At 38.0% G+C, this 288,358-nt stretch overlaps 8 protein-coding genes across 24 annotated transcripts in view; 4 read left to right on the top strand and 4 right to left on the bottom strand.

The window, feature by feature from the left end:
- Window positions 1–35,363: 35,363 nt before the first annotated feature.
- Window positions 35,364–39,217, bottom strand: tmem174 (transmembrane protein 174). Its single transcript, XM_038305058.1, has 2 exons — window positions 38,521–39,217; window positions 35,364–35,880 (listed from the first exon to the last, which is right to left on the bottom strand). The coding sequence occupies exons 1-2, from the start codon at window positions 39,105–39,107 to the stop codon at window positions 35,766–35,768; spliced, it is 702 nt and encodes a 233-aa protein (XP_038160986.1). The 5' UTR covers window positions 39,108–39,217; the 3' UTR covers window positions 35,364–35,765.
- A 13,271-nt stretch (window positions 39,218–52,488) lies between these two features.
- fcho2 (FCH and mu domain containing endocytic adaptor 2) lies at window positions 52,489–124,839 on the bottom strand. 7 transcript variants are annotated; one of them, XM_038304947.1, is made up of 31 exons: window positions 124,631–124,839; window positions 104,739–104,830; window positions 99,507–99,581; window positions 99,278–99,419; window positions 97,473–97,625; window positions 97,161–97,265; window positions 90,983–91,081; window positions 86,142–86,238; window positions 81,446–81,490; window positions 81,227–81,296; window positions 81,117–81,141; window positions 80,810–80,866; window positions 79,095–79,152; window positions 78,821–78,996; window positions 75,409–75,433; window positions 74,101–74,139; window positions 72,857–72,896; window positions 72,631–72,716; window positions 68,165–68,248; window positions 66,477–66,992; window positions 65,979–66,094; window positions 64,700–64,829; window positions 64,473–64,541; window positions 62,806–62,865; window positions 62,292–62,403; window positions 60,101–60,256; window positions 59,306–59,438; window positions 55,411–55,610; window positions 55,240–55,304; window positions 54,978–55,136; window positions 52,489–53,163 (listed from the first exon to the last, which is right to left on the bottom strand). In XM_038304947.1, exons 1-31 carry the CDS (start codon window positions 124,661–124,663, stop codon window positions 53,141–53,143), a joined length of 3,240 nt encoding a protein of 1,079 aa, XP_038160875.1. In that variant the 5' UTR covers window positions 124,664–124,839; the 3' UTR covers window positions 52,489–53,140. The 7 variants fall into 7 exon arrangements, with proteins under 7 accessions (XP_038160875.1, XP_038160877.1, XP_038160878.1 ...); XM_038304949.1 differs by lacking the exon at window positions 62,806–62,865; XM_038304950.1 differs by lacking the exon at window positions 68,165–68,248.
- Window positions 124,840–133,744: 8,905 nt separating this feature from the next.
- tnpo1 (transportin 1) lies at window positions 133,745–168,346 on the bottom strand. 5 transcript variants are annotated; one of them, XM_038304957.1, is made up of 25 exons: window positions 168,197–168,346; window positions 167,988–168,099; window positions 160,406–160,481; window positions 159,223–159,372; window positions 157,439–157,545; window positions 150,475–150,608; window positions 149,414–149,495; window positions 148,464–148,586; window positions 148,255–148,373; window positions 147,939–147,999; window positions 147,582–147,750; window positions 147,282–147,434; window positions 146,967–147,192; window positions 144,662–144,833; window positions 144,332–144,418; window positions 144,141–144,248; window positions 141,514–141,672; window positions 141,344–141,431; window positions 141,158–141,256; window positions 140,968–141,063; window positions 137,340–137,415; window positions 136,416–136,515; window positions 136,266–136,340; window positions 134,952–135,091; window positions 133,745–134,868 (listed from the first exon to the last, which is right to left on the bottom strand). In XM_038304957.1, exons 2-24 carry the CDS (start codon window positions 168,090–168,092, stop codon window positions 134,984–134,986), a joined length of 2,673 nt encoding a protein of 890 aa, XP_038160885.1. In that variant the 5' UTR covers window positions 168,093–168,099; window positions 168,197–168,346; the 3' UTR covers window positions 133,745–134,868; window positions 134,952–134,983. The 5 variants fall into 5 exon arrangements, 4 of the variants coding, with proteins under 4 accessions (XP_038160885.1, XP_038160884.1, XP_038160886.1 ...); XM_038304956.1 differs by having other exon boundaries at window positions 168,203–168,346; XM_038304958.1 differs by having other exon boundaries at window positions 167,988–168,096; window positions 168,197–168,343.
- A 3,548-nt stretch (window positions 168,347–171,894) lies between these two features.
- LOC119796460 (MOB kinase activator 1B) lies at window positions 171,895–183,155 on the top strand. The gene is made up of 6 exons (XM_038305022.1): window positions 171,895–172,180; window positions 174,540–174,706; window positions 178,312–178,405; window positions 180,147–180,280; window positions 181,541–181,704; window positions 181,816–183,155. Exons 1-6 carry the CDS (start codon window positions 172,167–172,169, stop codon window positions 181,891–181,893), a joined length of 651 nt encoding a protein of 216 aa, XP_038160950.1. The 5' UTR covers window positions 171,895–172,166; the 3' UTR covers window positions 181,894–183,155.
- Window positions 183,156–187,409: 4,254 nt separating this feature from the next.
- On the top strand, window positions 187,410–195,092 carry dck (deoxycytidine kinase). Its single transcript, XM_038304996.1, has 7 exons — window positions 187,410–187,610; window positions 187,914–188,029; window positions 192,071–192,264; window positions 192,483–192,630; window positions 192,744–192,859; window positions 193,873–193,972; window positions 194,850–195,092. Exons 1-7 carry the CDS (start codon window positions 187,520–187,522, stop codon window positions 194,874–194,876), a joined length of 792 nt encoding a protein of 263 aa, XP_038160924.1. The 5' UTR covers window positions 187,410–187,519; the 3' UTR covers window positions 194,877–195,092.
- Window positions 195,093–196,699: 1,607 nt separating this feature from the next.
- Window positions 196,700–242,438, top strand: LOC119796456 (electrogenic sodium bicarbonate cotransporter 1-like). Of its 6 annotated transcripts, none has more exons than XM_038305014.1 (27): window positions 196,701–197,026; window positions 208,452–208,525; window positions 210,503–210,679; window positions 216,877–217,009; window positions 217,935–218,095; window positions 218,187–218,366; window positions 218,614–218,709; window positions 219,224–219,300; window positions 221,947–222,104; window positions 222,192–222,279; window positions 223,736–223,890; window positions 225,306–225,422; window positions 225,877–226,051; window positions 228,597–228,730; window positions 231,189–231,451; window positions 231,704–231,750; window positions 231,887–232,072; window positions 234,403–234,516; window positions 235,170–235,331; window positions 236,368–236,546; window positions 236,945–237,017; window positions 237,683–237,751; window positions 238,518–238,691; window positions 238,780–238,944; window positions 239,064–239,157; window positions 239,397–239,464; window positions 240,486–242,438. In XM_038305014.1, exons 1-26 carry the CDS (start codon window positions 197,007–197,009, stop codon window positions 239,438–239,440), a joined length of 3,315 nt encoding a protein of 1,104 aa, XP_038160942.1. In that variant the 5' UTR covers window positions 196,701–197,006; the 3' UTR covers window positions 239,441–239,464; window positions 240,486–242,438. The 6 variants fall into 6 exon arrangements, with proteins under 6 accessions (XP_038160939.1, XP_038160943.1, XP_038160942.1 ...); XM_038305013.1 differs by having other exon boundaries at window positions 239,397–239,468; XM_038305011.1 differs by lacking the exon at window positions 239,064–239,157 and having other exon boundaries at window positions 196,700–197,026.
- A 17,646-nt stretch (window positions 242,439–260,084) lies between these two features.
- On the top strand, window positions 260,085–265,322 carry LOC119796449 (neuropeptide FF receptor 2-like). Its single transcript, XM_038305006.1, has 4 exons — window positions 260,085–260,198; window positions 262,083–262,406; window positions 262,836–262,935; window positions 263,028–265,322. The coding sequence occupies exons 2-4, from the start codon at window positions 262,091–262,093 to the stop codon at window positions 263,917–263,919; spliced, it is 1,308 nt and encodes a 435-aa protein (XP_038160934.1). The 5' UTR covers window positions 260,085–260,198; window positions 262,083–262,090; the 3' UTR covers window positions 263,920–265,322.
- A 13,727-nt stretch (window positions 265,323–279,049) lies between these two features.
- The window catches only part of LOC119796479 (probable global transcription activator SNF2L2), a 12,654-nt gene continuing 3,345 nt past the window's right edge, over window positions 279,050–288,358 (bottom strand). For both annotated transcript variants that reach the window (XM_038305060.1, XM_038305061.1), the window contains exons 3-6: window positions 285,216–285,321; window positions 283,168–283,269; window positions 279,872–280,013; window positions 279,050–279,683 (exon numbers count right to left, since the gene is read on the bottom strand). In XM_038305060.1, coding sequence (XP_038160988.1) covers window positions 279,562–279,683; window positions 279,872–280,013; window positions 283,168–283,269; window positions 285,216–285,321 — 472 coding nt within the window. In that variant the 3' untranslated portion in view covers window positions 279,050–279,561. The remainder of the gene's footprint in view (window positions 279,684–279,871; window positions 280,014–283,167; window positions 283,270–285,215; window positions 285,322–288,358) is intronic.

Genomic DNA, 288,358 nt, shown 5'->3' with positions numbered 1-288,358 from the left:
TTTTAGTGTCTGGTTGTGATTGCCTTGCAGATTTGCTCTAATAGCACATGGAAGAGCAATGATCCCTACATTTAAGTTTATTGATGTACTCTGTCGACTTCAAACAACAAGGTGACATAAGTAGGGATAAAGAAGAAAATGATGGAGAAGTTGATTAAGTTAAGTTAAAGACTAAGCCACCAACAGTAACAAAAAACAACATGAGAACAATAACAAAGACAAAGATAAAAGATTCATTTTTGACAAGGGTCCAAAATGTATGGCATCTTTTTGTGTACATAATTTTTTATACAATTACATCCATTTTTACCTAATAGTCTCCTCACTAACTTGAGCAACCTTAAGCGGTTAACTATGGCATTAATATAGTTCATAAATATTCATATTCAGAAAAGTAAGTTGGGTTGTGTTATTGTCCGGCTCAGATGGCCAAAACAATAACAGGAAGGACATGCAACCAGAAACTATTTTGACCCTTCAGGGCATTTATTAAAGTTATGAATAATGGCAGCCCAAGTTGTGGTTCCAGCATGTGCTCCCTTTGCCTGGTCTTCTGTAAGCTTGGTTCTTGCCGGCCGATTCCGGACCTCTGCACCCAACTGAACCCAGGACTTGGTTGTGGTCCTAACCCCAGCTGGTCCCCTGGATGAACCCTGGTCCTCTCTAGTCCTCTCTGGAGCCACTGGTGCACTGAGCCTCGGAGTCACCTGGCACTACAATGAAAATTGGTACCACGGTGACACAACTCCTCATGGGTGGAATGGCACTCCTTAATTAGCATCCAGGTGGCCACATAATCAGAAGCACCTCCCACAATCAAGGACCTGCCATGACCGCAGCCCCAGTAGCTGATCTAATTACTCACTTCATTCACCTGCCGTTATTATTCATCTTATCTACCTGTTCGGTCTGCTTTATACAGTATATGGTTCAGCCCAGCTATCAGGGCCAGACCATTATTTATGTTTGTTTTGGAGTTATAGTTTAGTTAAGTCCACAGTTTATGTCCCTGCTGTCAGGGGCAGTGTTTAGAGAGGGTGTGTGTCTGTCTCCAGTCTCCTGATCGTGTCCCGGCTCTTGCCAGCGGAGCCTTCATGTAGGGGGGGAGCTTGGGTCCTGGCTTTTCTCTGCGGAGCCCTCTGGGTTTTGGCTCAGTGTGCGGGGAAAGCCAGTTTTAATTTCCCCGATCCTGGCTCCTAGGGGGACCCAGTTTAAAGTTCTGCAATTCTCCTGGTACCATGTCTTCTCTCTGTTCCTCTCAACCACTGGGCCCGCCTGTTGCCATCTGAGCGTGTCTGTCTAAGCTCGCTGCTGGACCCTGCCTGAACGCTTTGTGGATTCCTGGAACCCTGGATCTGTCAGTGCCTGTTTGGTTCGGAACCTCTGACTGGGCTACAGACTCCTGGATATCAGAATTGTCCTGTTCTGAGCCGTTTCCCTTAGCTGGATCGGTCTTCTGTCGGCTCACAAGGGCGGCTGCATCAGGGACTCTCTGGACGGCTCAGCATCGCATCTTGTTGGTAGTGCATCTGCTGATCCTGACTTTCATGAGAGGATGGACTAAATTGTTAAACCAGGTAAGCGACTCATATGGATAATCATCTTCTGTCAGATTATCATGGTCACTTACCTGTGTTCCTCCCACAACCAGAGTGCCAGTGTTGGGCCCCAGTGTGGCTCCACTCTCCCTCGCAGCAGCAGCAGGTCCGCTGATCCCAACAGCCTCCGTTTCTGATTCTGTTCTGTTTTTGTTTATTTTTGTCATTAAATGTTTTGAAACTTCCCACTGTCTGAACTGCCTGAATCCTGGGTCCATCTATCCTGTTTTATGACATTAGCAGCCACTTGCCTCACAACAGAGGTTGGAATCAGTTGCCTCTCAAAGAAGAGAGAGTATAAATGACATTTTGTTACTTATTCTCACTTTCAAAATGTTCGAGCTAGAAATACAACTTATGCTCACAAAACCCACTTGAATTTTTTTTCTTTCTTTCTGCTGCTTTTCTTACTATAAATCTTAATTCATCCAAGTTGTTCATACAGTATAATGAATTGATTTTTAGGCCATGAAGCATCCTCATCCTTTAGAGTTGTCATTAAGAACAAATAATATGTAACATATGAGTTCATAAAAGTGTAATTGTAATAAGAAAGTGAATATACAAGATGAGCAGAATGGATTGTCGTTATGGGTGAGGTCTAAATTTTCTTTGCACATATTTCCACTAAGAAAGAACTGGAAAGTTTAAATGTTCTGGAGCAAAAAGTAGGAAAAATGTGTTCATTAAAAAGACGATGTGTCCCAGCTGAGTAATGCAAGTGGCAGATGTATTGAAGGCAACATCCCATCCGCTTAAGCTGGCCAACTTCAGTTCCAGCTTCATATTTAACCAGCTAGAACCCTGGGGATGTTTTTGTGAGGGTGTGCAAGAAAGCAAACAGTATTAATCTTTAAAAAGTTTTGAATCTCTTCTTGTCATAACAAAGGATTGAGCTTTTGTTGTGCGCAAAAGTCTGCAAAAAAATGATATTAAGTACAGATGTGAAGGCAGATGGTGGTGTAAACACAGTGCTGTGTCTTCTCTAAATGTTTTTAAAAATGAGCTCTAATGCAGAAAGGCTGTAGGTATTTGCCCAGTCGTTGGAAAAATAAGCTGAGATTCAGAGGCTGGATAACCTTCTCCATTACCCATCACACTGAACAGATCAGAGGCCATAATAATCTACTTCATTTTTTTTTTTCAAACAGTCACTCAATCCCAGATTCCAGAGAGGATTGGAAATAAATCAACAAACCGAGAGCCGTTCATGCTTCCTCCAAATGCATGTGATTGTAGGTAGCAGAATCCTTTTAGTTTTTCATTGCACATTAAGCATGTTAATCTTTGAGATTTTGTTGCTAAAATTGTTAACCATTCAAAGCCTGATACAGAAAACAATAAGTATATATTTGAAGCATTGTTGAATTTTAAAATGTTTTCAGTTATAGTTTTACCCAAGAAAAACAGCTTATAGATGGCATGCAGTGAAAAATCTGAGTAGGAGTCCTGATTTTGACTAATAAAATATATGCAAACACTTAAAGTTTCACACTTAAGAAACACATTTTTTAACACGATTTTCCAATCAACACTCAATGTTCTGTTTTTTTTTTAATGGCTATAAGAAGGCAAAGATATACATGGGTTTTAGTATTTCGCATTGCCATTTCGAAAGAAGGGCACTATCCTAAATCTGTTTCTTTGATCTTAGCCTTTGCATGATTGATCAAGTAATATTAAACATTTTGTTGTCAGTTAACTTGAATCTGATGGAGGCAGCTAAGGGTAACTGATGAGGTTTAACACACAGCTGTGTAGTTTTAGGTTGTTTGAAGACTTATTCTGGACCATCTGCCAAAGCCTCACAGCAGTGTTAAAAAAGTGTTGCAGAAGTGAAGACGAATAATGACAATAGACCACAGAGATTAGTTGAAGGTGATTTAGCCTTCTTAATTCGTGTTGTCATGGCCCACTCTTAATCCATGGTGAAAAGTCAGACTGACAGTCTTTTAGCTGCCTTAGATTTGAACCCTCAAGATACTTGATTTGGACTAGTTTTGTCTTCCCTCCACCAAGTCTAACTGAGAGGAAGTCAGTTTGTGAGCCAGTGAACGGATGGACTTTATCATTAGCCAGTTAAGTTAAATTAAAGGTATTGTGGTGGATGTTCTTTTTCCAGATAGATCATCAAAATAAGTGGTCCTCCTAACTGTCAATCATTCAGGTGATGTTTACGTGCTTGTCCCCATTTTCAGTAACCGGTGGTGAGTCTGACATTGTGGAAATATTGCAAATTTTCTTTTGGAAAGTAAGCTTGTGTGAGCAATGCAAACAGCAACTTTAAAAAAACAGCATGCAAGAGGATAAATTGTTTTGTCAACTTTTTTTAATTGTCATTACACTGTCAAAAGTACAGAGCAACTGATTAAACTCTGTGCTTTGGAGCCATTCCCTTGGTGAGCAGTAGGCTGCCATCTTGTGGCGCCCAGGGAGCAGTGTGTGGTTAAGGGTCTTGCTTAGGGACCCAGAGTGGCCGTCCATGGGAGTGTGTGGGACTTCAACTCAGAACCTCCTGGACAGTACGCAATGCTCTAACAACTAGGCCACCACTCCGGGCTTGTGTATGCTCACGAATGCATTTTATAGGAGTGGGTACAAGGTTGTGCATGTGCATTTTTTAAGTGGAAAAGTGTGTCTTTTCAAAAAACTTGCGGAAATCCTCCACTATACCTTTAATATGGGCTAAGTTAATAGAAATCTGTTCATATTCGCTGTAGCTGCAAAACAATGGCCATTTGCTAGCTGAAGTCTTACCGGAACAGTTTTATTTCAGAAATATCAAAAATAAAAAAATGCAAACAGATGTACTATTTAAAACTGAGAATGAAGATGTTAAACCTGTATTTAGAAAATGTACCAAAGTTAACCAATACAATGAAACATTTCCAAAAATATTACATTTGATCAATTTTCTATGTGATATAAATAAGCTTTTAACATGTTTTTAATGGTAAATGAAATATCAAGAGATAAAAAGATAACTAGTAAAAATTTAATTGTGACAAAAGGTTTGATACTTGAAATTACTTGGACTTTATGACTTATGAACGTCTATGGTTTTATGTTGCCAGATGGAGAAGAAAAATGTAATATTTATACAGTATAAATACTGATAAACCCATGAGTTAAACATGAAACATGTTTATTAAAGCAGATTAACTGTTTTACTTTCTTAACACTGATGTCACATCCTTGATATCCATTTTAATGCTGCACGGAGACTCCATGGTGTGATAAAACGATCCTCTTTGCTCACTGTTTATTAAGCAGATGAACAGCTCAGTCATGCTTTAAGTGAAAACGCTTTGATGTGCTCAAATAACCAGCAACTTGATCCCTCTGAAAATGCATAGGACATCCTTTAAGAAATGTTTTCTCTACTGCTGAGCTCACTGGACCTGGTCCTGTGCTAAGAACTGTAATTAGAACAAGGTGGGAGAAGTGAGCTTCATCAGGCTTCAGGCTCAGTCTGAGCCAAACCAACAGCTTAATTCCTCATCTCCAGTTGCTCTCCAAAGTTTGTTTTGTCATGGTGCGGCAATTATTTTAGCCCAATCTCGTGCTTCCACATTTAATCCTTACTAGTGATTGTACAAATATAATTTCCAGTGTTATCATGTTGTTAAATCAGTTTTGCTGATGAAAACTTCAAAGGTGTTGGCTATTTTAGAAGACATCGCTCGGTGGTGATGTAAGAATTTCCCTGGGATATTTAAGATAAACACATTAGGCCTGCAGGAATTCAAAACTTGTCTGAAGCTATAAAGCCTGGATTTTTGATTGGCACGAGGAGCAGAATGCCACTTTTTCGGTGAAAGCTGATGGCAGCTGATACCGATCCTTGATTTCCAGGCTCACATGCAGTGTAAATTATGGGATAACAGGGTGCAGCCCATTGCAGACTCTGTTTATTCAATCTATTTCTTCACACAAGTTCCCATTGCCTTCTTCCTCCTCTCCGTCTTTGTGTGTGGCGGCCCTCTGATCCTGCTGACCCTCCCCATGTGTTTTCACTTTCGGCTCTGATCTCAACTCGGCGACCAGTGGGGAACCAAATACAAATTGAACAGTAACCATTCACAGACCCCTCTGCTTCATACCGCTGCTTTGTCTTCTCCTAAGAGGGCATCCTGACAATACAAGGGCCTGTGTTGGTCACGGGCATTGAGTTGCCTCACAGCCATCAGATTTGGTCGCAGACATCTAACGCAGTGTTGTTTATTGTGGATCAGAGAACATTTGAGATGTTTTTAAATCTGCACCACATTATTGTCCTAAAAGAATAAGTAGACCACAAAGCGAAGGCTCAAAGGAAAACGATTAAGCTTCCTGAGTGACGAGCTGAAGCCCAGAGAAAACAGAGGAGAAAGGAACAAATCACCACTGTTTGGGAGGGGAGTTTTTTATTATTCCAGTTAAGGTGAAGTTTTCATTAGACCCATAAGCTCTCCTGCCCCCCCTTTTGAAAGCAAGTCCTCACTTTTTTTCTGTGAAGCTGGCTGGACAGCAGCCGCTCACAAGTTGCAAGGTTTGTTTGTTCAGCTTTTATTGGGAGATGTGGATTGAAAAAGTTAAAAAGAGGCCTATTGTTGTTCTTAGGGTTCATATTTTCTCTGGAGCTGCTCCACGCGCCGTGTTTGTTCCCCTGACTGAAACTGAAAAAGGGCTAAACCCTGAAAGCAATAACTCACAGAAAGCGAAGACAAACTCACAGAAGACTCCACAGATAATCACCCAGATAAGATATAAAGTAAAAAGGTGAAAACTACAACCTGCTGGCTTTGATCAAAAAGAGCTGCAGAACTTTTCTCTTTTTTTTTTTGCACCCTTTAACTTTATGCTGAACATCTCCATATAAGAGATAGAAAACTGCTCACACAATTAATGACTGGAGCATTTTATTAGTTATATTTTTTCTTCTTTAAGTTCATAAGTCAATAAGGAACTAAAATTTCATTTCAACTGTTTTTGTTACCCTAGTCTATAACGATGAGATATCAAGGCCTTTTTGTCATGAGCTACGCTTCAAAAAGCCAAAGACAGAACATGACATTCAGGTAATGTTGATTTGTGCTAATTCTCTTTATTAGGCAAATGACTGTAAGACAATACTTATCTGAATTTGCCTGTACTTAAAATCATAAATTCTTATGTTATCCCATCCATCTCACAAAAAGCACCCAGTTGCTGTCTGTTGAAATAAATCAAAGCATTTTTATAGAGATTCAAAGTAAAGGCGAGGGAATTAACTTTAACATCTTTCTCTATAACAGTGACAGCTATTTTAAAATAAAATAAAAAATAAAAGAACCAAGAATATTTAGGTAGCTGTTAGATGCTAACCACAAAAATCTAGGCCCTGCATTACAGGTTCATTTTTCAGAATGTGGATAAATGGCATAGAAAGAAATTAAAAACACACAAAAAGAAGAGTAAAAACATTCTTGAGGACACCCTGTGAAATATAGAATATAACACCTCTGGAAAAATACCAAGTTTTAATCACATAACTTAGAAAGATAAACTTTAAACATCTGTAAAGGATTCAAGTACCCTTGAAAGAAGAAATGTAAATAAGGTTTGGCATTTAGAATGTACATACTACGGTATCTAAATAGTCTTTCATAAAATAAAGGTCTGTTTACAGTCCTTCAATAAGGTTATTTAAAGTCAAGCCATTTAATAATCTTTAGGTTAATATCTAAAATATATTTATTGATTAAACTTAAATCGGATCACTGAAATTAGATTCTCAAATTGAGTTTGAAATTCATCGACTCTAGTTTTAAAACACATAAAGAGAAAGGGTTTTTGGCATTAAAACAAACCTAAAAAACAACAATATATTAATTAAGCTGACTAAGCTGTTGTGTTACCATATTTGTCAAATTGTTTAATTTCTCAAAAATTCTTAACCTTTCCAAGAATTTCCTACATTATCAACTCAATTGTCTGCTGGTTGTATTGTTACGCTCTTAGTTTGGGAGGTAAAAACATTTAAAAAATAACTTTTGTAAAATGGATCAAACTATTTTGTGGGGGATTTAGGACACTGAACCAAAAACTTTATCATTAATAAAAATGAAGAATACATCATGATAGTCAAAGCAAGCTAACTAAGCTTCTGCATACAAAGTTTCATAAATTGCATTTCAATAATCTGACGTCTAAGAGTATTCTCCTTCTGAGGCTGTTTATGAGAGTTAAAACACACTCCATCACCTGTTTCACATTAAACTTTCACGCAAACCCTTGTATCTTGTAAACTCTGCTTCGTTTACTTAGCCTGGCTTTCATTGTGGCCATTTTGCATGGTTTACCTTTGTTTAGTTTATTAACCCATGGGGTTAGTTAACTTAAACATGCCAGCTAAATGCTTCAGCTTTGAGTTTGGAGGGCTTTTTTTTATCACAGTGACCCAAGGGGAGGAAGATGAAGGTTGGAAAGTATATGATAATTGTGAGATGATGAATGTTGACTGATATGTTCAGGATATTTGGGAATGTTTGTTTATAGTCAAGCAGTTGTTGGAGCTGAATTAGTTTTGGTACAAATTTTGATATAAAACTGCTTCTTAAAAGATAATAATTCATTTTATGAATATTTAAAGAATATTTAAATCTGTCAGATTTTTTATTTTAGACATTGAAGCCTTAAGTTTAAACACACACAAAGCTAACAAAGCTGTGTCAGTTTTCAACAGCACATCAATAAATAAAGGCCCCCAGTTAGGCATATAGAAAGCCTTAGAAAAACATCTTGTGCCCACTTTAAGTCAATTGCAAATGCCCTCATAAGTTGAACTATTAATAGAAAAAAAAATGTTTAATGACCAGCTTCGCTGCTGATGGCTGGTGTTTGTTCCCATGCTCCAGCATTGTGTCCCATCCAGCTGCAGCCAGGGAAAATGGAAGGGGGGGTGCACACTCATGGGTGGTCTGCCCCACACGGTCCCACACTCTGCGGTTTGTGCCTTACATCTGATAGCAGTGGCTCTCAGCTGGGGCGTGCACTGTTCACATTCTCTGTGCCTTTTTACTGCAACAAACCTGGGCTGGAACTGTTTACTGTGCAATGTCTTCATCGGGGCAACATGCTGCACAGCTGGCTTCCAGTCTTCAAGCGTTCCTGCCATGCCTTTGATAAGGACTTCAAAATATTGATGCATATCAGAGTTCTTAGTGATTAAAACATTCAGTTTTCTGTTCACATACACTATCATACAATTATATTCAGCACTTCTATCTACTTTTATTATGTTCAGTTAAGTGAGCATTAACTACTTGTGCTGCACCATAACCATTACTCTGCACACATTTGGCTCAGAGAGGCTCTTATATGCCATAACTGCAGGAGTAAAATCAATTTTTTGTCAGCCAGAAGGTTTTGCTATGTTCACGCAAACCAGGCTGAGATATCAATTGTGAACACCGTGCACTGCAGCTTATAAGTGAGAGGGATGTTAGATCATTTATGTTGGAGTGGATTTGTCCTCGAGCCCACAAATACCACATTTTATTGACTCTCATGCACTGGGAACCTGATTTGAAGTATGGGATACCAATTAGTTTCATAATGGCATTTTATGGAAATAATCAATATGGAGCTTAAAGTGTGGTCTTCTGTACGGAGACTGAAGTGTTCAACAGGGTTCCATGAAAGAAGAAACCAAAAAGTAGCAAACACGATTTAACAAAGACCAAATATAGTTCTGGTGATGTAGCTTTGTGCTGCAGATGGAGTACTGATTACATTTTCGTCATATTCTGACATATTACAACCACAAACTCCAATGTATTTTATCTGGATTTTAATGTGGTAGCTTGGTTAGGCCTAATTCCATTCCTTAAGGTGCAGCCTCCTGCAACATTTCAATGTGTCTCATGCCCAACAAACCTGAATCAAAAGACTTAGCTACCTCCTCGTACTCGTGTCCTATTGTCTTCCACTTCATCCAGGAACGGGTCAGGGGGGAAGCAGTCTCAGCAGACACCTGATTCTTCTCCCCAGACACCTGAGGCGCTCCCAGGCAAACCAAGAGACACAGTCCCTCCAATGTGTCCTGGGTCATCCCCTGGGCCTCCTACCGGTGGGACGTGCCTGAGGAGGTGTCATGGGGGTCTCTGAAAAAGATGCCCAAGCCACCTCAGCTGACTCTTCTTGATGTGACGGAGGGGCAGCTCTACTCCAAGCCTGCCTCAAATGACCAAGCTCCTCACCCTATCACTAAGGGAGTGCTGAGCCAACCTGCAGAAACATTTCGGCTGCTTGTATCTGGGATCTAGTTCTTTCAGTCATGAGGAGTGAATAATTCTATGACTCACTGTAACTTATGCGTAGCTGGCATTTTCATGGATACATATAACATTAATGTTTTCTAAGCTCTTCAAAGTCGAAGTTTCATCGAAACAGGTACCTAAAACTTCTAAACTAAAAGTTATTTTAATGGAGAAGGTGCTACAGTGGGGATAGCAGCAGCCTTTGAAATTATATTCTAAGATAATCTAAATGTTTTTGTAGAATTTACAAGCATTGTTTGACTGTGTGTACAGGTGCTGGTCATAAAATTAGAATATCATGAAAAAGTAGATTGATTTCAGTAATTCCATTTAAAAAGTGAAACTTGTATATTATATTCATACATTACATACAAACTCATATATTTCAGATGTTTATTTTGTTTAATTTTGATGATTACAAATGACAACAAATGAAAATCTCAAATTCATCATATCAGAAAATTAGAATATTACTGAAGACCAATAAAAACAAAGGATTTATAGAAATGTTGGCCAACTGAAAAGTATGAACATGAAAAGTATGAGCATGTACAGCACTCAGTATTTAGTTGGGCCTCCTTTGGCCTGTATTACTGCAGCAATGCGGCGTGGCATGGAGTCGATCAGTCTGTGGCACTGCTCAGGTGTTATGATAGCCCAGGTTGCTCTAATAGTGGCTTTTAGCTCTTCTGAATTGTTGGGTCTGGTGTATTGCATCTTCTTCTTCACAATACCCCATAGATTTTCTATGGGGTTAAGGTCAGGAGAGTTTGCTGGCCAATTAAGAACAGGGATACCATGGTCCTTCAACCAGGTACTGGTAGCTTTGGCACTGTGTGCAGGTGCCAAGTCCTGTTGGAAAATGAAGTCTGCATCTCCAAAAAGTTGGTCAGCTGCAGGAAGCATGAAGTGCTCTAAAACTTCCTGGTATGTGGCTGCGTTGACCCTGGACCTCAGAAAACACAATGGACCAACACCAGCAGATGACATGGCACCCCAAACCATCACTGACTGTGGAAACGTTACACTGGACTTCAAGCAACGTGGATGAAGTGCCTCTCTTCTTTTCCTCCAGACTCTGGGACCTTGATTTCCAAAGCAAATGCAAAATTTACTTTCATCAGAGAACATGACTTTGGACCACTCACCAGCAGTCCAGTCCTGTTTCTCTTTAGACGCTTCTGACGCTGTCTGTGGTTCAAGAGTGGCTTGACACAAGGAATGCGACAGCAGAAACCCATGTCTTTCATACGTCTGTGTGTGGTGGTTCTTGAAGCACTCACTCCAGCTGCAGTCCACTCTTTGTGAATCTCCCCCACATTTTTGAATGGGTTTTGTTTCACAATCCTCTCCAGGGTGCGGTTATCTCTCTTGCTTGTACACTTTTTTCGACCACATCTGTTCCTTCCCTTCGCCTCTCTATTAATGTGCTTGGACACTGAGCTCTGTGAACAGCCAGCCTCTTTAGCGATGACCTTTTGTGTCTTGCCCTCCTTGTGCAAGGTGTCGATGGTCGTCTTTTGGACAACTGTCAAGTCAGCAGTCTTCCCCATGATTGTGTAGCCTATAGAACTAGACTGAAAGACCATTTAAAGGCTTTTGCAGGTGGTTTGAGTTAATTAGCTGATTAGAGTGTGGCACCAGGGGCCATCAATTTTGAACCTTTTCACAATATTCTAATTTTCTGATATGATGAATTTGAGATTTTCATTTGTTGTCATTTGTAATCATCAAAATTAAACAAAATAAACATCTGAAATATATGAGTTTGTATGTAATGTATGAATATAATATACAAGTTTCACTTTTTAAATGGAATTACTGAAATCAATCTACTTTTTCATGATATTCTAATTTTATGACCAGCACCTGTATATTAGAATAAGGGATGAGTGATCATAAATTCCTTTATTTCAGAAGTTGTTTTTCAAGAGCTCCGTTTGCTCTAAAATGAGCCCGAGGCTTTAAGAAATGTAAGCAATCCTGTGCTCTGCCTGTGACGAACAAAATGATGTTTCAATTCAGTTCAGTTTAATGATATAGGTCCAATTCACAACACATCTCATCTCAAGGCACTTTACAATTTAACCAGATTATATAGGCAAATTTATTCAAAGTTTTCTATCGAAAGAAAACCAATTGGTTGCATCGGCTCATTGACTTGAAGGCAATCCCTCACACTAAGCATGCTTGGAGAGGAAAAACTCCCTTTTATCAGGGTGAAACCTCCAGCAGAACCAAACTCAGTGTGAGCGGCCATTTGCAGAGGCCGACAGGGGTTCAAGAAGACTGAAGCAGACATAGAAAAAGAAGCAGAGATACAAAAAGGCAACTGTCAACCAGCTCCACAGGTGGCCCCATCCAGGAAACACACAGCCAGGCAGACAAGCTCCAAGCCAGCTCCGATGTCAAAGGATGAAGAGAGCACTTCCAGCCAGTCACAGTCAGAGAAACAAGACTACACTGAAAAACAGACCAAGCTTGAAGATCTATAAACAAAGGTGTCGATGGCAGCAGCACAGCTGATAATTCTCTCCAGGATGGAGTCCCAGCCAAACAGGAATACACCAGCTGAAGCTACTATGAGAGAAAGCAGAGAGAGCATACTGTAGCGTTAGAGATTGCACTAACAAATTCAGCAGAGTGGGAGGATAGAAATAGAATGAAGCAGAATGATGAAAAGGGATCCCTATGTCCTCCAGCAGTCTAAGCCTATAGCAGCATAATTATAAAGAAAGCTCAGGATAACCTGTGCCACTTTAACTATAAGGTTTATCGAAAAGGAGCGTTCTAAGTCGACCCTCAAAAGTAGACAGGGTTTCTGCCTCACAGACTAAAACTAGTAGTTGGTTCCACAGGAAAGGAGCCTGATAACTAACAGATCTGCCTCCCATTCTACTTTTAGAAATACTAGAAAACACTAGTAAATGTCATGATGGGTTATAGAACCTAGCCCATATGCAGAACAACTCGGAGGCAGGGAAAAAGTTCAAAGGTGTATTTACAAAGATGTATATTAATGATAACAGGTCCAAGGTTAGGGAGACTGGTCAGGAATTGGTTCACCGCTGATCTGGAGAGGAGCAGAGCTGCAGAGAGGGGGGAACCTTGTGGGTCCAGAGGCAGTTGGCAGGCCGAGGGCTGAGGGCTAGCAGAGCTGAGTGCAGGCAGGAGGAGAACTGAGAACTTGGCAGAGGCGGTCTGAGTGCAGGCGGGCAGGTTCCAGATTGGGAACAGAGTGCAGGCAGGAGGAGAACTGAGAACTTGGCAGAGGCGGTCTGAGTGCAGGCGGGCAGGTTCCAGATTGGGAACAGAGTGCAGGCAGGAGGAGAACTGAGAGTTTAATTATCATTATTAGCATCTTAAGACTGTTAATAAGAATCAGCCTCCACTTATTTTTCAGTCTGTATCTGGAAATCCAAAGGATCTAAGCCTTATCATTCTAAATCACTGTTGATGTTCTCCCATTTTTGGAGTTTTGGCATTGCCCTCAATTACATAACCACCTTAAAGTGGTGAAGGTCTTGTGTACCCCTAGGTTCTTGAGGGCAATTTCAGCTCTTGGTAGAGTGTCTTGGTATGATTAATTGGCCTAAGGACAGGCATCAAACATAAAGCAATTCATTTATTCTAATAATATCGGCTGACCCCAAAAAGAGGCAAATCTTGCCCTGGTTGGGAAGAATGAGTCACTCCCCTGTAGCCAGGCTCACCAAAGAAGCTACAAGATGTGGCCTCAAAGTGGGTTCATCATATGAAGTTGTTTGGCAGCTTAGAGTGGGAGCCTTAGGGTTTTAATTCCTGGCAGAATAATCTGGCTTTAGTGAAGTGGAATGCCACCTCACTGGCGGATAAGGAGCAATAGTTGTTTTGATTTGACCAGTAGCTGTTTTGATTTCAGCAGTACCAAAAATAAAAGGTCAGAGTCGCATTTAGGTACAACTTCAGCTCTGGAACTCAGAGCCTGAAGGAGAACTGAATTCTGCTGGGTTGCACTGAGTTTAAGTTCCATTAAGTCTGTAAAAGTATTTTTATTTTTTTTACATAAATAGGGAAGATAACAAGATGTCTGTACTGTCCTTCATTGTTTTGTTGTTTGTCAGGGTCAAAGAGGATGACTATTTAATTTGATCCATTTTCTGTCCTCCTGAACTCCTATCATGGGAAAAGTAGCCCTATATTTTTCTAATATATATATATTGTGTAGATTATTTACGCCCGAGTCTGCCCCGCCGGATGTGCGACTCCAAACCTAGCTGTTTTTCCTTGAAAGATTTTATTTGGCATTGCCCTCAAAGTGGATGTGTTTTACTTTGAAACCACAGCTATCTTCCTCTCTGACCCTTTAAATTTCAGTTGAATTGCTACGTAGTCTGACTAAAACAGACCTGAAGTCTATCCTAGTGGAAGCTACGCAACCCCCCTTGTAGAAAACCGTGTTGTGTATGTTCATTCCCATTGAATCGTACTGAGCGCCAAACGCCACAACCTCAAACGAAACAATTTTCTGTCAGATCAAAATCATATTCGGTTTCAGAGCTTAAGAAGAACTCAGGCTTTCAGCGATTTTACAGTGTTATAGGAGTTTGTAAAGATAAGTGGAACATATGAACTAAATCCTGTTTCTATATGTTTCATTGGTGCTCTAGGTGCACAAAGAAGGCTTTAACTAGAAGACTTAAGTAGTCTTGGAGGTTGATACACAAATTAGTTTATGCATTTAAGCGCTGATCTTTTCAGTGATACAGTATATACAGGGCATACTGTACACTGTATGATTTTTGGCCCAATTCAAAGCGATTTGAAGGAAGGAAGGAAGGAAGGAAGGAAGGAAGGAAGGAAGGAAGGAAGGAAGGAAGGAAGGAAGGAAGGAAGGAAGGAAGGAAGGAAGGAAGGAAGGAAGGAAGGAAGGAAGGAAGGAAGCAGCATTCACCTTAACTTCATATATGAAGGAAGGAAGCAAGGAAGGAAGGAAGGAAGGAAGGAAGGAAGGAAGGAAGGAAAATAGTTCACACTTGTTTTTCTATACATGTATAGAACAGATTTATCTCGACCAAACCATATTAACATGTGTAAAACGTTGCCTGTAAAAGTTTTAAATGAGCTGAAACAGGTATGCCATTTTTCTTTTAATGTTGCATTCCGTCAGGTGAAACAACATGACTTTGGCAATGGGTTGCAGCTTTATGTTAAGAAATACCTGCACCCTGCACCAAATATTCTAGCTAACATTAGCTTTATGTGAACATAAATAAAGTAATCTTCAAATCACAAAATACAAACAATAAGTTGGATGCTTATCTTACTTCAAAAAGGTTTCTTTGTGAACCCTGATGCAATAGTTCCTTAATTTGAACAGAAAGAAGCTGCGTGTTGTTGTTTAGCCAATTAAAGTAAGTAGGATGATATGACAGCTGTATATCGCGGACCCCAGTCAATGCAGTAATCTGCACAGGCGTCAGCCTTTCAGAGATCATTACATGGCCGACATGCACACGAATGATGCTTGTCAAATTAGGACTACAGCCTTCTGGAAAATAACTACAAAAAACAAAAGCTTTACAAACTTCCGGATGAAGTTCTCAATTATAAAACCCATTTTTAGGAATCACACCAAGTGCAAATGAAGAAATTATACTTTTTGTGAGATGGGTTGTGCCTGTACATTCTGTTACACAAACAATTGTTGGAAACGACGGCTAGGAATGTCAGCAGGTCTCTGTGCTAAATGAACTTGCATTAGGAAGCATACTGCTTCCCCTTCCTAGCTCCTTCCTTACTGGCAGAACTATTTAGAAAGCACTTACCATGGCGATTGGGATGAACTTCTGCTGTGGCTTAAGTGTCCTTACTGATTTGGGGTATTTGGACTGAGCCAGACACTGAGAACACGTTCAACATTTTTATGTAATTTGGGGATTTCCTCAATCACATTATCTTCCAACCACATCCTAAAAATTTCTTTGGTCATTAGTTATGTTTACATGCACAAAATTTCATGATCAGATTCAAAGAATGAATAGGCTTTCGTTTATATGGCCGCAAAATAAAAAAATCAGATCATATCTTGGTTTAATGTGAAGCAGACCTTTTAAGAATAGAAGTATTTTGACATGTACAGAATTGTCAAATTCAACCAGCTTCAACAGAAAGAGTCGAACAGCTACCCCATGTTTTTTTTTATGTACAGTATGTCATTTAGATCAAGAAAAAGTAAAAAAAAAAAATGTATTCCAATTCTAGTCCTTTTCAAATAGGGAGTTATCTCCATGAAACACAAAAAGAAAAAAAGAATTTTAAGGTATAACAAAATTCACTCCAATTAAATATAACAGAACAATTGATAATGAGCAAATCATACAGATAAACAACTCCTATATCTCAAGCTTGGTTCTTCTTCATCCGCAGAAGAACAGAGACCCCCCGACTTGGTTTTCACCCCCTTCTATATTAAAACCGCACCTGCTTAGGCTCCAACTGTCTGCTTAAAGTCCTTGATTGCAGTTTCTTTTTTTTTTCCCAGATCACAGCATGTCCAAAATAAAATACAGAAATACACAGAATAGCACACATCTATCACAGCTGCAGCATGCACAGCACACATTCCCAATCTATCTCTAATACAATTGAACCAAATATGATCACAATCCTCTTATCCCTATTTCCTATCCCATTCTTTAAGTAAAGCTTTTTTTTCTGAATGTTTATGTCTGTGTGAGCATGCTTAATGTCTTGCGGTTTTTCGTACCACAATTTTTGCGCAGCAGAAAGACAATGATTGAAGATAAAATGTTTAGAAATCTTTGGTAATTGCTCTAAATCTGCTTGTATCCTTGCCCAGTGAGAAAAGTTCAACAACGTTCATTTGTAGAGTCTTGAACCCAAATAGAATCTTAAGATTAAAATGATGATTATCTGATAATGTGAACGCTTTGTATTGATCAGCCATTAGACATTATACTCAGGTACCCTGCTCATTTTGTACGTAATGTTACATATAGTGTCTGTATTTTTCTATTCCATAGCAAGTCAATTAAATGTATAGAGGAGGATGTTCTTTTTAAGGGTGGATCATCAAAATAAGTGGTCCTCCTAATTATCAATCATTCTGATGATATGTTTACGTAAATCTGTTTTTGCGTGCTCGCCCCTATTTTCACATAGTGGAAAAATTGCAAATCTTCTTTTTGAAAGTAAGCTTATATGAGCGATGCAAAAAGCAACTTTTAAACAGAGCGTGCATGAGGAGAAATGTACTCGTGCATGCTCTCGCACGTGTTTATTAGACGTTCCCTTTTGGTAGCGGGGACAGGGTTGGGCATGAGATTTTTTTTATTTAAAGTGGAGAGGGGGGATATTTTCAAAAATTGGCAAAAATCCTCCACTATACCTTTAAGAAATCATAGCAGTGGTTTACAGCCACACATCATAACTAATATAGTAAACGCTTATCATACGATGCACACGTGAACCCATAAAACCCGATGTCATACCAAAGTTTCTAAGATCCGCATTACATACTGTATCCTAGAACAGTCTTCTAAAATGATTAAAATAACAACATAGACACATCCTGTTTCAGTTAGGTTTATTAATTGGCCAAACAGCCAAAAATATATCTTTAAACTTTAGTTTCCTCTTCCTCAAACAGTTTCATCCCCACTGGGGCAATATAAACTCATCACCCGAAAGACGACCATAATTAAAGGAATTTGGAGAAGAGCTTATTAAATGATTCGACAACAGAGCAGCAGTAAAAATCAGGCCTGGAGCTTGCTGACAGTGAAACACATGGGTTGGGCAGGAAAAACATTACAGTTGTTTGTGTTGGATTTACAGGAGAAACGTACTGTTTTGTATTCAGTCGCATTGCCTGCATCCCAACACACCAACAAAGCACTTTACTGTACACTGAATATCAATCCAACTTACTGCAGAGTCTTTACGTCTTTTTAATAACAAATACAAACCTTGAAACACAAAAAAGGTCTGCAAAATCAAATGATAAACAATGAATCACATAACCAAATTCTTATCAAGCACAGTGAGAACGGCAATATGTGTTTTACTTTGACTCTTCCAAACCCATCTGACACTGATCAAAATCTTTGTTCCAAAACCTATTTTCAGTATGAGAGGCTCTAACTTTTTAATTTCTTTCTGAAGCATGGACACCAGAGAATTTCAAAAGCGTATCAGTTTCCCTGCTGTGTTTCATGTCTTCACATAAGGGAACTCTCAGCAGTGATTTCCTGACAGGCTGAAAGGTGATTCTTAAGATGTTGCAGCTGATGCAGCTTTTGGACGGGAAAGTGGCAAACAGCTTTCGCTTTCATCCTGAGAGATAGCTGCGTGCATCACTTGAATCAGTTCACAGACTATAATTTAGTGTGAAGAAAATCTCCACTTGTGGGTTTAAAGTCTGGGGCTTTCTTTATAAAATGATCGGAGTCAATCAAAATCTGCACCACTCTTGTGACCTCATGGATTTCAATGTTTTTACTTAACTATACTGTGTACCACTATCACATGTGTAGAATATTTCATACCTACAGCTCTAAAGTTTTTATTCCCTGCTTGCTGTGCTGTGACAACAGACTATAATCTAACTGTATTACAAGGATATAACAAAAGTTTTTACCTTGCATGACAATCAAGTTTTCAGGGTAAAAAAGTGAACCTATCACTGCCTCTTAAACTTTTTATTTTGTCATGTTATAGCCGCTTAAAACATTGATGCTTCCTGATGGAATTCAGCCTGTTCTGCTCAAAATATCTCTATAAAATCTCATTACTGAGGATCAGACAACATCACAAAGATTAATTAACAGAGCAAACAGATCAGGGGAAAAAGCTGTAGAGACATCTGATAAAAGATAGGGCCATATGACTGAAAAAAAGCTTTGAAATACTCACAGAGCAATGTTCAATAAAAGAAAATGGGAAGAGCATTGTAGAGCGACTAGTGATGCAGCCAAGCTGAAAGAGGGGCAAAGATTCATTACATCACTGAGAGAAACTGTTGACCCAGACAACCAACTGTCCTTCATGGGCAAGTGTCAGCAAGAAAGCCACAAGGAGTCCTGTGAAACATTTGCCACAACCATTGAGGCGGCCGGCCATAGATGTGATGGAAGGAGTTTCAGGGCCTGAATTGCAATTCAGCATTTGTATTAAATCAGGTCAGGACTTTTTATCAGCATCTACAAATTAGATTTTGGTTTTGCTTTTGATGCCTCTCCAGATTCTGTCAGTTTAAAAATTTGGTTTGTTTACTTTTTGCCAGGTATTCTCTTTAGTTTATTTTTTTGCATTTTTTAGTGTTTATATGTGGTTCTATCTTTACCTTCTCCATTCATTATTTTTAGATTGGTTCTTTAAATTTCTTCCTTGATTTTTTTTTCCCTGTTTACCCTTACTTATTAATTTGTCTCTGAGCCAGAGCCCTTGGTAATCAGTAGACTCCATTCACCTGCAGCTCCTCATTTAACAATTGTTCGCACCTGTTTTTCTTACTTAACCTTTCAGTTTACTTGCAGTTGTTTATTTAATCCTCAAAATTTAGCACGCTGCATCCAGATGTCTGTCTATGCTTTGTTCCTGGACACTTGTAGAGGGCATTTGCAATATTATAAAGCTGGTTAACTTCTTACTTGAAAACGATCAGCTGGGTAACATGTGCTGAAGCTGTAAGATGTTTACATATTAGAGTCAATCAAAATTTCAGGAGCAACTGCTTAGTACCACTTAAGCAAAACCTTAAAAGTGATCGGGGATGGGTTTAATTTGGTCAAAGGAGACCAAAAATGTAGCTTTTTGTCTAGATGTTTAATATGTTTTACGAAATGCCAATACCACACATTATTTTCCACACAAATGTTCACATAAGAAACATGGTGAAGGTAGCATCATGCTGTGGGAATTCTGTTCATTATTAGGAAGAGCAAGACTTGATGGGAAGATGGATGAAGAAGCTATTAAGGGCCTCATAGTTGTCAGAAGAAAAGTTTACTTTACAGTTCAGTTGTTGGTTCATCACATTAAACTCCCATGAAAGTCATTAAAAATTATAGTTAAAACATGACAAAATGTAAAAGAGTTAAGTTCATGCACAGCTATCTTTAAATATGTTGCATCCCTGGGGTTCTTCCTCAAAGAGATGAATTGGTATTTAGAAAAGAAAGGTGATATATTTAACTTTGCAACCTTTACATGAGTAAAAAGAAACACATTTTGAATGCATCTTTGTTTTCATTTGTAAGCATGAGTGGAGTACATTTGTTGTGAAGTCCACACACATGTATGCGTTCTGGGTTGTTGAATCAAGCTTCAGAGTGCATAAATGTTTGTGTGTGTTTGTCAGAGAAAGCTATGTTTCTGGGCGTGTGTGGGGCGAGCGTGTTTGATTTCAAAGCACGGCAAATGAAACCCAAAACTTGGGAAAAGCTGACAAAACATACCGATCCCAGGTGGTTAATGGGCTGGGAGAAATGACCAGTTGACCAGCATCATAGACGACCCCGTTCTAAAGTGCCCGCTTCACAGGGCCGGCCCCCATCTGCTAGATATTACAGCTCAAAATCTTCTGTTTGTCCAACATAATGTCTCAGATGGGTGGTCCAGAGATAGCACGGCACGAGGTCCGCGTGTCTTTTTGCCAAGTGACACTTTGCGCTCTTTTCCCATCATCACCACCGGTTCAAAGCTAAAAAGTTACATATGTGGAACCTGTGGAAGAAAAATAAAAACTTCTTTATTTACCTTTAAACCATGGGAATTCTTCAATCAGCCTGTCGTCTTCAGAAAGCCTCAGGATAACACAAAAAAAGAAGAGTTTGTCCGATTCAGATAGACGCACTGGGAGCCAAATTGTGAAAGTTCTAGGTGTCAGGGGTGAGAGGTTGAAGGTCCTGGTTGCGTGGGTGGTTCTGACGAATCTCTGTTAGCAGTTAATGAGGGCTGAAGAGACACACTGATCACCAGTTGTAATTTGCAGTGGACTAATCGCCGAATTTTCCCTTTGACAAGAGAGATTACACCCAGAATCTGAAGCAGGACAATTGAGATTTGTCATGTAATGTCTTCTCTATAGAGAGAGACACAAAAAAGAGGGGATCAGACCGTAGGAGCAGGGAGATAAAGGAGGGGAGTCCAGCGAAGTGAATGCCATTTTTAAGCTTATTCATTGCTGGGATAATGCACACAGATAAAACCAGTTTGTCCACACTGTGAAGCCGCAAATAGTTGTTGCACTGATCACAAACATAGACGGCTTTCTGTCACTAGATGTGCAAACTGCTCAAAGGGCCTCCTGCATGAAAATAATGAGGGGCTTTTTTTCACTGCCCCCAAGTGGCCAAAAAACAGTAAAAAGAAGTTTTCCATCTTGTAGCACTGAAAAATCTTACTTTGAACTATGCATGGCACCTACTTGCCTTCTGAGTGTCGTTCTGGTTCGGTATAAAATAAAAACCTAAGGGAGAAGATTTATGGTTCAGTCTATCAAGCAGATGGAAAGCTCATATGGATGAGTACGCGCTTCCAGTGAGCAGCTGGCGTTGACACAGTTGACTTTTATAGGCTAAATTATTCCACAATAAAAAAAAACTATAAATCACAGACCTACACCTGTGAATGGGACATATATGGTGACCTTGGTGGTCTGACAATGTACAGAACATGTAAAGGTTAATATTAAAGTGTGATTAAATGTATTATGAGGTTAGGAGTTGCCCTGACGATCAGCTTTAGATGTATGTAATAGGTCACATAGTAATATCTCTACCCACCCACTGAGAAATTAGATCAAAGACATATTACACTGGACCGGTTGGGAATGTTTTCATGGGAAATGAACTTATTAATCCTTTAAAGCAGAGTCACCCACACAATCATAGTACAACTGTTTATAGATATTTAAAACGAACTATCAGTAATACAGAGGAACACTTAGATTGTCGGTAAAAAACATTTATTAGTTCATATAAATAGTTTTATTTAAATAAACTGATCTTTTCAGATTGATCATTAAAGTTTTAAATTAATCCATAATGTTTATTTACTGTAAAAATGTTCAATATCTGCATCTCTGTTGTTGTTGTCTCTGCAATTTCTCTCAAAAGAGATTTTAAAATAGCCAAAGACCTTAACTATACAAGTTTTTTTTTTACTTGTTTAAACATAAATATCTTTATCAGTTCTTGCCATTGGGAAATTAGGCTTTTCTAATGTATTTTGTTGTTTTAAAGTAATATAACATTTTCATTTTGATTTGTTTTTCTGTTTTGATTTTGAAAAGCAGCCTAATGTTAAAGGGCTTTCCAGAAACAAGTTTTTCATTGTTTTCATTTGTTCTACTTTTACAAAACACTTATTGGCATTCTATGACACAGGGGTTTATCATTTTTATCATATAACAGTTAAAAACATAGTTATAATCATGATTGCCAGTGTCACCCAACTGTTAGTTCTTATCTGAAGCTTAGCTGTCAATTTCAGTGAAAACAACTTATTATGAAACCATAATGACATTTTTTGGAAACTCCGACCTCAAAATGTCCACATAATATTCAGAACAGTTAGAGTGGGAAAACAAGCATCCATAGAATAAAATTTTAATAGATAATACAGTAGTCAAACATTGATTATTGTTTGTCCTGCTTATATTTAAATTTTCCTAGATGACATTTTAAAGAAATTTCTATTGAACCATGAAAAGTAATTGTATGACTTGCCTTAAACATTCAAACTGTTTCAGTCTTTGCACAACTAGTAAAAAAAAAGTTATAAAAACTTGGTAAAAAATAAAGAGAAAAAAAGATTTAGATATTTAGAAAAAGCTACTTTAAGCTGCTTGTTTTAATCTGCACAAACACAGCATGTTTTGAGGAAGAAGAAGTCAAAAGTTAAAATTTCATTGAGTAACTCTTTGATTCTTTGTATTCTTCAAGGTCAGCGGTGCTGAGATGTCTGTTACTGGATTTAAGTTTATCTTAGTTAAAGGAATAGTACACCCAAAACATGATTAGCCTTCATTTTCTACTCACCCCCATGCTGAACAACACCCTGGAGTACTTTTTTGATATCTCAAATGCATCTGGAGATCTGGGAGGCTTCTTGCTGTCTGCTGACATTCAAATAATGGAGGTCTATGGTGACCGAGACAGACAGGTCCATAAAAGTCCACAAAAAACGTGTCAATATTCCTCCATACTGCTCGTCCAATGTATTCCAAGTGTCCTGAGTGGGTAGCATCCAGAATTTACTCGAAACAAAGTCATTTAGAATGTTTTTAGAGCATAAACAGTAGTGTATAGGATTTCCTGAAAGCGCACACATGCGCGTTCACGACGCTAAGGAAGCCGGCAGACCAAACCAGCGCATTCAGCTCGGCAAAGAACTCATGCTCTTCCTCAACACTGAAGTCCTCAGACATTTTTCTTTCGTTGTTTCTTTCTTTGCACAGGTAAACAGCACATTTCTTCTTCTACGCTTGCATTATTGGCAGAGCAGACGCTGAATGCGCACTTTCATCTGGTTTGGTCTGCCGGCTTCCGTAGCGTCGTGAGCGCGCATGTGCGCGCTTTCAGGAAATCCTATACACTACTGTTTATGCTCTAAAAACATTCTAAATGACTTCGTTTCGAGTAAATTCTGGATGCTACCCACTCAGGACACTTGGAATACATTGGACGAGCAGTATGGAGGAATATTGACACGTTTTTTGTGGACTTTTATGGACATTTCTGTCTCGGTCACCATAGACCTCCATTATTTGAATGTCAACAGACAGCAAGAAGCCTCCCAGATCTCCAGATGCATTTGAGATATCAAAAAAGTACTCCAGAGTGTTGTTCAGCATGGAGGTGAGTAGAAAATGAAGGCTAATCATGTGTTGGGTGTACTATTCCTTTAAGGGGGTTCACATAGCTAGATAAAAGTGTCAATTTTGGCCTTGATCTTTCCCTTCTGAGAGGCTCCCAAACTGCGGCATTTTGGGGCTGTCAATCAGAGAATTTGTCAATTCTCTTGACAAAAACTTCTATATCCTCGATTTTTTTCAGAGACCCTATATGTAGGGTCTCTGAAATTTTGAAAATGAAATTAAATTAAATTCTACCTTTTTTAGTGTGAGTGGTTACATTTTATCTGACTTAACAGTTAATCCAAGCAATTGGATGACAAACAAGACAATTAGGTTATTTAAATTAAATGTCCCCAATCTATAATGTATATCTAAGATACTATTTTTTCTTGACTTGTGATCAAATTAGCCTTTTCTTTTGCTTGTCCTCCCTTGGTTTAGCAACAGTTTGTGTCACTCACACTTGAGAAGTGTAGGCTTTTGTTTTGCCCAAGCATTTCTTTGGGTTTGGCTTGCACAAAGATGGATGCAACATGTTTTATGAGTCTGTAAAGAGACCATTTATTATGTTTGTTTATTTCTTTGCTTGTCACCCTTCAGTCTGCAAGGACCACCTAAGACGTCAACCCTGATTTATCGCAACGATGATCCTACTCCACTAACATAGACTTTTTTTTTCACTGCTTGTACTTATTTTTTTTTCTTTTGAGCTCCACATATCTTTACATGCACTGAAGTTGCAGCTCATCTTCGTAATCATGAGGATTTTCAGCTGCACTTTGAATGTCACAGAGGCAGTTAAATAAGAGTTATTTGGCTTATGCAATATTATATATTGATTTTTTTAGGGTTCTTGTATCAGGACTTTATGATACTTTGTGTTTTGTTTGGTTGGTGCAAAAATTGCAGAAAAGAACATATGCAAGAGGGAGAAGGCAGGCTCCATGAATTGAAGACTTAGGGGAGAGGATCCTGATGATGGTGCCTTGATTTAACAGTTAAAGTTCTAAAATCCCAGCACATTGAAAAGCCTGCCATCAACACATATAATCTCCTAGAGGAGCCCATTGAAAGCTGGGTCCCAGGGGTTAATTCTCCCATCACTACATGTTTGAATCAACTCCTGACTCACATTGAGATGAAAGTAATAGAGTCCCAGGACCGAGCACGGACTCCGAAGGCCCACTGATCCTGGACGACTGGGGCGGATTATTGGATGTTCGTCTCGTCGGACCTCCATCGGGACAGGGAAACTGAAAAGAAAAACAATAATTAGAGATAATTGCTTGTGTCCAAACATGAGCGTTAAAGCCCGCTCCCCACACCCCCCTCTCTCTCCCCTTCTCCTTTCGTAGTTTGTGAGGTGGAATGAAAGGGACACCCCCCTGTTTTGACAGCTGGGCAGGCGAACATAATTTGTGACAGCTGAACTGAAACGTCTTTAAACGTAGGGAGAGACACACAGAGAGAAAAGCATTTTGGCTGCTAGAGAGAACTGGTTGCAGAGAGGGGAGATCAGATGAAGAGGTCCTGCTTACAAGAAAGGGAGGAAGATGTCAGAGAAGAAAAGAAGACAGAGAGAATGGGGGGGGGGCAGTTCAGTAGAGAGGGACAAGGGAGGTTAAAAGGAGGTAAATTAGTCACACTCCATAAACTCTGAAGAGAGGTAGAATTTAAAAGAGCCCACAAAAAAGGAGGAGAACAGATTAACATCAAATGCATGACAGTGGAAAAGATGAGAATATTTAAACAAGACGACTCGGCTGAACATGGTGTCATGCCAGCTTTGACACATTGGGTTAATTTGCTGCTCTCTGGAGGTGACCCTTGAACTTCAGGGACACAGGGTCGAAGAGAACCTCAGACTAAAACACCCAAAATCATGTCAGTCTGAGAAGGGAGGTCATGGGTCACCTCGGAGATTCCCAGTATATGGGCCGAAACTGGGACCATATGTGCTTGGAAACACGTTTGAAACAAAAATAAGTCACGGCTTTCCGTCCTCGTTGAAAACTAGCAGCTTTTTTTCTCTCCCCCGCTCCTCGTTTCTCTCCTGTCCCAAACGCTTCGACCCACCACAGCCTTTCTGCTGTAATTCAATAAAGTCATAAATACCAGTGTTACAGCAAATTCATATAATGTTGGCTGCCTGCCCTTTTTATTGAAAGTGACAGAAGTTTTCCCAAAGGCAAAATATGAATACAAACAAGGGATTCCTTTTCCAAAATATCCAAATTCTCCCATGTTTACATTTCTCCTTGCTTCTTATTTCTGCTGTTGTGAAACAGTGCTACATTTAAAGACGGGGGAGGAATTGGAAAATTTGGACCTGGGATAGAAATTCTAGATTTAAAAAAAATGGCTTTGGCATAAAAGGAGGCTAAAAATGTGTTGGGGTGAAAATTTTTATTATTCTCCTTCATTTGATCAGTAAAACTCATTTTTATTAGAAAGTCTCTATCTGCTTGCTGTGCATCATGGTACCACTCACAGTGAGAGTGAATGGAAATTCAGATAACAAGTCCAATTATCATGTAATGATACTGCTCTCTGTTAGTTTGCTGGTTTAACGTGTAAACTTAGACTCAAAGATACAATTCAAAAGCATCTTGCACGGTTTTAATCTATACAATTCAATATTTCTACATCGTGACTGGTGCTTTGTGGGTATTAAATCGATGCTTTACTTCAAAGCAGGGTTGATGGATGGATGGATGGATGGATGGATGGATGGATGGACAGAGGGAAGGATGTATCAAATACCTGTTAAAGAAGAGTAATTTCTTCTTCCTACTTTCTTATATAACAGTGATGCAATAAAATTCCTGAGTTTATCAAAAAAAGTGTAATTAGAAGAGCTGCACTGCCACCATTTGGAAGAGGCTGGAAATGCAAGTGTGTTTCAAATCTTATTTATAGCCTCTCACTGAGCCTAACATTAGGTTTACTTATTTAAAAAAAAGACATCCAAACACACTCACCACGTAATTTATTGGGTACACAGCGCTATACTTATTCGGCCTTAAGAATTACCTGAAGATGGTGAAAACCTTTATCTGATTTTGGTCCACAGAGAAATAACAAATCAGATTCCCATTCATGATACCACTGGTTGGCTCTACATATTCCAATGCTGCTCAGCTAAATGGAGATCTGGTCACTGGAAACCATTAGTGTTCTGTGAACTTTTAATCATATTTAAGAACCCAGTTTGTGTGGGTTTAAGAAACCCACATCTTTAAGCCCTCGACACAAGGCTGGATGGATCCACACTTTGATGTTGTTTACTCCAAATTGACTTTACCAGCTGGAGCAAGGCATAAGATCAGTTTCCTGTTCTTGGCTGACCAGGGGCAACTTTATTTAAGCTACTATAGAGTTTCTATCAACCTGAATCAGTCCGTTCACTCTCGGATGACCTCTTACATTCGTAAGAATCATTCCTAATAATTTTCACTGTCTGAATATCTTCTCTTCATTCTCTAAAAGCCTCTAAGATGTTACGTGGGGGAAAAAAAGATTCCAGAAAATATACCCTTCTGGCATTATCAGCATGCAACATAAATCCGCTTTCTAGCCTAATCTGATGCTCAGTTTGAACTTCAGCAACTTATCTTCCCTACATCTAAATCTCTAAGTGCTTTGAGTTGCTGCCATGTGATTCATGATTCTTGTTAACAAGCAGCTGAGGAGAAATTACCTCATAAAGTGGCTAGTTAGATATGTCTCTGCTTTAGCATGTGCACTCAGATAGCAATCAGCTTCTACATAAGCTTGTTTAGATTAAATTAAATGTACTGCAACAGAGAAAAGGGAAACACTTGAACAGCAGTGCATTGTATCAACCAGGGAATAAATGCAGGAAATATTTCCTTTTGCTGAAACACTGATAAACCCATACCAAATAAGCAACGACCCACGAGTTAGAATTTTTTATGGTTACAGCAAATATGTGGTTAGGCCAATACATGGTTCTGCATATACCGGCATAGCCACATATTATATTACAGACAGCAAACATACAGATATTTTTCTTAACTGAATTAAATACACTATATTGCCAAAAGTATTTGCTCACCTGCCTTGACTCACATATGAGCTTAAGTGACATCCCGTTCCTAATCCATAGGGTTCAATATGACGTCGGTCCACCCTTTGCAGCTAGAACAGCTTCAACTCTTCTGGGAAGGCTGTCCACAAGGTTTAGGAGTGTGTTTATGGGAATTTTTGACCATTCTTCCAGAAGCGCATTTGTGAGGTTGCACACTGATGTTGGACGAGAAGGCCTGGCTCTCAGTCTCCGCTCTAATTCATCCCAAAGGTGTTCTATCGGGTTGAGGTCAGGACTCTGTGCAGGCCAGTCAAGTTCATCCACACCAGACTCTGTCATCCATGTCTTTATGGACCTTGCTTTGTGCACTGGTGCACAGTCATGTTGGAAGAGGAAGGGGCCAGCTCCAAACTGTTCCCACAAAGTTGGGAGCATGGAATTGTCCAAAATGTCTTGGGATGCTGAAGCATTCAGAGTTCCTTTCACTGGAACTAAGGGGCCAAGCCCAGCTCCTGAAAAACAACCCCACACCATAATCCCCCCTCCAACAAACTTTACACTTGGCACAATGCAGTCAGACAAGTACCGTTCTCCTGGCAACCGCCAAACCCAGACCCGTCCATCAGATTGCCAGATGGAGAAGCGCGATTCGTCACTCCAGAGAACGCGTCTCCACTGCTCTAGAGTCCAGTGGCGGCGTGCTTTACACCACCGCATCCGACGCTTTGCATTGCACTTGGTGATGTATGGCTTGGATGCAGCTGCTCGACCATGGAAACCCATTCCATGAAGCTCTCTGCGCACTGTTCTTGAGCTAATCTGAAGGCCACATGAAGTTTGGAGGTCTGTAGTGATTGACTCTGCAGAAAGTTGGCGACCTCTTCGCACTATGCGCGTCAGCATCCGCTGACCCCGCTCCGTCAGTTTACGTGGCCTACCACTTCGTGGCTGAGTTGCTGTCGTTCCCAAACACTTCCATTTTCTTATAATACAGCTGACAGTTGACTGTGGAATATTTAGGAGCGAGGAAATTTCACGACTGGATTTGTTGCACAGGTGGCATCCTATCACAGTTCCACGCTGGAATTCACTGAGCTCCTGAGAGCGACCCATTCTTTCACAAATGTTTGTAAAAACAGTCTGCATGCCTAGGTGCTTGAATTTATACACCTGTGGCCATGGAAGTGATTGGAACACCTGATTCCAATAATTTGGATGGGTGAGCAAATACTTTTGGCAATATAGTGTATATAGCCTGGGTGCCAGTCCGAACTTAGTCCCGCCCACAAGGTTTGAGTTCGGGGAAGTTCGGTCTGGCTCTGCTCCATAGTAGCGCGAGTATTAAAGCCCACTGTCAGGCAATCCAATCAAATTGTCAGGGCGGGCTTTATACGATGATGGACAGATGATCAAGAGTAACGTTATCAACCACGTGACCAAAGCGCGCTTGGGTGACAACAATAATGGCTGCCGCCAGAGAGTTTGGGTGTGTAGATTCTGCTATTAGGTCTGTTCTAGAAGATATCGACAGCAAATTAATTTTAAAAGAGGAACAGAGAAACGCGATCAAGTCTCATCTTCTTATTCTAGGCGTGAAACTGCACGCTTTGATTTTTGTGGAAAACAACTATGCCTCGCTTAACATACGTCAAGCACTCCGTTGCTCTTATTGGTTGTAGGTCTATCCAATTGAGTGCAGAGGCATTTTTTTTCCTGGTTCGTTCAAAACACGCCCCATAATCACAGCTCTATGGAGCAGTATCAGACTCATATTCTGACTAGAATTGAGTCGGACTACGTCAGGCTATTAAATATAGCCTTATGTTGCAGAATATTCTTTGTTTTGTTTTTGTGTTTTGATTTTTTCTTGAAGTTTGAATCATATCTCTCCCATCCTAGCTTCCCTTCGTTGGCTTCCTGTGAAATCCAGAACAGAATTTAAAATCCTCCTTCTCACATATACATGTACAGCCTTAAATGGCCAAGCTTAATCTTAAATCAGAGATATGATTGTACCTTATGTTCCTATTATTCTACTTCTCTCTCAATCTGCAGGTTTACTAGTGGTTCCCAGAATTTCTAAAAGTAGGATGGGAGGCAGACCTTTTAGTTATCAGGCTTCTCTTCTATGGAACCAATTACCAGTTTTTAACCTGTAAGGCAGACACCCTGTCTACTTTAAGGCATAGCTTAAAATGTTCCTTTTTGATACAGTTTGTGTTGTTTTTTTGTGTGTTGTGTTGTATGTTGTGGATCAGGTTATCCTGAGCTATCTCTATAGTTATGCTGCTATAGGCTTAGACTGCTGGAGGACATAGGAACCCCTTATTCATCATTTCGCTTCATTCTATCTCTATTCTCCCATTCTGCAGAATCAACCTCTAATGGTATGCTATCTCTCTGCTTTTTCTTAGAGTAGCTTCATCTGGTCTGTTCCTGTTTGGCTGTGACTTGATCCTGGAGAGGAATATCAGCCGTGCTGCTGCCATCAACACCTTTATTTATAGATGTTCGAGCTTGGCCTGTTTTTCAGTGTAGTCCTGTTTCTATGACTGTATGTGCTCTCTTTCATCCTCTGACATGGGAGCTGGCTTGGAGCTCGTCTGCCTGGCTCTGTGTTTTCTGGACGGCGCCGCCTGTGGAGCTGGTTGACAGCTGCCTTTTGTATCTCTGCTTCTTTCTGTATGTCTGCTCCTGTCTCATTGAACCCCAGTCGGCCTCGGCAGACGATCAATCATACTGAGTCTGGTTCTGCAGAATGTTTCTTCCTGTTAAAAGGGAGTTTTTCCTTTCCACTGTCACTACAAGCATGCTTAGTGTGACGGATTGCCTTCAAGTCAATGAGTCAATGCAATCAACTGGTTTTCCTTAGATAGAAAACTGAATCAATTTGATATGATCTGGTTGAATTGTCTCTGTAAAGTGCCTTGAGGTGACCTGTCGTGTGAATTGGTGCTATAAAAATAAATTGAATTGAATTAAATTTATATTATATAAAGTTATAAAAGCTATGCTACTAAAAGGGAAGGACAGAGAAGAGGAGGAATCAAGCTTTTTGGTTTCAAAAGAGAGGATAGTTTCACATTTGGTGGTTTCTAATAAAAAAATGATTAACTGTGTAAAAAGATTCTTAAATATATAAAACATGTATTTATGTCATTTCAAGAGACAAACCTGTAAAACTAAAATCTATAGATTAAAAAATCAAAAACAAGGGCAGTTATGATGTGGTTCTGATCCTTGACCGTTTCAACTCAGTTCCCCAAAGCCTTAGCATTACTTGTGTAATAATGTCATTTAAAGCCGCCTCTTTGTGGAAGGGATCTAAAATCCTCATAAAGTCTTCGCTCATAAACTGCATAAAAGCCCAAAAGTTATCATACATAAAACTGAATACGGTTCAGAAGTGTAATCACAGAACTCTTTCCACAGAACATGTAATCCTGTGGTGAAACGCAGCGCTGACCCCTGCATAAGACTCATGTAATTGCACTTAGACTACAGTCTCATGACCTTCTGTGGTTGCCCTCATATGGCAATTTCCTCCATCGCTGCCGATGAAGCTGGCCTCGCGGTGCTATGTCTGAATGAGCTGAACACCTGCTCTCTGAGGAGAAACAGAGGTCTGTCATAAAACTAAATATTTGAAAATGTAAAAATGTGATGGAGGGGGAAAGATGAGAGGGAGATGGAAGGGTAAAGGAGAAGGCTACGTGCTTCCAGTACAGGTTCACATGTAGAATTTATATTAATTGGCAGTATAAGGAGTGCAGCTTTAACAATTCTGTGCACAGTTATTCCATCCATGTATTGCCTATAGCGACTTGTCCTTGCAGAGTTAGGGCGTACGTCCTGGATAGAGGATTGCCAGTCCATCATGGAGCAAAAAACACATGCACACAAACACTCAAGAGCAAATTAAAGAGATCATTTGACCAAACAGTGAAGTTGTTAGACTGTGGGAGGAAGCTGAAGTACTTGAAAAGAAACTAAAGATACAAGGGAAAACATGCAAGAGTGCAGAAAGACCCCAAGCCAGGATTCAAATGCAGTGCTTTTCCATGCTGCCCCACAAAAAAGATATGTGCTTTTTTTTATTGTATTTTTTAACCTCAGTTTTCTGAATACTCTTATCTTGCAAACATAAATGTCAAAGTGATATATCAAAATAACGTAGGGCATCTCAACAAAAGGGAAGAACATTTTTTGTTTGTTGTTGTTTCACCTTTTTTAAAGAAATTTAAATTAGAAGTGTGTGACATGAAGGTACTGTATGTTGGACTCAAAAGAATATCCAGTGGAACTGACAGCATTGAGATGACACTCAAGACACAATATAATAAAGGGAAGCTTATTATGTCAGTTGATTCTAATCAGAACCTCTTCAGGATTCACACTTTTCATCTTTGTATAAATTTGTATGAATTACAGAAAATAAAATGAGCAAAGCTTGACCCCCCCTCCACACTGAGAGGGAAAATGAGCATTCTGCAGGAAGAAACAGAAAATGAATCCAAACCACAGGAAAAACCTGTCAGATCTACTTTTATAGTAGCAGAGAAGAGCAAAAGGCGCACAGACCTACGTGCAGCATGAGAGCCTCCATCTCCTTGCGGTTCCCCTGCATGTGTGTCCTGGAAACTGCAACCCCTTATGCACAGATGCAGACCTGCTCTCTGGGTGGTGACACTGCTGGCGAGAAACCTAAGGACTGCAAACGACAAAAGCTGGAGCAACAGGAAGATAATTTAATTTTGATTGGTTTCACGTGTGCTTCGTAAACAGTAAAGTTTTCCTGCGCCTCCAGCATGTTTTCCTGCAAACATGGGATCCATTTGTCCCCCCCTCCTCACCAACCCTAACAGCACCACACTCACAAACTCTATCTCAGTGCAGGCTCTGCAGCAGCAGCTCAGATGTTCTCAAATAAAGTGAAGAAAGAGCAGGCTGAGCCCAGCAGCACTTCAGCATCCAGCATGGTAAAATAGAAAAAAAAAAATCATCTAAAAAGGAAAAAAGATATGCTAAAATTTGTCGAAATGGCTAGAGTGTCAACCTCTGAACTTACAGAGAACATAAATAAAAAGATGAATAAAGTTGGCAAGTGCAGTTTTGGTAAAACCCTGTAATTGTTTTTTTTATTATTATTGGTTGCATTCCGTTAGTTAGTTAGTTAGTTAGTTAGTTAGTTAGTTAGTTAGTTAGTTAGTTAGTTAGTTAGTTAGTTATGTGTGTCTCGTGTTTTTTGTGGATAATGCAATATTTTATTATTAAGATAATGGTACCATAAAAATAAAATACAATTTTTTTGACATCTTTATTATTTATTTGATTGTGTTTTAGCCATATTTGTTGATCAGATGCAAAACGAACGGGCTGAAACATGCAAGCAAAAACAAGAAAAAAATAAATAAATAAGCACTTGTTTAAAACCTTGCTTACGTAAAACAAAGCCATCTAAATATCTTGGAGCCGATTAGTGGTTTATTACCCGGAATATTGTAACGGCTTGTTATTCAACAACACACAGGAAAATTCAAATCTTCTCATAAGCGGTAGTTGGAGGTATTTGAAAAAGCATTTAACTGTGCAGCTCTAGGGTCAAATGTTATGTAAATCTTTGTTAAATTTGATTTGGAGACAGTTACCCCAGAAATAATAATAATAAAAAAAAAAAAAACAATTTGAGTGAGGGTAGCAAAAAAAAAAGATGATACAAAAAATATTGTAATTAAATTAAATTAAACTTAACTTTTTTTTGTCAATGTAAATATATATAATCAGTAACTGAAAGCAAAGTTGTACTGTATGTTCCTATGTTTAATCGGTGGTTTTCCACAGTCTGGAATAATAATCCGCAGCCTTTTATCAGTCAAAATAGTCCCTTGTTGAATACATCGCACACAATGAGCTCAGATTACAGCTTCAAACAGCAGCTTCAGCTGTTTGTGAGCTGCAGAGCCCAAACATTACCGAACGAACACCTTATTTGTGAGATCGGTGCGCGCAGCGCGCGCGCGCAGCTGTGACATAGAAACACTAATAAACCCGCAGCGCTGTGGCGCAAAGCTCACTGCAAATAACTGCAGTCTGATCACAGTTACTGATCTTTCTTTATTATTTCAAATTAGGATATATGCTTCTCACACTAAGTTTCAAGATCAATGCACACATTTTTGGGCTTATTGAAACATGGAGGCTTTTTTTAAACGGGAAGGCCTCAAGCATCACAACTTTTTTTTTTTTTTTTTAAGTGATCAGAAACGCAGAATGAGGGAACAATATGCCTGCTATGGAAAAGGAAAAGTAAGACACGTTAGCTTTAAAGAACACAACTCACCCCCTTAAGAAAAGAAGAATTGCCTTTTAATTTATAGATGTTAAATCTTTAACCAACGCTTATCCATTCAAACTGTCCTGCTATCATTAAACTTCAGTTTACTGATAATTAATAGGCCTTTGTAAAGATGCTTCTCTGATTTCTTTCCCTTTTCTTGGCAGATGTTTCCACATCTCTTACACAGAGTTAATATCCTTCAGCACATTCTGGAATACCTTCAAAAATTGTCTCCAAATTCGAAAATGGGGCAATAATGGGCCTTGTTGGCCACCCGCATTTTACTGTGCTGTAAAAATAATGGAAGTCATATTGAGCTGTGGTCTCTGATGTGCACAGCCAAACGGTTCAATACCAGGAGGAGGGCTTGAAATATGAATTCCTTACCTATTTGTTTTTAACTGAACAGGAATAAGGGTCTATCCTGAATTTATTTTTTTTTACTTGGTATAAAACAGAATTTAATAAATGAACAAACTTGACTGGGTCCTTTCGAAAAATATATCAGCTGATTATTACTAAACACACTATTTAAAAAGACTTGTGATACTTTTCATATAAATCCTATTCTATATATGCAGCCTAACGTTTAACGACTAAACTGACAAAATAAATAATTAAAAGAGTGTAAAGGACTTATCAGGATAAAAAAAAAACATTTATTTTTTTTACTTGCAATTTGATTTAGAACAAACACAGCAACAGATTTACTATAATATTTACTGTAGAAAAACAATAACTGCAAAAATAGAATAACATGTTATCATATCTGACAATATTTTTAATTTAGCCTTTATTTTTGAATTAATCAATTGTGACGTTATATTTTTCAGCAGAAATATATATTTTTAAACCCCCCTGGGAAATTTCCTGGTTCAAAAAAAAAAAGGGTCAAACTAATTTTAGTAAATTTGGGTTTGTTTGGACAAACCACCTGACATGACCTCTGTGAGAGGATTTGCTCAGTGTTTCTGCCCCCGTGTGGTGCAGTGACATTTTGACTCACCGTGTAGACTAGAGTTTACTGTTTGGACAGCAATGATACAAGAGGTTAAAAAAAATAAATAAATAAAATTAACAATCTGAGGAAAACATAAAAATGTTCACTCAAATTAGGTAGAATTTACTTTTGAAAAAAGTCTCACTGTTATTAATTAATGAGGAAACAAAAGAAGATTAGATTCTATCACAAAAGGCCAAAAAAAAAAAAACATGGCTATTAAATATAGTCCTTTTTAAACAATCTTTCACAAGCTTTCGTGTACGATTGTGCACTGACAGACAGAAAGCACAAAATAAATGTGTATGTTTTAAATATTACTGTTTTGGAGCCTATTTTGTTGAAACGTCTCATTTTTATGAGCTTTTCAACAAGCAGTCCTCATCTATGGGGATTTTATGTCTTTATACTTTATGACATTTTCATGACGGTGTGGAAAAAAATCAACAAAAGTCTCCATTGTGCTCCTGTGAAGCAATACTCAACAAATGATTTATTAAAAAGATGTCATATACAGCACAGAATCTATTTCACATAAAAAATTGGGAAAAAAAAGGATTTTTTTGGCTTTTAACAAGAAAAAGAAAGAATGTCATCATAGTAATGCTTGACGTCAACAAGAGATTGTTTTCCTTATGCTGAATTGTGTGTCGTAGAGGAAGGGTAAATGTCCTCATAGGCAGGTGGTTGACAACAGGTGGACTCTTTCCCGTCTAGGCGTCCTCTTTCACTTTTCATCTTCTGTACTCTAAATAAAAAAAAAAAGATTCAGAAACATCAGATCTCAGACAGGCTGGAAGTCAAGACAGAAAAAAACTGGCAAACATCCAAATGTTTACAGGCTCAATTGGTTATGCTTCAACCCTGCCGGCCTTTCAAAGAAAACACAGAGGTGGAGCAATTTCTCCCCTGACGATTCTTCTATTTGGCATTAACTCCTGGAAACACAGTAAAACACAGGTCAGGAGTTGAGAAAAGCAGTCACTGGGCTGGCATGCTCGTGAGATCCAGGCTGCAGCTTTTAGTCAACGCAGGTTAACTGCATTACTCTCGCTGTCTGTTTGTGTTAAAGAGATCTGCTTTGCCTGGAGACCTGCTGGGAGTAATTGACTAAAAGCAATAAAAGAAAGTGAAAACCAGGAATGCAGCTTTGTGTTTATAGCTAAAAAGTCTGTCTGCAGTCTGTTTGATTGGACTTCAAATAGACGGTTCTGCAATTAGTAAAATAAATACTGTGCCTTGGATTTTGCCGAAGGAACAGGTGGGAAAATATAACTTTTTAATTCCCTTTCAAAAACTTTTTCCCTTTAACAAATACATACGGAATAAATGTCTATGATATAATCTCACATCCCAGAGGACTGATGATTCTAAGAAATGTCTGCTATTTTGGGTCTAATTGTCCCCATATTCCAGTGATGCAAAGTTTATTTGAAGATATGGCTGAGGTAATATTTGATTATTTTACTACCTTTTTAAAATTACAGACACAGACTTCATCTACAGAACATAACACACTATATGAGAAGCCCAAAACCACAAAGACATACTTAAAGCTGATTTGCATGATGTTTCCATGCATGGCAAATGAAAGTTCCTCTATGCTTAATAGCACTCTCCTAATTCTTTAGCACATTTAGTCTTTTGTGCATGTACATGACCTTGCAAAAGGTTTCACATGTTGCCATGCCGACAAAATCTGACAACACAGGTTTTAGCCATGCACTCCACTTAGGTGGCTTTTGTGTTACTTTTAACACCTACAGAGTTGGATACATTTCTGGTTCAGATAACATTTGGCCTCACTCCAAATTATTGTAAAATTTACTATATAGCTTCTTTTTTGGAATTTTACTCCTATTTACAAAATTGAGATGATCCTTTCAGAGACTGGTTGGAAATCAACACCATATAGAGTAAAAGTTACACTGCATGGATGTAAAATTTACACTTATTATTACCTTCAACACTTGAGCAGATTTACAGTCAGTATAGTTGTATAGTTATAGTTGTATAGTTACTAGTATATTTATAAATAATCCATTTAGAGTTAAATGGATTCACTGTGAATTTTTAACACCCATTTTTTTGCTGTGAGGTAGAAATCACACAGCCATTTTTGGAGAGAGGTAAGCAGACAAGTAGCAGAAAGTGCTCTGGTCAGAAGGACCTTGATTGATTGAAACTTTTTTTTTTTTTTACAATATGCAAATAACTGCAGTGTGTGTGGCAGTCTTCTCCATCATGGAACACGGTGTTGGCAGCATCAGAATGTGGGGATAACATTTTTTAGGAACAAAAACACATGTCTGAGCTGAATAGAAGCTCAATGCATTGTTGCATTCATTTGTAAGTCAGCTTTAAAGCCAACTTAGTCATAAATAAATAAATTAATATTAAAGAGTAAACTAAATTAAACAAGAATTAAAAAGCCACACCTTTAACTCATACAAATGCCATATGTAATCTTCTTCCAAATTAAGGGCCAAAGAAACTACATGAGTATTAAACAATAAGATTTAAATCATTACATGTCACATGAACACCTATTCAAGCTTTTATCACTGCCAATAAAAACTATTGCAAAACAGCACAAACATCAATTTTTCACTCTGCTGAAAATAACCCCGTAAGAAGCAAGAAAAAAGGTTTAAGCCTGGGGCAGAAACTGACCCTTTATTAGAACCACAGCCCTAATCATACAGTCACAGCTACAATAGAGTAGTTTTTAGATTATTTTATTACGGCAGTCAAAGTTCAGACCTCAACCTGTGGAGAATCAATGGGACGATCTATAGGGCCAGTATACAGATACTCTACCCCAAGGGTCACCAACGTGGTGCCTGTTGATGCCAAGGGTTTCTCAGGGGCCTCATGGGATGCCCACAGCATCTTCTGAAAATAGCACAACTCACCAGTGGGCTAAGATTGAAATTTTGTTTTATTCTGTTGCCCTTCTTTTTTAATCATTTATAGAGCATTTCATTATTTTAATCATACAGAGCATTTAAGCATTTATAGAGATTTCAAAATAACAATAAAGAAAATTAGGAGTTAAAAGAAACAAAAAAATATGTTTATAATGTATGAAAGGTGAACGCTGATCCTTCCTTCCTTCCTTCCTTCCTTCCTTCCTTCCTTCCTTCCTTCCTTCCTTCCTTCCTTCCTTCCTTCCTTCCTTCCTTCCTTCCTTCCTTCCTTCCTTCCTTCCTTCACTCTGTTTTTTCAGGTACTATTCTAGACCAATTTATTTTAGTCTTAACATAATATACTATGCATGTCAATACAAGGACTAAACCTGTAAAAGCCTTCATAGGTTATGGATACTAAATGATAGGCTTTGGATGAAAAGTTTAGGTTAATATATGAAAGGGAAATGTTGTCCTACCTGCTTCTCTGGCCTGCTTCTCTGCAGTGAGGTGTGCTGGATTCTGCAGTCAAAGTTGCGTTGTCCAGGCAGTAAAGAGCTTCATACGACGGGAGCGCTGAGTTATTGCCACCCACAGAGCAGCCAGGCTGGGGGTCGTTTTCTTGTTGTGTTTCCTGAATGACAAAGTTATAAGCAGGTGGAATACACAGCATGGTTGCATTGCCGTGCAACATGACCGGCTGGTTCATGGAATGAACCACGACTGGATGTCCCCTTGAGTTTTGTTCCCTCACAGGTATAACATAAACCTCCTCCTCCTGTCGTCTGCAAGGCCAGCAGGAGACCAAAGTAAACTTGCACACACTGGTAAGCATGAAGGTACCTCCGACTGAGATCAGGATGGGGCCTAGAAGTTGGGTCCACTGAAAGCTCTGGTGGGCTTCAAAGTGCTGCCAACCCATGGCGGTGAAGGTGACACCTACCATCGCCAGAAAGACACCGGACAACAGCAGAGCAGCTCCTGTTTTCTCACCCTCTAGCCAACTGTCAAATGGATGTGGATGAGAAGCGGTACTGGTGGTCTCCACAGCCCTTTGTCCCAACATGGCGGTCTAGTAATCTTGGAGGATTTCTTGGTGTATGAGTTCATCTAACTTCAGTGTCTGAATTAGGGACACACCGTCTCCCATGGTGATCAACAAAATGAACTGAATGAACACTGAATAACTCTGTGAACCTCCAGCCAATAAGTTACAAATTAACCTTTACTGGCATATTGTTGGTTAAATGAAAATAGACTTCACACATTCATTGATAACGGGACTGAACAAGGCCAGTACCTCCTGTCTGAAAATGCATGTGTACATATGACATAGTGTTGGTAATCTACTGAAAATTAATGCATTAATGATGACTTCAAAATGAAGTACAGTTGAATTACTGGTGGCAATTTACACTTGCGTCCTCATGCATTTTTGTTGGTCACTTTCAATTGTTTTAAGACTTTTAAATTTTGCTCTAACTTTTTAAACTATTATGTTTATTTAAGTAAAATAGTACATTTTTTACTTATAAAAACAGTTTTGAGTCTAACTCTGTACATTTGTACTGCACTTACTGGGTTTCTGAGCATCCAAATTCCCAAAATTTGACACACATTATCAGCTATGTACATTTGAAGAAGTTGTATCTTGGCTTTTCGAATTTAAAGCCTAACCCTAACCTTAATATTTCATCTAAAGTTTGTTAAAACTCATGGACTGAAAAAAGACTTCCTAAGTATACCTCACTCGTACTAGGTTGGACTTATTTGCCTTCAAAAGTGCCGTAATGCTACATTCAGACAGCATACGATAGAAGCAGCAAAAAAGCATCTGCTGCTTAATTTTTGATGCTTGTACACAATGGGGTCGGACGCTCCTAAAGAGCCTCCTTGATCCTCCTGAAGAGTGTCCAGTTAAGTGTGTACAGACGCCTCTGATGCTTCGGCTGCTCCTATGTTCAATGGCAGAGAGCGGTTTTGCTATATTTGCTGTGATAAGTGGGTAAAAGTAGCCTAGTAAACTGGCCCCGCCTGCCAGCGGCCAAAATAATTTTTGCTTGGGAGTTTGGACTAGCATCAATCAATGCCCCAGGCACTAGAACTGGCTGGCCAATCGCAACACAGAGATGTTGTTTTGAACTTGTGGATGCACAGCGGGCGGGGTTTTGAGGGTGGGACGACAAAGCTGCGAGACGCTGGAGAAAGCACAACAAGGAAGATGGCAGCAAGTATTGAACAGTTTGTTCGACTCAGCTTTAGAATCAGTTTTGGAAGGATTAGTCTTGGGGTTTTCGTTGAAACGTGAGCAGAAAAATTCATTCATGCATTAATTCTTAAGAAGGACGTATTCGCCGTTTTACGACAGGCTGTTTGTTTACTCACCCCCACTAGCTTTCTGTCGCACTTACTATGTCACAGGGTTCCTACAGCATAAGGCAAGTTTAATTCAAGACTTTTTAAGACTTTTTAATGCCACTTGAAATAAAAATTTAAGATCAAATTCACAAGAAACACAAGAAAAACCCGCTTGCGACAACTTTACCCAACGGTTTATTTTAACATAAACCGCTGCACCAATGTTTAAAATTTTGAAAACCTTTCCATACAGGAAGAAAGCTAAAAACAAACAAATTATGGATATATTTTAATAATTATTTAACTGAATTCACAAACTTTGTTTTAGCAGGGAACAAAACAAATCAGTTTTAAAGCCACAACATAACCAGTCTTTTTTGCAGCTATTTTTCTTCGTATCGTTTTCTTAGTATGTTTGATTTGGTGATAATTGGAGGTGTTGCAGAGACAAGGGTGGAACAAAACTGAGAAATACGGGCTGTTTCTCTGCAACTCGATTTTGATGCTTTGTGTTTCGTGCTTTGCATGTGACTTCACTGCCTTAAGTCCCATCGTTCTGAGCTAGAATGACTTCTTGCACAAAATACACTGTGCCTCATGTATGTTCCCTGGTACTTGTTTTAGCCATGGAGAAAACTCTTGGCTGGATAGCAAATTTTCGTTACATTTACACTTGCTCATGTTTTCCAGACAAAAAGTAAATGGCGCATCTCCCAAATGTCCCGGCCGCAACAACGCTTTTATTGGTTCCGCTATCGGGACGGAACCAATAATGGCGAGCCGTTATTTATTTATTTTTTAAATGAAAAAAAAAATGTGTCAATTTTACCGTTTTATTTAGATTACACAAATAAATCGTAATAAAAATAATCCTATTTATGAGGTTTTAAAAATTAAGACCTACAAAAGACTGATTTAAGACATTTTAATACCAATTAAGGCCTTAATTTTATTTTAAAGAATTCAATGCCTTTTAAGACTTTTTAAGGACCCGCGGGAACCCTGTGTCAGTTGCGCTCATTGGTCACAGCGGGTGGTTCTCATCAACAATCTTCTGATGTCTCATTTATCTGGGCCAGACAAAATTACTCATTTAATATCACATTCAGTCTGGTTTATCAGGCTAGGTAAAAAGTAGTTTTAATATATTTTTAAGTGAGAAACTCCACCTAAAGGCTACATCTGTGCAGTCAGTTTACCAAGGTTATGATCCTGCCTTCAAATATTATTTCGCTGTCGGAGAACCTCAGACCCCGGTGGGGCCCTGTCACTGGAAATCACCTTCAATCCAGCCTTTGTATTTTTTATCCCCAGTATTCTGTAGCTAGCGGATACGAAACCCTTCTCAAGTCTGTTTTTATCTTAATATTACTTTAAACTTTGCTGATATTAGTAAGAAATCAGGACTTAAACTTTTAGAATCTAGCATTTTAAGATAAAGGCCTTTCACACTTATCCCAGTTCCAGTTTGAAGGAAGCGATCTAAAGTGAAAGAGCTTCTGGACAAAGATGTCTCCTGATTTCAATGGGTTTTTTTCTTCAGTGCAACCTGCAAGAGGAAAAACTCAGATTGTTTCACGACAACTTTTTTTTGTGGGCAAGTTTCCAAAACAGCAAAAATAAGAAGTCAATATGATGACTTTTGCTTAAGGAAACCATACTCGCTGTTTGCGTACCACGCTTTGATGTGTGCTACACATGTATACCCTTGTTTATTCTGACTCTACAGTCATGGTCTTTGACTGCTTAGTGTGAGGGGCAGCAGAACTGTCTGCAAACAGTCTGACGTGTGTTTGTGCAGTGTGGTAAAAAATGGACATATGTTCATTGAATTTTAATTCCAAATGCAAACAGTGACATGCAGACATGTTGTTCAAAGACCTAGATGAAAGAACATCCTCACAGTGTTGTATATAGCAACCCCGCTAATCAAGGAGCAGGATAATGCGTACGGCAAAGCAAAACAAAAAGGGGTCTTCGGGGGGGGAAACAACTGATTATTGTGCACATAATACCAGAGACTGATCAAATCTAACCTGTACGCGTCCAACTGTTTACCATAGCCGCAGCTCATTTCACTCGACGCTAATGAACAAGGGGACAGACACAAAGGGCCCATATGAGAGCAGTGTTTAAAGTAACCTCCCGGAATTGCAGCTGTGCAGATTCTTTCAATTAGCAAACTCCAAATATTTATGCAGAGAACATTTCCTCTCTGGAAGGAAGGAAGGTTCTGTGAGTGCTCGTCTCCTGTTGACTCACTCCCGGGTCCGTTGATTCCTTCAGCTCAATGTTTGTTTAGTTTCAGATCTGCAATCCTACTTTGAAAATGTATCATACCTTGATGAGGAACCTTTAAGAACAGACAAAATATTATATCTATGTTGGTATGGTAGTCTATCATATCAAGCAAGACAAAGAAAAACAAAGGTTGATGTCTAAAGGATAACAGGGTGCAATTTTAAACACTTCATTTGAGCCATAAGTGCCTTCATATCTCATGGTATTGTAGATTATTTAGCAGATTTTTTACTTTAAGTCTATTTAAGCAGTTTACCCACTGCTGAAAGAGGATGCAAAAAAAAGCAGTCCTCCTGAGCTACAATCATGCAACTTTGAAATGCATCCCCTTCACTTATTTTAGAATTAAATGGTTGAAATCCCTTATCATCAGGGCTGCAGAAGCATGCATTTGATTCAATTCAGTTTATTTATATAGCGCCAGTTCACAACACAAGTCATCTCAAGGCACTTTACAGAGACAATTCAACCAGATCATATGGTCAAATTGATTCAAAGTTTTCTATCTAAGGAAAACCAGCTGACTGCATCGACTCATTGACTCAAAGGCAATCCCTTACACTAAGCATGCTTGTAGCGACAGTGGAGAGGAAAAATTACCTTTAAACAGGAATGAATTTCCAGCAGAACCAGGCTTAGTGTGAACGGCCATCTGCCGATGAAGCAGACATACGGAAAGAAGCAGAGATATAAAAGACAACCGTCAACTAGCTCAATAGGCCGCCCCATCTAGGAAACAAACAGCCAGCTAGGCGAGCTCCAAGCCAGCCCGCACGTTGATCAATGTCAGTAATGTTAAAAACAGAGAAACAAGATAATGTTGGTGATTTTTTTATGTGACAGCGGTCTTTATTGAACAGTCGTTTAAAAGGAAAGAGAGCATAGGGAAATACCTTAAGTAAATAACTCGAGGCTTAGAATCAACCCAAAGACAATTGGGTTTACCACTCTGCACAATGGGCTTGAAAAACTGAGCGAAGCCACTCTCTGAAACAACAGAATGTCAACGTTATAATTCATGCCACTAAAGTTTTTCACAAATCACTTTGGTCATAAAGACAATAAGGAAAATGAAAAACCCATCTAGCAGTAATCGACACCAAAGCCCGGCATACGCCGTGCAATTTTTTTGGTCAAATCGTGTGTTGTGTAGTATTAAAGAGGGTCACTATTTGCGATTGGCACCTCCCGATGAGCTCTTGTTTAGAAATCGTGGGGTCGAAAGAAAATCAAACTTGTTTGATATTTTGGTCGCGGCTCATGAGGAAGCGGTAATACAACCAGACTGAGAACTCAGAGATTTCACATAATACATGCGTGAAACAAAAGCGGATGTGAACCGTCTACCTCCATTTATTGCGTTTCATGTCAGGACCCCATGTACAAACCCGACCCGGTTAATACAGTGTGAGGACATACATCGCAAGCTGTGAACTTTAACCTCTACGATTGATTAACACAATTTGAGTTGGTGCTCTAAACAATGATTGGAAATAGGGCACAGTGTATCCCAGGCTAAAGAGAGTTTAGATATGGCGTCTGTATGTCCCATTCTTAAGAACCAGTAAAATAGGTTCTCTATTTAGTAATCCTAAGTTCTGTAGAAACCAGTCTTTGCTGAAATTTTTTGTTTTGGCAAACTATGGCGGACTGCAATTAGGGCTTTTCCATAGACTGTCATTGCAACAAACATGGCAGTTCAGATGTGTGGTACATCTTGTCGAAGGAAATTGGTTCTCTTTCTTTAGTTATAAATGAAAACTACTTTGTATATACCCCACATATTTCTTGTCATTGGTTACATTAGATAAGTACTTACTAGCTTTATCAGTGATATCATCTGGACATTTTTGGAATAGCAGATACTACAGCTACAAAGGAATCAAAATGTGATCATTCCTCAGTCATCGCCCTCCCCCAAATATACACACACACATCCTTACAATGACAAATAGCCTCTGACGTGCCTCGGTGAACATGGCACGGAAGGGTCCACTCCTCTCTAGGACTGAGCCTGGAGTACAGGCTGCTGGCGTTTCATTGGTCTAAATTCTTCCACAATTGAATCCTTTCAATTAAATACAACAACAAAAAATCCCTTACAGTGAAACCGGTAGTATAACAGTTTCTGCTTGTTGCTGCCAGAGAGCAGCAATGCAATTAGGCAAGCTCATTATCTTTTCCTGACCTTAGGGTTATGGTTTCACATGACTCAGCGCCTCACTGTTGTAAACAGGCAGAAGGGGTCGCTCATTTTGAGATCAGCTATTTGTGAAGCTTGATTTGATTACTTCCAGCTCCAAACATCCAGGAAATCTGTGCATGTGGGTATACAAGTGATTAATTTAAACCGCTGGTTGTGTTATGATGGAAAGTATTTTTTTTTTAAATAACAAAATCCCAATGAGTGCACACATCAGGGATTGAATAAAGTCCTCTCTCAAGGATTGGTAGGAGAATAAATTACTTAAGGCCCCAGTCCATTTCTTGAGTTTTGTCATAAATTGTGATTTTTATGACTGAAATTCGACGCAATAAATTAATGTTTTTTATCACCTTATAGATTAACCTACAAAGAAAGTAGAGCTGGAAATATCTACTTAAATTTTATCTAATAAAACATATAAAACCTATTCAGTGTCAAGACTTTCTTTTAAAAGTAAAACTCATATTAAATCTAATATTAGGATAAACAAATCTCTTTCTTAAGTTCAAGAACTAGGATAACTGAGATAATTATTTGACCGGCAGTAATACAAATGCAGATTTCTGCAACATATAGAGAAGAAGTTCATAATTTTATACCAGAGGGAAACTTTTGAAAGAAATATGCTGGCTGGGTGGAAAAAATGGAAAAGATTTCCTTGGATGAGAATTTGACAAGTTTGGGGTTTGAGTTATTTTAAAGAGGTCCTCAGGGTTCTAGAAAGAGCAGGATAGGAATCCATAATAATGCAATAAACCTACTCCGTTGCCTGTTTGTTCAGATGGTTTTCCTCATGGAGAGGAGGAAGATCAAATGGACACATCACTTTTCAATTGTCCGTAAATGTTACTGATGTTGGTCTTGCTCTCTGGATTGGAGAATAACTCAGTTCTATGACTCCAGTGGGCCTTTGAGCAAACACAACTGTGTGGTGAACAACAAAGACCAAATGCTTTCGTTCTGTCTGCTCAGACCATTTCACGGGGCTGATTCTCAGGTTCGGTCTCTCAATCATCACCAGACTGACAGATCGATCAACCGTGAAAATGCCGTTTACCACTTCATAGGAAAGAGATCCGTCCAGTACCATTGTGGCTCCGTGATTAACAGATAAGGTTAGGCAAGTACATATAGAAATCATACGGTTAGAATCCATGAATGTGGCTGTTTTTAATTGGTGGATAATGGGCAATAATGTCATAGTACCAAGATAATACAACATTGGCTTTACAGAAATGCAGTCTATAAACAAGCCTCAGGACAACAAAACCGGGATAATACTGGAAAAAACAGGTGTTCAGATTCATTTGTGATGAACAATTTAGGAATTCAATAGCATGCATGCTGTAAAAAGCATTGTTTAACAAGCTCTAAATTAGTTTGTTGGGGTGGTTTAGTAGCTCTGATAATAAACTACATGCCCCATCCTCCACCTTGACTAATAGCATCGTGGATATACCTGAAAAGCTAACTTTTACCAATTATCTTCTTCTTACACTAGACCAGCTCTACACCCTCTGAGGGTCAATTGAGTGTTGATGGGAGTTTGCCAATCCGGTCCATGTGTTTTGTGAAGCTTAAAAACGTATATAACTGTGTCCATAGTTGTGCCTTGGTGGAGGGGTGCACCAGTATGGAGTCAGAGACCCTTTACTAGAGTCCATCCAGTGTCTGTACAAGCAGACCACGAGTTTGAGCTGCAATCCCAGCATTAAATGGGGCCTGTTTCCAGTTGGACTCCGGCAGGACTGCCCTCTGTCAACCTCCATGGTGCAGTCAAAGACCAGATGGGGGTCTGATTTGGAGACCAGTGGATTTTGTCTCTGCATTTTGTAGATGTTGGGATCTGCTGGTTCCCCCCTGTAAAAAAAAGCTACAGCCTGCTTTGCGGTGGCCCACCTCCAAGACCTACCCTCACCTATCATAATGAAATCTAGGTCATGACCAGATCCAGGGTAAAAGGAGTCGAATGAGCTCCTTTGGCAGTGTGGGACGGGGATGCTCCCTTAGGGATAGGGTGAGGAGCTTGGCGATCTGGGAGAGGCTTGGAGTAGAGCCACTTCTCCTCCCATTGAGAGGAGTCAGCTGAGGTGTCTTTGACATCTGTTTCGGATGCCTCATGGGAGCTTCCCTTGGAAGATGTTCCAGAACCCTCCCACTGGAAGGAGGCCCGAGGGACGGCCCAGGACAAGCCGTAGGGACTACATCTCTGTCCTTGGAACGCCTCTGGTGTTTGGGGCAGAGGCTGGGAATCTCTGCAGAGACTGCTGGCCACCAAACACAGACCAGGATATATATTTAAACCAAAAAAAAAATAGTATTGCAAGCTTAAAACAAACGCATAATCCCCCACCCATAATACACAAAAACCCAACAGAGTGGCTTGTTCTTAATGTGTCAATGAATCATTTCATGTTGTTCATACAGTCTTGCTTTACATACAGTCTTTTTGGTAGTTTTAATCTATGTTTACGTATATGTATAGATCAAACTTATTTAGCTATTGTAGAGTAATCTGAAAAGGCATTTCTATGTTTTGAACCTAATAAATGTTATTGATCTGTGAGCAACAACTCAAATGTATTCTTACAAATGTACCTGTATTCTTTCTGTACCACAAGGGTTGAGAGTTTCCAATGAATGATTCAAGTTAGCTGTGATTTGTGCCATAGGTCACAAAGAAAAGAAAATTTTACTTTAGAAATATTTAGTTTTCCATTGAATTCATTAAATCTGTAAAATTAGACAATCAAGATAGTGTCATGCAAGAATCCAGGTATGAATCGCCATCCTTTCTGGGACGGTATTTCTGCGTACTCGTCTCTGTTCGCTGTTTCAGGGTATAACATCATTTTTGAGTGAGGAGAACAGAGGGATTCGGGGAGTCAGCACTGATGGCTCGCACATGTGGCTGAGGAAAGACAGCTTAGAGGCTGGACCTCAAACAGCAGAGGAAGTCCTCATTCAGGCGGACACAAGTGGATGACTGAGTGAGTAAATATGCTCAAGGTGTTGATACAATGCTGAGTGTGTACGCACAGTCATACACACATCCTCCTGTAAGCAAAGCACTGCATGGGGCTCTTTCAGGCCAAACATAATGTCTGCAACACATATGCAGTTGTGCCTTTAAGAGCTTTGTTTTCATGCTCTATCAATCCACAATGTAGATAGAGGCCGAGAGGATTTAGGAAATGGATTGGGCTCTGAAAACCGTGTTAGAAGATATGTTGTTTTTATCTCGTAGCTTTTGCGGTGTTTAACTTTACAGACTTAAATGTTTAATTTGTCAAATGTGAGCGTTTAGAAGCAGTTTTGGGGCCTTCAAGGTGCAGTTTCAAGATTTTTTTCTCTGCTGCAGCGTCCTGAATAAATTTACCGGTAGACAAAATCTGTCCTTTCTTTCTTTACATTTTAACCTTGTTAATCAGAGTTGTTAGGAATTCCGAGACAAGATAGGGGGCTTGGAAATGCTCAATGTGAAAAAACTTGAGATAAATGTTAAAAATACACAGCTACTTCAAAATCTCACAACAGTGAAGTATTAGTGAAGAAAACATGGTTTTTGGCAATAAACATAGGCATAGTTGCCTGGATTTAAAATAAAAAACATCAGATAGTGCAAAGTAAAACATGTAAAGCTGACACCTTTAACTTCAAAGGTCAATTGAATTATTTTGTTTTTGTGTTTCTTGAAATAATAATCACATGATCAGACCATAGAAAATATTGGCTGGCTAAACTACTCATTTATGTCTATTTAACAAAAGATTTGTATTCAATATTTGTATCTTTTTAATATGTTATATAATCCATGAAAACCACCACTCTTATAATGTCTAAAACGCCTCATAAATAATCAAAAAAAACATTTAGCGAATAAGACAGTTGGTAGGTTTGTAAAAGACTTAACATATAATAAATCTAAAGCTCATAAAGTGCAGCAAAGAATATCTTTGGGGGTAACTTACCATTAGATGCCATCTAAAGCCCAGTGTTTTATTGGGAGAAAGAAAAAAAAAGTCTATTCCATCATAATAAATGTAAACCTGTGAAATTTGATTGATTTTGAGTGGAATAAAGAGCTTTGATTTGTTTAGAGGAAGATTGACCTTGTGTGTTTAGAATATAACTAACCTGGACAAAAAATTTACATATAAGATAACGTCTACAGCCCTCGATTAATTATAGCTGAAGAGTTGTGATGCTGTGGGCCAATTATTCTTTCAAAGGCCTTTAGAACATTGTTTAAATACATGCCATCATGAGGACATGGAAAATCCTGGAACATTTTAACCACGAGGTGGCCTCTGCCAGCAAACTGAAAATGCGTCAGGAGGACTAAGACTTTCCGGCGCGAAGATGAAACAGTACTTTTGGATAACATGGTTGGTTTCCCATAGGTTGCGGTTGTAACTGTGCTCATTAGGCTTTTCCCAAAACAAGCCCTACCGCACCTTCATCCCCATCCTGAGGAGAATGGGCTGAAGTTTTCATGAAGTGGATGAGTAGAGTCCTGGCACTGTCAGAAGACAATATGCTAAAACCTTATTATTGATTTCAGAAAGGTTGGATGAGGGCCGACCAATGAGTTTTCCAGCAGTGCTACAACTTTGCTAGAACTTACAGTCTTTATCATCCCCACATTTTTACATTTTCATTCAGTACTTTGGGGGGTTTAAGCATGATACATGTTTTAAGGTAGTACAACACTTTCTGAAATAGATTTAACTCAGGATTTAGTCAGACCCCTGCAATATGTAATTTGTCTAGGATATCAATAAAAAATGTTTTGGTAAATCTGAGACAGGAGTTTGTTCTTTTGAGTCGGTAGTTTGTCCTGGCCTTATTGTCCTTTGGAAGTCGTGTATGCCCAATTTCTAGTATTAATAGTATAATTTAGGCAAGTTGGGCGAGCAGGGAGATAATATGTTGTAGTGGGTCGTTTTATAACCTCTTAATTGACTGTTTAAGGTATTCTTGGAGCATTTTTGGTTGATTAGCCTCTCTTCTGTATGCTATCGATGATGGCTCTCTCTAAATTCAAGATCTTTTCTGATAATAGATATGGGGACTTTTGTTTTTTACCATTTTCAAATGTTCCTTTTTTTTTCCTTTTAGATAATGCATTGCTTCGGAGATTATTCAGATTTTCCTTTTAAATTATTATATCTGCAGGTCAGGTAACAATCTGACCTGTTTTTTTTTGTTGTTTTTTGTCACTTATATTTTATTATTTTTGATCATACAACGAACATACAAATAAAAAGAAAACAAAGTATATTAACATGAACATGTCTGGGTAGCACCTTCTTTTTAGTTTTTCTGTTTATATAATGTCCATTTTCCCCATTTTTTTTCCATTTGTGGTTCTTGTAGTCTCAGTCTGTGTGCATGTAGTCTAGTAAGTTTATTCATACTTCAGTAGAGTCAATTACTTTTTACCCCAGAGGTCTTTGAAATAAGTAATTATCTAAAAACAGTCAAATTTAAGATTAGCTAGTTGATCTGAAATATTAAAGGTATAGTTGAGGATCTTCTTTTGTAGGTGGATCGTCAAAATAAGTCCTCCTAACTGTCAATAAGTCTATTGATATGTTTATGTAAGGCTGTCCTACGTGCTCATCCCCATTTGAACTTACCGGTGACAGAGTGGAAAAACTGGAAATCTTCTTTTGGAAAGTAAGCTTGTATGAGCGGTACAAACAGCAAATTTTAAACAGAGCATGCACGAGGAGAAATGAGCTCGTGCATGCTCTTGCACACATTTAATAGGTGTTCCCTTTTGGGAGCCGATACAGGGTTTTGCATGTGATTTGGAGAGGGCAGGTCTTTCCAACAATTATCCTCCACTATACCTTTAAGGTGTGACAAGGAGAGCAAAAAACAGAAGACATTTGTAGGAGGGCAGTTCGCTATTAAAGAAAACCTGAAGATAGTCGTCCCATTTGCCTGAACAGCAAAGAGACACTCAACTATTCCTCACTATAAGTGAAATCAAATAACAATCGCGACTTTTCTTCTGCTATATTGTCAGGAAGGGGAGAGAAAGACATGTCTGGTATTGTATTAAGGATAAAGGTTTAAGAAATCACACAGGTCATATATAAAGTTGTCATTTTCATATATTTGTATATATTCATATATTACACATTTAATACAGATACAATCAGAAATCAAAAAAACAGACAGAAATGGCAGAGATATTGGTAAAAATGCGACAATCACTTGCACAATGTAGCTCTTTTAACCTCAATAAACAAACCGATAGGGAGGAAGGGGAGGGGCCTGGAAGATTAAACTTGTTAAAGGTATCCTTGTAGTTTTGTGGGGACAGCAAGAACCAGCTTGCTTATTCCTTAATACGGTTAAAGAAAGTGAGGGATCATTTCTAAAATGTGTTTGTCTACTTTAGGGAAAAAGTGACTTTATTTAAACAAGCTCAAAGCCTGAAGTTGGTTTCTTTTAGACTTGTTTTCTTTTTTATTCAAAGTATATACCAAAAATTGACATGTACCAATAAAATGCACATGAACATTTACACACAAGATTAGTGTCTGCACTTCATTTAACGCTAAAGGGGTCAGCTTGAAGGGTTTTAAAAAAATTAATCAAAATGGGTTTTCATATCTGACATCTGGCTTTTAAATAGAGACACTTAGTGTATTTAATAAGGATATGCTAACAACTCATTGCTAAATATGCTGTGGGCTGCACCGAGCTATGGATTGCAATAGAGAATTAAAAAGTTCACAATTATTCCTCACATCCGAGGAATCAACCATCTGCATGATGCAGTATATGTCACTTTAAATACACCACAGCGATGATCACAACCAGATATATTTTGCAAAAGTTAGAAATTCTCCACCAGGAAGTAAAAAGCCAGAGCCCTCTGTTAGGAAAAAGGTTTCAACAGAGCACCAAGAATCAGCTACTTCTTTTATTCCTGAACCTGCTTCGATTTGAACGGCGGGACAGGCGAGCAAACCGTTGCAGGTTTAATGGCAGCTTGGTGTCACAGTATTTACCCGGAGTCTATGTCAGTCGGTGCAGAGGAGCCCTAGGAAGGCATTTCAATCGTTATTTTAGCCTTTGCTTACACTGACTGGCATGCTGAATAGAGAAGAAACCAAACTAACCTAACATGTTGGGGTTTTAATCAATGAAGGCTAAACAGACTTTTGCTTCACGAAGACAGCTGAGATAAAAACGAATTGACATTTTCCCTTCAATATCCACATTAAGAGAGTAAATAACACACCTGGCACATTGGTGGGGATTTTCTTGTTAATTTCGCTGCAATATAAACAAGTACAAAAAAAACAACAACCATTTATTTAGGCACATTTCTGATTCAAGGCTGCTAGCTCAATTTGGTTTAATGTCCCACGATTTGTGTTTATTTGCCACAGTGATGAATTGAAGACTCTTATTTTAAACATCAGCACTTTAGGTTGTTATCAAAAAATTATCAGGATCTATTTTTAAAAAGACAGCAGGGGTTTTTAATCTCCAACTTCTGGAACCACACCAGTGAATCAGAGCTTATATCTAAAAATCCATCTATGCAGTTTTCATCTTTTTTTTTTTTTTTTTACTTTTGTTCCACAGTACAATATCAGGCACTGAGGCTGGTTTTTTGTTGGTTTTGTGTTTGTTTTTTTGTTTTTTTCATTTTATGAAATCATTAAAACAGTTGGTTTAATATCAAGCTTGTGCCAAAAGTATGTGTCCTGTTGAAGATTAATTTAACCTTCATTGCTTCATTGCACGTTTAAAAACAGGGAAACGTCAGTAAATGGGAGCTGGGTTATTATTTACAGTTTGGCGAGAGCATTTCTTCTCATCCACACACAAAAAATTGGTTTCTCATTCCTTTAAGGCTCTTACAAATGAGTACAAGAGGAAAAAGAGCTTCTGGAAGGGCTGTTAGTGCATTGATTTATTTTTTTTTCCTTTTCAAAATGTCAAATATAATATAAATTTATGGCTAATCGGTACATTTTTTCTGTACAAAACTGATCAGAAGGCATTATTAGAATTTGTATCTACACATTTTCTGAAAGCTCATCTCAGTTTTTTTGTATTTTTTTTTTTTAAACAGTGTTCGTTACTCAGTGCTGTTTTATTGTAGTGAGATTCTTGCTGTGTGAGACCGTGGGCAGAAGTGCTCCGGTGAATCTGGACGTTTCAGCTTTTCTTTTGATCGGTAATCGAAGGTGTCGGTCACCTCAGCAATCTGCCATGTACCGACCTGCAGAGACAAGAATGGGATTTCTTTTAAGCTCTAGAAAAGGAGAAAACATAAGCAACAAAATACATAGTGGTGAAAGTCCTACTGAAAGCTCTTGAAAAAGAGCCACAAACGTCAATGCGGTTTACTGGGAATTTATATGCTAAACCCACTCAGTGATGCAAATCTTTTGGAAAGCATGGCGTACATTTGCATTTCGCACCCTGAGTCGATAATTTGTCTTTTACCGTTTGCGTTTACCAGCTTGCATGTTTCAAGTCCCGCTGGAAGGTCATTGTCAGGAATTTATTTTACTGAAGAAAAAAGAACCCACAGGCATTTGCTGCCACCACCACGTTACAGTGTGGTAGACATCGCATAGAGGAAGTACAGTGGTAGTTCTTTTTGCTCAGAGGCAATAAAGATCCTTCTTCTGAAGAACCTTCTACTAGACTTAAGTTTTGTACCTTCTATGACTTTTTAGCAAACTGGACGTGCACTTTTTCTTGCAACTTCCGGATAATGCTGAGTTGACAACAAACATGTTTTGGGCCTTAAAAAGGCATCCAACTTGGGTACTTGCACAATAAATTCTGCAACGTTGTTGATGCTCTTGATGCGGTGTAGCAAAGTGCTTAAAATGCCTTTGACATGCGTTAGGGGGTGTTGCCATGTTCTCTTCCTTTGCTGGCCTCTTGAGCAAAATGGCAGATACAACAGAGAGAGTGGCTTGTCCTTGATTTACATGAGATTGTGAAAACAGAAGCTTTAAGGTGTTTTTAATTGAGAAAGTACACCTAAAAACATGATCCATTGAGTGAGTTCAACAGGGTTATGATTCTAATTTTAAATATTCTATTGTTGTTCTGAACAGCAAACCTCAGCATATAGCCGGGCGGCAGTGCTGTGAAACCGCAGTAACAATTTCCTCAAACCAGCCTGTCACTCTGCCGGAGCAGAGATCACGGCTTGGGCGCAGTGGCTGCTTCCCAGCCGGCTCCCAGATCCGCTTGTATCATTGGGTGACGCAACCATATCAGGATGCAAAGTTAACATTTTGCAACTGTTGTGTCTGCAAATTTGGACAGGTGTCAAGGCTTGCGACATGCTGGAGCACCTAACAACACCTTTAGACCCGCATCCATCATAGAGTGTGTGGTAGACAAACACGCTTTGAGGCAATGACCCTCAAAATGTGTGAACGCACCGTTAATGTCAAATGTGCAGAACACAACATCAGGCTCTCCGCTGTTTTACAGATTGATATCTTCTTTAGCTTGTTAGCCAGGTTAGGAAAACCTACCAAAATTCGGCTATCCACCTGGGACAGTGGCGTCGGGTGTAGGATTTTGCCCTGAAATCGAAGGGTTGGCAGTTCAAGCCCCGGCTCAAGCTTTCAGTGTCGCTGAGTAATAGGGTAAGACACTTCATCACCAGCATTGGGTACTGATGGTGGTCAGAGGGCCCGGTGGCGCCAGTATACGGCAGCCTCACTTCTGTAAGTGAGCCGCAGGGCAGCTGTGGCTACAGTGTAGCTTGCCACCGTGAGTGTGTGCATGAGGGGGTGAATGACTGAATGTAGTGTAAAGCGCTTTGAAGTCTCCTGACTTAAAAAGGCGCTATATAAGTACAGACCATTTACCACCTCAACTGCTGAGCTCTTTGGTCTTCATGATGAAATGGTTCTCTGATTTCCCTTTCATTATGGATACGCAGATTTCTGAAGCTTATTAGTGGTTCTGAATTTTATCACCGGGTATCTGAGCAAAAACCAGCTTCCCAACTCTAAGCCTAAAATCCCAATTAAATAGTGTAATGTTTGTAAAGCACTGCACCTGTGGCAAATCTCTTCTTGTTGAGGGAAAGTCTGTATCCGGTCCCCAGCAGGTCCATGTCGACTCCTGACAGGGTGCTGCCCTCGTTCATGAACTGCACCGCCAGCGTGGAAGGGTTTGAAGGACCATTCGACAGCTCAAACTTGGCTCTTAAGGCACCTGATGCCAGAAAAACAATACTTTTCTTAGAACGGTAGAGATTTGAATTTTTTTGCACTTTTTGTGCATAAAAGAAAAAATGAATAAATAAATCCTTCATCACCTTCATTTTCAGACTTTTCTGAGATGTCACTAAGCTTCCACAGACACTTATTCTGCTCTGAATTCCTGAAATGTACAAGAGAGATTACACCTGAAGCTCTATTGAAAAAGAGAGATGAATGTCAGTGGGTCAGACTGTGCTCCTGGAGGGACACCATTTACTGATTCTCACCAGATGCAGTTTGGTAAAGCCTGCATGCTGGTGACTCCTCCGTCAACAGGAACCAAAACCTGAACGTTGGTGATGGGGCCAGGCGAGTCCATGGAATTGGGGTTGTAGCGGTAGTCTAGCCGCAGGTCTGTTGTGCTCGGCGTACACTTCCAGTACACGGCCAGGTTAAGAGGAGTGGACTGAATCCCATCGGACAGCACCTGAACACAAACAGGGTAATGCATAAAACCTTCAACCTTTGGGTCTGACCTAGAGGAAAGGACATAAAGGGAGAAATATATCACTTCCCCAATGTTACAAGAAGTTATATTAGATCTGACTATTGGACTATCTGATAAAATAGGAAAATATTATGCATATAAATCCAACTTTATTAAAAAAACAAAATACACTGACTGGATATAGATCGGCCTGAGAAAGGGGTGCTACAAATTATAGCTAAGGGTGGCAACTGAACCCCACATTTCCCCAAAGCTGGAGACCTATTTAATGACAGAGCAGTAAAAGCAGGCAAAGATTTGCAAAGCAATATATTCAACATATTAAACTCTGCTCCACAACTGCTGCCTTGACACATGGGAGGCGATGAGAGAAACAGAATGTCTCCCATTGAGTGGAACGTACATTTTAAAGCAAAGCTATATTCTCCAGTTGTTTAGTTTCTACTCTGCTTCTCATTCAGAAAAACAATGTATCATAGAGACTAAAATGATTTGATCCAATTTAATAGTAATTCTGATTACGATAGACAGCCTAGCTGAATACAATTTTTTTTTTTTTATATAAACAAAGAAACATAAAAAACTAAATTAAAAAACTAAAACCAGTTTTAAACTCTTAACTAATTAAATCCTTGGAAAAAGAAATTAAATAGCTGCAATCCACGCACATTTTAGGCCAAAAGGCAGATTTAAGAAGCAGATTTAGGTTTAAATGTATTTACAGTCAACTAAGAAGTTTTGAAAAAAAAAAAAAAAAAAGCAGACACATTTTAAAACATATATAAAGAACATCAGAACAGCATAAGAAAATATTATATACAAATATTTTTTTTATGTTTTAACAATAAATGTCAAAAATTATTTAGAAACGATCAATAGGAATTTTCTTTTGGGTATTAAAACAATAAAACTCTTTCTTTAGATGATTTATCTTTGGTGATAAATGTCTAAAGTTAGAAGGCCTCCAGTCATCACTCTGATCTTTATCTCCCTTCACAGATTCAGTTTCAAGTCTTGACTCCAGAACATTAATAATAAACTGAGTCAGAAGAAACATGTTTGTGAGGTTTTTGCCAAACAAGTTAAGTCCTCAACATGTGATGGTGACAAATTCACCATCAAATGAACATGTAGCAATAATGACCCCTTTCTAGCTGCAAGGACAAGCTACTCCTGTTTAAATGGAGACGACGTGACTACAGAAGAGGTTTATGGTCGATTACAGACGCTATGTTGAGAAAAAGAAGGGCACTTATTAATCTGAATAGGAACCGCATCCTGTTTTTAAACCTTCTGGTGGCAGACTCATAGATTGGGCCTCTTTTACCGCATAAAAAGTTGTTTCCTTCACTGATAGAACAGAACGTTCAGAGTTATTTAGGTAAATTGTGAAGGAATACAGCTTTGAAGGGCTGCACTTCATCCGTATGAGCTGGGCTTGTTCTCTGTGGCTGCAGTGTTTCATTCTTCAAAGAGCTTCAGAACTCCAGACCACATAGGTCCTCGTGCTGCAGCATTTGTCACTTTAGTAACAAGCACACTCACATTTCTGAGCAAGCAGACAGTATTTTTTTAAACACCACAAAGGAAAAAAATATGTGTTGAGGACAGGCTGTAAGGAGCAAATACAGAACATTTTACTTTTCTCTCGCAGCTCTGGGAAAACGAACAAATATCTCGGTTTTTACAGGGGATTTGTTTTGAGTGCATTTTGACAGAAAAAAAAGGAGTGCAAAACATATTTCCTTTCCAACTAAGGGAGCTCATGTCTCACTTAGCTATGGATTCAAGAAGCCAACAGTGGTTTGCCTAAAAACATGGGTCTCAGTCTGCTTCAATTGAATCAAATGCAGGAAGCAGTGCTTTAAAAGCAAGATAAAAAACTCAAACCACTGGTTACTCCTCAGAGGAACAATAAAGTTTGAAAGCTAATAAATGGATGACTAAAGAAAAAGCTTGAAAGGATAAGCAGATCAGGAGTCAAAAAAGGAAAAATCTGTTTGGTTTTCATTTTAAGCACACTCAGACCCAACTTTGGTGAAGAGCGGAATAGATAATTAATAAAGTTTGATTTGTTTGTCAAACTGGGTACAAACTCAGGCCGGCATGAACTTCAAACCCAAGTCAACAACAGGATTGAGAGCCTCATTTACACCGAGCACTAGCAATGATTAAATAAGGCTCTTTAGATTTTACATATACTGGGTTTATACAGGAATAACCAACTCTAATTTAAAGCTTTTTAATGCTCTTAGAAATAATTTTAATGCCATCAACAAGTACCCATGACTCTCATATATACATGGCAAATTCATTCTTCATCTTTACCATCGGCATGCTGCAATTCCTCAATTTCCAGACACCTTTGTTTTTCTCCGCTTTGAGCTTCTTTTCCGAACCGGCTTTACAATCAACCGGAAGCAGTTCTCCACAAATATGCAAATATATTGCAATGTATTTGCATATTTGCAAATATATATATCGTTTAAAAATGTGTTTTTATAAAAAAGCATTTTTTCAAAATAAAGCATTTTAAATGCCAAAATAATCACATTTTATTAATTTTAACGCCAATTCAGGCCTTAATTTAAAAAAATTATTATTTAATGACTTAATTACTTTTAACCACCCGCGGGAAAACCCTGATTTAGATGCTGAGTGGATATGCAATGACAGCTGTGAGTTTGACCAAGGTTTAAAGGGATAGTTCGGTATTTTTGACATGAATCTGTATGGCATCCCGATCACCAGCGGCATGCAATCACACTGACTTACCCCTGGCAGCGTCCTGTGAGCAGAGTTATCGTCCAGTTTTGGTCAAGCCGAAAGTAGTCCTGCAGGTTTTTAGGAACAGCGAAATAAAACTTTTCTCTTCCCAAAACATTATGTGTCCAAAAGAGTGATATTTTCGCATCCCAAAAACATTGTAGTGGAAAAAGTCACACGTCGTTATCAATTGGTCCTATTTTCTCTCTGTTCGTATCAGTGCGCGCCGTCATTCAGACAGCGAGCCCAACAACAGCCATGTCTCCTTCCGCGGCGGAGGGAGACATGGCTGTTGTTGGGCTCGCTGTCTGAATGACGGCGCGCACTGATACGAACAGAGAGAAAATAGGACCAATTGATAACGACGTGTGACTTTTTCCACTACAATGTTTTTGGGATGCGAAAATATCACTCTTTTGGACACATAATGTTTTGGGAAGAGAAAAGTTTTATTTCGCTGTTCCTAAAAACCTGCAGGACTACTTTCGGCTTGACCAAAACTGGACGATAACTCTGCTCACAGGACGCTGCCAGGGGTAAGTCAGTGTGATTGCATGCCGCTGGTGATCGGGATGCCATACAGATTCATGTCAAAAATACCGAACTATCCCTTTAAGATATCTGTAGAAGTTACTTTGGTTTTTGCACTATTGCAGTTCCTATGCAGGCCCATAGGGGTAAGCACCAACACTAACACAGCACAGAACAAGTTGCATGTCTTACATTAAAAATGCTAATTGCCCGAGTTACCTCTATTTCAACTTTTGAGCCTCATGCTCAAACTCTATTTGCCTCCAACTTGCCCCCAGACTTAAGGATTGAAAGAATAAAACACCATAACAAAGCATTCTTTAAACAACAGTTTCTTCATCTGGATTAAGTTCTTGGACCAATTCTGGCCGACCGACCTGGTATTTTAGGATATCCACATTATAGTAGGAAGCTGAAGGGTTCTGCTCAGAGGCTTTTCTGAGGTAAGACGTCAGGGCTTGCATGTTGAACCAGAAGTCCTTGGAATTGGAGTCGCTTCGGGAAGGATCGCTAGATAAAAGGGAAACAGAAAGAGGAAAACAGACAGGGAATAATCAGAGGCTCAATTACGCATCGCTCTTCTTGGCTTTGTGTGTAAAGCTCCAACAGCTTGGAAAATCTGACCCTGTTATATTTAACCAGCTACTAAATCATGAACTCGGGTTGATTTAATTAGTTCAGCCATGTGGTCGAAGATAACTGGAAGGGAACAGAGTGAGAATAAAAAATAAGAGAAGATGCTTTTATTGCTTTGCTAAAAAAAACAAAAATTGGTAAAAAAAAAATAGTGTCTTTTCTTAAGTCACCCTGTGTGGGAAGTAAAATAACTTTCTCTACAGCTAATGAGGTGAGAAATAAAACAACATGCTTAATGGATGAAGTGCTGAAGGATGCAGCTGCTTTATGAAGTGTTCAGGGTGTCTTTCAGAAGAGGCACGGACAGTTGAGAACCTGGCTGTGAAAGACTAGTGGAACATTTTTCCCTGACAGCTTAATGATAGCTTTATGTCAGATTACTAATTGAATTTCCTTTCATCGGTGCAGGCTATATTTTCTGGATTCATACTGGTATGACCAAATCGTTCTTTCACTCGGCCATGACTCTGTTGGTATGACCTCATCAGCTGCTCAGGTTCTGGTGCTCCAGCCCGTGATAATAAAGCATAAAGTACCTGTATAAGAGCTGTTGGTTGGGCAGGATCTGCTCCAGCCTGCTGGTGTTTTTCAGCTTGAAGGTGAGGACAGCGGGGGAGGGGTTGTTGGTGAACACCTTGATGATGCCCATGGGGAACGAGAGCGTCATGTCTCCTGTGATCTTCACAATGCACCTGTGGAGCAAAGAGAACAGTTTTATGTATTTATTTTTTCTTATACATCTTCCGTCCAGCTTTGCTGTATTTCTTAGCAGTTTTGCTTAACTGGAAAAGCCACTGACTGTGTTTGATAAAATAGTTGACCTGGATTCTCTTTCTTTTTTTAAACCTGTAACTTTTGGGTCAAGCTTTTTTTTCTGGATGAAGTCATCCAGAGAGTTTCTCCTGGAAAAGCCTCTCCGTCTCCCTCCCCTGCTTGCTTTTTATCCCACTGCTTTTGGGTTTAGCAGTGTGTCTTTTCTGGATGAAGTCCTTCAGTGAGCGTTTGATGAACTCTCCTCTGCTGCTTTTTTTTTTTTTTTTTTTTGCTATAAAGCTATGTCTCTTCCCTGAATGGAGCCTTTGATTGAGCTACTTCCAGAGTGTTGACATCTGAGTCAAAGAATCCATAACTTGAGCGTGACTTGGTTATTTTAGAAAAGACTTTCAAATTGACTCCGACTTGAATACTGATGACTTGGGCTGGAGCATCTTTAATTAAAATTAGCTAATGCTCCCATTAGTCACAGTTTATCTCATAAAATGTGATTTTATATTGTTTGTTTCCTCATGTCATTAGGAGCTAAAGATTACTTTCTTTTTATATTTATAGGGCATTTTGATATTTACTCTAAAATTAGTCTTTCTGGTGAAATAAAGGTTATAAAAAAACACAACATTTCAGGGAGAGATCACTATGACTTGGTATTCGCTAGTTTTGACTTGAAATTATTGGCTACTGTTGCTAATTCCAATGTGTTTTTCTTTTTTCCCCACAGAAAGTAATCCTAAACCTCATAGTTTTACCCCAGGATGTGTTTCTATTCAATTTGAAGTCATTGCCTGATAACTCTAAATAACGTGTGCATTCGCCTTATTTTTATCTTCCTTAAAAATTTCTCCGTGGAACAGCATATCTTTGTTTTTATTTTCCAGTCAATCGTTTCCTGTCCCCTCAAACGCCACCTGGCTGCAGCAGATTGTCTCTGATACTGAGCCTGCTTCTGCTGTGGGTTTCCTTCAGTTAAAACTAAGTAGTTCCTCTCCACTGTTGATCTCTGATCCACAGGATCAGAGATTCCTGCAATTTCAATAACTTGATGCCATTTCATTGGCTCAGCTAATTTAGAAAGATAGCATAAGTACAAAATTGAATTAAATAATCAAATTAATATATTGCACAGCGTTAAGAGTTCAGGTCAAAGGGGGACTGTAGATAAAATGAGCCAAAATGGATCTTATTGGTTCTCTATTAACTTTGAGTAGAAATCTGATTTTATATTTGAAATGTTGACGCTATTTGATGGGAATGACTTGAACTTAAGAGTTTTAAAAAGTTTTGCATCTTTGGTTCAGACTGAAACTTTATTACAATCCATCAATGCATCAATAAGATGCATCCAAATAGAGTAAAACTCAATTAAATAAGAACCAATCGAAGCGCGCTGTACTTTTTTGGACTTATGAGAGTCAGCGCACTAATCCTCTGACGTAACAAGTTTAGTTATTTGCTTTACCTCAAACCGTGTGGTTGATTTAGTGAGTATATAATATTCTGTACATCTGCATGCCTCAGTGGTGTGATGTCAATCATTAGTAGTGGAGGTACTGGCTGCGGTGCTAGTGGTCCGCAGTGGCTCTCAACTTTGCTGCGCTGCCTATGAAATGTTCCATTTGCTAATCCCTGGAAAAATAAGCCTTCTGCAGAGCAGCAATTTAGCAGCAGTTAACCAATAAAAGACTGTATGTTTGCTCTGCCCCAGACTATAATCTGCCTCGTGTAGGTTATCCATCCTGAAAGAATGGTGTCAGACTCACGCAAAGCATTCCATACGTGCACAGCGAGGGGGGAGATACTGTGCAGAAGGGCTGCTGGAGGTGTGAAGAGTACAAATGGCTGAAGAATCTACAGCATATAGAGACTATAAACTGTAAAGCTTATTTGTAAAGAAATCAAACATGGATACTTGCAGATTGGTATCATGGCCTTGGGGTGTCATGTGAGACTCACTTAGCAGGATCAGCTCCTTTGAAGTAAGCATTAACGGTTTCTGTGAAGGCCACGGCAATGGGCAAAGCATCTTGGGATGCCAGGGTCACTGGACTCGGACCGCGAGACGTCCCTGAGAAAGAGAAGAGCTCGGATTAAGAGGGGTGTTTTCTCAGCGGCTGATGAGACTTTAGAAGCAAACAGAATTAATAAAGGTTGATCACGCTGAAGCACTTAAAAAAAATCATAAATGTGCAAAAAGGTACAGGGTTAGATAAAAAGGCAGCTTTTATTTCCAAGTCAAAAACATTAGGAGCATTTGTTGCACATTAGAATACTAATAAAGACAAAAATAATTTGCATTTTTAGGTTATTTTATTACATGAATTGATGAAAAAACAAGCATAAATTTGGAGAAAAAGAGCAACTAAGCAACATATTTAGCTGCAAGCTCATTCTGTTTAAAAGCGGATTGCTGTTAGTTGTTTTTCGTTAAACACAAAGGAGCGTCCTCCAGTGAGAACTTCATCCATACCTGCTGGTGTTTCACACCGCTTCTCAAAGGCAGGCAGCTTGTCTACAAACCCGTCGTCCTCTTTAGGCCACATTAAAGGCAGAAAGAGGAAGAGAGGAAATACACAAACCCAGAGGGCGCAGCGTGAGGAGATGTGATGCTGAGCAAGTTTCAAGACAGTTTCTAAAAGTGTGATGGTGGTGGAGATGAGGTGAGGCCCTAACGAGCACGTCTGATAAGACACAGAGATGTACACCAAAGAACAAAGATAACACAAAGTACTGGGAATGAAAGTCTTTAATGAACACTCATCTCGCCAGCAACACTGTGCTGCGAGTTCTCTGTGATCTTTAGCTCATCTACAGCTTTCTTAGGGGGAGATTGGCAGCTTTGGTGTTTAGTTCAGACCACGTACAAGATGGAAAACACAGCAGAAAGACCACTACATTTTTTCCACATGTTAAATACAAAGCCACAGGTACCCAGCACCAAACCCCCAACTTGTTCTCATATATTGGCTGCATATACAGAAAATCGAAAGGTACCACAGTCACAGGCAGAAAAATATATTTACTGTCAACCAATGAGTTAATCCTTATAAAGCTATCAAAGGATATATTTCTAAATGCACATGGCTCCCTGGGAATAAATAGGCTACAAACTTTACTTTTGCCTTTGCTATTTATGCTAAATATGCATTAAAAAGTCTCACAATAAATGTGTTAAAAAGGCGGTTCTAAATGGTTTACTCCTGTGGACTCAGACATAAAAATTTTTGTTTTTTGTTTCATTTGAATCAATTTGGCCACAAGCTTTAGATCATTATTTAGCTAGAGGGAGACAAATAAAAAAAATAATAATTTTTACTCTACCTGTCAACTGTGTATTTTATGTTGCTGCTTTTATTCTGATACTTTGTTTCTACTTTTAATTATCAACTTATTTGTCAATAAGAATTTCAATTTTTTTCTTAATTAATCCCTTTTATTCAGCACTGGTGTCAGCTGTTTTCAAAGAGCTACTTAAATAAAGTTGGCCTTTCATTTCAAAGAGTTCACGATGATGTTTACGTTAACAAGACTTGTGGGGTTTTTACAAGAAAAAAAGCCCCACAGCATCACTGATCCTATACCGTACGTAACAGTGAGCATTAGGTGTTTTTTTTTTTTTTACAGTTATCCTTTCTTTCATGTCAAACCTTGATAGAGTATCTGCTATCAAAACATTGAGTCTCTAATCAAAGAAATTTAGATTTTCTGGTGGTAAATTGAGGAGTAAATTTTTGATGTGGATATATATTTTTTAAGATTGTGACTACAATAGGTTAAGTCATTGAGTATACATTTATTCCCTATAATTTAATCTATTTAAAATTGGCTTGTTATTCTTTTGATGTTTTTAAGTTTGCTAGGGAAAGAAATATACATTTAAGGCTTTAACACAACTATACCAGTAGCGGTTATTATGCACTTCACTCTCTGCTGGACTTTTAAATGAAAAGGAGCCAAAGTCCAAATAAAACCCTCAAATTCTCTCAACTTTTTTTTCTTCATGTAAACAGATATAGTTGGTTCCAGGCTTTTTACATTTGGATTAAGCACCATCACTGAGATGCATCCAGAGAGAGACATTTATAGTTAGAATCAGAGAGGAAAAGAGGAATCTCATGTTTGAAAAGCCAGACTCACTTTGGTTTAAAAGGACATGAGGAGAGAAGGTGCTGAGATCTGACCCTGAGCAGGAGAGGGGAGGAACTCCTGTGAGAAGAGGAAGGAAGGATAAAAGGCGAGGAAAAAAAGCAGTATAGAACAGCACATTAAGGTGAGGAGAGAAAAGTGCAGTTCAGAAAGGGGTTTAGACAAAGGAGATAGAGGGAGATTTTCTAATAAGTGAGCAGTGAAGAAAATGATCCTACCGACGGTGGGAGTGTTCCCGGCACTGAGTGACGTGTTTGAGGACAAGGAGGAAGAACTTTCAGCCCGGGCCAGGGGTGCTGATAGAGGGGGGCTGGCATTGGATGCTTTGGGTGGGCTGAAAGGCCGTACCTGAAGGAATCGGGGGGGAAAAAATAATTTAAAAAAAAAAGAAGAAAAGAGTGCACTTTTAACACCAGGAAAATTGTGCACAATACCTGTACTCAATGTAAACATGTTAAAGTGAGAAAAAAAAATGTCATCACATGATTAATTAAATTAATGAAACTATCTACAGTTTCAATAAATAAAAGAATCTAGGAGAGATAAAATAAAGATGTAAGTATCGTGCAGGTAACATGCAGCAACTATTTTTTCCGGCGCCTTAAACCAAAGGCAGCTGTAAAGAAATGTTAAAATTAAAACTAACAGAGAGACACGAAGCATAAGAAGGCTTTTCATGTCACACCTTTCAAAGTGTATAACAGAAACGCCACTGAGAAACACGGGTCAGGCTGAGGTAAAAAGGCCTCGACACTTTTAGAAAAACACTTTACTGCTGGGGACCAGCCACACAACGACAACGTAAAGCTCTACAATCAGAGGAATGGAAATGAAAATCTTAACAGGTTGTCACTTAAAGCGGGAGTGAGTGTCTCTCTTCAACTGCAAAGCACAGGGAAAGGGGCATAATAGAGGCAGTAAAATAGTCATGCTAATGGTAGCTTAAACAATGCAAAGTAGAGTTTGTCTCATTCCCCTCATAGTCCCTGACCGACTTAGTTTAAAATTTGTTGACAAATAGGATTATATGGAAGGCAGCCCAGGGATCTCAATAAGCCTTTTCAGCTAGGATTTGACAAATATACCCCAAACAAAAACTGAGCTGCAACACAGCTGAAAACAGGCAGCGGCACTTGCCAAAAGGAGTATTAGTGAGTTGGCTCAAACTTGAAAATGTGTGATTTGTAAAGTCACGCCATTGAAAAATCTGGAAATCTTTTGCTCCATTGCCCAAACTACCAAAGGAGGGGGCACAGAAATACACTCCGGATCAAAATCTTAAGACCTGTTAAAAAAATTGCATGAATTTGTTTTTAAGAAATTGCCTTCTCAAAGATGTTGGTCTGTTGTTCCCATTTCTTTTTTTTTCATTTTGAAGCTTTACTTTAAACATTCTTAGGATCCACCATTGCAAAATGAAAATTCATGCACTTTTTTTTTTAAACTGGTCTTGAGATTTTTGATCAGGATTGTATGTGCAGTGGTATGATTACGTACAATTTCATTGATTCCTGTGAGTTTTCCAGTGGGAAGTTTGGGTCTAGAGGAAGGACGTGGTGGTGGAACAAGGGCTCCAGCAGCCAGAGGGGTCGTAGGTCTGTTTGGTACCGGCACTAGACAGAAAAAACACAATCTGGTTAGAGAGTCCGAGTTCATTTAGAGGAACACAAATAAAGGTATATGTTCAGTTGGCTGTTGAATGTTCATGCAATACAAAGTCGTGTTCCAAAAAGAAAGAAGCAAAAAAACTAAATGATGCAATAAAATGAGGAAAATGCATTCCAAAATAAATGTTATCCCAAAAACATCCAAAACCAACTTTGCATTTGATGTAGCAAAAAGAAAAAAGAGCATCAGCAAAAGAGAAAAAAGTAAAAAATAAACAGAAAATCAAAACGCATGTCGCTTTCGATTTTCAGGCAAAACCAAATAAAAAACTGCACTTTAAACCTCAGGCATAACAAGGCATGTCTGGTATATCAGCATAACTGTTACCATTAAATACTTTGCTTGTTGTGGCTGCTGCTACTGTCCTATCAGAGAAGACATCAGAGACACAGACGCTGCTGTCCTCTCTGACTGCTGCAGTGGTTGTTTTGCAGAGAGCGTCTGCAGAGTCCTCCGACAGGAAGCGTCTTGACCTGCCAAACCCTGCCTGCACTGTCTGGACCTCTGCTGCAGAAGAACCTGAGCCGTGACGACAAGGCGGGGCAAAGCTATCCCCAAAAGCGATCCACTGGCTCTGGGACCAGGACACTAGGGAGAAGATATCAACAGACTTGGGGGCGTTTGGGGGGCTGGCAGTGGTTGGGCTGTTCATAGGGTCTATAGGCTCAGTGGGCTGGGTGATGGGGGCGCTTCGGGCCCTCTCCTGTGCTGGTTTCAGTCCCTGGGAAGCGTTTTCTGGGGAATCCCAGGGAGAGGTGGTGGATGAAGAGAAAGAGGAGACATCTTTGGACTGCTGGCTCTCTGCCACTGGGGTAGAGCGGCCTTTTTGTGGCACATTGTCAACTGAAGGAAGATATGTGATTGACATTGGCGTTACAAGGAAAAACAAACAAAAAAAAGTGGACCGAATGAATTTATTTTACACTTTTTCACCCAAAGGACATTACAAAAACAATCACAACACAGATAATAACTTTAAGCTATTAAAAAAAACAAATTTGGAGTTTTTAAAGGTAAAATACACTCATTGTTAATTTCCAATATAAAGGGAATGGTGAGACATTTGTTATTCATTTAGTAAATATTAGATTTTATAGGTTCAATCTATTGGATTTTAAAGACAAATTAGAAGAACTGATTCCGGGTAAGAATGAGATGTGCTCAGGTTTGTGCTCAAACTGTATTATTGGGGATAAAGTTCTACTTTTAATGCTATTTTGCAATCTTACCTACTTAATTTGCTATACAATCATCTGCCGAAATTTTAACTCTCTATACAAAGTGTACGCTTGCCAAGTGGCCAAATATCCATTCACAGAGTTACTCAGAAATCAGAAAACAATGACATCAACAAGAGTAATTTCAAGCATTCAGGGGCTGAGGTTAGTTAGTCTATATCTGTGAAGATGTCTGCTGAATGAACTAGAACACTGAAAACGGTTATCAGCCCATCGCTGCAGCATTTAGGTAATTGTGGTGTCTCAGGGTTTTAACGCTTTTTTACATGCTTTACAAATGCATTTGCTGCCATTATTATAGAGGTATTATGTGAAGGAAGGTTATGTTGAAATATTATTTCCCGAAGAAGCATTTCCCCCTTTCCTATGTGGCAAAATCCCATATTTGGGTGCTTCAATCCTCCCATCAGCATCTCCTGGAACATCAACTCAATGTTAATCTTTCTATATCACAACATAAAAAATAAATTAGCATTTGTCCCATACTTTTTTGTGTAAACTGGTTTATTCATACATCTTCTTTCAAAGACGAAGGGTAATCTCTGTAAAATCAAGTAACATGCTTTTAGATATACTTCAAAAAGTTAAAATCAACGTGTTACTATGTCACTGATTATGTGTCAGGGGGCAGGATATAATGTTATGATGGATTTGAAGAAAAAAAAAAGCACTGAAAATATTAAAATCCAGAAAAAATATTACAAAACATTTACAAAAAGTTATTTTTTGAGGAATGCCTCACGCTCAGGTTAATATAAAGGAGCACACACATTTTACCTGGTGCCTCTGGGAGAAAGACCTCAGAGTCATTCATCAGAAAAGATGGAGATGGAGGGATTGGAAAGAACAAAGAAGCAAGGTCTGACAGGGACAGGTGAGAGGAAAATAAAAACAAACAGCAAGTGACTCAAACGCAAACAAATCAAATCAGAACATTGATCTTATATCACAACATTTAAGTACAAATACAATTCAATTAAAATAAAAAATATCTAATTCAGTCATCTTACACTACAGGAGGCCTTTAAAGCCGAGACCTTTGACAGTAATGAGACTTTGTTTGACAACATCGTGCCTGTGGGCTTTATAGCCGACCCGCTGACCTCGACTAGGTGCCAATTAACTGTGGATTATGTTTAACCTGGGTAATGGGTCAGTGCTAATGTCACTCTGTTTAAACGCTGGTGTCAGGCATTTAAAGCATGAGAAACATGTTCAATACTATATGTAACGGGAGGCATATTCAGGGTCTGACTGTTCATTGTTGGTAGAAGCCGGAAAACAGTCCGCGGCTGAAAACTTTTGTGAATACTGTAAATAGATGAACAATTTAACGGTTGAGTTCCGAACAAATATAAAAAGGAACAAAAATGGAAAATTCTATATTTATTATGTTTTTTTTTCAAGACTTACTGATTGATTTCACTTTGTCATTTATTAAAAGAAACATCTGCAGTTGGTCGGACTTTTTTTTTTTTTGACCTTTTCTCAATTCTCAGTGTTTAAAATTATAGTCTGCTGAACAAACAAAACATAATTAAATTATCAGTTACTATTAAAATAACCATAACCTTTAACTTTTTAACTATAAGAATGTGTAACACCTTTTTTTTTTGGTTGTTTTTTTTTCTTTTTGCCAACTTCTCTATTGTATTTAACCACTCATTACACAAGTTCATTTGTAAAAAAAAAAAAAAAAAAAAAAGGATATATCTGGCAACATGTAAAACTGTAATATAATTTTAATCTTGGATCAGTAAAAATATTAAATGGGATTTCCTTTTAACAACTTTAATTTTAAATGACAGGGAAGAACCGAGAGTGTTTAGGTGAAAATCTATTAGGGAACATAGATCTAATAAACAAATTAGAGGGCCTTTGTTTATGCCTGTTCAGGCAATTAACTTTAGCGAAGTAAACTCCAGGTGTGTAGAATTTAGGGTTGTCAAAAGTATCGATACTCAAAAAAGTATCGATACTGAAACGTTGTATCCGGATACAATACTCGTTTTTAAAAGTATCGATACAGTGCTACCACCAGTGGCACCTAAGCAGTCATTCATCTAAAGTGCAAAATAGTGGAAAATGCACTTTCAGAACACTGTGTGATTGAATAATTCTACGCACTTTTCAGTTTCAGACTTTTGTTTTGTAAGTGGTGCAGCTGCTGAGAATTATTTTTGTTTCTTAACCGGTTTGGCTAGTGTCATTGCTATGTGTGCAAAGCATAGCCAAGGAAGGAACACTTAATTTTAATTTTATAAGTTTTTTTATCAAGCTTGCTTAAAATTGTGCACAGCATACAACCTTTATTGTTTTTATTTATTGTATTTTATTTAGTAATGAAAATATTTCTGTAGAATTTTGAAGTCTTTGTTTTTATCCTTGTGGTATCGAAAATGGTATCGAGTATCGAATATTTTCCTTAGTATCTGTATCGAGTTGAAAAGTTTAGTATCGTGACAACCCTAGTAGAATTACAGCTAAATAGCGAACAAATGAACTTCAAAGAACTAAAAGAAAGCAGAAAGGTTAAGGGGAACATTTACAGTTCTGGTCCTGTAGTGTAAGATGACTGACATACTGTCATAAATGGCGCTGAAGGTTCTGGAATGTGACTTGAAGGAGAAAAAAAAGAGAGACAAAGAATAGAAAAGTCAGAGGAAGACGGTGAGAATCTAAATCAGAGAGTTCTAGATTACCATAAATTGGAAAAAATCGTTCCCAGCAGCTGTCATAAAACAAACTTCTTAGATGTGTCAAGTATTTTTCAGAGCCAAACTGCCACCAACAGATGAAATGAAACTTCTGGGAATGTTCACGAATGAGCCAGGAACCATCCAGCCTGCCATGAATCTAAACTGCTGTTCTGTTCCAAATTCAACTCTTTCAACCCCGAGTAAAACCTACAGCAGTTAACAAGATCAAAATCCAAGTTCTTCAGACACATCAGATTTCAGACAAGAACTCGACTGAGTTGTTGAGCTACGACTAGGGATGGGAATCGAAAACCGGTTCCTGTTCAGAACCGGTTCCGTATTTTCCGATTCCATGGCATCGTTTGGCAGCTCGCTGAACGATTCTTTTTTCGATTCCCGCAGCACCAGAGCCTAGAGCGCCGGCTCTGGGGAGCATGACTTACGTCACGTTTTTTACGTACGTTACGTAAGTTACGCAAGTTACGCAATTTGGAAATAACTATTCGAGGAGGAAGACAGCGAGCTGCGGTCACTTTTTGAATCAAAGCCCCGTCTTTCCTTAGCCCAGAGGGTAGATCAGGAAATCCAGCTCTATAAAAGCTTGCCCTCCATCCCCTGCAGGGATAGCGCCACACTGTGGTGGTGGAACAAGCAAGATACGCTGCCCTTGCTATCTGGACTGGCTGAAAACTACCTCTGTGTGCAGGCTTCCTGCACCCCATCTGAGAGGGTGTTCTCCACGGCTGGAGACACCATAAGCCCTGAAAGATCCTGTATCCTTCCAGAAAAAGCAGATATGCTCATCTTTCTGCAAAAGAACTGTTAATTTTCCCTACTAATTTTTTATAATTATTATTTTTTGTTATTTAAAATAGGTTATTATCCCATCATTTGTTATTAGACATTGTTGGTTATTAAGTTTGTTGTTGTATTCATTTTTCATTTAAACACAGATGTTACTCCAGTTTCACATTTCCTGTGGACATCTTGATCTTGTTGAGTTTGTAAGATTGTGCAATAGTTAAGTAAACAAAGTTGATTCTGATAATCAAACTGTTTGTTCTCCTTTTTCCCCCAAATTGGAATCGAAAAAAGAATCGATAAAGAATCGAATCGTTTAATAGAATCGAAAAGGGAATCGGAATCGTGAAAATCTTTTCAATTCCCAACCCTAGCTACGACGACAACAATACTTTCTCTGAGGGAATCAAGTTGAAACTTTCACATAAGAACATTGTTCCAGGTGGCAGCATTGTGATGTTTAACAGCAGTAAGCACTTTCTGCAAGGCTGATGCAATTTCAAAACTGCACCATAATTCCTCCAAATTACCATCCAAAGTATGTAACATGACCTAAATAATGTTTAAAGTGCTCCATGCCTTCTTTCTTGATAAAGCTCATAGTTAGATTGGCTCAGGTAATCCTGAGCTATCTCTATAGTTATGCTGCTATAGGCTTAGACTGCTGGAAGACAAAGAGACCCCTTGTCATCATTCTGCTCCATTCCATCTCTGTTATCGCATTCTGCAGAATGTGTAAGTTCAATCTCTAACGTTATGCTCTCTCTGCTTTTTCTCATAGTAGCTTCATCTAGTCTGTTCGTGTTTGGCTGTGACACCATCCCGGAGACAAAATATCAGCTTTGTTGCTGCCATCAACACCTCTGTCAATAGATGTTGGAGTTTGCCCTGATTTTCAATGTAGTCCTGGTTCTCTAATTAACTGTAATGATCTGGTTTAATTGTCTCTATAAAGTGCCTTGAGACGACATATGTTGTGAATGGGTGCTATATAAATAAACTAAATTGAATTGAATTAAAAGAGAAGTCGCTTTGGGCAGCGAGATAGAGGAGCAATGCAATATCTATAAGAGCTACTCTGTAGCAAGCTAACTTTATCTATTGCTAGCTTCCATCACAACTCCTAAATACAATAAACCCATTTTTAAAATACCTTAAAGGTTAAAGATATTATCAAAATATTCTTTGATCAGTGACACCTCCACCTAACAGAATAAAAACCCTTTATTGTAGTGTTTTTAGTATAAATTAGAATAGCTGGAACTGCAAGCAACCTGGCACTAAAAGCAGCAATTATTATATGGAACTGTCAATAACGGAAAAGCCCAAAAAGTGTAGACCCTTAATAAACTGCTCTGATTTAGCAGAAATGGGGCATATCACTATTTAGTGCTGGTAATACCTCATGCTATCCCTAATTAATGCCAGCTTGCTTCCACTAGCGCTCGGACCGTAAACCCATTGTTAAATATGCTGCGACTAGTGACACCATCACAGCAGACGGTAGTCAGAACCGCGATTAGCAGAAGCCTAAAAATCAAGAACCGCTCAGTTTTTAGTATTTTTTTAAAATGTCTTGGCTTTTGCTTTAAAGCTTGGATGAACCTGATTTAAAATATACGAAAGAAATGTAAAGAAAAAAAAAACACTTTAATGGGAACCAGAACCAAAGAAAATTCTGCCTTAATAATGATGCAGATTCACTGTGTGATAGTATGCAAGGTCTATTAAAAATAATTTTACCTGCAGTGGATGACATAGAGGAGGAGGATCCAACTCCTGAAGTAGAGCTCAATGGATCCAAAGACAGAAGATCGTTGTTACTTAACCTATTAGAGCCGAGGCACAAAGAAACATAGTTTATTCCATTTATAACATGAACGATTAACACTTCTGAATCAGAAAGCATGATGCAAACAATGTAACTCTGATTCTGAACAGACAAAGGAATAAATCATGTTACACTCACTCGAATGGAGTTGACCCTCTGGGCTTTACAAGCTCATCATCTGCAGGGAAACATGAATAAACAGAAACGATTTATTTGCATATTTAAAGAGAACTGATTTACTGAATTTAGGAAATATATATATATTAGAGAAACTGGAACGATTTAATATTCCCTCACCTTGAACAACACATAAAAAAATAAACATGACCATACCACCACCTACCACTGAGAGTTAGAGAGACATAGTACAAGTCAAATGTTTGAACACAACCAGACATTAAGGTGGTACCAAACCTTTGACTGGTACTATTTGAGAAACTGTTCAGAACAAATAATTTCTGCCTTAGAAATTAAAAACCTACAAAACCAAATAATACAAAGATTAATAGACCAAGTTCTACTGGGTTTTTAATGTAGTGGAAGCTGTTTGGAAGAGGAGTTTTGGTTGGATTTAGCAACTAAAAACAACAATGCGAGTGCCCTCTTTTTTATTCTGAACCCATTTTAAGTACTACAACAAATCCTAAAGATCCCTTTAAGCAACCTGAGTAGATACAGCTCTAATTTACAGTTTACACACTCTCACTGTGGGCTTTTTCATGGGTGGAATGATTATACAACAAAAATTTAAGACTTGAGCCTATAATAAAGTGGATAGAGCTGTAAAAGTGTTGTTTTACACTGGAAAGACAGAATCAATAAGCTTTCAAACATCAACAATATACCAACTATTAAGCAAGGGGGTGGCAGCATCATGATATGGGTCGGTTTTGCCGTCAGTGGTTTTGTTGACTAATTCTAAGTTCTTTCAACTCACAATGAGCTTAAAATGTAACCAAAAAAAGAAAAAAATCCAACCAAAACTATGCCAGAAGCTTTTTCATGTTGTAAAGTCATTCCACCCTTGAAAAGTTACATTTTAAAGAGATCAGTGAAAGACCAAAACTGATCCGTGACGAGTGGATGCAAACGTCTGACTGGAACTGTACCTACACACCACAGGTAGAAGATCCACCTAAGAAAACCCAAATTTAAAGCCATTCAAGTGAGTTAATTGTCAAAATAGAAAACTTTAGGTTTGCAGTGAGATATAAAAAAAATATACATATATATTTATCAGTGATGTTAGCAGGAAGGGGGCGGGGTTTGTTTGGCTGCTGAAGCAGTGTGAAAGGCTCCATGGAGGAGACAGAGATGAGGGTTGTAGGGGGTTGGAGGGAGGCGGGGACGCTTGCCAGTAACTGTAGTTAAAACATACTCACCCTTAGCCTTAGACCTTAAGGTAGATACTCCTGTAAACCCTAAGCGATGCAGAGTTCACATCTTTGAATGCAATTTGTGCAAATTCATCAACTCTTCAAGTTTTTAACTGCAGCAAGTGAACACCTTTTTTATTTTGAAATATATATTGTTATCTTTTCTGAACATTTTAAAAACTTTATAAGACAAAGAAATGTAGAAGCTGTTTTTATATGGATGTTTGTAGGAGCTAAAAATACACAGGAAAAAAACATGAATATTTATAAAAATGGCTTATTATGATGCTACAAACTTGATTTAAATGCGTCAAACTCAACCAACTTGAAGAGAAGCGTGTTCATTGAATCTGTAGACATACGCATGTTTTTCCATCAATCCAGACCAAAGTCAATAATCCAACATGTCCTAATGTTTTCTTTCAGCCTGGTTGGAATTCGGACCTGACTTTGAACTTGCCACACAGAGCTTTGCGCTGCAGATGTCGAGGATTTAATGGGTCAAACAAAACAGTCCTGTTGCCTTGTCCTGTTGTACTATTTACAAGACATAGCACCTGTTTTTGTTCTTTTTTTCTATTTATTTCGGAAAATATTCTTCTGTATTCCAAATATTTGGTTGAATCTGACGTTGCTGATCTTTTTTAATTGTGTGCACACACAGTTTCCACGTCATTTACCAGAGACTAAGTCTGGAGGGATTTTGTTGAAACCTTTTGCTATAAAAGTACTTCACCTTTAAACAATGGCCATCATGCAGGATTCTTGTTCTCTATTCACAAAAAAACCAGAGCCATTTAGCCTATTTTTTTGTGCTTTATTTAAAAGGAGAAGTCTAAAGAACAACTCATGGCAATTTGTGTTGCCTTAAGTTTAGTGTAATCAAACTATTGTGTATATTCACAGAGCAGCGTTGCTCCTATATTTATGCGGTGCAGCTGTTTCTCTTTGTTTTATACATCTAAAAAGTTTAAATTCTTGCACCATTTTGCAAAAGATGAAAGATAAGTCTTGACTTGTCAAAACATCCAGCTGATTAAACAGTTAGTCTGATTTGTACCAGCAGGAGAAAAACATCCCTCATGCCTGACATTTATATAAGAAGGGAGCACTTATTTACTTTTTCTTGAGATATGTTGGTGTTGGCTTGATTTTCTGGAGTTTTTTTTTTTCTAGAAAAAAAAACTTATTTAACAGCAACCAGGGCCAACAAAACTGTAGCCACAGTTGTTCTTCTCATTCCAACAACACAAAGACTTAAAAAAAAAAAAAAAAGAAAAAAAAAGGGGGGGGGGGGGGGGGGGGTTTACTTACTGGACTGGTTCCTCCGCATTTGCCCCTAAAAAAGGAGAATATAAAAAAGTAAACATTAATATCAAAAGAAAGATAATAAAGTGTTGGTTTGCAAAAGTAATCATACCCTTTGAACTTGAAAACTGTGGTGCACATGTATATATCCGGGCATCTACAGGTGTGAGTCTTGGCGTTTATCTTTAACAGATTTGCACATCTACAAAATGAAATCTCTTCCCGTCCTTCTAAAGTCAACAGCTCAAACTCCCTCAGAATGGACAAATGCAGCGTGTTCCTTCACATTATGCCACATATGACCAATTTGATTTTGATCTAGGGCTTTAACTAGGCCAATCTAACACATGAACCCATCTACACTAGCTGTTTGTTCAGAGTCCTTCTATAGGCATTCGGGTTCGAATCCGGCCTGTGCCGCATGTCTTTCCCTCTCTCTCATACCCCCTTTCCTGTCAGCCTACTGTCAGAAAACGAGCCACTAGTGCCATAAAACCTAAAAAAAAATTAATAAATAAATAAAGAGAGAAATCTGACCACCTGCCTCAGAAGGCCTGCTTTGTATTTGTAAAAAGTGGACAACTACCAAAATTTAAAAATACATAGCTGTAACATGATAAATTTGGAAAAGTTTAATAGGGTATGAATACTTTAAGTCTTGTGCAGTTGTCGTTTGACAGAACATGAGAGAGAAGTGATCACTTCCCCACCTGGGAGAGCCAATGCTTTTTTTAAAAGCTGGTATGTTGTACTTTAAGGGTCACTGATTTGCTCTCAGGAGCCACTTGTTAAAGATAAAACTATTTATTTAAAATATTTTGTCCTTAAAATACTTATCGAGTTTCAGTATCATATATCAAGGCATAACACTTATAAAATAGGCTAAGGTTCTGAACGGCTGCATGAATTATTCCCTGGTGGCTGTGCTAAAGTTTCCACTTTGGCATTAAAGACAGTAAATCACAGGACTGCTCTGGACTCGCACATACCAGGCATTAAACCTAGGGTGAAGAATTCGGCAGCTCAAAACAGTGTGTTTAAGCCGGGACTACGATCAGTCGGGGACAATGGAGAGCGTGGCCGACACTTCGCCGGCTTCCCTCCCTGAGTCGTTTTTTTCCCCAGACATAAATCTGCCACGTCCTACAGATACGTGAGGTAGACTCTTGGGACCGACCAAACCAAGAGCAACTTCAGTTTCAATAAAAAACCCATTTCTTACAAGAAGAAAGGTTAGAGAAGCTGTCAGGGGAGGAGGGGAGAAGAAGAAACAAAAATGGGTTTAAGGAACACAGCAAAACGTTTAACCACCGTAGAGCTGCGAGGCCAGGGCTTAGTCCCACAGGCGCTAAGCGGCAAATGGGTTCAATTACAGCTCTTGTTGGCCACACAAACACACACACACTCTCTCCCGCGCTCACTCACACGACTTCCATCACTGTTTTAATAAAGGGAGCGCCACGGAGGGAGAAGCAAACAGGAGAAGAAATGAAAAGGACAGAAAAATGGGCAGTGAGGGGGAAAAGAAAACAAGAAAAAACAAAACAAAAACAGATCTCAATAATTCACGCCAGATGAAGCGACTGTGCGCACCACCTTGGATGAAAGTTTTTGCTTTAATACGAAATGTCTCTGTGTAACGGGAAGAAACCAGAAAAAGAGAAGAGAAAGACACAGCGAATGTGATAATAGTATTATTGTATCAATCAGCTGTATTTAAAAGTATTAATTTTTTTTTAAATACCAAAAAAATATTGTTGATAAAAAAATGCTTATTTTTAACGCTAAAATAGAAAATAATATACTGGAAAAAAATATATAAATATTTATAGAAAACACATATGCAAAAAATTTTTTTATAAAAAATCGTCCCGATCTTGGTTTGCTATGATGATCTTCCTATCAGGTTTATAATTCATAAGTTATCTAATGCTTTAACAAACCAAACTCTCCCCTTTTTCTGCACATGAACAGATCAGCCTACCTGGATGAACCGTTTTGACTTCATTATAACTCTATGGGTAGGAACAAATTCTTTGATGAATAAATTATCTGGTAGATTTCATAGTTACCTTTGAGTTCAAATTACTTCTTTAAAGAAGAAACTGAGAATCTGTTCTCTGTGTTACGCAATACATCTCTGGCCTTTTTGTCTCGATTGGCTCAGAGTGTTAGATCTGCAGGTACATGGGTGGAAAACATGGATTTGATTATTCCTTTTTGTTAAGGGCAATGAAAAAACGAACACCTTATTCCACAAATTCATCAACAAACAGAATTAATTGTAATATAAAGGCTTGGTTAACCATGTAATTCCTTTTAAGGTGGGATTGAAACTATTGATTCTTACAAGAAAGAACTCTTACAATTTTTAACATTAAAAACACATCAACCAAATCTGATGTACTTTACTGAAGTTTAATAAAAGCTAGATAAACATTTGCTTTGAATGATAGGCCTGATAATTAGCTTAAAATAACAGTCTGTATAAGAATTTTAGGTATATTTCCTTGGTCTTTGATGATTTGATTTTAAGGCAAATAAATAAGTAGAAATAATTGGTCAATATCAGCAGCTAAGACCTTAAAGACAACTGGCCAGAGCCTGATCCGTTCATCTCAAGCAAAAATCTTAATTCTCTGTTAAGTTTTCATAAAACCACAGCAGAGTTCTTTTTGAAGCAGGTGGCTATACACAAAACTGAAAAAAAGGAAAGCAAACAAATAGAAAGGAGAAAAAAAAACAGGTTAAGGAGGAGACGAAGACCTTAATTTAGTGATCCGTCAGTGACTGTTTGCTGCCCCACAACAACAAAAACAGCTCAGCGCACGCAGACAAACTAACACTTCCGCTGCAGTGTTTACAAACAAGCAGTGGCAGCTTTAAATTTTAATGACTCCAGCTATTTTCGTCGAGGAGCAGAGAGTAATTCAGAGACTGAGTTAAAGAAGAGGACAAGGAGCTGAATGAGGAGATGCCCGAGTGAAGTCATGGGTGGAACAAAGTGCATAAAAGCAGAGCTGAGTGAATGTTTGGGAGCACGAGGTAAAGGCCAACAATATCAGGAGTGAAACTGATCTCAAGTTCGTAGGAGTAAGAAAATAAAAAGGAGATGATTTACACTAAACCATATTCAGGGGAAAAACAAATCATGGACTAAGTGTGAACAGGTTATTTAGTAAATTGGAAGCAGATTTAATAAATAATGTAAGACGTATAACTTCTAACCTCGAACAAAATGCATTAGAAAAACCTGAACTGAGCTTAAATGCTATTCCCAGGCTCCCCAGCAGATTTTAGGTGTTCCCCTAATGCCCTCTAGTGTTACACAGGCAGAGCTGACCTCTGAAAACAAACATCAACAGGTTGGTTTCAGGCAGCGTTTAGTGTTGTTTTAGCATGTTTCTGTAAAGCATACCGAGGTCGAAGGCGACAGGATGATGTTTCCAATGGAGGCTTTGAGCTCATCGATGTTCGCTCGGGTCTGATGCGTGCCATTGTTAGGCTGGACGGGCTTGATCTGCACATGGAACTTCCTGGGCTCGTCTTCGTCCTCCGAATCGCTGGACGAATAGAAGGAATTGTCTTTGGGATGTGAGGAGATGTGTTAAGGAAAAATTAAGTCGTAAAATGAACTCTGCAGATCAAACCCGCAGCATTAATGTAGAATCAGGAGGCATAAAAAAGGATATCATTCTCATTCACTTCCGGTCTGATACAGAAGCCCTCAGCATCAACTTGGGGAACATTCTACAACAACACAAGAAATAAAAACAAAAATTAAAAAGGGTCCCTTCTATAATTAAACAATAAGTGTGAATAATCAATAAACCAATGCAAACTTTTGTTTTAACCAATAAAAACAGCTTTTTTTTTTCCCTACAATAGATAATTACTGTTTATTGAGCATTTTATTTAAAGAATCAAAAACCTCTTTAGTTGGCCAAAGTCTTCTTCTGAAATTTACTTTAGAAAAATATTGTGAGTGCTAAAAAAAAAAAAGTTGAGCTTTTAATTACTTATTTTATTCAGAGAGCTATATAAAATGTATCCTTAAAAAAATTTTACCAAAATTTTAAAGTGATTGTTTTTTCCTTCCTGCTCAACGAAAACGTAAGAATTTAGGGATTTTAAGCTGATTAGACAATTAATTTAGAAAGTACACCGTGTAACAAAATCTTTAACTCTGAAAAAAACTAAACTAAACTAAAAAACAAACAAAAAAATCATAAATCAATAAATCGTTTCTAACCTTTTTGATTTTTGCATATACAGTTGTAAAAATTTAAAAATTCTTACATTCTGGACGACAAAAATGGGCCTCCACTTATTTTTACTTAGTAAAAATTTTTACCCAATTTCTTGAAATTTCAAAATAAAAATTCTTTATAATTAAACATTCATGCATATGTAAAACGTTACCAATACAACCTTTTGAAATTTAGTAGGCAAGATTTACAGCGTTCAGTTTTTTTATAACTTTTTTAATAAAGGATCATAACTAAGTCAGGTCAAGTCGTATTTTCAAAAGTGTTATATTATACTATGGTATTATATGTGAGTAAAAGTGCAAAAGAACAAACCAAAAATAAGATAAAGAATGGCTAAATTTGTCTAAAGTGTGTTTGCTTAATTTGTTTATATTGAAAAAAAAAACTGTTAAGAATAAGGTTTTATTAAACAAATGGTTGAACCTCTACCCTAAAAATATCCAGTGAATCTCAAACATAAAGCCTTGATTTTGTAATGTAATCTTCTGTAAACGCAAAATGATTCAGTTTCTTAAATTGTGCATCAAATTTCAACAAGAAAATGTTGAAAACTCCAGATTATCTTGTAAAGATTTAGAATTATTTCTAAACTACAGCTGTTGCTTTTCTTATTCAAGCTAAACAAGTTTAAGCAAAAAATGTTATACAGAAGGCAAATAATCTGTATCAGCTTATAATTCTGAGTTTATGCAGGTGTTAAGTCTTTTAATGTAGAAGAATCATTAAGTAATGGCTCAAAGTTTCTTTAAACTATTATAATGATAAAAACTTTTTGAATTGTACTCCTACATAGGGTGACAAATTAAATGGATACACAAAAAAAAACAGATGATTATCCATATCATAGTGCTGGAACTTAATGTCTTGATTCATCCACAAAAACATTCATGAAACCAAAAAAAAAAAAAAAAGTAATATCTAAACATAAAACCCTCAGAGTATAAATCTTATTGACTTTTAAATAACATTTATTACCCATAAATACTCTATATATATATGGATTTTTTTATTAACTGGGAAAGCTTTTTGGGGATGTTTTCTATAATTCTGAAATGTATATCAAAATGTTATTAGCATATACATATATACTGTTACTGCATGATGGCTAGCAGGTGTAAGCTTTCTAGCTTCCTTACAGCATTCTGGATGTCTATGGAGCCAAAATATCCTGGAGGAGCACCATTGGCAGTGTTCTGTGCGTACAAACAGAGAAACGAATGAATGAATGAGCAAATGTACAAAACAAACAGGAGAGAACCGAGAAGGGGGGGGAAGAGGGAAGTGCAGAGTAACACATGGCAGAAGAAAAAGAACAATGGTCCGGTCCGCCTCCTGCAGTTTGACATCAAAATAACAGACGTCGCCGACATGAAACAGATCCAAAGGAAATTTAAGAAGATCAACCATGCAGCTAATGTCTGTTTTAATAAACTTTATACTCACAGCAGCTTCGACTTCTGTCGACTCCCTGGAAAACAAAAAACCCTCGTTGACATTAAATATAGTAAAAAAAAATAAACAAAACTGTGCTGTGAAGTTATGTCCAAACTCACGTAGAGTCTGTGTCCTTGTCTTTCCTTCTGCCTGGGATACCAAACGTTTTCCTCTTTCTTGGTTTGGCACCTTAAAACAAAACAAAGATTTTTAAGAAGCACAGAGTGAACTATATCTGTTCTTCCCCACATATTTTCTATTTTCCCCCCTCTTTTTTGCTTTAACTGAGTAACTTGGCAATGAAAATGAATGCTTAAATCCTCAAGGTAAAGCTCTACCTTCTGTTGCAATGGCTGTGTTGCATTCCTCAAATTCGATTGGTCCTAATGAGACAAAAAAAAAAAAAGATTTAGGTTCATTTGGCACAAGAAGGGTCAATGCCCACTACTGTGACTGCTATGAATGTACATCACGCAATAATCTCACACGCATCACTAACACACACAACATGAAGTGCAGCATGCCATGCAGAATGTGTACGCAAACAGAGCACGGCTGATCCCACAGGGCAGACAGGGTCAATAGCAAGAGTCAACTGTGCGTCTGGTGGCGCTCAGAGATGTCACAGTCCCTCCTGGTGACAAAGCATGACGCAACTCAACAGTTTTCCTTCGAGAGACACACACACACACACACACACACACACACACACACACACACACACACACACACACACACCTCCCCTTCTCCAAAACCCCAGTTTAATTCAAAAATACTCTATTTTTCCTGACGTGAAATAAAAGTCTTCCACCTGGAAGTTGACAGGATCAGAAATGAATTTGGGATGCCTCTCCACCAGAAAAAAAGAGTTACTAAATAAACCAAAGGTGCCCGCAAAACAATGTATGCTGCCTAAACACCTTCCTGCTGATTCACACTTTGACTGGGCCATTAAAACACATGAAATTGATTTAAACCGTTTGATTTCAGCTCTGTACTGCACATTATGAGTAGTGTTGCGCCGATGCCATTTTTTGGCCCCGATACTGATACCAGATACCTGGCCCCGATACCGATACCATAATAATATAAAATAATTGCCATCATGGCTTTGTCAAGCTGCTGCCTACCTTTGTGAAGCAGGAAAAAATCTAATACAAAGTGAATCCAGTAGAACTTTTTATTGCCTACCAGGAGTGGGTGACAATAGTTAAATAAACTTATGGCTCTCAAAATGGTATCGGTGCCCTATTTGTTGGTACTCGCCGATACCATCATTTTAGGGCAGTATCGGGGCCCCGTCCGATACTGGTATCGGTGCAACACTAATTATGAGCCAATTTTCTTTTGCAGTATCTCCCAGAATGGAATGCCCCAGTGTTTAGCTCTGTCCCTCTTTCCATTATCCCTGAAAAGCCTTTTTTTCAGGGTGGCTGTAGTGTACTGAGGGGACATGCATAGTTTACCTTCTATCATGCACAGTATCTGGCATTTTGGTCCAAAAGTTTATTTTTGGCTCCATCTGAGCTTTCACATGCTTGCTGCATCCCCTACCTGGATTAAAGCAAACTTCAAACACGACTCTCTGAGTGCACAACTGTTAGCTGCCCCGTTTGCAGACTTTTCCACCCGAGCTGTGGATATCTGCAGCTCCTCCATTAGCAATGGCCTTTTGGTTGCTTCGTAGCTGTTGCCTGACTAGTTGGTTCAGGTGGACGACCATGTCCTAGTAGGTCTGCTATTAAGTTATACTCTTTCCATTTATAAAAGGTGGATTGCAGTGTTGTATGGAAGATTTCAGGGACAAACTTCTCTGCCACTGAACCTCTGGTCTGTCTGGTGTTTTCCTTAAGTTCATAAATGGTGTTTGTTTTCTAACTCCAGATCTAACTTGAAAGGCTTCAATGTCAGCTTAATATTGTGTTAGAATGATCTGTTTCAAATCTAGACCAGTGATCCTCAACAGGCCAGAGATGCAGATCATTAACCAGGTATTTCTTTGAAGCGGTTGGTAAGTTTTACATTTTTTTAGCATATATTTTATTTTTTTTTATTCTGGTAATGCTGAACTTATTTTGAATATAACAAAATTAAGATATGTGAAGTAAATAATTCTAGGTTTACTTTATGGAAATATTTTTTTATTTTCTTTTTCGTTGCTTCTCAAAATCACAGGGCTTTTTAAATCCTGAATATAATTTTGACACTTGTTCACCAGGGTTATTTTTACTTTCCCTGAGGTTTGTTCCAAACATTATTCTATAGTATAAAATACCATAAAAATATTGTTGTCATTTGAGAAGAACATAAAGGTTCAAGGAATATGGCTGCTTTTTAAAGAGACCATGTAACAAAAAATAAAGACATGTCTAGCTAATAGCTAGTGTACAACCAGCCGTGAACCTTTTCTAGCAAAGAATAACACTTCTTTTGCTTACTTGGATAAATCAATCAGCAGATGAGAAAACTGCCAAAAACAACTAGGTTTACACTTGATTTGTTGCTCATCAATAATGCAAGTTTGCCCCTGTGGTGCTGCTCCTCCGTCGTCACGCTTCATGTGTCATTTCAGACAGATTCACTGAGGCTCTTCATGGGGCGGAGGCACAAAGGGCTCACACAGTTTTCACAAACAGAAAACCGGAGGCACGACACGCAATGTGGATACGGGTCAGTCAGGTAAAATCCAGAAGAATACTAGAGACTGTGCATCCAGATGTACAGTCTTCATCAACTACAGACACACAGATATGTTGCATGCTCTAGAAGATGAGCTGCAGTGGGTGACACAGGGAGTGATGGAGAGACAGGACGATGGGGCAGGACCCTCTGGCGTTTTTTTCTCTTTTTTTTCTGATACACTAACATGGCTTGACCTGAAAACAACAAAGCTAATGATATTTTAACTCAAAATGTATACAGCACTACGGGGCCGATGTGCTCTCCCCAGAAGAAGCCGGTAGCGAGCAGAATTGACGCATTGTCTGTCGTGCGCAGGGCCGAGTGAAGCGCAGGGGAGCAGTGAGTCACGAGAGGCACGCATCACGCCAAGTGAAGTGGATAAAGTACACCGATGACCGATTTACTCTACTGGGCAATGTCAGGCCCTTCTCATTGCTGGCAAGTACAACAGGGCAGCAACAGCTGACAGAGCAGGGTTAGCCTGATTGAAACAGACTCATTATGCACGCCTTCATTGTTTGGTCATAGGTTAAAATTTTCCCTTTTCTTTTAAGAGATAAACTGGCTTTCTTCTTACAAAGATACAAAAGGACCAAAGAGGATCTTAAAAGTGCAAGAATTTCTGCAAACTGTATGTTTCTGATCCAAGCGATGCCATTGTTGAGTCATCGAGCTGCTGGAACATCAACCTCCACCTCAGATTCAAGTCTTCTGCAGCCTAGAACTGGCTCTATTTCAGAATCTCTTTATCTACCTTCTCTCTGTAAAATATTCCCACAGCATGATGCTGCCACCACCTCATTCCCCCCCGATGCGCATGATGTAGTCAGGATATCATTTAATATTAGTATTTGGTCCCAAACTGCAGTCTACATGCAAGCTCAAAGTAATTAATTTCAATCTCATCCAACCAGATGACTTAATCAAAGCCCCTCAGCATGATTCTGCCACCACTGTGTATGCTGTTTATTTTCTGTCACACATCTAGGTTTTCGGGGAGGCAAAAAAGAAAAAAAATAGAAAAACAGGACTCATTACAGGCCAAGGTTTCATCCAACCTGAAATGTGGATCAGATTATGCACCCAACAGCAACACAAAATGATCAGAACAATATTTTGGTTGTCTCTTCGACCAGTGACGTCCTGTGTCTTAACAAGAGTATCAAATGTGATACCACAGGCGCGAGAACGACTGGAAAATCAATGTCAGGACCAGGCAGAGAAGGAACTCTTTTCTTTCTGACATCTGACAATATTTATGCACACATACGGCAAGGAAAGTCCAAACAGCACACGTAAATATTACCCAAATCTGGACAGACATTAGGAACTGTTTAAGCATCTCCAAACAGAGAGACAACTGTGTTTATACAGGGGAGGATGGGCCCTTTCTTTCTACTCTCTGTGAGGGAAGCATGCAGTCACGCATGAGTGGAAAATGGTTTTTAAATTGCATATGCTTCACATGGCACAGGGAGCAGGAGAGAAGGGCGGGGCGGGAGAGCTTGCGTGTCTGGCCCTCTGCCAGTTGACAGCTCAGCTGGATATCGTTGAACAGTACGATCCCCCCACCCCCACCCTCTCTGCCTCGCAGCGTGTCACTTTAGGATTGTTTCCGCAATAGAAAGTTTATTCAACCCCTCTCTCTCTCTGAAAAGGCCCAGGACTGGCCAACCGTTCAGCTATTTCGTCAGGGGACGGGGAGGTTATTTCTCTTGACAGGACCGGAGCTGCTGTGCAATCCCTAATGAACAGCTTGATATTGGAGGAATTTTCAGACCATTTTTTCAACCTCAATTAATTCCTCTGTCCAAACAAATGAGAGCCACCACTTGTTGGTGGAAGTGTTTGGACACAGCGGTCAGCGTTTATGTACACACAAACACGGCGGAGGTGAAGCCTCTGTGCCTGTGACCTGACGTAATGTAGTACAAGAATGGGAACGGGCAAGGTCATATTTATATCGGGAGACGGTTCAGAGACACAGTGAAATAATGTACAGGCACTACGCAAAAAAAGTGGAAGGTGACCGGCGAGCCAACGAAAAGCTACGAGTATTCCTTTGATTATCGTGGCATGGAGACGTTTACACAAGAGTCATTGTTGAACTCTGACCTGCTCAAAAAGTTGGTTATGCCTGCTTAACCTGTGAGTGTGTCACATGCTCACTGTAATGCCAAGCCGGCTTTCCTTTACAGCAGATTACTATGATTGCCTCTGATGGCCTGCTCTAATGTCTAATTGCCCCTCTCTATACACCCCTCCCATTAGGAAAAGGCAGGATCAGGCAGAAAACCTACAACACTGCACAGACATGGAGAAACTTTAGGTTCAAACCTTGCAGGAGCTTACCTGGCCTCTCTTTTCCTGTTCCTTTGCTCTCGGCCAGCTTTTGTATTAAGCTCTCTTCTGAAGTGTTCTCAATGTTCCTCACAAATTCCTTGTGCAGCTATAGAGAAAGAAAAAAACAAGCATTAAATGATGCCTTATTGAGGAAGCATGGGAAAACTGGTTCAGTAACAACGTTATGCACATCAACAGGAACATAGACAAAACCTTCCTATACCACAAATACTTTGCCTGACTTAAAATTAATGGCATAAGAATTATCAAACCCACACAAACAATGCCAAAGGTGTTTCCTAAAGGATCAAAGGAAGGATACTTTAGGACTTGCTCTATTCACCAACAAGGCAAATAGAGCCAAACATTTACATGTTATCCTATTTGAAAGGTGCGTTTAGGAGGAAATTAATAGTTGTCAATGTTTCCAGCTATGTGAATGACAGGAATTGACCGACTAGAGGGAAGGGACACTACGAATAGGTGCTAATGGACGTGCTAATAGACAGAAGCAACATTTTTTCTGGAGTTTAACGGTCTGGTATTTTCTTTCAAAGGTTGGCGTTGTGTTAACCAATCAGGAGCTGGATATGGTTGAGTTGAAACCTCATACTGAAGCTCACCAGAAAGTGATCCACACTCCGACAGGAGAGGTCCTGATATGAGGTCCTGGACAGATGTAGGCAACACTGAAACCATCATCCAGCCGCAGCTCCTGGAGCAGGTGATGATACTGGCAGGACAGTAACTAATCCATATCTCACCAATCTTACCATTTTCTCCTGGAATCTGGTCATTTTATGGTGGTTTATTTTTTAAGAAGCAAAAACAACCCTACTGCCAAAAGACGTGTTGCTACCAAGGATTTAAATGTATTTTCTATAATCTACTCAGTCTAATGTAATGAAATGCGATTACCAGTCCTCATTAGATAACATCTAGCAGCAGGAGGTCCACATAACTACTTTCTGGGCCAAATGCCCCCAACAGCACAGTTTTATATAAAACGTTAATAAAACATATCAATCTGAAGACAACAAAGCCAGTTTAATATTTTTTTCCATGACTGTATGTTGGAATCACAGTAGACCCACTGCTGTCCCCTCGGGGTTTTTTTTTTTTTAAATACAGCTATAGCTATATTTCTATTATCCTGACCCATTATGGTCTTATAGAACTGAGCTTTGGATCTTAATGGGGTAAAAATTAAAGAGAGAAGGTGCCTTTGGCTAGAAAAACGAACAAAGAACAAAACAGATTTTGTTTGTAGATATTCACAGATATTTCCTCTTTTATTTTTTTTCCTTTACATATGAGCAGATTCCATCTTGTTTCTTTTTTTGTGATTTATTTACACGTTTAGCATAAGCACACTTGATAGAAGGAGGCTTTTCTGTTTATTTTCATGCGCGGCCATACTGATCTTTGCAGTTAGAGCACTGTGTCAGAGGTTGTCTTTGTTACTGCCATGGATACCCTTTGGGCAGTCTCACACAAAGGTTAGTGTTTGTTTGCATGTGTGCTTTTAAGTTTAGTGAGGGGGAAGTGAAAGAGACGTGTACGCATCGAGATAAAGACGAGAGGCTGACTGTCGCATCTCAACAAACCATTTAGATGTGCGTGATACTCTAAGCGCAAGCGAGTGGCTTCTCCATCAAACCAAGACGCATTCAAACCAGTGTGTGTGTGTGTGTGTGTGTGTGTGTGTGTGTGCAGCTCCCCTATCCCCCCCTCCCCCCTCCCTTCCTCCTCCTGGGCCCCAGCGGTGAGGTGGAGTGCATTAGCCTTCTATGCCCCTGCCTACACTGCAAAAACAATCCAGAGATAAGTAAAAAATGGCTTAAATTAAGTATATTTAGCCTTAATTTGAGTTGATAAATAAGATGATTTGCCAATGGAATGAGTATTTTTACTCTTAAAATAAGATAGTTAGATAATATTTACTTGAAATAAGAGGATAAAATAGTTTTTTCTTATTTTAAAAGGAAATTGTCTTGTTCCATTGGCAAAGTGTCTTACTTACCTCCTCAAATCAAGGAAAAACACACTTATTTTAAGAAAAAATAACTTATTGAGATTTCTATTTTTTGCAGTGTAGTAGCAGAGGATGAAGGGGGGAGATGTTGGTGATGGGCGGTGCGGGTGCGGTGGGAAGGAGTTTGCCGTGGCGAGGAAGTGTGCTCGGTGCGGCACATGCAATCCGCCAGGTGCTGCTAGGATGGTTCATGTCGCTAACGTCCACAGCGTGTCTGCCCGGCTCTTCTCACACGTCGATGCAAACAAACAAACAAAAGGAACAAAACAAAAAAGCTCCTCCATGTCTACACTGAGACTTTCCCCCACAAGCTTGAAAACATGCGTCTGCCCCTGAGGTACCCTCGCTCACAGACAAACGCTCACTTATAAAAACAAACACAACACGCACAGCGGCGGACGCACCTGCTTCTACAGTGAGCCGCTTCATCGCTACCTCTTTCAGCATCCATTGCAACACACTTCTGACAACTCAAGAGCTTTAAAAAAAGGTCCTGCTCTTTCTCTCCTACATTGAGCATCCAGGCCTACAGAGCTAACCCCCCCGCCAAAAAAAGATGACTGATAAGAAGCTTACCAAGCGCAGTTACTTTGGTTTGGTTAAACGACTGCAGTCACTCGTCAATGACAGCTTAAGAACTCAAAGTAGCTTAGCATTAAACCCTGCTAATGGAGAATGATCAAACAAACACACAAACAAACAAACAGGCTTTGCGTGTGTCCCCGCTACACACACAACCCACAGTCACTCGGCCAGAAACTTTGCATCAGAGAAAAAGTCTTACCTATTTCCTTTTAAAACTCTGTTTTTTCAAAGTTTATTTACTGCCAAATCTTTTTGACATTTTTTCAACATATTAGAACCAGAAACGTCCGTGTTAATAATAGGATTAGAAACAGTTAATTGGAAGGAAAGAATTACAGCTGAAGAAAGGCATTCCCACAGCATGATGCTGCCGCTACCAGGTACATCCTTTATTGGCTGAAAAAGCAAAGTAGCAGCCATATGCTGTAAACAGAATGTAAAAAAACTGAAGTCGGTTGATCTTCAGCCAGAAACGGAGAACTAAAATACACCACTTGTGTCTGATCTGTTGTTTCTTTGGTTTGTTTGTTTGTTTTTTTTCCTGGTGCACGGGCGTCCCTTTACTCACCACCTGACTCACGAATATTAATGCAGGAGCATGTACTGGAATTCCTCCAGAAGAAACAAGCAGCCCTACAGCTCCATTTAGCCCCAAAATGTCTGCTGAATGTTTCTAGATGAACTTATATGATTATTTTTTTATCGGGTACAATTAAATAGCTTATCCTTAGCTAACTATATTTTCAGCAGTTGAAGAAATCTGGTACCAAAATAGTCTCTTTCATTTTTAATCTACTGTAGAGAAAGAAATGGTAAACAACAATAGACTGTCTTCATTTTTTAAAGGTTGGTAGTTTTAGGTTATTAAAAAACTGAAAAAGTGCAGGCACCTCTTTTCTTTATTTGGTGTTTTACTCTAAATAAATTAGTTTGGTTGTACTACTTTGAATGTAACATTAAAAAAAAGCCACAGCATGTTTGATAATGTTAGTGCTTTTATTTTTTTGGTCAGTCGGAAATAAACAAATAGACTAATCTTATAGGATTGCTTTAAATTCAGGTTTGCCATCCCAAGATTTTTAACAGCCTTGCTAGATATTTTGATACCACAGCCATTAATACATTGTAAAAATATGCTACCGATGAAACAAATATGACATTTCTATCGTACACGAAGTAGCTGGACATCTTAAAGGTTTAAATGAGATGTAAAAAAAAGAGAAAACTTTTGAATTGGGATGATTGGAAAATAGAGCTTCAATCAAATGTTTTTCCAAAAGTGATGTTCCCCCCTGAGGTCCTTGATTTCAGCACTAAAGGTAAAAACTGCGGCTGGTAGACGTCTTCTTTGGTTTAAGAAATATTATCGAATAATACAATACTTTATTTTAGTTGAATGTCCAGTTAAAGTGAAGTTCCTACAGAACAATGTATGGTTTAGGTATCCGTTTACAGGAAACATTCAGTAAATAAGGAAAGTTTAGGACAGAAAAAAAAAGATATTGTAAATGTTTCACTAAGCATTAGTTATTTTTTCTTTCACAGAAACTTTAATTATAGTTTTTATACAAAAATTAAAGGTCGGAGGATCAGAACTTCACAGAAACATAACAAAAATGATCTATTACAAGAAAAACAAAAACTAACTTATAATCAAATGACAAAACTAACAACCATTAACTTTATTATAAATAAATTAAAAATAACTACTGAAATGTCCACACATACTCTCACAATTAACAGCAAATAAATCATCTATCTTGGGCTGAGGGACCTGCCAGGTGAGATTTTATTTAAAGGTACGATGTCGCCCTCTACAGGCAATAAAAATAGAGCTGCTACAAACTAATGAAGGCAGGCCAGCAGAATGCAGTAAGTCCAAAGGTATTATCAACATTTAACTAAAATCGCTAAATAAACAAGAAAAGAAATTATCCAGATAATATCAAAAAGTGATTAAAGGAGCTCTGACTGAGATTTAAAAACCTTTCCAGCTGCACCTGATATCATTTCAAGCCTTTTTCCACAGAGGACGAGGCCAAAGCAGGACGTTCATCAATCAGACACAGTATCCGGTGAGCATTTGGTTTTTTTTACGAGACCTTGATGGTCTAAAACTTAAGATTTGATCAGCCCTCTAAAAGATGAATGGATCAATCTCCTTGTTTCCTGTTTAACTATTCCTTGCTAAAAGATCAAGTGGATCACTGAGTGGCTCAGAAACACTCACCTCTCCAATCTGAATGTGTGTTTCCTCCACTGATTGCGAGTATGACTGGATGATCTGCTTCATGTGGATAATGTGGTTTTCCTCAATGTCTTGGAATCTCTGTAACAAACATCAATAATCTATTGTTAAGGAGCGCCACTGCAACAAATCAAACCTCTTTAAAAAATAAAAGAAATTAAACGCATACCATCTATTTAACATCACATTATCGAGAAGACAAGGAGACAGAAAAACAAGAGCACAGAGAAGACAAAGAGGAAAATCTCCTTGCTTCTAATTTCCTTATGTGCGACTGTCTGGGTGGTCTGAGGCACATGTAAGTCCCTTCCACAAGATGTCAATTATGATCATGTTAGGCGCTGATGGGAATTCATTTTAGGCATTTTTACTGCAGCGCTGTAATGAGATCACAGGCTTAAAAGCTGCTATTGAAATCTGGGTTTTTGAGGTAAACTGAGAAGCATGAGCACAAAGATTCATGAGGAGGAAAATCCCACTGTTAAGGGGAGATTAGCTCTTAATAATCAGAAACCCCCCAGAAAGAGAGCCTCTTACATCTGGCTGTGGAATACGCCTACGGTGTAAAAGTATTCTTTTATAGTATTATATTAAGTTATATGTTACGTTTATTCTGTTAAAATCACAAACTTCTATGTTTAAACAAGGTTAAGCTGTACATTTTTGAAAGATATACGGTTTTCATGTTTTTTTCGTGGAGAAATGAAAATCTTAAAAGTGTGGAGTGGATTTAACACTTCAAGTCTTTTAGGGAAGTCCAATCTGGCTTTGCACATCTACAAACTAAAACATTGCCTGTTAATTTTTTTTGCTATAGATCAGTCAATTTTCCTATAGATTCTCACTCAGATTTATGTCTGGACTTTGACTGGGCCATTTTGACTCATGGCTGCACAGTGGGAAACATGTTTGGTGCTTTATTAAAGCCTGGCTAAACGGCGCTCTCATCAAGGACTGTGCACACTGCTACGTTTAGAACAATCCAGATGTGGTCTTTTCCCATAAATAAATCATTACTTTAAAAACAGAAGGGTAAGACAACCATAAATGTAAGGTATACATTTTACACATTAATTAAAGTCATATTTTTTACAGATTATATCCTTTAAAAAAATATCAAAGGTGGTTTACCTCCTTGTGGTTTTGAATAAGGCGAATTTGCTTGATAAGAAATTATGTTTTTGAAAGGGAAAACAGACATTTCTGGTGTGTGTAGAGCATTTCTTCTCTCCATCACTGCTTTTCCACTGAGTATTTCTGAAGAACACTTAGCAATAGAGCTGGGCGATATGGCGATATATATCGTGAGGACGAGAGAAACATGTCTATCGTGACCTTTCTCCTCTATTTTTTCTATCGTGATAAACTTTTTTATTATTATTATTACTGCTAATATACATTTTAATATAATTTGTTAATATAACATTTTGCGTTTTTGCTATGCAAACTCTAAGTGTATATAACGAAAAAAAAAGAGAATAAAAAGATAATGTGTAGAGAACGTGGTTTTGCGACACTACACCGCTTTACGTCACGCGGCTTTGCACCATACGTTTGCGACATTACTGACGGAGAGAGCCCGCGAAATTTCTTTCTGGCTTGAAAAAAAATGAATGATGGGACACCCAAGAAGATGTTACCACAGCAGCGGTTACAGAGTCCGAAACGGTTGCCAGGTCACAGACACAACAAACACCACTTTTGCCCAAAAGGGGAGGCAGCTCGGTTGTTTGGTTATATTTCGGATTTCAGCCATCTGATAAAGAACAAACGCAACCGATATGTAAACTGTGCAGCAAAGCCGTTCCAGCGGCTGATGTAAATACTTCCGGCCTCTTTTACCACCTGAAGAAAAATCATGAACAAGAACACGGGAAACTACAACCACTCCGATCAAAACAAACAAGGGATGAAAATACAGGAAGCACTGGAAAGAAATTCTCACAGCCGAAGCTTAAGGAAGCATTCGCCCAAGGATCACAATATGAGAAGACGTCTCAGCGACACAAGCAGATCACAGGTGCTATTTCACGCTATATCTGTAAAGGCATGGCCCCCGTTTACATAGTCGAGAAAGACAGCTTTCGGGACCTCGTCCGTACACTCGATCCCAGATATGTGATGCCTAGTCGAAAACATTTCAGTAAAGTGGAGCTGCCTGGCTTATATGCTAGTTGTTGGGCTGAAGTGGAGAGAGAGGTACGCAGTGGTGCGACGCATTATGCGTTGACTACGGACATGTGGATGAGTAGAGCAACACAGCCTTATATGAGTCTCACCATCCATTTCATCAAGGACTGGACCCTCCTAGTGGAAAACAAGGTAAGTGAAAGACAAGAGAAAAACCTGGCCTTGGAATTTTATAAAATGTCAATAACAAACAAATATTAAATGATTAATTACTGCAGCGCAATAGCCAAGATTCTATACTGTTCACTGTCATGGCCGCAAATTGCATAACTGGTGTTCTTGGTTGGGGTTGGGAATCTCATATTAGGAAACAAGATGATGGGTAAAAAATAGGCGATGAAAGATTTTTTTCAACCCTGTCCATCTGACGGACTATGAAAACATAAAATGCAACATCAGTTGTGGTATATCGTGATATATATCGTTATCGTGATATAAAATAATCCATATCGTGATATAGTTTTTTTTCCATATCGCCCAGCCCTACTTAGCAAGTGTCTGCATTAAGTACAAACAACTGCACTGCTTGTTCAGGCTTGTGCGACGTCCTCTGACTTGCATGACAACTCAAGGGCTGACCAAAGTCTTTAGACCTTCAAAACCAAGTAATTAGATCACCAATATCTAAAAGTCTGACCTGCTGATTCTGATTTGGCTACTATTTTTTTATAGGGTCACAAAACAGGTTTTAAACTCATTTTATTGAAGAACAAGGAATAATTATTTATAGGGGAGATGATGCTCCTTGCTTTAACATGCAAATGTAATTTTTTTCCCCTTTTGGGGTACTGTCTGATCCCTAAATACCTTTTCATTTATTTTTCCTGTTTAACCTTTAATTTAATCTGATGAAGTCCCACTGAGATCAAAAATCGAGTTTACATGCCTGTGACACCTTTACAGATCAGCTCAAATGACACTCATATAAACACTTCAAAATTTATGTCTTTTTAGAGTAGTTCTATTGCACCATATTTTTCCTTTAACTTGAATAATATTTCCATAAAGTATTGCTCCTCCTATTTGACTAATTTTTTGACCACCTGCCATGACCATCTTCCCTGAATGAAGAATAAGTACATTTTTACATAATTGCACCAGACAAGGACATGCAGTTGAGGTTCGACTTAAAATTGGCACTTATTTTATCTGTCAAAGCTTTGTTTTATCTTAATCTTACAAGAAAAGTATAAATTGTTACTGGAGATAGTTTATCCTTCTCTAGCATGCAGCAGATTACATAGTCTATTGGTTTCAAAGATTGTACAGGTGCTGGTCATAAAATTAGAATATCATGAAAAAGTAGATTGATTTCAGTAATTCCATTTAAAAAGTGAAACTTGTATATTATATTCATACATTACATACAAACTCATATATTTCAGATGTTTATTTTGTTTAATTTTGATGATTACAAATGACAACAAATGAAAATCTCAAATTCATCATATCAGAAAATTAGAATATTACTGAAGACCAATAAAAACAAAGGATTTATAGAAATGTTGGCCAACTGAAAAGTATGAACATGAAAAGTATGAGCATGTACAGCACTCAGTATTTAGTTGGGCCTCCTTTGGCCTGTATTACTGCAGCAATGCGGCGTGGCATGGAGTCGATCAGTCTGTGGCACTGCTCAGGTGTTATGATAGCCCAGGTTGCTCTAATAGTGGCTTTTAGCTCTTCTGAATTGTTGGGTCTGGTGTATTGCATCTTCTTCTTCACAATACCCCATAGATTTTCTATGGGGTTAAGGTCAGGAGAGTTTGCTGGCCAATTAAGAACAGGGATACCATGGTCCTTCAACCAGGTACTGGTAGCTTTGGCACTGTGTGCAGGTGCCAAGTCCTGTTGGAAAATGAAATCTGCATCTCCAAAAAGTTGCAGGAAGCATGAAGCATGAAGTGCTCTAAAACTTCCTGGTATGTGGCTGCGTTGACCCTGGACCTCAGAAAACACAATGGACCAACACCAGCAGATGACATGGCACCCCAAACCATCACTGACTGTGGAAACTTTACACTGGACTTCAAGCAACGTGGATGAAGTGCCTCTCTTCTTTTCCTCCAGACTCTGGGACCTTGATTTCCAAAGGAAATGCAAAATTTACTTTCATCAGAGAACATGACTTTGGACCACTCACCAGCAGTCCAGTCCTGTTTCTCTTTAGACGCTTCTGACGCTGTCTGTGGTTCAAGAGTGGCTTGACACAAGGAATGCGACAGCAGAAACCCATGTCTTTCATACGTCTGTGTGTGGTGGTTCTTGAAGCACTCACTCCAGCTGCAGTCCACTCTTTGTGAATCTCCCCCACATTTTTGAATGGGTTTTGTTTCACAATCCTCTCCAGGGTGCGGTTATCTCTCTTGCTTGTACACTTTTTTCGACCACATCTTTTCCTTCCCTTCGCCTCTCTATTAATGTGCTTGAACACTGAGCTCTGTGAACAGCCAGCCTCTTTAGCGATGACCTTTTGTGTCTTGCCCTCCTTGTGCAAGGTGTCGATGGTCGTCTTTTGGACAACTGTCAAGTCAGCAGTCTTCCCCATGATTGTGTAGCCTATAGAACTAGACTGAAAGACCATTTAAAGGCTTTTGCAGGTGGTTTGAGTTAATTAGCTGATTAGAGTGTGGCACCAGGGGCCATCAATTTTGAACCTTTTCACAATATTCTAATTTTCTGATATGATGAATTTGAGATTTTCATTTGTTGTCATTTGTAATCATCAAAATTAAACAAAATAAACATCTGAAATATATGAGTTTGTATGTAATGTATGAATATAATATACAAGTTTCACTTTTTAAATGGAATTACTGAAATCAATCTACTTTTTCATGATATTCTAATTTAATGACCAGCACCTGTATTGTTTTTGCCTGAGGAATTTTCCAATTAATGTTTCATTAGTACTTTATAACAAACTTTATATTTTGATGTGTCTGATTACATCAGTCAATTAAGAAAATTATGTTCTATGATGAGTTACTCAGTATTTCAGTAGCTTTCTTACCAATCACCTTTTTTAACTTTTACAGTTATTTACTGGAAGGCCATGTTTGACATGTTATACTCAAGTAAAAATACATTAAAGTATTGCTACTTTTTACTTAAATCTGATTTTTGGAGCTGCGTGGAAATAAAATGACACCATTGTGGACTTTATCTACTGATTTAATGCCTCTAAAAGAAACAGATTGGACCAAATTTTATTTAGTTTTTTTTTTAAAGGGGCAGAAACGCTCAACAGTTTTTTTTTTTTTAAAACCTTCCATCTCTACAGTTATGCACCACTAGGTTTTTTCTATTAACATAAGATTATTATAAAAACAAAACACACATAAGTTGGTGGTTCTACCATGCGAGAAAAAGATATGAAAAAAAAAAAGTTTAAAGGGGTACTAATACTTTTAAAATGCAGAAGTAAGGCTTTACTTCCGTCCAACACCAGCTAGTTCAGGCAGACAAACAGAACACACATGTAGAGCCCCAGTGATGTCAGAGAGCACATGTGCTTTGGTGTTTCTAATTATATATCCACATGTGCGGTGTGGGAGATGAGCCGTAGACGGTAATCCAAGGGAAGCAAGAGCCGCGACGCTGCTTCCTCTGCTATGGAGAGGAGGAGAAGAATATAAAAAAGGTGGGAGGTAACCCAAACCAGCTCTGGTGGCCGGGCTGAAGCTACATGAGGATAGTATGGAGGCCCAATTCTGTTGAGCTGATTTAAATTTGGAGTTTATCTAATCAGCCCCTCAGATGGATCCAATCAAGGTCTTTACACAATGATTCCGCTACGGAGGAAAAAACACAATCTGGAGTTGATACAGACCCCAAAACATGGAACAGACGAGCACCAGACAAACAGATTACACAATGAAGCATTGCATGCCACAAAGACAGACAATGACAAGAGTTTGTGAGGATATTTATCATTAAAGCACATGCATAGAGGGAGATTGATAAAAACCTGTGCTGTTTCTGTCATCTTCTGCTCAAACTCAGACTTGGCTGTAGCATATTTCTCCACGTATGACTTGTAGGTCTCTGTGGCTTTTTTGGCTTTAACTCCAGCCTGTAGAATGTAAACAAAAACAGATAAATGACTTACATTGCTTTCCGGATCAAGTCTCAGAATGAAAACTGATATCAACATCTAAGGGCAAGAAACAGCTCAGTGTTATGGTTTCTGTACAGACCATAATATCCAGACACTCTTCATTATGCTGTATTACTACACGGAGGATATATGGGAGTCTGTATGTGCAGAGTGACCTCACACCTTGTCCACATCTCTCTGGGTGGCCCCCTCTTTGCGGAGGCGCTCCTGCTCCACGGTTTTGGCATTGTAGTTCTCCTTGGACTTCTGGAGAGCCTGAGAGATAGACTGGATGTTCTGGACGGCTTCTAGGGTTGGTGCAACTTCTTCTTTTGTCTGAAACAACGTGTAAGCTCGTTAAGACATTAAAGAAGCAGCGAAGGGTCTATTACTCTAATGTTTGCATCAATAAAATACCTAAACACTCTAGTTTACCATAAGATCTTGTTAAAATAAGACACACCAGTCTTGTGAACACTGAAGAACTTTATATTATCATTAAAATCAAGCTTCCTATACAAGCTACAGGTCAAAATTTCACCGTTTTAGGGTGACAACAAAATGTTTAGGCTATTTTTTAGGGAAAAATGTACAAAGAGATTGATTTGATGGACGGAAGGTTGGATAATAAGTTCCAGACTTTTCAGGACTCCTGTTAAATCTTCTTCCAGCTTTTCCTTACACGTGTGAAACAGACCTCTATCACGGTACCGCAGGAAGTAATGAAATCTACACAGCAGCTGCCAAATATATACGCAACTCTGCCTGGTTCGGAACAGTCTGACTATATAACCTTCATGCAGAATGGTGGTTTCAAATAAAACTAAAATCAAAAAGACTGACGGCTTTTTTTCAGTTATTATATTCTTTGTTTCCCTGATGTTAATGTTGAATATAAAATAAATATTTATTCATTTTATTTTTATGTTCACAAAAAAAAAAAAAAAGGAAGAAGTTTGTAACCCTAAAGCTCAGTAGAGTCATGTTACATTGCAACAAATACCAAACCGTATCGATACCCAGGGAAATATTTTTGATACCTTTTTTGAGATCATGGGGGGAAAAAAAAGTAATATAATTAAAACTCATAAAAATATTGTTTAATAACATAAAAAACTCAAATTTTTTCTCAACAGAATCAGAGATTTAATCACTTAAAGAATAAATGCAAAATAAATAACTCAAATGTAGCAAAATTTTAGGGTTGTTTTATTCTTTTAATGTGCAAATAATCTAGAAATCTAAAGTTAACAATAGCAAAAATATGCAAACGACAGTTGTATTTAGTATTGATACCTTCCCAAATTAGTATTGTATCCGGATACAGTGTTTGAGTATTGATACTTTTGATTAACCCTTGATTGGAGAATTTTTGGACATCAACCTTAAGAGGACTTTGATCATTTTTATGTTACTATCATTACACCCAATAGTTAAAAACCTCTAAACAGAGCAGGAAGCCTTCTGTAATGACAGGAACAAGAGAAATCTTTGTTTAAAAATGTCAGAGAGCCTAATCATAATCATCCTGTCGACTGTATCATATCATAAAGACTAAAAGTTCTGTTCTGATAATAAAATCAAACAAAACACCCTACTGTTTTCTTTCTAAATATATGATTACGATTATTGCTATGATGATGTAAGACTTTGCTTCTGTTTGCTTAACTATATTTGTACCAAATAAGCTCTATCATTAACATCTTTAGGTTTATAGTATCTTTAAAAATAGGTCAGGGAGGGAATATGAGAATAAAATATTTTCTGTCACATAAAAACGCAAACTAGAGGTTCAGACCCTTTTATGAGTAAAAGCTGGAAACAATGCCATGCAGTTTATCTTAAAGACAATTCATTAGATTCAAATTATGAATAGAGGACATTCAATCTAGCATTAATCCAAGTGGGATTTCTTGAGACAACATCTCCTATGGCCATAAAAAGAACAGTTCATTCACATCTCCTCTATAAGAGGGTATTCGTCTTACTTTCTTATGTGCTTTGGCCTGTTCCTCCACATACTTCTGTACATCTTTTATCAGGTCTTGTAGCTTCTTCACTAGATCCATGTGTAAACCGGCCAGTTTCTCCGTGGAGCTTTTGAAGATATCCCACATTGGTGCAAATGTCCTGTTGGGTGGGAGAAAAAATGATAAGATTCTCCTTATTAAGAGTTCTCTTTCATTTCACTGGGTTAAAAAAGAGGCAGAAACTCACCCAAGCTGAGAGAAGTTCCCAGCTGACTTGGCAAGTTTGGTCATCGACCTGGCATAGGCCTCTTCAATGGTACTCCTATGGGGAGAAAAGAGGTATTTGCTTAAATATTCTGATATTTAAAATCCATATCAAATTCATAGCAATATGACTTTTGACTGAGCACATAAAATGGAGACACTGAGATATAAATATAAAAACTGATTTTCTGTGCAGGGAAATATCTGCATGTTAGAAAGCTAATTCTTGAATATTAGCTTTTCTTTCATTGAAAGGTATAGTGGAGGATTTTCGTGAATTTTTGAAAAGACCTGCCCTCTCCACTTATAAAAAAAATGCACATGCACAACCCCGTACCCGCTCCTGAGAGGGAACACCAATTAAACGCGTGCGAGAGCATGCACGAGCGCATTTCTCCTCGTGCATGCTCTGTTTTAAAGTTGCTGTTTGCATCGCTCATGCAAGATTTGTAATGTTTCCACTATGTCACCGCCAGTAAATGAAAATGGGAAAAGCACGTAGGACGGATTTACGTAAACATATCACTAGAATGGTTGACAATTAAGAGGACCACTTATTTTGATGATCCACACGGAAAAAAGAACATTGTCCACCATAACTTTAAGAAGACGCAACATAAGCTGTCAGCGCTACACTGCTCTGCTCCCAAGACCTTTTCTCCTTTTTTTTTGCATCATGGGCGCCAACTCTAAAGCATTTGATAGGGATGTAACAGATGAAAGCAAAATGAAACACAACTGTAAAATAAAAGGAATAGGATGAGTGGTTTTCAACAATTCTTTAATGACTGATATTTATTTGAATTCAATCCACCTACTCTTTTAAGCAAATAGATAATGAATATTATCCAGTATTTTATATATTATAGTTATATATAATATAACTATATTATATATACCTATTATCTATATATCTAGTTTTTAACCATCAAAATTTGAATTTAAAATAAAGCATTACTGACAAGAGGAGCTGGAAAGTAAGTCATCTGATAGGATTTGGGTTTATTTTAGATAAATAAACCAGAACTATCAGTAAAGTATTGCAGCAGTTAGATATTAGATGTAGTAAACCGTACACAGGAGGTGTAATATACTTCACCGTCCCTTTACATAATTACCTTTATTTACATTTTTGATGTTGTTTTCCCACATGTACCTTGCTGCTGTCTACACAGACTCCAAGATGATAAACCTCTGCTTCATTATCTTTTTCTATCTGGGTGTTAAAAACCAACCTGACAAATTTATTTATAGAAGAATTAATGATGAAGCACAAACGTAGTTAGACGTCTGTTCCACTAAAACTATTCAAGACGGACTTCATATTAGATGGTAGTATTTATTATGACAGTCTACTTGAACATTTCCAGTTACAAAAAATAAAAAGTTCATTTATTTTAAAAGATATTCAAAAACGTAAACAGATTTACCCTAAAATATATCAAAATTAGGAATATATTCAGACCTCATATGATCTTTTTTCAATTTGTCTTAAAAAAAAAACAAAAAGAAAAAAACACCCAAATGTAAAGACAGAGATAACTGCAGGTACAAAAATGATAATATCATCAGAGAGTTTTTTTTATTTTTCTAAGATTTATTTAATATATTTAAATTTGTTGGGGTTTTTTTTTTTTTTTTTTTTCAAATGTCTCTTCAGCAGATTGAGTTTTATGAATTGCTTTCATTTTCAGTTTTACAGATCTCATTCTCTTCATCAGTAAAATGTTATTTATCAGTCCTTTCAGAAAGTTATATACATATATAGTTTAGATTCTCACACATGGAATAAAACTACTTCGTTTTATCCTTAAAACATTGTGAGAAAGTTGACTACAGTAAACTCCTAGTATCACAACCAAACATCTAAATACACAAAACACAACAAGAAGTTAAGATTTCCTGAGCTTCCAAATGATTTTTTTTTTTTTTTCGGGGTCACTATGCGCCACAATTATAGAGAAGATTGCTGACTGGACTGATGTCCAGAACAAAGTCTACCACTACCTTCAAAGGGACTGAAGGTTTGGTTCTTCACAGATGGCTATTCATATTTATGGAAAGGTTATTGGAGGGAAATAGTGTGGCAGCAATGGGGAAAACTGCAACCTGCAACCAAAATCTGCAAAAAATAGAGTTGGGGAGTTTCCGACTGAGTGAACTAAGTCTAGCCGAAGTTCATCATAGATGTGTACTCACAGAGTGTATTAAACATGGGCTACAAATATCATATTCCTCGTATAAAAGCACCTCAGAAGAATCAAAACTTGTTGAAGGAGGAAAAGAGCATGACAGTCATTTAGCGGCCTAAAGTTTTATCCATAAATGTATAGATCTCTAATCTTCACAAGCCTGATGTTCTGATAAAAAAAATATTAATTCTTTACTGATAATATGTATTAGTCCAATTTTCCATGGCAGTGAATTTTGCCTTGTCATTGTTTGAATGCTATTGTTATCAAAATTACTTTCAAAAAGTGCTTCAAATAATTTTCCCTAAATAGCACCTTAATTTCACTTAATGAATTGAAACTCTTTTTTAGCGATATTCTGATTTTTTTTTTTTTTATTTACAAGTGTAACCACTCAAAATGAATTATAAGCCAAAATAATGTTAAATGTTGCTCTTTAAAATAAAAGGATTTAGCAAATTGGAAAGTTTAAAAAAGTTAACAAAAAAGATGAATTTTTAGTCTGGAGTTTAATTAAAATGATATATATATATATATATAATATATATATATATATATATATATATATATATATATATATATATATATATATATATATATATATATATATATATATATATATATATATATATATATATATATAAATATAAAGGAAATTACATAATATAACATTGCGTACCAGAGAAATTTACAACACATTATGCAACAACCATTTGGAGGCTTTTAAAAGCCAATATGTAAATAAATAGAGAATGAGGATTTGAATAAGTTTTCCCCAGGAGACAATATACCAGGAGTGTCCAGTTGAATGTGTCGCCTTAGAGTAGAAACAGAAAGAAAAAACTCTCTATTGTCTATTGTCTTTAGCTCAAATGAGATTAGAGAAAATTATAAATAATATCTGAAGGGCCTTCTAAAAATGTTCAGGTTTATCTTGACAATGAATTACAGTCAAGGACAGAAAGATGCTGCCATTTTATCCCCACTAGAGGGAGCCATAGTGCAGTTTATTAAACATGATCTTTGCTGCTTGAGCAAACTCAACCATTTGTAAGTAAAATAAGATTAAAATCATGCTTATTTCAGAGTGCCAATGCTTAAATCTGAAGGTCTTATAAATAGAGATTGGATTTGGTAATAAATAACTATTAAGAAACGCCAAAGGGAAAGTATTAAAGAAGCTTCTATCTAGGTAGAAAACTTTAATTCAGGGAATCACCTGATTATTAGGAAGTGTTAACCAAAGAACTTACAGCCTCCTGTCAATTATTGTTTAATGAATACCTGCCAGGTGAGGTGTGGTATTAAAGAACAATAGGTGAAGCAAATTTATTTTTCAGTAAAGGCTCTCACACAGCAAGCACTACACACATAAAGAGAGAAGAGACAGGAATTTATAGACCAAATGACTTCAACCTCAAGTTGAGATACTTTGCCAGCAAAACCTCAAATTAGTATTGGAACATTCAACCAAAATACTTAGCAAAAATGAAAGGAATATGAAAAAAATAAACTACAGGGAAAAAAGAATAAACCTGAAACCAGTAAATGATGGGATGATACCACAGATAAGTTTGAACAAGGTGATATTAGCTGTGAGAGAAATTTTAGCATCTGGACTAACCCTGCTCCATTTCAAAATCTCTAGGGAATCCTATAATCAAAGCATGGAAAAAAAAAGTCATTTTTAATATAATTTACCTCTAAACATTTCCAGGATTAAAGGACTAATGTCTCATCATGATCTGGAAAAACTAATCCATGCGTTTATTATTAGTTGAATTGATTACTGCAATGGTGTTTTCACAGGTCTGCCTAAAATGTGGATCAGACAGCTGTAGCTGATCCAGAACGCTGCTGCCCATGTCCTCACTAAGACTAAGAAAGTAGAGCACATCACCCCAGTTCTAAAGTCCTTACACCGGCTACCTGTATCTAAGAGAATAGACATTAAAATACTTCTGTTATTCTATAAATCTCTGAATGGCTTAGCACCTAAATACATCACAGACTTGCTCTCAGTGTATCAACCCTCCAGACCACTCAGGTCTTCTGGCTCCAGCCTGCTCTGCATACCTAGAACCAGAACTAAACATGAAGAAGCAGCATTTAGTTCCTATGCTCCACATATCTGGAACAAAGTTCCAGAAAACTGTAAAAGTGCGGAAAGCTTGAGTTCCTTTAAATCAAGAATATAAACACACTGTTCTAGTTAAACAGTTCAACTAAAACATCATTAGTTCAACTTTTTTATTTTCTTTAGTCCAACAGTTTATAATGTTCTTATTTTTTTGTTTCTGCATTTTTTTATTTTATTTATTTCCTACTTGCTTTGATTATTTTTTATTTTCCTATATTTTAATCATGTAAAGCACTTTGCATTGTCTTTGTACTAAATTATGCTATACAAATAAATTTGCCTAAACCACTACATGAAATACGCAATGGCAGATTTTTGTCCTTTAAAGAACCTTAAAATGAGAAATTCTTTCCTAAATCATATTTTCCGTGCGATTCCATTAAAAATGATCAGCATTTTAAGACTGGGCAGGAACTCCATCATTTCAAAATTACAGTTGTTCAGTCATCTTAGTGGAGCACATTGCATTCCTTAAATTGCAGTAGTGTCTGGATTACTCAGCGCAATCTTCCACGACAGACGGACGGGAGGATTTCCTGACGTTAAACCAGGTGTCAGACGAGTTCTACACCTACACCCTCTAGAAGGCAAAGGGAATCTCTGAAAATGGGAAGGATGTAAAAGGAACCTCTCATTTTACCATTAGGGATGTGCAGCGAACTGATGGCTGCCGGCTAGACTTGTGTCTTTATTACTGAGCTTTACTCAAAAGGTAAAGAAAGCATTGTTGATAGAAGTCTTGTTGAATAGTTTGCATCAAATAATTTCAAAAAGGACAAAAATAGAGCACTAAAATACATAAAACTGAACTAACGGCACTAAAACTGGAAGAACGGCATAGATAGCTGTAGGTGTATCAGTTTACTCAAACTGCTGGTCTTACCTTTCTCTGATGAAGTCTGTCAGCTCCTTGGAGGAAATCTGCCCATGTTTCATGTTATGGTAGAGCACATCAAAGCCATTGTTCTTTTCTCCCTGCATTGCAGACACAAACACACAAAAACAAACAAACCCAGCATTAGATCTTGGGAAAAGGTAAAGAGAGACACAAAACCACTGTTTGCAGATGATACGTTACCATAAGCAGGTTTTCCACCACCAACCTCCTCATTGCCTGCATCGCTTCTAGCTGTGTTTGCAAAACCTTCTGGTCAATCATACTCATCTTAGCCATGTTTGAGAGTTTTAAACTTTAACAAACTGCAGCAGGCAGGTTTAAAGCTACGGTGTGTTTGTTGTTCCCATTCACTGGGTAACGGTGTCATGTTGCACTGCTGCTTTAAAGCAGGCAAAAAGGGACTTATAAATTATAGATCTAAAATGTCGCTGAGGATAGAGTGACAAACTTGTTTATACTGTCTGCTTTTAGTATACTTTCAAATTTATCCCATTTAAATTATCTTAAAATCTTATTACTTTACAATATAAATCGAAAGTACTCATACCAATTTTCTTTTCTTTGGTCTTAACTCATGTGTTTTTATGGTTAGACTTCTTCAATCTGAATTAAAAGTGTTTTATAAATTAAGTTTGATTTAAAAAATATTTATTGTCATAGAATTACTGAGCAAGCTAATTACTAGTAATAATGATTGTAGGGCTGTTATTAGTAGATTTTAGTACATGTTTATGTGTAAGCTTAAAATATATATATTTCACTATATCTTATTTCATCAATGTGACTTCTATGAAGCAGAAAAGGCTGACAGAGGAAAACTAAACATTTTAAGATTTAAAATGTTGATTTGGTCCAAAATGATCTTTTTGTGAAGAAGCTGAAACCTAAACAACAGTTTCTAAAGGTAACATTTGAACGTACACACATTAACAGAAGAACTCCGCCTAGATTTAGCATGCACTCACCAACTTAACAAGAGAAAACCTGTTTTATGATCTAGACAATCAATTAGTCATAGTTAAACAGACATGAAGCAAGCAATCAATAGGCAGCTGCTTTGCGGACTACTTTGTGTGCAAAGATACTTGGCAGGAAAAAAAAAAAAAAACAGAGTGTGACAATCAAGCAAAGTTTGGATTTTTTTTTTTGCAGTATAGCAAGTTGTGCAGTTATTCCCCAATCCTTCATTTCCCTACAGTTTATTTGAGCAGGTAAAAACCTGAGATCAATCTCTTTTTAAAAGGGGACCTGTTAATTCAGCAGCCAATGCAAATCCATGGCACTGACAGCCAACGAGAAAAGGAGCCAGGGACCAGGCAAAAGACAGCAATATGAACATAAATGCAGTGGGAATAATCCAAAGCATCACCTATCTAAATGTAAGACAACAAAAAAAAACTAAATACACAAGAGAGATACTCAGATGTTAAAACTACGAGTGATATAAGACTAAAATGGGGTAACTTATTGAAATAAAGCACAGTTCATACATACTGAATGAACATTTCTTCATTGACCAAATCAGTTTTTACCATATGTTCAGTGCTATATTCATATTCTGGCCCAAACACCATATTGTTACTTGTTGGAATAGAAATAGCAACACTTTTAATGTAAAATCAACAAGTAAAGCCATTTTTTAAAATGTATGGCCCATGCTTATTTAAGCTAGTGGAGAATGAAACATTTACAAATCCTATAAGAATAAATAAAATGGACTTACATACTCGGAAACTTAGGATAAAACAATTTATTTACGTCCCAAAGGAGAACTCTGTGTTAGAAGGGCATCCAAATAACATTATCCTCACTATGGAGGGACTAGAAAGTCACCAAAAAAGAAAAGCCTTTTCAAATATAACATTTAAATAATGTAATTTGAAATCCAATTTGAAAAGCATTTTGTAATTATATATAGAATTACATTATTATTGAATTATTAGAGAAATTGTACATTTTATTTATTAATCCATTATAAAATACTGGAATTAGTAAACATAAATTTGATTCTAAATACCTTTCCTAACCATACATTTAAAAAATGTATTCAATTTTTTTCCCTTTTAACATCCATTTTAAAAAATACTTTTTCTTTCTGTTTTACCTGCTCCATTTACCTCTTCTGGTCTCTGATAATACTGAAAACCAGTTAAATCAATCACAATTGCTCCTCAGATGTAACTGGCCCCTTTCATTGGCTGGTTACTGGAGGGTTGTCTGTTCAAGCCCCGCCTTTCAGTGTCCTTGTGACACTTCACCCTCATTGCTTAGTGATGGTGGTCAGAGGGCGTGGTGGAGTGTGCAGTGTAATGTAGCTTGCCACCATCAGTGTGTGAATGCATGCGTGAATGGGTGAATGACTGAATGTAGTGTAAAGAGCTTTTCTTTTGACTTGATAAAGCTCCTTATAAGTACATTTATTATTCACCATAAAGAAATCCAACAAGATACAGAGGTTAACCTGCACTGTAAAAAATCTGTTAAAAAAAACAAAACAAAAAAAACAAAAAAAAAACAGAAAAGGTCCTGGTAATTTTTTGCCAGTACCTTTTCAGATTTTTTTTTTAAGGATTTTTCTGTAAAAAGAAAAAAAAAATCAGTAGAAGAAAAAAAAAAAAAAGACAATTTTTCATAGCTGAGCAGTCCAACTTTTATTCTTAACTTCAGCAAGAATTGATTAATTATGTAAGAATGTTTCTTTAAAAATATACCATATATAAACCAGTTTTAGATGAGAATTCATAAAACACAATCTATACGTTTTAAGATGTTAATATTTTGATTTTAAAAAAAGCAATTAGAAAAAATATGTAATGAAAAAACAATCTCCAGTAGCTTTTTACACCTTGACCATACATGTATACATGAATGGCTACACAATACTATCTTATGTATTGCTTTTAGCAAGCACTATGTATGGGCGTACATTGTACATTGGAAAAAGGATTTAGAAATAAGTAAGAATTTCTTAAATTAAGTGTATTTACCCTCAATTTGAATAGGGGAATGAGATGGTTTGCCAATGGAATAAGTATTTTTACTCTTAAAATAAGATAATTCGATAATATACATTTGAAATAAGACAATGTGATTATTTTTTCTTATTTTAAATCTAAATTGACTTGTCCCAAGGGCAAAATGTCTCTTTTATCTTCTCAATTCAAGAACAAATGCACTTATTTTAAGAAAATATGACTTATCTAGATTTCAATTTTTTGCAGTGTACGCCCTTTGCTAAATATATGACAAATTGTACACCCTGTTTTGGGGAGGTACAGCTTTGGTACACCCTAATTTTCCCCCGGAAACTTTGTTCAAATGTTCAAAATTTCACAAAATTGCTACTCGATGCACCATATCAACCAATCAGAGAAACTGATCTGGGAGCTGGCAGGGAGACAGACACAGCGCCGCTGATGCAGAGCATTATGGTCACTCCACTGAAACTGTTTATTGCCTAAATAAACAGGCCTTTACTGGCCAAATCAACTTAAAATGTCGAAAACCTGCTGGCAAAATGTTTGCTTTTATCATTCTGGTTCGCAGAGGCGCACCTTGTCAACAGGCAAACCAAGCAACTGCTTGGAGCCCCAAGCCGCTGGGGGGCCCCCGAGAGCCAGCTACTGTACACCCGGTAGATAAACAGCAACAGGCGAGCATGAAGTGGCAACACTATAGTAACTGAGGAGATGCACAACTGCATATAAAAATTCAGATTGGATGGAATGTTGATTGACATTGGCTTTGCCCAGTCAAAATCCAGCCCAGCCCAGATGGATGACTTCCCTTAATGAAAATGAACGTAGCCTAGCGAATGGGTGACGTTGTAGGCCTATCGTTCAGTAAATTGGAAAGCAATTATGTAACTAAGCTGAAGGAAAATGATTCATTTTCCTTGTCTCAAGAGAGACTTTCAGGACTGGCGCTTATTTCCATAGAGTATAGTGTGTGAAGGTCTTTGGATCTGGAGGACTTATGTCTGCATTTGCACAAGCCAAGGCCTGTAAGCAGCAATTCTGGAAGCAGTATAGGACCCCAATAATTTCACTACACTTCCTTTATATTTTGTACAAAGTTTATATTGGGTTTTTAAAGTAATTTACTGTTTTTTTTATTTTATTATACATTTATTTTAATTAATTAGTTTATTCTTTACTTTTATTCTTTTATATTTTCCAAAATAACAAGGTTGTTCATGTTTAGAACATTTGGAATAAAAAAAAGGTTTTATTTAATACATTTTTCATTGGTGTCAGATTATTTATAGCCTAACATAATGGTGATGAACACTTGTCAGTAGGGCCCCCTAGGATTTTTTGCTTGGGGCCCCCACAGACTCTAGAATCGCCTCTGCTGTGGTGTGTACAGTTTTTACCATACAACTGAGAAACGTCAACATCTACTTCTAGCTGCCATGAATAGTAAAGGAAAATCCCCAAGTGGCGACCAGGCCTGAGGCAGCTGCTGTTGGGGATTGCCAGTGACAGAGCGCCATCTGTATGTGGGGATCTGAGTGGCTACATCTGCAAAATAATACTTTAAGGCAGGATAGTAATCTTGATGAACTGACTGCACAGGCAATGTTTTGAGGTGGACTTTCTCACTTAAAAATCTATTAAAACAAATTTTTACCATCTTATCTCAGCAAATATAGCAAAGCTGCTTTGAACCATTGAACACAGGAGCAGCAGAAGCATCAGACGGATCTGTACATACTTTACTTGACGCGTGTCAAGATGCACTTGACACACACGTCTGACACAGCAGGTGTTTTTTTGCTGCACAGATTGCAGTCTGAACGTAACATTAAAATTTCTGATTGTTTGAATTAACCTATGAATCATAATATTGTACCTATAAGGATCTCATGTCTTCCTTATTGAAATTTCCACCTCCAGTGAAGCTTGCATAATCAGGACAAAAGTAGTGTTGTAACAAAGACAAAACGTTCACTGCATTCCACCTCAAAACACAGAAAATAGCCTTTCAGAGAGTTTAAAATAAAACATTTTCCGGGAGCGCCCCTGGACCCCCCTACGCCGTGCAAAGCCTAAAGATATTAAATATTCCTAGCTGAAAGCCTGGTGTGCAGTGTTTATCACAATAACATGTCAGCTATTTCAGTATCGTTTTAAAATGTCATCAATTCAGTTTAAAAACAACTTGGTATATAGATTAATTACACACAGACCGATCAACTTACAGCATGTTTCAGTGTTTATATGTCTCATCATTTGGCTTAGAGGTAATAAAAACAATATGTCCAGAAAATGAAACTAATTAATGAGACCAACGGGGAATCAGGCTGTGGTGCAGCTGAGGAGGTTCTTCTCATTGTAGAGTCTTAGTAACTGCATTGGAAAACGACCAAGTCAGCGGTCTACCTCATCACTATAAGCAGTAGTATTATTGTTACACAAATAAATTCTGCATTAAAGAAGCCTTTTTTAATTGATCCTAAACAACATCCTCTTTTCAAGGAACTAGAATTTGGGTTTCCATCAGCTAGAGACCATCGTCTTCAAATTTGCCTTTTCCATTCTGAATTATGATCAGTTAAATATGTCAAACCCTACTGTCCAAGGTAGCAAAACATAACAAAATTCTCATCCTAATATTTAGAAATGTTGCACTGTTTTTATATAATCTTCAACCCTTTTAGCACAGTGTATCTACTGCCATCAGGACATATCTGGAGGATGGATTTATGTGTACTAATTAAAGAAACACTTACATAGAAACAAATAAAACACAAATGTAAAAAGGTAAATATAAAAATAGAAATAAAACAAGAATAAACAAATACAAAAAGTAAAAATACCTTTTTGGTCGAGTAATGCTACTGTGAGTTGACTGGTTTACTGAATAAACCGCTGCTTTAACAGCAGCAGTTTTACAGGAGGATATTTATTGGACAGCTTCATTTAAAGCCAAACTGTTGTTTCTTTAAAAAGTGAGAAAGCATCTCTCTCAGTTACCAATTGGATAAATCCCCTATTATACAACTTAACAAGTTCTGATTGGATTAGCTAATATATTTCATGAATTATTGTTAGCAAGAGGACAGAAGAGGAGCTTCTGTTAAACTAAAGTGACACTTCTACAAGTTAGTTTCAGCTTAATTGCACGGATGTTTCCCAATTCCTGCTCTGATCCACTGTCAGCAGATTTGCTGGCAGCCTGCAACATTAAAATCTGCTTTTCAATGCATTCACCGTCAAAAAGCCTGGTGCTACATCGAAAGGACGATGGTATATTTACAGAGCAAACAGATGTTAAAAAGAAAAGCATCCCCTTTGGGTTACGGCTCAGTGGTCTGGTGTTTTAGCTCAATAAGTAGACCACTGAGACAGACTTCCTGTTGCTGTAATAAAACTATTAAAACCCCATAACAAGACCAACTGTGACTACACAGGCAGCAAACATACGATTACTAAATGGCAAAACAAAGTGCTTCTTACACAAGCTGTACACTTTAGAGGCTGAAATCTGAGAAGCAAAATGAGAAGGGCAGTGAAAATTGGCCAATGGGTCCACAAAACGGGGAAGTGAGGAGGGCGAGTGAAAACACACGGAGCAGAACAGAAACAGGAAGAATGTCCATTCTGTGCAACAAGTCTGTTCATGTAAAGTATGATATCAATGTGGCGTACACAAAAGAAAAATAAAAACAAACAAAGGAAACCGCTCAGGGCGTTTTGTGCCTTTTTCCCCTCCAAGTTACAATACTGGAACTGATTGCAAAACATGACCTGACAATATAAGGCCCTGAACAAGTCAGAAACATACAGTGAGCTAGAATTAGATTCAAACAGTATGACAGCCTTTAACAGAAAACACAGATTTTTCTCTGTATTCACAAAAGAAAATTCCATTTTCTTCATTGATAATTTTATTCTGAAATAACAGATTCCTTAAACACACACAGACCGAACCCCACCCAACCATTTAAAGTCAGCGGTAGCTTTTAAATTCTGATCAGATCATCATATGCTTCTGCTGTTCTCCTATTTATAGACAACTGCAACAAGCTCCTATCAGCTGGTTAATTATTTCACTTTTGGTGGCTAGCCTGCAGCCTGCTGCTTAACAACAAATTAATTTGTAGATTTCTAATTATAAAAAATGAGTTGTGCACTTTGAGATTACACACCATGAGTTATATTTTGGGAACGAACATTCTTCCGAACTATTTTTTTCAGCCAGTTGTAGGAGATAGAGACAGGCAGGGGAAGGGGAACCGTAGCCTCGTGAGACCATCCTGATCTCGCGAGCTTTCAAGCTTTCACTCGCAGATCAGTCTGGAGACTCTCCGTTAAAGAAAATTTGGAGCCGTTCACCAAACGAACGTCCAATCAGCGTTGGCTTTGAGGCGGGTTGAGGTGCGACGCAACGAGATGCGCGGCAGTTCAGTCTAAAGAACATGGCGGCTTCAGCCGATGAAACTAGCATTAGCGTGGCTATCGAGCAAGTTTTATCAGAATTACACAATATTTCTTCACTGAAAGAAGAGCAAAACACTGCTCTGGAGGCTTTTCTCAGAGGAAAAGATGTTTTTGCTCTTCTCCCGACTGGTTTCAGCAAGAGTTTGATCTATCAATTGGCTTGTGCCTGGCTTGTGGTTGTGTTTTCGTCGTCGCTCTGTTAGTACGTCATATGCTTCGTTGATCTGATTGGTTTATTTGGCCCGTCTATCACCAACATAGGCCAATCAGCTAACCAGTATTTTCGCCCCTTCCCAAAATTTCTTCAACGGAAGGTTTCCAGATGGATATGCGGAGCAAATCCATCTGGCGGAGTCAGGTTAGCTTAAAGCTTGGTTTACGTCATTCACGTTCCGCACAGACAGTATTTCAATTATTTATAGGGCTGCAACTAACTATTATTTTGCTAATCATTTAATAATCGCTCAGCAAAGGTTCCTTGAAGAAGTTTTTTAACATAATTAAGGTGAAATTTAAAATTTTGCACTTGAGGAGTACTGGAGAAAGGATATTGGCACAAGGAAAAGTTTGTTTTCTTTATCTTAAATGCAAAATGTCTCTATTTCTTTTTTTTTTTTTTACAATTTTGGTATATTTACTGCTCTAAGTGGCTCTGTGAGCTAAAGGCATGTTTTAGAGTCTCTACAATCCAGCTAACGATTAATCGATTATGGAAGTTGTTGACGATTATTTAAATAATCAAGTAATCACAGTTAATCCGATTAATTATTAAATTCAAATTTAACTACAAGTATTACTCTGGCTTATGCCAGGTTAACATTTTTGGGCCAAATCATTTGTTGACGTTTATATATGCAAATTACCATGAAACCTTGTCTTTTTTTTTTTTTTGTTTGTTTTGTTTTTTTAACAGTGTCCTGTCTGGCGGTAAGGCAATAAGAGTAAATGTCTTAATGCCAAAAAAGAGCCCAACAGATTTTGCTTTCACAAGTGGAGCAGTACAGCTATCGCCATAGTGATCCGCTTGACTTATACATGTAAATAGCTTTACTATAATTAATGCAGGGATTACAGATTGTATGGACATGGCAATGTAAGTAGAACAGGAAAGGAAAAACAGAAAAAAGGAGAAAAGATGAAAGAATGAGGAGATAAAAGGGGAGTTAAAAGGGAGAAAATGATAAAACATCTTCAGTCTGGTTCATCACGTGCAAAGAGCAGCACAACCAATGGATATAGTATAAGAGACACAATAAAGTAGAACCTTGATGCTATCGCTGAAGTATAAGTGGTATTATTTAATCTGACATGAATACTGTGGTAGCTGAAGATAAGAATATCGCCATATTTATTTTAAAGTGAAGGGACTAAGATGCTAAAAGGATGTCACTTGGCTTTTTGACGCATTGTGTAACTCACAGTTACATCAAGCATGAACCAACCTTTACTCCATACGGAGAAAGAAAACACCACCGCTTTCACTGGCAACTCATCAACATGGGAATGAGCAAACTAAAAGTGGTGAAGGGGAGCAAAAAAAAAGATATAAAATCAAATAGAAGCTACATCTTATGAATGAACCACCTCATCCTGGGATCTTGCTCTGAATATTTCACACTCTTGCAATGCTTTGATAACTAAGTTGTTACCCAACTGAAAGCAGAGGATAGTATACTGAAAGGTTCATACATGTCAGCCAGGATTTGTTTGAGCAACAGCCTTATTGCTGCTCAGACAGCAGAGGGAGTCATCTTTGCAATGTTTGGGCCAATCCATCACTGCCACAGACAGAAACTCATCCAAAGTCTATTCTAATCCTCACTGTGGCCAGGATACAGTAAGATGTTTAATCTGCACGCCCCGTGTCTTCAGAGGCTTTCTGTCTAAAGAACTGTATGGTAACAGCTCTGCAACTACTCAGCTTGCGTCACATTTGGACGCGTTGCTGCTTTGGCTTGGAAGTTATAGGTCTCACACGCAAGCAGAGAAAGAAGCAGAGGCTTGTTGACAGATGAAGGGGGAGAAAATTTGTCCAGCTTAGAATTAAAACCAGAGTTTAGTGCACAGCGACAAACTTGGAGCTTAAAACAGGTCCTTTCACAAGAACCTGTCAGGGCACGGTTTCCCACACAGCAGAATGTTTTCTGACTAAACTAGTTTACAGGTGTACGGTTTAAACATCTCAAATAATTAAAGTTTTCTGTGACAACAGAGAAAAGTCCCTTTACTTCTGATGCATGGTTGGTATTATAACGCAGAACAGCTGTTTTTTTTTATGTCCTCAAAATGCTTAAAGAAGACTTTTACCGCGCTGAATAACAGAACATGATTTCTATGCCACCTGTTTCTGTATACTGCCAGTCAGCTGGCTGAAAAACCCCACACCAGTTTGCCATTATGAAAAAGAAAATTTGTCTGTCATGGTTTGAAATCTAAAGGAATAACACCCTTCACGCTTGAAGTAAAAAAAAAGTTTTAAAAAAGCTATAGGTCGCAAATACGTGTCTTTGAAACAACTGACTGGCTGCCAGAGAGGGGAAATTTATTTAATATTATCAATACTTGTACTTCAGCAGCAGTACTGTTGCTTTTCAGATTTAAATAAAAGAGATGAGTTATATGTACGTATTTTTTCAACTTTGTTAATACTGGCGTAGTACGTTCCTGAAGTTCAGCAGAATCAGCATAGACATTCTTCTTTTAATCAGGAACTAAAATTGATTTGTCAATGCTTTTGTTTACATTAACCTTTAACATTTTATCATAATTTGTATCTACCTGCTAGGAAATGTGGATTTCTAGGGAAAATAATCATCACTGTTCCAGATCAATTTTCTACTTCCATGATCTTTTTTTTTTTTAGTTTTTTTAATATATATTTTGAAGATAAGCTGTTGTTTTTCTTTCTCTCTGTCCTTCTTCATTAAATCAGTGTGCCATTTGAAAAAAAAACAAAACACAGGGCTTTTATTTTCTAAAATATCCCCCTACCCTAAGCTCAAAAGTCTATTTTGAACTTTTTAGATTTTTGTTCTTATGCTTTCATTACCTTTTTGATATGTAAATGGTTTTCTCCACTGTGGAACAATATTTGCTAATTTTATATAACAGTAATATTGGTTACAATTAACCCACATTTTTCTCTGCTTTGTCAGGATCGTTGCAAACAGAGCTATTTTGACCATAGACATTATAGGCCCTGAAAGTCTGCCTGTTTAAACACATTATTTAACCCAACATTCTTAAAGCATAACATTTTAATAAACACTGCTTCCAATTCCAATGGGAATACTATTATAAAAACTGTTATTTTGAATATTATGCAGATCTAAAAAGTAATTAATTTAGAAAAACAAAAGATATGTTTTATTTATTAGTTGGAAACAGATTCCAGCAGTAGATAATACATATTATACACGTCATATCATCAAAGATAATAGTCTGGTCACATTTGAAACTGTGTAAATGCAAAGCTTAAAGTAAATTTATGAGCACAGCCTGAGAAGCAAAAAGATAAATATAAACAAATAGCACTATGCAAACTGAATCCTGTGTTGCAAACAAACCCCATAGTGTTTTTGCAACACATAATTGTAATTCTGGAGTCCAGCTTATCATTATAAAAACAGACATCCTCCAATCTGAAATGCCACCTGGTGAATAAGAGACAAAACCAAACTGTTGCCTACTTATCATCCAACATCTGCTGGGCAGGAGGAGGACCGGCATTCACTCCCATTCTGTTAGGGCTCAATATAAGCTCTATATCCTGTGTGCAGGGAATCGGGTGTTTATTGCCTCATGGGCTGTAATATAAGACATGACATGGAGAGGCCTTAATTTTGTCCTGCTACCTGTTCCCCTCCCAACAAGCACAGAGAACTAAAACAAACAAACAAAACAGGAGAGTCTGCAAATGCATTCTTTAATTTCAATGCATTCCTAGGCATTCAGTACGTCGGCTGCAAGGGAGAACTAGTCTACAAAAACATGTGGTGTGATTGCATGGAAAGTTGGCATACAACTACACTGTAGCATGTTCAGTCAGTGCAATTATCATGCATTGGTACAAAATAAATTATAAAGAGGGTAAGTGGCCTTTGGGAGGTTTGGAGCACATGGTTTATTTTGAAAGACAAAAAAAAGGGGAAAAAAAAAGAAATCAAGAAAACCAGAAGAAGAAAAACACAAGAGTCATATACGGTTCAGTTCAGGGTGAAAGCAGAAGAAAATAACTATGTCTGCAAGCTTCTGTTAAGCAATATATATACTTTGCTTAAGTTGCTTCACGAAACTGACAAACCAGCAACCCTACAAAGGTCTTTTCCTTTGCATCTTATTTCCAGGAAATGATCAGCTCTTGCTGCCAAAACTGCTTGCAATCTTGCAAAAAAGAAAATATTGAGACGTTTTATTAGTCAATTCCCTTCATTGCTCTCTCAGACTCCTTCAAGGAATCTAATCATGATTAGGACACAATTTTTACTTCGTCCAATTCATTTTGCCTCTGATCGAGTTTGGGTCATCCTTGTTGCATGTTACAAAACCAATGGGTTTTGCAAATTGTTCTGAAGTCACCAACTATGATCATGTTTTTAAAAATGTCACAAATGTAAATAAATGTTTGTTCCTCCAATTTTAACTGTGTTTTAAATGTATGATAGCTGTACTGGGTGTTAATCTTGAGGCTGATTGGAAAGTTCTGAGACTTCTGAGACTATCAAGCAGACTTGATATTCTGACCTCAGGGGCTTTGTTGTTGGAAATTTGCAAAACCTCAACAGAGTTAAAAACAGAACACAGGTCACCCACTTAGACAAATTGGGGCTGTGAGCTGAATCAATATGTTATGATCCCTTGGGTTACTTTTGCAGCCTTACCATGTGCTTGTTAAGTGTTAAAGCTATAACAACTAAGTCTTTATTAAATAATAAACTGTCTACAGTTTCGTAGAAACAGACGAATTTAGAAAGAAACGAAATCCCCAAAAGACACTGAATTTAAAGTAAATATCAAGTTAACATTGCACAATACTCAAGGTTACATCAACTTTAAAATTTCCCTTAATCTACCTGCCTTTACACGATGCTGGTTAACTGGCTTAGAGATTATTTCTTTCTCACAAGACAAACTATTAGCAATAAGCACTTTCTTTTTATTGATGGGCTGAGAAGGAAGTCTAATTTGCCTGAAATAAAGCATGGGTGTATGCATTGAGGCTTTGCTGCAACTTCCTGTCAAAGAATTGTGTAAAGGACTTTGATATTTATATATCGTTTAATGAAATACAAAATTTTAAATGCCAAACATGAAATAATATATTTGCATGTTTCTCAGGTCACCTATTTCTTGTCAATCAGTAAAACATTTAAACAAACATCTCAGCTCCTTTTAATTTTTAAGTTGCCGTTCATATTTCCAAATATATGCGACTTGTATGTGATCTCCTGTGTGAACTTGCAGTCATACAACGCTAGTGTCCCGCATGCGCAGTGGAGGACGCAATGACGTCACAGGCCAGCGTGTTCTATGTTTACGGAAGTAAAAATGGATGGTAGTACCGGCGTGCATCTAGCGGTCTTTTCCAACCATAAAAACTCAATCTTTTCACATGGTTAAACATAAATAATGCTCTCCGCATCATCGTTCGCCATGGTTGATGTTTTTCTTGCCGCTTCTGCGTAGCAGGATGCAGAATAGTGACCTTTGTCGTTTATTAATGCCGTTCACACACAGGTTGCATTTGAAAAGATCAGATTCGTATTGGATTCAGGAGAACATAGCCAAGTGGCCTGGGTCGGATTTGAAAAAATCGGATCTGTGTTGTTCAGACAGCCATGAAAAGATCAGATCCAGGTCGCATATGGGCCAAAAAAATTGGATTTGGTACGTTGCACCATCGGTTATGACAGTAAAAAAGGTGATGCAAATATTTATTTTTACCAATTGCCAACAGAGAATGAATGCAGTCAGAGAAGGATGTCAGCGATCAGATTACACTGATTATCATCATTATCTGATTATCATCATCATCATCATCTTGTGAAGAAGTGCTTTTGATATTAAAATCTGACGATTTTGCTACAGACATTATAGAAATGTTTAAAATGCGACTTTGTTTTAAATCCAAATGTCTTCAGAGGCCATATTCTTGGGTCAATAATCCAGCCAGCTTTGAACTACTGATATGTGAAAGGAACAATCTGGAAGCCTGTCAGTCGCAGAAAGGTGTTGTAAAAAAAAAAAACCTGCAGGGACTTTGTATAGATCGCATGCAATAATACTAATTTTCTTTGTACATCCTTTAAGCTCCCGGGGATTTAAATGAGAATGATCCATTGTGGTCAGAAGAGAAGCGCCAAGCTAAGCTATGCGTTTGGTACTCAATATGGTGGCCGTCAGGTAGAATCATCATGATGTCGCCCTTCTGAAACCTATCTAAATTTAATCTACCTATTAAAATAAAAGAACAATAAATATAGCATAACAAAACTGCTGTAATGCATCCCCTTCATCTCAATAGTGCGTCTTCAGTCAGAGGCTTCTCCCAACCAGCTGAAGAAAGACCACTACAGGAGATCCTTCCTGCCAAGAACAATCAACATCTACAACAATATTTTGGACAAACACCTAGAGGAGACATTTAATTTGGTCTACAGACGGTGCTCAGCACCACATTTAATGGTGGAACGCCACTCAAAGTTAGGTGGTGGCCAAATTGAGCTCGTTACTATGACTACTGCAAAAAAATCAAACAAAGTAGAAATTAAGGTATGATACATATCTGTAACAACAGTTATAAGGCTAAATGGTGACATACACTGTACCAGAAACATCTGCTTATTAAAGGTTCCTAGGTCCACACTCAATGTGTAATATCTGGCATTATGTGAATGCAGACGCCATCTTGGCTGAATGCATAGGGGCGAGTATTGGCATAGGTGTTGCGAGTGCTGCATATGTTCATCAGAAGATTTTGATCACTTTGAGCACTTTGGTATATTGTTTAGGGTTTGAGTAACTCCACTTCTATTACTGTGACTGCCTCAACTACGGAAATGGTGTTGTGCCACTGGCGATGCAGTGGTAGCCAACTTTCCCTTATTGTTTTAGGTTAAAATGTTTTTTGTTTTGTTTTTTATAGACATTAGGAACTGAAAGACAGATATTATATCCGGCAGCCAAAAATCACGATATATAGCCAAATCATTCCCCCCCCTATACCGACTATAGCAAACTTCAGCAGCAGCAGAATTATTTTTTTTTTCAAATGTACGTGAAAATGTTTGACTTTGGCATTGAATGGCTTGGATTGGAATAAAGGTTAGTCACTTAAAGGATCAAGCAGTCTGCCTCTTTATACTTTAAAAATATATTGAGTTAGTTGACTAAAGCGGCATAAAGATGTTTTTGATAGTGAAGACATCATTAGGTGGTAAAGTAGATCACCACCTAAAGATGCTTATAAAAGATACTTTGAGATGAAAAGTCATTTAAATGTTTGGTGTTTATTAGGAGAGAAGAAACTACTGTTCATTATCAAGTGTCTACAGTCATGGAAAAAATATTAGAATGTCTTAATTACTTGTTTATTTTTTTCATAATTGCAAATGTGCAAGGAAACTTAATAGAAATATATAAACATGGTTTATTTATTAGCTTATTTAGCACAGGTTATGTTATTATATAATTATAACCTCTGGTTTGAGAAAATATCTCATTAAGCATTGATCAAAATGAAATATTCAAGCTGTAAATGAGTATATTATGAACTCTTTACATCCAGATCAGGTTGACTGTGTGAACCCAGTCATGTGACTCTACTGCTGTCATAGTGGTGCTGACAGAAGTGCCCTAGAGAAAACAAGAACAGTCAACTTAAAACGGGACAAAGAACGTGTCTTCCTGATTTATTACCAAACAGGTTGCTGCTGACTTCTTTAGCTCGTCTTGAGTAAATATTTTTGTAAAGGTGAAACATGAGCTTCAAAAGAAGCTCAGGAAAAAATGCAAAGTTAATTTAGTTTGAACTTAGTAAAGCCAGAGAAGAAAAGGCCATCCTGTTGGCTGAATCAGCTCTAATTGCTTATCACACTTCCATCTTATTTTCCCATGGCAGACTGCAGACAAACCAGATGCGAGCACATAGTTTCAGTCCAGGAGCTGCATACCCCCCACACCAGTTCAAACGTTTCAGCTTTTTAGATGACACACAAACTGAAGTTGCGTTAGATGCTGAGAAAAAAAGGGGAAATGAGTCTGTGAGTGAATCCAGCGATCAGACATGCAGCTGCCAGCAGACATTCAAGTGCAGCAAATCTGACTGAGTAACAACATTCCTGCTCCACATACAATTTCTAAAAGAATTGATCTTTCTTAAACTGACAGGACATCTTGATATTAGAGATTAATGCCAAAATTATTGAAGTTAAAGTCCTAAAGAATAGGAGGAACATAAACTGTATGGTTTTACCTGCTATATAAAGTTTCAGAAACATTTGAAAATTGGCATAAATACTTGAAATAACTGATTGTTTAAGATTTATGTGCCTGCTCAGAGAGCAGATTTGTAGTCAAGTCAAAAGGGAAAAGGATGCATCCCCAATGCCAAGTATGTGTGCGAGTATGCGTGCCCTGCATGCTAAGCACACAGCTGATGGTTGCCATCACTGCATTCTCTTGTGTCCCACTGCAGGGCACAAAGCACAGATTGATGATTCAGGAGTGTCTATGCTCTCCTCTTATCCCATTTAGGAAACTATGGAGTCTGCTTTAGCGAAAGAAGAAATAAAAATAACTGTTAAAAGCTAAGCTTTTGGCTTAAAAATAACTCAGCTGATCAGAAAAGATAGAAACACAGACAGTCATGATGTGAAACTTTTTACAAAGATTGTCAAGCAACCCAACAGCTTGTCTGTAGAGCAGCTAACTGCAGGCTAGCTACCAGAGCAGATAACCTGGCAAACTAACCAACTAATACCAGATAGTGAGTAAATAAGTTTTTTTTTTCTTATAAAAACCAGGGTAAGCAAAAGAAAACAAATCTAATAGTGTGTTTTAATTAATTAGTTGTAATTCATATATTAACTGCTTTGATCATGTACTGCTTTTGCAGCAGTGCAAGTCTTGCTTCTATTTCCTAAATGAAATAGTTTTTAGTTTTTCCACCTTCCATACTAACTGTTCCTGGTGTAAAATCCCTACTTGGGCAACACTAACTGTAATCTAAAATCTATAATCCACAGAAACTTCAAATACAGCCGTTTACTGACACCTAGTAGGAAAGGGTAGGGTTCAGTAATTTCACTGTTTAGCCCTTATACTCAGAATGCACTATCAGTGGGTGTGCTGTCGCCACATTAGCTCTGACTGCTTGATTTTTTTTTACGGTATTTGCTGCATGTTGCCTTCAAAACAGCTTTTAGAATTCATGATAACATAAAGTAAACATACCCAAATCTAAGTGTATTACCCTACCCTGAATAAAACTTGTCTATGATCTTTTTTCCCCTTTTTCCCAGGGTTTTATTCTCATTACACTGTCACAAGCACAAAGCAACGAAACAAACTCTCTGCCTTTAACCCATCCCCTTTGGGAGCAGTGGGCTGCCACTGTGCAGCGCCCGGGGAGCAATGTGATGGTTAAGGGTCTTGCGCAGGGATCCAGAGTGGCTCTGTGTCAGTGGGTGTGGGGCTTTAACTCAGAACATGGGATTCCAAGAGCAATGGCCTAACCACTTAGCCTCAAAAGCTCCCCTAAAGCAGGCATTAGCGTGACAGGTCTTGCCTAAAGCCCAGCGTTTTTTGGGGCGATTTTCCATTCGTGCAGGAATCTTACGATCGGGCCAACTTTCAGCCCGATCGTGCGTTGTGAGTCGTGTAGTGTACAAGGGGTAACAAGGGGCGATCAGCCTTTCATGACCACTTCCCCATCAGGAATCGTGAGATTGGAAGAAAATCAAACATGTTTAATTTTCTCCCGACCGTCATGGACAAAACGCCCAGGGCACATGCGCAAACAAGGATTCTTCTTTTTATTCTTCCTCTCAGACGTAAACACAGCAGCATGGCAGGGATGCAATGAGTGAAATGCAGTTCTGTCTGTAAAATTGACAGACCGTAGTAGCCACATTTGCTCAGCCAAGTCTTTTTTTCCAAATACGTTGTCACCCTTTCTTTTTAGGACTTTCAGGGTTAGGGTTAGGGTTAGCACAATATTGCACAAATTGCCAAGGCAGCACATTTCACTATATTGAGCTTAATATCCCCCTTCTATTTGTTTGGCTTCAGGATAGAGGGCTACAGAGCAGCTCCATCTCACAGCAGAGCTGAGTCCGACGTGGTTTTTAGTCTTACAGTGTGAGCAGGTAGATTGCATCAGAGCATCGGGCCGAACATAAATCGTGAGCTTTGAGCTCACACTGTATGACTAAACTAGTCGTAGTGTCAGCAGCAGCTGCGCGCAACGATTGCAAAAAAAAAAAAAAACACTGCATGCCCGGCTTAAGGACCCTGTTGCCATTAGCAACATTGCAGGAAACTAACAGAAGTTTGGAGTAAAACATTTTAAACCAGCTGAATATTAGGATGTTTTCAAATACTTACAGCTGATTTCAGAGGTGTCAAGCAACAAAGTACAAATACTTCATTACTGTACTTAAGTACACTTTTTAGGTATCTATACTTTACTCCATTACTTATTTTTCTTCCTACTTCTGACTTCTACTCATTATATTTTAACACAAGTATCTGTACTTTCTATTCCTTACATTTTTTAAAAAAACGTTACTTGTTTCTCTTGGCTTCGGTTTAATGTTTATAAATATTTTTTTCTTGTCATGTGCCCCATCCAATACAGATCATTGGCGCCATCCACATCTAGTGAAAACTAGTGTCATTGGATGAGTCATATAACGCAAACACTCATTGGTTAGCTAAAAGAAATCATCAGAGACAAGCAGGTGTTCTTCAAACTGCAAACGTGAATTGTCTATGCCATGCTACAATGTCAGATTCAGAAAACGTTGTTGAAATGTCTGAAAGGTCGGACACAGGCGAGAGTGTATCGGGAGATGGAGACCAACAAGACCTTCCTCATCCTTGGCCCTATCTCAAATAATTTTTCTAAATAGTCGATAGCTTGAGCTTTCAATTCATATAGTGGCATCTGGCAGTTTTTTTTAAAGGTTATTTTGTACTTTTATACTGCACTTTAAGTAGTTTTTGGAGCACATACTTTTTCACTTTTACTTGAGTAAAGAGGTCAACTTGATACGTCAACTTTTATCAGTGTTTTTAAACTGCAGTATCTATACCTCTACTTAAGTAACAAATGTGTGTACTTTTGACACCAGTGCTGGTTTCAGGTTTTTTTTTTATGTTTTTATGATAATTTCAAAAATAAACTACAATCAAGCAAAACCTGTTTCTCAAATACAACATTTTACTGTTCAAACATATTTTCAACAGTAATGAATGTGAGGTTTTTTGCTGAACCAATAATGAATAAGTTAGATTCATTAAAAGTATTTAATGGCATTCATTTAAAAACAAACACTGCTAAGCAATGTTTTGACACATTTCCTTTTGCAACAGCTTCAATCTAAATTGTGTGAAAAGTAACAATTTTTAGATTTTAAAAAGTATAGTGACCAACATCCTTGTTTCCAGCAACTACAGTGTTTGGCAATAAAGGGTAGCCAATATAAGCAAAAGCAAGAATGTAAAGATGTCAAACAGATCGTAAATGGTTAAATGAAATAGTAAATATTCTAAGAAAGCCATAAAGGATCCATCTCTTTGGTTCATTAGCTATAATGCAGCTAGCAATGTCATCAAACCAGGCAGCCTTTCACCTATTTTACAACCTGCTCTGACCTAGCTATGTAAATTCCTAGTGAGAAATGAGATGACCTTTGACAGTAGAGTGTAATACCAACAAAAGCATCGGTTTTATACAATGTAAAACAGAGATTTTGAAAACACACATATATATATATATTTCTCATTTTTCTTGTATTCTTTTTAAACTAAACATCTGGGTCTCTCACTGAAACTTCTTTACGGAAGAAAGTGACGCGTCCAGCAGGGAGCACGTAAGTGGCAGGCAAATCATCCAATAGCATTCTTGGACCTGACCGTAAACATTCCAAGAAATCCACACGCAGCCAATCACCGGAAGGGGGGGGCGGAAACCTTTTCCTCTCAAGTTAGATAGGTTCACAGAGGCCCAAACCCCCCCGGGGGTAAAAACTGAATTATTACCGAAGAACACTGACGTTAGTTGGGCAGTTGAGGAGCGGATAGGATATGTGTACCGGACACAGCCTACAAACCGCACAGCTATAACTGTAACGGGAATAATAATACACAGACTCCAAATAATTAGGTGTAGCACCGGTGTAAACAGCATGTGAAATAAACAAGACCTACCCAGAAATTTTCTAGGAAGTAAGGCGTTAACATTTTGTTCCTTTCCACTTCGCCGCAACTCTTCCAGCAGCTGTAATGCGACTTTAAACGCGTAAATCATCCACCGTTCTCTCCCCCAGTTTCTGTTGTGCCTTTCACCGTTTTCCTCCTCTCCCCTTTCTTCTCCCTCCCCACCTCCAGACTCCACCTCCGCCAGACTGAGCTCTGTTGCTGCTTTTCCCAGCGGTTCCTTCCCCGGACTCGGAAAGAAACAGCGCTACCACCGGCGGTTGGAGAGAGACACGTGCTGCCTTCAGGGGCTCTCCGTAAATTCCTCAATCAAACAAAGGAAAAAAATTTTTATTAATTTATATAACAAACCAATAGTGTACAAAGATTCGTTGTATGGCAAGTCTTTTTAACATAAATTCGGTTTCGTCTGACCATCCGTAATTACGTTCCAGATATCTTAAAATACATTTTGACTATCCGGAATGGTAATTTAAGATGACTGTTTTTACATTCTGATTAGGAAGAATAATAATTCAATATATCTTAAATTACATTTAGACTAGTCAAAATTCCTTTCAAGATATCTCAAATTATGACACCGGAACTGTTATTTAAAGAGTCACACGCTGATTTAACTTCTCCTGTGGATTAAACTGACGGTAAGGAATTTTTTAGGAATGATTCTCCTGGAAGCCCATTAAAAAGATCATTACACATTTTGGCTAGTCAGAATTTCAATTTAAGATATCTTTAATGGAAAAGCTAAATAATGAGATATCTTTAATTCATTTAGAGATATCCTAAAAGGAATCTTGAATAGTCCAAATTACAATTCAAGAAATCTTTATATTTGTTTTGTCTAGTCATTATTTGCTTTTAAGATGTCAACAATTTAGTTATCACTAGTCAAAACTGCATATCTCCTATCCTAAAATACATTTAAGATATCATGAATTATGGTGGCATGTGAGATATCTTTAACTAGAATTATGACTAGTCAAGACTAAAATCGAGATATCTTGAAATTATTTTATGACTAGTCGTAATTTAATCATAGATATCTGAAATGTGTATTTCAGATAGTCAGTAATTCATTCTATATGTCTTAAACTGACGTCTCCATACAAGTTAATGGTAAATCTGACATCATTTCGACTAGTCAAAATATAATTAGAGATATCTTAAATCGCTAAAACGCCTAGTCATAAAACTATTTAAGATATCTTGAATGTAAAGGCGGTACGACCAAATTTATGTTAAAACGGCTTGCCATACTCGTTGAGGTACAAACATTACAATATGGGTAGGGGGGAAAAAAATAAACAGAACTTGGGGCTAAAAACAAGAACAGATACATAAACAATAAGGCCAATATAGAGCAAGATTTAAAACAAAAAAAAAGTAGAAATACTGGCAGATACTTTTTTGGCAGAAACGGATTTCAAATGTTTCAATGAGGTGTAAAACAATTTAAATTAGTTAAGAAATAAATCAAAACAAGGAGTAGAACCTCTCCATTTACAACAATGTATATGATAAGCAAGAAAATAATATCAACCATATCTGAAATTTTACTATCAAGGTCATCAACATAATACAACATGTTTGGATGTCCTCAATTTTAAGGGACAACCAATTTTTTATGTCTCTCCGTAGTTTGAAAGAAAAGGGACAGGAAAAAAAAGATGATTAAGGGATTCATCCAGAAAAATCCAAAAAGGCACAGCTTGTTCAATTCAAATCTCTTGTGCAAAATTTTATTCACTGGGTAAATATTTTTCACAAGCGATTTGAAAGTTAGTCTCTTTAACCTTTTTTGAAACTGGCCATTTAACATACCTAGAGAATGCCTTCTTAAATAAGGGCAAATTATTTTTGTCAGAAAACTATTATAGTATTCATCAAATAATTTATATTTGAAGGCAGTCACAAAGCATAATCAAAGGAGTATAACAATAGCTCATAACACTTGGGTGAAGTTGCCCCCCCACCTTTTTCAAATGTCAAATGTTTGTGCTACGTTTCTGCTGGTTTGTGCAGCAAAAATTTTTGTTTGTGCCGCTATCATTTTAAAGATATAAAGAAGAAATGTTTGTAGAGGTCATCAAAGATCAACCAGCCCCCCACCTTTAAATCAGATGAAATGGGTGTCAATTAACTCCGTTTGTGCTGGTTTGTGCAGCATAAATTGCTGTTTGTGCTGCTTTGGCTTTGAAGACATTAATGAAAATGTAAAGGTCAAAAGGTCAACCAGCCCCCCCACCTTCTTCAAATTAGACAAAAATTGGTGTCAAAAGTTTGTGTTACGTTTGTGCTGGTTTGTGCAGCAAAAGTTTTCGTTTGTGCCGCTATCATTATAAAGATAAAGAGATGTTTCTTTGATGACCTCTACAAAATATTATTAATATCAATAAAATGATAGCAGCACAAATGAAATTTTTGCCATACAAAAATATAACATTTTAAAATTAATTTTAAATATAAAATATATAAAATAAATATATTTAAAACTTAAAAATGCATATTTTGAAATATATACATTTTTTGTACTGCTATCATTTTAATGATAATAATTGTTAGTAGAAGCCATCAAAGATCAGTTAACATTTGTTCATTCTGAAACTCTGAATTTCATATAAATTATAAGTTGCCAACCTATGGTTATATAATTTTAAACTGTACAAAAATGATAAAGGCACAAACAAAAATTTTCGCTGCACAAACGGAGCCGAGTTAACTGACACCCATTCTGCCTAATTTGAAGAAGGTGGGGGGGGGGCTTGTTGACCTTTGATGACCTCTAGAAATATTTCTATTTAAAATGATAGTGGCACAAACGAAAGTTTTTGCTGCACAAACCTGCACAAACATAGCACAAATGTTTGACACTAATTTTGTCTGATTTGAAGAGGGTGGGGGGGCCAACTTCACTCAGGTCATGTGTCAGTGAATTGGTGCAATATAAATAAACTGAATTGAAATATTTGCATCATATATATTAATGCTCTAGACTTCCATATCAATGCATTTTTGCACCATGTATTTGAATCACTGCTGCAGTTTATGAAATGAAAATGTTGATTTTGCCGCTAAAATGAAATTCTGTTTTGTATACACACAGTGTATACAAAACAGAGATGAGATGCCGGATGGTGCCAAAACAGAGATGAGATGCCGGATGGTGGACCAGAATCGCTTCGGAGCCGTACGGAAGTCTTTCTCCATGGCCTCTCCAAACTCCTCCCACACCCGAGTTTTTGCCTCAGCAACCACCCGAGCTGCATGCCGCTTCGCCCGCCGGTACCCATCAGCTGATTCCGCAGTCCCAAAGGCCAAAAAGGCCAAGTGCACATATGGACACCCTTATGCTTGAACACGGTGTTCGTTATGGACAATCCATGACGGGCACAGAAGTCCAACAACAGAACACCACTCGAGTTCAGATCGGGGCGGCCATTCCTCCCAACCACGTCCCTCCAGGTCTCACTGTCATTGAGTCATTGATTGTAAATCCTAATTGTTTAATTTCAAACACAATTAAATATTTCAGGGGCACTGTTATGAGGATGGGCAACCAGTAGATTTGTAACTTTCGGGGTCCCTAGAGGGTCCCAGGTAGTAAGTAACCAAAGATTGGGCTTTAAAAGAAGTTGACTGAAACACTTTGACAGGTCTCATGTTTCGTAAAATCTTTTATAATAGTTTTTGAAATGCTCTGTGCTTCCCCCTTTTCCAATTTTTTTGAAAATATATATTTAACATATTTGCTTCAAAATCACCTTCACCAGTACTTTCCTGTCCTTGCTTTGATTTTAAAAAACAAATAAACAGATTCTTTTAACAAGTTTTAATTAAGTTTTTGTGTGTGTGAGTTTATCCTGCTCTGACTCATCTAATGACCATCAAACTCTGCCTCAAGAGGAAAGATGTAAAATGCAAACATGTTCCTTTGATCCCACAATTATAAACTGCAAAATCTTTAGAGCAGAAATACACTAAATAATATATTAATAGGAGTTAAGCTTTATCAAAAATGGTTTGTAGTTTGTGGAGGGAAGTCATCGCTGAAAGAAAAATTTAAAAGAAGAAAAAGAAACCAGCAAACTAGAAGAATGTCATCTTTCATTTTTCTCTTTTCACAAACTAGTTTTAGGTCAGAAATGTGGCAACATAACAGGTCGGTAGCATTTAAAAAATGTCAAGGCGCTGCTTTCATATAAACACAAAAAAGTACTTTTCCATTGACAGATAATGCTCTAGTGATTATACTGCAAACATGTGTGGTTATGATAGGGGAGGGTCAGTTCTTAGCCTTGGGGAAGGGAGGGGGAGGATGTAAAATATCCTGATTACTTCCAGTCAAGACATTTTTAAAATGATTTAAAGAGTATTGTTTTCTTCAATTATGGTCACCCAACAGCTGTGTGGTTAAATCAGCTTTTGAACAAAATTTCGATTCTGTAATTATCTAAACTAGTTTAAAAAAAAAAAAAGGTTCCTAAGTATATAGTATAAGTATATAGTTATGCTTAAAGGTTTACATACCCTTCTATTAAAGACAGAAAAAAATCAGGAAGAATCTAGGAGGAAAATAAATTGAAATTTGACAGAATAAATCAGTTCTAAAAACGGAAATCGTATATCTGTGTACATATCAATTAATAATAGTAAACAAGCCTGATGAAGCTCCTGTCACTGAGCAGAAATGTGAGACATCCCTGCAATCAGGTGTTTTCTGTAATGCTCAGTCGGACTTCAGCACCTGTTGACATGTATGTTGGTTCACTGCTCATGAGCAAGGCACTTTAATTTGTCAGTTTTTCTTCATACAAAAATTCTAAATCAATTTCTTATTTTACCAAATCATTAAGTACATTTTTTATTTCTTACCTTTTCAGTTTAGTGTTATTTGAATTACAAGTGTGAATTTATCATTTTCTTTAATGGGGGTGTAATGTAAACAATCAAGAACAACTGTATATTTGACTACTGTAGGACTAAAATATAACTAGAGTCTAAAGACTAAAATAAAACTGTCATTCTTTTCATTCTCTTGGCTTCAAACCGTCCAGAGCAGAGTTGAACTGAGGTCGTCTTAAGGCCTTTCTTGGACCAGTGACAGCAGGTCTGCTTTAGATAAGCCCATGAATTTAACAAGACCAACCTCAAGCTGATGCTAGAAACTTGCAGCAGAAATACAACATTAGTGTAATTTAGGACTCTGTTCAAGGCTGCCAGTGTTTTAATTGTTAATGTTTTGCACAATCTGTGAAGAAACAAGACAAAGACTCCCCATAATGTAAACAATTTATTGGAACAATGTATAGATTCAAGCAATGGTAATCATTCACACCCACTTTATCATCTTACAAATATTACAAAATTACTACAGTACAATATAGAGTCTTTGCATGATCCAAAATATTTGGTGGCCCCAAAAGTATCACTTGTTTCTAAATTCAGCAGCTTGTAAAAAAAAAAAAGAAGAAACCAAGTCTATCAAAATTATGTTTTTGCTTCTCTTAGCAAAAAAGGTGAAAGGCAGATTAGCTATTGAAGTTAAAAGGCTGATTGGATTACAGAATACAGGAGCTCAGTCATCGCTAACTACTGGTAGGTGCTTTATAAAATGTAGTCGTTTAATAAAGCTCTATAGAAAGTCAACATTTTTTTGATTTTTCAACTTCGTATTTCTGGATTGGTTTCAACACAGTATACTGAATATATTGCAAATCAAGGAAATCTTGCTCTTATGGCATTTATGTAGAGAATACACTAAGGTCAATCACTTTTGCTTTAGGTAAAAGGTATACGAAATATGTGCAAGTTACCATTGCTGAAATTATCTTTATTACCCTTAGGTTTTTGACAGCTCACAGTGCTGCAAGTAACACATCTGTTAACATCCATGTTTATCCATTTCTTACATGAAAAACATCTTTTTTTTTTTACTACTTTTTAGGACTTTAGGGGGATGCATAAAAGGTGTACACATTAAGAAAATAAAAAAACAACATAAAAACACTGGAACACAAGCAACCTGAGGTTTACACTTAGAAAAGACATATTCAAGTGGTGAAACAACTACAATGTTTAGCAGCGGTCAAGTCAGAAGGACAGCACAGTAACGACGGGCATTCATTTGTGTTGGGGGTTTTTTTTTGTATAGACGTACATTCTTTTAGTGAAAGAATATGAGGACTGAACACACCCCGTCTAGCTGTGATCGCAGCGTTTCTGTGCACGCCAAACAGCTGGAATGTGCCAGACATAAAAAAAAAAAAACCCAAAACGCTTCCAACAAAAGAGTTATGGGGAAACACACGCACAAGTCTTTGCCTCTGTATTCCATGATGCAATTGTTACCTATAAGAAAGACGTCACAGTCCCTTTCAAAAGTGCTCAGTTTTTAACATTTTGTTCAACTATAAACACCAATTTAAACTCATTTCATTGGGACTCAGACATGGAAGCGGCTCCAGGGAAGCGTTTTATCCAGCTGCACAGACAGGCTAGGTGAGGAGAACATCTCAGGTGCTCTTTGGTCACATGAGATGAAAAGGAAACCTTTTGGTGGACTTTTAAAAATCTAACAATGGGTAATAAAACGAAAACAAGTTAGAGATATGCTCATGCTGAGGTGAAGCTGAGAAGTACGGCTGCAACTAACGATTATTTTGTAAAACGATTAATCTGTCGATTTTTTAAAATAAATTAATAATCGGTTAGCCAAAGGGCCCCTAAAGAAACCTTTGGTGAAATTAGACCAGGTGAAACTCAGACTTTTCCACTTGAGTTCTGGATAGAGCATATTGACAGATGAAAACTTTTCTTTATCTTAAATGCAAAATGTTTATATCTTTTTTTACAAATGTGATATTACTGCTCCAAGTGGGTTGCTCTGACAGCTAACCGTTTCTATCCTCAATTTAACGATTAATCGATAAGTAAATTTGTTGATTATTTCAATAATCGATTAATGGCGATTAATTGTTTCAGTAATATTATGAACCGATGGGTGGAGCTAAACTGTGGGCTGCAAAACTGACGTAGAGGTAGAGCTTAAAACGGCTTAGTTCAAACCATGTTCATGTATGAGGGGGAAAAAAGCTCAAAGTCCAGGGCTAAATCGAATAAAGGTGTTTTTTTTTTGCAAGAAGCACTGTTAGTTTTGGGTTAGTTTAAATAGCAGTATGAGGGGTAATATGCGAGTCTCTAGCTGTGCAAATGTGCTGAGACTTGCAGCAAAAAATAAAATAAATAAAATTTAAAAGAATTAGCAGCTGTGAAAATTGTTGAACCCAATTAAGACTATTGAATGATGAATCACTTTCTTGCAATTCACTAGTATTTATCATAATGTGTGGTTGTAATGTAATTTGTTGTCACAGCATAAAAACCTTCAAAAGGGGTATTAATACTTTTGAAAGGCACTGGAATTATCTCCATCACTATAAATCTACATTTTCAGTCCAATTGCATGAAGATGCTTATTGCATTAGGTAAAAACTTCATTTGAGCACCTATAATTAATCATCCGCCATCAATGTTGCAAAGATTCAAATACTGCAGAAAATTACTCTGGCCAGCAGAGGAAAAACAACTAACTGGGTTCGTTAATAAAATAAAATAAAAACTACCATCATGGAATACATTCAGGCTGTAACCTTCAACAGTTTTGACACTTAAAAAAAAATATAGATACAACACAGAAAAAGCAGACACATTAAACATTCTTCACAGTATTTTAAAACTACATCCATCAATGGGAGGAGGGGTTCAGGGAGAGCACGCCGTTACGCAAAGTTTATATGCGTCCCAGTGTCATCAACTTGAAGCTCTCCTCCCTCCCACTGAATGTTTTAGCATGAGGGGGCCACCAACATGCAAGACATGAAAGCATCCAAGTACCCCACAGTGACAACCACCCGACACAGTACAGTCATCCTCAGGATCATGCTTTTAGCACAGAACAACCAGGAACAGAACTTTCTAAATACACAGAAAAAAAACATGTTTGACACTGATATTATGGGGCAGTGGCAGCTCAATGGCGTTAATTAAATCCAAACATCACGTATTGCATTAACAAATGTTGAAACACGTAAAACACAATACAACAGGTGAAAATAGCTGTTGTGAAACGCTCTGAAATGATAAACTCCAGACTGAACAATCACTTTTTCCACTCGGCTCATGAGGAAAACCTCCTTGCTGTCAGTAATACATCCTTCAGCATGTTTGCCGATCAGCATCGAGCAGCCAGCTTCACGACCCGCCCCTGCTCCATTTACACTACCCTTTTTAAACCGTGCCAAGATAACAGTTTAGTGTAAATGGAACGCAACTGAACTGGACCATGCCAGATAACTGTACCACACTAAATCTAGTACTAAGTCACGGCATGGTTCACTTATGGCTCGGTTCTCTGATTAAGAAGAGCATGAGCAGATTGCTTCATCTCCTATCTACAGTCAGCATCCAGTGGTTGGTGGTAATGCACATAAGTTGCTTGACAACCACCATAAAACAGAAGAACTGTAAAACAACAACTGAAATCTTTTCAACACTACATTTTATAAAATGGCTTCAAAAGAGCGTGGTGCAACCTGGGATTACGCAGAGACAGCCTTCTTCGTCTGATCTCCGCAAACAACAAAATATCACAATTATAACCAAACATAACTTCCTGAATGTTACGGGCACCGCCATTTAGATTTGCTTGATTCCCTCCTTCAGTCCTAGAGAGCAGTAGTACCATAGATCATCACTTGGAGGCGAGGAACTGCGCTAGCGTGATGTGTAAACGGTCGTAAGGAACAGAGCTTTGCACGGTTAACTGATCCAGGCTCGGTCCGAACTGGGCACGGATCGTTTTTCAGAGGGTAGTGTAAATGGGGCATAAGAGGTTTAGCCTCACTGGAAGTGATATATTTTTGGCGTGTTATCCAATCAGGCCTCTACTTTCTCGCTGCTAAACTCAAACAGGGATTTATCATAGAGGCTAACAGGCAGCATCCTGCTGCTCCAGAGTGGAGGAGTGATCGAGTTCCAAGAGCGGCTCATCAGCTGTGCAACACGCTCATGAAATGAAGCGCATATGTAATGCAGTTTAATGACTACATTTCTGAAGTTTGACAATGCACATTTTACCAATAATTTAACAAAAATGTCCAGTGGAGGTTTAGCCTCCCTCGTCTTCAATGAGAAATCGTCACTGTTATGGGATATTTGGTTCTGATTGCAGAAAGTCACAAAGCATACGTGTTTTATATCACTGAGGTCAAAACACAGGTTGCCAACCTGCTTCCACTTCAATTTTCCTTTGGAAATTTCCACCATTAAAAAAAAAAAAAAAAACTGTTTTAGGCAGATAAAGATTTGATACGCTCGCTAAAAAACAAATATAAAATGAAATAAAAATGTCACATTCACACCACAAAAAACAAGAGACTCATTCCAATGTCACATCACAGCTGAACACGACCTAAACTCAGCGTAGACCCTGCCATGCTACGTTACAGACTGCTGTTGAAAACAAAATTAAAAGTATTTTAAATATAGATTACACAATCAAAGAACAACCTTATCAAATGGCAATGACGGCTGTCAACACACATCACTAATGTTCAACAGCTTTTCACAATATTATAAGCATGCTACCTAATCCCAGAAAAGCTGCTCTTGAATTGTGCTCCCTGGTGATTGAATGAGGAGGCATTCGCCCTGCTTCAATGTTGAAATAATAGGTTACTTCCTTTGGATGATATGCAGCGTTCTGAAAGTACTTTTTTCAGAAGTGGATTCGATAAAATGCTTTCTTAGCATCAGCTGATTTGAGATGAAGCATCTTGATAATCAACCTAAAATCTTAAGATTTATTTTTTTAGTCTAGGAAATCTATTTATCCTGAACTAAAATCTCACACAGACTCATCAGTTTCTCCTAATATTTACCTTCTGTGTTCCTGAATGATATCTGAAGAATTAAAGCAAAGAAAATAAAAGTGATATTGTCCATTATTTGTGATTGAGATGGTTAAATTAAAGATCCTCCCATGATAAGGTTGAACTGCCAGTTTCTGTCCCTCCCCAGCTTAGCGCTTAAGGGCACTGAGAACTTGCAGCTACCATCACCCCTCCCACCCCTTCCTCCAGGTCAGGGAGGGGTCTGCACCCTCCCTCCCCTGTAAAGGGTTAACATGTTCCCTGGGATGGTTCCCTATCTTGTCTCCCATGGTGAATGACCTGTGCAGAGAAAGAAGAGTAAAGGCAACATTACTCCATGTATCGACATCTAGAAATAAAATTAAAAGAACGAAGAAACTGACCCCGCGATGAGGTACAGTGCTGTGGAAAACCTTTACACCCCGTAAAAGGTAGTCAGTCGCTCCTTCAAAGGCAGCGGGAACTGATCTGAAAAGTGCCTCCAGTTCTCTTCGCCCACCTGGTTCTTGAACCCGTGAAGGATCTGAAATCAGACACCGGGACCACTTTAATGCCAAGCTGGAAAAAAAAATTGATATTCAAAGCAGACAAAAGACATTGTAGTCAAGTCAGCTAAGTAAAAAAAAAGCACAACATCTGATCAATCTGTCGTTTTAAGTGATCCACTTCACCGTCAACAAACCACCTATTTGATGCCTATGTCAGGCCAAGAAGATGCTTTTCCCTAGCAGGAACAGGGAAGCTGGTCACTTGTTTGGAGGAAATCCTCTAACATCCAGTCAGTTATGGTGAAAGGCTGCTAACACAGCCTGGTGGTTTCCTCCTGTGTAAAGAGAGTTTTCCTCTCCACTGTCGCTACATTCATGCTAGGTATAAGGGATTGCTGCATAGTTGACCAGATTATGGAAACAAATGTCCTCTGTTGAGTTTCTTTAGATATAAAACTTAAGAAATCTGTTAGAGTTATTTTAATCAAGTAATCCTGAGCGTAAACATGTTAATTTTCCATAAGACCGACTGGATTAAAAGGAGCTATATAGGATGCATCTTCCTTACTCATTATTGCAAAAATTAGTCACAATGGGAAAAAGTTTATGGAGTAAAAGGCTGGTTATACTCCCCCATCAGTGTGTCGCAGTGAGCTTGTCGCAGGTATGACGCAGATATTTTTGATTTATGCCAAATATTGAAGCGTTGTCTGCACTATGTCATTCCACACCACAACGCAAGTGGGACAATCACGAAGTAGCTGTGGATCTAGATACAGCCGAGGAGGTGAGGAAATGGAGGCAAGTTTGTGCGACAATGGAGGGATATGGGGGCGAAAAAGAGCAGGGATCCAGGTGGAAAAAGGGTCCCAGCGTTCTCGTGTACGTAGCTTTTCTAGCTGATCCATCTTCATGAGTCGTTTTCCACAATGGTAGTCATACAAACAAAACGAGCCGGAAAGTACCAAACAGGAAATGCGCATAGTGTAGAGTGGATGTAGATTTGACCAATCTACTCCCGTCTACTCCTTCAGTCATCTACAATTTTGGAGAGGAGCAGCAAAGTGTCTGTGATAACTAAGACGAAAATCAGCCTTTAGAATAGCACCTGTCATCACAGCTTTAGGCCACTAGGGACATTTTTTTATTGTTTATCGTTTAATTTGACCACATCTTCGGTTAGCTGTTCTATATTTTTACACATTTTACCTTGTAGAACATTTCTCTGAGATCTTCCTTTGGGTTTACCCAGGAGGCCACTGCGTCACAGAAGAATATAAAGTCCTGTTCCAAAGAAAAGAGGTGAGGCAACATTTCATCTTCCAGAGCCATAGATAAACAATTGGGACCGACACTCACCTGAACAACACCTCCTGGATTTACACTGATCATTGTACAAATTCCTCTGAATGCAGAGTCTTTCTCCTCATTGTCTCTTATATTTCGCAGAGACGTGCACCTGACAGTAGGGATGGCCAAGTTCAACATTGAATATATCAAGATCATTACACAGTGACACATTAACAACTTCCGCTTCTTTAATTTAATGCTAATTCAGGTATTTAGAAATATAGACAGCCTACTGAATCCCTAAATTAATCAATTTCTTAGCTTTAAAAACTTCTAACATGACCTGTGATCAGTACAACACCATAAGCATGCACACCAAACAAGTCAGTTTTTGCATGTAACACAACTACACTGACTAAAAATAAATAAATAAAACATTACTGTTGCCTATATGCAGTGTGTTCAGCAAAACCTCATGTGTAGCACCTTGAATTTAACTTTTGTTTGTTTTAGAGAGATTTACTAGAAAAGCTTGGGATAGTTCTGGGACAGGTCATGCAGCTGGGTGACTAGGAAACGAGAAAGGGATTTAGGAATGCTCTTTGGCATTAAAAGCATCCTTTCTCTGTTTTTGAACCAGCAGGCATGTGACAATTCTGATCCCATGCATCTTAGAAGTTGTTAGCGACAATTAACAATGGCACAAAAAAAACAACAACTAGAAATTAAACAACTTAATGTGTAATACATGAAGGTGCTACTGAGGCGATAAAAGAAAAATCACAAGTAGGACCTAAAAAAAGGACAGGGTTAGTCACATGGTTGGCAATGATTACAAACTGATAAGAAAAAAACTGAAAAAAGAAGTTTGTTTTAGAAGCGAGGAGGAGGAGGGAGAGGAGGAGAGGAGATCAGGGGAGGAACAGGCGACAGAGGAGAAGAACAGAGCAAAGAGAGAGAGATGAATTAAATAAAAGATTGAATAATACACACCAGGGTCTTATAAACTGCTGTAGCATGGGTGCCACCTCTTGAGGACAAACGTAACCAAGACGACCAATTGTTATTGCTAAGGTAACGCAATCACGGTTACACACCACCAAACGCCAACGAAGACATGAGCAATGAGGAGGGGGGAGGAGAAAAAATAAAGAAAAAACAAACAACTCAGAGACATAAAAATCAACAGAATCCGTGTATGATAATAAAACAGAAGACTTCACTAGCGTTGATTACAACTGCCCCCCCTCGGGCGTGGGCAGGAATGTAAAACATGGCCCTCTAAAAAAAGACATACAGATCGTTTAAGGGAGAACACATCGACAACTCTCACAAAGACATTCATAGAAACAAAGGCAAACATGGATGTCTGCTTTCAGAAACCCTAATGGATCAAACAATTATTTTATTTTTTTTTCAGATCTGGTAAGAAAATAGATTGAATGTCATTAGCTTAACTTTAAAATGCACAATTCCAGAAACGGGGGATTAAAAAGAAAGGTGTGGCTAATGTAGCTTTTCAGAGATTTCTCCCTTAAACTCACAAATGTTGATTTCAATCAGAAATATTTGGATTTTTTTGTTTTTCTTTTGGAAAAGAAAATGACTTATTACTCCAAGCCAACTACATGGAGGGAGACTAGTATCCAGCACAGCAGGTTCTTATGAGGCAGAGAGGAGGGAGGACCTAAGTTTAAGAGACACAAAACTATGCAACATTCTCATTAAACAAACAGGCATTTATGAACAGTCCAATGAAACATGCAGAAAGCAGATGGTACGCTCATTAGAGTAAAGTTCAGTGCAGGATCAGCTGATCGGAGGCAAACTAAGGAGGGCCGCAGCGCTCGCCAATAATTCACAGCCACGCAGCCAGTTACTCTGGCATGAAAGCGACTGCTTTATATTTAGTTCCAGTCAAACCGGCTTTCTTTATTTAACCTCAGTTTTACATGACTGAAAAAAAAAATATCTGACTTTGCATTTCTTAGAGCTTTGTAAACGTCCTTCCCTTGAACCATTTCACTTTTATTCACAATACATTTGTTAAATTTGGACGTCTTGCATAATAGATAAAAGCAGCACGTAGTGATAAAAATCTGAAAAGTGTGGAGTTGTTTTCTGAAAACACTTTGTTAAAACACAAAAAACCTTTCAGTAAAATTGAAGCCGCATCGCTCTATACACGTCTGCCGTTGCCAATACTTCTATGCTTCTTTGTCTTCCTCTATCAGTGGTGGTTCTAGATCAGATTTACTAGATTTACAGCACGCAACTGAAATAATTAGTTACAAAATAATTATCTACTCAAAGATTAAATAAATGTATTCTTTGCCATATTAGATCAACCTACATGAATATTACTTATTTTGACTATTTAAATGAAAATTACAAGTTTTAATCCAATTAGATTTAAAATGTATGTAAAACCGATAATTTCATCAGTAACAAGTTTGAGTATTTTTTTTTATTTGGTTCAAAATGATGACTGAATCATCACGTTATTATTAAATCTAATTTAAAACAGGATGGTAAAGAAAAAGCTGAAATGGGTCCAAGGAACCCATCAGTCACTATGTCTGCTCCAGCACACTAGATTCGTTTTTTTCTCCCTTTTTTGTATTATGACATCAGTACAGGGGCTAGGACCAGTTCAACAGGGGCACTGCCCCCTGTTGGCCACCATTTAGAACCACCCATGCTGAAGATAAGTCAGCTGCAATGACTACTTTGCATCGCCAACCATAAGTCTCCCCTAATGCAGCTTTACATGAGAGTAACGTGGAACCCGCACACAAAGAGATTAATTGTGGCCAGAATGAATGGAGCCTTTCTGTAAACATCTGATTTATAAAGGCACTTTGAATAGATCAATATGCTGGTGAAGATTCTCAGTCATCCAGGCCATTGTCATTCCAAAAAAGTTAAAACACAAACCACTGGACTTTGTTTTCCAAGTTTGAAGACATTTGTTTCCCCACAGAGACATAGGCCAGTATCGGGTATTGCAGACCATCAACGACCTCAACAACTCCCCATTACCAAGGGGCGACCTGTTTTTTCCGGTTCAATATGCACATTTTTTAAGCCATAACAAGGCTTTGTTGGGCTACTATATGAAGCTTGGAGCTCAGAGATAATCCAGGCATTTTGATATGAAAAAGCTTCCTGGATGGGAAGCAAAACGTGTTCAACAAAACTTGGGAAACATAACACATATTAGTGCTATAAAATTTTTCCTTTAAAAGTTATTTCTTCCATTATGACCTGTATTTTGCATTATTCATACTTCTATCAATTCTTTGATCAGGTTTGAAGTCCTTCTTTGAGCAGAATGCAGCAGAGCATGACACTGCCGCCACCACATTTCTCTCTATTCTGGTATAAATGCTCACTACTTCTCAGCAAACTCTACTAGGGCTAAATCAATTAATCAGATTAACTGTGATAGATCGATTATTGAAATAACCTTCAACTAATTTAGTAATTGATTAATCATTAACTGGAGTATAGAGACTCTAAAACATCTCTAACGGACAGAGTAACCCAATTAGAGCAGTAACTATAGCAAAATTGTAATAAAATATACAAACATTTTGCATTTTAAGATGTATAAAAAAAAACATTTATCCTGTCAATATCCTCTATCTCAAGTTTTAGTTTCACCTGGTATAATTTCATTTAAAAATATCTTCTTTACAGAATATTTTGCTATTATTAATCGACAAATCCAAATTGTTGCAGCCCTAAACTCTACGTCATTTTACTTTGATTTGTGGTTGTATAACGAAAAATTGTGGAAAGGTTCAAGGGATAGGAATACATTTGCAAGGCACCGTCTGCAAGAAAGAGGAAAACCATTTAGCCGGTGGCAATGTTTGGGATTTCTTATTTGAACTTCATGATTACTCTAAATACATCATGTATCCTGCATTAAACATTGGCCAGTCTTAACATTTAACACCTATTAGCAGAAATGCATTCACATTTAAAGAACAGTAAATAAAAGCAACACAAACTGACAGCAAACAAACAGGTACACCTCTAAAGAATGCCTAATTTGTCTTTTTTTGGCAGGTTATTACTGTTCCTAAAGGTTAAAAACATAAGCAGAGATTATCTAGAGGTCTGAAACACATATCTAAGCTCAGTGCTCTATGTGTGCTGTTCAGGACTTCTCTCAATCATTCAGGATTAGCCGTTAACTAATAAGAGAAGTACGCCTTTAGTAACTATGTGAGGATATCTAAGCTTTTCATCCTGTTGCGTCCTACTGAACCCATCAGTCCGTCCAGGTTAGTGGACTCCCAAAGACTGAGCCCTTACATGGTTTTGTTCATTTCAAGAGCGTCAGGAATTCATCGGCAGGTTTTATTTTCTTTTATCTCATTTTAGAGGCCTCTGCACCAGGCTGTGAATCAATAAGTAAAATATCTGAGCAGATTAGGGTGAAACCAGCAAAACCCATAAGGCTCATTCTTTGAGAAACGTTGTTTGGACGGAGATTAGAAGGCTTAGACGGCCATCCCTGTGAGTGCGGTCAGTACTGACTGAATCAGACTTAAGAGACTATGTGAGGACTTCCCTGTGTGGCTGGCTCAGCACTACCACCGTGTGGTACCTGTGTTTTCCAGCAGAGTCTTTGGAGTATTGGGTCTGTTAATGATCTCCACCAGCTGGTGCAGCACCATGGCAATGTATGGCTGCATTTCAGGCCCTGTATGTTTGATTCCAAGTAGGAAATAATGTTATTTTTTAAAAACCTATAACTAGGTTGGAAAAAAAGGAGGATCTGGAAGCATTTCACTCACCCATTTGTATGGATATCTCTCCAATTGCCCAGGTTGCATTGTTGCACACAGATATTAACTCTGGGTTCAGATTTGTACCCAGTATGGGCATAAAATCAGCTAAAAATAAAAAGAAGAAAATGATCAGTTTTGGGATTGACTAAGTGACTTATTACCAAACTTGACTTCAAAGACCATAAGACATACCGATGCAGGGTTTTACATGTTGAAAACAGGCCTTAGTGAGATCCCCAAGCAGAGCAAAAGAGCTCTGACGCACCTCAGGCATTTTGTCCTGAAGTTGTGAAAAACATACAATTAACAAAACATGTCAGTCTACCTGTTTATAAAGCAATGTGCTTTGGGCAGCTCTTTACCTGCATGCACTGATACATGAGAGTCAGGATGTTGCTGCGAGCAACCAACTGCTCAATGGTGCCACCCAATCCCTCAGCCAGTCCACTCAGAAGATCCAGAGCCACGATCATGAAGTCTTTGTCTGGCGCCTCATACTGATCAGGTTGTGACTGATAAAGCTGAACAGTGAGAAAGAAATGAAGGATAATCACTACTAGAGATGTGACCGGTTACCCAACTATTTTTTATAAAATCAGGAAAGAAGTGTGGAAACTATTTTGATTGAAGTTTATTTCTGAGTGGCATTAATAATTCACAGGGAAATTCACACCGCCTGGGTTTTCCCTTAAAAAAAAATAAATTCAAAGCCGAAATTCAGCAGCTTTTTATATTAGTCATATAAATGCTAAAGTTAGCCTAATAAGCGTAGTAAAATTTCCCACTTCTAAGTCAATCTACAGATATCGCTTCTGCTAAATGATAAAAGTATTGAATTGTATTGCCCTTTTGTAGCCTAAATAATTTTAAGTCTTGTGTCAATATGTAAAAAAAAAATCCCCTTAAATAGTTTCGAACATCTCGAAGTTCTTAAAGTGAAACTCACCCCATGTGAAAATATAACCACCCCCGCACATTTATTTAGAAAAATGTCACCAAGGCAGACTAAGAGTCGGGCTGTGGTCAGTATTGGAGAATGTGGCGGCTAGCTTAGCCTAGCCTTAGCCTGAGGCATGGAGAGTTTTAGGTGCAGTAGAAACAGATGAGGGCATCAAGTTAGCAATACCTAGAGCTGGTGGGGCTAACGAGGAACAGGTCTGTGTCTGAGTGAGTCGTATTTATACCAGAACGCAGAGCTATGATGACGAGGGCTCGTGCAGTTAGGGCTGCCATAATTAAAAAGATAAGATGATGGAAACCCCATGGCCATAGTCATGTTATTGCAATGTATCCCTTTATTGTAAAACATTGCTGCATATTAAACATTATCTCCAACACTTATCTAAAGAGCAATGAACTACTTTATGTAGGATTTACATATGGTAGTAGCACAAGCACCTAAAGGTGGTCTTTTGGTTTGTATCAGACAACATTAAAAATACACTAAATAATAATTTTAGTTTGATGCATAAGATGTATGAAACAAGCAGAAGCTCATCTGCATACTCCATTACAGCAATCATTTGATCACTGATTGATCACAGATTTTTTTCTGTCCTTACGGGCGCTCCCCTGACTGTGCAGAAATTAGGGAGAAAAAAAAAAAAAACACCATATTTTAGGATATATTTGTTTGCTTGTATTATTTTTCTTCTTAGACTGTAAGCATGATTTTATCATTAAATAGCCATTTATATAAATGATAATGAACTTAACACAGACCATCAGTAGAACCACTGTATAATATTCCGTACCATACTGGCCTCAGGAGATGGTTGGTGTATAAGGACTGGTGTTTGGTTTGCTGCTTTCTCAGTCTGTAGTGTTCCTTTACTAAGCACCACTGTAAACACTTGCTGCCAGCCTGACATATTTTATGATTTTCCTCGTACTCATCCCTGCTGACACTGTCCAGCCAGGGATTTTCTTCTTCCCACTCATGTCAGTATTTTACAAGCATTTCCTTCTGAGGAAGTGGTTAAGTATTGAGCATAATGAGGTGGACAGACAGCAGGGTAGATGTGTGGGAGGGCTCTTTCTTGGCAGCGCATGGAGCTCAAGAAGTCCTGCCTAGAACCGCCACATCCATTCAGCTGATCTTCGTATTGTTTGTAAGAGTTGCTGTTTGTAACAGAGTGTTATGGACTTTTTTTAAAAATATGAAACAAAATTATTTTCATTGTTTGTTTAATAAGGCCCAGCTTATACAGTCTAAAACACAAGAACAAGGTTATTTTGGTGTTAATATACACTTTAGGTTTTATAAAAAATAACCAGTTTTTGATCACCAGATGTAATCTTGGTGCATCTCTAAAACCCATGAATAATTATCAAAGTAAGATTAGAATCAGTGATTTTTCAATATTTTAACCCGTAAATAAATTTGACTTTCACTCACTAAACAAAGCGGAGAGCGTATGAAGTCATCCGCATGCGCCGTCTACCATTCCTTCATCCTGTCCGCTGAGCTGCTGCTAGTTTTACTCACATGCCTGGAAGATGTCTAGTGCTGCTACCACAGATGATCTCGCTCTTGAAATGGAATTGAATGATTCAGATTAGCTAGCCGAATGAATAGAAGGGGGTAGAGCGTAGCCGCCTGTGGCCCTGGCTGCCTGTCACAACTCCAGTCCACATGTGCGGATGACGCCATACACGCGCCGCTTTGTTTTTAAAACGTATAAATATAAAAAATATAACCACAGATCTCTGGGGGACAGTGATTCACCTACATGTATTGAATGCTGACGTACTATAAAGAATAAATTATGAACAGTTTAGTTTTTGCCTTCAACTCGTTGCCCATGGGAAGACGTTACTTGGATATAACCTAACGGAATATCTTCAGAACAGCTCCAAATGACACAAAACTTATATGGGTGAGTAGAACATGATCTAATAACATAAAATCAAGGGCCCAATGTAAAAATACCGTAGTTTCTCTTTAATAGACTGGTTAGATTGGCTTTTCTGAGCTCGACAGACTCACCATAGCCTGGGCGAGTGTCTTCTGGACCAGATTGACGCATCGCTGGTAAACCGGCTCACAATAGGGAAGAAAGCCACTTTGAAGGGCTGTGGCTACAGATGATAAACACTGAGGAAGGCAGAAGGGGAAACCTTAAATTGAACCAAATAAAAGTTGTGTGGATACTTTCTGTACCTGGAGGGAAAACTTACTTCTAATAAAGGAAAAAGATCTTTGTCCTCATCTTTGAGCTGGTTCCATTTCTGTATCAGGGGCGGCATCAGCATCTGGATGTATTCCTATTACATTCAACACAAAGTTAAAAACTGTTATGTTAGAAATATCCTCAACAATCTCACCCAATAGAAGTGTTTTTTTTTTCCTTTTACCTTCAGGAAAGCCTTTCTAGATTCATAAGATCTGAGAATGGACTTACCACCACTAGCACAACAAAAGGTAAAAGGAGGAAGCAGACGATAGCATGTGGTATGTCAAATTCACACAAACTAGGAAGCCAAACCGCACATTCTGTTGCTGCATACCGGCTTGTTAAGATGATGTCCCACTGAATCTGCGAGCGTCCCTATGGCATCGTACAGAATGAGCAGGTTTTTGTGCTGGTACTTATTGAAAGCAAACACCAGCGTGTCCAGGATGAATGCCAGGTAAGGTACCAGCTCTGTGCAAGCCTCTTCCTCCAGGGTGGCAAAGGCACTATTGGGAGTAATCACAATTAGTGGTTATGGTCGGTTATATGGTGGAGCATGGTATCCACTCACATTATAACTTTTTATAAGCACAAAAAAAAAAATCAAGAAGTTTGAATTGGATTTTATGGATTATATGAACACAGTAGTTTAATGAAAGAGGATACATTATATTCAAATTTGGTTTAAAACAAGAAAACAAGTAACATTTGAAAGAGTTTCCTGGTATTTTGAATTTAGCCTCTTTGTTCTAAACTTCTAAAGCAAATTTAGCGGTATAACCTAATGAGGACACCAAACCACACTGGTAGAGTAGATAAAGCCAAACTGTATATGATTTAGTCTCAATCCAAATACTAGTACAATCATTATTTGAAGATGTATGTGTTTTGTTAGAGAACAGTGAGCATAGCCAGTTCTACACAAAACTTACCAGGGGTCTGTTTATTACTGATCTTGTTGAATGAGCTGAGACATGGATCAGCAAAAGCTCAGAAAGATAGGGGGGAGCTAAGCCATTCAAACATTTATAAACCAGGAACAAAACCTTAATCCAAGAGAACATTATTCATAAAGAAACCAATAAACCTCAGGTAGAGACTGAGGCAAAGCTGAGGGAGAATCTGTCAACAAGACAACATTTGGACTTTCATTCTACAAACTAACACTGCATGTCACATCCTTCCCACAGTAAAACAAGGTGGTGGTGGTATCATGCTGTGAGGGGCACTGCAATTCACGGACAATCTTGTGTTATATTGCAAAGAAAAACATTTTTGTTATATTTTTTTAAATCTAAATGTGGAAAATGAGGCATACCTTAATGCTTAGAAGAAATCAATTCATGGATGTACTAAATTTTTTTCAACTGATTAAAATTTGGGAAGTACTTTTCAGAGCAAAGGAGGAGCAATTCAAAGTTAGCACACAGCTTGAGGCATTGGAGCTTGAAACCACCAATCTATGTGTACAAAAGGGCAATAGAATGCAATACTTTATCTTACTGTCATTCTATGTGACAGTAAGAGTGTCAGCCTTCTATTAATTAAAGAACATCTTCAGGATTAAAGGACGCAAGTCTCAACAGGACCTTGAAAAACGAATTCATGTGTTCATATTGATTACTGCAGTTGATCCAGAATGCTGCTGCCTGCATCCTCACTAAAACTAAGAAAGTAGAGAACATCCACCCGGTTCTAAAGTCCTTCCACTGGCTCCCTGTACCTCAGAAAATTAACTATAAATACTTATGTTTGTCAAATCACTGAGAAGCTTAGCTCCAAAATAAAATGCAGACTTGTTTTCATAGAATGAGCCCCCAGAGTTCTCAGGTGTTTAGGCTCCAGTCTACTCTGCATCCAGAACAAAACAAGGAGCAGCAGATTATGTTCCTATGCTCCAGAAATCTGAAAGAAACTCCCAGAAAAGTGAAAAAAGTGCTGAAACCTTAAAAACTTACTTTAAATCGAGGTTGGAGACCTATTGTAAAGCTTGATATAAATTAAGGCAGAACAAATAATCACATTTACAATATAACCTAAATTTTACAAAAATGCAATTTTCAAAGCACACAAATTTGGTTACATTAAATTTAACAAGAATAAGGCACTGACTTTTGACTCCAGCCCTTTAGGTGGTAGTAATATGCTTAAAGTGGGTTTGCATGCAGAGTTTCTGATAGCATCTGAATCCATGAATGCCAGCAGAAGCGAGCACTTTTACATTCCTTTGTCTTTTGCCAACTGACTCTACACAAGTAAGCTTTCCTTTGTCATAAAACAACGAAACCCTGGAGTAAAACGTCTACATGCTTATAGGTTAATGCAAAAGAAAATAAACACATTGCAGTATTTTTTGATGCTCAATTTTTGACATTCAGCTCTTTTTTACAGAAACTTTTTAATGAAATTATTTTAGTTGTTGGACTATTGTCCAACTTTCTTTATCTTCCTCTATTTATATCCTCCTATCCGATTTATCCTATTTATATTCCTTGTTAATACTGAATCATGTTCATTCCAATATTAATGTACCACTTTTCTGTTGGTCATATAAGATCCTACATAAAATAGATTGTCTTGTGTTAAGTTTAGCAGGTATGAGTATGGTGGAATCTGATTAAGCAGAGTATAATCTTTACCTGCACGCAGCTTCCTGCACGCGCTTGTTACTATCCAGTATGCGTTTCAGCAGTTCGGTCATTAGAGGCTTTAGGTAAACATCCGGGGGCTGGCTGACCACCCAGTGCGCATAGCGGCTCAGTGTCCAGCAGGTAATGGATCGCACCAGTGCCTTTTTGTCAGACAAGCACTGGATGAGATGTGGGATGAGCTCAGGTAGGTATGGGATCATGCCCTGCATGCAACCTGGAAAACATAAAGGAGATGAAGAAAAAAACTAAGCAATGTTTGAATCTGATCTTTTTTCTATCCTCAGATCTTTCTCCTTATCCTACCTTCAGCTATAGCCCCCAGCACCAGGATGCCCGACTCTTTCACTACCCAGTCGGGATGGAAAAGCAGTTCTTTGAGGAGTGGAAGAATGTGCAGCAGGAGATCATCCCTGAAAACATTGGCTAACACATCCAGGGCTGCTGCAGAGCACTTTCCTAACATTTACAGAGCACAGGAAACAGACGAGGGTAAACGGAAAAAGACAAGGCAAGAAAAAAAAAAAAAAAACAGGAAAATAATCACCAGTTTCTTTACAAGTTCTCTGCAAAAGTACAGAAATTATTTAAGATAACAAAACTCACGCAGGTTCCAATCAGAAATCGTATCGTCGTCATCCATCTCATCATCGTCATCATCGTCTTCCTCAATCCCATCACCCTCATGCTGTTGGGCGACTGTGCGAGAGCGGTGAAAGCGCGGTCTGATGTCTTGCTCGTTGTCTGGGACGGCTTCATCTTCCTCGATGTCTCCCTAAAAATAAACAGGGCTTCGCATTACGTCATGACATAAAAAAAAAAAAATAACTTGATATTTTTATCACATTAATTAATCCTTTCTTGAAAAGCACTAACACTTGTCCCAGATACCGTTACAGTCAGAACAACTTAATCCAAACGCATATTATCTTGATTCATGGAACAGATCATCTGAACGCTGACCTTGAGCAGGATAATGTCGATCTCGGAGTACTTCATCCCGTTGACAAGTACAGGAATGAGCCTGGAGCAACATCAAGGGGTAGAATTATGTGAAAAAAAAAAACAAAAACATGCAAGGATAGGTCCAAGCCTACAGGCAATCACTCACATCTGAGGTCCTACTTTAGGCACATTTTTTAATGGGACAGTTTTGATACCACAGGGATTCTTACTCATCCCACCATGAGGAGGAAATTGATCCGGCGACCCAGGCAGCCATGAATCAACCATTATTGCAATGATAGTACAGCACAAGCTTGTGTGGGTGGGTTCTTACTGAGACAGGTGACCGCACAGCACTTCTTTACAAACTGGCTGCTCGGCCAGCGTCAGCCAGAACTCACAGGCCTCCAAGGCGACATTCTCATCTGGGTCTCGAGTCCTCTGGAGCATGTACTGCAGTGACCAAAAAACAAATAAAGATGCTTGTATGCATGTTCTCCATCTTTGCTTCCATGAATCGGCCTGTCAGCCAAACGTCTTTACCTCTATGATGTTGTGCATGTGAGGCAGGAGACGATCCAGGCGGACCTCAAGCAGCATGACGAGAGCTCGGCAAACATTCTTCCTCACTTCTGGCTCCTCGTCTGTCGCCAGAGCAAACAGGTTCTGCAAAAACACACAAACTGACGCCCTTTAGTACTGGAAATAAACAGAAACCGTGACGCAGGATATGGCGCCTCAGGGATGGACACATCAGTTGTTCATTTTATTTCAATTTGATTTTTTCTTTATAATGGACTGAAGAAGAAACTGAAATTACTGTAAAGGGTACGTTTAATTAATGTATTTTTAGATATAAAACTTGTGTGCCTCTACGAGGTTTGCAGATATAAAGAGGAAAATATTTGCCCATTTTCAAACCTTTCCACTAGATTCTCAATTTGAATTAAGCCTGGAGCATTCAAGTACCCCTGGTTGTGTTTCATCCTCTGCCCTGCAGGAAGGTCGACCTTCCCACTAGTTTCAACTGTCACAGGGTTGCTATGGGAATCCCACAGTAAAGTATCCTGCCAAGGTTCTAACAAACTTCTGACGCCTTTACAGAATGGCTGAGAAGATTAAATCATACAAACAAATTTATTGAACTCATTAAGAAGCATCAGATCGCAGAGGTTGAATTATAAAGTAATTCCCCAGTGGAAACCATTTTATATAGATCATGTATTAGCTCCCATCCACCAGTTTTATCTGATCCACCAAAGAAATCCTCTCCTAAAAAGCCTAACTTCTGTGTTTATAATGTGACAAAAAGTGAGGATTAAAAGGAGAATGAAGACTCTATCACCTTATATGCAATTACATTTTATAATATTTTCCCTCATCTTTACACCTTTCCGCTTCTGTGAACAAAGTTTCTGTTCTGATAAATAAAACATTTTCAAACACAAATTTGCCAAATTCATACTTCATGCACAGCTGCTTATCTTGCTTACCTCAATGAACGGGTCAATGTGAAGCATTAGAGCCTGGGTCCTGCTGATGATGAACTGGTTCACACAGGCGATGGCATGAGACCTGCAACACAATAACCCTCGCTGAAGTCACACCAGCCTGCTTTGCTCACATGCTGCACACTATAAATGCTGCCTCTGTGCTACTTTTTGCTGGGATCTTGTTTTGTGGAAATGCAGATAGCCATCAAATTCAAACTCAGGCCGAGAGCAGACCCAAGTTTTTTTATTTCAACATAAAAAACAAGATATTTCAGGATCTACAGACAGAACCCTGATAAAGATAAATCTATATCTTTTACTGCAGCTCTGCAGACAATTTCAGAAAAATGTTTTTTTTCAGTACATTGGTTTTATGCAGAATTACAGGAATAAAAAAAGGGGGAAAAAAAACAAAATTTAACTGAAGATTTTTATTTATACTTGTGTTAAGTTGATGAACTTCCATTTAGTCATTGAGAGATTGTATTTCCATGTTTATTTTATAGCTCACCTTAACAGAGCAGCATCTTTGGGTCACCAAGTCTCCATAGCAACCCTTAGGTACTTTCAACAACACCAGCCTTTTGTTGTTTGTTGTTATTTTTGTTTTTTTTAGAGGCATGGGAGGGAAAAACCTTTTATAGGATTACGAATATAAACGTCTATAGTTGGCTGAACTGAAACTGCAGAGACAAAGAATGAGCAAAAGGAAAATAGCTCATCCCCACTGTTAGGTGTGGCAGGTGATGTGTGATGCTGTGGGCTTGTTTTCCTCTCAAATGTGAATGGAAGCTTGTAAGAGAGTGTATGGTATAATATTTTAACATTAATATTTCCCCTTATAGGGTATTAAAACAAGCGGTGATCCCAAACAAATGGCCAAATCTACACATAAAAGTTTTTCTTGTCTTTTAATTAAACATTTTTAATTTTGGTCGTCTGATCTAGAGCACATAGAGGCCCTGTGAGGTGGGTTACAGGGCATTGCCACATCCACTGAAGTGTATAAAAAAAAGCTTGCTTTAATCAAAAAAGGCTTTAAAAATTTGGATTTGAGTTACCTAATTTTTGGGCTGTTGTGTTTGAAAAACTGCAAGAACTTGGGTATCATAATGTTCAGTGGCCGATCCAGCATGTCACTGTCCAGGATCTCAGCAGAGTCCTCGCAGATCTTCTGCAGAGCCCCGAACGCCCCCTAAAAAACAAGGAAAAAAAATATAAAAAAATACATGAGAGGGATCACATTATTGCAATTGCAATTATTCAAACCTCCTAAATATTTAATTACGTTTTAAACACATAATCTTCCCTACAGTAAACAAAAATGTCATGATGGCTACATGAGGATTCACCTGCTTCTATGAGAATAACCTTCAAACTCAAACACACCTCTGTGAATATTAGATGCTTGTTTAGTATGCAGCCTTTACAATACAGGTGCTGGTCATAAAATTAGAATATCATGAAAAAGTTGATTGATTTCAGTAATTCCATTTAAAAAGTGAAACTTGTATATTATATTCATACATTACATACAAACTCATATATTTCAGATGTTTATTTTGTTTAATTTTGATGATTACAAATGACAACAAATGAAAATCTCAAATTCATCATATCAGAAAATTAGAATATTACTGAAGACCAATAAAAACAAAGGATTTATAGAAATGTTGGCCAACTGAAAAGTATGAACATGAAAAGTATGAGCATGTACAGCACTCAGTATTTAGTTGGGCCTCCTTTGGCCTGTATTACTGCAGCAATGCGGCGTGGCATGGAGTCGATCAGTCTGTGGCACTGCTCAGGTGTTATGATAGCCCAGGTTGCTCTAATAGTGGCTTTTAGCTCTTCTGAATTGTTGGGTCTGGTGTATTGCATCTTCTTCTTCACAATACCCCATAGATTTTCTATGGGGTTAAGGTCAGGAGAGTTTGCTGGCCAATTAAGAACAGGGATACCATGGTCCTTCAACCAGGTACTGGTAGCTTTGGCACTGTGTGCAGGTGCCAAGTCCTGTTGGAAAATGAAATCTGCATCTCCAAAAAATTGGTCAGCTGCAGGAAGCATGAAGTGCTCTAAAACTTCCTGGTATGTGGCTGCGTTGACCCTGGACCTCAGAAAACACAATGGACCAACACCAGCAGATGACATGGCACCCCAAACCATCACTGACTGTGGAAACTTTACACTGGACTTCAAGCAACGTGGATGAAGTGCCTCTCTTCTTTTCCTCCAGACTCTGGGACCTTGATTTCCAAAGGAAATGCAAAATTTACTTTCATCAGAGAACATGACTTTGGACCACTCACCAGCAGTCCAGTCCTGTTTCTCTTTAGACGCTTCTGACGCTGTCTGTGGTTCAAGAGTGGCTTGACACAAGGAATGCGACAGCAGAAACCCATGTCTTTCATACGTCTGTGTGTGGTGGTTCTTGAAGCACTCACTCCAGCTGCAGTCCACTCTTTGTGAATCTCCCCCACATTTTTGAAGGGGTTTTGTTTCACAATCCTCTCCAGGGTGCGGTTATCTCTCTTGCTTGTACACTTTTTTCGACCACATCTTTTCCTTCCCTTCGCCTCTCTATTAATGTGCTTGGACACTGAGCTCTGTGAACAGCCAGCCTCTTTAGCGATGACCTTTTGTGTCTTGCCCTCCTTGTGCAAGGTGTCGATGGTCGTCTTTTGGACAACTGTCAAGTCAGCAGTCTTCCCCATGATTGTGTAGCCTATAGAACTAGACTGAAAGACCATTTAAAGGCTTTTGCAGGTGGTTTGAGTTAATTAGCTGATTAGAGTGTGGCACCAGGGGCCATCAATTTTGAACCTTTTCACAATATTCTAATTTTCTGATATGATGAATTTGAGATTTTCATTTGTTGTCATTTGTAATCATCAAAATTAAACAAAATAAACATCTGAAATATATGAGTTTGTATGTAATGTATGAATATAATATACAAGTTTCACTTTTTAAATGGAATTACTGAAATCAATCTACTTTTTCATGATATTCTAATTTTATGACCAGCACCTGTATGGTGCACAGTCTAAAAAAAGCAGCCCTGGGAAGGCAGACTGCACAGACAGACTGTGCGAAATGCGTTTCCATGGAAACCTGCTCCTATGTCAGTTTTCCTCTTAGATGATAGAGAGGGTGCAAAAAAAAAAAGTGGGGGGATGAAATAAGATGGAAAAGGGTACGGTGTCAAGGTCACAGACGGCGACGCCATCAAGCGGTTTCACTCATTAGAATGCAAAGTTCCTCCAAAAACATTAGTGAGAAGTAGCTTCTGTAAATGTCATTGTTGGAGCTGACGTAAAGGAAAATATTGTAAAAATTCTTTGATGTGCGTGACATTTAACGGTAGATAAAATAAATACCGATACAAGCAGATTATGATAAGATATAAGTGGCTTTCCTACAGGAAACAAGCCACTCCTGGTGAAATAAACAAGCTCAAATAAGAGCAGGCAGAGGCAGAGGAATGGGGGTGCAGAGAGCCTAGTCCTCCCCATGTTGAGTTTAAGTGAAAGTCTACCATTGCACGACTGAATCTATGCAGGTAGCTCGAGGATGGATTCAAAGAAATGTTTGTTCAGCAAATTTAACAACCCTGGAAATATAAAAAATTAACTACAAGAGCATTGATGAAGAGCTCACACACAGCGACGACCAACGCAAGCATATATGAAATTAAACTGACCTTTACAACCCGACTGCATCCACATGCCAGCTGCCATTAATCAAAACACTGAAACTGTCTGGGCAAACCTATATTAAGCCATCCCCCAGTCTTACACCTGCTTCTTCCTTTTTATAGAGCACGCAGAGTGTGGAGGGGGGGATGTAAAGCAAAGCCACATGAGTTTGGCCTGTTCTTCCAAATACTGAACTGAAACTACATTAGCGAGACTGAAACTAAAATCTTAGTGCTAAAAAATTCTGTTACTACTTTGGATCATGTTGCACCCGCAATTCGGTTAAGATGGCGATGACGTCCGATCGCACCATCAGGCCTCGGCTGGTGATTTTATAGACTGTCTCCGCTCACAGTGCCAGGCCTGTTGGCGATACAAGAAAGCTGAGCATCACATCATAAATCTAAAATAATTGCAGAATATCTAGACCATCACTATTAAAATGAACTGAACACAGAAAATATTTCTCATTTCTTGAAACTTAAAGCCCTGTCCAAAAATAAAAACGGATATAAGAGAACAAGTAGCCGTTTCAGTATGGGTTTATTCATGGTTTTTGTAATTATAAGCGGAATGAAATCGGTATGATGGCTCACATTATATTGGTAAACATATCTAGAACTAGAATCAGAGGCCTTTTAAAGCACAAGGTTCCTGTCGGTGTTCAGACATAGCCTACAGCAGACGGTGAGCTCTGCGCAGTCGTTTTAAAAACAAACAGGCTATTCTTTTGTGCACAGATTTTAAAACGCTAGTTTAGATAATTTTTTTTTAATAACCTTCTTAAAAAACATTCCTAATGGAGACAATGCGGCTTCTTGTCAGTGTCATGAGAGCTGCTCTCCAAAAGAAAACTATGCAGAAAGCAGTCGTAAAGCTAATTTACAACGCTGTAAAAGAAAAAAGAGAGGAGGAGAAAAAGCTTATTGCAAACTCAAAAAGTTCAAAACCACAGCCTTATGTTGACCTTCAAAAAATCTGGTGCTAATGTACATGTAGCTGTTCAGATTATCTGCAAATATAGCTTCATGGTGATCAGTGATAGGAGAGGGATTTCCTTTTGAATGGAACAGCCATTTAGCATCAGAGGTTTAAAGAAGCGAAATCAGCTAAAATAATCCAGATTTACAGTTTACCCATTCTTTAAAATTTCACACTATAATACCAAATCCTGCAAAAACAACAGAAGCATCTTTGACAAAATTCCCAGAAATCCAGACCCTAAATCTCAGAATCATACTAAATGTAGAGTATACTTCAGTGGCGGCTGGTGAAAAATATTTTTGGTGGGGCTGATATAGCCTAGTGTATGTCTCAAACTAATCCGGAATAAGAATTCAAATAAACAATTGGACAATACATACAATTTAACAGTAATGATTTAATTTACTATATAATAAGAGTAACAGTGATGATTTGGGTCACTGTGACGGGGTTCTTTGGCCTCCAAGAATCCAGGCTCAGTCGGGTTACCGGTGTTGGTGATTTATTGTGCTCAAAAACTCAAAACAGGGTGCAAAAGAAACTAAACATGTACAAGATCCTCTGGGCCTCAGCCTCCCTCCAGTTACCAGCAATGTAACAAAGAAACAGAAAACAAAAATTGCCACTTTTCTTCCCACAGCCCTCATTAAATAGTTTAAGCCCCTCACCTCAGGCTCTCTTATTTCTGATTTCTTCTCATAAATCAGTTTTGTCCATATATTACCTCCACAAACAATTGATGTACAAAAACAAATAATTTTTACAACTTAATTCTTTTACACAGATTCATTGACTTATTCAATTACACCAAACTGGGTTTGAACCCAGCAAAGACGCAGCCAGACTGAAGATGACAAGTCCCCATAGCATAAACACGTACACACCCACACCCCCCACACACCCACACCCACACACACATACACACACGGCTAACCCCACTGAAATATTAAGTGTGCACCCTCAATACGCCAGCAGGTAACCAGGAACAGCTTGTGTGTTTTAAGTTCATGGAGCTACTGGGCTCAGCGCGAGTGTATTGGTCCTCACAAACACAGTATAACAGGAATGTGTGTGTGGCGCGCAAAGTTAGGGAGGTTGTTTTAAGCGACGAGGTGGATTCGTCACAGTCACAATAACCATGACATGAAATGTTCATATCCTACAACAGGGATGTACTTCTGGCAAACGGGTAGATAAATAAGGATCTCACCGAGTTTGGTGGAAGCTGCATCTTGTTCGTTACATTCGCCATCTTCCCTCTAATTGTCTGCACCTGCGCTTGGGTTCAGAAGCCTGTTAAAGCGCAGTATTTTCAGCGCCCCAAGACCATAAAGTTCTGAGACGCTGATTGGCCATTAAATTCACCTAGCAATAGTACATGATTGACAGATTCTCTGCAAATGTGGGTCAGTCTGATCAGCGCCCCCAGAACAGAGACGGTAGGAGTCTGTCTGTGGAAATCCACAAATTAATAACAGTAGATAGGGAAATGTAGTTTATATAATTTGTTTTGCTTATAGGTACACAGTCTAGAGAGTAAAACTGACATTTATGAGTTAATTTCTAAAAATATATTTTACGTTTCTCTCTTCTTATCAGGGAGGGCGGTGCCCCAGCGCCCCCTATGGGCCAGCCGCCACTGGTATACTTCCATTATCGAATGCCTTTTACTGTTAGACCTAATTATTATTTGGTATATCTGATATGTTGAAAGTGCTTCCAGTAGGAAACAATTCAGTAGTATTATCCACATTGGAAACACAGCCTGGGAATAACAAGTAGGCAAAAATGCATCTTTTAAACACATTTAAACCTGGAGGACAATTTGTGCTCCAGCATTAAACTAGACTATCTTCAAAAATGAGACATTAAGAAGCTTAACTGCCTTCAAGCTGCTTTTGGAAAACGTATCAGCTCTACTAAAGGGTTTTTACATTTAGTCGCTGTTCAATCTTAAGCCTTACACACACACACACACACACACCGACACTTCAAGATCCACTGCAGTAAACAGCTGACCTAAATCTAAGACTCTGAATCAGCTTTATAGGAGATGATGGCAGCGTTGCCACAAGGGTATCCATTTTTATTCTTTTTTTCTCGTCAGCTGCACCCCTTCCTTAGATTTCAGATAAATCTTCTCCCTGAACATCATCTGGACATTCCTGCTGCAGTGAACGATCCTGTCAGGATACATTTCTATGACTCAGCTGCATGTAGCATGACAGTTCCAACATGCTACCTGTTCATCTGATATAACGGACCAAGCTGCAGGCGCAGCTCGTATTACTGACATCCAACATCTAAAACCCACAAAATCAAAGATGAATTATGGGCACAGCAGGTTTATGGAGTTACAGAAAATGCTAATCTTTTTACTAATTTGCCAAGCAGTAAAATCAGTATTAAACTCTGAAGCTGGCATTGAAATGAAAACAACTGAATCACAATGGATGAAAGATTAAAAAAAGACAAAGATTAAAAGAAGAGAGCCCTGTGCTGCAAAAAAAAAAGCAATTCTGGGCGATTATGTGTGAAAAATGGGGTCATATGGTTTTCTGGTTTGGACAGACTGATAAGGTTCCATGCTGAATAATCTGCATTGGTAGCTGCCGCTCCAGCTGTGAGGCTGCTTTAAGCTCATCTGGCCAGCAGGATGGCATCCAGATGCTGTTTTGTCTCTTCTAGTCTTACAACAAATTAACGCACATTATACCAGACATCAGAGGGAAGCATGCTCACTCTCAGCCCCTCTATTACCATACCCTAAGAGAATTTAGCCTTTTATTTCATGTTACATTTTAGGGTGTTTTATTAGGATTTTATGTGACAGACCAAGACAAAGTAAAAGCCCTTACACTTTGCTCCATTACCCCTAAATACAATCCAAGGCAAGTTACAGCTTTTGAGGGTACCAAGTCAGGTAAAAGTCCTACTTGGGTGTAATATGGCTGCCCTTTCAATGCCTCCCAACGTTTTTAGAGAGCCCCAGCAGACAAGTCAGGGGGACAATTATATATATATATATATATATATATATATATATATATATATATATATATATATATATAAACTAGCACTCTCCTTCCACCTCATGATTATTACCTGACAATTAGGAGATGCATGTGCTTAATATACAATATGTAAAGTTAGAGCATTATTCTTTATTTTTGATGTCTAGACGCCCTTTCTCTCACCGACACAAGCCATAGACAAGCCATGTAGCTGCAGTGAAAAACACGAATCCCATTTTGCCCAAAGCTGAATTCACAGATTCATGCAGCAACACTAGGTGCTATGCATATGAAGCAGATTCTATGTCTAAACTCTTTTCTCTCACCTCGCATGTATTATAGTCCTCAGAGTCCAGCAGCAGGCAGAGTTTAGGCAGAAGCTCAGGCCAGTTTTGCAGCTCTCCTTTGGAGGCGATGGTGGTGATGAGGATACCTACAGAGGAGAAGTCATTTAGTTTCACAAGTCAAAGAAATCTAATCTTACTAATATGGAGGAGCTTTATACAGCACTGGAAGGTGGATTTGAGTTAGACACAGCTGCAGCTGTGAGGTTTATGCTTTGCTTTGCAGTAGGTTCAAACAGCAAGCAATAAAAACCACAAATCATTTGCTTTCATGAAAGATTCTTCTATCAAACGAACCGCAGATCACAGCATCTACAGGCTGCAAAGCCAGTACTAAGAGCAGGTGAAATGCATTTAGTAACAACATGGAACAATCAATGCTAATAGTGCTCGCAGACATGACCAGAATAAAGGAAATTGTCTTTTACTCTGTGGCCCCTACTTATGTTTCACCTTTTAAACATTCCTAGCTCAGCCCCTTTTATAGAGAGAGGAGAATAAATGTGCAGGAGTTCAGAAAGGCCAATGTGTCTAAATCCATCTAGTTTTAGCTGCACTCCCACTCCAAATGTTGCTTCAAATTAGCAGCATCCTCTTAAGCTGCTGCAAACGCAGACAGTCGGAGGTGAAGAACAGCAGTAACAGTTGCTGGGCGGTTCTGCCAACACCATGAGATAAACCAGCCACGGTACTTCCCAAACATCCCTGGATGGAGTCGTTTTCTTCTTAGGAAGGAAAAAACATGGAGCTTCATTGCAGTCTAACGAAAAGCTCGACACATTCAGATGAACGTGCAAGACCGCATCGTGTGCATTTTGCATTTGGACTAAAATATATAAGCATCCTGCAATCGGTGTCTTAATTCATTTACATGGTTTAGACTATTCCACTGAGCCTGGGTTAAATAGATCATGTAGCATTTGATGCACCTTAGCCTGTGGTTTGACACAGATATGTCAGGCTAGGGTTTCTAACCTATCTAAGCAGCACTGCTCCTAAACCTTCAGTTAGGATTTTTTTTTTTTTAATAAGGGGAGAAAGGTGAGTAACACTATTTAATTATATTTCAAGTACTTAAATAGAAATACAAAGTATTTTGTTTACTAGTGCACTGCCATATAAGAAAAAACAAAATACAAAATTAGATTTCTCTTTTTTCTAAAAGGAAAAATGGAATAAAAAAAGGAGGATGCATACTAAAAAAAACCTAGAATGAATAAAACATAAAAATATGGTTACAACTCCAGTTCTACAACAGATTAAGGATAAAAATTACTTTTTTTTTTGTATAAACAACTCTGCAGACGCTCAAGTCAAATATTTAAGTCCTCTACATTTTAATTATAGACAGAAATATAACTTAGTGGTTCTCGCCTTACTAGAATAATGAGCTGAGCTGAATAAATAAACTTCACTTTAAAAATGTTTATTTATCCAACAAGGAAACTAAAATACCCTAATTAATATAGATATATTAATATCCCAGATATTAATCTGGTTCGGTTGTAATATCCCAGATATAGTTAACGCAAGGTTCTATCAAATCCTGCATCCCTGCAGTGATTCAATATGCCGTGCTGCTTATGGAGATTTAGAACACACCTACACAGAGACTTTTTTTAAGCAAAGATGCAACAGCGCTTTATAAGTCAGAAAAAAAATTAAAATCTACCATAAGCCAATCTGACACAGATTGGTGGAAACAAAGATGACAGAAGCAGGTTTTATAGAAAGATCCCTGTAGGGTGAAAGTTTAGGTAACTCACCCACAGTGGCTCGAATGAGGGGAGACGTGTCCCCGATGTTTTGGAGGCATTCGCTCTTGATGAAATCAGACACTCCGTTTGGGAAGTTCTGATAGTGAGCCTTCACATTGTTCTTCAGAATCAGTCCACTCAGGGAACGGGTCGGTTCATCTGTGGGGGTGGGAGGAGGACAAAGAACAGGTCAGAGGTGATAAGAGCTCACTGTGAGCTTACCGATGCTCAGTCGATCCAGGATTCCCTTTTACAAACATGAAATTAACCATAAATCTAAAAAAGGAAAAATGCAGCAGAAGAACATTTTTAGAAAAGTACATTTGCATCATTTTTGTCCCCCTTTCTTAGGTTTTTCTTATTTTAGTCACACTTTAATGTTTCAATTAAAGTTTCCAAAATGTCAAATCTAGAAATAATGTAAATAGGACCCATCTGACATCATATAAACACTTTGGAAAAGTCAAAAATTCACATTTACTCAAAAATTTATATATAAATAAATCTTAATGATATAAAGACTTTTCAGCAAAAACTTTAGATAGAAAGCTGGACTTTATAAAGTCCGGTGTTTCTTGTCACATTTGACCTAAAACCTAAAAATCACACCAACACTGATCTTAGTAAGATCAGCCAGCCCAACTCTGAAAGGCTGAAGGATAAAATAGCAGATCTGAATATAATGCTTTAAATGGTGGAAATAAGACAAATCTAAAAAGCTAAAGATCTAAAAACACTAATTGGCAACACTCAATGAGAATGTTTGCATCATTGGTTAACATCCTTTTTTACTAAGAACCGGGTTGTTCTGGATAGCTTCCCTCTGAATAAACAATATCAACATTTAATAAACAATTTAGGCTCATTATGTCCGATACTAAAATGCTTTTAATGGTCTGATGAATTAAACTGCATTTAATTTAAGAGCAGCGGTTAAAGCAGCAAATCAAGATGTCTCAACACCCTCCTGGATCTTTGCAGACAGTCGTGCCAAACGCTGCATCTATGCCAGGAATCAGGTTTAAATTTAGCCTGACCCATATTCCCAGAGCCGCATCATCTATAGCAGAGATGCCCTTGGGTCACCCAAGTCATAGCCAGACAGATCCATCACCCCAAAAAAGGTGCTGCATTAAATAAAATGATACAAACATGAGGTTAGAAAAAAAAAGGAGACGGATAAACTGCTTACCTTCAGATTTTAATTTGGTCAAAACAAATATCAGATAGTTGTTGAAGTCTGGATACTGGTTCAGCTGCTCCAGTCTCTGAGAAAAGCGGTTGAGGAAGACAACTGTACAGATTTATATTGCAGCAATGAAGCATAACGTTTATTTTTTATTATTGTTTTCTTTTCATCCACACGGTGGAGAGAGGTAATAAGTGGCGGTTTGATGTTTCTATGGGTCATAAATATGTCATTTACCACGACCGAGCGCGGAGAGTACCGAACCAGATGGCGTCTTTAGGGCAATATCACGTATGAGCTAATGATGTGGCTCATATGAGGGGGGGAGGGATTACATAAGCAAGTCATTTAGGATCAGCAAGCAGCCACACAGAAACAAGTCAGCCTAGCTGAGGATGATCCGTTTCCTCTAATGTGAAAATACTCAGGCTCGTTTGCAATTGATAACTGTTCAAAAGTAAAACAATTACAGGGATTAATGAAGCTGCAATTAGCAAACCACGCAGATAGTCCTTATTAACTTCTCTGAACTTTTTATATTTGCTGCTCAATCTCATCATAGGGTCATGAGAACGTTTATTCCAACATGTCTGCGCTTTACGATTCAAGGTTTGTTCATTTTTGGCTCTTTGAAAAATGAGACGACAGCAGATGTCAATGTGAAAAGCTCAAATGACAGCTGCTCAGGTTTGGCATAAAATTTAAAGGCTGAATGATTTTGCCAAAAATTTAACCGGTATTGATTTTATTCCCACTATAATCTGCATAAATCATAAGCATGAAGACATTGAACCCCAGGGTTTCATTGTTTTCATGACCTTGAAAGCTTGCTTATTCAAAATCTATCAGTGAAGGACTTTACTGTTACTTCTACTAGCAGGCATTGATCTGCTACTAACTGAAAATCTATCTTCCTTTCTCTGTGGTGTCAAAGACTTTTTAAAAGCATTACCAACACCTAAAGGGCTGGAGTGAGTAAGTCGGAGTCTTCCTCTTTTTAAATGTAACGTGATGAAGGCTGAGTGCCTCCAACATTTGAGAAATCGCAATAATATTGCGCAGCACTGTACCACATTTCTCTGTAATAGACCATTAGATAAAGCTTGTTTTTTGTTTTAAACAGAAAGAAACAATTGGTAGTAATATTTCTGTACCACTAATCTGATTACAGCAAACTGCTAGCTGCCTAACCAATATCGTCACCTTCTTAAAATAATTGCCTAAGTCATTTTTTTTCAAAAATGATTTTTTTGCCTAAATCATCTCTTCATGATGCTGGCCACCTCTGGTAAAATTGCCTACATCCTCAATTAAACAGATCATGCCATTCTACCCCTTTTGTATAATTGCCTATGTCAAGAGTGTGACTTAGGCAGTTTTATTTTTGCTTAAGTCACCAGACAAATTGACTTAGGCAATTTTAGAAGTTTTTCAAAATGGCGGATGATTCTAGGAGACGAAAATTCTACACAGCTGCTGAAGCTATTTCCAAGATTCTGGACTCTTCCCATGTTGGTAAGTGAAGATGTTTACTATAATATACACTAGGCTATCAAAATTGCATAAAATGTGATCTTTTGTGAAAATTTTAGTTTAGGAAGCTAGCTAAAAATGCTCTGTGTTAGACTGGCGGCCTGTCCAGGGTATGCCCTGCCTTTGCCCGAAGCCAGCTGAGATTGCCTCCAGCATTAACCATGACCCTAATGAGGAATAAGTGGTATCGATAATAGATGGATGGATGGATGGATGGATGTAAGTTAGCTAAAAAGCACAGTGGAAAGACTCCAGAGTCATCTAACTAAGAAAGTTTTCAATTCTGTAATGTAATCTACAGTCTAGAAAAAATTCACAAAGGACCCTCTTTACTCGATTGATTTTAACTAATGAAAATTTCAGATGAACATAAGTAATCGTAAATGATTTGACTGGTGTTATAGTGTGCCTGTGTTGCTGTATCTAGAGGCAACTTGCAAACCATTTTGGGAATCCACAATGTATCTTAAATACAATTGACCTCAAAGGCAATTCATGTTTGTCAGAATAATCACACATTTTTGAAAGATTTGAATATTTTTTTTTCCCATTTTGGTAGGAGATGCACTTGATATTGATGACACCAGTCTGTCCTCATCTACTGAGAATGACAATGAGACCATCAATAAAGAGATGATGCAGTATGTTGATAATGATGCACCATCTGCTCCCATGGATAAAGTTAAAGATGCCAAGCAGACACATCCACACCAAGAAGACACAATATCAAATGATGATGGCGATGATGGTGATGATGTCATTCAAGATCCGGACTATACCCCAACCTGTGATGAGTCCTCTTCTCCTGAAGATGAAAACAGCCTATCTATGGTGGCAACAACTTTAGAACAGCAGGATGAGGATGTTGAATTAAAAGATGTAGGCAAAAAGAAAAGAAATAAACACCTCAGTCCAAGAACATGGAAGCAAAATGAATCCAAGCAGAAACGTCTAAAAGGAATTTCATACAAGAGCAAAAGTGGCAAAGAAATAAGTGCAAAGACTATGGGTCCTCCCTGCAACTCCAAGTTCTGTCAGCGAGTCTCAACTCGAGACTGCCAAGTCCTTACAGAAGAGCAGCGGCAGTGGGTATTTGACAAGATTTGGGCAATGAACACCTGGGAAGAACGTCGGTTATACGTCACCACTTTGGTCACAAAGACTAGCATAAAGCAAAAAAAAAGTTACGGAGGGATCCCGACGCAATTCATCATTTACCTACCAACTGAAGCTTGAAGATGGAACAAGAGTTAAAGTGTGCAAGGCACTTTTTTCTTCTACAATTGGTCTCCCTGAAAGAACCATTACAAAATGGCTGGATGACCCCATCAACCCTGAAAAACAAGCAGAAGTGCCATCAAAATCTGGACCCAAAAGTGGCTGGCACAGAAAGGTTGAAACTGATGTCAAGGATTTCCTTAAGAACTGGTTGAGGGACCTGCCCAGTGTTGACTCACACTACTGCAGAAGCACAGCTACCTACAAAGACAAGAAGTTCCTTTACCAAGGCACAACCATCTCCCAACTACATCGTGAATATGGACAGGCAGCTGCAACTGCTGGAGTGAGAGCTGTTGGAATCCAATATTTCACAGCTGTGTTCCATGAGGAGAACTACTCCGTATTTATTCCAAGAAAAGATCTGTGTGATGTTTGTGTTTCATTCAAACATGGAAATATCAGTAAGGCTGCATACAACGCACATGTCACCAAGAAGGATGAAGCGAGGCAAGAGAAATCTAGGGACAAGGATTCTGCTGATAAAGAGAAGTCCGTTTGGACAATGGACTTGCAAGCTGTGCTACTGTGTCCAAAAACCCAAGCCAGCAGCCTGTATTACAAAACAAAACTGCAGGTCCACAACTTTACCCTTTTCAACTTGAGATCAAAGGAAGGCTACTGCTATGTTTGGGATGAATCAGAAGGTGACCTCTGTAGCGAGGTATTTGCACATCTTCAGTATCATCATTTTGAAGGTGTGATCAAAGGCCATCCAGACCTCAAGGAGATCATAGTGTGGAGCGACGGTTGCGGTTATCAGAATCGCAATACATGTGTAGCAAATGCATACTCTGAGCTTGCAAGGAAATATGGGGTGCTAATAACTCAGAAATACCTTCTTGCAGGTCATACACAAATGGAGTGTGACAGTATGCATAGTACTATTGAACGAAAATTAGTTGCAGATATCTTCACCCCAAGAGACTATGTCATTGTACTCCAGGCTGCAAGAATCAGGCCATCACCTTACTATGTGAAAGTGCTCAAGCACGATGAGTTCCTGAAGCTGAATGGATCTTACTTCTTCAGCATCAGACCAGGCAAAAAAGTTGGAGACCCGACTGTGCATGACTTGCGGGGTCTTCAGTTTAGCAGTGACGGCAAGGTCCATTTCAAGCTGTCCTTTTCAGAAGACTCTGTGTGGGAAGAACTGCTACAAAGAGTGCAGGTGCCAAATGGGCCAATGGCATGGATAAGTTTGTTTCCATGTGCTCTGCCAATCAAAGAGAGAAAGTTCCAGGACCTCCAGTCAATGAAACCCATCATGCCTGTCGAGTGTCATCACTTCTTTGACAATTTGCCACACTAATAGGCATCAGACAAAAACTCAGCAAAGAAGAGCTGGAAGGAGAAGTGGAAAAAATGCACATGCCTCCTCAGCATTATGTTTTGTTAGTTTGTGCTGTAAAATTGCCTAGGTCACAAAGGCATGTTCAGAAATTTGCCTAAGTCATTTAATTCTGTCATGTTCCATGTTTGACTGACCTTGCTGTTTGTATGTCAAAAGACATCTGTTGTTACAACTTTTTTGATTAAAATTGTTCGTAAATATCATTTATTCAACAAATGGTTCAGTTTTTTGTGTTTCCTGAAAAATTGCAAAAAATGACTTAGGCAATTATTTTAAGAAGGTGACGATATGCTCCTTAGGTAGTTCTCATTTGTAACATTCGTTTCCGTTCGTATTTCCGTATTTCTCAGAAGCATTTATCTCATTACGCTAATCCGGATTGGCTGGTGATCACAACAACTGCAGCTCTGTCCGACCGTCCGCTCTAACCCCTAAATCCCCCCAATCACTATATAGAGCAGGGACTATATAATGGACTTTATAATAACCTCAGTTAACTGACCGTTCGGACAGAAACATGCTCCCTGTTGGTCACATGACTCCGCCTAACCGCACAGTGCCTGCACTATCTTTGTTATTTGTCACTGTTGTCAGGTATGGCGACAGTGGGCCGCTGTGACAACAAAAGGCACAGCATTATGGGATAAATCTGCTCATCTAGTGACCATGGACTGTCACTACGCGATCCGTCCCGGAAGCACGATCCATTCTGCGCATGCGCATCTACATATACATCTGGGTTGCCCTCGATTTTATTTTGTTAAAAAGACCTAAATTACGTTTTTCCCTTCCCAAAAATAGTAAACATACTAAAATATAATGTGTTGAAGGTTAATGATGCATTTCCTGAGCAAAAAGATTGATTCAAATCCTTTTTATCACTTGTTTCTGCCCGACCTGCACTGGAAATGGGGTCCTACGCTACTTCCAGAGGCTAACTTTTTAGCCTTTGGATTTAAACATAAATCTAGTCTTTTTAAGTTTTATGTTTTCATTTAGTTTTAAAGCTACAGTGTGTAACTTTTAGCGACATCTAGCGGTCAGACTGCAGACCGCAGCAACATGAACATCTCCCCCCCAACGATTCTCCCCCCCCCAACAGTACGGCGAGCGTTACGGGACAAAATGTCTTCCACGACGTCCACATCACCTACCTTCTCAAGTGATGAGGTTTGTTTACATAGATAATTTTACAGATAGTATTTCATTAGTCTGTGTAGGGTATAGATTTCATGTAGACTTAAGATAATAAATATACCCGTTATTTTTTCTACATCGTTGTGACGTTTTGGCGATCTTGCAATCACTAGTTTGTTGGCTCTGCGCTGCCGTAGCGCAAAGATGTCTGCCTCCATGGCTGCGAGACCCGCTCCTATGTAATTATAAATAACGAATTCTAAGGCAACGCAAATATTAAGGTTAAGAGGCTGAGCTCGTAGATGATGATAAATAACATAGTTATGTATAATATATTACATTTCTGACTGTATATCCCTGTAATTATTACACACTGTAGCATTAACCTTATGCTATATAGGCGTAATCTAAAGAAAGACACAACTATAATGCAGATAAACATGCTTTAATTATATTTTGCCAGACTGCTCTGAGCATGTCTGATGATGGCGTCAGAGAAGAGGTTTAACGAAGAAAATGTAAAAAGCTTCAAAATTGTCTCACAAAAGTCATAAAACATTTTTTAAAGATGTGCATTAGCATTCTTTGGTGAGTTAAGGATAGAAATAAGTAGTTTTAGTACCATAATTACATTATTTATTCTATCAATTTATTTGCGCATGTGCAGAACGGATCATGCTTCCGGGATGGATCAGGTAGTGACATGGACGATCACTACATTTTAGGGTGCATTGTGGGAAATTTCGAGTCCACTACCTTTTCCCCCACTAGGACTGTGTACGAATGTCTGCCCAAATCACTATATAGGGCACTATATAGTGGTTACAACATTTTAGATGAATGTGTAAATGTCTATTGGATGAAGAAGTAGTGGACTCAAAATTTCCCACAATGTACCTTGACAATTAGTGATCAACAATGGTCGCTAGGCAAGCAGATATATCCTGGAATGCTTTATGAGGAGAGCATTACGGGACTTGTCACAGCAGCCCGCTGTTGCCATAGGCTGTCGTTACCAAACAGCTATAACCAATACGCTAACTACTACATAGTGCCCTATAGAGTGGTTAGGGCGGACATTCTGACACAGCCTGAGTCACCTACCCTATCAGTAGCTTTCACCACGACGCAACATCATTCAAAAAACCCTTCTCGCTTCGAGGCTCATCTCAGACCAGACCAGCTAAACTGTCCATAAACAGTATTTTTAGCTGCTACAACTCCTGTCTTTCCCATAATCTGGAGGTATTACCACCTATATTAGCACACCAGCTAATATGATCTGTTCGGGGCTGCTGTACCTTAATAAGAAGCAAAGGTTGGGGTTTATCTAACTTTCCAACGTGGGGAGAATCCAAGTTTGGCTTTTCTGTGCAGCTGAAAACACTGCCAGAAACAAAACAAGTCTTTTCTGTAAGCAAGTAAATGTCCTGTAACCTCATTTTAAGGCAGCAAACAGATGAGGAAATGGTAGCTATGCTACTCTATAGGCTCTATGAAGCCAGATCAAACCCTGAAAACCTTCCTGATATTTTAGTACCAAAACCTGCTATTAAGGAAAATGCTGTCATTTTGAAATGAAAGCTTTTTTAGTATCATTTGATTGAAAAACAAAATACATATGTACCAATTAAAGTGCATGGTAGTAAACTGTAAAAGAGGAGAATTAGGTCATCTGATCTGTGCAGAAATGTCATAGTGGTTCCTGAATTTAGGTTATTTTTAAGCTTTTGTAACCTTACAAAGCGAAAATAAGCAAATTTTGACATGGAGGTTGGTTTAAAGCAGAGTTACACGGGGATTTTATTCAAATTTATTCAAAGTGATTAGATTCTGTGGTAAAATAAATAAATCGCCTTTTTGTGCAACCTAACTTAATTTTCAAGAAATGATTATAAATAAACAATAACAGAAGCTATACAATCACAGTTATGATAAAACCAAAGCTTTTAATTTAATGAGTAATTATAGAAATGGTTCAGATTATTATGAACAGCTGTTTACTTTAGATATATTAGTGTTTATATGGACATTGTTTGGTCATTATCATGTTTAAATCTAAAAATCATATCGAGCACATATGAATTGCATTGAGTGCATGACCTTGTTAACCTCGGTGAGGTTTTTGTGGTGAAATAAAGGAGCTGAAAGGAAAACCCCAGCAGTAGGACAGGCGAACATGCTTCTACTGTTGACGCACATTAGCAACAGCTAGCCTGTTGAGTGATTAAGCTCTGTTAGAAGAAATAAACCCGATTCCTGTGTGGCTGAGGGAAAGGATACTTGCTGGACGGATCTCTGCGTGGACGTGTCTGGTGACTGAGACTCCTTTAGCAGCTGTAGTATTTGCTGAAGCCCCTGCTCGTCTGGCTTCCACTCACACTCCATCTTGCTGCTGCCGCGGATAAAGCAACAACATCAGAGCCAACGGCTCTTAAATGAACCACCCCGCCCTCCGTTAAAAGCCCAAACCGTGTTTGACAGAAACGCACCGTTACCTGCTCTGTCCTGGCCGACCTTTTCTCTTGTTGTGTCCTTTCTGTTCAAACGGGAGCGTCTGTCTGGGTTTTCAGACATGGGCCCGTTTCGGCAGACACGTCTGTTCTCACAGCCAGACGAAAAAAGCTTCAGGTCTTCTTCTTCTTCTTATGGGGTTTTATGGCGGTTGGCAGACTTGTGAATTGTGCATTACCGCCACCAACTGATATGGAGTAAAGCAAGAAAACAGAAAACGATTCAGCCCCCCCCCCCCCCCCAAAAAAAAAAAAAAAAAAAAAAAAAAAAAAAAAAAAAAAAAAACCTGTGTAACTTAAACCAACATAATACTAAATCACATTTGCCCATATAATTTTTAATTTACTCTAGGTCATCTTAACTCTGCCAGTTTCTGATGGTCCCATCGGTCCTCCCATCATACTTCCAACCATCTCCCAGTTCAAATCTTTAATGTCCAGATATTTTTCTGCAGCCTTCACTATTATTTTGATTTTTTCCGTTTTTTTTGTTGTCTGTGCAGTACAATTAATTACTTCTACCATGAAAAGAACAAAATTTGTCTTTTTAACAATAAGTGAGTCTTCATCAATTTTTTGATTCTCTAGAGGTTTGGAATTTGCCGTGTGTTGAACTGTAGGTTTGGGTTTTTCTGACTGAGATGGGATCCTTTTTGCAGCTTCAGCGTAGGTTATTCCGAGCTCAAATTTCATTTTTTTAATTTCCTCAGACCTTTTGCTTGCTTCACAGCCGCGATAGGCAGCAGTATGTTCTCCACCACAATTACAGCATTTTATTTTAGCTTCTTTTCCACATTTTCCGTACTCATGTTCTCCTGCACACCTTCCACACCTCTGTTTCCCTTTACAAACTGCTGCAATGTGACCGAATTTTTGGCATTTGAAACATCTCAATGGTGGAGGATTGTAGATTTTGACATTATAGCTTATGTAACCGATGAATACTTTGCTTGGTAATTGCTCTTCCTCAAATTTAATTAGCACTGATAAACTGTCAGATCTTTCTCCGTTTCTTGTTGTTTTTAACCGTTTTACTTCTTTTACTTTTGCACCGCTTATGTTTTCCAGAATCTCTTTTTCAGAAATTTTTAGAGGAACTCCTCCAATGACTCCCCTGCTGATCTTTTTGTTCTCCATTAGGCTGCACTGAACTCTTATCCCGTCAATTTTGTTGATCCGTATTGCTTTGCCTTGCTGGGCGCTGTCTCTGCAGTTAATTAGCAGGTCTCCACTGTACAGAATTCTGGCACCTCTGACTTCTCCGACAAGTTTATTGATGGTTTTTGTTAAGTGAACCGGATTCCAATTTGTAAAAGAGTCTGCCTGATTAACGACTTTGAATATGACTTTGAATTCATTTTGTTGTGCTGTGGAATGTATGGAATGATCATCACTGGATTGTTCTGAACTAGATTCCCCTTGAACTGATCTCTGTTTTTTCCGCTTTTTCTCATTTTTTGATGTTGCTATCTTCCAACCTTCATTGTCACTATTTCCCTCTTCCATCCCACAAGAATCGCTTCCTGTTTCCTCACTACTCACGGCCCAAGACATTTCTCCATAAGCAGCTTCAAAACACGCGCCATGCACCAAACGACCATCCACATGCCAAAGGGGTGTGACTCTTCTTCGACCTATCGGTTAGGTTATGAAATAAAGCTATTTTTAACTTGCTACAAGCAAACCAAACGCATGTTTGGAAAGCATGAGCGTTCAAAGCTTCAGGTCAAACAGCCCTGCGTTGATTATAGCCTCCTGCTTCGGTCAGCTGACAGCTGCGGGGTCCTAGTGCTCATCCGTCAGCCGTATATTTCATATTTATCCATAGCTTTATATTATTATTGTTTTAATAAATTTCAATTCACGTCAACAATTTACAACAAAGACTTTTTCAATGGATATTATTTATATGACAAAGAGCCCCATAAAGGTAAATCGATAAATTCCAGATAGTTCCTGAAGGTATCACAAGCAAGCCCTCTGCCTTTAACTGAACCAGATCTATACGGTATTCGTGACATTACTGCTTCGAATACGAAAATGTATTTACATTTAATATGATATTGATACGTAAAGGTATACGTTTACCATTTTTAAATGTTTCTATTATTCATAGGAAAATGTATAAATAAAAATTAACAGGGGCGGAGCTAGATGTGGGGCCAGGGGTGGCCATGGCCACCCTTAGCCTATCGTTAGCCACCCCCCTGGCCACCCCTACCATTTTCTTCCCTCGAATACAGATGGTAGCAGCAATAATACTGTCAAATGGAGTAGTAAAAACATTAAAAATTTTCAAATATTAACAATTACCTGACAACAAAACCTCTGTGGTTTATTATGAACATCAATATACTAACATTAAAGATGATAAGTAGGCTACAGAGTTAAATCCTCTTTTCAGAACTAGATTTTGTGTTATAATGGGGTGAAGAGAAAATGCAAGTCATCTAGGAATCCAGTTAAATTATACATAAACATTTTAATTAAAACATATTAAGTGATAAATTGATTACTTGATTGACTTTATTGATCTCACAGCGGAGATATTTACTTTATGTAGATATTAGTACTTGTAAATATCAATTTTATGAAGAGTAATTATTAGGAAAAAGAGGTAAGTAATAACAATGGAAAAGATGTTCGCCCCAGAACTCATACCTGAAAGAATTTTATCCACTATACCTTTTATCTAGGAAGTATTGATGTTTATATATGCTTCTATTTGTTAGCAAAGGTTGTAGGAAAGTGTAGTTTGTCTTTATTTTGAAAATATGAATGTTTTGCTCGTTAACTTTCCTATTGAACCGATTGCCCCTTAGGTTCTGGCACCTATTCACTTTCGTCCACTCCTCAGTGTACATTGGTTATTGCCTGGCCAGCCTTATAAAAAATTTCTGGCTACACATCTGTGACAGTAATAACACAGAATGGTTAGAGGGTCTAATGATTTTTAAATTGTCTCATTTTTTTATGGAGTAATGGGAAAACATATTAGGTCATCCTTTTATTCTTCATCCTCTTTATCTAAATGTATATTATTTTAAGAATACAATAAACAACAACAAAAGTAGTAGCTTAGTATTTTCTTACTATAACTGCATAATTACAATTCACGGTGAGGAGTTCAAGAAAAGAATAAAGTTAAGAAGTGGCTGCAATACTAAAATCAGCAGGAATTATATGGATGCTGTTAATTTCTAAGGAGACTGAGGACCAAAGCAGATATAGCAGATAGAACTCAGGAGCCAGGAGGAGAACAAGAGAACCCAACAAAGAGCAAACAGAGAACAGAAACTTGAATACTAATTTGAAGTGACATGGAAAATAGGTGGGTGCAATAATCAGAAATAAACAAAGCAGATCATAACAGATACAAATTCTGAGGGAGGTTATAAAGCGAATAAAATATATGTCTATGAGTAACATTAGGGTGTATGAAAGAGTTTCAGAAAAAAATTATCTCAGATTTGCTAGGATCCCATTTTTTATGTTACTGCTGACCACATGACTCTGAGGAATGTTTTAAATATCTACTGCAATCATATCCTGGATTAAAATAAAACAAACAAACACAAAAACAACACTTTGCATTCAGACAGCGCTTCCAAATCAGTATTTTCATTTTCTTCCAGTAGGTGGCAGCACACGCTAGAAATATGCCTGGTCCGCCTGCTTGAAGTGTCTGCTGAAGAAGTCACATCTATTGCTTCTTGTTTCTCTGCGTCTAGAGCAGCTGTGGCATATCGGGGTGTCCGAAAGACAAAGCTGCTTTCTCTATTGCTTGCTCTCTCCTTTTAAGTCTGCACCAATAGTTATTTGATATTTTCTTTGGTTCCGACTGAAAAGGCCGAGGAAAGAAGAGTGAGATTGAAGAGTTTGGTCCCTCTGGTGTCCATCCTCTCAGCCTGATTTTAAATATCGCCTTTTTTCTGATCTCCGAGGAACCATGAGCTTCCTTTTGTGAGTTATTATTGTTTGTTTGATACTTGTTTTTGTCTTTCTGATTGGGGTTTAGTTGTCGACAAAAAAGGGGACGATATTTCACAGCTGAAAGCTAGCTAGCGATCAAATAAACACGGGATTAGACTACTTCCTGGATCTGCCTTTTAATCGTTTTTTTTTTCTAATTTTGGGTGCGTTCTTTGTATTTTCGTATCTTTAAAATACTCAGATTTCCATTTACTTTATTCAACACAAAAATACATTCAGGATATTATAGAAACGTTGTTATCATCATAATACGAGTTTTAATCAGTTTTTGTCGTGTGGCCTGGTTATTTGCTGGTGCGTATATTGTGCTAACAAGTGCTAACATTAGCTTTGGGTAGATTATAGCACATTCGATCTTATTCTTGTGTAAGGACTGTGTTTATAGATAACTAACCATTTGATTACATGAAAAAGAAAACAAAAACAAAGCTGGCTATGATCACTGGATTTGTACATGAAAGAAAGTGTTAAAGGCAAGCATAAATCAAAAGTATTTTTTTAGGTAAAGTAATTTCTATTATCACATTTCTTAAACAAACATTATACATTTTCTTTTTCTTAAAAACTAATCGAAATAAAAGTTGTCTTGAATTATAAATATAATGGAGCTCTGTTCTTTCAGGTTAAGGTAACCAAAAATCAACTATAAATTAATAAATATATTTATCATTTGTACTCTTTTACCATCCTCTGTTTTTCAAAGATAAGGGTTGAACAATCTTATAATTTTATGGCATTGAAAGATTTCTTCAATAATACATTTTTTTTTTAGATAAAACGCAAACAATGATACACTGTCATGGTTAGTTTTTCTCTATTTTTAATTAATGAAAATCCTTTATTTCTTCTTTTCCATTGACAGCCACACAACCATCTCTTTCATATCTGTGGTTCTAAATTGGCCCTTTTATAAAAAGCCACATTCTCTGTGTTGTTGCAAAGCCTTTAGCTTTGTTTTCACATTAAGAAGGTTGATTTAAGATACATTGAGGATAAAAACCTGTTTACAATCAAAATGAGCTGCTTTCACATAAATGCACTCTGAAGAAGATTATTACAACTATGACTAAATTTGTCTTGAATTGAGTTTACTTTAGTTTTTAGATGTAATTTTTTTTGTTAAAAAACTATTAATTAACCATTTAGTTATTGTTTGTATCAACTCAAAACAAACATAATGAGTTTTTTTTTTCATCTCTGCCCACCCTTAAACCTTTGTATCTTCTTATCTATTATTGTCTAGAGGTCACAGTTCTGCTCAAAGACTAATTGATGTGGTAGTGAGACTCAAAACCTACCATTTGGTTTAAGCACAAAGCCAGGTGATAGGGTGTTGGTTTAAAAGTGGTGTTGAGCTTTTAAAGTACCCCTTCACCATGCGAACCCAAGCAGTCCTTAAACAGTCATCCTGGGAGTAAAAAGCGAGAAACGGTCGTAAACTATTCATGTAGATACTCATTCCCAGTTAAAATATGGCTGAATTGCTCCAACTAAAGATTTTAACATCAGGTGTGTGTGTGTGTGTGTGTGTATAAAAGAGCGACTCTTCTACAGATCCCTCTGATCTAGAACTTGTTGATCAACCAGTCCTCAGATGACACAACCTCTCTCCTTTTTTTCCATTATAGGGAATTATTTTACATTGCTTTGCTTGCATATTAAGTATTTGCTTACACACTGTATAGTGCATATAAAATTAATACCCTGAACTTCCATATCAATGCATTTTTAATTTTTTTGCACCATGTTTTTTTTCTCCCACACTGTTTACATTTGATCACTGCTGCACTTTATAGAATGGAAATGTTCATTTACAGTCTGAAAAACTATATTAAGCGAAATTTCGTTTTTTTATACACTCTTTGTATACAAAATGACTATAAAAATTGTCTAAGTCTAATGTTGATGTAATCTAGTTGAAACAATTGTCATGATAAATAGGTTTTTATGTGTTTAGAGAAACGATTAGAGGTTTTTTTTTTTGTTTGGAAGCCTTCGGTTCATTTTGGATCTGCTTTGGCAAACATTGTAATTAACAGCCCAGCATTTTGTTTTGTTTCTGACCCGTGCTTTGATGCCTGAAAGACTCTTCTTTAATGGGGCAGTGTGAGAATGAACATGGCCTCATTAAGCACAGAGATGTACTGTTCTTTCCCCACCTAGATTTTTTTTTATAGCATCGGCGTCTCCTTTGTCAGTTTAAAAACCCGACATCTTGACTCTGTTGTTGTTTAAGCCGACTTTTTCCCCTCTGTTTCTGTAAAGTCATGATCTCTCATCGAGTTATTCGTGTCTCTGTTTGTCGTCTTCTCCCCAACGTGACCCACAGTGGAAACCGTTCATCTAAAACTTTCAAGCCTAAGAAGAATATCCCAGAGGGTTCTCATCAGTACGAGCTGTTGAAACATGCCGAGGCGACGCTGGGGAGTGGAAACCTGCGCATGGCGGTCATGTTGCCGGAGGGGGAAGACTTGAATGAGTGGGTCGCTGTCAACAGTAAGTCCTGCCTTTTCCCTTCCTCTGACTCATCCTTTTTCTGCTTCAAAGGGCTTTATCTCAACACCTGTTATTCGGTTGTTTTATTTAAAACATTTTTACTCTTGGCTTTGAAATGTCAGTGTCTAGGTCATGAATCAGAGAGTGGGCTTTCAGGATGTCAGATCTTGGCTGTCCCTCTAAAGACTGTGGGCTTTTTCATGCCAGACAGACTGCTGTGAATGTTAAATAGACTTTATTGACCGTTTGGTGAGAGCCTTGTTTACTTTCCACTAAGCAGCAGAAAATGGCCGTTTAAAGGTAAATTCCTCCCTCTGTGCACTTTTTTTTTTTTTGAGCAAGACAACATGCAGGCAAATGGTTAGTTCCAAGACTTTTTTCACCGTACTGTTATCCTGATATGTAGTTTTTATTAGAGTTTGTTGCACAAGCTCTCCTGACTTTCACAATGAAGGGAAGTTGCTATAGATGTGCTGCTAGCGGTCACTCCTCTTGTCATCACAGCTAACGGACTTTTCACATGATTGTTGCTCATGAGAAGCTGCAGTTTTATTATATATGTTGTTTCTTTTTATATAGAGTATAATCGTTCCAGATTTGCCTTTTTTGTTTGAATACTGATCATTAGAGTACCTCACTGAAATGTTTGACACACTAGGAACGGCAACTTTTAAATAAGAGCAAACTTTTTTTTTAAACTAAAGAATTAAAGCACCAACTTGTAAAGTTTTGGTTCTATTGAAACAGCAAAACTTATTTTTTACTCCTTGCTGCACCAATGTCATCTTACTTTTTGTCATTTTTAGCCCACTCCTATTTTGTTCTTTTACCCATATTGGGAGGCGACATTTTTATCTCCCAATAAAATGCAAACTACCACATTAACCTTTTGAGGCACTGCGCATAGACATGGTAACAGTGCTGCATTTTATTGGGGGGGAAAAAACCCGGACCAGTTCTGCTCGACAGACCAGCTGTCTGGAGAATCCTTCTGAACCTGGACACTCCACCCTGCCTTCAAAATGATCAGAGCAGATTCTAGATGTTTCCAAAGGCCGGTCTCTGTTGGTGAAGTTTCCAAGCTGTACGGTTCATGCTGACATTTAGCGTTCAACTCCAACCGAGTTTGATTATTTTCCTGGATTGTTGGTTAGCAGCGGGAGCATCTTCTTGCTGTTGAACATCCTTGAATGAACCCAACAGGAAGCAACCATTGTAACAGCAATGTGTCAAGATTAGCGCGAAAGGCTACGTTCACACTGCAGGCCTTGATGCTCAATTCCGATTCTTTTGTGAAATCCGCTTTTTTTGCGTTGCCGTTCACATATCTAAATATATGCGACTTGTATGTGATCACCTGTGTGAACTACAGTCATACAACGCAAGTGTCCCGCATGTGCAGTAGAGGACGCAGTAACATCACAGGCCAGCGTGCTCTATGTTTACGGAAGTAAACATGGATGGTAGTGCCGGAGCGCATCTAGCGATCTCTCCCAACCATAAATACACAATCTTTTCAAGATGGTTAAACATAAATACTGCTCTCCGCATCATCACCCGCCATGGTTGTTGTTTTTCTTGCTGCTTCTTCATAGCAAGACCCAGAATAGTGACCTTTGTCGGGTATTAATGGCGTTCAGGTCGGATGAATGTGACCTGACCGTTCAGACACAAAGATATGATTGGTATCGGATTCAGGACCACATAGCCAAAAGGCCTGGATCGCATTGGAAAAACGGATCTGTGTCGTTCAGACTGCCATGAAGAGATTCAGATTCAGGTCGCATATGGGCCAGAAAATCGGATTTGGGTCACTTCAGGCTGCTGTGTGAACGTAATGTTGTGCCACATGTGATTTCAGAGGTAACCTTGCACTGCAAGCTGGATTGTCTTGAGATCTAAGTTTTCAGTCTCACAACAAATCCATCTTGAGACACTCCCGCTAATACATTTGTCTCATAACAACCAGCGAGTCGGCCCAGTGACATGCCAGCAATGTTTTTTAGGGGCGGGACATGTAGGAATGACGACACTCAGAAGGGCCTTGCTGCAGCATTACAATCATAGCTACGCTGGAGGATTCAGCTGTCGATACTGCAATTGACCGGTTTTAGCTAGAATTGCAACAATTTCTCGTTTAAAAAAAAGGAGCAAAGAGAAGCACTTTGTGAATTTGTAGATTGGAAAGATGGCTGTGCTTTCAAGTCCACTCTGCTAGTTGTGAAAACACTCAAGAAGCTGCAGACGAATCCTGTCTGAAACGTCACAGTTTGCTGCTAGGATTGGCTGCAAGCGTATTATTGAAGGCGGGTACTAGCTGGCACATCACCAGTCAGCTTGAAGTATTGTACTAAATATCCCTCCTTTTCATGGACAGACTGAATGGCAGCCATCCTGGATTCATTACATAGAACTCAGCTCAGTTCTACACATATCAATCTGGATACTTCCAGGTTATTGCAAAGGGTCAGTAAGATATAAAGAAATGGGGACACCTGAAAATAGATCCCAGATGCTAAGCTGACGTTGATTGGTGCAGAAATTATGTTGATGGAAAATAAAGAGCTGTGATGGAGATCATAATAAATAGCAATGTTGAAATTGTCAACACCAGCGTGTCGTTTAGTCTGCTGTTGTGCAGCACTGTTTGTAACCATAAGTCCATCTGCTGTGATGAATAATATTTCCTTTTTAATTCTTATCTTTATAAACACACATGACAATACGTTGACTATAGCAACAAATTCAGCTGGTAAATGTGATTTGGCTCAATCTTTGTGTTTTGGAGAACTGCAGCAGTTGGCAGCCAGAGCAAAGCTGGAATATGATGATAAATAATGACCTAAGCTCTTAGGAAGAATTTATGGTTGAAATAATTCAACCTTCTTTAGAAAATGTCTTTAAAAGAACCAAACTGGGTAAAATGGTTGATTAAGCAAAATGAAACGGCAAACAAGTTATTTTACCTTAATGTTTTTAAAAAAAAAACTTTTCTTAAAATTTAAGGAGATTTGCTTGGATGATTCACTTTCCTGCACGATAATTCGAGGCTTAAATCTTGAATCATGTATCAGATTTAAACCTTTTTTGTGTTCATAAATGGCTGCAGTCTGTGCTAAAGATGCCCTGATCGGATATTAATATCTGTACGGATCTGATCCATCGGGACTGATGCATTCAGTCATTTTCTCTAATAAAATTCAAAAGGTAAAGAATCACTTGATTTGCAGAAAAGTTTCTTTGATTTTATCAATACAGTCATTTTGAACCCTTAGAGTTGCATATTTGTTTTTCATGGTTGAAAATGTCCTTTCAAAAACAGTTTTCATTTTTATTTTAGGTTTCCTTTTGGGATAAACATGTACATTTATATATCATACTTGTTTTTTAAGGGGGGATCTATGACTGCTTCTTTAAAAATACAACAGTGATGATGATAACAGAAACAAGCGGCTCTGTGTCGGAACAGTATCAGGATGTGCAGATATCCAAATTCAAGAAACAGAAGTGAAAAAATGTGGATCGGTGCATCCCTAGTGTTTGTTGATTCCCTATGTGAGCGGAGAGAGACTTGCTTTGATTCTCAGCCCTTTTTCTTTTCACAGCGGTGGATTTCTTCAACCAGATCAACATGCTGTATGGAACCATCACAGACTTCTGCACAGAGGAAAGCTGCCCAGTCATGTCTGCCGGTCCAAAGTAAGCACACCAATCACATCCACTGCTTTCTAATAATCATCTGGATTTCCCTTTTCTTCAAACTGCATCACTTCCAACACGGTACATCCTTTGTGCTCCTGTTTAACAGATGAATCCAATACATTTCTTCATTTTTTTGATATGAATAAAAGTAAAGAGAAAACTTTTTTTTTCCTCCATTGCTTCTATACTTTTCCATATACAGAATAATATCCTGGCCGTGGGTGTGCCTTGGTGGCGCAGTGGTTAGCGCTCACAACCCATGTATGGAGGCCTTAGTCCTCGACCCGGGTGACCCGGGTTTGAATCCGGCCTGTGTCTCTCCACCTCTCTCATACCCCCTTTCCTGTCAGCCTACCATCCATAAAAAAAGCCACTAGTGCCATAAAAAAACAAAAAAAAATTATGATAAAATCCTGACCTTTAACCCCTTGATGCCTAGTGTCGCAAATATGCAACAAACTGTTTTTAATCATGCAAACAATTGCATGCGCATTCAAATGCAGGTTAATCCACATTTGGGAACCATTGCCAAGGATTTGTTTATGGTTAAACTGGTCCCTGGCCGTGTGTGTTATTCCTTTTCCTTATGTTTTGTGCAGTTTTCAGATTAACAGTCTCTATTTGACTTAAAGGCAAAAATAAATGTGGACATTTGGGATTTACTGTTTGTCTGGAAAATATGAGCAAGTGTAAATGTAACCAAAATTGGCTCCAGCCAAGAGTTTTCTCCATGGCTAAAACCAGTGAACATATATGAGGCTCAGTGGATTTTGTGCAAGAAGTCATTTAACCTTGGAACGATGGGAATTAAGGCAGTGGAGTCGCACATGCGAAGTGCGAAACACAAAGTGTCAAAATCGAGTTACCGAGAAACAGCCGGTATTTCTCAGTTTTGTTCCACCCTTGTCTCTGCACCGCCTCCACTTATCACCAAATCAAACATACTAAGAAAATTATACAAAGAAAAATGGCTGCAAAAAAGACTTAGCACTGGTTATGTTGTGGCTTTAAAACAGATTTGTTTTGTTCCCTGCTAAAACAAAGTTTGTGAATTCAGTTAAATAATTGTTAAAATATATGTCATTTGTGTGTTTTTGGCTTTCTTCCTGTATGGGAGGCTTTTTAAAATTTGAAACATTAGTGCAGTTGTTTATGTTAAAATAAACCTTTGGGTAAAGTTGTCGCAAGCAGGTTTTTCTTGTGTTTCTTGTGAATTTGGTCTTAATTTTTATTTCAAGTGGCATTAAAAAGTCTTGAAAAGTCTTGAATTTAACTTGCCTGATGCCGAAGGAACCCTGAAAAGGCTAACTGATGAGGATTTAAACCTGCAGCCACCAACAGAGTGCAGGTTTCAGCTAAACAATGGATGGTACAGGCTTTAAAATGCTTTAACTACATTAGTAGTAGTATCTGCTTCTAGTAGGGGGGGGTTATATATAATGTTATGTCCAAAAACAACCAAAAAGACACTGATAAGTAATTTGGAGGATTAATAATGATGCTGACTTATTACAATGGTCATCAGCCAATCTGAGAGACCTAACAACTCATCCTGCTGCCTCGCCAGCTGATGTTCACCAGGCGTTCTGCACTGTGATGACAATTTTACATTAACTTCCGCCAGGTCTGCTAAGAATTAACATCTGATGGCTATCCAGGTCTTTCTTTCCTCTTTATGTTTGCTCACACGAGTTTATTCTGAGAATGAAACATAAGTTTTTGCTGTGCTTTATCGTAGGTATGAGTACCATTGGGCAGATGGAACCAACATCAAGAAACCCATTAAATGCTCAGCTCCAAAGTATATTGATTACCTCATGACGTGGGTGCAGGACCAGCTCGATGATGAGACGCTTTTCCCTTCAAAGATCGGTAGGATTTGCTCCTTGGTTCCTTCCTTTCTCTGTAACGGTTTATTCTACAGGCTGCTTTCATGTCGCTGCTGGAAAATAAAGTTCTGTGAAAGAGAAAATAGTTTTTTTTCCACTTAATAAACTGATGCTGCAGCTAATAAAATGGAAATCCTGAACCTATAAAGTAAACATGACCCATCTTATTTATGATGCCTTCATGTTTACAGTGAAACTCATTAAGTTCCCTATTCTCTTTTGCACATGGAGGCAGTTCCATGTTACACTGTTTATTTTAGCATTGGTACATTTCATGCTTCTGCATGAGGGACTTCATAAAGGTTCATGTTCTGTAATTTGTGGCTGAAACATCCAGTCGTGTCTGAGCCCCTACCAGCTGAGGCCTGTGTTGTTAAGGGTGGGGTTATTTTTTTAAAGATGCTGGCGCCCAGCCGAAATGCCAGCTGTAGTGTCCATCTGAGGGGAAGAGCTAAACACTCTCTCCCTCAGGCAACAGATTTTGGATCCGTTTTCTTATCCATGGAGCAGGAATGACGTCCACACCCTCCTCTGGGTGTGTGGTATTCTGGAGCATCCTGTGTGCAAAGCATAATGCATCAAACATTTAATTAGCTGTGCCGCTTAGCTTTAAAGGTGTATGATTGTTGATGAATTAATAAATGTAAAGCCCAGTTTAGCTGTAAGCAGCAGTGTAACTGTTCTTATTTTAGTGGGTTTGTTAAATAATTGATCCGTAGAGACTCTTTGTGTGCATTTGTGCTCAGTTTTGCCCAACGTGTCTCTGATCTACATCGCAGTAGAATAGAAGAGGTCTGTCTGAACATGAAGGTGTTTTCCATCCTGGAGATGAATGCTTAACATGTTGCTGTCATGATTGTTCACACTTTCCCCCGATCATGCCGCAGCCTGCCAGCGAACACTTTTGCAATCCTGGGGAACATGCTGTCTCGATCTTGTTCCTTCTTGCTTTTCCTGTGAGCTGGGCTAAACGGATACCTAGGCTTCATAACCATACCAACTCTTAGGGTTTTAAATCTAATGGGCGCCTTGCAAAATAGTTGCTACTCTGCAAGTTTCCTAATTTGACCTCAAGGCAAATATGAAATATCGATCGGGGTGATGTGACTGTGAAGTGTAGAAGAAACAGCCTCTGAAGGTGAAGGCTAAACACTCTGTCCAGAGTTCTGACTTCAGAGCCATGCAAGTTCTGTATAAAGTATTTCTCCTTATAGACCTAAATGATCTGTCTTTTATTTCCAAGGCGTTCCCTTTAAGCGCAACTTCATGTCCGTGGCGAAGACCATTCTGAAACGCCTGTTCAGGGTCTATGCTCACATCTACCACCAGCACTTTGACTCCGTCATGCAGCTGCAAGAGGAGGCCCACCTCAACACATCCTTCAAACACTTCATCTTTTTCGTTCAGGTAAAGAGTCTCGGATATTTTAAGGAATGAGTCAAATATCTGCCCGTATGGATTAAAAGCCTTTCCTGACTTTTCTGCTTTTGTCTTTTTTTTTCTCTCTGTGTTTTTAAGGAGTTCAACCTCATTGACAGAAAAGAGCTGGCTCCACTCCAGGAGCTGATTGAGAAGCTGACCACTAAGGATAGATAAACACCAATGCAAACTTGTATTTTATTGTTCTAGTTTTTGCACAGATACCCAACCCCACCCTGGCTATATGTATGCAGTATAAACTACGTGGATTTCCAAGGGGGAAATGTTTTTAATATTGCCAGGAAGCAGACTGGGTTTTTTTTTGTTGATAGGTTTAAGGCACCAGGACTAATTTTATCAGGGATTACAGATTTAATTAACAGAGAAAAAAAACATTTAGGTGTATGGAGAATAATCCCTTGTATCAACACACAATGATTTAGGATTATAGAGACATATATTGTATGTTCCTTCATTTTCTCTTTTTCTTTTCTCCGATGGTTCGACACACTCATAAGGGAGAGGGACAGTATAGATTTTATGGGGAAGATTTGAGCCAGCTTTGAAGCTTATTCAATAGTTTTACTCTTATCATTTCATTCTCAATTAAAAGGTCAGACTTTAGTTGAGTCTTGTTGCCATCAGTACAGAAGAACCCTAAGTGCCTAGCACGGCTCGTTGTCGCCCTATATCAACAGTGAGAACTGTAAAAAGATTTAAGGCCATATTTGATCAGCTTAGTTAAAATTTTCCACCTACCTCCCTTTAAACCCAAATAGCCCTGACTTCTCCCTCCTGTCCCATATCTTGTTTTGGAAAGTCTCCCTGCTGTGTGCTCTTGAGAGGGTGATGATTAAATGAATGTGTTAAAGGATATAGAAGTGAGATTAGAGCTGTTTTTTTGTCATTTTAGAGCAGGGACTAATAATAAGCTTTTAGGATTGTCTAGTGACAAGTCCCTGTGTGCTAGTTTACCCACCTGAAACCTTTATGTAGAAACATTTCGCGACGGATCCAAAACCTTAAACTGTACATACATACCTGCTGATAGATACAGATAAATATTTAACCTCCACCGTTTTTGAGAACTGTAAGCATTTTGAGTCAGATGACACCACATACTGTACCTTGGTATCTGGATAGCCATGAAGCACTTTGAACAAGTTTTCTAACCACTCTTGCCTGAATGTTTTTCTCTGCAATATGTTGAATTTTGTGAGAAGCACACACAGTACTGTTATAGCTTCAGGTTTTTCAGATCTATGATTAATTATTTCTGAGATAAAACTATTACTGTCTTAAAACATTTTAGGGTTTACTTTCAGCAGCCATTTTTTAAGTTGGTATATAAAGCCCTGCCGCGTCCTGATCTGTTGGTGTAGACTTTTGGTTGGGCCGTTCCAACATTTTAGGTCGTCCTTTTGTTGATTTGAACTCACTGGAATGCTAAAAAGAACCCAGACGGCTTTCTGTGAGAGTCTTGAACGAAAAGGACTGTTGTTTCATGCAGGCACCCAGAAACCAAAGGTGTTTCTGAAGAAAGGTAACCACAAAGCATGATGCTGCCACCAACGTGTTTCACAATAGAAATGGTTTTCTTTAGAGTATGTTTCCCTGTGAAACATACCGTTCGAGCCAGTTTCCAGAGAAAACCTGTCCAGTTTCTTTCTTCTTTTTTTTTTATCCATACATCTAGTCCAGACATGTGAATTATAGAGGAGGTTTTTCCTCCGTTATTCCCTCTGTTACAGCCTATTTTATTCCATCTGGAAAAATGCCACTTTAGTCTCACATTTTATCCAGGTAATAAATGTCTCATTAACTATAGAAACCTCTGGAAATGTTTATCAGGGTCTAAGTCTTAAAAACCTGAATTCTTAACAGTATTGTGTAGTTTTGATTTTTCCTGCTGTATCTCCTTCCTCATATTTTACCAAATGAATGTTAAACGGATCGATTTCCTCTGAGGTTAGCTGTAGGGCACAACTAAGGTTTCCTTATGCTTACAGGTGCTGGTCATAAAATTAGAATATCATGAAAAAGTAGATTGATTTCAGTAATTCCATTTAAAAAGTGAAACTTGTATATTATATTCATACATTACATACAAACTCATATATTTCAGATGTTTATTTTGTTTAATTTTGATGATTACAAATGACAACAAATGAAAATCTCAAATTCATCATATCGGAAAATTAGAATATTGTGAAAAGGTTCAAAATTGATGGCCCCTGGTGCCACACTCTAATCAGCTAATTAACTCAAACCACCTGCAAAAGCCTTTAAATGGTCTTTCAGTCTAGTTCTATAGGCTACACAATCATGGGGAAGACTGCTGACTTGACAGTTGTCCAAAAGACGACCATCGACACCTTGCACAAGGAGGGCAAGACACAAAAGGTCATCGCTAAAGAGGCTGGCTGTTCACAGAGCTCAGTGTCCAAGCACATTAATAGAGAGGCGAAGGGAAGGAAAAGATGTGGTCGAAAAAAGTGTACAAGCAAGAGAGATAACCGCACCCTGGAGAGGATTGTGAAACAAAACCCCTTCAAAAATGTGGGGGAGATTCACAAAGAGTGGACTGCAGCTGGAGTGAGTGCTTCAAGAACCACCACACACAGACGTATGAAAGACATGGGTTTCTGCTGTCGCATTCCTTGTGTCAAGCCACTCTTGAACCACAGACAGCGTCAGAAGCGTCTTGCCTGGGCTAAAGAGAAACAGGACTGGACTGCTGGTGAGTGGTCCAAAGTCATGTTCTCTGATGAAAGTAAATTTTGCATTTCCTTTGGAAATCAAGGTCCCAGAGTCTGGAGGAAAAGAAGAGAGGCACTTCATCCACGTTGCTTGAAGTCCAGTGTAAAGTTTCCACAGTCAGTGATGGTTTGGGGTGCCATGTCATCTGCTGGTGTTGGTCCATTGTGTTTTCTGAGGTCCAGGGTCAACGCAGCCACATACCAGGAAGTTTTAGAGCACTTCATGCTTCCTGCAGCTGACCAACTTTTTGGAGATGCAGATTTCATTTTCCAACAGGACTTGGCACCTGCACACAGTGCCAAAGCTACCAGTACCTGGTTGAAGGACCATGGTATCCCTGTTCTTAATTGGCCAGCAAACTCTCCTGACCTTAACCCCATAGAAAATCTATGGGGTATTGTGAAGAAGAAGATGCAATACACCAGACCCAACAATTCAGAAGAGCTAAAAGCCACTATTAGAGCAACCTGGGCTATCATAACACCTGAGCAGTGCCACAGACTGATCGACTCCATGCCACGCCGCATTGCTGCAGTAATACAGGCCAAAGGAGGCCCAACTAAATACTGAGTGCTGTACATGCTCATACTTTTCATGTTCATACTTTTCAGTTGGCCAACATTTCTATAAATCCTTTGTTTTTATTGGTCTTCAGTAATATTCTAATTTTCTGATATGATGAATTTGAGATTTTCATTTGTTGTCATTTGTAATCATCAAAATTAAACAAAATAAACATCTGAAATATATGAGTTTGTATGTAATGTATGAATATAATATACAAGTTTCACTTTTTAAATGGAATTACTGAAATCAATCTATTTTTTCATGATATTCTAATTTTATGACCAGCACCTGTATGTGTAATTTTTTTTCTTCCTATTCTTTAAATTATAATACTTTTGTGCTTTCTCTAGCCGAAGCATGCTCCCTCTCCTAATGTCAAAGTTTAGTTGCTATGCAATGACTGAAAACAACACTAAAAGGATTACCAGTTGGCGCTTTCGTATTCTGAATCTTATACAAACTTTCTTAATAGTGCTTGAATTTGGGTCAGACAGAAATGGAAACCCCTCTCTGTCTGATTTAGTTTAAAAAAAAAGGCATTTGAACGTTTTATAACAGTAATTTCTTGGAAGTAAAAATGATGCACACTTGTAAATATTGAGGGTTGACTGATTTCTAAGTGAGCATGAAGTGGTGGATTTTTGTTAAATTAATACATCGAGTCTTTTTAGAGGCTGCTTCGTCTCCTTTATTCAGTTATTGGAAAACTCATGTTTTACATGTTTAAGATGTTTGTTTCACTTTCTTATCTAATTAATATGAATGTTACTGGTCAGCAAATACTCTAACGTGTAATAGAATAACCGGTCATCCTCATGAAATGCCCATAACAAAACCTCCAGCCTCCATTTGATCCTCTTTACTTTATCAATTGATGAGATGTTTGTAAATAATGGCTTGATATGGATTTTCAGTGCTACTGAATTGGTTATGCTGTTTACAAGGCAAATAAAGGTGGTCTTGACTCGCCGAATCTTGTATTTTTACTGTGTACCCTGAGTTTAGCCAGACTAGATTGGAACAGAGATGCTGTTACTTCATCACACATGGACTAATGAAATCCATTAAAAGCTTATGAATGCCACTTTATTAATTAGAATACATGGTGTAATATCTTAGATGGCAAAAATGCAAGACAGTGTTATCCATGCAACGCTTAGTTCTGTATGAAAATGGATAAGTTTGATATAAGAATGAAATTATTAATGAAACATTCAAATTTTCCACATTTGTCATGTTACAGCTAAAATTGATGCTTTTGGATCAAAATGAAATGGCAACACGAAACACGTAATGGTCAAGTTTACAGAATTATTATTTTAGGGCTGAAATGGTTCTTCGGATTAATTGGGATTATTAGATTTATGATGATCTTTAATTTAGTAAGTGATTAATCATAACTGGAGTACAGATACTTTAAAAAAATATGTTTATCTTACAGAGCAACTCACTCAAAGCAGTAATTACACCAAAATGTTTTTTTAAAAACGCAACAAAAAACCCTTTACATTTATGTTTAAAAAGTTTTTTTGTCCTTTAAAATGCTCTTACCATAACTTCTGAAGTGGAATAAGTTAAGTTTCCCCTGGTTTAAATTCTGTAAACCGGAGAAACTTAACCCAATGGTATTTTATTCAAAATGAGAAAAAATTACTTTTGCACCTAAAATCCAGCCCATACTGATTTTTTTAAAGTCACAGCTGCACATTTGTGCAATTATTTATATTAAGTTTAAACTAAATATAGGGAGAATATATTGATTAATGATAGGATTTTGTCTGCACTTCATTTAAGTATATTAAGTCACAATTCTTTTTTTTTTAAACAGGTGTCTTTTGATTTTTTTTTTAGTTCATAATTATGCACTACTTTTTTGTATAATTGTTGAGTTGTGATAAAGCCAAATAAAAAAAATATCTGGCCACAGGTTTGCATTCATATGGGGTGGGGAGGTGAAGCAGAAGTTGGAGTGAGTTGTAGGAAATATTTGGTTCAGAGAAACAAGTTAATTAGGAAACTTAGGAATATAAAAACTAAACTTGACAGTGTTGATTTACTGCAAAAGGAGTCAGGAAGCAGAGGATATTAGGCTATATTTGAGTTTTTGAAACAGATTAAATGTATAACAGAATATATATATATATATATATATATATATATATATATATATATATATATATATATATATATATTTTTTTTTTTTTTATGCCATGCGGTCCACACTCCTTACCAGTTGGTGGCGGTAATGCTCACCTAACGTTTTTGCAAACCGCCATAAAAATTTCAACAAGAAGAAGAAGTAGCGGATGTAGGAGGGTGAACAGCTGCTTCCGGGGGTCTGAATGACACGCCCACCACTTCCGGTCTCTCACCGCCAAAATTGAAACAACAACGAGTCTCCATCAGCTGCAGCTGTACCCGCAGTGCTCTCCTTCATTTTTGGCCTATTTTAGGTGCAAATACTAAATCTCTAAAGATGCCTTCCATACCGAAGAGACCCTGCCCCGACGCCATGAATGACTCCATGGAGAAAAGAATAACGCGCATTTCTATCGAAGGAAACATTGGTAAGTGCAGCTGTCAAAGAATAATAAGAATAAAATAAAGTCTTAGACAACATGACTTACCATTTTTATTAGTGCATATTAAAGTATTGTGGCAGGTGGTTATAATTAGTTTCTATGTTTTTCGGGCGGTCGTGTTACTTTGGATCTAACGATGTTTTGCCGCCAAATTATAGTCATGCCCGCTTAAATTCACTTCTTGCTTTATATATAAGGCCGATTGCACAATTTTGTGTCGTAGTTTATAATTATATTATATTGTATGACCGTAACTGAATTGAAAAAAAATATTATTTTGGTGCGCAGCGGCGGGGAAGTCTACTTTTGTGCGCCTTTTGGAGCAGGAGAGCAATGACTGGGAGGTAGTACCAGAACCGATCGCTAGATGGTGCAACGTCCAAACATCAACCAGCGACTTTGAGGTATGTCTTCACTATAGAAGACCAATCCTGCCAGTAATACAGTAATAAATAAATGCTTAAAAAATGAGTATACAATTAATTGACCCCCAAAATACAATAAACAAATAAATGTAGGTTAAATTATGCAGTATAAATTATAAATTATTATAAATTATACAGTATAATAAATAATGATATATAAATATATATAATAAATAAATATTTAAAGAAATAAGTATTAAATAAAGTCAAAGAATATATAGTACAATTAATAAATAAGGTAATTATCACAAAGACAAATAAACGAAGAAGCTAATTAAAAGATATACCGTAAATTCTCTAATATTGGCCTGTATTCCATTAGCGGCCGGGACTCTAACATTGGCCGGTCTCGCTGTCAGAGGAGGTAAATAATGGCCGGTCTCTAATACAGGCCGGGGCTATAAACGTTTTTTCTGGGCATACCTCAACATTATTCTTGTGGTAGTAACATACAAGTACCACAGCCCTGCGCTGCTGGACGAACGGCCCTGACTGCTGCCCGTCTGCGCGAGGAAGAGAACAGACACGCAGCAGACCATGAGGAGGAGCGCGAGTGATGAGGAGATTAAAGGGAGAGATGAAGAGGAGGAGGATTAAACAGAATTGGAGGATTTTTTTTTTTTTTTTTTTTTACTTCAAACCAAGCGAGACATGGTAACTGTACTTTTTCAATAAATGAACCTAGTGTTTTATAGGTTCAAATAGACACAAAATCTCATTTTTATTCATTCCACTGGTAGTCTGTTTTGCTCAAATAGCAATAGAGGCCTGTCTCTAATTCTGGCCTCTTTCCAATAAAGGCCTGGACCGCGATGCACTTGAGTGAAATACAGGCCCGGGCCTATATTAGAGGATTTACGGTACATATGTATATATATATGTCTCATTGTATATTTTAATTTCTACCTTCGTTTATTTTTTTAAGGTATTTTAGGGGGGCAATTAATCGTATGCTTATTTATTTTTGGAGCATTTATTTATTTCTGTTTTTATTTTTAATTATGGCAGGATTGGTCCTCCATATTTCACGCATAGTTACTGGACAATCAGTGGGGGGGAAAACCCTACTTATCTAAATTATTTTGTGACTATTAAGCCTGCACTATAATACAGAAGTGAAGGCTCCTTCAGAGAGCTGCTGAACCCCCATTTGACCATGTCTGCATAACAGGGAGGGTCCTCAGCTGTATTTAGAGTGCAGCTGCCATCTGTCCACATATCTGCGCTGGTTACAGTTAATATGACACACCCAAGGGAAACAGGTGGTTTCTGCACAGAAATGCACACCTGCAGCTCAAGCCTCCTGCTTTGACATGCACTCATAGTGGTCTGGAAACAAGACACCGATCAGACAGGTTATAACCCTTGATTTCTGTACTTTTTTGGTTAAAAAGAACCGAACTGTGCTGTTAAAGTGGAACAGGAGTGGGCTAAGGTTATAAAAATTGGCTAATTTTATTTCATATTTGTAAAAGAAAATACACTTTATTATTTAAGCTTTAAGCTAAAGTTAGAAAATTGTCCAATTTGACAACAATGAGTTTTTAATTCTGCTTTGGACTGGTGCACATGCTCCTTCATCTAGTATGGCGCCATCTACAGCCTAGATGTAGGAACTCTGTTTTTAAGCCCAGGTAAAGCTTTTTATTGACAAAAAAAAATAACAATTTGTAGACAAGGGGCTGAAAATTGAAGCAAAAAAATTATAAATCTAACTGGGAAGAGATTTGTTTAAATAAAAAGCAGTAAATTCTGCAGTGTGAAGAGGTAGATTTTCCACTGAAGGTTGGGGTTGGGTGACCTTATTATAAAGGTTATAAGGTTTCATGAAAGTCAAAAAAGCCCATTGATAGCAGAAGTTAATATTAAACTTATTGATGTTATCAGTTGATTTCAGTTATCAACAAATGGTTATAAAGGGCTATAAAATAATATGCTAGGACTAATATGTTGTCCTTTGCAACCAGGAGACTTTTTTTTATTGTCTTTAAACTCATCCTTTAGCTTCCTCACAGGTACCTCTTTCTTCTGCTGTCATTCATTACCCTGGCTGTATTTAAGGGCATATTTACAGTTCAACCAGGGTCAGTGGTCATTTGAGTTAATATCTCTTTAAGTACCGTATTTTCACGACTATAAGGCGCACTTAAACGTCTTTTTTTCCCCTCAAAATGTGCGGTGCGCCCTATGGTGCGGTGCGCCTTATGTGTGTTGTAACTGCGACTTTTGAGACCACCTCATTGAGGAGATGATGAAAGAGTGGCTGAATGTAAGGAGACCAGGTGTTTTTTTTCCACCCCTCACCATCGCTGTTAATATGTAACTCCATGCGTGCCCGTCTCACAGCTGATGTGAAAAACATGGGGAAACAAATTAACGCTGCTCGACATCGGTGTGAACCGGACCCAGCGGGTGCAGCAGAAGCAGCGAGTTTACATGCAAAGTCAATGGTTGACGCGCGTATAGGTGCAGCAAAAGGTCCCGCAGCGCATTTTGGTGCAGCACGTCGGGAGCGTTTAAGCATCTGAAGCGCCGCGCTTCTGCTGCTCGAGATGGAAAAATTGAAGTTTTGCTGCTGGACGCGCCGCATCAACCAATCAGAGAAGCTGATCTGGGAGCTGCCAGCGAGACAGACAGCGCTCTGATGACATATGATATTAACGCAAATGGAAAAGGCTGGATGGATGCGTGGCTGAGGCAGGTGTATGTGAGAAGACTAGGTGGTTTTTTCCACGCATCACCATCGCTGCGTGCCCATCTCACAGCCGATGTGAAAAAAAGGTGAATCAAATGAACGCTGTGCTCGCCGTTATCCCGGGGGTCTGACAAAGGAGCTTCAACCGCTCGACATCGGTGTGAAGCAGCCGTTCACAGTAAGGCTGCGAGCGGCGTGGGAGCGATGGATGACCGACGGAGACCACAGTTTCAGGATAAGTGGAAGGCAGCGCCGGGCAAGTTACGCCACAGTTTGCGGATGGATTGTAGATGCTTGGACTAAAGTGTCTGCTGGCTCTGTTGTTCAAGCTTTCGCAAAAGCCGGCATTATTTCTGAGGAGCCGCGCTGCACGGAAAGTGACTCTGACAGCGAAGAAGGGGAAATTGGCATGTCTGATTTAGCGCAGCTGTTTTATTCAGAAACAGAGGATGATGACTTTGATGGGTTTGATTAATACTTTGTAATAAATACATGAATAAAGCACAATCATACTCAGTTTTGCTCCCGCTCTATTTTTCTACCTGAAAACTTAATTCAACAGCATCCCCGGCGCGTCTCCTCCTCTTCACCGCGGCGGCTGGCAGGTGTTTTTTCATCTAAATAATCTAAATCTTGCAGCTATATTTGCTGTGATCAGTGGGAATAAAGTAGTTTTAATATGTTTTTAAGTGAGAAAGTCCACCTGAAAACTTAATAATTGCAGTCAGTTCATCCAGATTATCTATTTCTGTCGGAGGCGCTCAGACCCCCACATACCAGCGGTGCGCTGACAGCAGAAATCTCTTCATCAGCAGCCTGTAGGCTGGGCAGCCTGGGGTTCACCGCGGCTGCTGGCAGGTGTTTTTCATCTAAATAATTTTAGCTGCAGGCACCAGGATACCAGCAATAAAAGCGAACATATTCCGTCAGCAGGTTTCAGGATTTTAAGTTAATTTAGGAGTGACCACAGCGCTGTCATCTGCGATGTCTCTGTCTCACGGCCAGCTGCCAGGTTTGATTAATACTTTTTAATAAATACATGAATAAAGCACAGTCATACTCAGTTTTGCCCCCGCTGTATTTTTAAATACGCAGTAGAGGTATTTAAAGGTAGTAGAGGACTTGTACCTGTATATAAAAAACGCGCCCTATAGTCCGGTGCGCCTTATGTGTGTGTTAAATACAGAAATGGGACACATAACTGAGAGTGCGCCTTTTAGTCCGGTGCGCCTTATGGTCGTGAAAATACGGTATAAAGTGGGGAGGGGTGATTATTTAAGATACCTGAGGAAAATTCTTCATTCAATCTTGGTTTCATTCTTTAGGAGCTGACCACCTCTCAGAGGAGCGGCGGAAACGTGTTGAAGATGATGTATGAAAAGCCGGAGAGGTGGGCATACACCTTCCAGAGCTACGCCTGCATCAGCAGGGTGCGTGCCCAGGCCAGATCAGCCAACGGCAAGCTCCGAGAGGCTGAGAACCCTGTGTTGTTCTTTGAGCGATCCATCTACAGTGACAGGTATCGGGGTGTAAACAATGAGTAGTTTGATTCTGATCAATAAAACTTGTGACTTTTTTTCATCCAAGTTTTAAAGATGTGTGGCTAAATTGTGTCTGCTTTATTTCTGCAAGGTTTCACCAGCTTTTCTTAGTATGTGCTACATGACGTGACACATACTAAGTAAGAAGAATGTTTCCTGACAGGCATTCCTGCCTCATGTGTTCTTTATGTTTCAGGTACATATTTGCAGGCAACCTATATGAGAGCGAATGCATGAATGAGACGGAATGGTCCATCTATCAGGACTTGCATGGCTGGCTGCACAACCAGTTTGGCAAGCACATCGAGCTCGATGGCATCATTTACCTCAGAGCTTCTCCAGAGGTACTCTTCCACCCACTGATCGCTCTTTTACAAGTCAGAAGGAATGCTTGTTGAATGTTTAAACTGGTTTAAACAAATGAGATCATTTGCTCCTGTATCCTGCACATGTTTAGAGATGCTTGGAGCGACTGCACACTAGAGGAAGAGAGGAGGAACAGGAAATCCCCCTGGAATACCTGGAGAAGCTCCACTTCAAGCATGAGAGCTGGTTGCAGAATAAGACTATGAGGTGGGTTGCTTGGTGTAAAGCACCTGTGAAAATCATCGGTGCATCCTGATTGTTTAATTACTATGAATGGGCTTGCATTTATTTATTTTTTTTTACTCTAATCTTACATTTTGGGAATGAACAGTATCTTATTTACTGTCACCGCCCAACTGCCTCACATTTGAGGGTACCAGAGTCCCACTAGCTGCTAGGGGCCATTATATTTGACCAGCAGGGAGTCGAGCCTTGAAAATCCTTTAGGGCACTCAGAGCATGCAAATGGATTAAACATAATGACCCCCTCATGGCATCTCTATAGTATCAGAGTCAGCCTTTTAGATGTAGGGAGGTTATTTTCTACTTATTGACTTTAAACACTACAGATAAGAGCAGTAATATCTTAAAGGTACACTGGTGAATGATAGTAGAATTGTTAGCTAGTTTGAAGAACCCAATAGATGGAGAAGTAACTGGTTGGCTTATCCATGTGAAGGTTTTGCTGCTACAGATGCATGTTTTGTCTTTTTTTTTTTTTTTATAAGCTTGATTTTCTTTTATTTACCTGCAAAGAGGAAAACCCACTGCTGCCTGTTTTAAATTGGTTAATATTTTCTAATCTGTTTTGTATTTAAATCACGTTTTCTTTGGTTTTCCACATTACACCCTGTTTTCTGATTGACATACATGTTTTTTTATGTAAGTTTAAATTTGGTTTATCAAATCTTATCATAAACTGGGCCCTGATGCCTAGAAAGCACTTTAACTGCTATTTGTATGTCAGCAGGATTAAATGAACATAGTTAACCACTAGTGATTTAAAGAATCAACATTTTTAAGTGTTTGTCTTAAATGTATCTATATTTTTTTTTAGTTTCATTTTTGATTTTGTGTAGAAGACATTATTTTGGCTTAAGGTTTTATAAAGTGTTATACTTGTAAATTTGAGCTGGGAAAAGCAGGTAATCCTGATATAAAAATGTTCCTGGAGCCGTGGGTGTGACTAACTAGATGACCTTGATGGTCTGTCCTTGCAGCATGGAGTTTGAGTACCTCAATGATGTGCCTGTACTGACCTTGGATGTAAACGATGATTTTAAGCAGAACGATTCCAAGAGTGGCGACATGATTGAGAAGGTAAGTCGGTGTATTTTTACAGTACAGGAAGTAAGAACGCAAAATATTGTGATACCAAAGGAACAGAACAATTTTTACACGCTGATTAAGAATTTGTCACGTTGTTCTTATATTACTGTCAGGATCAGTCAAAACAGGAAGTGGAAGACTAGACCTGGTAGTAACTGGATGTCAGCATTGCTCACATTCTGCTGCCGTTTGCTCTTTGGAGAATGTCATGATGGTTCCTACAATAGCGGTTCCTTTTTTTTTCTTTTTCGTATCACCTTAAGAAATCAGCAGGCATTTCAAAAAGGACAATAAGCAAGACTGAATAACATTCTTAAAAAAAAAAAAGATTCTTAATAAAAACTAAATTAGCACATGACTAGAAAAAAAACTGTTAGGTTTAGTGTATCTTATATATATATATATATAAGATACACTAAATAAGTATGTATATGTATGTGTATATATATATATATATATATATATATATATATATATATATACACACACACACACACACACACACATTTTTTAAGTACTACCTATAATCTTGTCACTAATTGGCTCTTAGACCTGCATTTTACAAATAATAATTCCCTCTTATACCACAAACATGTAAGAAGGCTTCTCAAAACAAAATTATGCAACACTGCAGTGGCTTTGAGTTCAATATTTGGATGGAAAGTCATAACAGGGTTTCGCATAACTCAGAATATGCTTGTTGAGCAGTTTTCTGTTGATTGTAAACATGGAAACGTTGAGGTTTCTCCTGAAATTAAAAGCTGTTTGTTGAGCTAAAACAAGACTGTGACGCTTTCAATCAAGAAGATCAGAAGTGAATGTTGATGTCATCTGATTACTTTTTTTTTTTTTTTTGGTTCTTTTTCAGGTGAAGGAGTTCTTGAGCACGTTGTGATGGAATAATGTTAATTCTGCCAAGAGGAAAGCAATTCGTGGAAGATTAAGAACAATGAAATACCCCAACATGATCACTTCTTTTTTTTATTTTTATCAGTTTTCTAATGATCTGACAATTTGCACTGGTTTTACTGTTGCTTTGCTGTTTTTACTTTATTTATGAAATTATATGCATGGTTGTCAACCTTTTTAATAAAAGCTATACCCTACCAAAGTGTGTGTGTGTTTCCACTTTCTGTTCACCCACATGTTGGTTCTGGTGTTTGAAATTTTTACAGCACCTTAACAGATTATATGTGGGGTTTAGGGTAGATAAGTTTATCCACTCAAGCACATTTATAACATCTCAATAAACCAGGTATTTATCAGACTTTTAATCACACGATAAGTTTAATAGGCTTTGGCTTCACCAATCTGAAAAAGCTGTGGTTTTCCATATATTTGCACCATTTTCTAGCACACCTTTTCCTTCCATCTATTTTTACATGTATATCCCTCTATGCAGGGCCCTGAACAGCCTCTTCAAGCTTGGTTTCTTATATTAGAAACGTGAACCAAGAAATATGTCTGAAGTTTTTAATTTGAGTTAAATATTAACAGTTTTCTAGGCAAAACAGATTTTATTCCTATTCCCCCTTGTATTGTTTTGCAACAGGGTCATTAAATATAACAAGTCATTAAATTATTATTTTTGAAATCAAGGCTTTAATTGGCATTCAAATTCATTAAACGTGATTATCGTGGTATTTAAAATGCACTAAAAAAAGTTTATAAAAACAATTTCCTCAGATATAATGTCCCGAATGTTTGCGCCGAACTGCTTTCGGTTGATCGTAAAGCCATATGTTCGGAAAAGAAGCTCGAAGCGGAGAAAAAGCTAGAGAATGGGAAAATACTAATTTCAACAAAAGTGGATGGAAAATGAGGAATTCAGGACATGGCTGCAGCCTGTCAACAGTAAAGATGATTTTACCGTGTTTATATATATATTAGTCATGAGTACTTGTTGATGGCATTAAAATTATTTCTAGGAGCATTAAAAAAAGCTTTAAATTAGAGTTACTTATTCCGGAATAAAGCCTGTTCAAGTATCACTTAAAAATGCAATCAGTTGACTGTTCATGCTCCACAAAAAGCACAAAGAAGTTTTAGCCCCCCCACCCATTTGCCCAAAAAAAACTTTTTTTATCTTTCTAAACATTCAGTAAGATTAAGGTCTATAAAACTTATATATGTTTCATGCATTTCAGAATAAAATAATTGTAATTTAGAAATGAATGATTATAAAGCCTAACCTTATTTTGAGGCTGGTCTCCCCTCAGTCTGTGCAGCCCTGGGCAGACAGCCATGTAGTCCATAATAAAACTTTTGACTTAAAATTGATTCCAATTTCCTGAGGTGCACCTATAGTTCTAACAGAAGGTGTCGCCAGTCTTAATTCAAACCCTTTTAGCTGATCATTCGACCTTTATTTGGAGCAAACAAGATAATAAAGCATTTACCTGATTCCTTTTTATTTATTTTTTACTTTTATTTATTTTTGTTTTTACAGACATTAGAATAATAGCCAAAATAAAGTCTGGTTTAGAATAGGATGTAATATAAATCTCGGCCCCCTCCATGATATCTTATATCCTTGTTTGTCCAGATTTATGTGCAAAGAATTGAAACAAAGCGCTTCCAAATGCCGGGAAATTAAATTGATTAAACAATGGAGAAGCAATTTGTCAAGTAGAGGCATCTGGAGCGCCACCCACGAGTGACCTCCGCCCCCATCCGTGGCGTCACGCAGGAGGAGGGAAGGGACGTTAAATATGGAAAACAGACACGCAGTCCACGGAGACTCCACGCGCCCACGACGCTCCGCATTTCCTCAGCGTGTCGCTCCGGGACGAGCTCAGCCAGATAATGAGGATTGTGCGTCCTGCTGCGCACAGTTTGGTTCATCGAGTCAAAGAGATCATCCCCGCCAGATAGCCGCACTTCTTCCCTCTTTGTTTGCTTTCATTAGATATATATTTATATTTTTGTTTCTTAAATAGAAAAGGTAAACAAATAAAGCAACTGGAGGTGACAAAAGTCAACCGAGTACAAAGCTTGATCATCTCCGAGGAGGAAACTTGTCGCCATGAGTTCCGATAAGAGCAAGTAAGTTTACAATCTGTTGCGTTTTTAAGAGGAAGAACTCCGAGTGGAAAGTTTACGCGCACATCTGATCCTCATCCAGGTTATTTAACAAGTAAATATAAGATATTCTGTGATTAATTATAGAGCTTTGACTGTAGTCTGTGTTATACCTGAGTAAAAAAAGCGTGGGTTGTTTAACAAACTAAGAGCGATCGAAAAAAAAAAAAGTATTTTGGAAAAAAGTCCCCTTAGATAAGCCAGTGTTCCTTCACCGCTGTGCCTATGAATGGACTGTAATCTATTTTCCAAGAACCTGTCACTATCAATTAGAAAGACGCAGCGATGAATGCTCTACATCTATGAATCAAGCAGTGCGCGCGCCTCACTGCGCACGCGCCTTCATATTAGATTTCAAATCTTCTATCCAGATTTTTATTTGAGTCATAGAAAAAACAAAACAGATTTGATTGTGTGATTTTAAACATCCATACAATAGGGTATAACAGTCTTATAATAAAAGGCAGTTAATAGTTTAAGACAGGAGACACTAGAAGTAAAGCATCAGTGGCGGACCAAATGTACCAGGGGGCCAGGAGGGGGCCCAGCGTTTTTTCATGGGGGCACAGAAAAGCCTGAAATAAAAAACAGGCTTAGGGATTCAAATATATTATTAATATTATTAAGAGAGTTGCATGAAGTGAAATATCTATTCAATTAGGTTTAATTAAAATTCTGTCTTATTAGGTCAATATACATTCATAATTTAGGAAGTTTACGTAATTTTTGCTTAATTTAAGTAAAATTACTGTTCTCTTTTTTTTATAACATTTTTATTAGTCTTGTTTTTTAGTAAACAAAGAAAAAGAATAGAGAATTGCACATGCTGCCAATCATCTTACATGAGTATGGGATACAGAACAGAAACAACCCCCCCCCCCCAAAAAAAAAAAAATAATAATAATAATAATTATATTTATAACAGGAAGCCGTCGTACAGTATCACATTCACGGTAGATCATGTCTTCAAATTACCGTTTTATATAAAATCTGAATTAGAACTCAAGAAAAACTGATAATTTCAACCATAAAAATTAGAGCTATTTGTTAAAAAAAAAAAAAATTAGAAGATGCAAACTGGGATCCTGTCTCAGTACCAATGAAGCTATAACCTTATTGTTTTTATTTAATTAGCAAAACAGAATTTGTAAAGAAAAAAAATGAAATAGATCCAAAGGAGCTATCAGTAAGCATGTCTGTTCCAGCGCAGATCATCATTAGAATTTCTTTGAATATTATTTCTTCGGTACAGGGGCCATAACAGGCGCCAGGACATGATCTACAGGGGCATTGGCCCCCGTTGGCCTCTGTCTAGAACCACCCATTTAAAGCATTAAAGCCTAACAAACTATTTTTCCTTTAATATGCAGGGATAAGGTCTGATTTTAGCTTAATGAAACATTATTTCCTCTTTAATTTGATCAAGCCCAGTATAGTGGCGGTTAACTGGAAATATTGAAGTGTAATTGTGGGTAGGAGATTTATTTTCTGAGATGAATGTCAGTGCTCTTAAAAGTAATTAATTTGATCAATCTTGAGCGTAAACGGCCGGAAACAATAATGTGTAGGGATAGTAAGGGAGGTCCTGTTATTATGGCCAAGGAAAACACAATAGGTATTTATACAAGAACCCTAGTGTTTGTTTTGATTTTTATTTGTTTGTTTTTGTATTTCAAATAGCAAAAAAAGGTTATCAATGAAAATATTAAGATTGTTATATACTCAATTCAGCATTTGTAACTCTTGTGGGGGAAAAAAAAAAGTTTGGAAGAACTAAAGGCATTTTCCCTTGGTTCTTTGTTTTTTTTGGTGTTTAGTTGTTATTATAGATGGACATATATTTTAGCAGGTTAACTATGTTTCCATGATAATATCATCAGCGTAGGGACAGAGGGATGCACATTTAACCATTATAATAACAATGGTCATACATTTTTGGTCTTTATAGGTTCTTGATTCTAAAATCATGTAAGTTATCACAATAAGATACAGGTTTTTGAAAGGACATTGAAGGAAACAAACTAACTTTATCTGATTTTGTATATTTCCATTAAAAGCAGCACAAAAGGGAAATAAAAATCAGGCTTATTATCAAGAGTGAGTAAATAATGGAATTACAGAATTGCAGAAAATAAAAAAAATTGCGCACAAACCAGGAACCTAGCTCTGTTTTTGTTTTTTCATTGCTTATATCATAATCAAAAGTAAAAAAAACAATCATGCTGTTTAAAAAAAGCTTAAAGGGAGTAAGAGCAGGATAATGGTCTGTACAAGTGTGCATTTGTTCTAGTAAAAAACAGGGAAACGGGTTCTAATGTTGCAAAAAACTTAATTGTTCTAGCAGAGTGTCTAGGTCAGTTGGAATATTTCCAATCAGTTAGCACATTTAAGCCACAGGGCAAGTGCGTCAGCCATCGCTACACTTGGATAAGTGCTATCTAAGAACGCTTGCAGTAAAGAAGGATCCAGAACATGAAGCAGGATACTTCCTAGAAGCAATTCGTTTATCATAAGGACCTTCTGACGTTCCTAGTCATGGCTAGGAGCTATACAGTTGCCCACAATCCTTTGCGTGTGTTTAGGCACAGGAAACCTCATGGAGTTTAACAAAAATACATTATTTCTTCACCTGTACTCTGTGTGATGCATGCAAATTAACATTTCCTTATAAGTTTTGGGCTATATAATGGAGAACTTCAATAGTTTACTAGATTTTATTTTTTTGTATTCCTCTTATAGAAGGCTATAGTCCTAATTTTATTTGAGTTATTTGTGTGCATGTCCCTTGTGCAATGACATCCATAAGGATGAAGGCTTTCTGGATTCAGTACATCAGTCTGGAGTTCTTTTCCTGCCCTGGATCGTGGTCGTATTGTTGACCCTGTGAGAGGTGAAAAATAGAAACAGGAAGTAGCAGCTATAATTTGAGGTATTTGGACCGAGGTACTGAGTACCTTAGATTTGAGATTTTAATTAAATTGAACAGAGAATGACTGGGGAAATAAATTGTCTTTGTGGGGGCTTAATTTTTTTTATCACTTTCCTGAAGATAAGAGTTTGGACAGCCTCAAACCAGGATGCCTGTTGGTAGCATAGATGTTGGTCACATTTTTTGGGTGTAGGCTACTTTTACAGGTCAAGAACAGAGGGAAAGTCTGTCCCAATCGTCCTCTCTGTGAACCTAATTATAGGTTGGACCTATCATGCTTTTTAGATTAGCCAACTTACACAGTGATGGATGTGTAGAAAACAGGATGAAGACAGGATGATGGCAAAGTGGAGATGAGCAGCTGCTCCGGTGGAGAGTTGCGCTTCCTGAATTTCTGCAGCGACTCTGATTGGCTCTCTTCTGAATAGAGTCTAGTCTATTGCTGAAGCAGAATACAGCAAATTTGATTTCCCTGCTCCTTCACCTTTCATGAGGTCAGCAGTAAAGACTTTAGTGTGGGTAGGAAAGGAACTCTGAACAGCTGTGCCAAATCCAGACGGCCTTTAACTGGGGACTTCATGGGGAAATAAAATGCACATCGATGATGCCTGTCAGATTGGAGCAATGAAAAGAAAACTCTACATTACACAAACCAAATCATACAATGGTGTGCAGATTGGCATTTGTCTCACACACACAGTACTCATGAAGCAAAAACTGTTCATTTCCATGATGCGGTCTGTGCGTAAATATCATTTCTTAAAGCCCTTCAGTGCCAGATATGAATCTTCCAAAGTCTCAGTGATAAAGGAAATATTCAGACAGTACTTATCATGGCGACTGCTGGCGCAATTCCGCTTTGGCTAAGGAATCCATACCGATTAATGGTATATGGTGGAATCCCTCTCTCAGGTTTATAGGGTGGTTTATAGGAATTGGAAGAAGTCCTACAGTTGACACTTCTCTAAATAGTTGTTGGGACATTAATGAACCACCCCCTGTCCGTATCCTGATTGGTTCTGCAATCATCTTGAGAGATTTGGGCTTATATTGTGAAACACTTCAGAGTCCGTGTTTTAAGCGTCGTCATGCTAACTGATTTGGCATTGGTACGTGTTTGATTTTAGGGACCATTTTTGGCAGTGATAGGTGATACGCAATACGGTTTTATATGTACCTCAATGAAAATGACCTCTGATAAGACGCCGGATGTGATGTAAGCAGATCTATGTGCACATTGGAGCTTAGGTTGTGAGGGTAGAATTTATGTTGATTTGCAAAAGAAGGGGTCAAACAAATAGAAAAACAGACCACAGTGTTGTTTTATGGCCAACGGACTGTATATACAGTGGATCAACTAGTTTCACTGAAAGGAACAAATCAGCTATTATTATGCCTGTCAAAACCAGAAATCCCCTTGGTCTGTTTTAAATTTTGCCTTAAGCTCCTGGATTGCAGTTGTTGCGTCATACCTCTCATCTATTGCATCTCCTTGGAATATTTGCAGGGTTGTGTTAAGTCCTCTTCAAATCAAATATGGAGTCTAGAGTGACCTCTTTGTATGGGTTTATAGAAACAAAACTTGATTTCTAACTCTCCTTTGTCTCCAATTGTTTGTGACGAATGGTTTTCAACAAGGAAATGTTTTTCTCTTCCTTTTTCTGTAATTCCTCGCTTGTCTTGCTTTCTCTAGGCGTGAACTTTAGTATAAAGGGCTTTAAGAAGTTCTTCGAAATTGCCTAACCTCTCCTATCATATTAAATCTTCTTTGCTGGAAATTGCAAAAGTCAAGACTACCTGTTTAGCAGGTAGTGATCTATTGTGTGAAGGGAACAATGCAGACAATTGTTTTCATTAAATGTTTTGAGACAAAACTTTATCTCAGCCATTTCCCCTTTCAAAGGAAATATACATTAGAAACAAAAGTAAAACTGATCTAATTACTTTTAAAATGTTTAAAAAATATGGTGATTCTTTTTTCTTTATAAACCAGCATGAGAAATAAATTGACTGCTTAAAATCCTTAAAAATAGTAACAGTTATTAATATTATACTATTAAATAACAAGCTGTGTATTACCAAGAAAATTCCCTAAATGTACTTATGACCTCGGGGAACATGGGCTACAGGCTTATAGAGGCATTGGTGCTGAAGTCACTGATCTCTATTTATTCACTGGATAGCTGATAGCCTGAAAAAAGTGAACCCACTGGCCGCCATATTGGTACTCCCCACTCCCAAGGAGATGAGCCATTAAAAAATGCCTATGTATATAGCATTTGGCTGCAAAAATAAATAGTTTTCTTGCTCTTGGAAGATGTTTCACAGGTAATTATACAGTCAGTGGATTTACTAATATTTACTATATATTCCGATTTATCCTATAGTATGTAGAGTAACATTAGTCTGGCTGTCTTAGACTGACTCTAAGATATTGACTGAGTAAGACATCAAAATTGGGTCTAACATTAGAAAATAGAAAGTAATTCATTGTGAAATGTAAATATAGTTATTCTTTAGGTGGATGTTGTTTTTTGTAGTGTTTGTTGTATTTCTCATTTGAAAAAGTAATGTGCTAAAGTACATCGCATGTTATATTGACGCAAAAAAAGCAAGTTGAGCATTTTTTAAGGCATAAAAGTATATGGCATCATGCATGCACTATTTGCAAATAGGAAAATATTATAGCATTAACAGATGTACTTGTATATCAGTCTTGATGTGTAATCAGTACATGTACGTCCTCAATTTAGCACTTTTGGCGCATGTATATTATTGTGCTCCATTAACACACTCATTTTGTTGTGATGGATTTGTATAATACGTCATATTACATGATTTATAGACTTCATTGACTTCATACTGGCTATGTAATGTGATGCACTTATTTTTTTATCATAAGTTACAGTAATCTACTTAAGCTATGAAACTGCAAGTGGGTGTCCAAGTGATGAATTTATATTTTAAAAGTCTTAATTCCCCCTGAAAATGAGAACATTATAGTTGTTCGATGCTATAGCGCACTTATTGTTTACATTGCGACCGCTCTAACTATGGAGTACCAATATGGCGGCCGGGGACTTCACTCAACCCGGTACTACCAAAGGGAAATCAGCAATCCACTGAATAGAGATCAAGTGGCTGAAGTAATGAGGTGTCAGTCCGCTCATCCAACACTGTTTTAGTTAAATAGAGTCAAATAAAAAGGCTATTCTAAAGATTTTTCAGTAAAAAAGGTACAAAATGTCTCCTTAAGTTGCTCTAATTTTGAATCCACAAGTGTAAATGCCATTATTGCTCCTTACTCATCACTCTACAGCTTGTTGCACTTGCTGCCCTCTCGGTAAATCTAGCTGACTGCTGGGATTGGCTACGTCACTTTGTAAAGAGATGTAGCTGATCCCTGACCCTGCCGCTTCATGCCCTGGCATGCTTATCCAGCCTCATGAGGCTGACAAGAAGCAAAGCAGAAAGTTGACCAATGCGTTTGCCCTTGCATGAAGCAGAAACAACAGGAAGTGAACAAGGAGATCAAGATATGCTTCTATAACAGTTATGTGATGGAGATGCACTGTGAGATCTTATCTGTGACGTGTTCCCATGCCTTTTCCTCTTGTTGACTTTGCTGAGTAATACTTAAGAGCAGAGTTTAGGTTTATCCTTTCTCTGTATGGCTCCAGCCTAATTCACACTCTGGCTGCATTCTTGCTGCCATGGCTGCATCCTGGGAGTATTTGCCGCACCAGTGGTGGTTTTCCCTTTTTAAGTTCTCCCTCTCCCTGGCCACCAAGTGAGGTGATTAATGCTGCTCCATGACCAGCAGTAAACCTGAAACATGAGCTTAGTTTGCTCTCCTGTGCTCTGAGTAGTTTTCTGAGGGCCTCGTCTCTGTGTGCGTGACCTATCTTCATGCACAGAAGCTGCATCCCCCACACATTCGTACCTGTTAGAAAGGTGAAGCCAAAAAATTAGGGGCTGCTCTCAGAACGCTCCTAAGGCGCCACATGTGGCGTGACTGAGTTGTACTGAATTAAACCAGCTCCACCCTTGGGGTTTTAGAAGTTTCTGTTTAGTCATAAAAAAATAAAAATAAAAAAAAACATTATCACCGCTCCTCCTAAATGAAACATTGTGTCATCACACACCTTACACCTCAATTTCAGAAATGTAACCTTTAATTTCAAGACTTTGGAAGAACATTCATGTAGAGATAGATTTTTGGATTTCTCTTAGTTTTTTGGAACATTTAATCAGTAATTGATGACCTCTTGTTTCCTTGTGGTATATATATGAGGCCAATTCTTTCATCCAGGGCTGCTTGACTGGAAGATGACCCAAATCTATCTTAGCATGGAAAGTCAGTGGAATGGTCAGGAAGTTCTTTATTACAAACTTGGGACATTTTGATGTTTTTAGCCATGAGGTTCTTGTAGAAGAACCTCATGACCACTTTTGAGGACAATAGAGGACTTGTGATGATGTGGGTCTGCTTCTCATTCAAGGGTCAGTGGAAATTATAGTTTATTTCATTATTTTTGATTCATACTATATTTAACCCAGGGAGACACTCTGAGACTTCAAATGTTGTTTACGAGGAATTTCGGGGCCAAGATGAGGGAGCCTTTAAAATGGCAGTAAAATGCAATTCTTTAAAAGATATTTAAAGATATTTTACACATTGTAAAAACGGCTATGGTTACTATTTATGTAAGCCCAATGACACATGAAACAGTCAAATCTAACAGCATAGTGGATTAAAACAGATGTTGGAGTATACTCTGTTCTTTTATGGTTTAAGAGCTTTTTTTTTTGTATAAGCTGGGTCAGTATGAGCGTTTTTGCACAGTCACCAGGAACAAGTTTTGTGATAGAACAAGATTTTAGATGGGAGAGTGCCAGCAATAGTGATATATATGAGAATATGTCTTTGCAGCTAGGCAGAATTTTAAAGATTGTGATGACAACAGTTATGCCTGTTTATTAAACCAAGAATAAGAATTTTTTTTTTACAAACTTCTCAAAACATAAAGATAAGAAACTTTTCAATTCAGATTCCTATGTGCCTAGGAGTACAGCCAAATGGAAATTTAAAGATCAGTTACAAGACATTCAAACTTCTATAGAATTGCACTGAGTTCACTAAACTACAATGAAAGCTTGTCGGATCTGATAAGCGACCTGTTAAGGTGTGGTCAGGGTAGAGTACATTTCAGTATCATCGACATAACAATGGACGTTACTGTTTGATACTTTTCCACACACACTGTTGAAATGTAAGATGAATATGAGCTGCCCTAGACGTGAACTCCGAGGAACGCGCTTGGTTTTTAGAGGGAAACATCTTGAACTTTCACGCACTGGACTTTCTAAAGAGATAACGCCCTAGAACATGATCTTACAGTCTAAAGTCAGTAAGTTCTTGCAATTAAAAATATACCCAGAGAACAGAACATCACAATCTCTTCCCAAACCCTATGCATTCACTGCAACGTTTGGGCCTCTGCTAGTCAAACATCTTCACATTGGGTCTTTAAACAGGATGATGATCTAAAAATATGCCCAAATCAGCCAAAAAAACTGGTTCACTAGACACAAAAACGCCTTATTTCATTGCCACCCTAGCCCTCAGATTCCACACATTAAACAAGTACTGCTTAATATAAACTGCCCTGCAAGTGATTCACATTTAAACTGTCACTGGGTCTGCTCAAGACTAGGATCGCCAGAAAAGAAAAACAGTGTGACATAAGCGAGTCCTTGAAGCAAGTGGGATTTTCAGTACACCCTGTCCTGCAGGGTTGGAATATATACAGAGCGAACTGGAGAGGAGGTGAGAAGAAAATCAGCAGCTAAAAGATAAAGACTAGAGTCCTTCCTTGTAACACGCTATCATAACACAACCACTTTGTATTTACCAACAGTAGGAACGCACAGATATTAATGACACCATTGATATGGCATGCACACCTTCCTCATGATTTGATTAATTTAGTGGCATAATCAGGCTCATTATCAGTAGCGTAGTTCCAGATATCATATCCTCATGTGAAATTACAACAAGTTTGCAATGCAACTGATGGAACACGCTGTTTTCTTCCCGGCTTTGTTTACTGTTTGCAGTGCTGCCCCACGCCCATTAATTTGTAAACCGCCTCCTCAGCTTAAAAGTCCCCCTTTTGCAAATCGCTAAATGCCGAATATCTTTACAAGTATACTCCATGTGCTTTCTACGTCGATTTCAAAGAGAGAGTTATCTGATAAATGACCAATTTATTCTCACACACTTGGGTCATCTCAAAGCAGTTTGAATGAAAAGGCAGGTGATGAAAGGTTTAGTCTGTGGCACCAAGAACTGCTTGTGGTAGAACCATTTTCTGTTTATAGAAAAAGGTTTCTTGACTATTTTACATCATGTGGCCTGAAGCACCCTTTTTATAGCCTGAATGTGTGTACTTTACTGGACTGGGGGGTAGATGTCTTCCAACCTTATAGGAACATCTTTAAGAAGCTTGATGGAGGGAATGGAGCCCAACACATAAGAAAAAAGACTTCAGATGTTGTCTACTTATAAATTATTTGTGCCTAAGATGTGGATTTTAACATGAATTTTTTTTTTTACACCCTGCTCTGAGGCTCTTGTTGATGCATGTGGTGGCAGGTTCTGATCTGTGAGTGTGTCATATTTACATACGCTCAAAGGAGGAATTTCCCTTTCGGTGTTTAAGTGGTGTTTCATCCAGGATTGTGGGTCAATGAGTCTGCGTTAGTCATACACGGGAGTATTCAAATAGAGGAGTCAGTCTTTGCATATGTTGTTGCTGCTTTTGTTGTGAAATCTAGTCCGGTTTGACTAGCTGACTAGTCATTTTGTTATATGGAAACTTTAATCCTGTGGTATTAGTGGAAGCTATTTTCATTCCAAACTACATGGATGTAGTGCTGCCGCACTATGAACTGATATTTTTTATACTTGTTTTATTTAAAGGCCAAGTAATTCAAGTCGATTTGGAAATGAGGGTTTGATGTGATGAAAATGTCCCTATAATTGTTATTTCAGTTGTCATACCTCCAGCCACAGAGATTTTAGGGGAAAAGTTTCCACTTTTTGTACTTATTGCAAAAGCATTTTTAATTTTTTACCTATTGTATGTCTAAAATGCAATGTTTATGTTCTCATAGGTAGTGATTCCTAAGGAGCTTCTGAGGCTTCAAGTTGGGGTTTTTCATTTAGCCAATATTTTTATCCTTTCCCCAAACATCCAAAGGGGAGAAATCATTGAATATCATCCACAGAAGAAGTAAATATATTTTATTTTGGTGGTGTGGGGCTACACAATGGTGCAGTGGGTAGCACTGCTGCCTTGCAGCAAGAAGGTTCCTGGTTGCATTCCCGGCCCGTGGTCTTACTGCATGGAGTTTGCATGTTCTGCCTTTGCATGCGTGAGTTCTCCCCGGGAACTCTGGCTTCCTCCCAGAGTCCAAAATATGACTGTTAAGTTAATTGGCTTCTCTAAATTCTTCTTAGGTGTGTGCGTGAATGGTTGTTTGTCCTGTTTGTCTTCTTTGTTTGTTGCCCTGCGATAGACTGGCGCCTTGTCCTCTGTGTATCCCGCCTCTCGCACATTGACAGCTGGAGATGGGCATCAGCATCCCTCACCCAGAAGGGAAATCAGTGACAGGAAATGGATGGATGGATAGAGTTTGGTGTAATAATGTCAAACAATTTAGCAAAAATATTGGAACAGAAACAAGCTCGTTTTTGGTGGAGCTGTAAGAATCCACAGCTTAGGTGGGAGAATCTGTCAGCCGGTGAACTGTTGTGCGAGAATTAAAAAAAACCTTAAGAGGTTTTGATTGATTTTCACGTCATCCTAATTGTGTCTCATAGGAGACACAATTAGGATGGGAAAGGTGGTGTTCTGGCCCAAAATATAACATTCTGTATAAAAAGTAAAAATCTAGAAGTTCACATCGCCTTAAAACTAACCTTCCTATGGTGGAGCTTGGAAATGACAGTATCATGCTGTTGCAAAGCTTTCCTCATACTGCAGGCTTAAATGTTGCATAAAATGGTTTAGATCAAAGCATTTTTCCTTGTAACGACGGTCAAGTCAAATTCCTGAAGTTATTGATCACAGAAGTTTTCCATCCAATCTGATAAAGTGCTTTAATAGTTCCCCAATCATGAAATGGCAAACTGATAATGAGCTTAATCAGTGATAAAGGTAGAGATGTACTTCATGAGACATGCAGCTACAAAGGGGGCAAAAGGGGTTGAATTAAGTATTGAGTCAGAATAAAATATAGTTCCATTGAATTAGTGTTTTTTTGGTAACTTACAGTAGGATTCTTTTCAAATAAGTGACTCGAATAATCCTTAAGGAACAAAACAGCTGAGATTTAAAATGAAGTCATGAGTTTTGCTGTGGCATCTAATCTGTTTTTTTTTTTGTGTTCCAGAGTGGAGGATGAAGCTGTTTTGGACAGAGGAGCAGCTTTTGTGAAGCATGTCTGTGATGAAGAGGAAGTGGAAGGTAGGCAGATTACTGCTCTCTGGTCTTTTGTGCTGCCTGTGAAAATCCTACAGTCTTAATGTTCACACACATTGTATCCATACTGTTCTGTTAAGGCGAGAAAAGTGTCACCCTCCCACAAGTATCAGCACAGAATCCCACGTCAGTGACAGAGATAATTCCTCTAAGCTAATATATTTCGCTGGGGATAGCCTTTCTAATCCTCCTCACTGTTGTCTGACAGCTAAAGCCACAGAAGAATCCAGAGTCACCCAAATGTATTTACTGAGACATTCGCATATTTTCCAAACCACCACTTAAAAGGTTCACACAAAGACGGAGGCACGTTTGTGTTCTCGCCGCTTTGTTTCTTTGCTTGCCGGCGTTTCTTATTGCTGCGCTGCATGGAAGTCCACTGTCAGGTTTTATTTTGTCTCGGATGCACGTCGGGTTTCTGCTCTGAAGCAAAACAACGATGTCATAAAACCTGCTAGACATGCTATTGGAATGAGAGATTGACTAGATATAAACATGGTTACTTCAGCTCTGACTTAGACAGCTGCTTCCAGTGTTGAAAAGAGATTAGCTCTCTTCTTGCCTCTAATTATTTCCTGAACAGGATAAATTATCATTTCCTCTATGAGCCTCTGTGTACTGTAACGGTTTGCACATTAAAGAGGTAGTTTTGCATTTTTCCAATATAGGTCTGTGAAAACTTTCTTCATGAAGGTTTTCTTTGCATTATACCAATGCTAATTATACAAACCTTTAAACTAAAGTTTGCAGAAATGAAACCTGCTATTATTTACGCAGGAAATGGTGGTAATAGATGATGCACCACTGATTACCTTCCTGTTTAAAATGCATACTAAAAACAAAACATGCAAAGGGTTACCTGACTGCTGGAAGGAGAATGTAAAGCTCAATATATATAAGAAATGTGTCATACATGTTAACTTTTTTTTTCAACTTTTGGAACAGGAACACTAACAGGAAACCCTTTAGCCCTGTTCTCAGCAGGTTTTTCATACAGTTGGATCATTGGTGGGATAATCCATCTAACCTCTAGTTTAATGTAAATAATCATTAGATACTCTGTAAATAATCACCTAATGGAAATCATTTAAAGCCTCCAACTAAAATGCTGTAGTGTTTTGATGTTAGTTGTTTTTAGGATGGAAGAAGTTTAGTTTTGAACTTGTTAACTTGAGACTCCAATTCCTATTATTCTTGATTTGAATAAAGCTAAGAACAAAAAAAATCTGATTCACTTGAAAAAAATCTATAAACATCCATTCCCATCAAAAATATCAATTTCTTTTTTCGGCCTCAGAGCAAACTTCAATGTTGCCACTATAATGCCTTTGGAAGAAGGAGGAGATAAGTCCTGTTTAACCTGCTGCTTTTCACAGGCTTCATGTTCCTTTTGAGATGGATTTTAAGTTTTTTTTTTTTTTCTTTAGCTACAAGCTGTCTTTGTAATTATAAACCACCCAGAATTTGGCAGGTATTTATTTACTGTTGGTTTACTGAAGCTTACCTTGAAATGGCTATAGAGGAACAGAAAACTCATCTTGTATTTGTACTTATGTTAAAAAAATGAACCCACTGAAAAGGTAGAAGGCATACCCCAATATAGATTAATACGTTTTTTATTTCCAGGTTTTTTGAAAGCGCTTTTTTTTTACTTACATTTTGCATATTTCGATTCCACTTTTAAGCAGCTCTAATCTTTGCGTTGGCTTATGTAACTTCAATGCAGATTTTTCTTTTATAGATGTTAAGGAAAAACTTTGGTTTTTACACTCAACAAAAACTTCTTTGAAAAATTTTAAACCATATCTTTTTAAATATAACATAAATATTAGTATATGTTTTATACAAGGCCAGATTGCTTTGATCTTTAAAGTTTTTTTTTGCTATTAAATTAACAAGACCCCTTTTTGTCTGTTAATATCATAACTCTTCATATGTATTCCTGGTGTTTGTTTGTTGCAGGACACCACACTGTGTACATTGGTGTGCATGTTCCTAAGAGCTACCACCGGAGGAGACGCCACAGACGCAAGTCGAGTCATAAAGAGAAGCGGGAACGGGTTCAGCAGATTGTGGAAGGGTACAAGTCCGATGCGGAGAATGTGGATGATTCCAGCTCCAACTTCCTGAAACCTCTCAGTGAGTAGAGCTTAAACTGACTGAGATCTGCTAAAATGCTCAGATTAGAACTCAAAACGCTGACATTACCACTTTATAATTAAGTTCTAAGATGCATTTCACCATCTCACTGCAAATTTTTACCTGTTTCTGCTGCCAGGGAAGCTGAACAGAGTTGACTGTGTTCATCTTTCTTGAATCCATGAGAAATGGATGGGAAGATGGCTCAGGCTAATCTTAAAATGACACCCCACCTGGCCTAATGTGTGTAATGTTAACACAAAGGGAGGTATTCCCTTACACCTGCAAGCTTATCGCCTTTCTCTTTGGGATTTGTGGGAAAGGATTTGAAGCAGCTAAAACCTGAGTAGTTGGTCAGATGTTGGAGATCAAGAAAAGAAAATTACAGATGCAGAAGTTAGGAAAAGTATGTGAAAATTTCAGTCACATTGAATTGTTCTGTTTTAGAAATTATTAGTCCATAAAGGGATATGGAAATGTCCATCAGGACTCTCAGTGTAAGAGGAAATTTCTTTCAATGTTGGAGTTGTTTCCCATATTTAGATTGGAATTTACTTTACGTGTCTGATTTTAAAGTGAAATTGATGTAAAATATTTTAGTATGCCTAACAAAAGCAAAGACTAAAGACTTCTGTAGGGTAAGCAATTTTGCATTGCTATTAAAGGGTGAAATAAATTTTAACAAGCTTCTAGGTGGAAAAGATCCAACAACATTTGAATCGACATTATGATTTGGTAACAGTGTAGATAAAAGAATCAATCTACTGTAATTTAAGAAGGTAAATTTGGCCTCAAACATTATAATTTGTAGGCTTATGATTATCAAAGTTTACCTAAATTATCATGTAAGAATCTGGTGGAAGTAACTGTGGAGCTATCATGATGAATATCCTATACAAACTGGAAAAAAAAGGCAAATCTCTGAACTCATTGGGGACATATGGGGGGAAAAATGATAGGATACCCAATCCCGCGGACAGGATCAAAGCAAACTGATGACTATAATGATGTTTAAAGTTGAAATGAGTTACTATGATCATTGTGATCAAACAAATTAAAGGGTAAAAGTAGAACTAAACCAATGAGAGAGAGATACAGAATCATAGAAGACTGCAAGCCTTGTTTATTTACAGGCCAGTTTGCTCAGGAATAACCGTGAAAGAAAATTATTCCCTAATGCTCAAATGTATGAAGTTTGTCAGGTAGAATCTTTCCTGCAGGAAATCTCTCTCTTCTCATAAAAAAAGAAAGGACTTCTAACTGGAGAGTCAATCTAACAGCTTTTCAAACAGCGGGAAAATTTCTAGGCGAGTTTCTTTACCAAAATCTTTATAAAGGCTCATACAATTGTTTTCTTCTTCTTTTACACTGTGCAGTAAAAAAATAAAAAATAAATCAGATTGCTCTTGGTTTGTATGCTTAAAGTGAAATAATTAACATGCTAAATGGATAGCCATCTGTTACAAAACCATCACTATGAAAATTTAAGATTTTAGAGTAGTTTTTAAGTAGTACGTTTTAAAGTCATTTTTGCAGTGTTAAAGTAACACTCTAAGAGTAAAATTTAACACCAATCCGAGTGTGTCTGGTCCCACTCTGAATTAGTGTTAAATTAACTCTACACATAGTGTATATCTTACTCCCGTTGTTGTTGTAATAACTCAAAAAGAGTCAATGTACTTTGAAACTGCATATTTAACACTGTGGAGTTATTGCATTTTTTTTTACTTTTGAGGGAAAAACAGAATTGACTGGTCACTTGGATCTATTCAATCCTTGAGGAAAGTTTGCACTATTTAATAGTAGCATTGTGGTAATCATACAAATGTACAAGAAAAGGTTTTAACATGATTACGATTCTTTTAAATAAAATGGAAAAGCAGGAATTTTTCCCACTTTTTTTTTAAGAAACAATGTATTGGCATGAAGCTTTTTTGCTTCTAGCTTTTAAAGCAATGTAAATTGATAGAACTGATATGGAGAAGGTTGCAGTAACCTGCAGCCAGCTACCAGCAAGGCACAGAGAGCTAGTTTCGGCATATTTTAGCTGCCTGGTTCCCTCTGCGGCCAGTTATGTATGAAAAACACCGCTGTGTGGAAATGTGAAGTAAAGAATCAGGACCGACGGACTAGAGGAATGTACAGCTGCTGTCTTCTGACAGTAGTTTTATCAATGAGTGGCAGCTGTTGAAACCACATGATTATATCAGGTCAGGAGGGGGCTATTGAATAGGGTGAATAATATCTGTATTGTAAATAAAGACGAACCCATAATTTAGTTGCGTTTTAACCAGATCCATAAATAATTAGACCGTTTTTCAAAAACACAGGAAATTTGAATGACCCCAAACCCAAAACACTGGTTCTGGTTTCGGTGCGTTTGTCGCATTAAGCTGCCTTGATACTGCAGAAGTGCCTTTGATTAATCCTCTCTTCTCTGAAGCTGTAATCCATTGCACCTCATGGTCTGGTGTCATGCAGCATGTGTGTTCAGTCATCCGAAGATGCCTTGATATGATAAGTGGTTTGTTCTAATTAATCTCCACATCCACATATCACAGGTCGTACTTGATTAGTGTGGATTTCTTTAGAACTTTAAAGCTCAAACTTATGATTTTATCCTATCACTTATATGCACCACTTAAAATGATTTTTTCCCCCAAGTTGCAGATGACTGAAGATGTAAAAAAAATTCTACTTCTAATTGAAAATATGCAGTTGTTCACACAGAAATGAGTGTTTCTGGAGAGTTAATGCCAGTGTGAACCGATCTATACGAAACCTGATGTGGTTTGCTTGCAGTGCAATAAGCATGCTGAGTTCAAGTGTACCAAAAATGGCAAGAGAGGATGTGAATTAGGTGCATTTGAGTAGAATAAGAGAAAAAAAGTGCCTGCCAGAAAACCAAAACAAGTTTTAGACTTATTTAGTGAGAGGATGATGCAGGTGAACAAAGTGTTTGCTGATAAAAGAGGGAGACAGATTATCTGTTTTTGGTCCTGCCTGATTGATGAGATGAATTTTCTTTTTCTACCCTTTAGTTTCCTTCTTAAATAAAGGCAAACCTGGAACAATACTGCATCTAAAAACAACTGCAACCACATTACAAAAACTATTTTTATTTATTTATATTTTGCTAAAATAATAATTTTATTTTGCTAAAATAATTTTAATATTTCTGTTGTTTTTTGTTTAAAACGGATACTTTTTCTGTGTTTAAAAAAAAAACTCCCTTTTTTATTAGATTTTTTTTTTGATAAATAAAAAATGTTAAGCTTATTTTTGAATGTCATGCCAGGATTGCCAAAAAATGTGTGGGACTGTGAACACCTGTTGAAAGGCATTTCATTGAACGACGTTAAACCAATAAAAGCTTTTCAATTCCTCTAATCTGGTAAACAGTATTATACAGTTCAATTATTTGGCTTGTGTTACTTTAAAACCTCTTTCTGCTTATTGACTAAGGCTTTGTTAATTATCAAATTAACCTCCATGTGCCGAAAGAACTCAATAATTTACAATCCTGATGCACCCTCATGCTTTTTATGCGTTCTTTATTGAAATGCAATGCCTTTAAAACCCACGTCTATGGCAGGTTGTGCCTCCATTGACTCAGTTTTCAGCTGTAAAACAACAGGCAGCCAGAAACAAGTGCAACCAAACTAAGCAGTGAAGAGTGACTGAAACGGAAAATTTAACACTTCCCAAATGCACTCAGGCACATGCAAACGGACACAAGCTCCCACTTTCTTATCAGACTGTATCTCCGTAGGAAATCTGAAGCGTAAACAGTCTTGTAAGGTTGAGTGAGAGGACAGACTTCTGTGTATGAAGAACCCCTCTTGGAATAAACATTTTTCCGCTGTTGAGCCCGGAGCAACCTCGGTGACCCCATGGAAAATATGCGATGTTGGCTATGGCTGTTTTGCCTTCTCCTGTCATGCCACCTCTTGTCTGTTCTTCTTTCTCAGGAGAAATACAGATTGACATGTGTACTTAGATGACATCTAAAGAGCCTAATGTGATGGAAAGTTTTAGTTTTGGATCCTAATTAAACAGTATGTGGGTATAGTTTAGTGTGGCACATGTGAAGCTACCTGACAGTGGATACAGGGCCTTCAGCTTCCTGCTGTTTTGACCTTTATCTAAATCCCTGTAATCCTTTTTCATTTATCTATCCTCTTTTAATCTTTTTCTAAATGCAGATTCTAAGATTTGGTTTTAACTGAACACCATTTGACCCACCTGAGACACGCATGTGCTGAAAAACTCACTGGTACCAGTGATCTCGGGGGAAGTCTTCCAGGTGTTATTCGACTGAGATGCTTTGCACAGGATGCCAGGGTAATGCCCTCTAAGCCTCTCCCTGGCACTGATCCTGACCTTACTGTAGCTTTGTTTTAGATTGTGCCAGTTTAAAAACAACCGTCCTAAATTAAGGAGCTGGTGTGCTTTTTCAGGATTAAAAGATTACTTTAGGTGTTCAAGGTAGAACGGGGAAAAAAAGGCTAAGAAAATACTACTTACTTAATGTTGCACAACTTTCCTGGTAGTGTTAACCTTGAAAATGATTTCCTTTTAAAGGAAGAAATGGCATCTGCTTTAGGAGACAAGACGGAGGGGGTCATAAGTTTGAGGTATGCCTAAAAGTAACTTGAGGAAGAGCAAGAAAATAAAGGCAGTGCTTGCCAAAAACCTCTTCTATTTCCTCAAATTCTTTTTCTGCTTTTCTCAGAAGGAAGCGAAACCTTCTTCCTTCTCTGAAAATGCTGGCAAAGCTTTCACATAAAGCATCAATGACTCTTTTCATAGCAAATGTCTGTACCTACCTGCTCCTGTAGGTGACTATAGCATTGCATCACTGCGCTGTGAGTCAGAAATAGCTCTGAAATATGGGGGCTTGGGTTTTAGGGAGCTATGACATCACGCGGATGAATTTTCAAACACTAACCCATGCAGAATTCCTGCAGCTCCAAGATGCACGTACCACCCGTTTTGGAAAACCCCACCTCCACCTCTCAAGTTAAAGGCCAGATTCAAACGTGCCCTTTGACTTTAGCATTCCTTGGCTCTCGGTTTCTTCCTTTAAAGACATTCCTTGTTGGATTTACAAGAGTGCTTTGGAATAAAGTGGACAATGTAAAGGTTTGCTTCAGTTTAGCATCCAAACACAGTCTTAAACAGCCCTGCGGGAATAGGCTACATTTGTAGGTTAGTTAATGATAACAAAGGGTTGGGGACCTCGGGTATTAAAGATAACAGAACTGTACATGAACTGTAATGTCTCTTCTGTAGTGGCTCACGATGAGTGTGGAGTTCTTCTTCAGTCTATAATAACTCTCCAGACCTCTTAAAGGCCTTTTCCTTTACAAAGCTACACAAGTTCTATTCTGCAATCTTTTGCTAACACATGTTTAACTCTGTGGCTACCTGCATCTTAATTTTGGAGACTATTCTTTGCATTATTCTGTTTTGGATCTCTGCAGTTTGTATGAAATGGTGCCCCCATTTACTCTTTGATTAAAGCAATTGTTTTGTGTCCATTACCAAGATTTTATTACAGTACAAATATTTGGTCTTAAAGGCTCTGTTGGCTAATAACTATGGTGTACATTTAGGACATTTTCAGTCCTCAAGACATGCATACAAGACGTAAAAAAATCCTTGTCACTTCTCAGGTATCAGAAAACATTGGAACTCAACTATGCAGTTATTTGAGTTTAACAAAGCAGTATTCTCACCTAAAAAAAAAATCCTTAAATGTTTACTTTGGGTCTTATAAAGCGAACTATATACATTTTATAACTTGTGTGTTATAAAATGGCCGCTATGAGCTTCTTGTTTAACAGCAGCTCATAGCTTAATAAATGCTATTAGCCCAGCTAACATTTATTTAAAAAGTGGTTTTGGTGCAAATTCACACAGTAAGGGTAAAGATATTTTCCTAAATCTAAAGTATCCAATAGAATATGCACATATGAAATATGAAAGTTCACCAAAGGAGCTGCACGAATGGCTGCATCATCTACATTTCTCAGCTGGATGCTTTACTGTTTTCATGCAAACCATGGTGAGAAACTATGCTCAGAAATCACCAGTCCTCTATCCAAGCTTCCGAGAGAATAAAAGCTCACAGCATAGATCCAGAATTTAAGTGACAATTTTCTTTTCCTTCCCCTTTACAATTTCCTGTTTAGTTTCTCCAGCTGAGAGGATCCGGTTTATCCTGGGAGAGGAGGATGATGGACCACCACCTCCCCAGCTCTTCACAGAGCTGGACGAGCTTCTGAGTGTGGACGGGCAGGAACTGGAATGGAAGGAGACAGCCAGGTGAACCACCCAACCGATGCCTCATAATGCTGGCATTTATCTGCCCCCGACTCCCTCCTCTATGCCTTTGAGATCAGGAGCAGTGGGCAGTGTTGGGAGAAATTTCCTGCTTTACAGTCTATCATGTTTTAGAATTGTGAAAGGAAGTAGGCTGCACTCCAGTGAACTCCCTGAATGTCGTTATCTGATTAGGATTCTTGTTACCTGCCCTGTGTGACCAGGAAAAAGCTCAAACTCTCACATGCTCTGAACAGGACTTGCTGTTACAATTTGCTGTGGCACAGACTTAACCTTTAAACTCTGTAATTACTCCTACATATTTTCAATGAGATACAAGCATCAGATAAAGCTGTTTCTAAAGAAAACTTTGTTTCCATAGCACTGACGCACAAAGTCAAAGATTTGCAAGCTGGCGAAAATTTCCAAAGGGCTGAATGCTACACTTTACAGGTTACAGTTCACTCCTATTTAGGGAAGCTGGGGTCGAATGGGAATTTCTGCAAATGAACTCCATAAAGTCAGGTCAGAGACATGTGGACCATGCCCAGCCAAAGGGATACTCTATCCTGAGAGGAAACACCATCCTCTGGCCTCATGAAAATGGTTCTTTGTATCAAAGACATGTGATGCATTATTATTATAAAAAGGATCCTTGTCCCTGGGTTTTACCCTGAGGATACAGCCAGGGTTAAAACCAGGGTGCAACATAACCCTGTTCCACCAAATGAGTGGTGTGGTCCGAGCACTATGGGATGCAGCCAGTGATTTATGTTTTTATGGTTATGATTTCATGCATCTTCTGTACTTATCTTTTGGAGTGTGATCAATTCAAACTTCAGCAAAAGATAATCAAGCTTGTTGCTTTTTATGTTTTGGCTAAACCACTCTTTACACTCTGTGTCATCTCTTTGTCTTCTTTGTATAGATGGATCAAGTTTGAAGAGAAGGTGGAGAAAGGCGGAGAGCGTTGGAGCAAGCCTCATGTCGCCACATTGTCCTTGCATAGCTTGATGGAGCTCAAAACATACATTGAGAGTGGAACGATCCTGTTAGACATGGAGGCGTCCACGCTGCCGCAAGTTGTTGGTAATTGGAGTTGACCGCACCCAGATCTGTTACACAAGAGATTAAACGTTTTGCAGATGACACCGTTTTTTTCCCTTGAACGTGTCTGCAGACATGATCACAGACAGCCAGATTGAAACGGGTCAGCTGAAGGCAGAGCTGAAGGAGAAGGTGGTGTACACGCTGTTAAGGAAGCATCGCCACCAGACCAAAAAGTCCAACCTGCGCTCTCTTGCCGACATCGGCAAGAGCGTCTCCAGTGCAAGCCGGCTCTTTTCAAACCAGGAAAATGGTATAGAAATCCCTGGGTTTACTCCTTTTTATGTCCAGCATTTTCACCTTTCATAATCCTTTATCTTCAAGTTCCTTCTAATACTTGCCACTTTTCTACACTAATATGTTTCTCTTCCAACCCCTTTTCCTTATTTTCATTTTCCCACCCTTCCAAACCCTTTGTTCTTTTCCTTTTTCCTGCCTTTCTTCTCCGTTGTCCCGAATCGTCTCGGGGTCTCTGCTGTTTTCCTGCATCCGGGGTGCAGCACCACGCTCCTCCTTCGATCACCCTTTGCCTTTTTTAACTCAAGACTCGTCGGAATCATGTGAGGTCATGAGGAGCTCCAGCACGGGACACCTTTGTGAGTGAGGTCACAGGCCTCCAGCTGAAAGATTTACTGAGAAGTAGCATATGTTAAGAACCAAGATGGAACAGAGCCATGCTGACACACACCCTGGTTTTTGTTTAGATATTGCTAAAACCTAAATCAGATGTGGAAAAACATGCACTAGAAAATGTATTTGGCAGTAGAAATTGTTTTTACAGAGGGAGAGGAGGGATAAGCTTCCAAAGTTTACTCTCTCTCTCATTTGCCAATAGCTGTCTAAGCAGCATATGTCTGTTGATGCCTCTAAGTGGCAGCCCTGAGATGACCACATATCTCAGCTGTTCTGTCTGTGGAGGGACTGAATGAACAGCCATCTGGCTTTAACAGTTAAGCTTAAGCCATGCCACATTTAGCGTATGTTTCTTCCTCCTTCTGTATACCTAACTCATGCTTTGTGTTCTCTAACCTCCTCTAAAGCAAAGAAAAGTCTCATTTTCTTAATGATCATGTGTTTTTGATCCAAACAATATCTATGGCCTGTTTTCAGGTAGCCCTACCACTACCCACAGGAACCTCACCTCCAACAGCCTCAGTGATTTCTCAGATAAACCAGAAAAAGATCAGGTAATGTGTTTTTAGCTCTCCCTTTAAAAATAAAATAAAAAATCCGCTCCTGTTGGTAACCCTTTTAAAGGGTTGTGAAAAGCTTGATAGAATGAAACTCATAACTGCCTTACTTATACCCCTTCTGTCAATACTGTGGTCAGACTCTCCTTGTTTGGAATAGGACAGCACTTAGTTTACGCTTGTAACTCGAAATTGTATAAATCACAATCAGAGCGAAGGCTCTTCGGCTAGTCTTCTGTCGACTGTCGTTCTAGATCAGGCATGCCCAAAGTCGGCCCTCAAGTGCCGCTGTCCTGCAGGTTTTAGATCTTTCCCTGCTCCAGCACAGCTGATTTTCATTGATAGCTGTTTAACAGGCTTTTGCTAAACTGCCATGGTCAGAATCAGTTGAGCTAAAAAAGGGAAAACTCTTAAAGATGCAGGACAGTGGCCCTCTAGGGGATTTAGTTGTTGACTGGATAAACATTTCTGTCATGCAATCTGTATTTTAAGTCATTATTATGACCCTCAGCCAAACTTTAAATACATTTGTCCTGGTATTTCAAATAATTCATAACTGCAGTGCACTCCAGATTTGAGCCAAAGGGCCTTTTTGAAGCGAAACAGGCCCACAGTACTACAGATTCTCTACTGTACCAGCATGTATGAGAATCTGTTCAGTATTTTTATTAGGTATAATCTTTTACCCAACCAACCAAATCTCCATCAGGGATCTTTGAAAAGCGTATTTAAAGATTAGCTTTCATCCTAATCTCCTGAGCAGCATGTTGTAAACTCACGTTTAAAAATTATCTAAGAAAAATACCCCTCTGTCTCAGGTAATATTTATACCCAAAGAAGAACAGTCATGCAATACTGATTAGACATCTGTAGGAACTCTGATCTACTCATAAAGAAGCACTGAAGGTACTTTGATTTGATTTTTATAGCAGCAATAATTGTTGTACAGGTGGATTTTTTTCCAAAATGATTTATTCATGAAGGATTTATTTTCTCTTGAATGAATGTTCTTGAATGAAAGGCACCCTTTATTAGGAATACAGCGTGAAAGTATGCTGTGGCAAAAACATGGTGCCTTTTTTTTTTTTTGCATTATTTAATAAGAATTTTGGTTAATCGACAGTAGGTTTTCAATATGTCAGAAGTTGCTTAGAAATATAAATTTCTGAGCTTGCAGGTGGCGCAGCGGTTAGCACGACCCTTGGTTAGTCCTCAGCTGACCCGGATTCGAATCCGACGGATGGTCCTTTGTCGCATGTCTCTCTGTCTCTGTCTTACCCCCTTTCCTTTCAGCCTACTGTCGAAAAACTCAAACTAAAAAAAAAAGAAATATAAATTTTTTTCATAATTCAGAGCCCCACCTGAGACAGAAAAGAGGCCTAGTTGGTTTGTTCTGCAGCTCAATTTGAAGCAACAAAAGCTCTCTGTGGTGTTTGTTAGTTGAAGTCTAAGTCATCTGCCCTGTGTGTCCTGTGTCTCCTGCAGTCATGGTTTAAGAAGAATTGTTTCCATAGTGACAGATCCGCTGCAGTTGATAAAAACATGGCAGATGTGGTTAAAATGTAACAACTGTTAATAACACTGTAGACTATTGTGACCTTTACTTTCAGACGGAGTTTTATTACATTGATTTTTAATTTATTTTCTAGCCGTCATCAAATTTATCAATTAGATACAGTACTCCATTTTTCCCTTAATACTATCTTAATGCCTTCAGCTGAAACGAGTTTGAGCAACATGGAGTGCAGGCACATGACTTCGTGGTAGTGCGGTGTGCCAGCAGCAGCCCGTTTCTACACACAAGGGCCTACTTTAAACAAAACTTCTCAACCCCCAACATATAATGAATAGTTCAGCTGATTTTTATTCTTTTATTTTTATGTATTAAAGCAAAACTTGCAGCTCCAAAAAGTAAAGCACTAAGTTTGACAAAAATGTTTCTTAACTAAACAACTCTATAGTTTATATGAATCTATTTGTCTCACAAAAAGAAGAGTTCAGCTCATTTTGCACAGGGTTATATTATACAGGAGCACCCTGTTGACCTTTTTTTGGTTAATTTTCTAATATTGATTTAAATTATGTTGTAAAATTCGTTTTCTAGGAAGGCAGGAGTGGGTTGTTGTGCTGGAGAGCATTGTCCTACCCTTATGGAGCGGTGTAGCTAGGGGTTTGCCTTACTTTTTAAGAAGGCTCTATTGTCAAAGTAATGTTTGTTCTTTTGCCAAGTCCAAAGTAAGAACGATGTAGACTTTGGATATATGCAGCTGTAAAGTATGTTTATGGGATGGGATAAAGTGAAGATTTCACCATGTGGTTCATGGTTTGGGTGGATATTAACACTGTTCTAGATGCCTATAGGCATTCAAACAAACCCTACTTTTTTTTGTCTTGTTTTTATTTTATTTTTATGTATTTATTGTTGAATCATGCATATTCCTGCATGCTGTTAGGGATGTTTATGCAGCTCATTGATTTGATTACATTTCAAGTTATGTACTAGAAAGGAAATGTTCTGAAAAGCTGTACAAAATGAAGTTTAGCTTTGTATACATTGCGTATACAAAATGACAAAAGTTGTCTAAGTCTGTTGATGTTAACAAGGTCTCCTTTTTTTCTTCTCCACCTGAAATGGTTCCACAGCTGAAGAATAAGTTCATGAAAAAGCTGCCCCGCGATGCTGAGGCATCCAACGTGCTGGTTGGAGAGGTGGACTTCCTGGAAACCCCGTTTGTTGCTTTTGTTCGCCTGCAGCAGGCCGTTATGCTGGGAGCTCTGACTGAAGTCCCTGTGCCCACAAGGTTAATTCCTCCTCTTATTTACTGATGCTGCATAGAATCTTTAAAAATAATAAAAAAGACTTATCAATATCTTGGTATTGTGCCTAGGTTTATGTTTGTACTGCTGGGACCTAAAGGAAAGTCCAAGTCTTATCGGGAGATCGGAAGAGCCATTGCTACCCTGATGTCTGATGAGGTATGTTGTTATGGCGACGAGAGAATAAATATTTAAATATGCATTTATTTTTTTGTTTATTTAACAAAAAAACCTTAAAGCAAATGGGCACCTGTAAGCCCTGTAAGGCCACATTTATTAAATGTTCTTTGGACCTAATTGTTTTTGTCGCCCAGTACCTGTCAAAATAAGAACAAGAAGGTTCTGGATTCGATTCTCTGTCTTTCTGCATGGAGTTTGCATGTTCTCCCTGAGCATGCGTGGGTTCTCTCCGGGTACTCCGGCTTCCGCCCACAGGTCAAAAACACAACTGTTAGGTTAATTGGCTTCTCTAAATTCTCCTTAGGTGTGAGTGTGTGCATGAATGGTTGTCTCTGTGTTGCCCTGCGATAGACCTGCGAAATGTCCAGGGTGTACCCCGCCTCTTGCACATTGACGGCTGGAGATAAGCACCAGCACCCCTCACAATCTCAGCAGGGATGAAGCGTGCCAGAAAATGGATGGATGGATAGACATTTACCCAAACGGAGTCCCAGTCCAGGAAAGATGATGAAAAAAACAAAAATATTTATTAAAACAACAACATTCACCTGATCCCCATTAGTATGAACAGAAATTCACTAGTAACATTCAGCATGCTGCAGTATCGTACAGAGCTTTTTGCTGCTATGCTAGGCTAACCATTCCTATTTAATTTGATAATTTGAAGGGGGGACCACAGCAGCCAATAAAGTCTCTCTATCACTGTAAACCCAATGAAAAGCACTTGTTTAGTTTAGAAAAGGCCAAAGTTTTTGGATCAATAAAATACTATGAGAATGAATCAGGCCTGCACACCAAGGAGGATATAAATATAATTTTTTAAACTTTCAGCAGAAGTCGTTTTTTCTCCCACTGGAACAGCTGTTATACAGCTCTCACGGTAAACTAATAGGTAGTGGGTTGAGTACCTGCTATATAGGACAGTGTGTGTTTTTTTTCATCTGTTACTTTGTTGTCAGGAAGGTTGGCCCTTAACACTGTTCAGACCTGCCCCACATTTTCCCACCAACATCAGTCACATCCTCTCTGTTGATAAACCAGGTTAGGAAGTGTTTTCACTGGATTTCCTCGAGTTAAACTTTACCCCTCTCAGCCGTCCCATAACAGTCCCGTTATCAGATGTTTTTTTGACTCATTGCCCCATGTGTTTATCTGCTGTATTCTCAGTACTGGCATAAACACATATTACCTAATAATGTTTGCTCATTGTGGGAAACATTTAAAATGGTGTGTGTTGCTTAGAGTTTTTTTTTTAAGTGCCAGATATTAAAGTCAGTGACTGGCTGTACTCTCTGTTCCAGTAAACAAAGTGATTGGGAAATATTTTCCACTCAGGCGTTGGAGTTACACATTTTCTTGCCTTCTGTTTCCAGACTCTGAATGTTGTTATGTTAATTTCTAATGTTGTAATTGGTTGGCTTTATTTATCTTCAAGGTATTTCATGACATCGCCTATAAAGCAAAGGACAGGAAGGACCTGCTGGCTGGGATCGATGAGTTCCTGGATGAGGTGATCGTCCTGCCGCCTGGCGAGTGGGACCCCGACATCAGAATAGAGCCGCCCAAGTCTCTTCCCTCCTCAGACAAAAGGTCTGATCTGCTCCATATTAATGAGCCAGCAGTTCAGAAATTCCTATAATTTATTCATCATGTGACACCTAAACATTTCCTCTCATTAAACTACCTTTTTTTTTTCTTTTTCTTTTTTCTGGATTACCTCACTTTTTGTATTCTAAGATTTTACTCCGCTGAATGGAAATATTTTGATGACGTCTTTAGGGATTAAAGTAAACAAACTGACTCAGCTGTTACTGATCAAATCAAACAAACCCAAATAAGACCATGTGGGCATGTAACCTTTTCAAAGAAGAAGAAAAGAATTTATTTATAATATAAAATAGTCTATCAGGCCTATTTACCCCATGACTCATAATTCACACTTAATATGTCGATTTATTTTTTTATGTTTTTATATCATCCACTACATTTATAACCACCCTTAAATTTTATAATGTCTTAAAGTCAATTAATCTATTGTTGGAGTTGCATAATTGCACACAGTATAATGTAGAATATAATTTATACCCGATACCACTTAAAAAATCCAACCTTGTAATTGAAGGTAGTGCAGGAGGGATGGATGCCATATTAATAAATAACATACACTAATGAGTAAAAAAAACACAGTTTCCTAAATCATTAACACGTTTGCTGTTAATTTTTTGTAAAATCCCCTTTTCTGGTAGGACAGCGGCATGCACAGAGATCAATCTTTGACCTCTTTGTTGAACAACACCCGTAGGTTGTCCTGTTTCTGCAAGTTTTCTATAAGATTTAGATTATGGGGTAAAAAAGGAGGTTGAATTTGGGTCTTTCAGCCCATTTCTGTGTTGATTTGGCCATCTGCTTTGGTTTATTGTCCTGCTGAAAAAGACAGTGGTGACTTAGTTTTTACAGAGGCGGTTCAATCAAATCATGCAGATAGATTGGTTAAAAGTTTAATCTCTAAGGAAAATCAGCTGATATCATGGAGGAGGATTCAGTCCTCCTGGAGGAACTTATGGCAACAGGTTGAGGGAACCGGATTTTTGCATTTTTCTCACTGTTATTGTGGAAAACCAGAAGGACAGGAATTGCAGATTCTCTAGCATGCTCACCAGAGAGCATGTGGTGTTTTTATCATTGGCTTTACACAGTGGAATGTTTTGCTTTATTATATGTTACTGTTTTTTGACCAAACCACAGAATTCATATAATCCAGGTTTATACTATTTCACATGTTTCCACTTTTCAAATGGAGCTTACCTTAAAGTCAAGTTGGTTCTAAAAAAAAAAAAAGAAATGTGAGACTGCATCATTACAAAAAATTTTGTTTTTTAACCATGCCTCTTTAGCCTGGGGACCAATGAACATCTATTGCATTGGTCATTTTGTATTAATGCAAGGGTTCTCTTCATGCTCTGCTGAACTGAAGACAATGTGTGTTTTAATTTTTACTTTTAAAGGAAGAATATGTATGCTGGAGGAGAGGCACCTCAGATGAATGGCGACACTCCCCATGATTCAGGTCATGGAGGTGGAGGAGGGCACCAAGTCGGAGAGGAGCTCCAGTGCACAAGAAAGTAATTTGAATTTCTTACTACATTAGGAAATAATTACAGGTAAAATAGCAATTAATGTAAAAAAGCCCACGTTTAGTGATCAATTCAAGATTTGTTTTTTTGTTTTTTGTTTTTTTTACATGGTAACACATAATCAGTATTTTGATAATCCTGATGGACTCAGGTTACTGTAGGTAAGGTAAGATGTGGGATATCAAATGAAAGCGTTATAACTTTTGTTTTCCCGATGACAATAAGAAAAAATTCCACAAGGAACTAAAGAACAATTGATGCATTTCACAGCTGAATAACCTTATTGTATGTCTTTTGTTCAGAGCATTCCTTTCTTGCATAACTGTAACAGAAATGTCTTTAAACAGATCTTTAAAGCTCTATGTGTGCCTCAAATATCACCACCATGTTTAAATGGAGCTGTGATGTGACATTAACTAATTTAAGTGATTTTGTTTTTAAGGTTCTGCGGGGGTCTTATCCTCGATGTGAAAAGAAAGCTGCCGTTTTTTGGCAGTGATTTCTACGATGCACTCAACATTCAGTCTCTGTCTGCCATCCTGTTCATCTATTTGGGGACAGTCACCAACGCAATTACTTTTGGAGGCTTGCTTGGGGATGCTACAGAAAACATGCAGGTAAGTTTGCTGATTCAAATGCCATCCTTTGTTTATCGTGGCATTTAAGTGAAGGTTGTTACCGGGAAAGATAACAGCATGGAGGACATGTACAGGTGCTGGTCATAAAATTAGAATATCATGAAAAAGTAGATTGATTTCAGTAATTCCATTTAAAAAGTGAAACTTGTATATTATATTCATACATTACATACAAACTCATATATTTCAGATGTTTATTTTGTTTAATTTTGATGATTACAAATGACAACAAATGAAAATCTCAAATTCATCATATCAGAAAATTAGAATATTACTGAAGACCAATAAAAACAAAGGATTTATAGAAATGTTGGCCAACTGAAAAGTATGAACATGAAAAGTATGAGCATGTACAGCACTCAGTATTTAGTTGGGCCTCCTTTGGCCTGTATTACTGCAGCAATGCGGCGTGGCATGGAGTCGATCAGTCTGTGGCACTGCTCAGGTGTTATGATAGCCCAGGTTGCTCTAATAGTGGCTTTTAGCTCTTCTGAATTGTTGGGTCTGGTGTATTGCATCTTCTTCTTCACAATACCCCATAGATTTTCTATGGGGTTAAGGTCAGGAGAGTTTGCTGGCCAATTAAGAACAGGGATACCATGGTCCTTCAACCAGGTACTGGTAGCTTTGGCACTGTGTGCAGGTGCCAAGTCCTGTTGGAAAATGAAATCTGCATCTCCAAAAAGTTGGTCAGCTGCAGGAAGCATGAAGTGCTCTAAAACTTCCTGGTATGTGGCTGCGTTGACCCTGGACCTCAGAAAACACAATGGACCAACACCAGCAGATGACATGGCACCCCAAACCATCACTGACTGTGGAAACTTTACACTGGACTTCAAGCAACGTGGATGAAGTGCCTCTCTTCTTTTCCTCCAGACTCTGGGACCTTGATTTCCAAAGGAAATGCAAAATTTACTCTCATCAGAGAACATGACTTTGGACCACTCACCAGCAGTCCAGTCCTGTTTCTCTTTAGCCCAGGCAAGACGCTTCTGACGCTGTCTGTGGTTCAAGAGTGGCTTGACACAAGGAATGCGACAGCAGAAACCCATGTCTTTCATACGTCTGTGTGTGGTGGTTCTTGAAGCACTCACTCCAGCTGCAGTCCACTCTTTGTGAATCTCCCCCACATTTTTGAAGGGGTTTTGTTTCACAATCCTCTCCAGGGTGCGGTTATCTCTCTTGCTTGTACACTTTTTTCGACCACATCTTTTCCTTCCCTTCGCCTCTCTATTAATGTGCTTGGACACTGAGCTCTGTGAACAGCCAGCCTCTTTAGCGATGACCTTTTGTGTCTTGCCCTCCTTGTGCAAGGTGTCGATGGTCGTCTTTTGGACAACTGTCAAGTCAGCAGTCTTCCCCATGATTGTGTAGCCTATAGAACTAGACTGAAAGACCATTTAAAGGCTTTTGCAGGTGGTTTGATTTAATTAGCTGATTAGAGTGTGGCACCAGGGGCCATCAATTTTGAACCTTTTCACAATATTCTAATTTTCTGATATGATGAATTTGAGATTTTCATTTGTTGTCATTTGTAATCATCAAAATTAAACAAAATAAACATCTGAAATATATGAGTTTGTATGTAATGTATGAATATAATAAACAAGTTTCACTTTTTAAATGGAATTACTGAAATCAATCTACTTTTTCATGATATTCTAATTTTATGACCAGCACCTGTACAAGAACAGCTGAATCTTCCTTACTGAAGATTTGTTATTTGTTTACTTCAAATGATTTAAATATCCAAGTTTTGTTAAGTCAGTTGACACCAAGATGGCTTCGACTATTAGCTGAGCTCATCGTTCCGTCATCACTCCTCGTGTTAAACCACTTTTGTCTCTTCAGCTGATAAGCCATGCTAATTTCAGGCTTAGAAGGTCGAAGCAAATCCATTTGCTGAACCAAGGCCTGATTCCTTACAGGAATTTTTACCTGAAAAGCAGCAAACAGTGTTTGCATCCATCGTTTGGGTGCACCTGCAGGTGACGGTCTGTCCAGCAGAAGCTCTGCTGCGACGGAAGCCTGCAAAGCATCGGCCTCATGCAGGGATTTGCCAGAGCTGTAAATAACCACAGATCCAGATTACTCAGCCTTCGTAGCCTCAGCGTGGGTGTTAAAGGAATCACCCCCCACCAAGCCTTTCCCCTTTAAACCTGTACTATGTCAGTGTTTCTCAATCCTGTTTTTCCAATCTCTGCAGAGCAGAGGGAATCCCTGTCCTTGGATAACCTTTCTTGCGTCATTGTTTATAATAAAATATCTTTTGCAAGTTTTTTTTTTTAAACTGGGTTGTAAATCTATAGATAACAAATTGGAAAAAGCTAAATGTGATTTGCATAAATAGGATTTTAGCCTTTATTAATAATGGTAAAACTGTATATTAATTTTAATAAATGTATTTTGGATACATTTATATTGAAGATGATCAACATGCTCACTAAATGAATGTTTTACTTCAAATTCTTTACTCTATCAGTCATATAAAAGTCTGCAGTGATGGTTCTGTCGTGTGCTTTAGGGAGTGTTGGAAAGTTTCCTTGGCACGGCGCTGACGGGAGCCGTGTTCTGTCTGCTAGCTGGTCAGCCCCTGACCATCCTCAGTAGCACAGGCCCGGTGCTTGTGTTTGAAAGACTTCTGTTCACCTTTAGCAAGTGAGTATCTACAAATGATAACTGGAAAACAGACGTAAAAGCAGGAGGTAAATTAGTCTGATAATTAGGATCAGCAGATTGCAGTTTTTTTTTTTTTTTTTTTTTTTTTTTTTTTATTGAGTAAAAGTGTGAAGCATGAAAATACGACCTTCAACATTCACAGGCTGCTTTCATTTACAGTTGTAACCTGCTGCACTTTAAATCACTTAGTATTTGCAGATTGCTCACAGAACAGTTTTGCTCTCAGCTTCCTTTTCTGGTTTTACTGATTTCTTTGATCGAGTTGAACAAATGGCCAATTGAGGGTCATACTGTAAATATAGAATCATTTAACAATCAAAACAGGCTTTCCAGTGCTGAGGCCTCTCTTCTAGTGCTTTTCTGACTCCCTAGGCTCATCTTCTAGCATTACCAAACACTATGCCTGCTCTGTTCCATTATTAATAATTTACTCTCATTTAATTTTACACAGTGAGTGAAGAACGATGGGGTTTCTGTGCCCCTTTAAACGGCTGTGGTGTCGGTAACGCCTTTAGTATATTGTACCACAGATACTATCATGTTATAAAAGGTCTTGTTGATCATCATCCCCTAGGAGTTACAGTTACCTTGATAGCCTTAGAGCTGTCATTGGACAGGATGACATTCGGCATGATGGGCATTTATGTAACCGTTCAATCTAAATTTGTATAATTTAATTACTTTTACTTAAAATGTAAAAGTGACAATGGTTCCTACTGCTGAAATAGTATAACATTGGTTAAAAAGTGTATGAATTATTTATAAAATTTTATTTTTTTGTTTTGTTTTTAACTTTAGAAGTATTCAAAAAGGAAGTTTAAGTCACCGGATCTCTAACCTTTCTGTTTGTGAGCTATACAACAAGCTGACATACGTCAGGATGGCTGCCTGCTCCGGTAGCCATCCTATAGTCTGACACGCTGCTCTTATTTTGACTTCAGTAGTTTCAAAAAACGTGTTAGCTAAATAAAAATATAAAATAAAAATAAAAAATTTTTCTCTAACACCCAAATTGGTTTTCTTTTTTGTAAGCAGTGAGAACTTGTAGTGGCAGTAGCAGGTGGGGGTATCTCCATTTTTAACGAATTAAATCAATCACTGTAGCACTTTTATACCCTTTCCAACTGGCTGAAAAACCTGTTTAAACCCTGGAACAGCTCTGTGAGCTGTGTCGACCCAACTCAAACAATTCGGCAAGCACTGGCGTTAAAGTCTACTTCAAACGCCTCGGCTCTGTTCAGCCTACAGTTGGAACATCAGACCTGGGTCGACATGCTAATTTACCTTATTCCATTTAGCTCAACATATGGACATCAACACACCGCGCCAGTCGCGTCTGATATAACCAGCTAGCCAAAGTAACATTCAATAAATATGCCGCAGGACTGGTGAGTGGGACTCGGACAAATCAAAGAGCGAAACAATAAAGCACGCTTTCTACATCCTGGTTCTCTTATGTTTGTCTGCATTGTTTACTTTCCTGACCTCTGTAACAGTGGTAACATAACCAACACTTACGCAGATATACAGGGGTGGGGGGGCAGAGGCCACGCAGCTTGCCAGTGAGGGGTTAGGCCCAGCTTTTTTAGCCAATGAGAAGGGAGGTAATTGCCAATTTTTAGCGGGTCTACCCGTATGTGAAAAACACGCGTCAATTGGCTAATTTCTAGGGATGGAACGGTTTATGAAAACCGTCCGAAACGTTCGGTTCTACTGTCTCTGTTCGATTCTCGTATGTTGCGTTCGGTTCATGCGCAGCTCCATTTTCTCATAGGCGAAGCGTGTACACTCCAGAGCAGAAGGTGGCGGTACTGCGACAAAAGCCATCCACCAGTAGTAAACATGAAGAAGAAGCGAAGCAGTGTAGCAGGGTGTAGCAGAAAAAAATCAGTTGTTGTGGAGAACTGTGTGAGTATGGCAAGTGGAAAAGAACAGAAGTTGGAAGACGCGCCAGCAGCACTTTATAGGTCTGCTGTATGGGACCACTTTGCATTTACAGTGACCTATGATGACGGCGGAAAGAAAGTGGTGGATAAAAGTGCAACAGTATGCAAGCACTGTGCAACACGTTTTGTTTATGCTAACAGCAACATGACCAACATGTCAGGCTAACAAATAACATATACTGAACCGAACCGAAAACTGTGACCACGAAACCGTGATCCGAACAGAACCGTGGATTTAGTGAACCGTTCCACCCCTACTAATTTCCGTTGGAAAGAAGCTTTAATCTGACATCAATTTAATGATAGATTTAAGCAGGTTATGTAACTACAGCTTATTTAAGTCATTTCAGTTTATTCCTTTTATTACAGATGAACCACATTATAAAGTACCTTTGTTTACAAAGGTTGTGTAAACAAAAATAAAGTCAGTGAAATGAGTTGCCACTTTAATTTAACGTAATTGTTTTTTGTTTTACCCCCCCTTCACTCAGAGATAATAATTTCGACTACCTCGAATTCCGGCTGTGGATCGGCCTGTGGTCCGGCTTGTTCTGCCTGGTGCTGGTCGCCACAGACGCCAGCTTCCTGGTGCAGTACTTCACACGCTTCACCGAGGAAGGCTTCTCTGCACTCATCAGCTTCATCTTTATCTACGACGCGTTCAAGAAGATGATAAAGCTGGCCAATCACAACCCCATCAACAAGGAGTTTGATCACAACCTCATCACTCAGTACGACTGCCGTTGCGTACCTGGTGAGCATCCGACAGCTTTCTCTGCAGCAGACTTGGATGACACCTAATCACTACAGTACTGATTGATGCTGTTAGATTTGGCAGGGTGTTTGTTAAAATGTGTTTGCAGTAGAAGTAACAACTTCAAACCTTTGCTTACTTTCCCAGCCTCCCTATCAGTTTGGCACTCTTTCCATTCTCAGTTGGAACAAGTGATTCTGCTAAATTCCAAAGTATTCCTGCTTTACTGATTAGATATTTATTTTTTCCTAGATAATTCATCAGCACTAAATGTTTCTGCCTGGACAAATACAACTCTGGTACGTGTTGTCCTTATTTTATGAACATTAAGCTGAACAGCATTAGCAGTTTTGATTTAGGAATGATTTCTAGAAAGGTGCTATCACCAACTCGTTGACTCAAATTATGAATCTCTTTTACTCTTTGTCTGCCCAGCCAGAGAATGCAACCTGGGCTTCCCTGACCATGCAACAGTGTAAGGAGTTTGGAGGACAGCTGGTCGGAGAGGCTTGTAACTATGTGCCTGACATTACCCTGATGTCCTTCATCCTGTTCTTTGGGACCTACACCTGCTCCATGGCTCTGAAGAAGTTCAAGACTAGTAGATTCTTTCCCACAACAGTGAGTTCTAGCCCCCCTATGAACAAAATTTTATTTTTGCTACTAAGTGATAGAAAACACTGAGACCTTAAGTCTTCAGGTGTTAGAATAACATATTTTAAGGCTTTTGTTGGGATGAATGTAACAAAAATTCCAAATCAGAGAATAGTTGTGGGGTAGGAGGATTATGATCTAAATAAAATCCACAGTAACCTATAGCATTCAGAGTCATTAAATTGCACCTGTTATGTATAATTCAGGTCTCATTACAAATGTATTTGGTTTTTGTAAACCCCTCAAAGCAGAAGTGTCAAACATATTTTCAGCATCATTAAGTCTTAATAAAAGCTGGTTGAGCTTCAATGTTACATTTAAACTCTGCTCTGCCAGTATCACTTTATTAATTTACTATAAATGTTAAAGGACCATATGCTTTACTTAATGTCATGGATTTTTTTTCACTTGTATTTTATTATTTTTAAAAGGAACAAATAATATGAAACAGAACAATTTACAGAGAACAGGTGGTCCGAGATCCTTAATATACATTGTCCATTTTTCCAAAGGTCTTCATATTTTGCTTGTTACAACCTTAATAAAAAAGTTAATCTTTTCATGCTGTAATTTTCTCCTACTGTCCATCCAGTTTTTGAATGAAGGGTTTACTTCTTTAGACCATTTGCGTGTGATAGCCTTTTTTGCTGCTGCCAATAAAATTTTACATGACTAAAACAAAATGTCAGTATAGTTCTTGTGGTGCATTCTGTACCACAGTATCTTATCCATTTCTTTGGCAAAATCTTCCCAAAATTGGGACAAATTGCAGCACTGCCAGAAGATCTGTGCATGACTCCCATTCTGTTCTCTGGAGAGTCTCCAGCAGAGTTGGTTTAAGGATGACAATGCTTTTTTTTTTTTTTTATCTTTGGAGTAATAAAAAAACCTGAAAAAAACTTTTCTAACAGTAAATTTTCCAATTCCTAGAACTAGTAGTGGTAACCTGTGATTTACAGATAGTGTACCACATGTCATTACTTATGCCCTCCTGTAGTTCATTCACCCATTTGTCCCTAATATACAGTGTTGAGGTTTTCCTATGAACTATTAATCATTTATACAGTGTTGCTACCACTTTACGACTTTTATTGTTATATGCATTGCTTAATATTTGTTTAATTGCGTTCAATTCACCTGGGAGAACTGGGCTAATTTCTTTTAAATAGTAGTCTTGAGCTAAAAGTACAGGTAAAAATCTTGCTTTTCCAAATCGAACTCCCTCTGCAGAGTTTGGAAACCTAAAATTTGGCCTTTTTTGAAAAAATTTGTTTAGAATAATCCTTTAGTTGTCCATTCTTTAAATTTAGCATTCATTATACCTTGTTCAAAATTTGTGTCATAGGCCAACCAGCTTAAACGTCTTAATTTTTTCCTCTATCTTACTTTTTCTTACTATTTTAAACTAAATTTCCAGGGTAAATCATGTTATGCATTTTTTGACCTGAGGCTGGGATCAACTGCTGGATTGAACCAGATCTGGCTCACTGGCCTTAAGCTTGACACGTGTCCTTTAAAAGTCTAATGGAGAAGATTACTGAACAAAATGGCGGCATGAAGCCCAAGAACACTGGAGATGGGTCAGGGTGAACGTTTGGAGCAATGCAGGGTCATAAAACAATATCTGAACTTTAGTTCTGATTACTGAACACAGCGTCCCCATGTCGACACGTGTATTGGCAACATCAGGCACTGGGGACGCTTTTATTTCCATAGGGACAGAGAAGCCAGACAACAGTTGATGGAAAGATGGGTGTTAAAAACCAGATGGAAGTTAAAAGTGAATTTAAACTGAGTTGGAGGTATATGGTCTGGCTAACTTTACCAAACCAAACAGCCAAGCTCAGGATTTTGTGTTTAATATAAAATATTGGTGGGTTGATCCAACTAGATTTTCAAAGATGATCTCCATCCAGTCTGGCTGAGCTTGAAATCTTTCTCAAAGATGCGGTAAAGATGTCCACCTCTAGATGAGCAAAGATGTTAGAGAGAAATCCCAGAGAAATTTCAGCTGTTTTGGTAGCTAAACATCTATCAGTTCGATAAATTATGACTTTTTTTTCTTTTCCTACAACATAATTTTAAAGCCATGCATCCTTTATCTCTATACCTTTGCTTCTTTCTTTTGATCTAAAAGCATCCTGATAATGAACATCAGGGTTTGTTGTTGCAATGTTCAAACAATCATGAGTTTTTTTATTCATGAAGTACATAATTGAGTATCCACATTTGGGAAGGATGCAATATCACCGGTCTCTACTAACACTTTGTTTTTCTGCATGGTTCCCTCTTTGCAGGTGAGGAAGCTTATCAGTGACTTTGCAATCATCTTGACCATTCTTCTCTTCTGTGGCATCGATGCCTTGGTTGGTGTAGACACTCCAAAGCTTATAGTGCCTAGTGAATTTAAGGTAACCAATACACATTATATCTACAACAAACTCTAAAATTAAAATCCTAAATGAAGTGTTTCAGACATTGAAATATTACTCAAGGTCAGAAATGGATAATGTAAACAAAAAAATTACATATTCTGCACTCTGAACATAAAGGAGCAGGATCCTTTGATGGGGGACAGTGCATTGGTCAGCAGAGTGCTGTTTTCTTAGATTACACTGTTAATGATCCATGTTTCTGCAAGAAAGCTTCCCTAATTCTTTAAAATCCCTACATAATGCTCTCTTTGTAGTTTGCTCGGTTGGATACATATTACCTGAAACTAAGACAGGCATTCTTGGAGATCTTTGAGATCAAATGTTGGCAGACCCCAGCAGCCCTCCCTTTGCTGGAGGAGTGGGCAAAAGTTGATTACAGGTGATGTGAGAACAGACTGTCTTCTAGAGCAGGCACAGAGCGAGCTTTCTTTGCTCACAGAGGTTTAATTCACGCTTCTCTGTCACATCATAATGCAGAAGTAATTCAAACCTACAGCGTTCAGGTACCTGCTTTCTGTGGCGCAGTTTAATTTTATGCTTCATGTGTTAGCTGTGTTCTTGTATGTGGCCTTTGTACTGCACTCAATATCGCTGTGAGCCTTAAATCTCTTCTCTTTGAATTTATTCAGCCCACAAGCCCAAATAGGGGCTGGTTTGTTCGTCCATTTGGAGGGAACCCCTGGTGGGTCTACCTGGCAGCTGCGCTTCCTGCCCTCTTGGTCACCATTCTGATATTCATGGATCAGCAGATCACTGCCGTGATTGTCAACAGGAAAGAACACAAACTAAAGGTGAGGAGTGCTCCTGAAAACTGGTTAGGAATAAAGGATAAACTACTGAATGATGTCTTATTATAATTGCATTTATATTATAAAACAAACAATTTTGGCCTTGTTGTGAACTGCTGTGTAAAAGGGTCATAAAAAGGTTTGTAAAACGGATAAAAAATGTTTTATTAAATATTTCGGAGCTACCATAATAATTCAGAATCAGAAATACTTTAATAATCCCAGAGGGAAATTACTTAACTTCTTTAAATTGCTTATTATAATTGCTTCTTATTTACATAAAAAACGGTTAAGATGGTGAAGCTTAACAATAAAAAAGATTCATAAAATTTACATTGAAATCTCCTTTAATTAAAGCTTGAAGCTTTGCCATTCTGTTGAATTGTATTTCTTCCTAAATAGTTAAATACAGTGCATTGCAAAAGTATTAATGGTTTTGAACACATTTTGTAACAATACAACCACATCCTTCCCTGTGTCTTACTGGGAATCTATTGGATAAACCAACACGCCGTAGAGCATAATGGTGAAGTGGAAGGAAAGAAGCTTTGATCAGATGAGATCCTAATTACATTTCTTTAACCTACAAAACCTCTTAAGCTGCACTTCATTCTAAAAACAACATCCTAATAATGAAACATGGTGGTGGCAGCAGCATGCTGTTGGAACCTTTTTTCAGCAGGGAGAGGGTAGTAGCTCAGACCTGCACTAAATTTTTTTTTTATACCTTGATCTATTTATGACCAAGAATGACCTCGTTAAACTGTCCATCTAGATTTGAACATTTATGAGTTTTTCATTGTCCAGGGAATGTACTTTTCAGATATTTACTTAAGATAAATGTATAATTTTATTTGATCCTCCTCATAAAGTTCATAATACATCAAATCTTCTGGTTTCATCTTTTGCTGTGTAAACTTTTTAAAGCATACGAGAGAAACAATCAAGATGCAATAACATTAGAACCAATAACCTCTAGTAGGCTCCTCTATAACCACCTGGTGTTGTCTTCTCTCTCATCTCTCCTACCCATTCCCAGAAAGGGGCCGGGTATCATCTGGACCTGTTCTGGGTGGCCATCCTGATGATTTTGTGCTCCTTCATGGGGCTGCCATGGTACGTAGCTGCCACCGTCATCTCCATCGCCCACATCGATTCTCTGAAAATGGAGACGCAGACCTCCGCCCCCGGAGAGCAGCCCAAGTTCCTGGGCGTCAGGTCAGTTGACACTTTAATGCTCGTTAACATGAAAAAGATTTATTTATTGACATTTCTTTTACTAATGTGTGGCATGTGGATGTATTTGGAGTGCAAACCGAACAAATAGCTGTATCAAAGAGGTCGGAGAAACATTTTCCTTATAGTTTAAATCAGTCAAAATGTGTCTTCTGCTGCTTTCTGTGTAGCTGATGAGCATTAGTTCTGTAACATTAGTTTAACTAACTTTTTCCCATTGTTTTTAAATGCTTAAAATGTCAGAATAAAGTTTCAGTACTCTAGGATTTCTAGGTTTGAATTGCTGTTTGGAATTTCCTCCATATGACCAAACCAGTTTTTTCATCCAATGCTGATTTTCTTGTTTTTAATCTTTTTTTTCTGTCGTTCCTCCTGTCCAGGGAACAAAGAGTCACTGGCATCTCTGTGTTCCTCCTGACGGGACTCTCTGTCTTCATGGCTCCTATCCTCAAGGTATTCCATCCAGATCCTAATTCTCCCATGGAAATGTGGATTACGGTCCTCCTCTTTTAGGACAAGCTCTCGTCACTTGGTTCATTTTTCTTAAATCATTGAAAATCTTTCCTTCATCCGATTAGAAGCCCCTCGACCTGAACTAATTCAATGTGAGCTAGGGACATTCATCAGGACTTTAAGCTCCAATTGCAGAAGAGTGTAGAGTTTCCATTCTCCCACTAAGCTGGCAGAGGACTGAGTTGATGATGTCGGAGCTGCTGCTCCCCCTTGTGGACATTTTATAGACTCCCCTCCTACTGCTTTCTCATGTGGTTTATTAAGATGTGTCTGGTTGTATGGTGGTGTTTTATGTATTAGCCTGTCAGAATCTAAAATCATACATCTTTCTCTTTTTTTTTTCACGTTTAAAGTTGACAAAGCTACATGACTACTAGACATTCAAAACATAAGGAAGCAGCAGTGACTGCAAACCAAGTGTATCCACTGAAAGGCTGTCTGAGCTGCTTTTAAATATGCACTGAAGACACAAAACTACCTTTCTGTTCTAATTAGTAGAAGATTTATTGCACAAAACTATAATGCTCACTTGTTGTTTAGCTCAAACTCATAATCCTGCAATCAACATGTATTATATGGATGTTTTCCTGCTCTGCTGTCTGCAGTTCATCCCCATGCCTGTGCTCTATGGTGTCTTCCTCTACATGGGTGTGGCATCTCTCAATGGTGTACAGGTGAGTTGTTGCACGTTGCTTAGACACCTCTAACTAGCAATGACACAATAAAATAATATGGGACTATTTTATCTTCATGTCTTTAATTATTCATCATAGTTATCACAGCATTAGTTTTAATGTAGTCTTAATTACAGCCCTGACTTTTGTTAATTAGTGCATTAAAGGGAAGGGAAACGGGTGGCGCTGTGATTAGCTCATATGACCCATGTGTGGAGGCCTTAGTCCTAGACACGGACGGCCCGGAATTGCAATTCCCGCATGTCTCTCCCGCTGTCATACCCCCTTTCCTGTCTGCCTACCGTCCATAAAAATAAGCCACTAGTGCCGTAAAAACAAAAAAAAAAGGGTAGGGAAACAGAAGAGTTGGATGTGATTAACAAAAAATGTCGAAAACTACTTCAGAAAATACTCTATTTGAGTCAAAGCTTGAATCTTCCAGCTTAACAAACAGCCAGAGCTTCAGTCTAAAGGTTTACATCAATGTAGCTATCTGTGTTAGAAAGATGCCGAATTTCAGAAGCTGTGCCTAGGCTTGAAAACTGTGCTTCAATTAAACCTGTTTTTCAGTCCCATTTATTCTGAGAAAATTTGTAAAGAATAATTGGGGGGGAGAAGAAAAAATACCCAAGCAGTCTTGCATCTGTAGTTGCAGCATAAGGAGCTTATTAATTTAGGTGGCTGATTAAAAATGGGCATCAAAATTTTCTGATAATTACCATTACAAAAACTTTCCATAACATTATTGTGTGTTTCCGTGCTGCAGTTCATGGACCGTCTGCAGCTGCTCCTCATGCCTGCCAAGCACCAACCAGACCTGATCTACCTGCGTCACGTCCCCCAGAGACGCATCCACCTTTTCACCTTCATTCAGGCCCTCTGTTTGGCCCTCCTCTGGGTCCTCAAATCTACCGTGGCTGCAATCATTTTCCCAGTTATGGTGAGGATCGGCTGCTGTGTAGCTGAGTGAAAACGGAGCTCCCGGTAGCAGGCGTTGAGAATAATTTCACTGCTCCTCTTGTTCATAGATTCTGGCGTTAGTCGCCGTCCGAAAGGCCATGGACTTCGTGTTCTCCCAACATGACCTCAGCTACCTGGACGATGTGATCCCAGAGAAGGACAAGAAGAAGAAGGAGGATGAGAAAAAGAAGAAAAACAAGAAGAAGGGAAGCATTGATAGTGAAATGGATTTTGTAAGTAACTAGTTAAATATCCATATGTGGAAAAAGGACATTTTGTGTTATCCACTGTTGAAGTGATGTGTCAGAAAGTAGATCTCCAGCGTTAATGTTGTCCCTCCATCCTCCCACAGTCCGACTACCCCTACAATGAAAATATCCCCTCTATAAAAATCTCTATGGATATGATGGAACAGGAGCCAATGTTGGGGGATAAATCTGAGGATAGTGAGTACTAGTCAGGGTTTGCTTTGCTCCGGCTCCAACAGCTGCTCAGAACTTCACAAGCTTCATGCTCAGCGCTTCACTGCTTCTCTAACTTTTTTTTAAATTAATAGCACTTCGGATAACATGCCCCTGAAAGAAGCTTTGCAGTGCTTGCTTTTTTTCCTGTTTTCATATTTCTGCTTTTGCCTTTTAATTGAAATGTATGAACTTGTCATTAACTTTTTGCTTCTTTTCTCCAGGAGATCATGCGAAAACTTTCCTTAACCCCCATTCACCGTGCTGAACACTACTTCCGCAGACCCACTGTGTGAGTGAGTACGAACCTCCTTCTGCATAGCTGTTCAAACACATACTTCCTTTAAACTCTGTTATATTTGTTACAGATGCTACAATCACAATCATAAATGTATGGATCATAAGGAAAATGATTTTCATTATTTTTTTGCAATTAAAACTGAGCGGCATTAGTTTTTAATCCAACCCTCTGTATGTTATAAAAGCATAGCCCAAGATTCTCAGTTAATCTAAAGTTTGAACTTTGACTAGGCCATTCCAACAAATCCCTCTGCGGTCACACTGGTTTTATATCAGGGCTGCAACTAATGAGTATTTTGCCAATCCATTAATCTGTCGATAATTATTTTGATTAATCAATTAATAATCTGATTGCAAAAGGCTCCTTAAAGAAGACTTTTTTTCATGAAATTAAACCAGGTGAGCTTTTCCACTTGAGGAGTTCTGGATAGAGCATATTGACAGAAGATTTTTTTTTAAATCTTTAATTGCAATATTATATGGTTTATTTACAATCTTGAGATAATTAATGCTCTAAGTGGGTCGCTTTGTCAGCTAAAGCATATTTAAGAGTCTATACTCCAGTTAAAGATAAATCAATAACAGATTAGTTGAAAATTATTTCAATAATCCATAAATAACAATTAATGCGAAAAATGGTTTTAGCCCTTCTTTATATTTCTTATTAGGTGAATTCTTTCTCAGCCTCAGGTTTGTTTTGGAGACTCAAGTAAGCTTTCTTCCTGGATCCACCTCTTTTTTGGTCATCATAGGACACCATAGCTTGATATGCAAAATAAAAAGTTTTAGTTTTGCTTTTATCTTATCAAAAAAGCATGTTCCACTTTTTTTGTTAAATACAAAAGTCGAAAGCCTGACTGAATCCAAAGTCAGACCACACTGTTTCAGATTTTTCTTTGAAAAACAAAAATCCGCATTTGTTTAAATGGCTAAGTGACAAAATCTGTGGAAGTTAAAGGGAAGTAAACATAGGGAATAAACTTCATGTCATTGTTTTCTTTCCTTTTTCACAGTGTTGGCAGCGGTTCACCTACGATTCAGATTGACCTGGAGAACAATGGTTTCCTCCGGAGGAAGAAGTCTGAAACTGAACTGTGACATGAAAATTTAAAGAAACAGCATGACGCTGCAAACTTAGCCATCCTCTTATTTTATTTAATTTTCTTTTATTACCACAGTGCCGATTTGTAGTGGTATTTCGGTTAAAGTTAGCAAACAGATTTGAATCAGAACGGCGGGAGTATTTGTCTTAACACTTTGTTGGTACTGAATTTCTATAGAGACGTTGCGTCATTGGCTTTAAAATCAACACGGCTCCTAAATATTATCTGAATTCGCTTTAAAACTACTAATTTAGTCATCATCAATCTTAACATCTGTGGACATAAGCAAAGGTTCAGGAAGCTATGGCAACTAAACCATACATTCAACTCCGTTTTTCCTGTTCAAATCATTCCCAAAGGTTTATTTTATTTAATTTTTTTTAATAGAACAAATGAAGACAAGTTTTCTTCTTTCTAAGCTGCTGAAATCATCATCTGAACATTAGATTCTGCCGTTTACATGTTGTGAACAAAAGGGCTATAAAGTCACCTATGCAGAGTAACAAGCTACTTTATGTTTGGTTCAAGGGTGTGAAAATATTTCTGATTTTTTTTCATAGTTCCAGCAATTTAAAAATAACACACAAAGGTTTTCATCTTCTCTTTTTTTAAAATAATTTCTTCCCTTGCTTTATATTTATTCTCATATCACTCTCAGTGGGTTAAGTTTCCTGTAAGGAGTGGAAATATTTAGTTTCAGATGTCTTCTCTGTGGTCTGTTTCCACTCAGCTGTCTTTTGCCTGACTCCAGGGTAGTAGATGTATGAAAACCTTTATGTAGCTCTACCTCTTCTTCTCTGTAGGTGCCAGACATGTTTGAAATAAGTGATATGTATCTTTTATGCAATGATTTGTGATCAAGCAGTAATTTAATTCTCCTATCCTAATTTGGCACTGTATACATGTCAGAATCCTCTTATTTTTTTTTTTTTTACTTATTTTGTTGTGTTTTCATCATGAAATGTTAAATAACGGATATATATATTTTACAAGGTAAATCCACCCAGTTTTCAAGGAAAAGCTGATACTTTGAAGTTTGCATTTGAACAACTGAACATGGCATTAATATATATGAGAAAACATTGTCCCTTTGTTGATATATTGAAACCCTTGCGGTGAGGAGAAATGGCTTCTAGCTTGTCTGTTTAATTCAATGTAACATTCGCTCGCAAGACAATCAGCTGTTTGATTCAGTAGCTTTAAATTTGCAATGCAATTTTTATCCAGAGACTTGTAATTTGATTAATATTTAATCTTGAAGTAATTTTGAGGTATTCATTCTTTTTTTTTTTTTTTTTTATAATGCAAATTTAAATTCAGACTCAGTGTGTGACCGGTGGTGGAAGATTGTTTGGAGTAGGGAGTCAAAGAAGACGTACAGTGCTGAAAACAACTATTTGCCAACTTACAGACTGTTTTTGTTTTTGTTTTTTTATCACTAAATTTTAAAGAAAAAAGCTCTGTAAACACAAAATGCAGTTTTCTCATAAAATCAGCAGAGCCTTTCATGAATATGTAATTGCCCTCTAAAGCTTTTTTACATTAATGATGATCAGTTTTTTTACTTCACAAAGAAATGGAATAGCATCCCAATCGATATTAAGTGTAAACCTTCCTTAGATTAACTAACTGCACTGTTTTAAATGTTGATTGTCCTGCTGCATAACTCAGCTTTGCTCGTCCTTAAGTTCACAAACTGATGGCCACACAGAATGTCTGGATCCATTTAGCAAAGTAGCCCCAGACCATTACACTACTGCCAAGATTGTTGATGGTAGATGTTTATTTTTTCACTGAAATGCTTTTTTTTCTTGTATTATTTTGTTTGTCGTTTTTTTTCCCCCCACCAGATATGTTGACAAATATACTTCTAAAAAAGCTTCACTGTTTTGTCCTTTCAGGCGTTAGTATAGTTCCCTCAAAGTCATTGGGATGATCTAGATGTTTTGTTTTTTTGTTTGTTTTTAGAAATGTTAGAATGGCCCTTTTTAGTTAGCAGGGATTTTTTTTGGTGTTTTTTCTTTCATTTAAAGATTTAGTTGAGGATTTTTGCGAATTTTATAAAAGACCCGCCCTCTCCACTGCACATGCACAACCCTGCACCCCCTCCAGAGAGGGAAAGCCTATTAAACTCTTTTAAACAGAGCGTGCATGTGGAGAAATGGGCTCCTGCTTGCTCTGTTAAAAAGTTGCTGTTTGCATCGCTCATACAAGTTTACTTTCCAGAAGAAAATTTGTAGTTTTTTCACTATGTCAGACTCGCCATCGGTAAGTGAAAATGGGGACGAGCAAGTAGGGTGGCCTTACGTAAACATATCACCAGAATGATTGACAATTAGGAGGACCACTTATTTTGATGATCCACCCGGAAAAAGAAAATCATCCACTACACTTTTAAGCAGTGACTTTGTGACCAGTGGTAAACTGATAGAGCTAAGTAACATAGCTTGTCGTGTAATTTTGATATTGAATGATTTGTTGCCCCTTAAAATTTAGCTAACTTTCTGTTGTTTAGACCACCATGACTCATTATTTTATTTTTTTTTATCCTTTACGTCAGGCAGTAATCAGGCCTGTATGTGGCTGTTGATGATTGTTATTTATTTTTTCTTAATTTTAATCCCAAAATGCTTAATCGGAGTTAATGAATGAATTAACAAGAGGGACAATTACTTTTTCACTTAAGGCTATGTGGAATTGGAATATTTCAATTTTCCAGCTAAAAATCTGTAAAAAAAAAAAATAAAGCAAATACCTTTTGACAGCACTGTATTAGCATTTCATTGAGCAAAATAAAGTACATTATTTCAAATGTTCCTGCATTGCTAAAATAACTTGATTATGCAAATCACCGGTACCAGTCTGATTTAACTGATGCAAAATTTAATAATTTATATCTGTGTGTGATGCATTCAAATCATTTGAACTGTAAAAACATATTTATTACCTTACAATATGCTCATGCACATCTATTTTGTCATAGATTTTTATTATAAGCATCTCAGATTCATCTCTCATTGTTGCATCAGTATTCTGTAATAAATGTGAAGCTAATGACTGTTAACGTTGCTCTATCCCAGAAAACACAATGTCTTCCTCTTTGTTCTGTTATCTGTGTATCTTGCACTCCGACCTGTCTTGTTCTAAATCCATAATTGTAACGATATTTTTATGCTGTAACGCTGACACCGGTTTTGTACCAGCATCTAATGTGCTAAACAGTCAGGTTACTCTGAAGGAATGAAAGTGTCAGTGTTTTTTCTATGATGTAGTTTTAAATGAGCAATAAAACAATCTGAATAATTCTTAAATATCTGTTTTTTTTTTTTTATGTTAGATTTTTGAATGTGGGTCTAAAAGTTGCATGCATGCCAATTTCCCTGATTTTTAGAGGCTTCTCATAGTTTGGAACAGCTGTCTGATTAGTGTCACCACCTTCATCCGAATGCTCAGGAACTGGAAAGGCTTATCTTTAAAAATCCCTTCAAGTAGTGGGTATTTGTCTTTTTGACACTGTCTGTCCTGCAAAGCTTTACATGTTTTCTTGATACCAGATAATGAGTGTTCTGTCCTCATTTTGATCCACCTTGGTTTACAGCTACTGTTGTGAAAGGCAGGACTCCTTAATGGGTCCCACTGTGTCAGCTAAGATCCACCATCAGCTTTTTTATGTTTACATTTGAAGAAAAGATTATTTTTACAACAAATGGGCCATTCTGCTTTTCTTTTTACAGTGATGCACTTCTTTATGCTGGCCTACAAATAGAAACCTATGAGAAAACACTGAAGTTTGTGGTAAAAAATGTTAAAGGGTTATGAATGCTTTTGTAAGCTAGTGCAGGTTACAAAGTTAAAGACATATCTTCTCTTTGATACTCAAAGAGAAGATATTTAGAATCAGCTTATCTGGCCAGGATTGGTGACAAATTTGACTTGATGGGCTGCTCAGTGGTGCAGTGGGCAGCACTGCTGCCTTACAGCAAGAAGGTTCCAGGTTTGATTCCTGGCCTGACTGATGCACTAATATTTTTGGGCTATAATTGGTTTTATCAGTATCTAGCAATACATGCAGATGTTCACCAATTCATTAATGCATCCAGTCACCATGGATAAGATCAGTTAAAGTATATGTATTTGCCTTCTCTGCATTTAGTAGCCATTAATTTCTTTATTATTAGAGGGGGAAAAAAATACTGGCTTCATGAATCGACCTCAAAATACTAGCAGCACATGTCTGTGATCAGTTAGACTATCAGAATAATTTTAATCAGCATCGGCCTTAAAAAACCTATATTAATCGATCTCTAAAGTGTAAAAAGTGGCTAAGACCACAAAATAAGAGTAAAGTTATATTTTTTGTAAAGTAAATTATGAAATCCAGATTTAATTCATACAGTTGAACCGCCGTCTAAAGACCTGATGATGCTAAAGTGGCCTGATATTAAAAAAATAAAAAATGAGTTGCATGGACCAGATTGTTGGCTGCATTCTGGACCTGACTGGTTTCATGGATAAGCCAAATATAGTAATGATTGAATACTGGCCTTTTAGAAAATGACTAGAAGGTTTTCACTCTCTGTGTGTGGAGACCACCTTATGTCTAGAGAGTGGATTGTTCCTAGGAACTGGAACAGATGGGATGGTCTGAGTGTTTGCCTTCTCCACAGTCATTGGTTTTAGCATCTAAACAAGTTTAGAAATCAAGGGCCATTGAAAGATGATAATGTTCACTTAAAAAAGGTTACTTTAGAAAGTCTGGATGACATTACTTTAGATAACAGATGTTTTACTGCTGCTTTTTTAAGTAATTGGCTCTATATCTGTATACAGCATTAATGCATCATGTCATGTTGATCTTACAGTAAAGAGGAGGGAAGACAGCTGCATAGATTCTATAGAAGCAGAATAATTAAAAGTTTTTCCCTTTTTCACTATAATACAGCAGATGTTATAGAAGTAACTTATGAGTAATGATGAAGGCATTAAATCTCTGAAGGAAAAGACAAATTAATTTACAGAGCAACTCTGGATCACGATTTCACTCGGCACATGACTTTTTCTTCTAAATGTTGCATTGTTAATCATTAAATTTTCATAACTGGAAATAAGAGGAAAGCTGAAACTACTTGGTGCTAAATTAGCTTCATGTTTTGGCTCCAGGGGGCAGTGGTGCCTCTTCTATAAACAGCCCAGAAATTAAACCAGCACTGCCTTCATTTAAAGACTTTAGTAGATTTAGATTGAAAGGAAATGGCTTTAAAACCATCAAATCCTGCTTATGGTTTTATTAAAATCCTTGTCATAGAATTAATTTAAATATTTCCATATCATTTATGTGAATACACATAATGCACGGGTATCAAACCAAAAATAAAAAATGTAAATGATTGGGAATGAAACAGTTTGTTGAAAAACCAATTGCAAACTGAACAGTGGTGCTTCGATAGAGGTGACCAGGTTTAAAATGGTAGGCACTAATATAAATGTTCAGAATGTAGAGTAGAATACAATGAGGCATTTTATCTGATATTTGTCAGGTTACTCAGCTGCACATACACTATATTGCCAAAAGTATTTGCTCACCTGCCTTGACTCACATATGAGCTTAAGTGACATCCCGTTCCTAATCCATAGGGTTCAATATGACGTCGGTCCACCCTTTGCAGCTAGAACAGCTTCAACTCCTCTGGGAAGGCTGTCCACAAGGTTTAGGAGTGTGTTTATGGGAATTTTTGACCATTCTTCCAGAAGCGCATTTGTGAGGTCGCACACTGATGTTGGACGAGAAGGCCTGGCTCTCAGTCTCCGCTCTAATTCATCCCAAAGGTGTTCTATCGGGTTGAGGTCAGGACTCTGTGCAGGCCAGTCAAGTTCATCCACACCAGACTCTGTCATCCATGTCTTTATGGACCTTGCTTTGTGCACTGGTGCACAGTCATGTTGGAAGAGGAAGGGGCCAGCTCCAAACTGTTCCCACAAAGTTGGGAGCATGGAATTGTCCAAAATGTCTTGGTATGCTGAAGCATTCAGAGTTCCTTTCACTGGAACTAAGGGGCCAAGCCCAGCTCCTGAAAAACAACCCCACACCATAATCCCCCCTCCACCAAACTTTACACTTGGCACAATGCAGTCAGACAAGTACCGTTCTCCTGGCAACCGCCAAACCCAGACCCGTCCATCAGATTGCCAGATGGAGAAGCGCGATTCGTCACTCCAGAGAACGCGTCTCCACTGCTCTAGAGTCCAGTGGCGGCGTGCTTTACACCACCGCATCCGACGCTTTGCATTGCACTTGGTGATGTATGGCTTGGATGCAGCTGCTCGACCATGGAAACCCATTCCATGAAGCTCTCTGCGCACTGTTCTTGAGCTAATCTGAAGGCCACATGAAGTTTGGAGGTCTGTAGTGATTGACTCTGCAGAAAGTTGGCGACCTCTTCGCACTATGCGCTTCAGCATCCGCTGACCCCGCTCCGTCAGTTTACGTGGCCTACCACTTCGTGGCTGAGTTGCTGTCGTTCCCAAACACTTCCATTTTCTTATAATACAGCTGACAGTTGACTGTGGAATATTTAGGAGCGAGGAAATTTCACGACTGGATTTGTTGCACAGGTGGCATCCTATCACAGTTCCACGCTGGAATTCACTGAGCTCCTGAGAGCGACCCATTCTTTCACAAATGTTTGTAAAAACAGTCTGCATGCCTAGGTGCTTGAATTTATACACCTGTGGCCATGGAAGTGATTGGAACACCTGATTCCAATAATTTGGATGGGTGAGCAAATACTTTTGGCAATATAGTGTATGTGCACACATGTCAACCAAATCAGGGGTCCTCATTGTGTTGCTATGACCCATCCTGTTTCGGGTGAAAAAGAAAAACAATACTTATTTGTTACCTGCAAATAAGAGATGTTCAGTCATAAAAAAATAAATTAAAATATGTTCCCATGAGGATTGTTTTTCAGAAAAAAAGAACTACATTTGGCAAGAACCTTTAAAGCTGAAGTCTGTAAGTTTTTAAAAATCACTTTTTTGTCATATTGGCTAAAACTGTCCCTATGCCCAGACAGCAGTACATGTGATATGTAACCTGTGAAAAAAAAACTGCTTCAATTGGTACCGCCTACTGCCTGTATTTCAATCTGGAAAGAATAATTCGGGACGAGTCAAAACAACCAATCACAGCCAGAGGAGCGTCTGATGGAGTGTCAATCACAGCTCACACACGCTGAATCCCGCTTCCCCCCGCGCAGATGCTGTGAGAGGGGTGGAGCTTGGAGGTGGGGCATGAGTGAAGCAGAGAGGGTGGGGGAGTGGCGTGAAACCTGTTTTTCTTCAAATTTTCAGTCGAAGTCTGCTCTCTCCTCAATGTTACAGACTGCAGCTTTAAGAAAGTAAAAAAAAAAAATGTTTTTTATAAAGCATACATTTCTGCCTTAAACTCTGTATTTCTTGGTCCAATTAAATATTTTAATCTTAAATTCCATGTTTCTATTATTCTGTTTCAGTTCAGTTTATTTATATAGCACAAATTCCCATCATATGTCTTGGGGCCAACTGGGGTTCAAGGAGACAGAAGCAGACAGAAAAAAAGCAGATATATAACAGGTAACTGTTAGGTAGCTCCACAGGCGGGCCCATCCAGGGAAGACATAGCCAGGCAGATCAGGTCTGAGCCAGCTCCCATGTCAGAGGATGAAAGCGAGCACATCCAGTTAGTCACAGTCAGAGAAACAGGACTACGCTGTAAAACAGGCCAATTTCAAACATCTATAAACAAAGGTGTTAATGGCAGCAGCAGCACAGCTGATATTTCTCTCCAGGACGGTGTCACATTCAAACAGGAACAGACCAGATGAAGCTACTATGAGAAAAAGCAGAGAGAACCTAATTATGCTATTCGCTCTGAGCAGACAAGTCGGTATTATTAAAAGACTGAAAAGTATCACTCTGTGTGACTGGTCTTTATGATGTCTTTCACTTGGTGAATTGAGTCACTAAAATGAATGAACTTTTCAGTTAAAGTCTAATTTATCAAAGATGGCTCTATAAATACAACCTTAAAGGTTTCAACAAGAACAGCATTGCAGCTTTTGGGTGAGGTTGGGGATTTAAGGAGCTTTCATGAGCCATTGCAATCATTTCCAAAGAAATTACAACAGGTGTCCCCATCTAAGCAGGTTCACCCTGAGAGCACAAGATCTCTAAAGAAATAAAAGCACTTACTAGAAGCTCCTTTTATACCACTTAGATTAAATAGCCCGCCTGTACAGATAGAAGCTATATAAGTTGACCTTTTAATAGGAAGATGGCATGAGGTAACATTTGCTCGCTGAGAAAAACAGGAAGACCAGATACAAGTTCTGCCAAAGAGAACAAAGAAAGATGTTCTTCAATCCAATTAGTCTAAAGATGGAAAGATAGAAGGAAGGAATGATTTGATGGTCATCTAAGCGTATAATCTGTCTTCCAAGTATGACAATCCGTGGATAAAATGTGACTGAAAAAGATCCGGATCCCTACTCATAACAACAATCAAAAGCACCCAATCACAAAGAAAATTAATAAAAAAAATAAAATAAAATCACAGCATATAAAAGGAAGTTCTTGACCATGGCAATATCCAGATATTGATCTCATAGAGCCTCGATCCTGGACTAACTTTTCCTCAGACTAGCTGCAAGAAGCTTCTCACTGCAGTTATTTCAGTCAATTGAAATGAGGGTGTCCTTCCTATTTATCAAAAGGAAGACACACTTTTGTTGATCATTTTGTTTAAAAAGTTTGTTTTTTTTGCCGAATCTGTGTTTACTTTCTGGAAAAAAATTTTTGAACGTGATACACAAACAAAATATGAATCACCGGGTAAAAATTCCAGTGGTCTAGTCATTCCAAATTAATTTCTGTCAAGATTTGGTTATGGATAGTTGACCCAAAAGCAGAGGCAGAAAGGCAGAGGGGAATTTCTTGTGGATTTTCTGATAGTAAACTGAGAACAGAGGCAGGTAATCCAAAATCCAAAGATGAAAACACAAAGTCCAAACCAACAGGAAAATAGGAATCCAAAAACCCGCAAAAAAAGAAAAAAGTCCAAAAACTAACAGGAAACCAGAAGTCCAAAAAAAAAAATCCAAAAATCAAAACATGAAAAGAAGTAAAAACTAACCAGAAACCATGGAGACATCAGGAGGATCACTATAACTAGGAGGACAGCTTATAGAGACGAGTTGGAGGAAGTTAGACGAGGACCCAGCAAAGAAGAACTGAAGAGAGAGAGTATTTATAGCAGACTGAAACAAAGAGAGGGCTAATGAGCAGATTGGGAACAGGTGTGCACAGAGCAGAACAGAAAAGGAGCTAGGAAAAAGGAGAACACAGGAGGGCAGCAGAGGGCAACAAATAAAAACCTGGAAGACTGAAAATAACTAGAAAACAAAACAAAGTAACAATTAAACACCTAAGACTATAAAACATGGAGCAAAGTAAAACTAAACACAAAAAAGAAAACATTACAGAACCAAGACTAAGACAGTTACTAAGAAAAACCAAAGAACACAATAAACTAAGAATTAAACCATAAAAAACTATAAAACAAAGAGCAAAGCAAAACTGAACTCCCAAAAGAAAAACATAACAGAAACAGAAACCTAACAATTTATTTGAGATTATTGTTGAAATAATAACATTTGTTAAGAGTTAACCTGAGCTGCATGCAGGTTTTACAGCCTTTCAGCATTAACATTTGAATAAATTAACCAGGACGTAACACTCACCCCTTCAATAAGGTGGTCTCCGAGGATCGCAATAGCCAAGAGTGATGGCTTTAGTAAACACTTCACATCTTGTCATTTGTCTGTCAAGAGAGACCATTAGTGTGGCTTCCCTCAGGGCATTCAAGCAGCTCAGCAGAGCCACCCTGCCTTTATTGTTTTCTCTTTTCCTGGAAATATTAGTCCTGTTTCATTAGACTGTTCATGATGTGCACCTATTTAGAAAAAAAACCCTCAAATCTCGGTTTCATAGAAATAATGCTTTAAAATCATATTGCAGCATGTTTACAGCAGAGGATCAGACGTTAGATTTACTCTTTCACACAGTGTGACCCAGTGACAACCGGAGTGCTACATGCTGTCCTTACAAAGTGCAAAGAAAAACAACTTGTCAAAAATGGTTTTACACGGAAGTGAAATAACAAGGAGTGTGTCTTTTTCCTCCAGGTGACAAACTCACAATGATACAAATGTTTTCTATGATATTGAAAAGTTGGACTTTTTCTTAGATAAGGCAAGTTTGATAGTTTGTTTAGTCATACCCAGTTTTCAAAGTAACATCCTGATATTGCTTATTCTAATTCACAGAATCTCATACAGTCACCAGATTGTTATGTATCTGCCTTCCTCTTCAACAGCGTAGAAAGATAAGCTGTCTTGATTCAAAAAGGAAGCTCTGGCTTTTTATAAAATCTAATCTCCAGCCAACCAAGGCTGCCAATAGATAGAGGGGGTGAAGATGATTTTTGATTTAAGCTACATTGAGGAAAATAAGTATTTAAACACCCTGCTATTTTGCAAGTCATGGAGGGTCTGAAATTGTCATCGTACAGTAGGTGCATGTCCACTGTGACAGACACCATTTTTTAACTGTTTATTTGTATGATATAGCTGCAAATATGTATTTGAGCAACTGAGAAAATCAATGTTAATGTTTGGTACAGTAGCTTTATTTGCAATTACTGAGGTCAAGCTTTTCCTGTAGTTTTTCACCAGGTTTGCACATACTGCAGGAGGGATTTTGGCCCACTCCTCCACACAGATCTTCTCTAGATCAGTCAGGTTTCTGGGCTGATGCTGAGAAACATGGAGTTTGAGCTCCCTCCAAAGATTCTCTATTGTGTTTAGGTCTGGAGACTGGCTAGGCCACATCAGAACCTTGAAATGCTTCTTACAGAGCCACTCCTTGGTTATCCTGGCTGTGTGCTTCGGGTCATTATCAACATGTTAGATTTATTTTAGTTGCGATATTTTTCAAGTCTTTTTTTTTAGCTTATATATGTTAAAGATGGGGAAAGAGCAAAAACTGCATTAATGTAAGAGAAAAATCATTGCACAGATAAATTCTGAAATCTGTGTGAATTACTTTAGAATAAGGCATGCACAAAATACATAGGAGAGATAAATTTTACTTCTCCATACACCATACTGTTCAAATAATGTTTGTTATATGAAGAGCTGTCCAAGTAGTGCTGCTGCTTGCAGAAATTTACTTCACATCATCCTTATTGAATGATTTCTGTATCCCAGGATGGATTGCTTTCATTCTGCCAATCTAATGCAGAAGTGTCACAGTACATCCGTCTTTAGCTCATTCCCACTGTTTGGACACATCACTGTGTCACTCAGGATGCACTTTTGATATTTTAATATTTGATACCCCTGCAGGATCAATAAAGTATTGTTGAGTTGAATTAAGTAACATTTGACTGAATTGAATTTGAGTTTCAGATGTGAATTGACCAAGAAAGAAATTTACTGCCTGTGGAAATTTTATCATTTTTTATGTAGTGAATGCTTAGGTTTGGTGCCTACTCGTGTTTTACTTCCAATAATTATTTTTCTCTTTGTCATGTGTCCCTCATTTTGTTTTGCCATTTTAAAAGTAGGAAAGGTTTCTTCTCTAGGTAATATGCATGTTCTCATTTTCCTTTTACCTTCTTATTCAAGCTATTCCCTTTGGACAACTGCAACACCGGCTCTTTGTTTATTTACCGCCAGCTCTTTATTTATTTATATTGTGCAGATTAACAAAAAAATATACCATATAAAACACGCAGATATAACTGATATAAAGACACATTATTAATTCGAGGAAAAAATATTTACAGATTCAGTCTCAAACTTTCGGGGCTCTTATTCCCTTTCAGATCCTTCTGTTTTCTGTCTTGCAGTCCTCCCGCTGTGCATCCTGCTGCCTCCTACAGTCTCCCTGTTGCCCATGTGTCAATCCCTTGTTTTTGTCTGATTTTTTTACTTTCTTCTCACATACTTACTTAGTTTGAGCTTTTTTCTGAACATGCTGTATTTAGCTTTATTCTTTAAAAAAGAAAAAGAAAAAAACTGCTTTTGGTTCTCGGTCGACTCAATGACTTCCAATCATTACAAAAACAATGTTCCTTAATCTCAACTGTCCTATGCAAGTGATTTGACTGTAGATAAAGACTAATTTAGAGTGTATATATATCGCAAAGGTTTTTTTTCTCCAGGCATTCAGGTGATCATTAAACATGGGAAAAAAATCCCCCAAAAAACAAGGTAGTAATTCGTTTTGCACTGCAAAATGATCTAGAAACAAGTAGTACATTCTTAAAGCTAAATATATTCACCCTTAATTTAAGTCAGTAAATAAGATGACTTGCAAATTGAATATTAAAATAAGATCATTAAGATCATATGCACTTGGAAAAAAAACAATGCAATTGTTTTTTCTTATTTTAAATGTAAATTTTCTTGTTCCATTGCACTTATTTTAAGAAAAATGACTTATTTCGATTTAATTCTCACAAACTATATTTCTTAATTTCTTCTGATTGGAAATTCTATGTTTATGAACACAAGCTGCCAAAAGAGAGCCAGAGGAGGCAATAAAAGATTAGAGATATGGCAAGAAGGCCTTCAAAACACTAACTTGAAGCTTATCACTTAAGATAATTAATAAGATGACCAGATGTAAAGCTGGAAAATGATTGCCAGAAATTATAAAAAAAAATGTTTTATACCCTAATTGGTACCCCATTTATATGATTGATTATCTTTCCATGGATATCAGTCTCAATTTATGTCAGGAAATATAGGCTGATAAAAATGATAAATCTACAAGAAATAAGAATCATTTTATGCCAATGTTTGACAGAAAAAAACCCAAACAAACATGAAATCCACATCAAAGCTTTTAATGCTCAGGAGAGACAATGTCTGAGACAAGGCAGATATTTACTGTAATAAATTCATGTGCAAAATCTATTTAGGGGAATAAAAAAAAAATGGGATTGATTCCTGAAAAGAAGCACAATGTAATATGTTCCAGAATGTAGAAAACATAAACAAAGATTAAATGTAGATTGAGCTAAATTCAATTTATTTCACTACTTTATAGTGTGCAAAATCTGGCGGACAGTTAATGGGTGTGTAGCTGTGCTTTTATTTGTATTAACACTCATGAAAAAAAAAAAAACAGTGAAATACAGCGATGCTTACTTTCCCTTTGAAAATAAATCCCATGAGAAAACTGTGATATTCATGATATGGAGTTACTATGTAAATTATTTTATTATGGCTTCACTTCAAATGAGACTTGCATTGTTACAGTACATTATCTGCAATATGTAAATTCTACAAGCTTGATGTAGAATACAGTTGTGGTCAAAAGTGTACCTACACTTGTAAAAAATCATAATGTTATGGCTGTCTTGAGTCTTCAATAAGTTCTACAACTCTTATTTTTCTGTGATAGAGTGATCGGAACACATACATGTTTGTCACAAAAAACAGTCATAAAATTTGGTTCTTTCATAAATTTATTATGGGTCTGCTGAAAATGTCACCAAATCTGCTGGGTCAAAAATATACATACAGCAACATCAGTATTTGGTTACATGTCCCTTGGCCATTTTCACGGCAACTAGGCGCTTTTGGTAGCCATCCACAAGGTCCTGGCAAGCTTCAGGTCGAATGTTTGACCACTCTTCTTGACAGAATTGGTGCAGTTCAGCTAAATGTGATGGTTTTCTTGCATGAACCTGTTTCTTTAGCACTGTCCACATGTTCTCAATGGGGTTTAAGTCAGGACTTTGGGAAGGCCATTCTAAAACCTTAATCCTGCCTGGTTTAGCCATTCCTTTACCACTTTTGATGTGTGTTTTGGGTCATTGTCTTGTTGGAACACCCAACTGCGCCCAAGACCCAACCTTCGGGCTGATGGTTTTAAGTTTTCCTGCAGAATTTGGAGGTAATCCTCCTTCTTCATTATCCCATTTACTTTCTGCAAAGAACCAGTTCCACTGGCAGCAAAACATCTCCAGAGCATAATACTACCACCACCATGCTTGACAGTAGGCATGGTGTTCCTGGGATTAAAGGCCTCACCTTTTCTCCTCCAAACATATTGCTGGGTGTTGTCGCCAAACAGTTCAATTTTTGTTTCGTCTGACCAGAGAACTTTTCTCCAGAAGGTTTTATCTTTGTCCATGTGATCAGCAGCAAACTTCAGCCGAGTCTTAAGGTGCCTTTTCTGGAGCAAGGGCTTCTTTCTTGCACGGCAGCCTCTCAGTCCATGCCGATGTAAAACACGCTTGACTGTGGAGACTGACACCTGTGTTCCATCAGCTTCCAAATCCTTGCAGACCTGCTTCTTGGTGATTCTTGGTTGACTCTTGACCATCCTGACCAATCTCCTCTCGGCAGCATGTGATAGCTTGCGTCTTCTTCCTGATCGTGGCAGTGACACAACTGTTCCATGCACTTTATACTTGCGTATAATTGTCTGCACAGTTGCTCTTGGGACCTGTAGCTGCTTTGAAATGGCTCCAAGTGACTTCCCTGACTTGTTCAAGTCAATAATTCGCTTTTTCAGATCCACACTGAGTTCCTTTGACTTTCCCATTGTAGCTTTTGTAACTGAGTCTAATCACTGGGTCAAATGAGCCCTATTTAAATGGGCTCATGAGAAGTCAACAGCTGTAGTCAATCAGAATCACTTAGAAGAAGTGAAGAGGCCATGACATGAAGCTAATTTGATTGACACAACTCGCTACATCACCAAAGTTGACAAATTTTGTTGCTGTATGTATATTTTTGACCCAGCAGATTTGGTGACATTTTCAGCAGACCCATAATAAATTTATGAAAGAACCAAATTTTATGACTGTTTTTTGTGACAAACATGTATGTGTTCCGATCACTCTATCACAGAAAAATAAGAGTTGTAGAACTTATTGAAGACTCAAGACAGCCATAACATTATGATTTTTTACAAGTGTAGGTACACTTTTGACCACAACTGTATATAATAAAAGACAGATGCACCTCAGCTACTTTAAGTTCACTTCAGCTGCTCATGTCTCAATCCTATGTTTCTGTAAAAGTCAATATTAAAGCACAAGTACAATTCTCTAAATTGGAATTTGAGTACCAAAAAGGCTCTCTTATTAGATTAAAAGTTACCACAAGGCCACAAAAAAAAAAAAAAAAAAAAAGATTTGTAAAACGACGAGCACACACAAAACAAAGCAATTTTCCTTTATAAACCAAAGCTGCATTTCAAGGTTTGCAAACGTGAGGCTTCCCCTCTGTTAAGCCCTACTAGCCCATATTCAACCATACATGGACACTGCATAAATGTCAGTGTGTATTTAAATTAGCTGGCTGATCAGTGTTATTTTATGGTTACCATTGGCAACCGCAGGAATAAGTTCAATAAGCACTTCGTATATAAGTTTTAATACAGAGAAAAAATGGTTGACCACATCATCTTATATTTGGATGTTGCTTGATTCTCCAGATACGTTGGTTATCTTGGATAGTTATTGGCAAACATGGCGTAGCATTTTCTGTCCCTTTTTATGCTCCCCCTGTATCTGATCTGTTTTTTAATGAACAGCGGGGAAGTTTTGCCTTTCTTTTGGGAGGTTGTGGGTTTGATTCCAAATTCCTTTTTACAGATGTTGATGTGCTCCCTGGCAAAGGCACTTAGGTGTGCTACTAATCCGTGCAATATAATTGTTAGTGCTAATCAGGGAATGTGGCTGCGGCTAAGTCAGCTTTACATGGCTAGTTTTGCCTTAAAATTAGTAACATAAAACTAGTGGGAAACCCAAGACTTTTAGACTAACCAACTGGGAAAATGTTTTTCATATAAATTTAAATTCCCACTTGCTACTTATATGTTAACTAAGAAAGTATTTTCTTCACCCTTAAAGATTTATTTAAGTGCAACTTTGACAACTTCCCAGATGCTTTTATAACTTGTGCATTCATCAAATTCAATTTTTTTCAATGCAAGATGTCATGTAAAGAATCCAGCTGTCAGTCTGCTGTCTTCTGTCTCGATACTCTTTCTACAGATTCAGTGCTGAAGGCCTTTTGACATGTTAATTAAGCTTTCTATTTATTTTGCTAACATTAGCAGGCCTGTCATATCCCTACTCCGATCTCCTCATCTGAATTTTAATTACCCCTCCAATGTCCTCTAAGCTTGAGGCGCACTGATTATGTCTCACCCCCTACAGATAGTGCTCACCTCTATATAAATTCTCATATCCCGATGTGCTTCACCTCTTTTCAAGACCAGACTGCCTATTAAACTGTTTTGTTCCTTAGGTATTTAATGCAAAAGAAAAAACTGAGCCTAATGATGCCGCATTGCAGAAGCATTTATTCTGTCAAGGCTTCATCTTTTATGAGTCATAGAATACTGCTGGACAGCATGTACAATAACATCTAGACCCCACGCCACCACTCTCAGAGATGTTTCTTCCCGTCCTAAACTTTGCATCAATCTGTCCTTATGCATCAGTTCAGACTAAAGATGGAGGAAATGTATCCAGATCCAAATGCAGACCATTTGGTTCTTCATCCAAACAGATGATTTATGCCTTGTCTCCTACTGTATTTGATGCCAAAAGCACAGATGTCTGAGGCAACTATAAGACAGACAGCTATTACCTGTTCTTGGGAAGATTTCCTTTTCTGTATATAATATTGAGATCACATAAGGCCCCCTGAACATTCAAATCTCCCAACTCTTACACCACCCAACCAGTGGCGGCCGGCCCATAGGGGGCGCTGGGGCACCGCCCTCCCTGATAAGAAGAGAGAAACGTAAAATATATTTTTAGAAATTAAATCATAAATGTCAGTTTTACTCTCTAGACTGTGTACCTATAAGCAAAACAAATTATATAAACTACATTTCCCTATCTACTGTCATTAATTTGTGGATTTCCACAGACAGACTCCTACCGTCTCTGTTCTGGGGGCTGTGATCAGACTGACCCACATTTGCAGAGAATCTGTCAATCATGTACTTTTGCTAGGTGAATTTAATGGCCAATCAGCGTCTCGGAACTTTATGGTCTTGGGGCGCTGAAAATACTGCGCTTTAACAGGCTTCTGAACCCAAGCGCAGGTGCAGACAATGAGAGGGACGATGGCGAACGTAACAAGGAAGATGCAGCTTCCACCAAATTCGGTGAGATCCTTATTTATCTACCCGTTTGCCGGAAGAACATCCCTGTTGTAGGATATGAACATTTCATTTCATGGTTATTGTGACTGTGACGAATCCACCTCCTCGCTTAAAACAACCTCTCTAACTTTGCGCGCCACACACACGTTCCTGTTATACTGTGTTTGTGAGGACCAATACACTCGCGCTGAGCCCAGTAGCTCCATGAACTTAAAACACACAAGCTGTTCCTGGTTACCTGCTGGCATATTGAGGGTGCACACTTAATATTTCAGTGGGGTTAGCCGTGTGTGTATGTGTGTGTGTGGGTGTGTGGGGGGTGTGGGTGTGTGTGTGTGTGTGTGGGGGGGGTGTGGGTGTGTACGTGTTTATGCTACGGGGACTTGTCATCTTCAGTCTGGCTGCATCTTTGCTGGGTTCAAATCCAGTTTGGTGTAATTGAATAAGTCAACGAATCTGTGTAAAAGAATTAAGTTGTAAAAATTATTTGTTTTTGTAAATTAATTGTTTGTGGAGGTAATATATGGACAAAACTGATTAATGAGAAGAAATCAGAAATAAGAGAGCCTGAGGTGAGGGGCTTAAACTACACTATATTGCCAAAAGTATTTGCTCACCTGCCTTGACTCACATATGAGCTTAAGTGACATCCCGTTCCTAATCCATAGGGTTCAATATGACGTCGGTCCACCCTTTGCAGCTAGAACAGCTTCAACTCTTCTGGGAAGGCTGTCCACAAGGTTTAGGAGTGTGTTTATGGGAATTTTTGACCATTCTTCCAGAAGCGCATTTGTGAGGTCGCACACTGATGTTGGACGAGAAGGCCTGGCTCTCAGTCTCCGCTCTAATTCATCCCAAAGGTGTTCTATCGGGTTGAGGTCAGGACTCTGTGCAGGCCAGTCAAGTTCATCCACACCAGACTCTGTCATCCATGTCTTTATGGACCTTGCTTTGTGCACTGGTGCACAGTCATGTTGGAAGAGGAAGGGGCCAGCTCCAAACTGTTCCCACAAAGTTGGGAGCATGGAATTGTCCAAAATGTCTTGGTATGCTGAAGCATTCAGAGTTCCTTTCACTGGAAATAAGGGGCCAAGCCCAGCTCCTGAAAAACAACCTCACACCATAATCCCCCCTCCACCAAACTTTACACTTGGCACAATGCAGTCAGACAAGTACCGTTCTCCTGGCAACCGCCAAACCCAGACCCGTCCATCAGATTGCCAGATGGAGAAGCGCGATTCGTCACTCCAGAGAACGCGTCTCCACTGCTCTAGAGTCCAGTGGCGGCGTGCTTTACACCACCGCATCCGACGCTTTGCATTGCACTTGGTGATGTATGGCTTGGATGCAGCTGCTCGACCATGGAAACCCATTCCATGAAGCTCTCTGCGCACTGTTCTTGAGCTAATCTGAAGGCCACATGAAGTTTGGAGGTCTGTAGTGATTGACTCTGCAGAAAGTTGGCGACCTCTTCGCACTATGCGCGTCAGCATCCGCTGACCCCGCTCCGTCAGTTTATGTGGCCTACCACTTCGTGGCTGAGTTGCTGTCGTTCCCAAAGACTTCCATTTTCTTATAATACAGCTGACAGTTGACTGTGGAATATTTAGGAGCGAGGAAATTTCACGACTGGATTTGTTGCACAGGTGGCATCCTATCACAGTTCCACGCTGGAATTCACTGAGCTCCTGAGAGCGACCCATTCTTTCACAAATGTTTGTAAAAACAGTCTGCATGCCTAGGTGCTTGAATTTATACACCTGTGGCCATGGAAGTGATTGGAACACCTGATTCCAATAATTTGGATGGGTGAGCAAATACTTTTGGCAATATAGTGTATTTAATGAGGGCTGTGGGAAGAAAAGCGGCAATTTTTGTTTTCTGTTTCTTTGTTACATTGCTGGTAACTGGAGGGAGGCTGAGGCCCAGAGTATCTGGTATATGTTTAGTTTCTTTTGCACCCTGTTTTGATTTTTTGAGCTCAATAAATCAGCAACACCGGTAACCCGACTGAGCCTGGATTCTTGGAGGCCAAAGAACCCCGTCACAGTGACCCAAATCATCACTGTTATTATATAGTAAATTAAATCATTACTGTTAAATTGTATGTATTGTCCAATTGTTTAATCGAATTCTTATTCCGGATTAGTTGGAGACATACACTAGGCTATATCAGCCCCACCAAAAATATTTTTCACCAGCCGCCACTGCACCCAACGCATCTCTCCAGAGTGTATCTCGTGTTTCACCTATAAGTGCAACAGCAGTCTCTCCCTAGCAGGAGCACTGAGCAGATCCACAGGATGAAAGCGTGTGGCTTTCCTGCTCTGAACGAAGGGGAATTTCTGTGAAATGGATTTAAAGCATCTTTAATCACACAGGGTAAGGCAAATTATTTAAATACTGTTTCCTTTAAGATAAAAGCATTGATTTTATCATAATTTTTGCAACTTTTAGGATCTGCTATGGTTTGTTTCAGATATTTTTTAGCATATTTAATAGCATAATCAGACACAATACATTTTTTCATATTTATATTCTCTTTGAACTCTTTGAATACAGTTATTTAAATTTTTTTTTAAGTATTTGAACTATAATCCCTTTTTTCAACAAAAATGTGACAAAGATATCATGACTGACGATCTTAAAAATATTAAGGTTTGATCTGGTTTATCCCCATAGATAACTTTTGTTCCTGCTTTTAAATTTGATAATCACAAAGGTTTAACCTGAAAATTATAATAAAAAAACTACACAAACCAACCTGACTGTATGTGGAAATGTTTATGTTCCTACATCTGATTATAACTAATAACTGGTTCAGCTTCATGTGTTTATAATAACTGACAAATAGTCTTTGGTTTTGATGTAAGGGAATTTAGCAGCCTTATTGGAGAGGTCAGCTTTTTATTACGACTGTTTAATCAATGTGCACAAGTGCTCCAGGTCCTGAAACATTAAAGCAATAAAATGCTATTTTAATAAAATTTTGTTAGTTTTACCCCAGGTGCAAAAAGTCAGAATATTTTTGCACTTTAAGGGATTTTTGTCAAGAAGTTAATTTTGTTTTGGAGGTCTCCAGTGGTTTTCTGCTTTGTCTCTTTCTAAGAGTCGGGACTGGTGACCCTTACTGATCCAAACGAGGCAATCTGATTGGAAGGTTATTGCTATTCCTAATTTCTTCACAGCATAAAAGCTCTCACTGTGATTCGGGAAATACAAAAAATAAACAGATGTTAGAAACTTTGTTTCTCAGTAATTTATTGCATTTTGAGATGCCCTAATGTAGCCTACCTCATGTCGTCAGACAGGTTCTATTTTAATCAGCTGCAATATGAGTGTAAGGTTACTTTTTCACAGTATTCCATCGGTATAGATTTCACATTTATCAATCAAATCAAAGTCCAATTGCAAAAAATATAAATCTAAGTAGGGCTTTTTTCTTAGAATGAGAACATTTTTCTTGTATTGAATAGGTAAGTGAGACACATTTCCAATGAAATAAGACAATTTACATTTAAAATAAGAACAAAACAACCACAGTGTCTTATTTCAAGTGCATCATATCTAATTATCTTATTTTAAGGTTAAAAATGCTAATTCAAATCCTGCAGAAATATTTTGTTAATATAACATCATATCAAGTTTCACTCAGGAAATACTTGAATCTTATTAGAAACTTCTCATATGATATCCAACAAGAAATTATAATCAGTTTGGTTATGATCACATTCTTGTACCTTATTTTTGCATTTGAATGAACAAAGAAAATCCAAAATATTGGACATGGAAGTTGTTTTGCAATGAATGCCAGCATTTCCAGCAGAGAGAATAAAAAAGCTGAGAGATCAGAAACAGAGCAGAGATTTCATAAGGGCCAGTCTCTACAGGATGCAGGAGTGGGAGGTGAGAGGAAAAGGTGACGACTGGATGTGTGAAGTAATACCTGTTCATTTAGGTCTCCTTGTTCTCTAGGGTAAAATGAAGGAACACAAACTTGTCTTAATCAAGATATATAAATTAATCTAAGGACGCAATAAAGCTGCTCTGAAATTTGCAAGAGGCAAATTTTTATGCTATAAAAAACATGATTCTCCTACTCTGCAGGACTGTTATCTTGCTGTGAATGTCAAGGTGTTCAGTTCCTTTCATGAGGACGTTTTTATTCAACAACTTGCCTTTACATGTCAAGGACTTACAGTATTCCCTCCAATACATGACACAGCTACCTGGTCTGGTTTCCCTTTCTTTATTTTTGACACCCAGGTACCACAATGACTGAGATTCTAGCTTATAATACCACCTTGGAGGAGCTGAACCTCTCCTGGCAAAACCAGTCTTCACCTCAACAGAACGTCACCTATGTGGATTTCTACCTCCACAAACCCGCTGTGGCTGCAGTCTTCACCGTTTCCTACCTGCTCAACTTTGTGGTGTGCATGGTAGGCAATGGTGTGGTGTGTTTCATCGTGCTGCGCAGCAGGAACATGCGAACCGTCACCAATCTGTTTATTCTCAACCTCGCCATCAGTGACCTGCTGGTTGGCATCTTCTGCATGCCAACCACACTTGTGGACAACATCATAACAGGTAGTCAAGGGATTTCCAAGTCAGTATGTATAGTAGAGCCAATGAGATGATTCATACTCCCAAAAGTATAAATGCACATTTAAATGTTTGCATTGGAGGTGGTTAAAGTTAATGAAAATCAAAGATAACCAAATATAGGGTATCCCGAGAGGGAAATAGATGAAGCAAAGACTTGAGTCTTCAGTGGACATTATTAAAACATGTAGTAAATATAATACTGTTTACACCCTAACTAACTTAGATCAACATGTTTGAAAATTTGAATCCCTAGATGTGCAAAGCTGGCACTTGACTGCAAGGCTCTACTTTTTACTGGAATTTCACATAAATTCCCTCAAGCTGTGGGGATCTGAATACTTTTTCTTAAAGCACTGCCCTTTGTTTTTTATTCTCGTGCTATGAAAGCTTTTTCTGTTGCTGTTTCTGCAGGCTGGCCCTTTGGCAGCGTTGTGTGTAAACTGAGCGGGATGGTTCAAGGGATCTCTGTGTCAGCATCTGTTTTCACCCTCGTTGCCATTGCTGTTGACAGGTGAGGATTTGTATTTCATCCTCCGTTACCAGTCACTTTCATCTCTGCGCCTGGTTCTGAAAAATCTTTTTGAAAATGTGTCTTTTCACCAGGTTTCGCTGCATCGTCTACCCTTTCAAGCAGAAGCTGACCATCCCCACCTCAAAGCTAATTATCGTCATCATTTGGGTCCTCGCCGTGTTCATTATGTGTCCTTCAGGGGTCATGCTCCAGGTCACCAAGGAGCAGACAGTGAGAATAGTCCTTGGTCCCAAAAGTGATACTCGCCCCTTTTACTGGTGTAGAGAGAACTGGCCAAGTCAAGAGATGAGGAAGATCTATACTACAGTCCTCTTTGCCAACATCTACCTTGCCCCTCTAAGTCTGATCGTCATCATGTATGCACGCATTGGTTTCACCCTCTTTAAGACCACTCTTCCTCAAGCCGGAGGCAGTGGGAGTGCCCCATTAGAGGGCAGTGGTAAAAAAGTGAGCATGGACGCGCGTCAGACAATTACACGGAAGAAGAAGAGGGTAATAATGATGCTCCTGGTTGTTGCTTTGCTTTTCATCTTATCCTGGCTGCCTCTATGGACGCTAATGATGCTGAGCGATTACGCCAGCTTAACAGAACACCAGTACCGTGTCATTAACATCTATGTGTACCCTTTTGCTCACTGGTTAGCCTTCTTCAACAGCAGCATCAACCCAATCATCTACGGTTTCTTCAATGAAAACTTCCGTAAAGGCTTTCAGGCAGCTTTTAAGTTCCAGCTGTGCTCCGCTGACATTCTGCGCCAAAGGACCTTCTCCCACCGGATCAGAGGGAACGCTGTGCTCCCGGTCCACCCAAAATCCCACAGCAGACCAGTGTCCAGAGCTGGGTCGCTCTTTGTAGGGAATGGAGGGTGTTCGAGGCGGGAGGACGATTGTTTAGCTAGTAGAAACGCTGTTAGAGAGCAGGATCTGATCATGGAGGATTTGGAGAAAATGTCACAGATTTAGAAAAAAAATGAGTTTTGCCTATCATCTTATAAAACGAGGTATTTGGTGAATGTTTCAAAAATAAATCAAACTTTTTTCATGTCTGCTGTTAATAAATGTGTTTTGAAGTTCTATTTAAAAGATCCCTGTTTGTTAATGTGACTTCTTTATTAAGCTCTACTGGTCATTTTGCCTCGATTGTAAATCTGAACACCTTCATTGTAGTTATGTTTTATTTCGTACCCACCTAGGGAAATGTTTTCTACCTGCTATTAAAACGAATCTATTTTGTTATTCTGTCTGTCTGATAAAAGCCTAATAATACGTAAGGAATTCTAGCCATTAAAAAATTATTTTCTTAGTCCAAAAAAAATAGAATACTTACAGATAATGGTATGTTTCAATATGTTATGTTACGTTTCCATTTAATTTTGGGAGGCCTTCAGCAAACCATGGCATGACGAGCTGTTGACGTAAAAAAAAAACCAATTATCTTGGTGTACAATTCTACTTTCTTTATTTATTTCCCAGTACTGATGTAAAACCTTTATTTTTGGTTGCCATGGTAATACTGTCAGGAACATCTCTATGTAAGGCTGTCTGTAGTTCACATTTAGACCACGTCTGATGTTCTTCTGAGTTCAGGAAAAGATGTTTTGTTTGTGGCCTCTGCTCAAACATTGACCCCTCTCCATACGACACAGTTACATCAGTTCTGCTGATGCACTTCAACACTAAATTTGTTCATGCTCAATATTGTTTGGTAGCCTGTTGACCAAATCTGTGTCAAATATATCCTTAAAGGAGATCCTTTTGTATCTGCTTTGAAAAACAATATTTTAATTGTCTATAAAACTCAACATTTTATCAAAATAAATATTAGTGAATGCAAAGTGTAACTTCAACTCTTTGTGAAGTAAAATCCAGTGAAATTATATGTGGAAATTTTATTTTTTATTTTATATTTATCTCTATTTCTCATTTAAAACATGGGGAATAATAATTATACACAGTATTATTACATAGGGGTAACATTTTTTGTTTACAGGTATGAAAATGCTGATGTGTCGGTTGAAACTGAGGATTTAAATTACCTAATAGGTAAAGAAATCTAAAAAAGTTGCTGTTTATTCAGTTCTGTTCAATGCATGCTAATCCAACAATCATAAGTCCTTGCGGAATGAATAAAAATGAAATTATTTATTTCAGAATGGTCTAATAGGTTTCAGCATGGTCTGGTTCAACATTGGGAACATGTAGAACAGTGTTTAGCACTTCACCTCAGTGCAGCTCCAGACCACAATGAATGGGAGATTTATCAAGGTAAAATCTATTTGTCCTCTGCAACACAACGAATTATATTACCCTTGTAAATAAAGAAATAACGAAATAAAAAGAAACCTGACTGTTAGAATATCCTGATCCAACCCAGATTTAACAAAAATGCTTTCGTATGTAAAATAAAGAATTCTTTTTCAAAAGTGTGTAAAGTAAATCCTTGTCACTTTTGTAATTATTAAATAAATGAATAATTGCTCTTTTATATGTTTAAACATATGAAAGAGCAAATATTCAACACATTGACATACAACTGTGCTCGAAAGTTTGTATACATATGTATATGTGTGTGTGTGTTTGTGTGTGTGTGTGTGTGTGTGTGTGTGTGTGTGTTTATGTATTCTTTATTGGGAACGTATGTAAACTTTCAAGCACAACTGTAACACTATGCATCAGCAAATCCTCTTAATTTCATGTTGCTAAATCACTCTGCATTTAAAATCTCACCACCAGTTGAAATCTTATCTCATGTCACAGTGATATTTAGATTCAAACTGGGAAAAAAATAAATACAGTGAATGGATAAATGCAGGGGCTTTAGGCAATTTTCTAAATACGTAATAATGTAATAACATTTACAGCAACTATACTGTGTGTCTAATCTATATTGGTTAGAGCCATTTAACTATAAGATCATAACAAAAAAAAATCTAATAATAAAAAAGAAAATATTTGAAATATTTAATCTAGATAAGTACTGATGAAAGAAATCTGCCTATTAATGTAAACATGGTGATGGAGGTATGATGCCGGAAGTCTGAAATCCTCTGCTCGCTTACATTAATCTATCGAATGGAATACAAATGTCATCAAACAATAGGTTTAACAACAATTTTAGAGGCTATGAGTCAACAACTTAGTACAGTAAGGAGAAAGAAATCACATTTTAGAGAAAAAGGAATGCATGCCTTGAAATAAATAAAGAAATCACAAAAATATACTGAAGTTACCCTGAATGTAACTTAATGCCTTAGTGGAAGTAAATACCAACAATATAGTTATTTTACACCTCTCTAAATGTCTAATTATTTAAGTATCTTCAGTTTCCTCTATAGTTAGTTGATTGAATTCATATAACATTTTTAAGTCATTCTTAACTCAAGGTCAAACACCATCCATATGTCACAGCAGGAATCTGGAAATAAACCATAAACTTCCGGAAAAAAAATGTCAAGTCATCCCAGCTATCCACCATCACTCTGCAGCTTTTCATGGGGGCGGCAAGGCAGAGACCAGTGATAGGAACCAATACTAGGTCAGGGTCATTCTACACTGCACCATCAGGAAAATGAACGCTCACATCATCTGACATTTTCCAAATGAATCACTAAAGATAGATCACATTTTTATTAAGGCCTTGCTTCTAAATACACCCAGATATTTATTCTTTTCTGCTGTCTAAATGAATCATCATAAACACATTAATGGAATTTAATTAATCACATCTGTAAAATTAGTTAAGCAAAATTAATTGCATAGAAGAGACATAGCTGACATCCAGAGACACTAACTTTCCTTTATCTACCATAAAACACAAAAAATAGTCCTGAAAAAAAGAATGCTATATTTGTCAGCTTTAATCTTAGTATAAAATTGTATAACTAAATATTTGCTGACAGTTTATGATTATGATACTAACAATAAGAAGGTTTAATTGGGAAAAAAATTATTGATAATTAGAGAGTAATATGCTGCCACCCCCTGAGGGAAACAGGAAATCCTCTGGTTAGGGCTGGTCACCCATGCTCCGCCCCTGAACTGCAGCTAGGGTGCTAATATTTCCTCCATCAATAGGAGGGGGTAGCACAGAAAAAGCACAGATAATTTTTCCTTCTATTCAGGTCTCATATTTCTGAGTTATCCCTTGTATCTGAATGAATAATTAATATGAACGACGATAAGAAAACACCAAATTAGATGGGATTAGAATTGGTTTGAATCAGATGGAATCACTTTATCAATTAGAAGTCAGGTCACTTTTATAGATAACATAACATTTGTCATATGTCCTCTGGTTATATCTTTTTGACAAATGATATCCTCGTTTTTAGTTGTTACTGTTTCCCAGAGGTGTACAGGACATCCTGACTGAAAGTTTTCTCGTGTTTTTGCAGGAATGAACATCTAGATTCTTCGGAGTAGTAGCAATAGCAGAAAAAATATATGGGATGAGACACCAGAACAGCATGCTTAACAAGGCTGCTCATATTCCCATTACTTTATGATGGGAGTTTGTCAGCTTGGTCTACTTGAAGTACGTGCTGCAGTGCCCTGAGAAAGCTGGCATTGGTTTGACAGATATGAAATCCAACAGCAGGTTGATTTGGAAAGTGTGTACCTGCTTCTCACAGGCGACTACAAGGTTTGAATGCCTATAACTCTGCTTGTGGACAGATTTATTCATGATCAGCTGTAGGATGTGACTGAGTAGGGCGGATGTAAAGGACCTTCGGTTGTGACAAGGTTAGATAAGTTGATGAAAGGAGAGTGCATGGAGACCTACATTAATAAAAACAAGCTACATTTTCATACAGAACCCGTCACAGCCTCACAAAGCCGTCATTCTATACTGTAAAAAAAAAACATAACTCACCAGGACCCCTGCAAACTGCACATATGAGTGAATTTGAGACTTCTTTGCTTGTCCATTAATCAGATGTTGGAAATTTCATGCATCACAGCATGACTTTAGATTCCCCTCTGACATAAATGGCCATTTATCTTTTTAACACATTTTTCAAAGCTAGAGGGACAAACGTTTCAAGTAGAGTAGATTTAATTTAATCTTATTAAGTTAGTAATTGGTTTATGATTTCATAAAAAAAATATTTTACTCTAATGTCTCTCTTTCTTCCCCTGCAAACCAAATAAAAAAAGGTTAATCTTGACTTTATTTCATACCTGTCCTGTATTAATGGTTTCTGCATATGAGCACATGCAGAGCTGTAAAAATTTGAACAATTGAATCATTTTTCATTTGCTATTATTTATCAGCTACAATACTTATAACAACACAAGTTATCAAATGTTGTTTAAAATAATACTGATATGTATATGATATTAATTAAGTTATTTAAGTTTGAATATATAAGATGTTTTTTAAGCAACTTTATAAATATTAGAACCAGTAATCTTTTGTCACTTTTGATCCAATGAAGAGAATTCTCCTATTTTTTTTATTGCAAATTTGTCTGAATAATCTAAATGACAAGTTACCACCCAACATTCTTTGAACAGCTTTTCATAGAAAAACTGCAGATAATTGGTTTTAAATGAGCATTGATGCAAAAAGGCTTGTCGGTCTAAAAGGGAAAAGTGTTGTTTTGATGGAGCATGCAAAACGCGACATATGAATGATTTAAATTAGTTGTTTCCATCTGTTAGAAGTTCTACATTATGCAGTTCTTGTTGTGTTTTCCTTAACAGTCCCTTTAAAGAAAGGTTTGTTATTACATATAAGGAAAAGGTGAGAGGCCAGTTTATCATTATTGTTGGATTCTACCAGAACTAGAGAAAAGAGATATTTTAACAATTTTGGAGATTTTTTTTTGTTTTTTGACATGATTAGTTAATTGATTACAAACATTTTACAAATTGATTATATTTTGTTCAGGTTTGTCACTTTATGCACAAAAAAACAAAGTGGCTCCTGGGTGACTGACTTTCAAGTTGGCAATCGATCCACTGGCTTTGCTGTCAGTCTGGGTGGACCTGCTTTGGGTAATTGTATTGTATTGTATTGTTGGGTAAATTTGCTCTATATAGCTTTATCAGTTTGGGATCTGCAGAGTAAAGGCACTCTGGATTATTCTCAGTGTTCCCCAGGGAGTTCTAGTGCACCTTTTGGTCATGAACAAGGAAAAATCCAAACAAGTTGTGTGGGTAGGGTGGATGGCAATGAATTCTGTTTTTCAGAAAGGACAGAACATTTTAGTCTGAGTTTTTTGTGTGTTAGTGTTTCCCTATTATACTTGGATGTATTTGAGTTTACTGTGATGACAAAGAAAAAAGCCCAAACAGTGAAAAGTTTGTCTATCCATTTTCATCTATACCGGAAGGACTAAGCTTATCTCCAGCGATCATTAGATGGTCATCAGTCTACAGGGATGTTCAGTTCAGCTATTTAAACCTTCACAGTTGACTGAGGTGCCTAAAAAGACACAATCTTATTTTCAAAATAAGATACATTTGCAAGATTTTTAAAGTATTTAACTAAATGAAGTTTAGTTAAATACTTACAGATCTGCTAAAACAAACTCTTGTTTTGTAAAACTTTGTGGTTAGCTTCCTTTGGGATTCAGTATCATTCTTCTAATTTCAGTAGTATAGGTCCTAAACTTAGACAGGAGTTAGGCAGACCAGGATGTAAACATCAAACCCAGCCAACAAAGTTGCAGGAGAACATTATTGATTATAAGTAACCAGAAAACCACACAAGTAGGGAAATTTGGAATGATTATACAGGGAAGTGATTCCAAGAGCAATAAACAGGTGACTAAATGAGCTGCAGGGGAAGCTGAACAGTGACAATAAGGAAAGAAAATTTACAAATAATACAAAATGCATTGAAAAAATAACTACATAACATAAGTACTGGAAAACAGTGGGACTGAGTAAAGGAATCTTTAAGCAGAACTCAAATTTTTAAACTCAAATAAGGAATATTACACAGTAGTTCCACTTTGCTCTTAGTGGTGACCTTTAAGTATAGATATATAAAACAAGGAGACTAAAAATATCTTATAAATATATAAATTCTCACAAAAGAGGAAGACGATGTTGGGTTGGTGTAAATAAGCATTGGTATCTGGTGTTCATCACATTCACACCCTGAAGGGAGGAACTGTCTGTGGTGCTGTTCTTGTTTGCAAATAGGGGTCTGTAGCTCCGATATGAAGGTTAAAGTCTAAACAGTTTGTGTGGAAGATATGTGGGGTCTGCAGAAATGCTAGCTGCTCTTCTCCAGACCTAATGGCAAATCATTTCAGAACAGGAACAAGGGCTTCTTCAGATGCTGACAATTCAGAATTATTTGGGAAAAATGAAAAGTAAAATTCATAACTGTCAGAACTTTATAGGTACAGAAATCTGGATCTATAATCTTTGAAAATAAATGATGTCATTTTCCTTGTGTACTGAATAAGTTTGTTAACAATTAAAGATTTTATGAAAATGTTAAAAGACAAAAGTCTAAGGACTTCTTACATGATCTAAAAATTAGAGCTACGGTAATTGATTTCAAAAAAAGAAAATGCCATTACTACAGCTTCATAGCTTAGCATTTTGAAACTGTAAAATACACCACAGCACTGGGAGAATTTCTCCTTCACTGCTGCATAAAACATATATGATCTGAGTTGTAGGTCAAGGCTCTGAAAAATAAGGTTGGAACATATAAAAAACACAACTCTGAAAAAGAAATAGAGCTGTAAAACAGCATGTGGAGAAATTCTGATGTTTTATATAAGAACAGTGAAAACAGCCGAGGCTGGCAGGTGGATAGTTAATCATTCAACCTGACATTTTTTTTGAGCAGTATGGCAAACTGAGGGGTATATTGCAGCTGATGCCTTATGCAGAGCTTTAAACTTTTTTGGGGGCATTTTTTTGAGTGTAGAAGCTTATTCAACATTTAAGAACATGAAAAAACAATTTAAAGAGGTTCCTTTTTTTGATGAGGAAGGAGAATTTTACATCCTAAACTCTATTTAGTCTTCAAAAAAATCCTGGTGGTGATATTTCATTACCTGAGTTGTCACAAGAACACTTGTATAAAACTCTGGGTGCCTCGGAAATCAGGAAATTAAAGTTGTAAAATCAGTAGAGCAAAGACAAAAAAAAAACTACTTTAGCAGGCAGAAACGAAGTTATTAATGTTTATATTCTTATCATTATTTCAGCAAATGTTATTGCAAAAATGAAAGCATCATTTGATGCCGCCCTGTCAAACTAACCATGCCAGTACATTCTAGCAGTAGACAGCCAATGTGTTTTTTTGTGTTTTTTATATTGTGTATAAATGAATTTGTCAGCCTCTAGCATGACAGCTTGATGTAGCTGTGCTTCTGTGTGACAGAGACAAACAAATCTGACAAATTAGTTGTTTTTAATGAAAAAAAAAAACACTGGCAGGAATTCGCATGAGAAGCAGAAATAGTCACCCTATCACACACACACACACAAATATGTAAAGAAATTAAATAATATCTGGCCTTATAAATAAGGAAGTTACACTCAGCACAGGCAGAGACAGAAATATAATGAACTTATATTAAAGGTGATTACAAGGTGCCCCGCCCCCTGAGAATAATGAGCCGAACTATCCTTGAAATGTATTTCCTGTGGGGAATGAGGAAATTGATTGTCTTCACAACAGATTAAAGCCACCTTAAGGGCCTACTAATCCACAGAAACCATTTTGTGCTTCCACCTTCAGCAATATATCAGTCTGTGCTTTTCCATTAGCCTTGCGTGTCATTTCATGTAAGGTGTTCATTAAGGATACATATGTGCCATTATGTTTCCCAGAGCTATTTGCTGTACAACCCCTGGCCTTTTAGCTCCTCTGCAACTTAGATACAGTTAATCTTGGAATATCTCTGACTTTTTACTTCTGACAATTACGGTTAAATGAGAAAAAAATAATCACGTCTTAGTTGCCTTTTTTAGATTTTCTTTTCTTATTAGGATAAAGTAATGCTGCGTGTTCACTGAAATTACAAAGAATTATAAAATATTTCCACCAAATAAAAAGGAGTTTTAAGGATATATTAGAAGTAACTACAATAGAAAGTGTTATGATAATAAACAGATTTGGATTAATCTGAAACGTAACTATTGCTTATACAGTAAATATGCCTAATTTCTTCCCATTTAGTCACTAAGCTTTTTTTCCCCCCAGATATTTGAAAACATATATGAGAGGGCCTCATTGTGCCACATCTGAAAAGACAAATAAAACCATTTTGAAGTATAGCAAAAGAAATTTGTAATAGAATGATCTGCAGAATAGCTAGGAAAAACATGAAGAAATGAAATAGCTTTGTTTGACCAACTATATCATTAATTTGACCATATATCACCAAATACATCTGACTTGAAATGTCGATCCTCACAAAAAAGAAATGGTGTAACAAACCAATATGTAAGAACAGGTCTACAAAGAAAGCAAATCTTACGCAATAAAATAAACTGAGAATGTGAGCAGGTTGATTAAAATTAGCATTTGGAAAATTCCCTGACTTCTATTAATCAAAATGAGGATCGAACACCCCGACTTCTATAAAGTTCCAAGTCCAAGGGTTGATAAAGTGCAACACTTGGACTTGGACTTTACGTTACCAAATAACCCATAATTCTTAAAATATCAAAACTCTAATGTATATTATTATTTATCTACTGTTAAAAATAGCTTTTCCTACTTAACAATAAGCTAAACAAAACTAAAACTCCACTTTTAGTAGAGTCAGGTTGTGTGGAGGTTGTTTGAGGAACCAAATGCAGAGATTGAAGCAGAAGTGATTTCTTGTAGGTTTAATATTTCGAAGGGCAACAGAACCAGAAGTCTACAAACAGAACACAGAAAAAATAAAATCCAAGAGACATCAGTGAAAACACAAATGAGGAGCAAAGAAACGATGAGGAACTAGCTAACAGTAATTGAAGAGTATGAGTATAAATGTGAGACTGAACAAAGACTAGGCTAATCAGCAGATTGGGAACATGTGGGGACAGAAGACTCTAGAAGGAGAAGGAGACTGATGCAAAAGGGCAACAGAGGTCAAACAAGAAATACATAAGAACTCAAATAAAATCAGAAACAACTAGAATGACACAAAATCCGAATAAAACCAATAAAAATTCAAAAAGAAAACTTAAACAGAACCAAAACCATGACAGGTAGAAAAAATATTTCCAAACAGTTGCATATCAGATATTTCACCCTGGAGAGACTGACATGGAAAATGGAACAATTAGAAACGTTTTATTGACATGAATGAAATAAGTTCTTTGGCGCTCAGACCCCGGCTAAAGACATGATGCTGTGAGTTGAGATGAGATTGGATGAATAATTTAGGAAGAGGAATAGTCTTCCCCCTGGTGCCCAAACACTGATGATGGAGTAAGCCGGAGGAAGAGTGGGTCTAACAATAGTCTAAGGCTACGTTCACACTGCAGGCCTTGATGCTCATTTCCGATTTTTTTTTGCGAAATCCAATTCTTTTACGTAGCGGTTCATATTTCCAAATATATGCTTGTTCTTTATGTGATCTGTTGTGTAAACAGCAGTCATGCAATGCAAATATCCCGCATGCGCAGTAAAGGATGTGATGATGTCACAGACCAGGCTCTTTTTTTCTGGAAGTAAACATTGATGGTAGTGCCGGCGCGAATCTAGCGGTCTTTTCCAACCATAAAAACTCAATCTTATCAATATGTTTAAACATAAAAACTGCTCTCCGCATCATCATCTGCCATGGTTGTTGTTTTTTTGCGTAGCGAGACGCATAGTAGGGACCTTTGTCGAGTATTAATGACGTTCAGACACAGGTCGCATTTGAAAAGATCAGATTCGTATCGGATTCAGGACCACATAGCCAAGTGGCCTGGGTGCATTGGAAAAAATCAGATCTGTGTTGTTCAGACAGCCATGAAAAGATCAGATTCAGGTCACATATGGGCAAAAAAATCGGATTTGGGTCACTTCAGGCTGCAGTGTGAACGTAGCCTAAGAGTGATAGCAGATGGGGCGGAGGGGTGAAAGTTGGGCTGATAGGGAAGAGCATCTTAAATGATGATTGACGGGTTCGAATCTTCATCGATTGGCTGGAGCTTGAGCAAGACATGTCAGCAGGTGATCCAAGTGAGGCTGATAAAGAATCTTCCTTGTTGAATTATCGATGAAGCTTCATTTGGGATTTTCAAATTGCCGTAGTGGGCCACACAAACTAAAACTTTAGTCTGTAAAATGGTCGAAGCTCAGTCATACTGAAAGAATGGCATGATTAATCTTAAATTCTATAGATTTGGGTCTTTAGAGAAATAGGTACTGAAAGCAAACACATGCAGCATTTTTCAGAGTTTTATACATAAAAATAGATATTCATGCACCTTGTGTCATTTTCCTTTCCCATTTAAGTTTTACTCTGTGTTGATTATCACATAAAATTCCCATAAAATAAAATGACCATTATGACAAAAAGAGTTTAAGAGGTATGAATACTTTTGTTAAGCACCTGGGAACATATTTCTACCCAGCAATACAGCTGAAGTTTGAGGATTTTTTACATGTTGCCATTCTCTCAAGGTTTTTTTTAATCATGATCCTCCATGATACATTATACAAAAATCTGACATATATTTACTTTCTTATAATTTAATCAAAACCTGTCCGATTGAAAGACAATCAAACATCTGTTGGATTCTAGCAATGCAAAATATAATGTTTTCTTTTTTGTTGTTGTACATCCCTTAAAGTGTGCCCAGACATTTCTTCTTTTCATTTTTGAAGCATGAAAATGATTTCCCAGGTTCTAGCAAGCGAGAGAGCAAAAATGACAGTGAAAGCTGCTGTCAAAATACCTTTTGTTAAATCTCTGATTCTTTCTTCTGCTGGAAGGTCGGACACAGGTGACAAAAAAGCACTTCGACATCATCAAAAGTCTCCGTCAGTGTCAGTAAAACCCTACAGATCAGAGAATTAGCCGCCATGTAGTTTTGTCTGTTCAAAAAGTGGGATATTGACAGAGGTGGGTAGGAAGTGGAAGTGGCATTTATTTGAGCAAATATTTGAAAAAAAAAAACCCAGAAAAAATACTTTTTGGAGTAGCTTTACAGCATTATACTTTTTACTTGTACTTGAGTAAAAATATGATAATATCACTACCCTCACTTGAGTAAAACTTCTGGTACGCTGTCCATTTTGAGTATCTTTCATCCATCCATTTATCCAACTTCTCCCGGTTATTCCGCTTATTTTTGAGTAACCTCACTTAATGAAAACAAGAAAACATTTTTTAATCACATATGCACCATTAGGAGACACACTTTCTTCATTTTTGTGATAAAAACGTATTGGTTAAATGTTATTTACCATCTGCTTAGTTTGACGTGTCATCTGGAGGTTGAATAAAACTACAGTAAACATATACTGTAATTTAAACTATTCTTAATACTGTTACTACAGATTTTCAAAGTTTCATAACTGACATATTAAATCAGTGTCTCTGATCATGGGGGGCCAGTAGATCAGATACTCAGTACTTGAGTAGCCTTTTTACCAAATATTTGTCTACTTTTACTTGAGTGCCATTTTTGGGTACTCTATTCACCTCTGGATAATGATTACAATAAATGGTGGCCGAGGATGATAAATCAATGCTGAGAGACAACTGCAGAAAAATCAAGTGATACAAAACACAGCAGTATATCATCTCACAGGAGCAACAGGAGATGATTTTTATTTCTATAACACTACATGGCATATAGAGTGCGAACATAAAAAATCCCAACCAAGCATAGATGTTGGTATGGTAGAGATTATCAGATAGAGCCCAGGCAATGTCTAGAGAAAAGGTCTGTATTATAATATATGGGTTGTCCAAATTAAGACTAGTACATTTCAGTATTTTAATAGCCTGATAAACAAGACTAAATATGAGATTAAACGTGTAATTTGCACTCACAGTCAAAAATTATTATGGTCGCTGGCGGGTTATTAGCTATTTTACTAGGATACTATCTTAAGGTAAATAAATATGTGAAATTCCTAGAAACACTTGCTAATAATAAAAATAAAACTCAATGAGAAAGTTCAATTCAAAAGTCACAGAAAAGCTGAAACATATTTTATCAATGAAGGAACTCAAAGAGCATTTACGCAGCAAATAATGCTTTCAGACAGCTTCCAATCATGTCTCTTGCTAAACTTGTTTTTGTAGATATTAAAACAGATTATTTCCAAGTTTATATAAAACAGTATAAAATACATGTATAGAGACTATTTTTATAGAGACTGAGCATTTTAAATGTTTAGATAAGTCATCAAAAGATTTTGATGAGACCCATATTTGGTATGATTTGATTCATTCTACATCACAGATTGAGCAATTAAGTGAAGCAAATGCTGCAGCACAAAGACACATGGAAAAATTTGATATATGACGACAAAAGTTGGCATAATGCAGATAATGAGTGAATTATTTATAAAAATAATCTAAGTAATCCGTACATATATATGTTGTTTTTTGGGAGAGCAGATTTAATGCATAGTTTATTCCACCTCAGAGGAAATAGTTTGGAGATTGATTAAGCTGTGTTTACATATTTTACCAACAATTACAATGTTTTATCAGTGTATGCACCATTTATTTAAAATGTCTTCCTTTTATTATAGAACACAGTCTGCTTAGCATATAAAATTGAATCAAATCTAAATACACTCATACAAAACATGGTTTATACATTAAAAGCTGACACTGTGAAACAGCTCACTTACACCACCTATTGGACTGTACAGGAACATGCAATTCTTATGTACCAACATCAAAATTATAACAGAAAAGAAAAAATTATAACAGAAGTGCAAAAAACACTAAAGAGATAAAAAAAATTGCCTTTTCCCCTCACATTTGTAAATTTTTCTTATTTTTTTGAATAGGTTTATAGTAAAGCTAAAAGACATAAAATACAGCAGAGTTGATTTTCTAGTTCCCCTTCCTTTTAAGTAAACCACTTTTAAAGTGTACACTGTTTCCTCTTTAACTACCATTAGATGTTACATAGATCTTTCATCTTTTGATGTATATATATATTTTTGTTTTTCAGCTCATTATAGTTGCAATTATTATTTTCATAACCAAATTCAAGATATGATTAAAGTTGTAAAAGAAGGGGAGTCAGCACAAGGTAGCTAAGAATGCTGCAAAGTTGTTTAAGCCCAGTAAGCGATAGGACATGAATACTTACGGACCCATGAACTCAGCAATGAAATTGCGGTTCAATGGCCCCCGAAGGTAAATGTCAAATGTTAATTAGAAATATAAATTATTCAGCAAATATTCATATGAAGTTTTCATTATTTATTTTGTGGCTTTTCACAATAGAATTTCAGAGGTAAAAATATTATTCAGTCAGTTCAAGTAAAGTTAGCTTCATGACAGCATCATGATGTTTAGGCCTAAAGAGTCAAGCTAAAGCTACAAGGATGACTTTTGATGAAAAGGTCAAAGAACTACTTTTCAATGTTTTTAAAAAGACTCAAATAATCTCTTACTGACGGTGGAGTTCCCGATTTTAAGAATCTCTCTCTCTTTTCCTGCAATCCTTTTAACTGTTCATGCCATCCGTTATTAAAACACATTTGTTTTGGAAAAGCCTGGTTTATTTTGTCTAAAGATGGTTCAATTTTCAGTTCACGTTAATACGCAGTTAGACTCTGGGGTCCTGGATGGTGCCTTATGATGAAAACAAGAGTGCATTTAAATTTCAAAGAGAAAGCTTCTAAAATATACACTTTATATTTAAAGTGTATATTTTTAATGCAAAGACTTAGAACAAACTAGAAAACTTTTTTGGTAAAATTTATTTGGCAAGTGATACATGTTTCAAGGGATTGTCTGAACAATGATGCCACCCATTTCCCAAACAGCCAGTAGGTTACATGAAAGAAAAGTTACTTCTCACACGAACTGTACAATATGTGAATGTATTGTAGCACGAGGGATACAAATGTTCAACATGGATACCCTTTGTTAGACTAAAACTGACTCCATCAAGTATCAGTAAGAAACAAAAGTCCTACCATCATTACTACAGTAGCTAAGTTTTTTTCCCACTAGAGATGCACCAAGAAAACTCATGTTGATCGGAATCAATACAGCTTGACTGAACTAAAAAATCCAATATTATTTTGAGCAGTGAACACACCATACATTAAAGCATTACAAGGCTGAGCTGTTAACCCCATTCTTTTGGCATCAACTTAATTATTGACCAAAGATTAAAAGGTATTTAAACCTGGTACCACAGAATAGAAAATGTACTTTCTTTGACATACTCCAACGCTCCGTGGTTCAGAGTAGTCTTCTACCCAGGGCCAAAAGAGAATGAGGCGTCGCTACCTAAATTTAAGAACAACAGGAGGCTAGTTACAACAAAGCTGCTCTGTTTAATGTTGGATGAGGAAGTTATTTGCAAATAATAATAATAGTACATAAAAAAAAAACTATGTTAAATTCTGTTTTACAACTGCCTGACATTTTTTATACTAATGATTATTTATTATTTACGACATTTCTAATAATGTTATTGTACCATTTTATATATTAAGCCTTAAAGATCAATCAAACTTGTTAAAGTTCAACTAGGAATGTCGCGATACACCTTTTTAACTTCTGACATTGCAGCTTTGAGAACTGGCCAATACTGATATCGACCCAATATGATATCAGCGCAAATTGTACCAGCTTTCATTACTTGTTTTATACTGTAGATTGTTATAAAAGGCTTGACTAAATAATATTACAGAAACAGGGAGCAAAACAACAAAAAAAAAGTATGAAAACAGCTGATCGACGGAAAATTAACTAATGAGGTAAAGAAATTTGAAATAGAAGCAAAATGTTTCTATCAGCATGAAAATATTGGTGATTTTAGATGCCGGCCAATTAGATCCAATATCAGTATATCCAATATTACTATCAGATCAGGATATCCCTAAATTCATAATTTCCAAAAAATAGTCCAGGAATTCGCCACAGAATTCTAATTGGTGCATCTCTAGGTCTGAATTTACATTTCCCTCATTTTTTACTTTTTTTTTTTTGAAGATACATTATTTTTTTTTTTAAATTGTGTATTTTACACAAACGTATTTTATTCATTAGTTACAATTTCTTTAAAAAGTCTTTCCTGTGTTCTTCAATTTCGTAAAACCTCAAAACACTATCAGATGGGACTCCTCTGGAGGAGACAGATTAAATATCATGCTCCGAATACACATTGAAGACACTTCTTACAATCAAAGATCCCTATTAAAAACAGTCATCGAAATCTGTATTTTACATATAAACTGCAAAAAACAACCACAGGGACTGAAGCAGATAAAATATAAATCATTGAAAGAGAGTTAAAAGGAAAGAGACAGCACTTTGTGCAGCAAAATATGAGTCATCTTAAAAGAAAAAAAAATTGCATGGCAAGTACTAGTGTTTGAGTGGTTCCTCCACTTTCATTTTTTAAGAGACCTTTCTTTGAATAAAAAACAGAGAGAAATGAGGCAGATAAAAGGCAGGAGCAAGAATACAAAAACGTAGGGTCTTCTTTTCAGCCCTGATCTTTTGTGTTGTTGTCTTCTGGATCCTCATCACTCTCTAAATCACTGTGGAGTCTCTTGGCTATAGTAGTTATGTTTCTGTCCTCCTTTATCTGAACTGGTAATGGAGTCACTGGTTACAAAAAGAGACAAAGAGAGAAAGGAGATACGTCTGATTGAAGTCATTTAATAGTAAATTTCAGGTCATTGTTTCCAAAATTGGCAAAAGACATGATCTGTGAGACGATCCTTTATGGCAAAATGAAAGCTTGTCTAGATCTCTGCGTTTTGCTTCCATTTTAGTAAACACACAGCTCTCACCTGATTGAACGAATTGGTCTTCACCTGCTCTGCCGTTATCGCTGTGAGTGGCACTAACACTTTCCTTTTGTTCTTCGTCGGTGACAATTCTCTGCCTTGCGCTCTCAAAAACTGATTTGATAACGATCGAATCCTCATAGATCTGTAATGGTTAACACATAAAAAAATAATCAGACCTTAGAATGTGATTTCAAGGCATTAAGTTCAGGAACCCATTCACTACTATGGATAAAGAAGCTACAAATAAGAATACTATATTGATAACCTGGTACATTTTGGAGTGCTTAGAGAAACATCTTTGCCTACAGCAGCCTGTCTTCCCACCATCAACAGAATCCTTGTCTGGCAGAAGACTTTTAACAGCTTCTACATCAGGTTTAAAAAAACAGCCGTTCACACCTTTCACTAACTCCCACATCTCACTCTGACAAGCTCCCCATGCACCATAACCCGTCTCTCAGACTCCCTACCTGGATTTAGGAGTTATTAAGTGAGAGATCTGAAATCCACATTTTAGGAGGCTGTTTGAGAATCACATAATCAGGGCGGATCCAGGATCTAGGATGTTTTCCACTACCAACAGGGACGTAGGATGTAGGACTTTGCCCTGCAATCGAAGAGTTGATGGTTGATGCCCCAGCGTTCAGTGTTGTTGTGTCCTTGGGCAAGACATTTTCCCCGCATTGGCTACTGATGGAGGTCAGAGGGCCCGTTAGTGTCAGTGTACAGCAGCCTCACTTCTGTCAGTGAGCCCCAGTGAAGCTGTTGCTACAATGTAGATTGCCACCATCAGTGTGTGCATGAATGGGTGAAAGACTAAATGTAGTGTAAAGCGCTTTGGTCAAGTCTCCTGACTTGAAAAGGTGCTATATAAGTACAGGGCATTTACCATTTACCAACGGGACCTCACTTGGATCTTCAACAAGTCTCTGAATCTGTTTAAGGTTCTCTCCTACTTCAAACGCTCCAACATAATCCTAGTTTGCAGAAATGCACCATTACAGGGTTAAACAACTACACATCCCTTTCAACCCAACTGGTGTTGCATTTGAAAGACATCATAGGAACCATGTTCTGTTTGTGGACTTTACCATCAAAAAGACATTCTCCAAGAGGCCTAGACAGACCCATGTATGAAAAAAATTCCATGGGTATCACTCTCATTGGTCTCTTCTGCGAAAGTGACGAGTCTGTATATAGACAGGATGTGGAGCAAATGGTTCACTGGAGCAGTCAAAATCACTTGGCTCACTTTAATTACTCATGCCTTTCACCTGCTTAACTCTTTCCAGCTCGTAATCATCACTCATCTCATCCACCTGTCGGTTTCTCTTATATTGGGCTCAGTTCCAGCTATCAGGGTCAGATCATTCTTTGATTTCTGTTTCTCCGGTCTGTCAGTTGTTGTTTATTTTAGTTAGTTTTAAGGTTTTCTCCCTGTTCCAGAGTTTATTCTTAAGCCAGTGTCCTCAGGCGAGTCATTTCCCTAACCAGTTGGTGAGAGCGTTTCAGCATTTCCCTAGGGATTCTGTTTTCCTGATTCCGTTCCCTTTTACCCACTGGCCCTGTCTGTCCTTGCCTGGTCTGCCCTCCTGAACCTCAGTTGGACTCCAGCTGGATTCTGCCACTCTGTGCATGTCTGTCTGATCTGGATGTTCGACCCCACGGTACTCTGAACCTGTCCTCCCGCTCTGAAGGAATTCTGGAACCCGGATCTGTCCGTTCCTGAGTGGACCAATCTGTTAAACCAGTGTCTGTGATTGGGCGGTGCTCCACCCCCCTCCTGCATTCGCCATGAGCCACAGGCCAGTGCTCCTGTTCTGATTCTGTTTGTTTTATGTTAATAAACGTTTTGAACTTTCCTACTAATTGTCTGACCTTGAATAATGGGTCCATCTGTTTTATGACAAGGACTTTAGGAGGACACCTCAGTGACGTACTGTAATCGACACTGTTTCTACTGTGGATAGCTTTAACTTTCTTGGAACTACCCTTTCTTTGATACGGAGGGGGGCCCTCCAATATACTTCCTGTGGCAACAAAGTACAACCTTCCACAGTAGGTGGGATGGCATTGTTGGCTTTGTTCATCCATAAATAACTGTTTGGTTTGGCTCATCCATAATAGAGGACAGGTTCAAACTGCAACCAACAACCAGATCTAAAGAGACAATCCTCCTGACTGACATTAAGTCCATCTAGGACTTGTACTTGGCTAGGGTCAGTAGCTTACATCTCTGCAGACCACACACCTCCTGGTGTTAGGAATTAGGAAGTTTTGTGTGGGTTGTTTGTGTGTTTTTCTACCTCCATCATCAGGGGGTGCCCTGTCCTCGTTGGGCCTCCCTGCACACCTGTGGTTTGTTGGATAATTGCTGGAGGGGTATTTGAGCAGTGGGCTGTCGCTACTTTGACGCCAAAGTGTTTGCCAGTTTTGGGTACTCTAGCCAAGCTGAAATTAGCAGAGTCTAACCTAAGCTTTGTTTCTCTGAGTCTTATCTAGTTTTTTGTCTTTGATCTTCGGCAGGAAGCCTTCCTGAGTAACTGGATATCTGGACCTTCTTCCCCTGGAAGGACTAACTGAGTACACACTGAGCAGGGGAAAACCTCCACATGATCCATGCAAGTCCTCATCGGAAATCCAAGTGACAGTCCGCTCCCTTACTCCTCTGGTTCCAACGCTTGTCTATCTGTCCGCCCTCCAACGAGTTCCCCCTTCTCTGGATTAACCCCCCATAAACTGGATTCAAGGATTGACAAGAGCCCCCTCAAACGTGAGTCCCTCTCCTTTAATATTCAAGCCTCAGTCAAATTTCCTACGGTCCCTGAACTGATCACCGTGATCTACCCTTCAGACTTTCCAGTTCTGGTTCACAATTCCAATGAGTTCCAGATCCAACTTCTGTATTTCATCTACATTTAATAAACCTGTTAACCTTTTTCCCTTGGTCTCTGAGTGGTTCTCTGCATGTGCGTCAGATCGCTTAAACCAATCATGACACCTGGATACAATCTGTTTAGACTTTAACCCTCACACTGAAGCTACAGAGTGCTATTTGGCTAAAATCAAAGCTGTTACAGTGACCGTTTCTCCCTGAGGCTGTAACCAGTCATTTTCCAGATCAATTCCATTGTTGTTTGTAGCCATCCAATCATGCCTTCAGTCTTTGTAAAAATATGTCTATTTACAGAAAACATAATTTCTATAGTTATTTTTTACTGAAATATTTATACTAAAAGTAAAGTAAAACCAAAGAAACATGACAGTTAATGCCTAATCTGATTATCAGAAGTTACCTGTGATCCCTCCAGGTTATAGGTCTGTGCATTGTGGCACAGAAGGAAGATATCCTTTTCTAAATCCCCGACACTTCTGTACTTGTGGTTTCGCACACGTTCCTATGAAGAAGAGTGGGAAAACATTAAAAATTCAGACAAAATGTAATCCTCATTCTAGAATGTAAATATTTTGTTTTAGACATTTTTTAAGCAACCCCTGTGTATTAGTCAAGCACAAAGGAAATTTTAAACCACTGGCATCAGGTTGTAACTATGTTAATACAACAAAAGTCCTTTAATATTTAACAAGGCTACTGGCATAATTCTGGCAGGATATGTAACCTACTTCTAGTCTAAATTAAACCGTTGTTTTCCGGATAATGATTCAGGTTTTTTGACCAAAGCTCTTTACAGTCTCAACAGATTAGAGACCAATCCAGAGGCTTGACATTAGTATTATTTATGTGTTCTAAAACCAGTTCTAATGTGCATTTAGCATCAGTTTCCTGTCAAAACACCAAGTGATGTCCAAGTTTTAACCAGTCCCACATTATGATGTATGTCAGTTCGAACAGCATTCTTGGATTTAAATTCATCATATTGAGTCCTGAAGGCAAACTGTTCTGGATGCATTAATAACCACCATCTATCCTGCCTGGAGAAAATTAGGTAATAATAGGAACCTGCTTTTTGCTGTTGCCATAAAAACTCATTATTCATCTGGCTTGTCGTGTAGGAAGAGGCAAATTTAACATTGAATCTCTTAATTTTGGAGAAGGGGATTCTTTCTTAGTCACCACCCTCTTAGTCAATTTCAACAATTCTTCCTTCTCAGGGTGACATTTTCTTTTTCTCTGCAAAATGATGAAGTTATTAAGAAAAACGGTTTTAATTGATGGTCCTGGACACTGATTTTATTTAGAAACATCCCAAAAGTTGGTGAAGGTTTGCATACATTTCAGCATGAATGCAGAATTTTCATACTATCTCTCTTCCAGAAACTAAAAATTAAAGTTTATTGCGCCCCTATGTGTTAAAAACATTCTAAATATCATATATTGCAGGGGCATCAAACACTATATTAAAGGAAAAGCCCGGTCACATTCTGAGTACAAACTTCTGAAAGTACTTGAAGTATGATATTATTAAATACTTTTTAATAAATGATGTGTTTTTAATTGAGAGTAATTTCATTTGAATGTGCTTTACCGAAAGTGCTTTAATAATTTTTGTTGATTGAAGGGGTGTCTTCCCATTATTTTCACTGTGGGGAGATGTCAGAAGTGAGGTGTTTGTTCCCGGACTCAGTGATAACGACCAAATATATTGTTTTCACTTTTTTTCATTGATTAAAGCTAAATTCATTAAATCACCATGAGAGTATTAGTTTTAGGTATAAATAATGACCATTTGGTTATTCCTTGCTGACTGGACTTATTAAACTAACTAAATGTAATGCCATAATGACAAAATGTAAACCATTGATTGCCATTGCTGCAGAAAACCCGTGACCCGTGGTCCTTTGCTGTATGTTTCTCACCCTCTCTCATACCCCATTTCCTGTCAGCCAACTGTTAAAAACAAGCCACTAGTGCCACAAAAACTCAAAAAAAAAGAAGCAAAAAAAAAACAATCTGTAACTTTGAGTCCAATTATGTATTCTGCCTCGTGATACACATAGCACAATCTTTTACAATCGGTTTTGTTATGCAGGTCCAAGAAAACTTTACCTTTTTTAGTAACCAAAAAGTTAATACAGTTTTAAAAACAGTGACACAAATTACAAAGCACAATCCTCTCATTTACACCAAATACCTTTAAACTTTAACATATTACAAATAATTTGTGTGCAACTGGTACTTAAATCTATAATAGTCAGTTAAATAATGTATTTAAGCATTACATATATATTTTCCTCTATTTATGCCTTATAAATGTCAATTTCTCAATCAACATTTACCGAAATCATAGAAATATAATTTTTTTTTAATTTAACTAGCTATGTTTTCAGAATAGATAACAATGAGATCTGTGTGTAAATCCCGAGTTTGTTCCGTGACACATACTCTGATCCTCCTGAAATCCACAGGCTTCCGGATTAGCTCATAATACTCCGGTACTTCTTTCTTAGAGGGAAGCTGCACAAACCCTTTACTGATCTGTCGTCCCAGCCTGTAAGAAAAAAGTGAGGTGTCATATAATCTCATTTGATCAAGAAATACTTAAAAGGCAAAATGTAACTGACATTTCTGAACTCCAGTGGACTCTCTAAATGGCTGCTGATGTAAACCTATTCCTCACGTCTACAGAGAAAATTGTGCCTTCAATGTTTTACTATATTTAATGTGTATAATATAATTGATAATAAAACTACAAATATAAAATGAGTTTATATTTATAAAATTGTTAAATTGTTTAGAAATAAACATTGTTTTTTAAAAATTAAAATAAAAGTAGAAAGAACATTTTTAGTTAGTCCAGAACTAACCATTCCACATTATTTCCAGTTGTTTTAATCTGAGTCTCCACAAGCAAACAAAATCATACAGGTAGTTGAACAGCTGACGAAATAAAATGTATTATGTCTTCATCAAATATGTAGAAGTTTAAGGCTTGATTTCAAGCGTGATATTTCAATAGAAGAGTTTTTATTAATGTAGACCAAATGCAGTCCTTAGTGAAATTAAAACCTCTTTCTCTAAGTTTTTACATTAAATGCACCATATTTTTCACAAGGTGCGTATGCAAACATAGATAGGAAAATTAAACCTTATTACACCTCTGACAGTAGTATTTTGGCCTTTAAATAAGACCATAACAGGGTTTAAATCTAGTATATTTCCAAGACTTAGAACCAGGCTTGGACTGCTAACCTGGCCGGTCCTAATTTTAGAGTGTGAGGGCTAGCCCTTCTTAAATCATACTGGACCCAACACTCACTCTCCAGCCAAAGCACCTACCTGTGACCTGTAAATAACTCAAGGAGCTCAAGAAGTAATACAATGTTAACTATCAAAATGATGCATGCAGTATAAATAGCCTTTCCTTGTCATGCACATCCTTGTGACAGTTGGCATATGGCGTAATATTCTATTTCTTTAAACTGTAAAATCCTTGCAACAAACTAAATTATAATAAAAATAAAATGTTTTCTTTAAACCAAACTATAACATTGCTTTTATATTTGGCGAATTTAAGTCAGAATATCTTGCAATATTTTCCCGTCTAAGGTGCATCGTTGCCAGGTTGGGATGTTTCCCAATCTGGCAGTTTACTGTAGGATGGCCTTCTCTGGGTAAAAAATGTTTTTCTTTAGATTTATGGCCTAATGGATTGATCGACTTTAGATAAAATTGGGCGAGAGGTCGTATATCCAGGCGGTTTATGAACATTTTTAGGCTGGAAAACGTGAGTCAGTGACATCTGGCAACCCTGCTGATGTGGTGAGTGAGGATGTTATGCAGCAACAGTCACTGTTGCGGCTGTGTTAATAACCAAATAAGTCCATAAGTGGGCCGGTGTAGATGGAAAAATGCCAGGTCCGAAAATCGTTCCCAGTACGAGCCTGCTTAGAACTTATCTGAAATTGAGTGTAGTATTAAAATAAATAATGCATTGCACCCCAAAGTTATATTACCGTCCTACAAAGCAGAGGAAAACTTACCAGTTCATACCTCAAAATAACCTAAAAAGAAATATAAACTATAAAGTCACTTGTGTGAATTTTGTTCTCTTCAATCTGTGAGACGCAATCATTAAAGTGCAAAATCAATCCCAGGAAGTTTTGGTAATAGTGTCTGTATATTTAAAACATGACATAAACAATCTTAGTGTTGTTAATTATTGTTAGTTTAATCTAAGGGCCCACAGAAAAACAATGGAATCCCAGTTTTGTTGGTAATGGAAGTACTTAGCATCAAATTAAGAACTCAAAAGTCAAGAATTTGTGCCTTTTTCACATTTTCTACTTTTACTGGTTTTGCTGATTCGTCCCAGAATGGAGCCTTGGAAATACTTTACATTTTCAACAGGCAGTGCATTCATTAAATGCAGTTGTATGAAAATGGTGAATAGTATCTACCAGCTGAGGATTCCTTACAGTTATTTTAGTTATATCAGGGATCATTATTTAGAGCATTAATGTCCAAAATAGGTTTTATTCTGTGTATCTGGGGTTATGTAAGTAAGGAGGGCATTCGAACATAGGAAGCAAGTAGGAACTAGTGGATAACATGTGAAGATGTAAAGTGGAAAGTGAGAGAACTGACCCATAGCCATAAGAGGACAATTGGAGGAGAAGTAATTAACAACTAGTTAGGGAAAGAAAGCACTTCTGAGTTCACGCGAGAAAATTGACAAGTGGTGGAGTGTCCCTGGAACCATTCCTCAAAGAGACATTATGTTAACTTTTATTGAAAAATATTTTCAAAATCGCATTATTTTTACTTTTATATCTAAAAGACAGTTTGATGAGCAGACTGGCCCTTTAGTATTTTAGTGCCAATGCATATATAAGGCTTTCACCTATTTTTTATTATTAAGTTCGAGTTGGAAGTTCCTGCGCTGTTCGGCGCAATGTGACATCAGCACATCCATGTTAAATGTGTCCGACCTAACAAACAACTCTGATTTTGTGGATATTCAGAAGTGAACGGCATCCAGCTCAACTCAAACACCAATGGCAACTCCACCTAAGGTGAAAAAAGTAAAAAAAAACATTAAGTTAGAGTCGTAGCTATGAGATGGAGCAGAAGAGTGCTGTAATTCTGTGTTTTGGCCACAGGTGGCAGCATCATTAGAAACTCCGTAATGCTTCTTTAAGCTGCTGTCACACTTTTTTCTGTCTTGACAAGTAAGCCATGGTATCGAAAAAAAAAAAAAAAAAAAGTCTGTTAGATTTAAAGATAATTAAATGAGGGCGATTTTGTTGAAGATGTATGTTGCTTTTAATACTCCCTACTTCCAAATAGTGTGCCCGTATTAGTATTAAAGCGCTGAATTTACAGGGTTTTGATTTACAACTTTTTCTCCTCAGTCAATGATTTCTTTAAAAGAAAACATTTTAATCAATTATTTATTAATTAATTTCATATTTACCGATAAACTGTTGGCTTGTTATTTGAACTTCAATGCAGTGTTCAAAAGAGGTCAAATAATTATTCAACTTTATCAGAAACTTTCACCTTTAGTTTTAATCATTCAGCATTGT

The sequence above is a fragment of the Cyprinodon tularosa genome, unplaced genomic scaffold, assembly GCF_016077235.1.
Source record: "Cyprinodon tularosa strain WSP-4 unplaced genomic scaffold, ASM1607723v1 ctg55, whole genome shotgun sequence".
NCBI lineage: Eukaryota > Metazoa > Chordata > Actinopteri > Cyprinodontiformes > Cyprinodontidae > Cyprinodon > Cyprinodon tularosa.
Note: the sequence above shows the minus strand (reverse complement) of the source record. Positions and strands in the feature narration are given on the sequence as shown.

Bases quoted from the DNA above. Each gene is read 5' to 3' on its own strand.
- tmem174 (XM_038305058.1), bottom strand. From the start codon at position 39,107: ATGTTGGGACAAAGGGCTGTGGAGACCACCAGTACCGCTTCTCATCCA. The intron at 35,881-38,520 runs GTAGGACAACAT...TTTTTTATTTAG, and splicing joins GAAGCAGGCCAGAGAAGCAG to AGTACAGAAGATGAAAAGTG.
- fcho2 (XM_038304947.1), bottom strand. From the start codon at position 124,663: ATGTTAACGCCTTACTTCCTAGAAAATTTCTGG. The intron at 104,831-124,630 runs GTAGGTCTTGTT...TCTGCAATGCAG, and splicing joins ACTTCCTAGAAAATTTCTGG to GGAGAAAAGAACAATGGCTT. The intron at 55,305-55,410 runs GTGAGAATCAGT...TGTACATTTCAG, and splicing joins GCTTTACCAAACTGCATCTG to GAATTCAGAGCAGAATAAGT.
- tnpo1 (XM_038304957.1), bottom strand. From the start codon at position 168,092: ATGGAGTGTGAGTGGAAGCCAGACGAGCAGGGGCTTCAGCAAATACTA. The intron at 141,257-141,343 runs GTATGTCTTATG...TTTTATTTTTAG, and splicing joins ACATGTAAAACCCTGCATCG to CTGATTTTATGCCCATACTG. The intron at 136,516-137,339 runs GTGTGTATTATT...CCCTACTGTCAG, and splicing joins CAGCAGTTTATAAGACCCTG to GTGCACGTCTCTGCGAAATA.
- LOC119796460 (XM_038305022.1), top strand. The intron at 180,281-181,540 runs GTAGGATTTGCT...TTTATTTCCAAG, and splicing joins GCTTTTCCCTTCAAAGATCG to GCGTTCCCTTTAAGCGCAAC. The intron at 181,705-181,815 runs GTAAAGAGTCTC...TGTGTTTTTAAG, and splicing joins ACTTCATCTTTTTCGTTCAG to GAGTTCAACCTCATTGACAG.
- dck (XM_038304996.1), top strand. From the start codon at position 187,520: ATGCCTTCCATACCGAAGAGACCCTGCCCCGACGCCATGAATGACTCC. The intron at 188,030-192,070 runs GTATGTCTTCAC...TTCATTCTTTAG, and splicing joins CATCAACCAGCGACTTTGAG to GAGCTGACCACCTCTCAGAG. The intron at 192,860-193,872 runs GTGGGTTGCTTG...CTGTCCTTGCAG, and splicing joins TTGCAGAATAAGACTATGAG to CATGGAGTTTGAGTACCTCA.
- LOC119796456 (XM_038305011.1), top strand. From the start codon at position 197,007: ATGAGTTCCGATAAGAGCAA. The intron at 231,452-231,703 runs GTGAGCATCCGA...ATTTTTTCCTAG, and splicing joins CGACTGCCGTTGCGTACCTG to ATAATTCATCAGCACTAAAT. The intron at 237,018-237,682 runs GTATTCCATCCA...TGCTGTCTGCAG, and splicing joins TCATGGCTCCTATCCTCAAG to TTCATCCCCATGCCTGTGCT.
- LOC119796449 (XM_038305006.1), top strand. From the start codon at position 262,091: ATGACTGAGATTCTAGCTTATAATACCACCTTGGAGGAGCTGAACCTC. The intron at 262,407-262,835 runs GTAGTCAAGGGA...CTGTTTCTGCAG, and splicing joins TGTGGACAACATCATAACAG to GCTGGCCCTTTGGCAGCGTT. The intron at 262,936-263,027 runs GTGAGGATTTGT...TCTTTTCACCAG, and splicing joins GTTGCCATTGCTGTTGACAG to GTTTCGCTGCATCGTCTACC.